This window comes from Panthera tigris, chromosome D3 (assembly GCF_018350195.1).
Source record: "Panthera tigris isolate Pti1 chromosome D3, P.tigris_Pti1_mat1.1, whole genome shotgun sequence".
In the NCBI taxonomy this organism is placed as follows: Eukaryota; Metazoa; Chordata; class Mammalia; order Carnivora; family Felidae; genus Panthera; species Panthera tigris.
Window position 1 is genome coordinate 2,201,666 of NC_056671.1, and position 243,793 is coordinate 2,445,458.

The 243,793-nt window shown below is 52.1% G+C and overlaps 1 protein-coding gene across 1 annotated transcript; it reads left to right on the top strand.

The window, feature by feature from the left end:
* Positions 1-87,168: 87,168 nt before the first annotated feature.
* On the top strand, positions 87,169-243,124 carry LOC122232714 (transmembrane protein 132D-like). Its single transcript, XM_042962801.1, has 4 exons — positions 87,169-87,247; positions 236,222-237,113; positions 241,612-241,702; positions 243,020-243,124. Exons 1-4 carry the CDS (start codon positions 87,169-87,171, stop codon positions 243,122-243,124), a joined length of 1,167 nt encoding a protein of 388 aa, XP_042818735.1.
* The last annotated feature ends 669 nt before the right edge of the window (positions 243,125-243,793 follow it).

Consider the following 243,793-nt stretch of genomic DNA (forward strand, 5'->3'; position numbering starts at 1 on the left):
CGATGAGAACAAAACACGGCACCGGCTGGAAAAGAAAGCTTCAGACTTTATGGACCAGTTTGGCAACATCTCGGAGACAGAACTGAGAGATGGAATCCGGCGGTGGCTGCAGAAAAACCCGAGGCGGACGGACGGAGGCAGAGCGAGGGGCAGTGACTCAGCTGGGGCACCGCCCGCGGCCCGCAAGCCAGCGTCCTCCAGGGAGGAGCGGGGGGCCACGCGGGGACGTGGGGACGGCCAGGGATGCTGTCTGTGCCTGGAATGTGTTCGTGTTTGCAAGGAGAAGGAATTGCAGTGACAATTATGTCGTAAGAGACTGACCTTTTAAAAGCTCACGGGGCGGAGGGGCAGGGGTGGCACCTCAGTGGCTCAGTCGGTTGAGCGTCCGACTTTGGCTCAGGTCATGATCTCAGAGTTCGTGGGTTCGAGCCCCACGTCGGGCTCTGCACTGACAGCTCGGAGCCTGGAGCCTGCTTCCGAGTCTGTGTCTCCCCCTCTCTCCGCCCCACCCCTGCTCATGCTCTGTGCCTCTCTGTCTCTCAACGATAAACAAATGTTAAAAAAATTGTTTAAAAAATAAATAAAAGCTCACAGGGAAATTACATAAAGAGACAAAGCTGACATAGTAAAGCGTTAGGGTGTTACCGTTTGCGGTTCCTGACATTGGGGCTGTCCAGGAATTCCCGTGCTATTCTCAGTACCGTCCCACAGGTCCGAAAGCACGTCAGAGATGCGCACTGCAAAAATCCTTAAAGGGGTAAGCCGGGCCTGGTTGTCTTTTCCCTGAGAGCTGTGTCAGCGGGTCCTGCCCGGGTTTCCAGCCGGGGAGGTGGAGACCCCGGGGCCCCACGGGTGCGAGACAGAGGGTGGGCTTGGTCACGCCCGCCGGGCCTCTGCCACCCCGCCCCCCATCCCCACACAGGACAGAGCAACTTCCTCTTCAAAGCCCATCCTGCTTACACCAAAACGCCCCCTGGGACTGAAGTTCAAAGCGACGTGGGGAAGGGCTGTTTGGTGCCCGTGTTTGGCCTGGGGATCTCAGGGATTACAAAGCCCTGTGTCGCAGGCTCGGAACCAGGGGGCCTCAGGTGCGAAAGGCCTTTGAACACCGGGAGCTCTTTAGAGGCCCCAGCAAATTGAGGACAAACCAGCTGGGCTGCCCAGGAGGGGGCCGGCTGTTGCCCCTTTCCTTCCAGTCTTAGGAAAACAAACACTTGATATTCCAAAGGCTGAGTAAACTCATTAAAAGGATCTCCAGCCTCCTGCCTTTCCAGGAAGTCCTTGGAAGCCTCGAGCTCAGTTCCCAGGCAGCAGGACAGGCTGCAGGACCCCGGCCTTGGAAACCTCCGCCTTCTCGCGTCTCCGGCTTCAGGCCACGGCAGGGCAGGACACGGAGCCTTGCACGCCTGGTTCCTGCGGAGCACTGCTGCTCGGAAACGCGGACGCGGCGGTCTCACGGGTCCCTGCGGCCCTTCCAGCCACGGCAGCCCCAGAGGCCCCCGTGCACACCGCCCCCCGCAGGTGTGAGCTGAAACCACCCCTCATTTCCACACACTCCCCTTTAACCGTGATCTCTGGGGGCGACACGAGTTCAGGCCGGGATGGGGCGGCCTCAGCACTTGGGGGAGGGGCTTGGGGGTCCAGGGGCACAGAGAACCCTGGGGCACCTGCTGGGCGGGGCGGGGGGGACAGGGATGATTTTCATGGGGAAAATGAAAGTCTGGGCTCTCGTCTGGCTCTGAACTTGTGCTTGGACGAGCCAGCACTGCGAGTGTGCACACGTGTGGGTAAGCAAGCACGCGTGTGTGTGGCCGGGGCTCTAGCAGAGGGAGCAGATCACAGCAGAACGGCCCGGGCCGATGTGGGCGTTCTCTGAACCTCTTTCAATCTCTCCGGCAGATCAAGCTGTGCCCTTGGGCTTCGCAGGTGTTTTGCATTACGGGACCGATCATCCTGTGGGTGCCTTCCCGCCAGAACACTCTCAGAGCTCCTGGGACACGTGGGCTGGGGCACGGGGGCTCCCCACTCTCCGATCCTAGGAGGCCCGCAATGGCCGTGCTCGTGCTAAGTGCGCGCCCTCCGCAAGATCCCGGTCCGGGGCCAGGGACACGGGCTCGGCACCCAGGGGGAGACGGCCTCCACTCAGCCTCGGCCCACCTGGCGGGGTGGAACAGGAGTCCACCCGGCCAGGCCCCTGCTGTCCCCAGGGCACGGGGATTTCGTGAGTGTGTCTGAAAATACCCGGTTTTTAAATGTTGGCCACTCAAGAAATTTTCTCTGACTCTCAGGGGGCCAAACGGCACACATCTGTGGGCCAGGTGCGGCCTGCAGGCCCACGTTGCCACAGCTGGTCGACGCGGAATTCAGCCCTACCGGGTTCCAGCCACCGTTTGGGGGGGGCCTCGTGCACGTGCGTGTGTGTGTATGTGTGTGCACCTGCGTACTTGAGGGCACATGCGTGTGAGCGCATGGTCTGCCGAATGCCCAGCCGCTGCCCTGCGCGTCTTGTTTTCGGCCCGGTTTGGCCCGGAGCCGACGCTTCCGACCGGAGTTCCTTCCCGCCCCGTGGCAGGCCTGGGTCTTGCTTCTGGGACGAGCCGCTCCCTGGCGGTGCTCACCGGCCGAGTGATCTGCAGGGAATTCGGTGGGCAGAGACCCCTGAGGATGGGGACACGGGGATCCAAACAGGCCGGGAGGAGCCGGCGGGGGGGTGGCGGAGCGGCACGGAGCGCAGGGATCAGCACGGCAGGCCCTTGCGGCTGGTCGCCTGCACGTAACCGCGCAGATGCCGCCCCCCGGTGGCCGCTGGGGGCACTGCGGCAGCCAAGGCCCCGCCGCGGGACCCGGTCCGGTGGGGAAGTCCTCTCCCCGGCCCGGCCTTTGCCACGGGGCTGGGCGGGCACCTTCTTGCCGAGCACACTGACCTGCAGGCCGGAGGCAGGCGGCAGGGCCCGGAGAACACGGGCGGGCCTGACTCAGAAGAACCCGCATGGGCGTGAACGCGGGGCGGCCACGGCCAGGGAGCTCAGGGCGCACAGACGCGCGAGGGTGGGCACTGGCTCAGCGGCCGGGGGGCCTGGACCCATCCGGGAGCAGCTCTGCCCCCCGGGGACAAGCTGTCCTCGCCTCTCTGCCTCAGTTTCCCCTTTCAAAACAGGTGGCAGCTTTCGCGGTGGCGAAGGTGGGGTGAGGGATGCAGGGCATTGACCATGCTGGGCTCGGGCAACACTGGAGACGATTTCGGGGGGGCCCCTCTGCTCAAATCTGGAGGCGTGGGTGCTCTGTCAGATGCCCCTTCGGCTCGAGCAGACTCAGCATCCAGGCGGGGAGGCCGCTGAGAAGCATTCTCTGAAGGGAACTGGCCCTTCTGCCCCCAGTAAGACCTCTGCCGTCCCCACTGTTGGCTTGCCTGAGTCTCCCCTGGCTGTCCCCATGCCCCCCGCAGGCTGGCAGTCCTGTCTCCCACTGTCTTTCTTCCCTTCGGTTCCTTGAGTTTACCAAGCTCCGTTCAACCCCAGAACCTTTGTGCGTGCCGTGCCATCTGCCCGTGTGCTGGCCCCACCTCACAGACGGCTGGCCAGCATGGCTTCGGGCCAGGCGTGGTGCTGACCTGACCCGGTCAGGTGCTACCACCCGTGGGTCATCCTGGCATCCGCCTGTCACTGGTGGATCACCGGGGTGGGAGTTTCCTCCGTCTGTGCGAGCGTGAGGCCTGCTTGAGACTCGCTCTCCCTCCCTCTCTCTCTGCCCCTCTCCCACTCTTGCTCTCTCTCTCTCTAAAATAAATTTTAAAACATTTTTAAAAAGAAATAGAAGGATTTGAACCACCTAACACAGAATTAACCATCTTAAAGTGAACAATCCCGTGTCATTTAGTACGTCACCCCCAAAAGAAGCCCCCGCCCCGCTAGCGGTCCCCCCTGCCCCCGTTCCCCCCTGGCAACCGCCAGGCTGCTGGTCTCTGTGGATCACCGTTCTGCGGCCATGGTGTAGACGAGATCGCACAGTAGGGCCTCTTGTGTGTGGCTTCTGTCACTGAGCACCGAGTTTCCAAGGTCCTCCCACCTACTGGCACGTCGGACACCTGTTTATCTGGTCGGAGAAAAGTCTGTCCCCGGTCGTTTGCCCACTCGTAAATGGGGTTGTCTGTCTGTCTTTCCGTTCGGCCGCTCTCGCCGAGCCAGGGGGCCGCCTCTGTTCTGTGCGTCCACGCCAACCTCCTTCTGGGCGCTCCCCGCGGAGCTCCAGCCTGTGGCCTCCGCGTCTCCGGTCCCTTCTGCTTGGCCCAGCCGCCTGGGTCCCCTCCAGGGACGCCTCGCTGGCCTGCAGGCATCCCCGGGCACAGAGAGCAGGCGGTGGTGTTACTGGCCTCGCCTGGTGTCTCCCTCCCCCAAACGAAACTGTCTAATGATACCCTGCCCGCGGGCTGTCATTATGATGGGTTGTGTTCAGCCCAGTTCCCAGGCGGGGAATCCGAGATACAGGCTGCGTTTGAACGCCTTCGTGTCCGGCGACACTCGTTAAATCATTACCACTTCTAAGTGCTCCGAGGTGCTCAGATGAAGGGAGCCGGATCAGACAAACACGTCATTATCTGGATCATTACTTCCCAGGACAAGACTCTTTCTCAGGCCTCTCTCTGGCGGGGCAGGGGCAACGACACGTCCCATCTCCAGGCTGCCTCGTCTCTGAGGCAGGGAGGTGGGGAAGGCAGCGCGGGTGACCAGGTAAACAGGGGGAGGTCCATCCACGCACTGGGACGTGATTAACCCTAGGAAGGTTCCCACCTAGGAAGGCTTTCTCTTGTCTGACGCAAACAATCAAGGCTGCCCACGGGATCGGCGAGCCCCGAGAAGCTCGCCGCAAGTCACCTGGCAGTTTGCGTGAAGGCAGACCGGAGGCCCCCACCTGCCCGGCGCCCAGGGCTCCCCGCCAACCCGCCTCACGGGGCCGGTGCCCCCTGGAGACCTACCTCGTGGCGCTCCCCACCAGCGTTCTCCTTGTTTTGATTCTTCTTACAGTCTTCTCGCTGTGGGTGTGTGGTATCTGGCCATGGCCTCCCCTCACATGTCTGAGATGGAAATTCATTTAGGTGCATTTCAGGAAACTTCTGTTGAGCGCCTACTACGAGAGGGCGGCAGTGGGAGGACAGGTACGCGCCCTCCTCTCGTGAATGCTCATAGTCTGGACGGGAGGCGGATGGTGGAGGATAAACACACGGACAAGAAGAGGGAGGTGTTGAGATCCGTGCGGGACGTGACGCAGGGAGGGAGGGGACCCAGGGCCACGGCGTCAGCAGGGTAGCCGTGGAAGAGGGGACACGTGAGACACAGGCGCCTGAATGGTCAGGAGGAGTCGGCCGCGGGATCTGCTGAGAACAGCTTTCCCAGGAAGACAGAGCAGCAGGTGCACAGATCCCGAAGCAGGACGAGTTTGGCGGGCCGGAACAGCAGACAGCAGCGGAAGCAGTCGGAGCGTCGAGGGAGGCGGAGGCTTGGACAGCACGTCTTTCAGGGCGTCTGCAGTGTTACGATTCTGCCGGAAGGGCTGCTGGGGGCGTATCGGTCCGTTTTTGCTGCGTAACAACCAAGCCCCGCGTCTCTGTAGTTTTACTTCAATACACCTCAGTGTTCTTGCTCCTGAGTCTGCAGGTTATTGGGGGTCGACCGGTCTCAGCGGGGCTGTGCAGGGCTTAGCGCCAGGCTCGGGCTGTGGGCTCAGCAGCTCCCTGTGCCTCAGTCTGGGATGAGCCGGGATTCTCTCCCCACCGTGCGCGGCGGGAACGCAAGAGCACGGCCCAAGGGCGCGCGTCACTCCTGCTTGCTTCTGTCGGCTGGAGGCTGAGCTGCCGGGCTTTGTCACACTTGCTGAGCTGACCTCACACACTCCTCAGCACTGTGTCCCTGTGCACCTGTCTCCTCGTTTCTTGGTCTTGCACAGAGAAACGGTGAATTAACCAGCTGCTGCTGTGTGTGTGAAGAAGGTTCTCTCCTTACGCACTTGAGGTGAAATTGGCAAAGAAATCGGGGTGATGGAATTTCTCCAAAATGGGCATTAGCCCATGACATTTAAAACATGTTTGCAAATAGGAATTTTCATTGTGGTCAAATATACGTAAGTTTTGCCACTTTAATTAGTTTTACGCGTGTGCTTTCGAAGTGTTCACATTCCGGTGCAGCTTCCGGAAACTTCCACCTGCCCCAAACTGGAACTCTGCCCCCATTAAACTCTAATCCCCAAGCCCCCCAGCCCCAGGTGCCCACCCTCCTGCCTTTTGTCTCTACGAATGTGGCTCTTACGGAAACATCACAGCAGTGGGATCGCACAGCACCTCTGTCCTTCCGTGACTGGCCCATTTCACTCAGCATCACGACCTCACGGTCCCCCCAGAATTTTCTCTTTAGGGTTAATCACGTCCCAGTGCGTGGATGGACCTCCCCCTGTTTACCTGGTCACCTGCGCTGCTCCCCGTTTTGGCTGCTGTATCACCACTGCGCACGTGGGTGTGCACGTGTCTGCTCGAGTCCCGACCTTTGCGTGTGGACACTCGGAGGCGGGACTGCTGGGTCGTATGGCAACTCGTGTGCAGTTTTCCAGGACCCACCACTCCGTTTGCTACTGTGGCTGCACCACCTTATGTGGTCCCCAGTGGTGCACGAGGTCCCCCCACCCCGTCCCTGCCTCTCTGTGTACTCACCTGCACGGCCATTTCCTGTGGGTTTTTTTTTTTAATGTTTATTTATTTTTGAGAGAGAGAAAGAGCACGAGCAGGGGAGGGGCAGAGAGAGAGGGAGACGTAGACTCCGAAGGAGGCTCCAGGCTCCCAGCTGTCAGCACAGAGCCCGACGCGGGGCTCGAACTCACAAGCCTTGACTTCATGACCTGAGCCGAAGTCGGATGCTTAACCGACTGAGCCACCCACGAGCCCCCTCTCCCCCGGATAATTTTATAAATAAGGGTCAGTTTAGGGAGGTTCAAGGCCCGGGGATCAGCAGACGTTAGTAGTCGGTCAGAGAAGGAGCCTGACTTCCTCCAGGATCAGACAGCTGCCGCGGATGAAGCCGTCCCGAAACATTCTCGACAAGAACTCTTAGCGCACAGACACCCCCTGCACATTAACGTTTAGGATCTTTGTTCAGTTCTGCCAGCAAATATGTTTATACGCTCACTCCATGTGTTTTGGTAAAATGGTTTGCCTTTTGTTAGCATTTTGAGAACTAAAAAGCCAAGGGAAACGTGTCTCTTTTACAAGGAAAGCAAAAGTGCCATCATGAAAAGAAAACAATAGAAACACACACGGACACGGCGGTAAGTGGCTGTCGGTCTCCGGGAGCGTGTGCTCAGCCGGACGGCGGGCTGCCCAGCCCAAGGCCAGGTCTCCCGTCAAGGGCCGGTGACGGCAAACACTCCGGGCTTTGTGGGCCCGTGGCCTCTGTGGCGGCTGCTCCGTGGTGCTGGTGTGGCAGAGGAGACCCCGCAAAGGGCAGGCAGGTGCTTGGGTGAAATGAGACAAAACTATTGGCCGAACCGGGAACCGCACTGGATTTGGGGCATCGGTCGTGGTCTGCCGGCCCTGCTCTCGGCAATCACTGCAGATGCCAGAGCGGAGCCCTGCATCGGCAGAAACTCTGACCTTTTTTAAGTTTATTTATTTATTAGAGAGAGAGAGAGAGAGAGAGAGAGCACGCACCAGGGAGGGCGGAGAGAGGAGAGAGAGAGAGAATCCCAAGCAGGTTCCACGCTGTCAGCACAGGGCTCGATGTGGGGCTTGTGAACCTTGAGATCATGACCTGAGCTGAAATCAAGAGGCAGACACTTAACTGAGCCACCCGGGCGCCCCAGAAATTCTGACTTTGAAAAAGAATCCATAAGTCCTTGTCTTCACAGGAAATCTCCCCACTTTCAAATACTAGGCGTAGAAAAAGAAAGTCCAGGGTAAAGAGAAGCTGTGCCCAAGCTGTTTCCAGCCGGCGGGCCCGGAGCGCAGATTTCCCACACGGAAACAGCACCCCTGGCGTTTACGGTAACTCGGGGTCTGTCTCCACTGGCGCCCCCTTTGCGGGCAGAACGGGCGGCAGGCATCCCGGGTGCTCACGGCCCAGCCGGGGCCGCCCCTTCCGGGGGTGACGACGCCCGGGCCTGGCGGGGCGACGGCGGACCCCGTGGGCACCTTCCTCGGGCCACGCTGCCCCAGTGGAGCTGAGACAGCCGACTCTCCAGGGACCTTCCCGTCATCTCCCTCGTGACCCCCAAAGGCAGGTCGGAGCCCCCTCTCAGCACAGAGGCAGCACTCCCACACTTCCAAGCCTCCCCTGGCATTCCACGCCGCCCAACCCACAGAGGGGTCCCCCGGGAATTCTGGAAGGTGTGCAGTGGTTGGCAGCTCAGCTCTGGTTGGGGCGTTCAGTTCAAACTGGTCCAGCGGGGACGCCAGCCGAGTCCGCAGTGCACCGGCAGCCGCCCAGGTGCCCACAAGGACGGAGCAGCCAGGAAAGATATGCCCCCGGGGTCCCGAGCGCCGGGAGGGACCCGACGGACGCACAGTAGGTGCGTGATTCAGGCAGGAGGGAGGTGAATGCCAGCAAAGGCCAAGCCAAGTGTTTGACCATTATTTCCACGGGAGGGATGGAGAAATCAGTGCTCCTCTCAGATGTCCTTTTATTTATTTTTTTTTTTATTATTTTTTTTTTAAATTTTTTTTTCAACGTTTTTAATTTATTTTTGGGACAGAGAGAGACAGAGCATGAACGGGGGAGGGTCAGAGAGAGAGGGAGACACAGAACCGGAAACAGGCTCCAGGCTCTGAGCCATCAGCCCAGAGCCTGACGCGGGGCTCGAACTCACGGAGCGCGAGATCGTGACCTGGCTGAAGTCGGACGCTTAACCGACTGCGCCACCCAGGCGCCCCTCAGATGTCCTTTTAAACTGCACTTGAAAGGGATGAAAAGGGGGCCTAGGTGGCTCAATCCGTTAAGTGTCTGACTCTGGCTCAGGTCTAGACCTCGTGTTCACAGGTTCGAGCCTCGAGTCGGGCTCTGTGCCGACAGCTCGGAGCCTGGAGCCTGCTTCTGACTCTGTGTCTCCCTCTCTCTCTGCCCCTCCCCAACTCGTGCTCTGTCTCTCTCTCTCTCAAAAATAAATAAACGTTAAAAAAAAGGGGGGGGGATAAAAGTAAGAAAGAAGAGGTTTTTTTTTTTTTTTTTAACAAGTTCTTTTGCTAACCATTTTCTATGTTTTTCCAAAGGCGCTCTTTCCTAAAGGAGCATCCCAGGAACCCGAGCTGTAACATAAATGCACACAAATAATATAGAAACACGCTGGCAGATATTCCTTCCAAGAAGAAAACGCAGCAGGGCTGTGACCTGGCAGAAATTGAAGCCCGTGTTGGAGGCTGTGGCTGCAGGGAGGCAGGGGTGGGTGTGTGGGCGACGGTCGAGGACCGTACAGGTCCCATGGGACAGTCTGTAAGAACTCCTGTCCCGGCACCGTGGAGCTGAGACACCTACCTATACACCTGAGCGTGTGCCCTCAGTCTCGGCACCGTCTACACTCTTTTCTTCCAGAAATCTAGTCTCTCTGTGAGCAGCAACCCTGATTTTCTGTGGGAACTCCCCCCCCACACACACATTCCGTTTGGTCTGCACAGCTTTGCCCCCGCTTCCCGATAGCTGGGGCTATGGTTCGGGACCCCAGTCGGCCTGGCCAATCACAGCATCATGATGGGTGGCAACGGTGATTGACCCGGAGTAGATCATTGATGCAAGCTGGGTAGTCAGGCCAAAGGGTGTCTGTAACTTACCTTTTTAAGAAATCTTTTCTCGCCGGAGTTATAGCTGAAAGAAGGCCGAAGATGCTAGAAGTCATCTTCCTCCCAGATAGGGCGATACTGCCTACGAAAGAAGCCAACACATGTGCAAAAGCAGAGATGAAAGGCCGAGAGAGACTGGATTCTGGTGACTATGTCTGAGCTCCTTGATCCAGCCATGCCTGAAGCTAGCTAGCACCACACCCGGACTTTTTGATTATGTGATCCTATAACTTCCTTTTTTTGTCAAGCCCATGTTATATGGCTTTGTAATTGAAATATCCTTTACGAATTACCTGAGTTGCCAGCTCTCCAAAGAAAAATGAGAAACTTTTTGTGTTTACTGGGAGCAAGCCCAACATCAAAGCCAAGTTTACTTCCTTTCTGAGATGAATTTCTTGATCGGGGGATAGCTCAGCTCTATATATCTGAATTTTAGCAGGTGAGAGAATGCATTTAAGATCAGCAAGGGAAATGTATTGAGTCAGGAGAGCTAGAAGAAATTCTTATCTGCTGTTACCAGATTAAGACTCACCTGGAGGGCAGTCTTGGCTGTAGGGACACAAAGATCTGGTCCTAATCGTATTCTGTTCAACCATGTTATCAAAGCCTCGGAGCATGCTGATCAGATTTAGGATGACCCAGAAAAATCAGATATTTGGATAATATACTTACAATACAGAAGCTCCCGGTGGCCTGAAGCATGAAGTCAGAGCTAGCGAGATAAAAATGCAATAAAATAACAGAAAGCTTTGACCTCCCCAGATTCAGAAAGTCGACTGGAAGGGCGGGAAGTGAATGGACAGTGTGGTTCCAGGCAAACAGGCTGCACGTCCGTGCAAAGCCACGCTCCCCACGAGCACAACACAGCACAGAATCCATCCAAGACGCTCCCGGGTGGCCTCAGGCCATCTGGTCTATTTGCTAAGAAGCCCGGCCATTTCTGATGGATCCCAAGTCACAGGAAACGTTTTTAGGGGAAAAAAAATATTAAGCCATCTTTTTTTTTTAAATTTTTTATTTATTTTTGAGAGAGAGACACAGAGTGCGAGTCGGGGAGGGGCAGAGAGAGAGGGAGACACAGAATCCGAAGCAGGCTCCAGGCTCCGAGCTGTCAGCACAGAGCCTGACACGGGGCTCGAACTCACAGACCAAGAGATCATGACCTGAGCCGACGTCCGATGCTTAACTGACTGAGCCCCCCAGGAGCCCCATTAAGTCATCTTGACTATCCCTCATGTAGGGTCATCTTGAAGGGGGTCAATAGGCAAGCATTTTTGAAACTTGGTAGGAAATCTCGTGTGCTACAATCTACTCACCAAGCAATGGTGATGAAACCACATCGCTAAAAAAAAAAAAGTTGGTTTCAGTGAATTCTTCTAGAGCCGGATTATAAAAAGATTAAATCTAAGACATTAGTAAAATAATCCAGAGTCTGTCTTTGATCAGCCCTGTGCCCTGTTTTGTTTTACTGTTCGCTGTTTATTAGGTCACAAAGCTCTTGTCATGGAAAATCTACTGTGCTTGCTGTGCTTAAAGAGTTCTGTTAGAGTCTCTTCGTTAATCCTCCTTGAAAAGTAACTCTTTATTTTCAAGGAAGAACGCCTTGGCTGTGTTCCTAATTATAACCATATCAGCACAGTTTTGATGTCGGTCGGTTTTAATAGTGTTAGATCAATGAGGTCACCAGCTCTCAGGCTGATGGTCGCAAGGCTGGTGAGGAAAATCAATCTTTTATGCAGAATGTGCCAACCTTAGAATGTTTAATGATCCTGTGCAGTTTTCTGCAGCAACGCTTCTGTGCAGTATCACCTTCTAGAACAGACTTGCCTCGTTTGGGACCCCAGGCTGGAGAGAGGGGGGCACGTGCCGCAGGAACAGAATTTTAAATTAATGCAAGGAACCCGAGAGGAACAAAATGGCAAAATGTGCGTGAGGACCGCCACCGTGTGATCCGTACGGAGGCTGAGCCGGAAGTCAGTGTGCAAGCGGTCTTCGATAATATTTTCAAAACCTTCTATTTCTGTCTCGTTTGCAGCCGAGAGAAGGGTCATTTCTCTCGATCAAGTGGATTCTGTTTGGGTAGAAATAAAATATGTGTACTTAAAATCATGCCGTAAGTTTTAACATACCTCCTTTCCAGGTTTTCAGCATTTTTAAACTGCTTCAATATTCCGGGAATAAACAACCATTACAAAAACACATAAAATCACGTGCACAGGGCACACACTTTTCTTTTTTGCCTCATGTAAAATCCTGGCATTGAGTCTCGAGACACCTGTCAATGCTTCACGGAACAGTTAAAACAAATATTTTCATAGAAAGAGAAAATTCTTTGTCTCGGAAGGAACTCAACATTTGATGACAATATCTCGAGTTAAATTTTAGGTTAATTAGTTTGCGAGTATTTACGCACCTTCCTTCTGTATTTTTTTTAAGGGAAAGGGTTTTGCTACACTGTATGTTAACTAACTTGGATTAAAAAAATAATAATCAAATTTTTTAAAAAAGGGCTTTGCGTTGTCGAAGTGCCTGTGTGAATTGCTTTGCTATACTCTCAAGAGATTAAAAACATGTGGCCAATAGTTTGAATGTTAATTAAGATCGAGGCTAACCCAAAGATATTTCAGGCATGTGAGGATCTATTTTCAGGTTACCGATCAGGTAAGAGGCTCTGCTCTGCTTTCAGAGTTCACCACCCGAGGGCCTCTGTAGGGGTCTGTTCTCCATCTGTTCTCCAACGGGATGCCTGACCCTTCGTCTAGAGTAAGATGCTTTGGACTCAGGGACACCGAGGGAAAAGGCCCCTCATTTTTCCAGACTGATGGAGGACTTAGCTATAATCCTATCACCCTGTTCTTTCAAAGGCTATGACATTGAGTCTATGTTCATACTTGCTGGGATGGCGCTCAGTTTTGCTGGCGAGCCGTGCACGGTGGTAGTCGTAAATGGGAAATGTTAGGGTGTCCCCTTATCTCCGCCTCTGATCGGTCACGTGGTCTACAGCTCGTCAATTTCGTGAAGCTACACGTGGGAGCCGGCACCTTCGCTGGCATATTTTGTGTGTCTGACATCACGTCTGCTAGACACAGGACCCGTTAGCTTTCGTGTTGGGCTCCGAGCCTTCTACCGTAATGTGGGGCGCAGAGCAAGTTGGGGAAACTTTCTCGGGGGGAGACTGGGGGCCGGAACTGCCTCGTGGCAGGTGCCCGGGTTAATTTTCACTTGTGCCTTTGGCATCACGATAGATATTTTGGGTGGACATTGCACCTGTCTGCCCTGTGCTGTCCCACACTGGGCTCCCAGCTGCGGGAGTCCGGGGGCATTTGGTTCTGCATTTGGGAGACAAGGTTGTCCCCCCCCCCGCCGAAGCTCCTGCTGTTTCTACACAGTTGGGAAGGTGATGGGATTTTTCTCTCCGTCTGTGGCCAGTGCACACTCACCGACTTCCCGGGTATCCCGAGGCAGTTCCCGGGCAATGGCCTCCTGACCGCCGACGATAGCCTGCCCTGGGTCCCCACTCTGGCAAACATCGTGGAGGTAGAGACTCCCCGGGGGGCCGGGTCCGTGGGGCTGCTCTGAGAGATACTTCTGGAAGTCTTGGCTCCCGGCTGCTGCTCTCGCCCTCGCGATGCGTTCAGAAGCAGCCACTTCCTTGCATTAGATCCTTTCCGCTCGCGGGAGCTAGGGCACTTCCTGTTCTGGTCGCTGAGTCCTGACTGGAACAGGCGCGCGGCCCAGGTTGGAGCTTGGCAGACTTTTTCAGAATCAAGCCCGATAATGACTCTTTCAGGTTTTCTGGGATCCAACGACCCCTTGCGATGACCCCGTTCCGCCATTACATCACAGAAGCAGCCACAGGCAACCTGTTCCGTGGATGGCTGTGGGTGCGTTCCAATAAAACTTTATCGACAGAAGCCAGCAGCTGGCCCGTGTGCTATCGTTTGCTGATCCACAGAATCCGGAGAACTTCCATCCTAAGGTAGAAGTGCTAACACCCCCCCTCTTTGAGTCGGAGAACAGACGTTTCCTACTTCTCCTTCCGAGGGAACCCGCACTAGGAAATTTAGAATCTACAAAGAAGTATCTTCCAGTGCACTCCATCATTCTCTTTTCATTCGTATATTCATGTGATCAAAGCAGGGTTTGGACCTCCCAGGTTGACCAGTCAGGATGTTCTCAGGTCATGAGGGCAAGTGTGCCCAGTCTGTGGTCAGAGCTCAAAGCCCAAGATGTTTCCTGGTTTATTGATAAGCCCGAGCACTCAAAATGGCGCACGGCACATAGGACGGATAGATGTTGGGTACTTGAATCATTTTGCACCTCGAGCCCTTGGACAGACACTTTCAGACGGACGGACAGGCCAAGGTCCAAGCACCCCCGAGCATGGCAGACTTCGTGACTCTGACTTTCCGCCCTGGCAGTCTGTGTTGGAATGTTCGAGAGGCATGGGGAGATGTGGAGGCTTGGCCATGGAGTCAACCCTTTGCCCTCTGTGACCCCCACGGCAGCCGCAGAGGCACCCGGGTGGTGAGCCAGCTTGTCGCTTCCTGATGTGCACGGACTTGGGGAGCAGGTCCTCCTTGGGGGTTCTGAGCCTCTCTCCGCTTGCAAGGAGAGCTGGCCCCCCCACGGCTTCTCTTCCAGAGCCAGGTTATGGCCCACGGGGCCCTTGCGGGGCGTACGTGAAGGCACAGCACAGAGAAGGCACAGCACAGCCTACTCTGACCACAGCTCTGACGTGCTCCTTCAAGAGGACCCAGGAAATCTGTCACTTCTCAGCCTCAGCTCTTGATGTGACGCTACCTCCGAGGAGGCGAAGGGAGAGGGGTTCCTCGGCTTCGGGCCCCTCTGGATTGACCTGGGTGCACAGCAGCCCCACCCCCACTCCGGAGCCCCGCCTCCTCCCGCTGCTGATGTTAGCACCCCCTGCGTGAGACCTTCTCCAGCCAGAGTCCCATTTCCAGGCATTCAGTCCTCAGGGGTCACAGGAACCCTCTGCTTTGCCCGGTGGAGACAGTCGGGGACTGTGGGCTCCGTGACAGCCAGGCCTGGGCTTTGTAGTATGTGTGACACGGGGCTGTGGGCTTCTCAAGCTGGAGGCCCGGCCAGCCCCTCGCTCCCCGGGTGCCAAAGCCCACAGGAGGCACGGCCGCGTCATGCTGGCTCTGGCCATCACCCGGCCTGGTGACACTCTAGATGATGGCACAGGGACGAAGGGAGGGGTGGGGGGGGGGGGGACCAGGGGTTGCAACAGCAATCGGGCAGGATCCTGTGACCCTTCTCTCTGTTTGGGGTCACAAGGAGGATGCACGACCGGTTCCAGGGCTCAGAAATGGAAGAGAGAGCCTCTTCCCAAGTCCACAGGAAGCTCTGAGTGATCTCAGCCCCGTATCATTTCTTCATCATTCATCCATTCACAAATATTTACTGACGGCCGACCTGGCGCGAGGCCCGTCCGCGACACTGGACGCGGAGAAGCCACCCAAACTGACAAAGACTCTGCTTCGGGGGGCTCACGTCCTTGGCGGGAAGACACTGTAACCAGAAGACAAATCCCTACGTCATCTCGGGTAGCGAAGGGCTGTGATGACCGTGCGGAGGGACCAGTCAGGGGACGCGTCCCCGCAGAGGTGGCTCTGAAGGGAAGGCAGTGGGCAGAACGGAGGTGTGCTCTCGCAAAGAGCCGGGGGCATCAGAACAGCAGGTCCCAAGGCCCTGGGGTGCAAAAGGCCTGGCTTGTTAGAGGAGGAACCGTGGAGCAGGGCGTCTGGAGAGCGAGCCCAGAGCGCCGAGGAGAGGGAGGACCAGGTGGCGGGTCCGCGCACAGGAGCTCTGGTTGGGTCCCAGCGGCAAAGGGAAGCCATCGGAGAATCGCAAGCAGGACGCGAGAACACCGCGCGAGCTCGGGAGAGAGGGCCCCGCTGTTGCACCGGGGTGCTGCCAGGCGGCGCGAGTGCTCGCGGGGTTCAGGTGCACGCGCGCCCTGCCCGAGCCTGTTCCCCTTCCTCTGGGACCGCGGCTCGAGGCCCTCCTGCCCCCGGCCGCTCGACCATCTCCTCTCTCCCTGCTTCCCTCCCTCAGCCAAGAACCGAAGGACAGCCGTCCCGCTAGTCCACCAACAGGGGCCTGGCGGTGACTCCCGCCCACGCGACCCAGTGGGGCTCCCGCCCGCGTTGCTGTGGTTTCTTTGCTCGCTCCCCAGGGTGGTGGGTTTGTGAGTTGGGGCGCAGGGGCTCGTCCTCAGTGTGACGGTCGGCTGAGCCACCTTCTAAGTGGGGGCAGGGGGCTACGGACGCCCCTGAGCAGGTGCCCTGCCTGGGCCTCCCCGGTTCCGCCCGATCCCCACCAGCGGGCCGCGTGCCTTCCCTGCGGCGGGCAGAGAACATCACAGCAAACTCCAGCCGACCGTCTTCTGACTTTTGAGACCACAGGTGACAGGGACGCCCAGAGAACAGCGGGAGAAGCAATTCTTTTGTTTCTGTGTGCACACTGAAGCTTTTTTTAAATCATGATATCATACATACAAATAGCCATTTCCGGCTTATGGAGTCATAAACAGATAAGAAAAAATCATTATTGTCGTTGCTGGTTTCAGTTTTCGAAGACATCTGCCAGGAAATATTTCTCTTTTAAAAAAGTCCGGTTGAGCGTCCGACTTCGGCTCAGGTCATGATCTCGCGGTCCGTGAGTTCGAGCCCCGCGTCGGGCTCTGTGCTGATGGCTCGGAGCCTGGCGCCTGCTTCCAATCCTGTGTCTCCCTCTCTCTCTGCCTCTCCCCTGCTTGCTCTCTCTCTCTCTCTCTCTGAAAAATAAGTAAACATTAAAAAAAAATTTTAAGTTTTTTTCTTGTGACGCAGACTTCTAAGATTTATTCTAACAACTTCCGAATACGCGATGCCGTATTGTTAGCCATGGAAACGATGCTCTACCTTACGTCGCCATCACTTATGTATCTTCTGTCTGGGAGTTTATACTTTTGACCCCTCACCCGACTGACACGTAATTTGTGAACCGCCAGGCTCTCCTTCCCGCTGAGGCAGTCAGCTCTGCGGTAACCTGCCCCCTTTCCGTGGGGTAGCCTGGAACTAGTTTTCACTGCAGACGTGCTACGTCCCAGACCACGCACCCCTTGGCTGGGCTCGTGGCCCGGAAGGCACTGCCGTGTGCCGCCTGCATAAACAGTGCTCGCCCGGGGCCCGAACGTCCGTACCCGCGGCTCTATCATTTCGGAAAGTGTATTCGAGGACCAGTGAAGCCAGCGGGCTCCCTAATTCCTTCCCGTTTTATTGCAGGGCTGAACCAACCATAAAACAGACTGACAGATAGAGGGAAAACAAAATCCTATATTTTACAGGCTAACGACACGATTTCATTTCATGTCAACGTCGCAGGCTGATGGATTGTCCTGACATTTCTGCACTTAGACGTCCCCCCCGGTCCCAGAGACAATGATAAGTGGCCGCAGCCCTGCCCATTTCGTCTCCCTAAATTACTCCCTCTCCATTTTCCTCCCCGATGGCTTCTTTAACGTGGGCTGTATTTTCAGGTCTCTGGCAGCACGATGGCACCCAGAGGCCGAGCCACTGGAAATCTGTCCTAAACGGTCTGGAGGAGCCGGGGTGCAGGCCTGCCTTCCCGTAGGACGAGTTTGGGCTCCCGGCCAGGGGCCACTGTGCCAGCAGCCGCCCCAAGCATTTACGTGAGGCACTGGGCTGAGCGCAGAGAGTTGGAGGGTGTGCGGCCTCGAAGGCGGGAGAACTTTCTCATCTTCTCGTCCGGATGCCGTGGTTTGTGTGATGGAGGACAGATCGTCTTCTCAAATCAGTCTCCAGATTCAGTGCGATCCCCACAGAATTTCCAGCTGGAGGGCACGGACAGACTGACTGTAGAAGTCCTCAGAGCGGCACCTGCGGGCTCAGTCTGTCCAGCGTCCGACTTCGGCTCAGATCATGATCTCGCGGTTCGTGAGTTCAAGCCCCGCGTCGGGCTCTGGGCTGACAGCTCGGAGCCTGGAGCCTGCTCCCGATTCTGGGTCTCCCCGTCTCTTGGCCCCTCCCCTGCTCATGCTCTGTCTCTGTTTCTCTCTCAAAAATAAACATTAAGAAACCAAAATTAAAAAACAGTCCACATAACATTTATGTCCACGGGTAACTTTAGAACAAAGGGGTGTGGAGAGGGGCTTCAAAGGGGAAGGAGAACAGAGAGGCACAAGTGGCTCCACAGCAGGATGCAAATCCCCTCTGGCCCTCCGCTGACCCTCCCTGCTCCCGAAGCAGCTCCTGACCGTGCAGGGGGAAGGCGCTGGGGGGGAGGGAGGGTGCGGATCCAAACAGCAACGAGTGGGAAGACTGTGACCTGTTTCTCCTGACCTTTGTAAGGGTGGCGGCTGGACAACCTACAGCTGCGTGGGCCCCGCATCTGACTTCCGTGGGCCGAGGCTGGTCCACATCGCGGGGCCGCACACAGGTGGAGGCCGGAGGCCAGAGGCGGCCGGACCCACACCCTGCGTGCACGGGGGGCTGGGTGTGTGGTGGGGGGCTCGTGCTGCCGCGCCTCTGAGCTTTGCTCTGGTCGGTCGTCCGTGGAAGGTTCTGGTCGTCCGCGCCCCGCAGAAAGGCGTGTTGATGGGCGGCGCCCTCCTCCAGAGCCCAGAGCCTGGAACTCTGGACTCAGTGAAGCCGGCTGGCTTCTTGGTGCAGACGAGGGGACGGTCACACCGTGTCCCGCCTCGTCGCCCCCCGCCCGCCGGGTTGTCACTTACTGCTTACATTTTTATAGTCTGTGACATGTGTTGGCACGACTGGAGAGCGAGCGATACCTCGGAAGGTCGGGAGGGGCGAGTGAAGGGACAGGCTTGATGAACTCAGGAAACCTCCCCGCGGAAGTACCCGCGAGGGACACCGGGTGGCAGCATCGCACCGCGTCCCCGCCTGCAATACCCGCGAGGGACACCGGGTGGCAGCATCGCACCGCGTCCCCGCCTCCCGGTGAGGGGTGGGGGTGGGGGTTGGGGGCGGGGGAGTCACAGCCCCAGCAGGTGCCCCGCTCACACGTGCGGCGCGGCCTCCTTCCCCCCTGCCCCCAGCTCCTTCACTTTGCCTGACCAGGATCCTCTCCTCTCCCTGCTCTCCTCTCTCTCCGCCCCTGCGGCTCCCAAGCCCAGCCCAACGCTGTTCATCTCAGGGTCTGAAGAGCCAGACACAAGGACACTTGGCCAATCTAGAACATTCAGGGCTAGAACCCCTGACAATGGAGACGGGTGCACCTGTCGCAGGCTTCTTAGGCTCCAATCACACCCCAGCTTTGCACCCCCCACCCTTGGTCCAGACTGCAGAAAATGTCCGTTCCCTCAGTTTATTGACTTTCACGTGGTCCGCCCCACATCCCCTTCTAAGGGGCCCGCCCCGCCATGAGGCACACAGTGACTTCGATGTGTCCACCTCGCTGGGCTCGGGTGCCCAGCCGTTTGGCCAAACGCTAGCCTAGACATCACAGTGTTCTGTGAATGTGGTGAATATTTACTATCGGTTGACTTGAAATAGAGGAGGTCTCCCCTCCCTGGTGTGGGTGGGCTTCACCTAATCAGTGGAGGGACTTACAAAAGCAAAACCTGAAGTTTCCCAGGGAAGAAAGGATCCTGATTCAAGCCTGTGACACAGAAGTCCTGCCTGAGTTTCCAGCCCTACAGATTCGGGACCTGTCAGTCCCTGTAACCACAGAAGCCAATTCCTTCGTCCCTCTCTGTCTCTCGCTACATATATATTTTTGTATCTGATACATAATATATGCATTATATCCTGTGGATCCTACGTACTACATACACGTATCCTGTTTATGACATAGACACACATGTATATATTGTATATATTGTATCCTACTGGCTGTGCCGTTTCCCTGGAGAACCCTGACTGATGCAGGCATACCGTCGTGCTCCCCCGAGGAGCCCTGAGGCTTAAGGACACTGAGGTGGGAACCCTTGCCCTACAAGGGGAGTCCCGCCCTTGTAGTTCTGAGACACGATACATGGCTTTAAACCTGCCGGCACGAGATCTTTGCAGAACTTAGGGATTTTTTTTCCCTCTAATATACGTGGTGCCTGGGCCGTTTGAGACTGATGGGAAGGCCATCTGTGCATGCGGTGGGAGAGAGAGGCCGCCTGGGCCGGTGGTAGACGCAGCCGGGCTTACGTGGCATCTCCTGGGAGACCGTGCTGCCCGGCAGGTGCGGTGGACGGCGGGCCCTTGAGAGCAGGTGGAGAGGTAACCGTGGTGCCTGGACGCCCCCGGATCTTTCCGCGGGGAAAATCATGACCCCAAAGGGGGCTGGGCTCTCAGGGAAGGGGGACGAGACACCGCGGGCGTCTGCTACGTCCCCGCATCACCCAGGGGTCTCACACTTGCGTTCCTGCATCAGCTTGCCTTACGCCGGAAGGTTCAGAACCCAGCGTGCCCTGGAGTGTGTGCGTGAGAGGTGGGCAGGGGTAGAGGGAGGGGGAAGGGGCTTCTGTGCTTCCGAATTGTGTGAACGCTTCGCCAGCGTTTCTCCGGTAATGAAATTTGCACCGATTCTGAACAGGTCGGGAGAAACCTCTTCCACGTCTTGGGTCACGGCTTTGTTGATATGTTTTAAATCCTGCAAAAACAAATCGTCTCACAGAATGAGCAGGAGAATCAAATCAGGGGTGCCGTGCACTCAAGGAACGGTCCCGAAGGGTCTTGCCCTGGCTGCGGGGGGGTGGGGGGTGGGGGGTGGGGGGGCGGGGGGGGCGTGTCTCGCCTCCCCGCTGGGTCCTCTGCATCCCTGCCGTCCTTCCTCATCGGCCCCTTCCCGTGACCCCGACCCCGGAGCAGAGGGCTGACCGACCCTGGGGTCCGGGGCTCCGGCTGCCTCTCCCTCACTGGACACGGCGATTGGCTGGGGTCCTAAGCTCTGGGGGGGGGAGGAGGGTGAACGCTGGGTTGCAGCCCGTTTCTGCAAAGCCCTATTTATCTCCACAGATGCAGGAAGTTAAATTTTGATGATGTGCTTAGCTGGGAAGGAGAGTGTAGGAGATGATCTCCATCCCACAAAAAGGGGGAAAATGAAGCATTATTACCTCAAGAAAGGCATCTGATTGGGCCGTCCTCGGAAATCAAGTGCTGCTATTAAGTCCCCTGGAGCCCGACGTGCAGGAGCTGGGAAGGTGGGCAGGCTGTCAGCCCGAGGCTTTCTGCCAAAGGGTGTCACCAGCTCCCTCCTGCCCTGGGGACGGACGGCAGGGTCCGCGGCTGCGTGGGTGGGGGCTGGCTGAGCGGACCGCAGAGGGGACCCCGGAGGGGACCCGTGGCCCTTCAGAGCGGCGCCTGGGACCCCGCCTCGGCGCCGAGTGCACGGTCAGCGTGCTCACTGCTCCCCTGCGGGTGCCTCTCGGCTCTCTGCGTCCTGCCTTGTGCCATCCGTGGCCCCTCCAGCTTCGAAGGCAGAAACCCAATCCGGCCAGGAGGCAGGAGGCGGGGATGGGCACACTTCACCGCCCCGAGTCTCCGGGTTCCCTGTCCCTCTGTTGGCTCCAGTCCAGGCCACCCTGCTTCGAGGCCGCCCCTGTGGCCAGGAGGACGGACGTGCCCAGGGGGCAGGCCTGGGTCCCATACTCACTGCCAGACCCTTCTCATCCCACTGAGGCCGTGAAGCTGGGCATTGCTTCGGGCAGGGAGGCCGGGATGCTGTATTCTCGTAGGTAGAACGGATCATTAGGACGACATTCGTCATCCCAACTGGAACACGCCTGACACTGGGCGGTATTGATGCTGGCCACCCAAACGGGCACGCACACGGTGACTGCACCTAATTCACGAGATTGCTGCCAGGGTTGAGATAATGGTCCCTACAGAGGGTTTAGCACATTGCATGGGATCAAGAAGGTGTCCCGAGCGCATCGAAGGCAGCGTTACCAGGAGCTCTGCGTTTCCGAGCCCGGCAAGGCGGGGGTGCGGGTCCCAGGGAGGCCAGGTCACGCAGGACGGTCCCCTGGTCCAGGTCAGGTGGCTCCCTGGATTCTTACTGCCTGGGGGTGGTTTCGGTCGGAAGGCACCTCTAGACACGGTGCCCCAGGGTGGCGACTTGCTTTCCAGCTCTCAACTGTCTCTAAACACAGGCCCCTGGCCTGGCCGTGGGTGTCAGCCCAGGATTTTCGCGGAGAAGCTTCCCTCTGCTGCGCTCTTACTTCTCTCCCTGCATTTGGATGTGAGACGCTGAGCGGCCCCAGGAGGCCTCACCCGGTCTGGATGGTGCTGCCTCTGACCCGTCAGCAGCAACGAAGGAGAGGGGCTTGGTCTATGAGAGGCTGGGGCTCACCGCCCCCCACCCCTACTGCTACCTCTGTAATCTCTTGATTTGCAGAGACAGACACGCAGCGGGCGAAGGTTACTGTTTGCGGGAACCGTGTCCCCCCCCCGGCACCGAGGGGGCAAGGGCGCCCGGAAGAGAGCTGGGTCTCGGAGAAACTGGAGTCTGGGACTTGTACCCCGTGGGGCAGATTTCGCTTTTGGTTGCTTCTCCTCGTCTCCGCTGTGTGAGCTGTGTGTCAGCTTTATTAGTCACTCTCCGCACTCCCGACTTCTCCACGCGAGTATCAACCGCTTCTGTGACTAAGAGCTTGACACTTGAGCCGACACAAATCAACTGGAGTTTCTCCCCCTGCGCGGAGATGCCTGTGGGAGGTGGTTAGTTAGCATAGCCAGGCCCAGGGGCCCATGCGTGTTCGTGTGAGAACACGTCGGCTCCCGTGGAAGTCAAGCTCCAGGGCAGGGAGGCGGCAGGAAGCTTCCAGAAGGGGGCTTACTTTCCCAAAGGGGTCCCCGTTCTTAGACCAAGGGGATTGCTAGGTGCACGGAAATATACCCGCACGGCCCCTTCTGTAGGTGGAGGTTTGCAGGAGACTCGTTACTCGCTGTTCGCTTTTCCTTGTCTCCAGGCAGGGGGACTTGACTTCCCTCCGTGGATCCCACCCTTCTGGTCTCTCTCTCAGTTCAGGTGCGTCGGGGAGAGGGGTCCATCCCCTGGTCCAGGGGTGGTCATGTGACAATCAGAGCATCACATCCCCTAAGGGTAGTGATCAGCGGGGGATAAGCAGCTTACCTGCTTTGGCTCAACTACAGCCAAAGGCGCCCGATGAGATTATTTTGTTTTGATTTGGGGTTTTTCCCGGTACTGTTGAAAAATAAATGTATTCACACTCCTTAGCACACCACACACAGCCCCTCCCCCCCGACTTGCCCCAGATGGTTTTGGCTTTGGGCAGCTGCCCACCATCTTGCCGCCACATGGAGTCTCAGGGTGGAGCCCGCGTGGGGACAGGAGGACCGTAAGATGTGCAAAGACGGAGTCCTGGCGGCCTCGCGGGAGCCCCTGGATCAGGTGGTTCCTGACGCCCACATTTCCACTGAGCTTTCAATCAATTAACCTCTAAAAAGTTTGAGCTGCTTTTAGTCATTGTAACTATAATAATTATAACAATGGCTCAGGTTTTTAAAAAGAGATTTATAATTCAACTTGCATCCTGAGCACCTGCTGTGGGCCTGGCTCCGAGCATGTGGCACCCTCTCGAATCCACACATTAACTGTGCGTTGTTTTATTTTACCTTTCAGGACATGAGGGAACGGGGCTCAGACAAGCCGGGTCCCTACATGTCCTCGGTCTCCAATATCTTCCCCATCCAAACAGCTCTCCCATGAATATCTCCTACTTCCGGTCCATATACATATACGTCCTAATTTTTCTTCATTCTGAGATATCTTTCAGGAAATGTCTCCTTTTTGTTACAGGCTGGACCGGGCATTGGAGAGGGCAGGTGGTGAGGATCTGACTTCCTCCCATCATGGGGCTGAATATGTCCCTTTGTGCCTCGAGCATGGTTTCAGCTATTTACCTACTTTTTATTTTTTGTTAACGTTTATTTATTTTTGAGAGAGAGAAGGAGACACAGAATCGGAAGCAGGCTCCAGGCTCCGAGCTGTCAGCACAGAGCCCGACGCGGGGCTCGAACTCACAGACCGTGAGATCATGACCTGAGCCGAAGTCCAACGCTCTACCAACCGAGCCACCGGGCGCCCCAGGTTTCAGCTATTTATTGAAGCGGCATTCAAAGGGCACGTGTGGGCCGGGCCCATCGGTCCATCTCAAGGTCCCATCCGAGAGATGCTCCCTTGACGAGCCTGCAGTTGCTACCGACACGATTCCCGCTCTTGTTCCGTGTCTGGATGCAGCCGGGAGACAAGCAGGAGAGTCCAGGCAGAGCCTAGCGGGAGAGGCTGGCACGGAAGCCTGGAGACGGGCCGTTCCGACTCTCAGCCCCAACAGTGGCCATCCCAGAGGGCTGGGAACGGGGCTGAGACCAAATGAGCACACGCGGGGCCCCTACCCCACCCACACCTCACTCTTCTCCTTGCTCACGTGTCGTCTCATTTTCGGATCAGATTTTCCAGAGAGAATGTCCTAGAACCCAGACACCAGGCAAGTCCTCTTACTATGCGGTCCTAAGGCCGCCTGAGGGCCCCCTGCCCCACTCAGCGTCCCCGGTGGCTCTCATTTGGGCCATCTCTTCATCCCCTGGAGTTTAATTTAATAATAGTTTTGCTTTTGTTTTTGTTTTTTTTTAAGTTGGAAAGAACAGGCCAACCTCTTTAACAAAAGGAAGAAAGTTTCAGGTCAGTAGAAAAAAAAAAAAAGCCCACCATTTTCTTCTGACTCAGCACAGCCGCGTTCATCGTTTTATGGCAGTTAATTCAAGCACAGTGTTACAAACCTTGACATAACAGGGAGGTACGCTGTGTTTTACAGACAACCGCACTCTTGCGTTCCAATATTTTAGATGCAGAGGGGCAAAAGCATGTTGATAACTGTGGAGCTGGTCCAGGGGAAACAGGGATGCGGTTCATCTAGGGTCCTTTGGAAGAAGATGTTGTGTTGGGGCTGGCTTTCCAGCCAGGACACCAGTTTTGCAACACTGGGTGCGGATTCGGTGAATCGAGCCGAGCACAAAACGGGGTGAGGTCCGGAGAAGCGTCACTGGAGGGTCCGATGTGGGAATCTCGCTGAGATCCCGCAGGGCTGGGACACAGAACGCTGGGACCTCAGTCTTCTGGGAAGCAGGTGGCAGAGCGTGGCCGGCTAGGGGTCCTCCCTGTACGTTTCTCTACTGGTCGATTAATAGGAAAAACCACAGAATTAACGTAAGAGCAGAGAGAAGGTTTAGAATGACGAGCTTCAGTCGTTCTCAGCTCAATCATGCTTAGAGTCACTGAGGACCAGCTTTGAAATCTGAAACACAAGGTCTCTGTCCCTGCTGATTCCAATTCGGTACTTTTAGGGTGACATCCTGGAATCTAGATTATCGGAAAATCTCTCTGGGTCATTTGGATGCATATTCTCAAACAAGAATCTTTGATTAGGACAATTTTTTTTTTTTTCACTTTGCAAGTTAAGCAGAGACCAAGTGACTTGACCCATATTTCTCTGTGTGTTTGCTGTGGAGATGTCAAACGCCCATGCACGACCTCACGATCTCCAGATCCCCATCTGGGCAAGGCCATATGATCAATATCTAAAGAGACATGGGCAGAAGTGATGTAACCCATTCCAAGAATGGCCCTTATAAACACTTTGGGCTGCCAGGGTGGCTCAGTCGGTTAAGCATCTGACTTCAGCTCTGGTCATAATCTCACGGTTTGTGAGCTCAAGCCCCACATCGGGCTCTGTGCTGACAGCTCGGAGCCTGAAGCCTGCTTCATATTCTGTGTTTCCCCCTCTCTCTGCTCCTCCCCTTCTCAAGCTCTCTCTCTCTCTCTCAAAAATAAATAAAACATGAAAAAAAAATTTTTTAAACATTCAGGAAGTGGTTCGAACCCTTCGTGTCACTGGGTTGCAAACGCGGAAGTTCTGTGTCCCATAGGGAAGCAACTTGGCTTCTGGAGTTGTCACATGGGGCACAGCTGCCCCAGGGAACACGTCTGTGCTGTGAGCAGAACTAACCGTGATCGTGTCAAACAAGTGACGTTTTTGGCTTGTCCATTGTGACGGTAGTGTCAGTTCCGCTGAGATTAGTACTAAAATGAGGCCCGTATTAAAGACATCAGCATATAGGGGGTCAATTTCTGAGTATCTACGGGAGATTAGAGAAAGTCTTTCCCTCGTTCGTTCAACATGCACATGGAGAAGGGGGCAAAATACACCACTCTAGAATATGCCTCTTTTGCATACTGATTATTTTAAGGTGGTTTTACTTTTTTTTTTTTTTTTAAGAAACAGCAGACACAGGGAAAGCTCTGAACAGTGAAGTTACCCTTCTATGGGAGACATTTACATTCACGAAGGAAACCTGCGTTCGTAAGGGCATCTCCGTGTCGGTACCATGAAGCGGGGGAGGACTCTCAGTCTCTAGAAACTGTTACCAGTGGAGAAGTCCACACTGGACTCACTCTGTCCACTCTGTTTACTGAGTCTTTTCCTGGTCACCACCCATAACCCACTGCCCACCCCCAGCATCTTTGCCCCTCGATGACGGTGGAGTGTAAGGTGATGACTTCAGCCATTTCGGGGAGCTGTTCAGTTTTCCTGGTCTCTCCCATGTGTATAGGAGGTATTCACGTTATAAAACTTTTGTTTGCCTTTCTCCTGTTAATCTGTCTCGTATCGATTTAGTTATTAGACCTACTGAAAAACCCACAACAGGGGGAATGCTTTTCTGCCTCGACAGCTGCGTGAATTATGAACTAGTAGGAGCGAGGGTCGTACAAGGTGAGAAAAACATGGTCTGGCCAAATGCATGGACGGTTTGCTTAGAACAAACAAGAGACCGTTGCTAGTTAAAAAGAATGATAAAGAGTATGCCCCATGATTGCGTATCTTCCTACAAAGAGTCCTTAGTTAGCATGTACACTCGGGGGGTGGGGTGGGCATGGGGTTACATTTGGGGTCAGCTTTATCAGTGAGTCCAACCTGGGCTGTTGTAATTAGGGAACCCAAAATACAGGAACTACGTGGAAGTAAAAGTGCGGGCAGCATCATGGTGTTGGAGACCCGGGCGCCTCTGTCCTCTGCTGTCTCAGGTGATGAAGGATGGCTCATCTTTGTTGGAGTCCCAGCACATGTCATCAAGAATTGGCCTTGACTGTGACTCCAGCTCTGTGGTGGCTCCCTGGTTAGCGGTTGCCACTGGGTGTGTTTCACGGCATCCAACACCCAACACTTCCAACCAAGAGACGAGTTAACTCAGCTGGTGTGCATTGTTGATTACCAACAGTTTGGCTAAAGCCGTGAAGTCTAGACTTTTGCTCTAGCATCTGGATTGCGCGGTGGCCCCAGGATGAGATTGTTTTCCATTTGCAGAGCCAGCAGTCACATGGATCAGCCAAAGGTTTTAAGGCATAAACATCCCCCCAGGAGGAATAATTGTTTTTTCCAGCGTAGATCAGCCTTATGAGAAGACCTATGGACCCACAGGAAAGCCATGACGATTCCCATCGTACGTGCATGGACGTGAGCACCTGCCTGTAGTCCCGAAGAGCTTATATGTCCAATGATGAATCACCAGTGTGGACTAGCTTATTGAGGTTTTAGGTCTTTTTTTTTTCTCATCGATTTGTAAAAGATATTTATATAGGAGAAATTTAGCCTTATTTGTGTATTTATGAAATATCAAATATTCCCCATTTTGTCATTTGCCTTTTGGTGCTGTTTATATAAACAGTTAAATTCATCTGTCAACCCTAGAAAGGGCATTTCTACTTGAGAATATGCAGTTTTCATTTATTTGCCATATGGACACCCAGTTATTCTAACACCATTATTGAATAATATATATTTTACAATATTGTTGCTGATTTGACTTACAGGAAAAAATATTTTTGCCTCTTTGAGGCAGACGACAGAAACCTTGAATCTTGAATGGTAGTCAGTTAAAACTGTGTATTTTAAGTATTTGGGCAGACGGAGTTGGAAACTTCTAAAATCTTAAGTACTATTTGCGTTTATAAGCTAAACCCATTCTAAGGACAAACGGGAAGATTAGGAGAGGTCAAAGTCAAACATTTTCAAGCATGGGGTAGCAAACCCATATACCCATAGGAACGTACCAGGCAATATAAGTAGACTGTCATCTAAGCCGACAGTCCCTAGGCAATGAAGGATGGTGAGCACTGTGGTGAGCTCCAAAGAGCGTGTCTTCCAAAGGAGGCAGTGATTCCTCAGTTGGAGCCAATTGTTGCCAATGGAAGAGCCCAAGGTAGCCCAATCTTCCAATTTTCAAAAGAAGCTAGGGCTTTTAGGGGGAAGTCCCCCAGCTTGAAAATGGTGAAGGTGTTTTTAAAACCACAGGGTGACCAGGTTGGGGTGGAACAAATAAAATATGTTTGTGAGCTGGAACTTGTCTTTGGGTACCTGTTTGTGGGCGATTAGGACTTCAAAATCAACTGCTTATGGGGGAGGTGGTACTTAAGGGGAAAATAGGACTTGAGTGTTTTCTCTCTTCTCTGTCGATGATGATGGCGACAGTGACGATGATGGCAGTGATGATGGTGATGATGGAGATGTTGATGAGCATCAGCAACTGACCTTCTGGCAGGGCTGCACCGACCGTCGCCACGTGCTCCAGACACATCCCCTCCCCCTCCGCACACACCCCTAGGTCACACAGGCCAATGAAGATCCCACAGAGCCATCTGCTCCATTGCAAATTTTCAAACACTTTCATATCCTCCGCCTCCAAGATTAGGAAATGGAGACACAGTGGAGTTCTCCAATGGTTCTGGAGCCCACTTCTCCAGAATCCCTTTTTGTGATACCACACTACCCTCTCCTCCTCCTGGCACCCATTCTTCTCCAAAACCATTTTCTGAGTGTCTGTGTGGGTATACTGGAAATCCTCAACCCGAATCCCAGGAGCAGACTCCCGCCTGTAAGGAGGTCTTTTCTGGGCTCATTGGCAGGTGTAGCCTAAAGTGTGTCTGAGCTGACCTGAAAAGGAGCCAAGGGCTCACCAAGATGGTGAGGATTCAAACTCCAAACTGGACCCATCCCCCATGCAGGAAGAGCCTTCCTGGAAGCCACATGTGGGTTTTCTCTATTGCTTTTTGAAAAAGTAGAAAACACACATTTCTATGGGAACTTACACATCTTTCAGCAAGCACTTTTCACTTTATTGTTTCTGATCAGAAGCAAAATGTGAAGGTCCAACACAGACTCTGACAATCTAAATGCCAGCAGTGACAAATGGCTCTTTGGTTCTCCGGTGTTTCCAGTGCATCTGTCAAATGCCACTACGCTTTTATAATGGCTGGGAATATTCATCTTTGGGGGGATAGTGCAATCATTCCAGCCTCTGAATTATGAAAAGTGACAATTCTTCTCCCGTGAATTGTCATCTTGTGGTGTGACACACACAGGCACATGGTTGACCAGTTCTATAAAATAAGAAGAAATCACCCAAAAAGGTTGCATTGGTATCTTCCAGGCTGCCTTCCTCTGAGGACTTCCTGTTCCTCCCAGTGAAATTAACTAAAAAGGCCAGTCTGGGTGCGATCCCAGCTAAGAGGATGGGGGGCAGCTTGTACCCCACTTGGGAACCACACTTGGAAAGCCTGAGATTCCCACCCACGAACCAGGATGTAGACCCAAGTCTTTCGAGTTACTGACTTTTCTACTCTGTGATTCTGATGACCTCGTCTGGCTTTGCATTACTGATGAAAATTAATAATTTACTTTTTTTTCCCCTGAAGACTCGGAGAGCATGAATCAAATTGGAATTCAAAATGGAAATTTGTGTACCGTAATTAATATTTAAAAAGACAATAATAGGGGCGCCTGGGAGGCTCAGTCGGTTGACTGTCCGACTTCAGCTCATGTCATGATCTCACAGTCCATGAGTTCAAGCCCCACACTGGCTCACTGCCGTCAGCACAGAGCCCGCTTCGGATCCTCTGTCCCCTTCTCTCTGCCCCTCTCCTGCTTGTGCTCTCTCTCAAAGATAAATTTAAAAAACATTTTTAAAAAGGTGATAATATAATTCTTTTTTTGCCTCAATATTCTCTCTCCTCCTTTGTAGAAGATCTTCCATACCGACACCACCAATGGCAGGCATACCCAGGTAGCTTTCTTGAGAACGTGAAATCTGAGTAGAATGAAGCATGCCACATCCAGGGGAAAATCCAGTGGGCCCTGTCTGTCCTGCTGTGTTCTCTTGGCTGTTAGAAGCTGCTACTTTGGGGCGCCTGGGTGGCTTGGTCGGTTAAGCATCCGACTTCGGCTCAGGTCATGATCTCACGGTCCGTGAGTTCGAGCCCCGCGTCGGGCTCTGTGCTGACAGCTCAGAGCCTGGAGCCCATTTCAGATTCTGTGTCTCCCTCTCTCTCTGCCCCTCCCCTGTTCATGCTCTGTCTCTCTGTCTCAAAAATAAATAAACGTTAAAAAAAAAATTAAAAAAAAAAAAAAGAAGCTGCTACTTTACTCTGAATCCTAGAGCAAGCGACAATGGAATAGACTGTGGCTGGCTCATAAGGAACATATAACACGAAGGAGGAATAGGTATTTGTTCATTGGGTTTAGTGTTAGTCGTTAGTGCAGCACAACTTAGCTTACGCTAATACCAGATAGATACAGACAGCCGATACAGATAAAGCTCTCGCTTTCCAGCCATACTTTCCAACAACAACAAAAATAACCAGACATGCTGTAGAGTGACTCAAATTTGAGAAACTGACATACCTTCACCTCTGATGGTTTTCTTTCTCTTCAGCTCGTGGGACCCGTATGTAGTCTGGGGCGGGGGGCGGGGAGTGCAAGAGGGGAGATGAACTCTCCAGTGTGAGCTGCAATCCTTTTGTCCAGCAAGCAACCCAACTTCAGTCTGAAACTCAAAACAGATCATGTAAATATGTCTATTTACCATTCTTAAAATTAGCGTGTATGTTTTCTAGGATCAAATATTATTTTTGTGTTATCAGACAAAAATAAATGCTAGCAGGTAGCTAAGGAAACATATTTGTTTGAATGTGCATCCTGGATTCTTGGTCTTAGCATTAATAAACAGCTCAAGTTCGGATCATTTCAGCCTTTTTGCTGGAAGCTATGAGGTCTCTGTTTGTAATTCAGTTCTGGCTGATGGAAATTGACATAGTTTACATTGTCACAGCTCTTGAGCCTCCCAGACGCACACGTCTTCATCCTGATCCCCAGCTGCCCAGGCTTCAGAGGGAGCTCCCTCAACTCCTCCTCCTCCAGAAAATGCAAGTCTACCTGCAGATTTTTCTCTCACATCTTCACTTTCCACCCAAAAACCGCCCTGGCCAGATGAGGAAGAACCACCACTATCACTGTATCTAGAATATCACTTTTGTCATTAAAAAAAAAAAACCTCCAAAATTTAAACTTTTAAAGAAAAAAGAACCTTAAGAATGTGTCTCTATTATTCATTCTGTTGTAAAAACCTCACCTCACCTAGGGTGATGTATGACTTATTCCCACCCTCTGAAAAGGTGAAAGTCCCAGGAAAAACAAGAAAAAAGAATCAAAATATGATCCTGCAACACAAACATCTACCAGCTACGTTGTCTACCCTTAATACAACACAGCCCAGCTGGGTGATAGCTAGAAATATATTTTTTTGCCTCCCTAAAATATCTTGAAGTTAGTGGTGTCCTAGAACAGGAATCAGTAATCTGTGAACAGACCAGATCTGGTCCTCTCTCGATTTTTGTAAATAAAGGTTTATTGGAAGCCGGCCATGTGCATTGGTTTATCCAATGCCTATGGCTGCTCTTATGTTACGGTGGCCAAACTGAGTAGTTGTGGCAGAGACCGTATGGCTTATAAAACCTCAACATTTCCTTTCTGACCTTTACAGAGAAAGTTGGCTGACTTCTGCATCAGAAGCAACTTTGCTTGCTGGGTTTTCTACTTGAGACAGAGGACAGCCACTAAGTGTCACAGACCAGGACATCCCGCACAGCTCTGCCCCGGAATTCAGCCAACCACCATTAGGTCGTGGTTTGCTCCTTGTCATTTCAAATATCAAAGCTTCTCCATCATCTGTGCGACAAATAGGCTGGAGAGGTGAGGCGAGGGTCAGCCACTTATTGGCTTATTAGGCTCTTCCCGGAGAAAGCTTTCGGTACTTTCTGTTCTCTCAGGAGCTTTATGATTTCTGTAGAGCCTTTTATCATCATTCAGATGACCTTCACTGTAGAACCTAAGAGGCCCCTCCTAATACTCTTTTCTCAAAAGGATTGTTAAAGCAAAGATATTGTGGTTGCAAGATGACTACTGCATCAGCAAGTTTGTCTTTAGTAGAAAAATGGGAAAGGGGGTGGGGTAGGCGGGAGGAGGTGAGCCCAGTGTGGTTAGAACATTGTAACTGTTGGCTAAAACTGTCCTCTCACCCATCATGGCTGTCCATACCCTCCGCTTCACCAGTATTGTTGCCCACACCCTCCCCTTCACCCAACATTGTCCCCATACCTTCCCTTTCACCCGACATTGTCCCCCATGCCCTCCCCCTCACCCAACATTGTCCTCATACCCTACCCTTCACCCAACATTGTCACCCTTATCCTCCCTTTCACCCAGCATGACCACTCAGACCTTCTCCTTCACCAACATGGCACCATGAAAAAAGTGCTAACTTCACAGAGACCTTGCCACTCCCACATCTAAATAAGCAGGACCACTCCTATGTTTTGATCAGATCAGCCAACACCCCATGAATCAGGTTGGCTGCGAGTTCTTGCAGTGGGCAAATCCAACAAATACCACTCGTGAAATTGATCAGTAAGTTTAGGTCTGAACTTGTTGCGTCACTGAACAGAGACATCCCACCCTGGTCATACACATAACGGCTTCATAGCCTTTCTCTCCCTGTCCCCAGCCCTTCACATGATGGCGCTGGGGACCAAGCCATCCTTGTCTCTGGATTCCCGGTTATTGTAGCAAACACCCCCTTATTTCTCCAAGCAGAGAAAAACAATGCAACAACAGCCAAGAAGTTAGCATTCAACATGGTACAACCATGGTCTAATCCTACATCCCTAAAGTTTATCTGGGCAAACCTACTGGGAACCTGACTAGTATTTGGAAGAGAGAGTAGCAGTTGACATGAAGTCTGACCTCACGGCTCACACAGACTCCAGGAAGCCTAGAGGGAACTTGGTGGCCCACTCCAAGGTGGGACTCTTTCTGTGGACTAGTGTCTGGATTCATTCCATTTTCCCCCTTTTGACTTTTTTCTAATTCCCTTACCCCTTCACACTCATGTTTGTACAAGATAAAGCATAAGACAACGTCTCATATTCTGATCTTTTTTCCTTCTTCATGGTATTTTCTTCCTTTTTTGTTCTCGGTCTTTGCTTCCATCTGGTTGGGGATCTATCCATCCGACATCGATTCAGAGAAGAGGCTGCCACAGAAAAAAATAACTTGAGCCTTAGAGCCTGGGCTCTGAGAGAAATTGATGTATGAAATAAACACAATGAATTACATCCAGAGTTCCTTTTAGAATATTAGGATAGAAAATGTACCCCGGGGATAGAGTAGAGGGTCAGAGAAGGGAGAAAGAGATGGGATGGGGCGGGGGGGAGGTGGAGCCAGGAGACCCTCAGCCAAGAGGATCTTGTAGGCAGAGCTTGAAACAGCATCCTTGGACGACCTGCCTCAACCAGGTAGCACAACCAAGCTGTCCTTGCTCGTTGGCCGTTCGATAATAATGACATCTGCCCATCCTCAAGACCACTCAATTTCGGGCAAAAGCAAGTCCCGGGACACAGATAGGTCCTCAGAGAAGGAGGGTGGGATCCTGGACATTTAGTGAGAAGGTGATGGACCCATGGTGGGGGGGGGGGCAACGTGCTGACCTGGTGGCAAGTGTGATGCCTCTCAGAGAGGTAGGTATCGTGGTGAGGGGAGAGCTGAATGTCACACCAGTATGTCCCTTTAGCCCAGGCATCTTTCATTTCCGTGGTGTCCAAAACTACCCCCAGGGGCAGAGGTGAGAGACTAATCAGCCAGGTTTAATTCAGCAGAAGTCTCATACTAACAGCTTCTGGAACAAATAAGATATAGAGACATATTTTAGTTGGCCTGCACTGTATTTTCACATTTTGAATTCATTTTTCCACATTGGAAAAATTGTAAGGCCTCACATAACCATCCTGATTTCTGACTTCCAAACAAAATGGGTCCATTGGACAGGACTTGGCTGGTGTCGCTGAAGAGCAGTCGTGTCCCTGAGCTGAGTACAGCCTCCCCTGCAGACAGAGCATCAGGCTTCATGCATTGTTATCTTTCTCCTCTAGGTCCGCCCCCCCAACCACCCCCATACGGTATTTTCCATGTCCCTGTAGACATCGGGTTTGAAGTTGTGAAACTGTTCGAGGAGAGACCAGGTCCTGCCCTGTTTCCATCACTGTTATTGAACAACTGGCTACTTTGCCATAATACGGCTAATTCCTTGTCTTGTTGCCTCCAAGTAACCTGATCAGCAGGTTGGACCAGGACTGAGGGATTTCCCGGGTCCTCAGGCCCCCCTTCCGTTCCACACCGTTCCACTCTTCTACTTCTCTTCTCATGGTTCTGAAAGGTCAACTGAAGGTTCTCCTCTCCATGTTTTCTTCTCTGCTTTTAATTTTCACCCAGAATAATCTCTGCCTAGATGCAACCGCTGTTGACATTTTGCCATATTTACCTTTCTCCTTTCTCTCTCCCACTTTGTTGACCTTGAAGCACGTGAAGGTCAACTGCAGACACGGACACAGGATGCTTCAAATCTTCACCAGGAAGGAGGCATGCCCTGAGATTATGCTGGATACCTCCAGACCGACCCCCAGCCCTTCCCTCCTGGCAAGACTTGAGATCTCGGCGTCCAGCTACTATTCCCAAGTGACAGATCACTGCAAAGCTTATCAGCCCAAACAAAACTGTTTAATTACGCTCATGGGTCCTGTGGGCCAGGAATTTGCACAGGGCGCCATGGGGATCACTTTTCTCTGCTCCCTGTTGTCTGGCTGTCACCCGGGAGGACGTTAAGGCTGGCTGCTGGGGATACGGGAAGGCTGTTCACTCTCACGCCGGGTGCTTTGCAGACCGACGTGCCTGCCCGGGGCTTCCCCACAACATGGCGGCCTGGAGTCCGTGGATTTCTCACGTGGTGGCTCGGGGCCATAAGCGTTCCAAAGAATTGCTGTCGGATACACCCAGTGCAAAAAATCACAGTGTCACTTCCCAGCCCAGCTGAATCGTCAGAGGAAGAAATGGCCTCCTCCTTGCGTTGGAGTGACAAGGACACCTCAGAGAAGACCATGTGGGAGGGAGATGTGACAAGGCCATCTTTGGGAAGCCCAGTCTTCCACATCTTGTACTTGGGACCTAACAGTGCTGTGGCACTCAGCTGGTCAGACTGCACGTTTCGTATTTTCCTGTCTCTCCTTTCCTTCTCAGGGAGGACCATTTTTCCGTCCTCCTCCAGAAATAAAGTCCTTCTCCCGCGAGCTCCCTCTGTTTCTTCTTCCCTTCTCTGTCACACACGCCCTTGTAAAGCTCTTTCGAGTTCCCAGCAGGTAAATGGACGCTGATCTTTTTCACCTCTATCTACTTCCTTTAACTGCCGATGGAGGAGTCCACGGCGTCCCAATGTGACCCTGTCCCCTAAGCGAGCGTGAATCCCCCATCACTGCCACGGCATAAAGGAGACACGCGGCACACTGCCTTACACGGCGCTCCCTGGGTAGTTCTCCCGGGGAACTACCCACCCCTGGTCGAGTCCATTTGGCGTTAGCTGCCAGTGAGTTTTCCTGTAGGCAGATTTCCTAGTAGGATTCAAGACTTTGGAAGTAAACACACGAACAAACTACGACCACTCTATGGGCAGGCGAATCTCCCACTGGTGATTAATAAAGAATTTCCATGCACTGCTTTTCTAAAGAGTTAGTGTTCTGGAATAGACGGGAGCGGCATAATTAAAGGCACAGCATCACAGCCACTGATAACCTCGAGAGGAGGCGGCTGTTCTGTGTCATCCATAATTGAGCGCGCTCTTAATGTCTGCGTGCCATTTGCCTGACAGTAATCCAGCTCACTGACTCCATGGGGTCCCCCGGCCCCGCCATTAACTGGCACATGCTGTGGATTTTGCAAAAACACCCACAAAATTCCGCTGTGATCACGTACATGGAGCGGAGGCTATGTGTGGGGAGTCCTTGGTGTTTCTTCATCTAAACGAGTAAAATTTCAAAGTGACCCTTTTGGAGCTAGCCAAGAAAACCGTTAAGTGATAGCTTCGTTGCCATGATTTTTGAAAAGGGCTCTGCGATCGGTAACCAGGGAACACTTGGGGAGGTGGGGCCCTGGCAGTCGAAGCAGAAATAATTGTTTCAGGAGTTCTTGCAAAACAAAGAGAGATTTGGCAAAATGCAGTGTGGAAAATGTGTGCCTTCTGTGTCCCGAATATGGCAAAGCGCGGGCCTCGTTGGAGAGCCTGGTGCTCCTGACCGAAAAACGAGATCAGCCTGAACTACAAGAGGACTCGTCCAAGAGGAGAGTCAGACCCACTCGATTACACTTGCACATTCATTCATTCATTAAGTCACTCATTCATTCACTCATTCGTTCATTCACCCATTCATCTTCAGTCTCTTGTGGGGGAGGAGACCCCCAGCCAAAGCGACACCTCCCGGAAGTGGAGGCTGCGGTCACCAGACCCCAAGCTTCCTCCTGTGTCGCACGTGGCCGGCATTCCCATCAGAATGTCGCAGGTGAGGCTTGGACGGCCACACACACGTGTACACGCCCACACGCTCGTGTGCACGCACACACAAACTTGCACACGCACATACGTGTGCACACATACACGTGCACACATGCACAGACACGTGCACGCACACATGCACGCACACACGCACAAACACGCACGCACACGCATGCACACATAAACACACACACACATACACGTGCACACTCACACACACGCACACACACGCAAAGGAAATGAATGGAAGCTGAGCTTCTGTCTCTGAGTTTGCCTTTCTCTTCAGAGTGTGGTTTCTCTAAGACCACGAAGGAAACAAACGAAAAAAGGAACAAGCGATGTTTTTGTCTTTTCTCCCATTGTCCCGCCAAGACCCGGTGGAGCCTCCCTGGCATCCCAGGACCCACGGTGCAAGTCCTGGGACCTCCCTAAGGACCCTACTCTTCATTCTGCCTTCTGGGGGCCCCTCGAGCAATGACCCCAGCTTCCTGGTCTAACAGCAATTCTGACCCCACCTCCAATTGTGGGGTCCCCACACCACCGAGCTGAGCTCCGACACCAGCTGGGATCCTCCGGTGCCATGCGATCCTGACCCCGTCATCCACCCAGAGGTGGCGTCAGATTCCCCCCCCCCCCCGCCGTGAGGGGCTCCTTCCCACAGGACTGCCCCCCCCCCACCTTTGCCACTGCAGGTGTCCGTTGCTGGTCTGGGCTGTCCCCTGGGCTTCTGACCCACTGGCTGTAGATCGGAACTTCCTCCCTCCCCCGCCCCCTCGTTTGCTTTAATTAATTTGCTGGAGCGGCTCACAGAATGCAGAGAAACCCTTACTGACTTAGGGTAAAGGATGTAACTGAGGCCAGCCAGATGGAGGAGACGCACGGGGTGTGGGGCAGGGGGCACGGACGGTCATGGCCTCTCTGGGCACCGCTGGCCCCAAATCTCCACTGACCCGGCCTCCAGATCCCCTCCCTGCTTCAAGTCCGGAGGCAAGCCCAGCCCTCTAATCACTGGGGCTCTGAGTGCCAGTCTACCCCCAGGAGCTTTCCAAAAGTCTCTCGTTAACATAACAAAAGACACCTTTCTCACTCTCGTCCAGGAAATTCCAAGGTTTGCAGGGGCTCTGTGCCAGAAACGGGGACAAAGGCCAAACAGATTTTTCCCCCCAAACCACAAGGTCACCGAGGGTCTGAACGCGCAAGTGAGCCACCCCAGCCTCAGGTGGATACTGAATTTAGAGCCAACCGTTCACCTTCCTTGGAGGATCCGAGCCGAGGCCCACCCCTCGGAGGCTCAGTCCCCTGTGGCTGTGACAGAGACCCCGGCGGGGGGCCCTTCCTTCCCTTCCTTCCCGGAGCCCTTGAGTTCCATGCACGAGTGCTGACCTCTCCCACGACAGGTTCCTGTTGCTTCCCATCTGCAACCAAACCCTCATTTAGTTTTTTCAGGCCCGGTGAGCGACGTAAAGACGTTTTCTTTTCCAAGCGCCCCCAGCCTTTGTTCAACAGACGCCCCTGCGCCTCAGATCCCGCGGGTTGGGGGGCTGGGAAGCCGGGAGCAGTCAGAGGAGTGTCACCACCCCCCCCACCCCGCCCCGCACACACCCATAAAGACACGTTTCTGCAAATTCCAGGGTATTCAGACGGGGGAAAAAAAGTGATGTCTGTGTTTTGTTCTGTTCTTCCAGGGACACGGTTCTCCCTCCTCTGGCTCCTGTATTCCTTTTGCTAAATTGTCCACACTGGATGCGGTTCCGGGGGCTGGATGAGGCAGCACAGAGCCATTTTGCATGACAAGAGCAGAGCTGGTCCCCCAGCAAATGACCACAGGGAGAAAAAGTCTGCCGTTGCCAAGCAGAATTGTCTGGAGGGTTGGACTGTTGGCGGGGACGGGACAGGGTTGCTCGTGGCCCGCCGGGCTCCCGGGTCCCCACCCAGAGCCACCATGCTCCCCAGTGGCGGGGAGGCCTTGTGCACGCCCTGCGTGCCCAGCCCTGACCTCCATTTCCGCCCACCCGAGAAGGTGAAGGGGCTCCCTCACCGTCAGCCGATGGCTCGACCCCATCTCCGTGGCCCGACTCGGTGAGGCCAAGGGACACAAGAAGGCCCAGCCCGTGGAGCACAGGGGGCCAGACACGCAGCCCCTTTCATAATCCGGTGAGGACACGCTGGTCTTCTCCCAGGCTCACGAAACAAGTGTAAACCCAGCGGCAAAGCTGTGCGTTTTGCTAATCGAGGGATTAACTCAAGAGGTGAAGAGAGGCCCACGTGAGCCCCGTGGCCCTGGAGCACCGTGGAGCCTGGCAAACGGACTTCGCCTTTCCGTGGGACAGGAGCCAGCGCGTAATAATTCTCTGCGCCAGGCCCTGAGAGGGATGCCGGTCGATTCGTCGAAAGGGCCACGGCAGCGGGGATTTCTGTTCTGTGGGCTCCCACGTGGGGGCCAAGCAGGAGAGGGGTTCAAGAGGTATCCAAGCAGCAAGAAAGGAACGATTCCAGCACGAGCGATCCCCGTCGGACCGGTTATTCACTCAGGAAGTTCATTGAAGAAATGTTCCCTGAGCTCCAGCCAGGCTCTACTGGGGGCTCTGGGGACTCTGCTGGGCAGGACCGCCTGGCCTGCCGATGTAGGTGTCCCCACCTGCCCCCAGGAGAAGGGGGATGGGGCCCTTTGTCTGCCTGCCTCTGTCTCTCCCCATCTGCCTGTGTCCCCAGCCACCGCCTCGCCTCCAACCTTCCACCGGGGATACCTCAGGAAGAGCTTAGGTATTTCACCTGCAAACCGGATTCACCGACGGCAAACTGGATTCCTAACAAATGCCACCGAGAGCTCTCCCCCCTGGCAAAGAGACAGTTCTGTTTTCTGCCGTGTTCTTTTCCCCTCCTTGCCTTTTCTTACGCAGACCTTGGTTCAAGTCAAGCCCCCGTCCTTCCAACCGGCAAAGCCGCTAAACGTGCCTGCCGCCCGCCTGCACTTGACCCGCTTCCTGGGCTGTGGGCACAGCCTGACTGTGTCGGTCACCTCTATCCCAGACCTTTGCTCGCAGCACTGCCACCAGCTGAGCGTTTGTGTCCCCCTCCCCAAAGTGCACATCCCGACATCCTGCCCCCCGTGTGTGGCCAGCGGGTGCAGCCTTCGGGAGGTGATCGGGCCTGAGACGGGGCCTCACGGACGGGATTAGCGTCCTTACAAAGGAGACCCCGGAGAGGGCCCTCGCCCCTCGCACCAGGAGCAGACACAGGGAGCAGACGCCGTCTGCAAACCAGGACGCGGGTCCCGCCAGACCCCCAGAACCTGCTGGCGGCTTCATCTTGGCCTTGCAGCCTCCGGAACGGTGAGAAACCATTATTTGTTGCTTAAGCCCCTCATTCGAGGATACTTGTGTTATCACAGCCCTGTCACCGCCATTTGTTTCTTGAAGAACGAGCTCTTCGTTATGGCTTGTGGCCGTGTGGGGGGCAGCGCTGGTCTGAGACCCCAGCTCCCTCCACGACCGTGAGCGCCCGTTCTGGCCCCCACACCCTCCCCTAGGACGCAGGGTCTCAGCAGAGGGAGGAACGATGGAGGGCAGAGGACGGCTCAGTCCAGGGGCCACATCCCGACAAGACTGGTCACCAACGCGGACCCTTGGGGCGTCCTTCTCTGCTGGCTGAAGCTTTTCGCCATCCAGCTCCTTCATAGTTTTATAACAGGGTCATAGGGCACAGCTCTGTTCTCGCTGAGGTTAACCCAGATCAGGTTCTTTAGTTTCCACCTGAAGACCAGGGTCGCTCGGGGCTTGGGAACAAGTAGCCCCATGTGTCTCCAGGAGCGTCTGTGGCCCCGCGGACGAGGGAGTGAGTGTTGGGGTGACAGTACCGGCCATGCCGGTGGCCTGGATTCCTAGCACGCCCTGGGATGTGACCGTGCTGACGGTCCAGCGCATTCTCTGGTTTCTGTCTTGAATCTGGCTTTCGTCTGGGTCATTGGGGTCTCTCCTCTGCGTTTCGGGTTAACTTAGTCTCCAATCTGTAGATGCGTGTTTCTTTTTGCCCCCCTTCTTTCCAAAATCGGGCGATTCACAGCCATTGTTTCTTGGAATTCTCTCCTTCCTGCTCGACCCCTTGACTCCTCTCCTCTGGGACCCAGGGACACAGACGTGACGTCTCTTGTCACAGTCTCAACGTGGCTCCTTCTGCCTTTTGGTCCACATTTCTCTGTGTCTAGGCTGGGCAGACACAGGCTGCTGTTCTCTTTCACAGCGAGCGGGGTCCCTTCTGCTCTTGAGAACGATTCCCCGACCTTATTTCGGTTCTGTCATTGTTCAGGGCCAACATTCCTGTTTGTTTCTTCTCTGTGTCTTCTGCTTCTTGTCCGAGACTTTCTGGTCGCCATCTGTTTAAATTGTGTTTGTAATTGAAGCATTTTTACAAATACCACTTTAAAATCCTGGTCAGCTAGGGGCGCCTGGGTGGCTCAGTCGGTTAATGGACTTCGGCTCAGGTCGTGATCTCACGGTTTACGGGTTTGAGCCCCGCGTCGGGCTCTGTGTTGACAGCTCGGAGCCTGGAGCCTGCTTCAGATTCTGTGTCTCCCCGTCTCTTGGACCCTCCCCTGCTCATGCTCTGTCTCTCTCTGTCCCTCAATAATAAATAAATATTTTAAATAATTTTTTAAAAATAAGAAATAAAATGAAATAAAATCCTGGTCAGCTAATGTGTCACATCGCTGTTGACATCTGTCGATGTTTTCTCTCGCTCAGGTTGGGGTTTTCCTGGTTGTGTCTATGCTGACGGACTTTGTCTTGGAATCCTGTCACCTGAGGCGTTTCGCACGAGACTCTGGCTCCTCTGATATCAGGGAGAGGGGCTGCTCACTCCTGCTGAGACTCTGGAGCCTCCGCTGACACCTGACGCCTCGGAGGGGACGTCTGCCAGGTTCCCGCTCCCCATCTGGCCTCCGCTGATGTCCAGGCTCCCGGACTCCACTCCAGCAGGGGCCCGGGGGACGCCTCACTGCCACCAGCGAGGCTGGACGTCAAGGCTCCCCACTCAGCCTTTGTTGGGGGTGCACGTTTTCCATCAGAGAGTCTGTCCCTTTCCTGTTCCCGTAGCTAAAGAGAGCAGCCTTTCTGGTCGCCGGCCCCTTCAGTACCCAATCTGCAAGCTGACCATTCTGCTGAACCCCGGGTCTTTTTTTTTAAACGTTGATTTATTTATTTTGAGAGAGAGAGAGAGAGAGCACACGCAGGGGAGGGGCAGAGAGAGAGAATCCCAAGCAGGCTCTGAGCCGTCAGCACAGAGCCCGACGCGGGGCTCGCACTGGAGTTCCCTGTGAGGTCTGCCTTCTTCTCTTGACCCTTCGGAGTCTCCTGGTGTCTGTTCGTATGTGATGTCCGTGGCGGTCAGCGGTGCTCAGCGGGAGGAATAGGACACCGCACGTCCACCCAACCTCCCAGAAGTGGACGTTTGGAATTCTCACGCTCAGGATGCCCCAGGTGGGTGTGAGCAGTGCTCAGGCGTCTCCCGGGCCCCAACCCCGCGTACAGATGACGATGCTACGCATTCTTCCCTCCTGCCTCATGACCCATTTCGTGCAATTCAGAAAACGTCGGTGCGTGCTCTACCCTTGCCTTAGGGGACTTTAAACCCTTAGATGACTTTCCCAAACCTTCACTATAAATCTCTCATTCCAAATGACCTGCCTTGGGAGGCCACTCTAATTCCTGCTTTTTTTTTTAAATTTTTTTTGCCCTCCTGGTGTGGCGTTTGGAATTAGAACTCCACCAAATGGCCCGGAATGGGGGCCCTCTGCCTCGCCCAGATCACAGGCGAGCTGCCACCAGTCACCCCGGCAGTGGCTGCAGGGGTTTGAAAGGCTGCAAACTTTAGAAACAGCTGCCGTGGTGTTTCTGGCGTCTGTAAATGTGGCGGAAGGCCTCCGGCTACGGGACTTGTTGGAAGCCTTTCTATCTCACAAGGTCTATTTTAAAAGCCAAAGGTGTTCCTTTGCTGCACGCTTCTGTTTGCTTCTTTAAGCAACGTCTGAAACTGACAGCATCTGGGCAGGAAGGAGACATGAGCCGTGTCCCCAGAGCTGGACTAAACCCAGGGAACCCTGCAGGATAAAGTACTTCCCATTCTTTTTGTTTTGTTTTTAATATTTATTTATTTTTGAGAGAGAAAGACAGTGTGAGCAAGGAAGGGGCAGAGAGAGGGAGACACAGAATCCGAAACAGGCTCCAGGCTCCGATCGGTCAGCACAGAGCCCAACGCGGGGCTTGAACTCACGAACTGCGAGATCATGACCTGAGCCGAAGTCGGACGCTTAACTGATGGAGCCGCCAGGCGCCCCCTGTACGTGTCACTCGTGTCTCGGTTTTCTCGTGAAGGTTGCATGGATCGGAGCCCCAGGAGGAAACAGAGCCCATGAGACAGCCACCGAGTGGACCCAGGTGGACAGGATCCAAAGAAACCCGCGAGGGTGTGGGACGACGGTGCGGGGCTCTGGGACAGCTGACGCTGGGGACCATTACTGTCTGGGGACCCGGCGGGCACGGCAGGAAGTGCCGCGGAACCTGGAGAGGGTGGCTCTGGACGGGGCCACCTGCCGGGGCGGTGGCCTTCGGTGGAGGACCCAGGTGACCCCTGGTGACCCCTGGTGGCCGTGGGCATAGACACCCAGTCTGACCACCGCTGGCCACACGTCACAGGGAGCCAGAGGCCGCGGAACGCTTCCAGTCGGAGAGGGAACCCACATCCATTGCTGCGGAAGGCACACGACGTGAGGCAGAAAACCAAAATCGCTAAAACACTTATTTTTATGGATTTTCTGGAAACGAGAAAATGACTAAAATCACAGAAAGATGGATTTTAAATCTCGAATGTGGCAATTATCCAATAGAGGCACAAGTAACCACCAAACACCTCATTTGCAGAAAGTCCCCCTGGTTCCTCTGACTCCTGTCTTCGCCCGCTGAGTCCCTAAGCCCCACCTTCGCTGACCCAGAATCGTCGCTCAGAGGCGTGAGGGTCCCCTAGGAAGACCGCGTTCACATTCGCCCGAATCCCCAGCGGCCGTTCTTCGGGATGGGGCCAGGCTGGCCCCTCTCCTCACCTGCACTACACCTGCTGTGCCCCGGGACGACTTCATCCCTGGCTAGCTTTCCCCCACCCCCTGCTCCATTCTTGCTGTCCTCACTCTTGTCCCCGGACCGTTCATCCTCCGCGGCAGCCCGGCCGAGGCAGTTACAACGTAGCTCAGACCAGGGCATCCTCCTGGCGGCGTCTCGGCTCGTGCAGAACACAAGCCAAGGCCTCAGGATGGCGCACGGGACCTGCGCGTGGCCCGTGGCCCCTGCTGACCTCGGCTGTGACTCTCTTCCTCGCTCCGCCCCAGGCAGAGCCTTCCCGTTTGCTCAGAGCTGCTCAGCCGAGGGCCCCCTCTCTCCCGACCAAAGGGACGTGTTCCAACGTCTGGAGATGTTTGGGCACAGGGAGAAAGAAAGAGATGCTACCGGGCCTCATGGACGGGAGGCAGGGATGCCACCGTCGCAGCATGCCTAGGACAGCCCCCCACAGTGCCGCCGGTCTGAGCAGGCTTGCGTCCATCCCAAGACCCCCCTGCCTGAGACCTTGGTACAGCGTCTCCTGCACCAGCCTGGCGTCTTTCCTTGCACGTCGTCTCTCAGTGAGACTTCCCTGGCTGTCTTTGCACTGTCCCCCCTCTGCTGTAGTTTCTGCAAAGCACCCATCACCTCCTCACGCACCAGGACACCTTGTCATCGGCGCCATTTCTGTCGCACAAGAAGATGGGCTCCGTGGACGGTGATTTCTGTGCACCGTCATCTCCCTGGTGTAGACACTCAATAAATATCTCTTGGGTGAACACAATACATTTCTAAACGGGGTCCTTTGGCACCTCTGTGCCCACTTTTTATTTCTAGAATAAAACCTGAGTTTCACTTTTGTCTGAAAAGACCGGTTAAGTGTTGCCCAGGACCAAACAAAGAAACAACGTACTTCATCCACGAGTTTGACCTGGATCCATGGAGCAAACAGGACAATGGACGCTCTCTTCATTTTTCTTAGATTTTTTTTTTCAAATGTTTATTTATTTTTGAGAGAGAGAGAGAGACAGAGCGTGAACAGGGGAGGGGCAGAGAGAGAGGGAGACGCAGAATCCGGAGCAGGCTCCAGGCTCCGAGCTGTCAGCACAGAGCCCGACGAGGGGCTCAAACTCACGGACCGCGAGATCACGACCTGAGCCAAAGTCGGACACTTAAACAGCTGAGCCACCCAGGCATCCCACGTATAAAAAACACACATCAGCAATGCTGCTTTATTTCACTACTGGGGTGCTCTCTTTTCTTCCAATGTCTAGAGACATGCACACAGGAATATATCCCAAAGATATCGGGATTCCATTTATATCTAGCTCATCCGTTATCGGCATAATCTATATTTCACAAAGTAATTTATTGTTCCTCTGAAGGAAGTTCAATATTTGAAATCAGTTATCACACAATGAATAAAATAAAAGTTTGAAGCCAGTTTAACCTTTCCATTACCCGCAGCCCAGCCAAGGCAATGAAGAAGCGTCTTCGGCCGGGGCAGAGAGGCAGAGGCTTAACCACCAATCCCCAAATAAATGGGTATTCGCAAGGCTGTTTTTCAAAAACATCGTGAGCTGTGAGATCTATCGGATTGCAGCCAACATTTTAATTTTTTTTAAGGTTATTTATTTATTGTAGGGTGAGAGAGAGCTCAAGTGGGGAAAGGGCAGAGAGAGAGAGAGAGAGAGAGAGAAAGAGGGAGAGAATCCCAGTGGGCTCCACACTGTCAGCACAGAGCCCGACCCGGGGCTGGAACTCATGAACTCAAGGTCATGACCTGAGATGAAGTCAGACTTAGCCAACTGAGCCACCCAGGCACCCACAACCAACATTTTAGAAATAAACAAAATAGAGTAGAACAGAATAAGATACAAAACACCAGCATATCGTTGACAATACAGGTAACAGACACAAACTTGTACAGGTCAGCACAGGCTAGGTTACGCTGTGAATCAACAGTCTCCGAATCTCAGCAGCTTAAAACGACGTTCACGTCAGGGTCACACTGCACACGTGTCCACAGCTCAGCCATGAGCGTGCTATTCTGACTTTTATTTTTATTATTTCTGGCTTTCTTGAAATAAAATTGACGTAATATCGTACAAATTTAAGGTGTACATCATATCGATTTGATACTTACATATTGCAAAATGATTACCACCATAGCATTAGCTAACAGCTGCATCATATCACACGATTACCGTTTCCTTTTTGTGATGAGAACATTTAAGATCTCCTCTCTTGGCAACTTTCAAGTATATGACAGAGTATTATCAGAGAGCAGCCACCATCTAGAAAGCTGTGGGTCACCGAGCCCGCGGACGGACAGGGCTGGGAGGTCTCCCGCTGGCCCCTGTGCTTGGTCATGACTGAGCACACCTGGATCACCTGAACGCGGGGAGGCCAGGAGGGCCCCTGCTGCCACATGCCTGATGGGCAAGCCGACAGAATCAAGACGGGGTGGTCACTCTAAACTACGTTTCTTTCGTGGTGTTTACAAACGTAGTGACTGTTACTCCGGATTAATTTAATTTTAGTGCTTAATTCCAGCGAAGCAATGAGAAGCCGTCTTTGGCCAAGATCCCTGCCCGTCCTGTCTTGCCACGTGGGCAGATCCTGCCCACGGGACCGACCCTTCTGCGTCAAATTATTCTGCACGGACGGCCCTCGGCAATTCTGTGGACGCCACCCAAAATGTCTCCGTTACGGCCTTGCTAAGACGAAATGTGCCGGGTGATGTGCGAGTGGCTGGCCCTCGATGGGAGCCCAGCTCTGAGTCGCTTCTTCCTTGTCGGCGGTGTTGTGTGAGGTCACGTGTGTGCTTGCCCTCTTAGTGTTTATTTATTTTTGAGAGAGAGACAGAGCGTGAGCAGGGGAGGGGTGGAGGGAGAGGGAGACACAGAATCCGAAGCAGGTTCCAGACTCCTAGCTGTCAACGCAGAGCCTGAGGTGGGGCTTGAACCCATGAACCATGAGATCATGACCTGAGCCGAAGTCGGACGCTCAACCGACTGAGCCACCCAGGAGTCCCGGTGTGCCTGTCCTCGAGTGACGTATGACCTTCTGTCCCCTGAAGAAGCCACCTTATTCTCCCTACATACCTGGGTCTGTTTGAGATTGACCTTGTGATCCATTGTCCTATCGTAACCCACCCCCCCAACTTGGCTGTTCTCAGTGTTGCTGGGAGAGGATCCATTATCTAAGCCCCTGACCAGGGCATGCGTAACCCACAACGCAGGATTCCACAACGAATTTCGAGTTGTCCGAAGACACACAGGATGACAGGCATTTCATCTGGTAACAGGGTCTGGGGCTGGAGAAAAAAGTGGAAGATTCTCTGCACTTGTAACCTGACTGATTTCTGAGTCGAGACACTGACACGTAGCTCCGCTCACCGAATGTCTCCCCGAAATGCCAACCTGCCCACTCAGCCATTTAATCAACTGGAGGGCTTACAAGGGAGAGATATTTTCACTGTGCGATATGATTATTTTGTGTAGAATCAGAGGGCGTGACTCCAATGTCCTCATTCTCCCCTCAGCGTCCGGAGACAGAGGAAGCTGCGTGGAAAGTGCCGAAGTAGAAGCCTGACAGAGGCCTGCCTTTCGGTGACTCCACGAAAACCTAGGAGGAGAGTGGAGGCTTTCCGTCAGCAGCCTGGTGCCCGGGCCTCCCGTGCGAGTCCACAGCTGGGGAGCCGACATGAGGCCAACAGGTGAAGGAAGCCACACGCACCCGGCAGGCTTTCCTGGAGGACAGTGATAGGGCCTTTGGTTTAAAGTCAGTGGGGAGCGGGGGAGGGGGGCGCCTGGGTGGCTCAGTCGGTTGAGCGTCCGACTTCGGCTCAGGTCATGATCTCATGGTTCGTGAGTTCGAGCCCCGCGTTGGGCTCTGTGCTGACAGCTCAGAGCCTGGAGCCTGCTTCGGATTCTGTCTCCCTCTCTCTCTGTTCTGTGCCTCCCCTGCTCACGCTCTCTCTGTCTCTGTGTCAAAAATAAATAAACATTAAAAAAAAAATTAAAGCCAGTGGGTCGGGGGCGCCTGGGTGGCTCAGTCGGTTGAGCTCTGACTCTTGATTTCAGCTCGGGTCATGATTTCATGAACCGTGACATCAAGCCCCCCACCCCCCAACCCCTGTTGGACTCTGTGCTGAGAGCCTGGAGGCTGCTTAGGATTCTCTGTCTCCCTCTGTCTCTCTCTCTCTCTGCCCCTCCCCTGCTCGCTCTGTCTCCCAAAATAAATAAGTAAACTTAAAAAAATAATAAAGTCAGTGGGGACGTCTTTGGCACTGGTTACAATTCTGCTCTTCAACACTAGATAGAACAAGGGGTGTGCTTTTCTGCTCTGCACCTGCTTGGAGTGAAGTTTCATTACTTTGCACCGGAGATCAGCAATCCAAAAACAACAAATGTCTTTGAACCATTTTCTCGTTTACATGTTTTCTTGTGTCTTCGTGTCTGCCCCGCTGTCTTCTCAGCTGCCGGCTCTCCTCACCCCCCGAGCCCGTTTCTGGCCTTTCCTCCCACGGCAGACAGGTGCTCAAGCGGTCCCATCATCACCCTTCCTGAGAGTCACCCCCGGTGTGGCCCCTTCCCCGAGTGCAGCTGGGGTCCGTGCGTGTTTATGGCTTACGGTCCTGTAGCGGCCAGCTCGCTGGGATCCATTGTTGGTTTGATGAAGGCAAGCGGCCACATTAGGGCACAGGGCACAGGGCAGGCGGCAGCCTAAGAAAGTTCTGCCAGCGGCCAGCAAGCGTGTGGAAACTGACTCTTCCCCAGCCAAGACCTCAGATGAGACATCATCCCGATGACACATGGACCACCCGCTCTTGGGGACTCGGCACGGCCCTGCCACGTCCTCCCTCAGAAACAGAGACAGTAAAAGCGTGCTGTTTTCTTACAAAGCGATTTGCCCCTTTTAAAAGAGGTGACTCCGCAGGGCCTGCATATGTTGGGGGACCGTGTATCACGCGTGGCATTTCTCCGCCACCGCGAGCCTGCCGTCTCCCTCGGTGCTCCCCTCACCCATCGGAGTGCCGTGTTCCCGTCCTGAAGTGTCAAAACAATGATCAGATACTGATACAGGCTCATTTTGTCAGGGATTAATATGTAGCCTCCTTCCTGCCAACACTGCATTTCTCATGAATAACTTGTTTCAAACGAAACCGCCGGATAATTTGTAGGCCACCTTCACTTTAAAGAGTGTTTCAAGCAGCTGCTGTCGTCTGTGAAATAAGTTTGGTTTTTATAAATGAACTGTATTATAAATCAATGAACCCGACTCTTAAGTACACCGGGATAATTTATGGATGTTATGTAAGGTAGCACAGTCTTCCCTCAAGCTTATGATTAAATATGAGTGTACCTGTAAGTGGAAAGCCCATCCTTCAGACGATACCGTGCACGCACTATCTGGTGTCATTTGGGGGCTGTCCCTTTTGCATCCTTGAAGGCAGCAGTAACGATCACAAATTGATGTTTTTCCTGCACAGATATCGTCCATTGGCCACCTTCTACCTGGGGGGATTGAGGGGGTGTCACAGGAGGCATCCCTCAGCTTCTTCCCTTGAATAGACGTCCGACTTACAGGAAGCGTGACAAAATGCGTCCCCTGCAGAGAAGAGATCATTTCAGATCAGAGCAGAAGCTTTTGAACCAGGCATTTCCCTTCGGCCCCTCTGGGTTCCTCTCCACTGCTCTGTGCCTCAGGGACTGGATTTTGTGAATGGCACCGTGCGACAGTTCCATTATCCTGTGGGGAGATCTGGCCAATGGGGCACACTGGCGGGAGACGGGGCGGGGGAGAGGGGTCGGTGTGCCTCCCACTCACCCTTTCCCTGCTGGGTCCCCACGGTGGGCTGCAGCCTCTGGGCACGGCTGGCCCCGGCTGCCACACGCCGGCCCCGGCAGCTGCGTGGACACGTGCACGTCGTGTGGGATGATCTTTCTGTGTCATACGTATCGTTTTCTTCTCCCTCTCCCTCAAGCAGAGGATGCTCTACATTCAGTGTCTCTGGACACGATGGAGAAAGGAGAAGAAATCACCTGGGAATCCTTGGCTTTTCTCCCAATCGAATACCCCAGGGTGCAGGGGGCATCGGGAAAAGAGACTCTCTAATTCAGAAGCAGGAGGGGTCCTGCAGGGGCTTCTCCACAGGCCAGCGGGCAGTCTGGGCGTCCTGGTGCTGGTGCCGAGGCGTCCTGAACCGGAAGGGCAGTGCAGGGTCCGCCTCGGAAGAAGAGGGCGGGGAGGACCCCTGCAAAGACAGTCATGCGCCAAGGACGGAGCCGGAGGGAGACGCTCACCAGTCAGCAGTCATCTGGGCCCTGTGTCTCCCTGGGCACCTCCCCCAAGGAACCTCATCAGCGCGAGGGATCCCCCGGGATCGGGGTAGTCGGCTCGTACTGAGCGCTCGCTGTGTGCCAGAGGTCACGTGCCTTGCAGGTGCTAAGCAGCTCACCCTTCCCAGACGTCTGAGGACTTTACAGGCGGGGAGACTGAGGTACAGAAGGGTCAAGGAACTCCGCCAAGGTCACGTACCTCGTAAATGGCAGAACCAGGGCTCAAGCCCAACACGTCCAGCTGCCTCCACCATCGTGTGTATAGACCAAACTGGATACACCTAGTAGAACCTCCAGAAAGCTGCCAGCTTCCAGGGGTGTCTACCGTCAGGGCTGAGCTGGTGATGCCCGGGGACGCTCCCTCCAATCCTCGCCGAGAGCTGCCCACGTCATTCCTGTCCTGGGCTCCCGGGTCCGCAGAGAGGGAGGTTAAGAGGTAAGATTTGCTGGGGCGCCTGGGTAGCTCAGTCGGTTAAGCATCCAACTTCGGCTCAGGTCACGATCTCACGGTCCACGAGTTCGAGCCCCGCGTCGGGCTCTGGGCTGACGGCTCGGAGCCTGGAGCCTGCTTCCGATTCTGTCTCCCTCTCTCTCTGCCCCTCCCCCGTTCACGCTCTGTCTCTCTCTGTCTCAAAAATAAATAAACGTTAAAAAAATTTTTTTAAAGAGGTAAGATTTGCTAATGTTTTGGAAAGCTGTCAAATCCAAGTCTGGAAGGGGGGCTGAGAAGTCACTCCGTCCAGCCCCCCGCCTTTAGATAAGCGTTGACGATCCTCTCCTCCCCCACAGATGGCCAGGAAGCCAGCGTGAACCCCGCCCCCAGGACCTCATCCCAAAATGTAGTTCCTCCGAATCTTTCTCAATGAGTCTGTCGCCACTCGCCGAGCTTGAGGGCCCTTTCGGTAACGTAAACTCCCACGCCAGCCCATCTCCATCATGACAACCCGTGTTTTTCTTCCGAGATTCTTCTGAAATTATCTGGGGTGTGCCTTATCTGGATGACTGCCACTTCTTCCGTCTAGGGTGGAAGCTACTTGAGAGCAGGTGCCATATCCGTCCCGATCCCTGCTCCACTCCCGACGCCCACGGCAGCACCAGGCAGATGGCGGGAGACAAGTAAAAGTGTGTCCAATGACTGAGTCGTCCCTGTGGCTGAGAGTCACCCGATGAATCACGGACACGCAGGCTCTCCAAGTTGGGAAGGAGTTTAAACTTCTCCCAGTCCAATTTTCTGCCCAACCCATGAATCCAAAGCTCCATCTATTACAGAATCATGTCCAAGAATGTTTTTCTGACTTTAATTTAAGGCTCTTTTTTTAAAGAAATACTGTTCTTTTGTTGGCAAAGAGGCAGCTGCTATCCCATTACACACATAAAGCGAAGCTTCTTAATGACATCTCGTTTGGAATCCAAGTGTTTATCATTTGGTAACAACTCACAAAGACTGTCAATTTCACAAATAACTGTTGGTGAGAGTGAATGGCTGAAACCCTGCACATAGCCGGTCATTTGATTTTAAAAGTCAGCTTTTGTTAATGAAATGCTGTGCTTTGCTCAAACTGTCTTCACGCCTTGCAAGCGCCATCAACTGCCTGCGAAACGCAGACCCGGCGCTCGTGGATCACGTTTCGGGTTCTCAAGCTGCCACTTGAGAGAACGGTAACAAAACGGTAAAGGATCGTCGGTGTCCGGTGTTGATGAGCGTGTTGGAGGTAGGTGTCGTCTCGCTGTGCGGGTAGGACCATCCGATGGGATTTTAAAAGCAGACACAAATTCCACGCCTCCGATACCCCACTGGGGAAACGCTCCCCTCCACACACAAGGACGTCTATTTCAGCACAGTTAATGGGGGAAAGTTAGAAAGAACTTGTCCAAATGTCCGTGAGTAGGGAAGTGTGGTTTCAGAGGTGGACCGACAAGCAACGATGTGCGAATAGCTCACTGATGTTCTGTCGGATGAAAAAGCTGCCTGAGTTCATCTACGGTTCTGTCGACTTTTTTCCGCAAGTTCTGTGCTCCAACACATGCGTGTGAATTCGGAGAAAGAAGTCCACGGAGATACGACGCAAACAGGGACCAGTGGTTATTTCTGGGGAAGAGAGAAGGAGGGTCTGCGCTCAAGGGAGAAGTTGTTGAGAACTTCAGCGTTACCCCTGAATTTCAGCATCTTACAAGGAGAATATATACATACATATTCCTGGCACAATTAAAATGTAATTAACATGCTACTGTTATAAATCAGAAAACCAGTTGTAAGCGTGAGGTCGGGGGAGATAATGGCGATGTCAGCCTAAGACGTGATATTCCTATTCTGGCTTTCCACGTAAGATGAAGGCTTCTTCCCCAACACAAGAGACGGCTGGGGGCTTTCTGGAAAGCGTTCAGCCACGGCCAGCTGCTATCGCTTCTCGCTCAGTGCTCTGGACTGCCCACACTCCGCATCCCTGTGGGAACAGCCCGAGACAAACAGGAACCTGAGAAGTATGGGAGGGAGGGGTGTGGAAGGAGAGAAAGAGGAGAAGACTCTGCCTGGCTTGTCCCGTGCCTAGGCGGGGGAAGGGGGTACCTCGGTTGCCGCCAACCTTGCCCCAGTTCTGGGAACAACCAGTTCCACGGGACCTGCCACGTTCCCCAGGGGATGGCCGTGCCTCCACATCGCCTTCCCTCCGTGTCCCCGAGGTCGGTTAGTCCACGCTGGCCAGAAAGCCCCCTTGCAGATACCATCCCAGGAAGTTTGGAGCTGGGATCCGGCGAGGGAGCCGGGTCCCCGATCCCAGTGGGATCTTTATCCACCCAAACTGGTTGCTGCTGGCAGCCACGTTTCCCACTCGATGGAGAATCCAGGTCCCCGGGGCAGAGGGAATGAAGTGATGTGCAGAGTAGAGGGATGAGAGACGGAAAGAGAGTCCAAGTGGTTTTTAACCTCCTTCTCGGGACGTTCACACCCTTCCTGCTGTTAAACGTCCCCCACGCCCCACCCCCCTTGAGTTCCCCTGAGCCAGTGCGCCCCCCCTGCAGAGAGGAGTCCTTACTAATTCAAGGACAGACGCCCCAGGCAGGCCTACGCCAGGACAGCAGACCCGGACAGGGCATCAATCACAAGGGACTCCCTTCCCGAAACCCACTCCTGTCTCTGGAACCTGTCTGAGCCGAGGCAAAACGGTCCCCGGGGCCTCCGATAATCCCTGCGTTTTTGGCAAGAAAGGATGTCAGAGAAGCCAGCTAACAACTTCCACATTCGAGGCTGCCACACCCTCACCGAGAGCTAGCATTGCTTCGTACTTATGGAATAGATTTTGGATTAGGTCTGTCTGCTATCCTAGTGACAGAATGTTCTAGAAGGGCCCTCGCCCTCGCAGGATACTGGGACCTGCACTTGCTTCAGGACTCGCGGCACCGCTTCCTGGAAGGAATCCCTGTGCCAAGTTGGGTTTCTCTGCTTTGATAAAAATCGGGTCATCCAGGAGGACTTGGCCGTGGGCACGTGATTTCTCACGGTCAGGCTCCAAAGACATACGTGAGCATACTTGTGACTTTCCAGAATGTTCTGGAGGCCCCACGCTCCTGTTTGCTGCTTCACAGGGTAATTTCTCAGCAGAGCAGTCTGGTACATGTGGACACGGAGGGAGGGTGGGAGGGGGCAATATCCTCAGGCAGGTTTCCCCAAGCCAGAAAGGTGCCCGATGTCACCCCTGTTCTACTACGCCGAAGTATTTCTAGTGATCCGGTACTCTTTTCACCTGAGATGACAGAACTGTCCCCTAAGCAGGACTGAACAGATGCTCGTACCCTTGACTTCCTAGCCCCCGCTTTCCACGGTGCAGGGTTTGAATGAACTGTGCAGACTCTGGCTCCGATGTTGGCCCAGCAGCTCACTGCCCTGGGAGAGTCTCTTCACCTCCCTGGGCCTCACTTTCCTCATGTGTAATGTGGAGATGAGACTCCCCTGAGTTAGAAACACATTAACTGCTAGTAATTCATGTCAGTGGGGAGTTTTTTTTCTCACAGACAGCTAGTCCTAAGGCATCCGTTCACGGCCCGCTCGTGTCTCAGGACTGTACGGTTAGGATTGCCCTAGTCTTTCCCTCGTAGTCACAGGATGGCTGCTGCAGCTCTTGCCATCGCATCAGTCTTCAAGGCAGGAACAATTGGGGATGGCGACAGCCATGTGGTTCTTCTTCCCTCTCTCCCAGATTTCTATTGGCCGGTACTGTGTGCAGGCCTCCCTTTGCTGCAGGGAAGGGTATTTGGTTTTCCAGCCTTGTTTGATTGTTGTTGTTGTTGTTGTTGTTTTTTCAAAGTTTTATTTATTTGTTTTGAGAGAGAGAGCGAGCACGAGCGGGAGGGAGCACGGAGACAGGGAGAGACAGAGAGAACCCCAAGCAGGCTCCACGCTGCCAGCACAGAGCCCGACATGGGGCGTGATTCCACGAAGCTGTGAGATCGTGACCTGACCTTAACCGACTGGGCCACCCAGGCGCCCCTCCAGCCTTATTTGAAAGCAGCAGACAGACAGGGAGGCTGGAAATTGATTTGGGGTTAACTACACGGCATCACGCGGATTAAATACTTGATAAATGTGAAGTGCCCAGCCGCACAATGATTACGGATGACCCTCCTGCGCATTGGTCCAGCAGAGACATCAGTGCACACCGGATGTGATAGAGTCTCTGCGGTTTTGATGGGGTCCGTGTCCCCATATTGTGCCAGTTGCTCGCTTGATGAAATCTTGACCCACTTCTCAATGTCTCAGGTAGCCCGTGTCCAGACGTCACGACTTTTGGTGGGAGGGCAGGCACTCTCTTTTTGTCCCTTTGCAAAGGGCTAATGCAGTTTACCATTTATTTTTCCGTTATGAAGTCACAGGAAATACAGTGATTGCTTCGTGGATGTCGTAAAGCCTTCATCACCAGCCTCATGGGAATATATTTTTGCCACAATTGAGAAGCTTTAAGTTTTTAATTTTTAAAAATTTTAAAAAGTGATTTATGTATTTTGAGAGAGAGCCAGAGAGAGCATACGAAGCAGAGAGGGAGAGAGGGGATCCCAAGCAGGTTCCACGCTGTCAGCGCAGAGCCCGAGGCGGGGCCCAAACTCCCCGACCGTGAGATCATGACCTGAGCCGAGATCAAGAGCCAGGAACCTAACCAACTGAGCCACCCAGGTGCCCTGGAAAGTGTTTTTAGATAAACAAATCTGGAAAACACAGACAAACTCAGAGGAAAATACGTACAAGTCGTTGGCAATCCTGTAACCGTTGAAATAAGAAAACGAACCCCCGTGAACGTGGCTGTACGTGGAATGGGTTGCTTCGGGCGGTGTCTCCGTGTTAATTAAGGTACGTAACGCTGGCTGGTGTCGCGGATAAACTATGGTCGTCCGTGTCTGAGCACAGGGAGTCCGTCTGTCCTCCACACCACAGGCCAGCGGGACCGGCGGATCCCGTCCCTTCCTCCTCTTGGCTCACTACTGTCCCCGGGATGGCCTCATCCAGCTGGGATCCGTCCCCGGCTGATCTCACTGATCTCACTGTGTGCCTGTTATTCCAGAAAGGACCACGAAGCCAGCGCTGGCCGGGGCCGCCACGGGGGGCATCTTCATGCGGCTCAGAGGCCGCCCCGGCTCCCACGGGGGCGCTGCGTCTGTACCGGGGCCGGGCACACGTGTTTCTCACGGCAAACGGCCAACACCACTTTTGGCATCATGGCTGCCGTGTGGCTTCCGAATAGAGAGGTCCCGTGAGTCACCCCAGGTCCTCTTAATAGATCCCTTTTCTGCTGAAGTCAGCCAGACTTGGTTTCTGTCGGTTATGCCTCCAGAGCCTGAAGGACACGCTCCGGGTGGATGTCGGTGCTCTCGAGGCACGGAAGACAAAGGGCAACTATGGGAAACACGGGGACGTCCGTTAGTGTGATTATGGTAACAACTCCACGGCGTGTGCCAGAACGCGGTTGTGTACAACTGGAACACACACAGCTGGCACGTGTCCCTCATACCTCAGCAAAGCTGGAAAGGACACAGTTGCCCACTAAACACACTGACCAAGCTGCCTGGCACATAGTCGACGATCAATATTGGTTGCCTCGAATGAATGATAAACTCCTAAGTGCCTCCCGAGTCCTAGAGATTGAGCCGGACATTCATGCATCAGACACAGAGCTCTGACGACCCAAGTGCCAGCAGGGACCGTGAGGCCCAGGAGGACATCGTGCCCAGGACACCATGTCCCTCCGTTTGCAAGGGGTGAGCTGGCAGCTGGGCTCCGTTGGAACAGGACTCAGGGCAGAACACAAAAGCCGCGTTTTCCATCGGCGGCTGGGAGTGCCTGGAGGGGGCTGTCTGTCCCCACTCCCGCAGCTATTTCCGCGGGCTGTTCTCTGGGGTTCCCTATAAACAGGGGCGCTGCCCAGAGCCTGGCTTGAACGTCGTTGTTCCAAGTTGGTAAGTAACGAGCATGTGCCACGGAGCGTCAAGAATGCCGTTGGCACGTACTTGCACAGACACGTGCCGTTCGGCTGGGTTGAATCTGCTCCCATCTGGCCTAAATATAGAGACATCGATTTTTTTTCTCCAGATGGTGCCTCGGCTTTCAGCTGATTGCTCTCTTCTATACTAATAAACGCGGAAGCCATCCTGCTGAATGACAGAACCCTGGAATGGGAGCATCTGGAGAAACTCAAGCTGTCCCGTTAGCGGGCACGTAGGCTCCCCACCCAAGAGTTCAGCCAATCTCCGCGGGTAACAGGTGCTCCGGCCGCTGAACGGCGACAGGGCCAGGCTTCACGCGCAGGGTGCTGAGACGGTGACTCGGGGCCGTGGGCCTCCCTTCATCCTCCGCACAAGGGAAGCAGTGAGCCTCAGGGACACAAAGGGAGTCACTGGATGGGCTGGGTGATGAAGGCTACTTAGCTTTGGGGAGCCCTGAGGCTTTCCCGGCAGTGCCTGGGGACACTGGTCCTCTGCCCTCCAGGAAAGAGGAGGGGCGGGCAGGGCAGCAGCCCTCAGCCAAGGGAGCAAAGCAAGGTGGCCCAGAGAGCGGGAGCAGGGCAGGGCACAGCGGGTCATGACGGGGAGCTGAACTCATCGTCATACGGCCAAGGCAGAAGACACCGACGTGCGCCCACCTCACCCCTTCCTCCCTTCTGGCAGAAAGGGGATGGGTAACAGAGAATGAAGAGGGGCCTCGCTGAGCCATGTGTCACTTGGTTCCTGATCAGACTGTGGCCCACGCTCCTGACTGTGCGGGAGGAGGCTGAGTGACACGGCCCTGGAGAGTCCCGGCTCAGAGGGCCCGCCCTGAGCCCCCATCCCGACGCTTCCTAGTTGTGGGACCCCCTCTGGGCTCCAATTTCCCTACCTTCTCATGGGAAGAGCCTGGGGGGGGGCTCTCAGTCCGTGAAGCATCCCACTTCGGCTCAGGTCATGATCTCATGGTTCGTGAGATTGAACCCTGTGTCAGGCTCGGTGCTGACAGCTCAGAGCCTGCTTGGGATTCTCTCTCTCTCTCTCTCTCTCTCTCTCTCTGCCCCTCCCCTGCTCATGCTCTGTGTCTCTCTGCCTCAGAAATAAATAAACATTAAAACAAGTGTTAGCAACTGAAAAACACAACCAACGGAAGGTAAAACTGAACATTTACTGATGAGACCCTTCCCCTAACATTGTAGAAATTCTGACCACATCCATCTGTCTTTTACGTACTGATGCGCAAGCACCCTTTAGCCATTCAAGACGTGATCTTCTGGCTTCTGCAAACATGGCGCCTACGTTTTGGTTGCCTCTTTGGCGTCCGTGCGCGTGTAAGTGCGTCCCAAGGCCTGGGCATTCCAGGGGAGTCGGGTTTCATCCAATCTTTCCGATCGATATTTGTTTCTTTTGCGACTCCTCTCTTTGGGGCGTTGTTCACAAAGCTCACTCCTATCAAACATTTATATATTAGATTTTAACTACATTGAGCCGCAAACTCTTAGTCCGTTCATTTCTACTCCTGAGACGTGAGCGGCAGCCGCAGGAAGAATCCCAGCAGTGTCCTGGCAGAGGTCGCGCTCCATTAAAAGTTTAACGGCTTTTTCATTCGTACGAGTCGTGACGGCGGGTCCCAGGGAATGGTTTCTAAATGGATGAGCCAGAAATAAACAATGTGGCCGAACCGTGACTGTCCGCTGCGGAACGGTGGTGTCGGGGGCCTATTTAACAGCCCCAGTGAGACCCCCCCCCCCCAGGGCTGGAAAGGAAATGCCTGCGGGACAGTTCCGCTGAGACCGCTGCAGCAAAGTCACTTGGCCAACATTTTGCTCCAAAGCTCTGCCTTAATTCTCTCTGAGAGCTACTCCCTGACCCTCACCTAACGTGCAGAATCGTGTGGGATTCAATTAATATCTACAATCTCTCCTGTCAGTTTTTGGATTTGGCTAAGGCCCTTGCTCTGGGTTAGAAATACCACGGGTGAAAGTAAGAGACAATCCTGTTATCAAGGCTGAGTAATGGCCCCCGTGGCGTCCAAGCCCCCATCCCCGAGCTGGTGAATGTTACCCACGTGGCAAAAGGGATTTTTGCACAGACGATTAAATTAGGTTATCCCAGACTATCTGGAGGCCTGAGATGCAATCACGAACGATTTCCTCGTTACAAAGAGGCAGACGGATCGCAGACGACCGTGGAAGACGAGGTCACAGAAGCCAGAGGCACCTGATGGGCTCTCCCCTGGGGCCCCCAGAAGGGACCGGCTCTGCTGGGTTGGCACCTGCTGATGCCCAGTGAAATGTATTTCAAACTTCTGGCCGCCACGATGGCGGGAGTGCATTTGTGATGTTTTCAGCCCCCAAGTTTGTTGTAACCCGTCACAACAGCCACAGTAAGGTAATATGCCCGCCTGGTACATTTTGTAGGATTTATGTCAGACCCTTCACCAAAAATCCACTCTAAAATTGACCAATTTTGAACACACCGAGACTGAAACATTAAGAGCCCCTTTCCGGATCTACTCTAGGTAAACCTGTTAAATAGAAACAATGTCCCATCTTTCTTTTGGGAAAGACAAGATGGGTTTTTGGTTTTTGTTTTTTGTTTTTTGTTTTTTTTTTTGTACCTCTCTCTCAAACTGCCTTTCTCGGGCTAGAAGAGAACTCTGTCTGATACCTTCTGTCTTACTCAAGTGTTGAGGAAATAATGTGTTAAGTAATCTGTTACAGTGTTTGCATTTTAATAAAAGTCTGAGGATGAGACAACTCCTTACACAAAGGGGAACTTTTGGGGTGGAATTGTAAGCCTCGGCTGGGGGATATTCGGGACTCGGAGGTCTGCCCAGATGTCCTCAGACAACGCAGTGGTGGTGGCAATTGCCTGGGAAGCCTAAGAAGAACCCCCTCCTTGGTGAGTTGTTGCTCTAAGGTCCTGGGAGGGGGGGGGTTACAGGGTGGCATCTGATAGGAGAGTTGCAGAAGGAGAGAAAGCCAGGCATGTGGGGGGAGAGCTCCAGGGAGGGCACAGAATTCAGGGTATCCAGCACGGATGGTCATAAAGATGATGCCCAGTCACGCAGGGTCGCATAGACCACTCTAAGGAATCTGGATTTCATGGCACACAAGACGGAGGCATTTTGAGTACAGGAAGTGTATCCAGTCTGTCCTGAGAACAGACCCACATACCCGCACACCAGGATGCCCAGACATGTGCCTGAACATTGTTTCTGGGCGTGTCGGTGGCCGAGACAGATAAATCACGGGGCGTAGATCGCTCCTGGGAAGATCTGAACAGCTCACCAGCCTGGTCAGCGGGATGGGTCTAAGAAAACCAGGCATGTTTGGGTCACGCCAGCAGATGGACACCTGGGAGCAAACAAAGCGCCCTTTCCTGGCCGATCTGGGCCCCCGTGCAAACGTGAGCAAACGCTGCTCAGAGGGCCGTTTCTTCCCACCCGGTGTGATTTCCTGTGTTTGAGACTCCGGCTCATTGTTTAATCACAGTCTCCAAATATCAAAAATGGGTTAGTCTATGAGAGACCTTAATTAACCACTCCATATAGTCACTAGGAAGGAGACTAGAACCCATTCATATTACCCACTTAACCCACCAACCTAGTACGTGCTCAATAAATATTTGTGGGATCTGTTCGCAGAAGCAAAGGGGTCTCCGTTCATTATCAAGCGGTATGTTTTCCGTCCTTGGACTTGGCAAAATTAAAATCGCCACCTGCCTTTGATTTCAGTGTGATTATCGAAAGCCAGAGCTGCGAGAGATTTTCAAGATAACTTTGTATGAGAGCCAGTGATATTTGAGGGAGTGCTTTTCTTCATCACTCAGAACTTCTACGGTAATCCAATCTTTCTTTGCTTTCCTTCTTGAAAACAACAACAACAACAACAACAACAACATTTCAGACACTGGTCATAATTATCCAACACCAGAGTCCACGATGAAGAGTAAAATATTCACTTATATCAGGGTCTGTCACACGTCCTGATGCTTGGTTGGAGGCTCGCACGCTTGCCTGTGTGTCGACTTGAGGTTCAAGCGGATTTCGTCCGCCTTTCCGCCGACCACTCCCGGGTGTTGGGAGGGATTCTGGTCGGCTCGGGCTCCGAGGACAGGAAGAGAGCGATTTGGTGGGTGACGTCTGTCGTGGGGGAAGGACCAGGAAATAGCATCACAGGGCTCACAGATCTGACGCCCGTGGACGCCCTGGGGCCGTTGCGCGTGGTCAGCTCAGTGCGCTTGCTTTCCCCGCAGGTATGTAAACGCGGGCGGCCAGAAGCCTTTCTCCTTCTCGGCTCAAAATGCACCCCCGATAAAGTCAAAGCACGGAGAGCCCCCACCTGCACAGGTGAGCTCCTACACCCATGACACCATTCGGGGCAAGAAGCTCTTTACTTAATTAACTTTTCTACAATCTCAGTGGAGACATAATGTCACTTCTCTAAGCCGACACCAGAGATTTCCTGTAAGAATGAACGCAGCAGTTCGAGAATCCACACGGAACAGGTCCAAAGGGCTGGCTTCTCTCTGTTTAAGGCAGAGAAAAAGGGAGATGATAGGGAAGCAGAAACAGAAACTCTTACATAAATCCTGGGGGTTCGCTCTCTCCTGTGGAATCTCCACCCCTGTTACCTCAATTCATTCCCGAGTGTTTAAATCACCATCATGGGATGTGGTCGTCACGTACGAAGAAGCAAAGCAGCTTGCGGCAACGCAGGACAGGACGGGAGGGGAGGTAACAGGGGGCATGTGCCACAGGATACGGGTATCAGGGTGAGCAGCCGAGACCTGTGTGTGCGTGCGCCTCCGTGTTTTGGGTTGTGGCAAATCTACTTCCGACTGCCGTCGAGAAAGCGTCATGGCCTGTACTGCAGGAGAGGACACGTCCCCATCCTCGCTGCCCCAGCCCGGCCCCAACAGCCCCGCCACCAGCAGCTCTGCTGGGGAGGGAGGGCGACACGGCCTCGGGCGGGACGCAGGTGCACATCACGCCAACACTCCTCGAGCTCTGACCCCAGGCCCTCCCTTCAGAATTCGAGTTCAAAGAAGGCTCCGTCCACCCACCCTGGGAGGCAGGAAGGACCAAAGAGGGACACGCAGCATATTTTAGACAGCCACCCACGTGGGGAGCGCGTGAGGTGCAATCAGGCCTGAAGAGGCACACGCTGCAGTTCTCGATTCTGCTGAGCCAGACGGAAGGCGGCTTCTGGGAGGGCGCGGACCTTCCAGAAGCTCTCAGCTGTGCTTGTGTTTCTGCCTGTGCGCCTTTGCGAGAGGAACTCCTTTTCCTCACCTGGAGGGTGTCTTCTTTTTCTCCCTCCCTCCCTCCCTCCTTCCTTCTTTTCTTTTTTCTTTTCTTTTCTTTTCTTTTCTTTTCTTTTCTTTTCTTTTCTTTCCTTTCCTTTCCTTTCCTTTCCTTTCTTTTCCTTTCCTTTTCTTTCTTTCTTTCTTTCTTTCTTTCCTTCTTTCTTCTGTCCATTCATTGGTTCTTTTGTCCCTCCTCCCTCCCTCCCTTTCTTTCTTCTCTCTCTTTTTCCTTCCTCCCTCCCTCCCTCCTTCTTCCTTCCTTCCTTCCTTTCTCTTTTCTTTATTTCTTTCTCTCTCTCTCTCTGTCTTTCCTTCTTTCTTTTGTCTTTTCATTGGTTCTTTCTTTTGTCCTTCCTCCCTCCCTCCCTTTCTTTCTTCTCTCTCTTTTTCCTTCCTCCTTCCCTCCCTCCTTCTTCCTTCCTTCCTTCTTTCCTTCTTTCTTTCTTTCTTTCATCCTTTCTTTCTTCTTTCCCCTTCCTTCCTTCCTTCTTTCTGAGGACGCCTATCTTCAAGACACCCTTTCTGCTCCTGACTTTTGTGGACAATTTTGCACATGTGTGACTGAAAACATCCATTTCAAGCAGGATTCCCACCTGTAGACTTTGTGGACCTCAAAGAAAGGCAAGCCGCTCTTCGCACGCTTACTTCACTCAACTATAATTTAACACCAACTCTCGAGCATAATGGGATGTTACAGCCAATATTTATTTTTTTCCTTTCATTAGATAAATAGTATTAAATTGGGATCCTTGAGAAAATTGTACCAACGGTATCATATTTGAATGTATTTGGAGCTCAAGACTCACTCAGGCAAATTTTTATCATATGCAAATCACCATCATTATGCAAATAAGAGCATCCTCATTGCCAAGCAAGTGTGAAATGGATGTTTGTTTTATGGTGATGAATTATCTCTCCCAGTTGCAGTCTGCGGAGAGCGGCTGGGAAATCTGCGTGGGGTTCCTGTCTGCATTTCAGACGTTTCTGTTGGTTCCGACATAAACCTATTGCCAACGTGGGCGATGCGGGGTCTGTCTTTTGTTTCCAGATCTGGAATTTGAGCTTCTTTGTTGAGAGTTACTGGGGTCTCTACTGTAACTTGGGGTTTATGTGTAACAGCCTTGAAAAGGTGTAGCTCTTTGCAGCTAAACTGGGGAGTTCCCAGCTTCGAAATCTTCCATGCCCCTCCCGAGAGTCCCCCAAGGAAGAAAGCACTTCAGAGGAGGGGCCAGTTAGCTGTACTGTGGTCCGGGGGGGACAAACTGGATAATATTAATCATTAATAATTAACCACTAACGACTAGTGCGTCTGGAGTGGACACTGAGCTCCGAGCATTGAACTACGGCTTTTCGTTTAACCCCCGTGCAATCCTTAGGGGAAGACACGAGCATCATCCTCATTTCGTACCTGAGGAAACTGAGCTCTGAGAAGTCAAATAACCTGCTTGAGGTCACACAGCCCAGGAGTGGTAGAATCAGGCCTCAGACGCAGGTGCTGCTTCCCCGAAGCTCAGGCTTACAGACACCCTGTGTCTCCAAAGGGAGACTCAAACCTGAAACTTGGAGGCACATGGGCCAAATAAAGTCGGGACCCAGGCCAGGAGAAGGCAGATCAAGGGACACGCAGGTGGACGTCCACACAGAACGCTGGGGCCCCATCTCGCCTGGGAGAGCATGCAGTGACCAGTGGGCTGCAGTGACTGGGAGGACGGATGATGGCGGACCAGCCAGGGAGGAGCTCTGCCTCAGCCTGAGTGACCAGTGTCTCTGAGGGAGACGGAGGGGGGCACTCAGGTTCCAGGAAGATGGTGGGACGGGTGAGTGGTCCATTAAGAGTCCCATCGCCTGACATTCTCTTAGCCCTGATATGCCTATGCCCTGTCTTCTCATTCCATTTGCTTCAATGCCCTCCCAAACCTACATGTGTGGATCCCCATGAATTCATTCCAGGCTTACGAGGGATAAGGCTGCGGGTGACAATCCCAACCATTCTAGAATATTCCTTCTCAGAGTCTGGAGTTTTTCCCCTTCAAGTATGTTACTGCAGGAGTGGCACACACCTGCAGGGATAGGAGGCAGGTGTACACGTGTGTGTGCACGCACAAACACACATTCCAGCTCCTGACGTTCCAGTTTTCCTCACGGAAATGCATCAGGGTAAGGGGCAGGTCGACCAGCCCTCTCCTGAGGAGGCCCACACAGAAGGCTCCTGATTTTGTTGTTTCCTTGTTGTCGGTCCCAGGCGCTGGGAGAGGGAGAGGAGAAAGGCCGTCAGCCTGGGGCCTCACGAGGAGGCGTCTGAATACAGACGGCTGGGCCAGGAACGTGGATGTGTGCGTGACCACGGCTGGCCTGGGGACTCCCGGGTCCCTGCCGCACCTCCTTCCAGAAAACCACACTGCTCGGCCTGCACCAGGTCTGGCTGGGAGGTCAGGGTTGTCCGTGGGCCTCGTCATTCGAGGCCCGTGATCCCGCCTGAAAGATCACATATAGGATTTCTGTCTGCAGCCGGGCTTCTCATATCGTGTGGATGAAGGTCCACAGGGACACTTGAAATGCTACTCTTCAGGGGTGAAAACCAGACACACTTCCTGGCTTCCTCTAGGGGCTCCTTCCCGCCCTCGGAGTCTCTTCTGCGAGATGCACAGAGGTATACCACTGGGTACACGTGTGTGCAAATGTTGTCCCACAGCCACTCAGAAGAGCGTGTCCACACACTTCCCTCCCGAGTCAGGGAAGGTGAATTTGAAAGGACAGAGGTGCACAGACCACAGTCTGTCCCCGGCATGGAGCCACCCCAACCATCTCCCACCTCCGTCACCCAGCGGGAGATGCAGGTCCCTGGGGGACGACCTGATGCCTTTTGCCTGGTCACGTGCCTGCTGAGGCCAAGGCCACGCACAGTGGCTTGGAGGTCCTTCTAGGGAAAACAGGTGCTGTTCCCAGAGGCTTGGGAGGGTGCTGGTTGGACACGCACAACCGCTGTGTGTCAGGGCCTTCTGGTCCCCAGCACTGCCAAAGGTGACATATTTCTGAGTCTTGATCTCCTATGCCCCATGTAATCTTCCTTGGGGAGAGGGTGGTTAAAATGTGTTCACATTTATGGGGTGTCAGGACAGCTCAGTCCACAGAGCGTGAAACTCTTGATCTGGGGTTGTGAGTTTGGACCCCACGTTGGGGGTAGAGATTACTTGCAAATAAAATCTTAAAAGATATATATGTTTACATTTTATTTTTTTAAGTTTATTTATTTATTTTGAGAGAGAAAAAGTGTGTGAACAGGGGTGGGAGAGAGAGAGAGAGAGAGAGAGAGAGAGAGAGAGAGAGAGAGAATCCCAAGCAGGCTCCACATTGTCAGCACAGAGCCAGACACAGGGCTCAATCTCAGACCATGAGGTCATGGCCTGAGCCAAAACCAAGAGTTGGACACTCAACAGACTGAGCCAGCCCCCTAGGTGCCCCCGTATGTTCACATTTTAAAGGCAAAAACAGTAATATACAACTATAAGATTTTTAAATCCTCATGAAGCCCCATTTTCATTTCTACAAAGAGCTACTTCTCTTAACAGGAATAGCAGTAAGTCCTTGTTAGGGGCTGAACTGTGCACTCCCCTCACTCTGTAGATTGAAATCCTAACCCCAGGACCTTAGTATGTGACTCTATTTTGAGATAAGTTCTTTTAAAAGGTGATTAAGGTAAAATGAGGTCACTAGGGTGGGCCCTGACCAAATCTGACTGGTGTCCTTCTAAGAAGAAGGAGTGTGGACACACACAGAGGGGTGACCACAGGAGGACACAGGAGGAGAGATTGACTGCTGCCAAGGAGAAAGGCCCTTTGGAACAGCTCTGCTGATATTTGATTTCAGACTTTCAGCCTCTGGAATTGTGAGAGAATAAAACTTCCGGTTTTTAAGCACCCCCCCCCAGTCTCTTTTACTTTGTTATAATAGTCTGAGCACACTAGTGGGGCCCCCTACGTTCCTCATCTTTTAGGAAAAGTATGGTGTATCCTACCACAGAAATTTGGGGGAATATCTCAAAGGTTGTTATTTTTGCTTATTTTTCCAAAGTTCTCTTTTCTTCCTCCTGCAAGCAGGCAGACTTTGGACCTTTCTGTAAGATTAATTGTCCGGAAAACTGTGTGGATTAATTGCTTACATCATTAAAAGGTCAGTAGGAAACGCGTGAGGCTTTTCCGAAATGGGGTTTGCTGTGTGGGTTTGCTGGGCTGCTGGGGGGTCTCCCTGAGCTCAGGGCTGCACAAGTGCAAGCAGCCGTCCCTCCAGACGGAAGCTCAGTGACAGCCGCGACCACCCCCGCGGGAAGGGGGGAGGGGTTGATGTATATGTAAGACCTTCCCCCAAATCTGTGACTTGGTTTTTAGAGGTCAAGAACTTCACAGGAGCAATGGGGAAAGCATCCACTTCCAGGATCTTTGTTTGTCTGTTTTGAGATGTAGGAGGTCATTTGGGTCTGGCTTCCCGGTATCCGGACCCTTCAAAGGCAGCAACTGCGCCCGGATTTCGCTTGAGCTCCAGTGGTCCAGGAGCCAGTGCCGGGCAGGACCAAGGACAGCATCCTCAGCATCCTCCCAGCCACGCTGATTGGCTCCGCCGTGGGCACATGACCGAAGCAGGTCCAATCAGAAGGAGGCTGAAGGCTTTGTAACAGCCAACAGAGTAGAAGACTGATCATCCCAGGCCCGGATCTGAGGGGGGACACAAGCACAACTGAGAGGGAGCGAGAGAAGTCAGATTCCCGAACATCATCCGACCTCACGGCGAGCCATGTGTAAAACCGGATCTGAGCCTTTCCAGTTATGCTGTCTAATAAATTATTACCTTCCTCATGTCAGCTTGGGTTGGGTGGTGACAGTTTCATTTCTAGGCAAATATATCAAATGGCAAAAGGTTCCTGTTGGATGGGTAGCTTGAATTATTTGCTTCATACAAAGGAAGAAAAGTGACCCATTTATTTCCTAAATGACCTTCGTGCTAAGGGTCAGGAGAGAGCTCTTTCCACCCGCCATTCGCAGTCTTGCCCCTCGAGTTCACCAAGAGACCCAAGCGTGGAAGTCCGTGTCCTTCGGGGAGCCATTTGTTTGTTGATCCAACACCAAGACTCGGCCATGAGGCAACAACACACAAAACTGAGTTTGCTTTCACTGTAACTAATAAGTGACAAGGAGCTTTAGCCTCTCAAGAAGGGAGAAGATGGTAGTTTCAGAAGACAAAAAATGACCCTTTTCCTCCCTCTGTGAGACACTCTTGTACTTCCCCCTTGCATTAATTATCACAATAATAATTACATCAGTGACAGCACTGTAAGTATAATGAATTTTTACGACTTTGCTCTTCTGCTAGAAAATTGGCTGCATAGAGATACAGTCGTGGAATATTGGTTGATGCTTTCTCTCTTGGGCAGGGTACAACCTCAGGAACAATTTGGTGCAGGAATGGGGCAAGTAGGCTCAGAGACGCGAAGTCACTTGCTCAAGACAGCACACTCAGCGAATGGTAGAGCTGGGACGAAATTTCCCCTTGGGAACCTCTGGAGCATGAGGAGGTGCAGGAGAGAAGGGGACAGAACTTCACATGAGGTGATGTGCCTCCCCCCCTCCCCCTCCCCAGCAGTGGTGAACATTCAGGTAGAAAAGCAAAGCAGTGGCCAGTTCTCCAGAAAGCTGATGGATTGTCCTCAAGGTCGGAATTTAAGAGACACCAGCATGGGCGGGGGATTCGCTGGTGTGAGCTTCAGCAGGGGAAAGCTTTCTGTCTGAGGTCAGGAGAGTAAGGATCCAGAGGAGACAACCGTTAACCAGGAGATGGCTTGTAGAGGGTCACCGACGGGAGTGGGGTTAGGTGGGCGGGAGATCGGTGCCCTTCTGGAAGGAATGCAGGCCTCAGGGCAGGAGGAAGAAGCCTTACGGAGGGATTAGGACGTGCAGGGGACAGTTCCTGCGGGAAGAGGCAGGCGAGTCCATACAGTAGGCAGAGTCTGGTCAGGAAAACTGTCCACACCAGGACACGACTACATAAGTACAGGAGGACATAACTTAAAGCACTAGTTAAAATTGTTGGAGAAGGGGCACCTGGGGGGCTCAGTAGGTTGAGCATCCGACTTCAGCTCAGGTCATGATCTCACCGTTCATGAGTTCGAGCCCCGCATCGGGCTCTGCGCTGACGGCTCAGAATCTGGAGCTGCTTCGGATTCTGTGTCTCCCTCTCTCTCTGCCCCTCCCCTGCTCATTCTCTCTCTCTCTCTCTCAAAAATAAATAAAATATTAAAATTTTTGGAGGAACAGAAGCACCAGACAAGGTGGCATGAACTCCAGAGGAGCTGCAAGCATCCTAAGGCTGAGGACATGGATGGAGGTGACAGTCCTGAGGCCACCTGCGAGAACCAGTGCCACGGGGACACCTTTCCTGCCACCCACGTCCCCTGTCGGCCAACATCGTCAGAAACCAGGTGGCCAGGGATCCTGGGAAAAATAAACTCCAAAGGTCAGTCTTTACTGGTACAAGAGAGCTGGGGGTGAGGAGCTGAGACCTGATGGAACGCAGGGAGGTGACAGGGGTGGGCAGGGGGTGGGGGGTGCGGGGAGAGGCTTGAAATCAGTTCTCTGCTTGAAAACAAGAGGCGTGGATGGAATGGAGGCAATTAAAGATAAATTACTCCTGAAAATTTCATTAGTGCCCAAATGTTTTGTTCTTAGATAATAATTAAATAAAAAGAAGAAAATGTGGTGTTATGGTCATACATTATTAAAATACAAACAATGCCCCCAGGAATCTGAATTTCTTTCTTCTCCTACTTAGCTGAGGGCCCCCCAGCTTTTGGGATGCAAATGTGTTTATCCAACACATTAGGCAAAGCGGTTCAAATTATTTATTAATGATGCTTATTTAATTTGATATCTTGGGTGGCTTCTGTGCATGTCTGATGTCATTTGGGAAACAGAACTTTGTTTACCATTTTTATTCCTATAAAACAGATTTGAGAGTGAATTATTCATGGAATTGTTTAATTCTGTGGGAGTGATGATTCCGAAGCTGTGTCATTTTCCCCTCCTTTATTAAGACTGCCAGAAGTCAATTAGCCAGCCCTAAATGAAATACAACAGATACCTCATTATCAGTCAGATTCATATTTATTTTTTTCTAGATTCCTTTTCATTAATGGTAATAGCTTTTGTTAAGATAAATGATCTTATAGGTGCTTTGAAATCCATATGTGGCTTTTTTTTAAATCAATGAAAGATGACCATATAATTGTTTCATACCAAAAAAACAAAAAAACTTTCCTGGACTGTAAGCTGCTTGAGAGCAGGGAGCACATTGTAACCCTCTCTTTAGGAATACTGGTTAACATTTACATGGTATAAACTATGTGTAAGATGCTGTGGGGGTTACAAATATGACCTGATTAAATTCTCCCAATAGCATTGTGATTTAGGGGTGAAGAAAGAGGTCCAAGTTCACAGTGGGCTTGGGCCATTTTAATCCTGTTATTTTAACCATTGATGATCTCCCCCTGAATCTACCATAGTGACTAACAAACCGTAAGCACCTGGTAAAATTTCACTTTGTGAATGAATGAAAAAATACAGTAGTAGAGACCTGGTTCACAGTGACTCCTGAAAAAAGGTACAATGTCACCTGGCAATGACACAATCTATTTTGTTGTTAATGTCCATGGACAGTTTGGTGCTTTGTTAGTTAGGGCTCTTAGCTGCAAATAACAGCATCTCGAGCCAAACTTACTTAAGCAAAAAAGGGAGTTTGGTTCGTATCACCACGGAGGGGATGCAAAGTGTTGGCTTCAGGCATGGCTGGATTCAGGCGCTCACATGATGGCCGGATCTCCTTTCATCACAAAGCTGTGTGTTCTGCTGAGCTGTTTCTATTGTCAGGCAGCATGTCCCCAGGACCAGGGCTGAGGACCTCCATCCACCCTGTTCGGCTTGCCTGTGGGGGACGCGTCCAGTCCGCAAAGGCTATGGATGAAGATCCCTGATCCTGAAGAAGGGAGAACGGATCCAGAGCCGGCAAAACACATAAATGTTCACTCGTTGAACTTAGAGAAAGGTGTTTAAGACACTTGTCACTTCTGATTGTATCTTCTGCTCTCAATGCTTGAGTCACTCTTCCAGAAGATTGCAGCATTCTCCACGGTCTTTGTGTCAAGCTCCAGGTAGGAGGCCTGGCGTGTGGGGGAAGAATTGTCTTACTCCTCTTTGGTTGAATGTGCTCGACATGACTTGAAGCCATGTTCGGGGACAGAAGGAGCTGTAACCTCAGAGCACAGACCTTTTTTCTTCCCCACCTGCTTCCCAGGAGTGAGAGATTAATACCAGCCCGTTTCCCAGCCGGTTGATTAGAGTAGAGAGAAACACCATTACCACAGGCGTCCAGGTTGACAGAGAACCATAATATGTACAGGTGAACATTGCAAGACCCTGAGGATTATTTAATGGAGATTCCTTAGTCTTGGATGCTCTGGCTTTCCCCGGGACCGGTTTCTTTCTTCCCTAGCGCACCGTCTGTCTGGGTCTGGGAGAAGTTGTCTCCTTCTTCACATTATCTGGTTTCTTCCACAACCAGCCCGAAGAAGCTACTTTTTCCGTCGGATTCACCCCTGATGACCAAGAAATCCGAATCTGTTTTCTTTGCAGTGGGCTCTCCTTTGCTGCTCCGTCCATGTGTCGGGTGGAGAACACGCGTCCCCAGCTCCCTGAGACTGACATCCTGCCTCGTGATTCAGTTCCCAACTCAGGGAAGGCTCTCTGACCGGTCTGGCCTGCGACGGTCACCTCGCCACGGTCCAACCAACAGTGGCCACGAGCAAGCGTCCGGCTGCACCCACAGACCTACCAGGAGCCCACGGCGGAGAGCAGTGGAAGCAGTCTTTGGACCTTTGTTGATTCTGATGCAGGGGAGGGGGCGGAGGGTAAAGAGGAAGGAGGAAGGAAGAAGGGGCTTCCGGGGGCCCTTGCCCCCAGCTGGCAGAGGAGCAGGGGCAGCTCCTGGGCCCTGAGCCTCCTGAGACAGGGCAGTGAGTGAGGACGTGGCCCCACGTACCACGAGGCTCCCTGGGCCAGCCAGCAGGTGCTTGCTGCCTCTCCTAAACCACCATTTCCACAAAGCCATTCTCCACGCGGATTGAGAGCTCCCAAGGTGGGAGGTCTCTCTCCTCTGAAGCAAAGATCACCTCAATTTGCCAGGGAACAAGGAATAAATAAATGCACTTGGAAACACAGATGCATAATAAATACAAGTAAAAGTGTCAATAGGACACAGCTTCCCTTCCGAGTTACCTCCTTATTTTAACGAAAGCTTCTTTATCAGTCCATTTACCAGCCGTGTGTCCAATCGATATGAAATCTTAATAATGTGACAAGATCTCACAGTGCCTCCTGACGACACTTGTAAATTTGGGGGGGGGGACGGTTGGTGAGGTTTACTTCTTGTTAGACTACAAGTAAATATGGCTCTGGAAATCCTGCAGTGGGGAATCTAGAAGGAAAAGCTTTATTTCTGCCAATGCCCAAGAAATGGCTCCAAGTCTCAGGGATCCACAAAGAGATTCCACTGCGATGGGCCCCGGCGGTTCAGCAGCAGAGCGCGAGATTTGGAACAAAGCACTTACTTTTAAGGAGCAACCTCATACCTCGAAGGGTGGTGGACTCAGAAGAGCGCATCGCCTGGTGTTCGGTTAACTGCCGAACGTTAAACTCAGCCCACGTCCACAGCTACGATTCGCTGTGATTAAGACAAGGCCGATGCACACTGGGAACAGAACGCCGACGATCTCACAAGCGCTGCTTTTCGCTCCGAAGAAGTTCGCACATACCGTTCACACTTCCGTTCGGTGGGGAGCGGGGCGGCTTCACCCCCGGCATGGGGACGGTTGGCTGTTGACACAGGAGAGGAGAATCACGTCCTCACCCCACACCGTAGACAACAATGAAATCCAGATCGATTCGAGTTTAATTAAGAAAATGAAACCAGGAAAACCGACGTGGTTAACGATCGGTTTTGACTAGAACAATACCCACGTTTCTACACACCCCCCCCCCCCCCCCCAGACCATAAATACCGTTAAAGAGCTAATAAACCACCCGGCCGGTTGGGGGGCGGGGCAGTGCTTGCTAGCTAAGACACAGAGCGTTCACATCTTACTAAGGGCTCTTACCGGCCACCCTGGAAGGCTCACGCGAACAAGCAAGTGACAACAAGGACTAAAAAACATGTGAAAACGCCGTGTGCTTCCTGGTGGCGACAGCAAGAAATAAAGGCAGAAACGATGAAACCATGAGATTCGACTTCTCAACTCTCAAACTGGCAGATAATCTTAAAAATAGTAACTCCCTGGGGCGCCTGGGGGGCTCAGTCACTTAAGTGGCCGACTTCAGCTCAGGTCATGATCTCGCCGTTTGTGAGTTCAAGCCCCGCGTCGGGCTCTGTGCTGACAGCTCGGAGCCTGGAGTCTGCTTTGGATTCTGTGTCTCCCTCTCTCTCTGTCCTTCCCCTGTTCACTCTCTGTCTCAAAAATAAATAAAACATTTAAAAAATTTAAAAAAAATATATATATAATAATAGGGGCGCCTGGGTGGCTCAGTCGGTTGAGCATCCAACTTCGGCCCAGGTCATGATCTCACAGTTCATGGGTTCAAGCCCCGCGTCGGGCTCTGTGCTGACAGCTCGGAGCCTGGAGCCTGCCTCGGATTCTGTGTCTCCCTCTCTGTGTCCCTCCCCTGCTCGCACTCTGTCTCTCTCTCAAAAATAAATAAACATCACCAAAAAAAGTAACACCCTTATCTGTTGGTAAACAGTGTTTTTCCACCTACACACTGTTGACATTTCTGGAGGATTCTTTGTGGGGGACGGGTGTCTGGCATCCCAGGCTTGTCCCCTCCAGATGCCAGTGGCCGGCCCTCTCCCTCCAAAAGTGACAGCGAGAAATGTCTCCAGATATTTCCAAACATCGCCAGGGGCCAAAATTGCCCACTTGGTTAGGACATGAGAAAATTTGTAGCCCGGTATGTTTCTGGCAGATGAGTTAGAAACGTTTATCCAAAGACTTAGGATGTGCATCCTCTTTGATGTAGCAATAAACTCATAGTATTTATCCTAAGGAAAATATCTGTGCCCTAAAATTTTATCTACTATAATATTCAAAGCCTATTTATAATTGCAGACAATTATTAGTGACCTAATCTCCAGCAGCAGGGATTGGGTGGTTGTTAAAGAATGTCATGTCATTTCTGGAATCTCTGTGACTATGAAACCCATGATAAGTGTGCACAAAATGCCCAGCCGTGAAACAGTATTGACGTGTGGGGGAGGGGCATGGCGCACATGTACATAGAAATACACGGTTAGAACAATTCTCAAACGATTTTGCTGGATGGCCGATGATGGTGGTAACAAGCCCCAGACTTACTAGCCTAAAGCAATGCTGATTCTCTCATTGTTTCTGTGGCTCAGGAATTTGGATGCAGCTTAGCTGGGTGGTTCTGGCTCAGGGTCTCTCAGGAGGTGGCCACGAAGTTGTTGGGCAGGGGCTGCACCATCTGAAGGCTCGTCTGGGGCAGAGGATGAGCCACTCCTTAAGTGGCTCTCTTGCATCCTTGTTGGAAGGAACCCTCACTTCCCAGCCCCCTGATCCTCTCCATGGGGCTATTTGAGGATTTTCTCCAAGCAGGTGTTGCAAGAAGGTGAGAACCAGAGGGCAGTAAGACACCGATTGAGATCCAGTCATGGAAGTCACACACTAGGACTTCTGTCCCATTCCAGTCATTAGAGGCTGTGGCCTTGTGCATCCGCCATTTGCAGGGAGGAGTCAGGTAAGGACAGGACACATGGCATCTGAGTCTTCAAGGGACAGCTTACCAGGGACACTGAGAAGATGCTCTCTTTCCAAGAAAATGGAATAGTACGTGCAAAAGCGTGCAGTGGAAAAGAGCCCGGTCACCCCACACGGCTGTTTTCGGAGCATTTGGAACCCTGAGTATATGGAATGGAGGTGGGGAGGAGGTGTGTGGTGGGGAAGAAGGCTCACAAGAGGGGTTAGGCATTGTCCAGAAGGTCTCAGAGAGCCACACAAGAGTCTCAGCGGGAAAAGAACATGATCAGATTCCTTTGCAGTAACATCACCCTGGAGGCTGTGGGGCCAATGGAGGCAGCAGGGAAGATAATGCAGAGACCCTGTTTATACCCACCCTACGTGAGAAACCCCACGGACCCCAGCAGGGGCAGGATGCCCAGGGGAGAAGAGAACGTGCCTACATGTTCAGCGTGAAAGATAACAGGGTTGGATGATTTATTGCACGTGGGGGTGAGGGAGGGCTAGAACTGGGGGAGACCTTCAAGTCCGTGAGCAGCTGGGGACTGAATACGACATGGCACAGAGAAAGAGGAGAGAGAGTGGATGCGTTTTGTGACATTACAGAAAAGTGACACCTTGAATTGTCCAAAGAAGACGTCCAACAGGCAGTTGGGAATTCAGTGTGGGTCTCAGGAGCGACTTCTTGGGCGTGACGTGTGGCCGTCTCTTCACAGTTGCTGGCTGGAGCTACGGTGTTGACAAGGTGCTGAGGAGAGTCTGCGGAATTGAAGAAAGACTCTATTCCTAGACGGTGCCTAAGAGATGGCAAGAGAAGAAGAAAACCACAGATTAATACTGACAACAAATGGTAAAGGGAGGGGAAACCAAAAACTATGGTCACAAAACAGTTGGATCACAGGCTCAGGAGGAAGTACGTGGGTGGTGTTAATTGTTACAGAGAAGTAAGGCCAATGACACATTCAACACAGCCTTGAGATTTGCAATCAGCAGGTCACTTGTGACATGTTGGAAATGGTTTCCCCAGATTGATGGGGAAAAGATACATCGTGGTCGGCTGAAGAATGGAGAATCTATTTAGGATTGGCAGACAAAAGAAGTTTTCAACAGAAACCCCAGATTCTAACAATTAAGGAAAAATGATCATTTGTACTCTGTGACCAACTAGTGAGGGAGATTTCTACTCGTCGGAAGATTTCACATTTAGACACACGAAGAAATTAATGGCAAAGTGAACAGTCGAGCTTTGATACTTGTAGCTGGGACCATAGCTTTCCAAGCCAATGGAACATGGATGCTCTTTGAGGGGAATCGAATATTGATGCAAATGGATGCCTCGTACGGGTGGGATAAATCCAACAGAAGGGAGCTAACATTCATTGAATAATTCTTATGAGCCAGAAACTTTGCATACCTTGTTTTTTTCGCCCACCCTTACAACTCCAGGCTCCATGGGTCCCTGAGAACAAACGTGACCGTGGACACTGATGCTCACATTAACTGGCTTTGAGCTTTCCTCAAACCTGAGCTTTACTCAGGTTTGCCCGGGGTTCTCTCTTTTGCTCTCTAAATGTTGGCTTCAATCTTTAAGCCCCGCTTTCTACCAGGCGGGGGACCCAGTTACTCGACGCTCTGGACCTTTTCAGCACTTCTGCAAGGAGAAATGAGGGCTTGCATTTTCCGCTTACAGTTTGCAAATTCTCCAGGGAAGGGCTCTTCGGCCCCCTGAGTTATACGTATTGGTGGGTCCAGTATAGACCACAAGCCCAATCCCGTGTCTGAGGGTTTGCAGCAAGGCGCGGGGAAGGCACACCTCTGACTGTCCCCTGCAACCAGCTTCCCACCTCTACCAACAGATGCTTGTGCAGAAAACCTTCCCGGTCAGTTCTGCCCCTCTCCCCCTGCAAATCAACCTGTGCAAATAGATGCTTGTATCTCAAACATCCCACGAAATAAAAACACATCTCAGCTTAGGCTCTGAAGCCTCATATTTCCGCTTCCAGGTCAAGAAACAGAGGCTTAGATGGGCTGTCACCTTGTCAGTGGTCAAATCTATTGTAAGGGACAGAGATTTCCGCCATCTGGGGGAATCAGACGCCGTTGCCCTCTACCTAATAAGCTTTGCAAGACGGGCTTGAAGCATCTGAGTTTGCTGGCAGAAGACAGGAGGAAATAACTGAACTTGGTTTATTCTCCTGTGTATTTGAAGTTGGAATCAATAATCATGAGCCCGGGGTGCCCAGGGGGCTCGGTCAGTTGAGCGTCCAACTTCAGCTCAAGTCGTGATCTCATGGTCCATGAGTTCGAGCCCCACGTCGGGCTCTGTGTTTACAGCTCATACCCTGGAGCCCGCTTCAGATTCCATGTCTCCCTCTCTCTCTGCCCCTCCCCTGCTCATGCTCTGTTTCTCTCTCCTTCAAAAATAAATAAACATTAAAAAGAATTTTTTTAATTAAAAAAAATAATCATGAGTCTAAATCCCTTCAACTGGGAGAAATCAGGGTTGTGCCTGGCGTAATGGTTGGTATAGTCTGTGGCACAACAGCAGAGCAAGCCGCGTGCTGGGGCGTCTCGTCTGGGCTTCGCCACGGATTGCAGGTGCCATCTTGACTCGTTCTGGACGTATTTGCGTCTTGATTTCTTCGCCTGTAAAGTGAGGAGGAGACTCAGAATTTGTCAGCCTGGATCTTGGACTTTCTTGACCGCCCTTGTACACACGGATCCTCATTCTTCCCTTCAATAGAGCAGGTGCACGGGACCCGTGCTGTTTGGATGCCCGCAAATCCTTCTCTTTTGATAACATCACTGTGGATTTCCTCGGTGATAGAGCCCTCCCCACCCTCAGTGCATGTGGTTGGAGGGCATTCAGCACCTCTGTGCAGCTCAAATCCTATGCAGCCAGATCGTCCCCAAACTCCAGCGATGGGAATTAGCAGAGGGCCCGTGGCCCTATTGGAGATGACATCAGGGAACGATTAGAAAAAGGGAGTCAACAGAGATGTCGACACTGACGAAAGATGAGCTGGGAGGACGAAGAGAGGCTAGGGCCTGGTGATGCCATTTAACGCCCTGGATCCAGCCTTTCCTGAAGGACCTCCCTGGAATTGTCAGTTACTCGAGTCAATGACCCACCAGTCAGGTTAAGTTGGGTTTCTTTAACTTGCAAATTCATGGGTCAAAACTAACACAGGACAGGAGCCATTTGTGGATCCTGAATCCCAACAGCCCAGCCCAGGGCCTGACAGAGTGTAGGTGCCTAACTAGTGTTTATTGGCTGAGCTGAAATGAACAAAGGCCTACTTTGCTCACACCCGCACACTTAATGGCTTAAAATACCCTTTTTCAAACGTTTGGTCACAGTAGGGGCCTCATGGGAAGGCTTGATGCAGAGGCTGAGGACCGGCGTTATCTGAAGGCTCCTGTACCCCACATGTCTGGGGGGTGCCGCTGCGGGCTTGAGACAAGGGCTGTTCTCTGGAAAGCCAGCACATGGGCTCTCCTCTCCGTGTGGCTCTGCCCCTCCCCTGGGGTAGTCAGACTCCTTCCGTGCGCCTCGAGCCTCCAGGGTCTCTTGTGAGGCACAAGTCCGTTCAGAGTCTCAGGTAAGGGGACCGAGACCCGCCTCTGGGTGGGGGAGTGTTGGGATGGCACTGGAAACAGCGCCCGGCTGGGGGACGTGATTGCAACCATCTCTGGGAAGCACGGGTGCCCCAGTTAGCTTGTGGCAGGACGTTGATGTGGTCGGTGGAGGGGAGAGGTTGGCATTACTGGGCGAAGTAGGTTCTTGGAATTAGCACTGGATTATTTGTTATTTATTCACATCAGTTCTCGCAGTCTCGGTTTCTCTGCCTGAAGGCAGAGAGGCGCGGACAGGGGTTCTCTGGAGGCGGAGGGGCAAAGGGGGACCCTCACTGACCTTGGAAGGCGAAGGCACGCACCCGGTCGCGTGATCGCGGGCACGGGCTGGGGCTGCGCTCTGGACACGTGCCGTCTCTGTGCCACACCATGCCGCACACGTTATATAAACACCCAGCAACACCATTTTAAAACGGTAAGTCTGACACTCAACTTGATCTCGGAGGTGCAACAGCTCACGCGCACGACCTGAACTGTGGCACAATTGGTTTACAGCAGTCAGCATTTTCCCCGACGTGTGTGCACCAGAACGAAGAATCACATCACGGAAAATTTGCGATTATATAAGGTGTTTTCCAGGATCTATTTCTTTCTTTATTTTCTTGGTTTTGTTTTTTTCTCCACCCCGCCCCCCCACCCACCCTAAGGCTTGGAATTTTTTTAATGCAGGAAAGAAAAACGTTACCACAAAAAAAGCGAGTTATTTTCAACTCCAGGATGAGTAAAGCCGATGTGTAAGAATTGTTCTCTCTGACTTCTGCATTATTGATGTTCTTAGAGGTCTAATGTGAGCCTAAGACCGACAAGACTTTTGCTTATGAGTCTGATCCCCATGGAGATCATTTAGCATCATGCTAAGAAAATCTGTATCTGGCCCTGACCCTGCAGAAACCCCATAAATTATGTGGACAGTCAAACAGGGAAACCAGACGAGGAAAAACACAGTTTGAAGCATTGTATCTGGCCATCGCTCTCTCTTTACCGCTAACGCTGTGCTAGGATGGGCATCATGTAGGTGCTTTATGTGGGTATCCTCAGTTCATTCCGGAACAGCCCAACTACTTGGGTGATCGCGTACTCTACAATTTTTAAGGTAAGGAAACGGCGGCCCAGAGAGGTTAAGTAACTCGGCCAAGGTCACACAGCCGTCAGCCCAAACCCAAGCAGGAGCTTCTCCGTAACCATCCTACAGAACAGCACTGGGTGGCCAGGGGAACTGGGAAATCACCAGTCGTGGTGAGTTCCTCACTCACCAACCTTTCCCAGTCGGGGAGAGGAAAATGTTATAGAATGCCTACATTACCCTGCATTGCTCTGGGCAGTGAAAATACGGCAGTGAAGAAAGCTATTGCTCTCAGGGAGTTCACATTCCGAGGTGGGGGGTGGGGAGAAAATTAAACCACCGTAGTATTTAGCATTTTGTATACAGTATTTTATTTTAGTATTTAGTATATAGTATTTTGGGTTGATAATTGACCTGACACCCAGCACAGGGTGAGGACAGGAGGCTAGTGTGTCCAGGGAAGGAATCTGCTGTAGAGTGATATTTAGCAGAGACCAGAAGGAACAGTGTTCCGGGCAGAGGAATCAGTCTGTGCAAAGGCCCTGTGTCAGAGCCTGAGGTGGGGCTTGAACCCATGAACCATGAGATCATGACCTGAGCCGAAGTCGGACGCTCAACCGACTGAGCCACCCAGGAGTCCCGGTGTGCCTGTCCTCGAGTGACGTATGACCTTCTGTCCCCTGAAGAAGCCACCTTATTCTCCCTACATACCTGGGTCTGTTTGAGATTGACCTTGTGATCCATTGTCCTATCGTAACCCACCCCCCCAACTTGGCTGTTCTCAGTGTTGCTGGGACAAGTAGGGACAAGGCGGGCAGTTCACAGCCCCCTTGCAGGGCACTGTGGGGACTTGAAATCCTCACTGGGTAAGGTGGGAGCCATGGAAGGTTCTGAGCTAGGGTGACAAGAACCAATTCATGTCTCTCCAAAGCGGGCTGGAAGCAGGAGCCCAGCCGGCGGAGTGAAACAGGGGACACCCCCACCTGGACTGGCTCCACACAGTGGAGTTCACGTGGAGGCCAGGGTGCTTCCTGGAGCATGAGAAGGGGCCAGGATGAACAACTAAGGCAGCCAGACTCTGTCTCAAGTCTGTTCCCCTGGGATTGCCTCGCCCAGGGCTCCAGATCGTGTCGTGGGCCACACGGCCAGCAATGCAGCAACGTGTAAGTTTCCCACAATACATTCCAGACATCCAAAGGTGGCTCTCCCCTCCCGCTTCAGGTGCAAAGGTCCCGGGGCAGGACTGTGGTTGGTCTGGCTTAGGTGCTACTCTAGACCAACGGTGGGAGCACTCCCAGGAGGGCTGCACAGTCTTCCAGGGGAAACACAGCAGGGCCAGATGGGGCAACAAGGCACAGGGTCGGAGGACCTGCCAGCTACTCCTAAGCATCCCCTCAAAGTGCGTGCATGTGTGGCGAACCCTGGTTTTGCTAGTGTGGTCATTTTAGCCCAACGGTAATTTTTGAAGGTCAGTTTCGGGAGAGAAATTGAAACACCTGACAGACACGTACGTTTCCAGAGCATATTTCTCGTGACAGATTTTCTACGAGTAACTTCCGAAGTGGTCTCGGTACAGAAACGCCAGAATAAAAGCAAAGGACAAGACAAAGAAGCCCCAGCGACTTGAGCTTTAGTTTAGCTGAAGCATGAAGCTGGGCCACAGCTGCAAGGAGCCCCTCCCCCACGGCCCCTTTCAGGTGACACCCGGCACGGTGAGTCGTCATGACTCCCTCACGCTCAGACTCGCAAAGTTATTTAATCCATATGGCAGCGTCTTTAAAAGGCCGCAGTGGTTAAGTCTATAGCTTCCCTCTTTCTGGCTCTCGTCTTCTCAAACCTGAGAGACTGAGCCAGGAGATGGCCGGATATCCCGCCAGAAGGCCCTCTGTTTTAACTGGGGACCGCCAGGGTCAATGCCACTGGTACGACTTTTATTTCTTACAAACTCACTTGGCTTTAATTTTGCTTTAAATCTTTATTTTTCAGAGAGAAAGAGAGAGAGACAGAGTGCGAGCAGGGGAGGGATGCAGAGAGAGGGAGGCACAGAATCCGAAGCAGGCTCCAGGCTCCGAGCTGTCAGCACGGAGCCCGACACGGGGCTCAAACTCACAGACCGCGAGATCATGACCTGAGCTGAAGTTGGAAGCTCAACTGACTGAGCCACCCAGGCGCCCCGAACTCACTTGTCTTTAAATGACACGCAACACTACATCCTTTCTGAGCAGGACCCAGGGGCTCCCTGCTTCAGGTGTCTCTTTCTTGTGCAGCACCCTGGGGACACCCCCCCTCCCCCCGGCCCCCGTAGCCAAGGAACCAGGGTTTCACCTTTACTGGAGAGACCACAGGATCCTGCGGAGTAGGGGACAGAGGACCCGAGGAAGCGGAGGGTTTCCGGCACTGTCCCATCTGGAAACATTCGCTTGCGTAATCAATATGGGTGCGTGAGCTCGTTTAAAAATACAATCTGATTCAAATGTGACAACTTGGCGGCCGGTCAGTTACAGCGGGAGACGTCCCTTGTTTATTCTTCTGTGGGAAAACAGGTGTCTTGGGCTGCCACTAGGGGTCACTGCAGGCCCACGGATGCGGCCTTGACGCCCGGGACCACAGTTCAGCATCACTGTCCTCTCTGGCTGTACAACAGGGAATGTTCCAGAGAGTCCGGTCTCCAGGTCCTGCTTTTCAGCCTTTTTGATCCATTCGTGTCATAATGAAAACGTTGGTCCAGTGCCACGAATTTTACTGTTGTCGAGGAACAATTTCAACTGGTCTTTCAAACCTACCTCCAGCCCCACCCGCCATGCGTTCACTTACGGACTCAGCTGCCTACTGGCCACGAGTCGCTTTTGCAGACACCTGTCCCGCGAGGAGTTAAAAATCCGTGTACAGATAATTGATCGCATGCAGTCACAGTGGGTTATTCAACGTTGATCGAGTTAAGCGCCAAGCAGAGACCTTTTGGTGAAACAAAACAGTGGCATTTAAGAATCGTTACGGAGTTTTTAAAAAGACTTTTGTGATTGTGCAGGTGGGGGCACCTGGACCGGTGCCTCTCCCGCCCTGGACCGGTGCGTCCGTGGGGAGATATGGGGACACCAGCAGGTCTCCACTCTTCTATCATTAAAATCCCAGGCACATACGTCTACGTCATGGGGGACGGTTCACTTTCTGGAAGAAATTGGGGCATACACATGATTTACGAGGTGGATGTGGAGGAATTTTATTAGGAGGGAAAATCGAGTTCTAAGCCAGAAGCATTCCCAGCCCTATTATTTCCATTTGTTTGTTGCCCAAAGCACCTTAAATCTCTTCCGAATTAGGCCATTGAAAATGTCCTCCCATTTCAGCTTTGAAGCTGTTATGCGCTCACACGGGACCTCGGGTCTCTTTGACGTTGGCAAAATCCACAAACTGCCAGCAAAGCCTCTCCCTCCGTGGCCGCGCTGGCTCCCCCTGGGCAGGATCGGGTCCCTGCATGTCACCGTGTGGACAGGGCTGGGGAACCGTTTTCTCGGTAGCAATACTGAGATACCACTTACGTATGGCTCAGAGGTGCTTGCAATGAGTTTAGTCCTTCCCCGACAGAGGCGTCTGTAAGGTCACAGCCCAGCCGTCCACAGCCGTGAGAGACACTGGTTTTCAACGGCCTCGGGAAACCAAACCCTGTGGGTGCTCAGTTAGGAAAGCAAACACAGCCTTTTTCCATGTGTCCGTCTTATCGGATGGTTGGGGGGGGGGGCGCTAAACTCCAGTTTTCTCTCCTTCCTGAAGAGGTTCCGTCGTCCTCCTGCCTGTGTCTCCGGCCCGTACCCTTGACCTCACCTCCTCCCCCTCCTCCCCTGGCTCCCTCCGCTTCAGCCACAGGCTTCTCTCGGAGCCTCTGGCTTTGACGTACCTCGTGGCCTTTGCACCCGCTGTTCCCTCCAGCAGCGTGGTTATCACCCAGATCTGCACACGGGGTCCTTCGCGTCAGCAGGCCTTGCTTCCCAGGCCACCTCATCAGGGAAGCCTTGGCCGACCTCTCTCAAGGTAAACACGATCCTGCCTGAGTTTCTCCCAGGGTCTTTCTAAAAGTATCACGTTCCTTGTTTCCTGGTTCCCCGTCTGTCTGTCCCTGTGAGACCGTAGGCTCCGTGGTGGCTCCCTGTTGACTTGCTGGATCCACCGTGCCTGACCGATGACAGGCGTGTAATAAATATGCACGGCATGGAGTCAGGGGTCCCTGTACGTCCCTCTCCCCTGGGTAGCCGGCCCGTGAGGACCGCACCTCCCCTTAGGAAGCCTGTGCGCCTCGTGGGTGGAGGCCGTGGGATCTAACGTAGCAAACAGCTAGTGGCACCGTCAGGGGCTCCAGCGAGGGACAAGTGCACGGCACATCGAGGAGGTCCTTCCGCAGGGGGCTTCTCTCCGACCCCCACAGAATCCTCAGCCCTGACGGAGGAACCTGGCCTGGCCCGGCCAGGAGTACGAAGGCAGGATTTATTCGAGGGGGTACAGCATCCAACTCCAAAGAAGTCAAAGAAGACCGTTTAGGGTCTGCACGGATCCCCGACTCAGGAAATTAAGGCAAACGGGGCACGGTACTCCTGGCCTTTAGGAAAGAGGCTGTTCCTTAAGGTCACCTGGCGATGGCGGGGGCTGCTTGGGAGGCCGGCATGCTGGGTTCTCAACAGTTGCTTATGGAGCCCAAGGAGACGAGTAAGGGAGGGCCGAGTGGGGAGAGTAAAGGACACTGTCATATTAGTAAGGCAACCAGGAAGGATCCGGAAGTGCAGTGACTTAACACAGTGACAACCGTGGCTGCTGCTGGGTGTCTTGTGAGGCTTGGCAGGTGTTCTGGCCCCCACGGGCCTGCGGGGCTGGCGGACAGGGACTCACGACCCCGTAGCAGCTGCACCTGCTCAAACGCATGGTCTCCTGGAGCCTCCTGGTGGGGGAGGTACGGAGTGAAGCACCACGGGGGGCTTTTCGCTGCCTCATCTCGGAAGAGACCCTCACCACTTCCGCTCATATTCCATCCGTCACCTTCCCCGGGGACCGAGAGGCACAGTCATCCCTGCGTCCCGAAGGACAGAGTGACAGGTACTGGCCAACAGCGGTCACGCCATCCTCAAGGCCACCTCCTGGAGTAATCTTGCTGGAGTCATGCTCTCCCCCGCCCCCCGGCTCCCCGAGAGGCACATGGGTGCTCCCGACGGCGAATTCCAAATCACAATTCTGTCCCCACTCTTAAAACGAGATAAGCCGTTTCCGGCCTATTTCCTGGCTGTTGCACACGTTTGGGAAGATTGAGGGGGAAAACAAAGGGATCCAAAAAGCCTTGCCTGCACCTGAAGGACGGATGGATCCGGCGGCTCACGTCCAGTGTCTCCCACACACACTCCTCCCTGCGTTCCCAGGTCGTGTTGCAGAGAAAGATGATGTATACGCCTGCATCAGTGGTGATGTGGTTCTCCCCTTCAGGTCAGCCCATTCCTCAAAAACTTACCTCAGTTGATTTGAAAAAGGAAACCTGCCACTAAGTAAAGATATTAACAATCGAAACAAAAAGAAAGCCGCATTAATGCACTCTGGCTAGCTAGCGTCACTCCAGGCAGAAAGAGGTTTCCTCTGTTTTAAAAGAAGCAAGGGCATTTGCAAATGTGAAACAATTGTTGCAGGCTTGAGCCTCTCTGCTGGATGCATCTGGGAGGACTGGGGGAGAACTGTCAGTTAAACACGGCCCCATCTTGTAGGACCTAACAGCACCTTCTTTACCACCAGTGGTCCAGTTCCCTTCCACATGGGGATTCCAGCAGACTCCTTTCCACCTTTACCAGCTGGTACCCCTTTAAAAAATTTTTTTTAAGTTTATTTATTTATTTTCAGAGAGAGAGCATGAGTAGGAGAGGAGTGGGGGGGGAGAGGGAGAGGGGGGAGAGGGACAGGGGGGAGGGGGAGAGGGGGGAGAGGGAGAGGGGGGAGAGGGAGAGAGAGAGAGAGAGAGAGAGAGAGAGAGAGAGAATCCCAAGCAGGATCCATGTTGTCAAAGCTGGTACCACTTGAAATTGCCTCAAAGAATGTTTTGTTTCCTTGAAAGACGAGGGCCCAAACTGCCTCATGTAAAAGCATAATCCGCACGGCAGGAACAATTAGTACTATTTAATTACTGACAAAATTAGGCTTACAAATTGATTTATGGCCCTGCGGATGAAACCCACAGTCTTGCAGGAAAGCAGATTTCTTACAATTAATTGGAGAGAAACAAGGCAGGCGCTCTGATGGGGAGGTGGTCCCGGAGGCATCGGGACCTGGCGGGCCTGGTGCGCTTCTGGAGGCTTCGGAAGGCTCGGCTTCCCTACAACTAGCCGGGCTAATTACCCAAAGAAGATTAGATGTGTTAGCTGCAACAGCATCCCCGAGAAGCGGTTCTTACATCTTATTGTAGCCACTGACCAGGTTTCTGGAGTTTTGGCTTCCCAAAAAGCGTCCGCACCGAAGAGTAGAAAAAACTTGGCCAACTCTGCATGATGGGGAAATAGTTTCACATTTTGGGCCAGAGCCTTCAGCCACGTTTTATCCTAAGGACACAGAGAAATCTTTTGCAATGAACCCCCCCTCCCCGTCCCCACCCCATAAAGGAGCATCTGATGATTGCAATTCTGGAAGAAATAAAAACAACTTACTTTGATTTCAGAATAGAAGATGGTTGTTTTTAATAAAGAACGGGGACTATTAATTCTAGTCTACACATTGGGGAAATGCTCAAAAGATAGACTTTGTTTCCCATCAAAACCGACTCTGGCCACCGGGAATCGGCATTTAGTGCGGACTCTGGCTTTGCCATGAGGAGGCCAGGTGGGCAGGGGTTAGCCCTCAGTTTCCCCATCTTGGAGGTGAATATCGTGAGCTGGGCCAGGGGTTCTGGGACCAGCTGTGTCAGCTTCACCTGAAGCCCCTTTTAGGAATACCACCCAGACCTGCCGAATCAGAGGCTCCTGGGGTGGGCTCGTCGGCAGCATTTTTAACAAGCTTCAAGTGATGGGGACGCTTCCCCAAGTTTCAGACTGCTGAAATACACAACCTCTTACATTCTTTGCTGCATTAACTCTTTACCATGCTGTAGGAGACCCAGAGACGAGCAGCAGAAGTTTAAGAAACAGACGAAAGAAAAACAGAAAGACAGACGTTCCGAGAAACGCAGACACGGTCCTGGGGAGACAAGCACCCGCCTGTCTGATCTTCCCTGAAACTTCGAAAGCTAAAAACCCTGAAACCTTTGGCATATTTTCACAACCACGGCACCGAGAATCAAAACATCTGCTCTGTTAGCCGGATGATAAAGACCCGTTTTCACCTACTAGGTAAATTCGCCTCATTTGATTTGGGTGTTGTTGTTTTGCAGTATTTTCAAAATATTCAGAATGCTTTCTCTGTCTCTGATTTTGATCCGGTTAATTCAAAGGGTCACATGGAGCGCAGGGGTCCTTGGACTGAACTCAGAGGATGATGCTTAGTGATCTCGGTTTCAGGGCTGTCTTAATTAGGGATCCAGGAAGGTATAAACCTAGAACCTTGTGCCTGATATGCTCAAGGCCACGTTGGCCCTCAGCCGATCAATTCCCAGTTCCAGTTGGCCCGGGGGGAAGGGGTTAGTGGGGGGGGGGGGGTGGTGGTCAAGATGGAATCCCTTCAGGGTCCCTGACTTGGTGGTCATTCCAGCACCGGGGGCCGGGGGCTGGATGGCTTGTCGGAGGCCCTCCTCCTCAGAGGTAGTCGGGGATGCCCGGGGCGGGCCGAGGGACCCTCTGTGGCGACCTTCGCGTCCACTGGCCGGCGGAGCGCACGAGGTACCCCCCAGGCCGGAGGGCTGGCCCTTCGCTGGAGGTTTGGGGACGCAGGGGAGGCAGATGGCCGTCTCGCCACCTGTTGGGGGGGTTGGGAGGCCGGCTCGGGGCGCTCCGGGCGGGCGGGGTTTCCAGCCGCCTCCGGCAGCCCCTCCCAGCCGCACCCGCGGGGAGGAGGGGGGGGGGACGGCGAGGGCGGGGCGAGCGGGCGGCCCCGGGGTTGGGGTGGGGGGGAGAGGTGGGCCCTACTTCGCGGATTGGGGCTCACGGCTGTCACTCCGAAAGGGTGGGGCTTTTCAAAAACAGACAAATTCGGAAGGCGAAGCCCACCCCCCACCCCTCAACCTCCCAGGCGCGCAGGGCTCGGCGGCGCTCGGCTCCGCGCCGGCTGCGGTGTCGGCCGAGCGGGGCCACCGCGCGGGTCCCCGAGCCGGCGGCCGCTCCTCCGCGCGCCGGGGCCGCGTCTCCCGAGCCGGCCGTGCGCTCCGCGCGCCGGGGCCGCGGGCGGGGGCCGGAGCCGGGCGCGCGGGGGCGGCGCCGCCAAACTTCGGGCGCGGGCGGCATGGGGACCGTGCGCCCGCGCGCCCCGCGCCCCCCCGCGCGCCCGGCCAGCCCCCCGGGGGCCCCCGCGCCGCCGCCGCCGCCGCCGCCGCCGCAGCCCCGCCGCCCCGCCGCCCGCGCGCGCTAGCCGGCTCCCGCGCTCCCGAGGCGGCCCCCCTCGCCCGCCGAGCGGGAGGCCCGACCCCGCGCGGACCCGAGCGAGGCGCCCGGCGGGGGCGAGGGGTGGGGTTTGCGGCGCGCGCCGGCCTCGGGGGAGCCAGTCCGGAGCCGCGCGCGGTCGTCGCCCGGCCGGCCATGGGCTGGCGGGCGGAGGGCGCAGGGCCCCGCGGCTGCTCGCGCCCCTAGCCGCGCTCCCCCCCACCCCCACCCCCGGGGCCAACCCGGGCCCGGCGGCCGCTGGTCCGCGCCCCGACGGCGCCGGGAGCCGAGGAGCCGCGCTCGGGTCTCCGGGATGTGCCCTTCTGAGATGGGGACGCCGTGGCACCGCTGGTCCCCCGTGCTCATCAGCCTGGCCGCCCTGCTCTCCAAAGGTGAGCGCCGCCGCCGCCTCCGGCCCGGGACTAACTTTGCCGCGAGTGAGGGTGCGGGAGCGCGCGTGGCTGGGGTGGCCGGGACGGAGGGCGTGGGTGTCGTGTGCGCGTGTGCACGCGCGCCGGCGGCCCCTCTTGCTGCAGGTCCCTCCCGGGGGGACTTGGCCGCGAGGTCCCCGGGGAGACTGGCGACGGACGCCGGGAAAAATAGCCCTGCGTCGGGGGAGGGGGCCGCGGAGAAGCCGCAGAGGGGAGGGGAGGCGGGCCCTGCCGGGGGAGGGGGCTTGGAATGACCGGGAAGGGCCCCGGAGCGTGCACCTGGCGCGTTCCCTGCCGGCGCCGACCTGTGAGGAAAGCATTCCAGGGCCCTCCTGTGTACGGGAATGCATTCAGTGCGTGGCAGGCTGCCGAAAACGGGGCCCCGGAGTGACCCCACCGCCCCCAGGACCTCGGGGAGGGGTGTCCTGCGGGGTCGAGCCTCCCGCCCTCCGGGGCCGCGGGGCCGCGGGGCTGCGCCAGCGTCCGCACGGCCTCGCCGCGGAGTTCTGACCGCAACTTGTCAGCAGGGCCCCGACCCGAAGCCTTGAGTGCAGGCAGGGACCCCTGCCCCGTGTGCCCCCTTCCCCTGCAGTCAGCGCCCAGACCCGCATCCAGCAGCCGCTTTGGAGGCTCAGGGCGCTAATTCCTTGAAGGAGGAGTTAACGTGGTTCACGCAGGAGACGGTGGAAAGTACCAGCAATTCTTTTTCCTTATCGATCCGGACTCTGTGTTTTGTGAGCGGTTCCCTCCCAGCGCCTGCCTCCTGCAGGGAGTCATGTTAGGAGGAAAGTGGAGATTCGTAGCAGGCTCCAGTGGGTGCCCCCCAAGCCCCGTCGACAGATTTTTTTCTGAAAAGATTTTCGAGAGGAGAGCTCCGAAACTTCAAAGCCACTTGTCATGCACAGAGCCTTTTAATGACAGGAAATCTCTGCGAGCTCTTGCAGAATCGCGGAGGTGAGGAAGGCCGGGATCTGAGGCCAGACGAGGACCGTTCACTTGCTGTGGTCCAGGGAGGGGAGGGTCGCCCACCCCGCTCGCTCGCCGTCTTTTCAAGCGCTGTTGGAGCGGGTTCACGGCTCCTAATTAGGAGTTAGAGCCGTCCCGAGGACCGGGGCCTCCGGGATTTACGGCGCGCATGGGGAACCAAAGACAAGGTTGATGAATTCAGTGAATCCAACCCAGGCAGACGCGAGGTTAAAGAAAAAGAAAAAAAACAAAACCCAATTCACAGCAACAGCAGCGGTCTTGCATATGGCTGTGAGGCATATTTCTTTATTGGTTGTCACTTGATTTTCTGAAAGGAAGAGGCTTCTCTGTTTTTATGTTGTTAAGAAAGGTCCAGAATAGCTGGGTAAATATGACTTAACTCTCACGTTTCCTCGGGTATGTATGTAGCTCCGTTACCGATTTCTTTATGAGATTGGGCAGTGTTGGAGAAGACTGTATTTTCCCTGATGCCATCCAACTTTTTCAAGTGGAAACCCTGAAAAATGTCCTTAAAACAAGGGCCTGTGCGAGGTGGGGGTGGGGGGGGGGGAGTCTCAGCGTGTGAAATGATGCCATCAGCCCAGCATGTGGCATATTTTGTGTGTTGAATTTAGAGACCTTAACTCAGCCAAACTGTTCAGAAGTGAGTCAGTGCTGTGTGGATTTTCCTACAGCGGCAAGCACGGTGCTGAGCCCGAGGTCGGTTATTCGGTGATTTTTCCCAATGTACCGAAGAACAGGAAAAAGTGTGACCCCCCCCCCCCCCCCCCGCCATGCCATCATGTTATATAAAATTTCCTGGTGCGGATGTGATTTCTAAAGGCAGGGATGGCTCGTTCTGACCACCTGAAAGTTTTAGACCAGCTTGACATCGAATATGGACTCTGTTTTGAAGGATTTTAATTGGAAGCGAATGTAGGTCTGCACACGCACGGACACGTGCACGTAACCCAAAGTGCCCGGTGGGTCTGGGGCCGATGAAAAAACGGAGATTACTTCCAAATATTGAATATCTGCTTCAGCGTGTTGTAGCTTTTACTGTATCGCTCTCATTCTTTCCAAATATGAATCCTTGAATGAACAGAAATGCAGATTTTAATTCCAGGCTGATGTCCTAGAACCTCACGTAATTCGTGAGCAGGCGGGGATTGGTCACAGAGCAAACCCACTCTTCTATAGATTGAAAAGCAAGTAAAAATAAAGCTTCGTTGTTTGTACTCCTTTAAAAAAGTTTTTTTTTAATGTTTATTTTTGAGACAGAGAGAGAGAGAGAGAGAGACAGAGTGTGAGTGGGGGAGGGGCGAGAGAGAGGGAGACCCAGAATCCGAAGCAGGCTCCAGGCTCCGAGCTGTCAGCACAGAGCCCGATGTGGGGCTCGAACCCACGAAAAGTGAGGTCATGACCCGAGCCAAAGTCAGACGCTCAACCAGCTGAGCCACCCAGGCCCTCGGCTGTTTGTACTTCTATCCTGGGGACCTACAGATGATATCATGAGGTCAGTAAGTGACTGGCCACGTTGTCCTCTGGTCCCAGACTTCCCTGGAGAATGGTCTTCTGTCCGGTTGCCAGAGAGCTTGTGTCTTACGTGTAGGTCTAGTCCTGTTGGGAACTTGACGTGAACCAGGACTGTGTTTTTATACACTGCTGTTCATTTCTGGGGCGGGGGGGGGGCAGCGATATGGAAAGTGGGGGCTGACAAGACAAAGGAATGAGAACACGGGAGGTGGGCGGGGAGCGGGCACGTTTCCACGAACACAGGAAGGTCACCGCATCTAGGTTGCTTGTCGTGACCCGCACCTGCGTCCTCCAGGGTGGGTTCTCCTGTACGTGGCAGTGAGAAGCGGACCCTCGGCGACCCCGGGGGCTGGGAGAGGAGCCACTGCAGCGATGCAGGTCCCGTCTCAGGACCAGAGAGGGGTGTCGGAGGGGGGAGAACCCCCGCCTCCGTGGAGGGAGTGTCAGGAGAAATCCGGTACAGCCTTGGACCGGAAACAGCTCTGGTTTCCAGCCGCCCCTTGGCCAAGCCCGGACAAGGGGCTTGGCCGGGAGGCAGAACCATCCAGGAGGGAGCTGGCCGGTGCCCGTGTGAGAGGCGGAGACGTGGGGGGACTCTGCTGCTTACACGTCAGTGTTAAAGGGCTGGGGAACAGGGGGATCGTTAACTTTCATTTCCTCCAAATTAGAAAAGTTAAACAACAGATACGGTTTTGTAACAAATACTTACACGCAAAGCAAGGTAGAATTCCGAGTATGAGGATCTGTTTAATTGGTTCCATTTCGGTAGCCAAGAAAAAAATGAAAAACAAAACAAAGGCTCCACAAATACCCTACTGCAGAAGCTTCTGCTACCCTATGTTTCTGTGTCATCTGTCCATTGAAGCCACTCCTCCGTTCTTTGAACCGGTCGTCACCCATTCATCTGTCTTTTTGTTCATCAGGCTATCCATCTAGCCATCCTTTTTCCGCCCTCCCTCCTTCCTCCCTCCCTCCCTCCCTCCCTCCCTTCCTTCCTTTCTCCTTGCCTCCCTCCTTCCTCCCTCCCTCTCTTCCTCCCTCCCTCCCTCTCTCCCTCCCTTCCTTCCTTTCTCTCTTTCTCCCTTCTTCCCTCCCTCCCTCCCTTCCTTCCTACCTTTCTCCCTTCCTTCCTCTCTCCCTCCCTCCCTTCCTTCCTACCTTTCTCCCTTCCTTCCTCTCTCCCTCCCTCCCTCCCTTCCTCCCTCCCTCCCTCCCTTCCTCCCTCCCTCCCTCCCTTCCTCCCTCCCTCCCTCCCTCCCTCCCTCCCTCCCTTCCTTCCTTTCTCCCTGCCTCCCTCCTTCCTCCCTCCCTCTCTTCCTCCCTCCCTCCCTCTCTCCCTCCCTTCCTTCCTTTCTCTCTTCCTCCCTTCTTCCCTCCCTCCCTCCCTCCCTCCCTCCCTTCCTTCCTTTCTCCCTTCCTTCCTCCCTCCCTCCCTCCCTTCCTCCTTCCCTTCCTTCCTCCCTCCGTCCCCCCCTTCCATCCATCCCTCCCTCCATCCCTCCCTCCCTCCATCCATCCTTCCACTCACAAATTACCACAGACGTGGGGACTTAAAAAACAGAAATTTATTCTCTCGCAGTTTTGGAGGCTAGGTGTCCATACTTAATATCGCAGGGCTGAAATCAAGGTGTCACCGAAGGCTCCAAGGGAGATCGTGTCTTGCCTCCTCCAGCTTCTGGTGGCCGCCTGCCTGCAGACCTTGCCACCAGCAGCCTCACTGCAGTCTTCCTGGCTGGTGCTACCCGCCTCTCCGCTCCGTTCTCAGCCTCTCCTCTCCGTGTCTGTGTGTAAAGTCTCCCCGCCTCCCTGTAGAAGCACGCACTTGCAGGGGAACCAACCAGAACAACCCACATCCTCTCCCATCCTGTTCAATCGCATCCACAAAGACCCCTCTGCCCGCCCCCCATAAGGTGACACACAGGGGTGCAAGGGATTTGGACACAGATACCTTTTGCGCGTCCGTTTTCAACCTTTTCTGGGGGTTACATTCTAAACCTAGATTCTTCTGTCCCAAACTTTAAGTTCCTCTAGGGGCACACTGTGTATTTTTCTACGTAGCTTTGATTTCTCTCCAGTACATGGTATGGTTCTTTGGACCTTGCAAAGATACAATCAGTGTTCAAGTATGCTCAAGACTGTGGAATACCCCCCGAAAGGCACTTTGCCCGAGGGTAAAATAATTTAATCGTGTATTTGTTTGTCTGTCTGTCTGTTTTTTTCCTTCAGTAATTCAAAGTGCCGTAGGAAATACTTTGGTCAATAATAGTGATGGCTAGTTTTGGGAGTAATTATCGTACGGCCGCTGTGCTGAGTGATTCAGGACAATGATTTCTGGGGGGACTTTTCAGATAAACCTAACTGGTTGGAGTTTGTTATTAACTCCATTTTACAGATGCAGAAAGTGAGGCGCAGATGAGATCTCACAAGCAGAAACGGGCAGGGTCTGGATTCTGATCAGCCCATGCGGTTGGCCGCTCGTGGTGGTTTATAACGCCTGAAAACCAGTCCCTTCTTTCGTGCTTCCAGACTCGCTGACCGTTGAGTACAGAGAGGCCCTCGTTTGACTTGTAGCTCAGAGCCTAGTGTATGGTTGGTGCTCCACACATCTGGCCCTTGAACAGCACAAGGGACGGGGTCGCCGACCTCCCCCCTACGCAGTAGAAGCTCCACTTAGGACTCTGACTCCCCAAAATCTGGCTGCCAGCAGTAGCTTGCCGTTGACCAGAAGCCTTATGGAGCACGGACACAGTTGATGAGCGCGGGTTTCCGTGTTCTGTGAACTTCTTACCGTGTTCTTACGACAAAGGGAGCTAGAGCCAGTTATCAAGGGAACCGTGATGCGGTGCATTTCCAGGACTGTGGTTCTCGAAAACAGTGCCCGTGTAAGTTCAAATCCGCGTTGAACAGGTGGGCGAAAGGACGTCCTCGTCCGTAATCTCCTCGGCCTGAAATTTTCCAGCAGCGATGGGAAATGGTACCGAACGGGGGCTGAAGTGTAGATTTTTAAACACGCCTTCGGTAGTTGTCTTATTTATTTTCTGTCCTAACGGTCGCTGTTGAGGCGGAGCCGGGGGTACCGTGTCCGGGTGGGGTCGCGTGTGCGACACGGAGAATCGACCGTCGTGCGTGTGACTCAGCGGTCACCGCCTGGCGCCGTGGGAGGACGTGGCTCCAGCCGTATCCACTGGATTTCCTTAGGCTGTGCTTTTCTTCCGAGAGACTTATTTGCTTGATAACTGGTAGTTAGTGCCTCTTAATCTCTTAATCCCTACCAATGTACATTGATTTTTAACTCCCAGATTGTCACAAAGGGTTAAGTGACACTCTGACTCACATCACTGACGTCACCAGCACGCTTAGGCCCCAGGTGTGGGGGGGAGGGACCTGCAGGACGCGGCGTGGGGGGTGGCTCTTTAGAGAAGAGGTAAAGGAAGAGGCGGAAGCATGTAGGAGGAAGGCAGACAGACGCGGATCGATTTGCTTTCGAGAGGGGGACGGTGTGTCCCATGAACGGGTGAATCGGTGAGGTTGGCTCGGATGCCACACCCCAAGCCCGACTGAGCAGTGAGTCTCGAGGGGAGGCCGGCGGCAGGGAGGTGGTGGGGATCGTGGGGACCCGCCGCGGGCTTGTGCCGACGTGAGACCAAAGGCTCAGAACACACCTCCATCGCTTTTGTCATTTATTAAAGAAAACCCTGCTTCTAGGAAGGAGTGAGGGGGGCCCCCGACAGCCCGCAGCCGGTCTCCTCCACTTCTGCTGCGGGACACTGGTTTTAAGGGTTCCTTTGACGCAGAAATACCGCCCAAGACACCCCGCCGCTTAACGGTGTACCGATCCGCAAAGAGGCAGGTCCGTGAACTTCAGGGTAGACAAAATCCCGACACGCGTTGGAAAAGAGGCTCGAGCACGTGTTGTCAGAGCAGATGGCACCACAGCGGCCGAGGGAAAGAGCAGAGAGGGCACGGACGCCCTGCCTTCTCTGCCTGAAGTGAAGCGTCTTCTCAATGGAGCGTCAGATCCGGGTTTGAGAAGACGGGCGGTCTCACGGTGCTTTTAGCTCTTGGGGACTTGACGTTCTCCTGTTGACGTGAGAAACCGCGAGTTTGCGGATGTGGCTCCCAGTGCCCCAAGCTCTGTTTCCCCCACAGTGTGGTCCGGTGCCCTGAGGTGCTTTGGCGCCTGGAGGCTGTGGGGTTGCAGTGGCTGAGGTGACACAGTCTGTGGCCAGAGAGGAAGGTCCAGACTTGCTTACGGCAACCATTCTGGGGGCACGCTTTGTGAAGAGGGCTGCGACCCGGAGCCTCCTTGGTCATTAGTCAGCAGGTGACTTGGAGATAGAGCGGTGGTGGTTTCAGGGGAGGAGGGACAAGGCAAATGTGTTAAGAAAATGTGTTTAAGACAACTCGGGCAACGAGAGATGTTGGCGAGGATGCCGAGAGAGAGGATCTCTTGTGCATCGTTGGTGGGAATGCAAACTGGTGCAGCCCCTCTGGAAAACAGTGTGGAGGTTCCTCAAAAAGTTACAAATAGAACTACCCTATGACCCAGCAATTGCACTACTAGGTATTTAACCCAGGGATCCAAAAATGCTGAGTCGAAGGGGCACGTGCATCCCAAAGTTTATAGCAGCGCTATCGACAATAGGCGAAGTATGGAGAGAGCCCAAATGTCCATCAACTGATGAATGGGTAAATACACACACACACACACACACACACACACACACACACACACACACGCACACAGTGGAATACTACTCGGCGATGAAAAAGAATGAAATCTTGCCATTTGCAACAACGTGGATGGAACTAGAGGGTATTATGCTAAGCGAAATTAGTCAGAGAAAGACAGATATCATAGGACTTCACTCCTCCGTGGAAATTGAGAAACTCAACAGATGGACATAAGGGAAGGGAAGGAAAAATAATACAAAACCGAGAGGGAGACCAACCATAAGAGACTCTTAAATACAGAGACCAAACTGAGGGTTGCTGGAGGGGAGGTGAGTGAGGGGATGGGCTAGATGGGGGATAGGCACTGAGGACACTTGTTGGGATGAGCCCTGGGTGTCACATGTAAGCGATGAATCACTAGATTCTGTTTCTGAAACCATTATTATACTGTATGTTAACTAACTTGGATTTAAAGAAAGAAGGAGAGGGGAAAGGAAAGGAAAGGGAAGGGGAGGAAGGGGGAGGGGAGGGGGAGGGGGGGAAGGGAAGGGGAAAGGGAAGGGGAAAGGGAAGGGGAAGGGAAGGGGAAGGGAAGGAAAGGAAAGGGCGGGTAGGATGCTATTTTGTTGGCCGGGAAGATGAGGTCCCCTCTAGGACATGCTATTTGGGAATCACCATTACATAAGCGAATCTGGAATTTCACGGTTCTGTGACTTTGATGGCATTTGAGAGAGCCCTGCTGCCCACACACAGCAGAGAATATTCAAGTTCAGGCTGTGACCTACCCAGTTCTGACTTTTTATCTCCGGCAAGGAATGCCACCGGTCCTGGGCACTGAGGGCTGTTGTTTACCTATCGGTGAGCTAGGTTCTCAGGAGGCAGAAAGGAGTATGAAGTCAACTCTGCCGTCGAGATGATGCAGGGAAGTGTGGGACACAGTCATAACCGTCTCTGGTAAAGCAGTGTGATCGGTACAGGGATGGACACGCTCTCTGATTATGTGGTGAGAGGAAGGATGTGTCCTTGGTGTCCGCCGAATAACCCTTTGGAATCTCTTTCCTGCGGACTCCGCTCGCTCTGTGTTGGCCAGAATTCTTAGCTGCTGGCCGCAGGCTCTGTCCGGTGGAGGGGGGGGTTGCTGGGTTGTGTGTGCAGACCCGCAGGGCGCCCTGGGGGCCCAGTTTGCTGAAGGACCAGTGGGGTGGGGGGTGGGGAGACCCCCAGCCACAGGCTGCTCCCATTCTGTCCCAGAGCCCGCCTTCGCCAGTGCCCTCCTCCCGGGACCTGGGGGCCCGGGGACTGGATGCTGCTGCTTCCCCGGGGCCCCCAGTACCTGAGCCAGCCCTGAACCCTGGTTCCAGGAGGTTCCTGCCAGGCTGGTTAACAGGACTCAAGAAGGCAACTCCGAAGGGATCTGGAATTGGTGATAAATGTTCCGATCTTTGGAATCCAGAGAAACTCGCGCTGTGTTAAAGTTGATTTTTGACGCTATTGACGTTGCCGAGAGAGTCATGTTGGAGTAGCTCACCCTTGTTAGTTTTCTCTTCCCAAGAGGGCTATAGGACAGAGGCAAGAGGGGCGCCTGGGGGGCTCAGTCCCTTGACCGTCTGACTTCAGCTCAGGTCGTGATCTCACGGTCTGTGAGCTCGAGCCCCGTGTTGGGGTCTGCGCTGGCAGCTCGGAGCCTGGAGCCCGCTTTGGATTCTGTGTCTCCCTTTCTCTCTGCCCCTTCCCCACTCACATTCTGTCTCTGTCTCTGTCTCTCTCTCTCTCTCTCCCTCTCCCCAAAACAAAGAAACATTAACAAAAAAAAAAAAAAAAAGGAAGCAAGAAGTCTTCCTGTGTGTTTCTGACATTCCTTATCATGGCGTTGGGAAAGAAGTGCTCAATCCATAGCTGATTTGATTCTGGGTTTTCTAGGCAATCCCTCTGCCTTCTAGGATTTGAACGTAGTCCTTGTGTTTCTTTGAGCAGGAGAAGAGGACCGGTTCCGTTTTATCATCCCAAGGGCCTCTCTCTAGGTTACTGTTCCCAGTCAGCATTTAACAGGTGCTGTAAAGGGAGAAATCAGAGCAGGTCTCGGGCTGGGACGACCCCCTTCTGGAACGTAAAACAAGGCAGAGGACAGTCTCCCAGAACCTGCGGGTTGAACAGAAACGTTCTACCTGAGATTTACTTAAGGCGGCACTTTGTACTGATCAGTACTTGGACATGTTTGTGTTGCAGGCATGAAACAAAGCTTTCGGGTTGCCTGGGGGGTACAGGAGTGAGGATAGGCCAGCCACGGTACAGGGGTAAGCAAATGCCCGCGTCTTGGTGGATTAATTTGAGAAAGGGTTACTTCTTGTTCACTTAGAGCCTAGTTGACCTGCCTCCACCTTCTTGTTATGCCGCTTGGGGCACACGGCCTCTGCAGGCATCACGGGAGGGGAAGAGAGGGCCAGAGGATCACGTGGGATGCTTTTAAAGTCCACATTCGGAACTGGCTTCACTACTTAATGTGCACCTCCCACTGACCGGCACTTAGAAGCGAGGCCTCCCTCTGACCGCAGGGGGGGGCTGGAAAATGTAGAGCAGCACGTGTCCCTACGCGTGGTGAGTACTCACAGTCTCTGCCGGAAGGGAGAAGGAAACATGCTGCTTCCTGTAAGGGAAGTTCTGCGGGTAACCTGGCATCAGGCAAGGCTTGATCCAGGTGCGTGTGTGATGCCACAAGGCCCTAGAGCCTCTCTGCTCCTCTTTAACTGTATTGCTTCTGTTCTTAGAGACACTGCCCCTCATTTAGGCAGCATGCTTCCCAGCTCAGAATTAAATCTTCTTACCCAAAATTCGCTAAAAACAAAGAACATTTCCTTTCACATTTCCATCAAAGTTCTGGACCTGCTCTGGAGAGGCCACATTGCCCCATGAGCCTCCTTAGGCAGAGCCAGGAGTGGGAATCCACCCAGATCAGCTGGTATGAGAATGGGGACAGCATGATACGTATAATTTGGAATGCCGATACTCAGAAAGGATCGTGGATGCTGGATGTTCACCGTAAGAGCGATATTCCACACGTACGGTCTTTGCAGTTTTAAACCTAAAATGAAAACGCTCACACGGTCTCCAGTATTTAACCTTACGGGGAATTTTGGGTTCCTGCTCAGGTGACAGCTCTCCGTACAGAACTGTCCCCTCCCAGAGAAGTGACTCTCTATCCCTTCCAGTGTTTAAATGTGATGAAGGCTCTTGTTTCCAATGGTTGTAATTTTTCAGAGCCCTTAATTAGATGTAAAAACTATGCACAATAGGAATTACTGCTGTGATTAAATATTTGCATTATGTGCTGTTAAAAGCAGGCATCAAAACACGTAATTGCTTGTTTTACAAGCATTCAGTATTTTGAAACGTGAGGTCCCCGAAAGCCCGGGGAATTCTGTTGGAAGGGAGAGAGACCCACTCAGACGGTATCGTTTGCGTTTTCAGGGAGCAGCGGCGTGTTGGGAAGGGAACGGCGGTTTAGGGGTGCGGCCACACGCGTGGAGCTTAGCGAGTTCTGGGCGTCTGGTCCCAATGCGTCACCAAGGGTGCGTTCTTCTTGATTTCTGTGCGGAGTTTGGCCCTGACGGCAGGGGCTCGGGTTTCTCCTGTAGTGACACAGTTTCCAAGGTGTTCTGAATTCTAGACAGCCTACTATTTAGGCTTTCGAAAGGAAAATGGCTTGTAGGGTGGGTCGGGGCCAAATGTCTCATTTTCACTATTCCGCAGTAATTTTCCTGGAATTGTTTTGGTTGCGGTAAAGAGATTTTTGATAGGAAGGGGGCATTATCACTATTCTTGTACAATTTAATGTTTGTTTATTTATGAGGCAGAGAGAGACAGAGCATGAAGGGGGGAGGGTCAGAGAGAGAGAGACACAGAATTGGGAGCAGGCTCCGAGCTGTCAGCACAGAGCCTGACGTGGGGCTCGAACTCACGAACTGTGAGATCATGACCTGAGCCGAAGTTGGACGCCCCACTGACCGAGCCACCCAGGCGCCCCATATTGTTATGCAATTTAAATGTAAACACAGGCCTCGTGAATCTGAAGGAGGTAGAACAGAGAAACAGGGTGTGTCATGTCTTTACCAGATAGAAAAGAAAAAGCCCTCTCTTGCCTTGTGTACCTTATGTCCCGGGTGTGGCTCTGGGTAGACGGGAGTCAGGAAGAGACTGTGGTCCGCAGGTACGTCTCATGTGGCTGCCACAGCGAATGTCTCGTCAGTATTTTGAAATCAGGAGATCTTCATAAAAATGTGGGTTTTTCTGCTCCCCTTGATGGATGGTTCCGCGTGGTGACAGGTGGCTCCAGCTACATACGCAGTGGCTGTGGGGCCCACACCTGTCACCATTGTCCTGGGCTGGAAGCGCTGTTTCATAGGACAGAGCAGGACTTCTGTGTCCTCTGTGTCCGCCAAAAGCGGGGAAACGAAACATAGACAGCCCACGTGTGTTGGATGTGATCTCCCCGGGCCCTGGCGGTGGGGGCACGAGCAGCTCGGGTGGTGTCAGTCCTCCCTTTCATTTACGCTGTTTGTTTGGAGCAGTGTGTCCTTGAATAGGATGTATGCATGGGGGGAGCCTAAGGCAGAGGCCTTCTGGGAGGAGTTCATTGGGGGTGTTTGAAAGGTTAGAGTTCACAGATCCTTAACTTCTGCGTGCATTCGCTCCTTTATGTTTATTTTTTTGTTTTATTGAGAGAGTGCACGCAAGAGAGGGGCAGAGGGAGAGGGGGCAGAGAATCCAAAGCGGGCTCTATGCTGTCAGCACAGAGCCTGATGTGGGGCTCGAACTCACAAACTGTGAGTTCTTGACCTGAGCCAGTGTGGGATGCTCAACCGACTGAGCCACCCAGGTGCCCCGTGCATTTGCTCTTAAATGTCATCTTTTTTTTTTTTTTTTTTTTTTTTTTTTTTTACTATAGTTGACACACAAGGTTTCCCTAGCTTCAGGTGTAGTATTCACTCTTTAACTTGATCTCTCCAAATTTACAGTTCGGCCTGTTATCTTCTGTGTCTGTCTGTCTATACGTCTCTCTCTCTCTCTCTCTCTCTCTCTCTCTCTCTCTCACACACACACACACACACACACACACACACACACACACACACACAGCTTTGACTAAGATAGAAAGGTTCTCCTCCATCTACGGTCTTAACTGGGATTCATTTCTTACGGGCATTAAAACCTCCACTGTCCCACGAGTACAGTGAGACAATTCCTTTGGTCAAGACAGCAGAATACTCCCACCCCATATAGTGCATTAAGAGGTACATTTACAGGAGGAGAATTGCTTTTTGTTAAAAAAAGTTATGTATGGAAATGGGAGACATTTATGCTGTTTTGTGCCCCAGTCAAAATTGTAATAATGCCAGCTCGAAGACCTTTTTGAGTACTGAGACTCTTACAGTGAGAAGAGACAAAAAAAGTTTAAGTTCTGTGTGTATCCACATAGATTTTTTGTTGTAAAAAGGTACAGTGGGATAATGGATACATTATTTTCAAGAGTACGGTACGTTACATTAGGATAAATTTCTGTGAGGCAACTAGAACGGAAATAGGAGTTCGGGAGAAAAGGGAACAATGGCACATTTCTGGTTGTTAATGGAGAGCTCTTCATGGATTTTATAAATGGATGGTGGTGGGTGTCAGGGCATTCTGTTATTTATATCCCAGTGGATATATTTAAGAGAGTGATATAACGGTTTAATCTTAAATGTCAAGATTTACAACACACTAGAAACCTTATCCTTAGCAACTGTTGAAACGCTGATAAGAAACAATACGGATCATTTTTTATATGTGCGAGGGGGTACATAGTTATAAAAGGTTTCTCGTAGGGATTTCGGGAGGAATCAGCCGTCTAGTGGTTCAGCATCCCGCGGCCCAAGCCACGCCGTGGACCGAGGACATTAGAATAGCTTGGGATCAGGGCACTGGTGGTTTTGAAGGGCTCCCCAAGTGATTCTGATGGGCAGTCGAGGCTGAGAGCCATGAGGCAAAGCCATCAAAGGAAGGCATCTGTTTTTGTGGACGAGAGGTAAAGCAGTGATTCTGAAACCTGGCTGCACATTAGAATCCCGTGAGAGGATATTTTTGGGGGGTTGTGTGTGTCCTGTTAATACAGGTACATTTGCATGGAGTACAGGTCACCTTTTTACGGTACAGGTCTGTGAATTTTGGCAAATGCAGATCGTCTTGTAACCGTCAGGATTGCAGAGAGCATTTCCATCACCCCCAAGAGTCTTGTGCTCTCCCCGGCTGGTACCTCCTCCCGCCCTCATCCCCCGGCAGCCGCTGCTCTGTAGTTGTGCCTTTTTCCAGAATGTTCTATAAACGGTGTCACACGCTGTGTAGCCTTTTGAGTTGGGCTCCTTTCACTTAGCACAACGCGTTCGATCTTGTTCCCGGTGGTCGGATGTGTCGGGAGTTCACCTGTTTCCCTTAGCGAGGAGCGTCCTACCGTATGGCAGACCAGAGTTTGTTTTTCCGTTTGCCAGGCGAAAGACACCCAATTTGCTACAGCGTGAATAAATCCGCTACAGGTGTTTGTGGGCAAGTGTTGGTGTGAATGTCCGCGTCCACTGCCTTGCGGGTACACGCTTGAAGATAAGACGGCTGGGCAACGTGCTGAGTGTGTGGCTCACAGAGTAAGAAACTCTCAAGCTGTTTTTGCAACGTGGTTGAACGGTTGGCGTCTGTAACGGGGACGTGTCACCTTCCGGCTGCTCCACACCCTTGCCAACACTTGATATTTTCACACTGTAATTTTACTTTAGCTCTTCTAATACGTGTGTAATGATATCCCGTAATTTCCCTGATTGCTAATGATGCTGAACGGTTTTTAGTGGCTTTTTTGCCATCTGTGTATCTTCTTTGGTAAAGTATCTTCAAATCCTTTGCTGTTTTAAAACAGGAAACTAGGGGCGCCTGGGTGGCTCGGTCGGTTGACCTCCGACTTCGGCTCAGGTCATGATCTCACGGTTTGTGGGTTCGAGCCTCACATCAGTCTCTGTGCTGACAGCTCGGAGCCTGGAGCCTGCTTCGGATTCTGTGTCTCTCTCTTTCTCTCTGCCCCTCCCCTGTGCATGCTGTCTCTGTCTCTCAAAAAATGAGTTAAGCGTTAAAAAAAAAAATAAAAAAAAAAAACCAGGCAACTAATGTGGGCTGTCTGGCTCCATTCGGAGAATTATTTGTGTCGCCTGGACATATGTGATTTGAACATCGTTTCTCCTTGGTCTGCGATGTGTCATTTCTTCCTGGTAACTGGCCTTTGGCAGAGTGGATTTCTTTATTTTGATGAGGTCCGAGTTCCCTTTGTCTTTTATGGAATTGCTTTTCTTTTCCTATCTTAGAAATATTTGCCAAATGAAAGGTCACAAAGCATGTTCTCCTGGAAATGTAATAGTTTTGGGTTGTACACTGAGGTCCATGATCCATTTTGGGTCAACTTTTAGGTTTTTTTTGCATGCAAATGCCCAGTTGTTCTGGCCTAATACGTTGTAAAGACTGTTATTTCTCTCTTAAATCAGCTTTCTGTTTTTTTGTGAAGACCCTTCGACCTTATGTGGTAGGCATGTTCCGGACTGTCAGTTTTGTTCCCCTGACCCACACGTCTGTTCCTTCACCGAGACACCCCCCCCCCGCCCCGCTCTCCATGGCTGTTCTTCATAATGAATCATGAAATCAGGCAATGTGAATCCTCCAATTCTGTTCTTTGTTAAAAACGCTTTGGATGTTGTAGTTTCTTTGATTTGCAGTTTATATTTTGGAACTAACTTGTCAATTTCTTTAAAAAAAAAAGAAAGAAACCGCTGGGATTTTAATTGGGATTGCATCGACTAAACAGAAGATACACCTTTGTAATAATGAGAACTCCCACCTTAACAACCAGCCCTCTGATCCATGAGCATGGTACATCTGATGGTGTATTTAGGTTTTCTTTGGTTTTTCTCGTGACTGTGCTAACATTTTCAGCATACAGATGCTGTACATGACTTTTAGATTTATGCCGGAGTGTTCCATGTTCTTGGGGAGCTGTCGTGAATGGTATTCTTTTTTAACATTTGAATTTACGGTCTTTATTGCAATTATATAGGAACACTTAATTTTGTATATTGATTTTGTATATTGATTTTCGTATATTGATCTTGTATCCCAAACTCATTTATTTTTGGTTTTGTTTTCTGGTAGACTCTTGGGCATATTTTGCATGGTCAGCCATGCCATTTGTGAATATGGTTTTACGGCCCCGTTTTCCATCTGTAGGACTCCCCCCACCCCGCCCTGTTCCCTCTGCACAACCCCCAGGATAATGTGGAGTAAGAGTGGGAATAGCTCCCATCCTTGCCCCGTTCCCAATAGCACGCCTTTAACCGTGATGTTGGAGGTTTCATGTGGATGATTTGTATGAAGATGAAGAAGTTTTGCTCTGTTTCTTGTGTGTTGAAAGGTTTTATCATAAATGGAGTTTGAACTTTGTCTGACCCTTCTATTGTGTCCGTTCCATTGTCCTGTGGTTTTTGTTGATAGTTTAGACTACGTTGATGTTCAGATATTGAATCACCTGTATTCCTTGCACCAACCCAACTTAGTCGTGGTATAATTCTTTTTATGTGTTGCTGTCTTGGATTTTCTAATATTGAGGGTTTTTGTGTCTAAGCTCTTTTTTTACAGTTTTTTTTTAAAATGTCTTTGACTAGTTTTTGTGTCAGAGTCATCCTGGTGTTGTAGAATGAGACATGGAATGTTCCCTCCTGTTCTGTTTTCTGGGCAAGACTGTATGCATTCAATGTAGTGCTTCTTAAAATGTCCAGTTTAAGTCGTCTGGTGAAACTGCCTGGGTCTGGAGGTTTTTTCTTTCCGAAGCTTTTACATTGCAAATTTAAAATGTTTTAGGACTATTTACATTATTTAATGGCTTTAGGACTATTCACATTACCTGTTTTATATGGAGTGGGTTTTGGTAGTATATGTTTTTTTGATGAGTTGGTCCATTGTATCTAAATTATCATATTTATGGGAATAATGTTCATAATATTGCTTTATCTGCCTTTTCCTAACTGTGAGATCTGTAGTGGTGTCCTCTATTTCATTCCTGCAATTAGCGGTTTGTTTCTTTTCTCTGTTCTTGGTCAGTCTGGGTAGAGGTTTATGAATTTTATGTGTCTTTTTAAAGAGCCTGCTTTCACTTGTCATTTGTTTTTCTTTTTTCCCCATTTTTATTGATTTCTAGTCTTATTTTTATTATTTCATTTTGTGGCTTTGGTTTTAATACTTTTCTTCTTTTTTTAAAAAAAAGTTTTATAATGTTTATATATTTCTGAGTCAGAGACAGCATGAGCAGGGGAGGGGCAGAGAGAGAGGGAGACAGAATCTGAAGCAGCTCCAGGCTCCGAGCTGTCAGCACAGAGCCTGATGGGGGGCTCGAACTCATAAACCATGAGATCATGACCTGAGAAGAAGTTGGTCGCTCAACTGACTGAGCCACCCAGGCACCCCAATACTTTAATTCTTTTTTAAAATCTAATATCTTCACAGGGAGGCTTAGATCATTTTCTGAGACATTTCATCTTTTTCTGATAAAAGCACCTAATGCTATAGATTTGCCTCCAAGTACTGTTTAAGCTCTGTCCCTCAAACTTTATTTTCATGTAATTTACAATTATTTCTCTTGGGATTTCCTTTTGACCCATGTGTTATTTAGATATTTGTTGTTTATGTCTGAAATATTTGAGGATTTCATGAATACCTTTTTTTTTCTTATATGAAATTTATTGTCAAATTGGTTTCCATACAACACCCAGTGCCCATCCCAGCAGGTGCCCTCCTCACTGCCCATCACCTCCCCCGCCTTCCCTCCCACCCCGCATCAACCCTCAGTTTATTCTCAGTTTTTAAGAGTCTCTTATGGTTTGGCTCCCTCCCTCTCTGTAACTTTTTTTTTCCCCTTCCCCTCCCCCATGGTCTTCTGTTAAGTTTCTCAGGATCCACATAAGAGTGAAACACGAATACCTTTCTGATACTGATTTCTAGTTTAATCCCAATTTGGTCAGAGATCAGACCTTGTAGGAAGTCAGTTTGTTTATATATTTGAGTATTTTTTATGTTCCAGAATAAGGTCTGTCTTGCTAAATGCTCCTTACCTTAAAATTTTTTTTTTAATCTTTATTTATTTTTGAGAGAGAGACAGACAGAGTGTGAGCGGGGGAGGAGCAGAGAGAGGGAGACACAGAATCCGAAGCAGGCTCCAGGCTCTGAGCTGTCAGCACAGAGCACGATGCGGGGCTCGAACCCACAAACTGCGAGATCATGACTTGAGCCAAAGTTGGACGCTTAACCCACTGAGCCACCCAGGCGCCCCTGTGCTCCTTACATTTTAAAAGGAATATTGTATTATTGCTTTTGTTGAGTGGAGTGCCCTGTAGCTGTCAGTTTACTCAGTTGATAGTGTTCTGCAAATATTCTACATTCTGAGTGATTTTCTGTTCCTTTCGTAACTAAGAGGGGAGTGTTGACCTCCCCAAATATAATTTTGGATTTTTCTGTTTCTCCTTTTGGTTCTGCAAGTTTTTGCTTTATATATTTTTGAAGTCCTTTTGTTAAATGCAAACACATTTGGGATTGCTATGTATGGTAGGTGGATTGGCCCCTTTTACAAACATACAATACCTCTCCTCCCACCATATTATGGCTTATTTTTGTCTCATCTTAATAGAGTTACTTCTATTCTTTTGTTACTGTTTGCCTGGTATAGTTACCTATGTTTTCCCCATCCTTTTTTTTTAAAGTAGTTAACGTATTTATATTTATAGTATATTTTCTGTAGATAGCATATGACTGGGTGTTGCTTTTATATCCACTACAATAATCTGTTTTTTTAATGTTTATTTATGAATTTTGAGAGAGAGAGAGAGAGAGAGAGAGAGAGAGAATATGAGCATGAGCGGGGGTGGGGGGGGGCAGAGAGAAAGAATCCCAAGCCAGCTCTGCAGTGTCAGCACGGAACCCCATGAGGGGCTCTAACTCACGAACTGTGAGATCATGACCTGAGCTGAAATCAAGGGTCAGATGCTTTATCGACTGAGCCACCCAGGTGCCCCAGCAATCTTTGGTTTTTAATTGGGTGTTGAGACAATTTCTATGTCATAAAATTATGTAATTTCATATATATTTGGGTTACAATCTACCAATCGTTTCAGTTGTGTGTTGTTTGTTCTTTTTTTTGCGTGTGTGCCCCCACCTTGCCTACTTTTCAGTTAATGGAATATTGTTTACAGTTGTATTTTATCTTGAGTGTTAGGTTATTATTTATACTTTTAAAAAATCACGGTGGTAGCTGCCCTAGGGTTTTCAGCATGGACCTCTATCACAATCTAATTTACAAGCAGTATTTCACGACCTAACATGCGGCATGAAAACCTTGCAACGGTAAATTTCCAATTTCTCTCTCTTCCTGTTCGTTTTATTAGTGTCCTTTATTTTATTTTTAGACATGGTGTAAGCCCACGCGATGTTGTTATGATTTTTGCTTTCTACAGTCAATTATCTTTTATAGCAATTGAAAATAAGAGAAAATTGGATTTTATATCTGCTTTGACTTTAACCATTTTCAGGAGTCTCCATTTCTTTGTGTTGATCCCCGTCCATGCCTGGTAATGTGTTCTGTCTGTCTGAAGAACTGCCTTTGCCCTCTCTTGTCTTAGAGGTCTCATGGCAATGTAGCCCTATTTTGGGGATATTTTTATTTCCAGAAAATATGTTCTTTATTTACAGATGTTGCTTTATCGTCTCCTGGCCCCTGTGGCTTCCGAGAGGAAGTCTGCTGAAATCCTCATCTTGGTTCTTCTGTGTGTAATGTGTCTCTTCGGCTGCCATCAAAATTTTGTTTTATTTTTCTTGGCTGTTTGGAGATAACGGGTCAATATATGCTCTTTCTAATTTATTTTCATCGTTTGAGATTCTTTGAGCCTCTCGATGTGCGGTTTGATGTCTTTCGTTATTTTGGGTAAGTTGGCGCTCATTTCTGCTTTCGGCCTCTCTTCCCCTTGGGATTCCAGTTCAGGTTGGGCCGCCTCTTGCATAGCGTCCCGCGGTCCAGGATGCTCTGCTTCTCACTCTAGTTTCTCTTGCACAGATTCAGGGGCAGTAATTTCTGTTGACCTGTTTTCCTAACACGGATGCTTTCCTTGGCCCTTTTCAGGTCCACGAGTAAGCCCACTGATGACTCCTCAACTGTGTGAGGTTTTTGTTATGTTATGATTGCTCGTGTTTCCATCTGCCATTTTCTTAGATCCGCGTCTTTGCCGGAACCCCCCACCCCCATCTGGCCACGAGGCTGTCCACCAGCATCGGCCTGTGGGGCCCCTGGAGTCTCTTCCTCTGGCTCCGGCACAGGTGAGGTCTCGTCTTCTTGAAGGACGTTTACTTCCTGACATTCAGGTCCCTGGTGAGTTATGTTATGGATCCCCGTGGGGGTCCAACCCGGAAGACAGAGAGCACGTCAGATCCTTTCTGCGAGGACACTTCAGTGCAAGAGGTGAGGACAGGCTGACAGCCGGCGGGGGCAGGGGTGACAGATTCCCTGCAACAGGAGCTGTGCCGTCTTGAGGTGAAGGGACAAGGGGAGGAGACTGGGCTCCCCCGGTCCAGCTTCCTGGACAGGTGTTTGCTGCTGGGGCTGCCAAGGAAAAAGATACAGCTGCCTTCCTAGAAGTCCCCCAGACACAGCGTATGGGGCCGAAGTCCTGACTCCTCTCCCTTCCTCCATGAGGCCCGCTGACCTGGGAGCCAGGATGTGCCTGCAGGGCCGGATGGAACAAGAGAACTGTTGGGAAATGCTCACAGGTGGCAACCAGCCATCTCCCAGAGACCTCGAGTGTAACCACCTGATTAAGCAAAGCTAATTTTGTTACCTGTTGCAGTAAGAAGTCTGTAGAGACTCTCGGTAGTATCCCAGGACACTCCAGGTCAGGTGTGGAGGTAGAGAACTTGGGGGTCTGCGCCCAGCTGACTGAAGGCGAGGCCATGTGGGCATCGCGGGCACACGAAAGTGGAGGCTTGAGGATCCTGTGCCACCGCAGTTACGGGCTGAGCGAGCCTTGCGGCCAGGCGAGCCTTTGTCGTTCTGGGAAGGGTGGGGGCTCTTTGCCCCGATGAGCAATCTCTTGTTCGCATAAATCAGTTTTCGGGCGACTTCCTGAAGCAGACAGGGAGGTTATTTATTATTTCACAGCCTTATCTGCCCAGGCGGGCATTTCCTGGCTCGGACTGTAAAGGCGCTTTGATACAGACGGTGGTAGTTTCCAGCCTTCTTGCTTGAGTGTCTGGACGCAGATGGCCTCCGTCCCTAGGGCACAGCGGACAGAAGCCGACCTGAGTGTGTGGAAGGGATGCCGGCGTCCCTTCGTCATCCCGGGGCTGAGGATACAGGCGGCCCCGCGCGTGTGGGTTTCAGCGCGTGGTTGGGCCGCAGACGTCAGGCCCGCGAACTCCGGCCTGGAGAAGCGGCGGCCACCCCTGTGCCGAGTCACAGACACCGGGAGTCAGCTTTGCGGAACAGGCTGCCTTCACGGCCCGAACAGCGCCGTGGGGAGGCTGCGGGACGAGGCCTTAGGTGGTGGCTGCGCGCACGTGTGCGCGGGTGGCGTGTGCGCATGCGCGGGTGCAGGTCGCGTGAGGCTGCCGCCCTTGAGTCGCTCGGCCTGCTCTTTGACCCGTGTCTGTCTGCGGGCCGAGGGTAGGAGACACGTGAAGGAGGCTGGCCCTCCGCGACCTTATTTGCCCTACGCGTTTGAGGGTGTCTCTCAGCGGAGCGAATCCCTCCCTCCGCTGGCAGGTGCCTCGGAGCGTCAGCCCTTGACCGGCCGGATCCGCGGGTCCGACGGGCGCACAGGAAACGGCTGGGATTTAGGCGAGGGCACAGGAACGTCTCTGCGGGTCTGGCTCCCCGGACGCGTGTGCCCCCTAGCCGTGGCGAACGGTCTTCGTTCCGGCTCAGCCCTGGAAGGAGGGCGGTGTTTCGTATTCCTTCCTGAAGGGGTCGGAAGGAGCCGGTTTCTTCACAAAGCCGTGCCTCCCTCACCCTGGACTCAGGGGGGAGCCCACTGTCATCGTGGGGGGTGTCAGCCGTGTGTGCGCACACGCCTTCCGTTCCCAGGTCTCCTATAGCATCTTGGTTCTCTTGGGGAGAGGACACCCCTTCTCTGGGTCAGTCTGTACAGTGAGGGCAGGCTGAGCCCACCTCTGGTGGCAGAGGTGGGTACGTGGCCCAGCGATGAGGCGGTCACCGCGGCCCGTCCTCCTGGCCCAGTGGCTGGTCAAGGGTCGGTACCCGGTCCCATTCCAGGAAACGAGAGGCAGGCTTATGACTTTTGGTGGAAACCGTGGAAAAGATAAGTTCACTCTTTGTGGGGATGAATGACCGTGAGCATCGGGTGTGACTGGGGCTGCTGGAAGTCACCTCGCCGAGTGCAGTCAAAGATGTAGGGAGATGCCGAGCTTGGTGGTGGCATTTGAGGCTTGATCCAGCCGTGCCTGAAGCTCAAGTGTCAGTTACATGAGCCAGTAAAGCCTTTCTGTTTTCTTCTTTAAGCTGATTTTATCTAGGTTTTTCTCAGTCACTGCTGGAAGAATCCTGACTAATATACTCACCAAAGGAAGAGAGTGATGGCCATGGAAATAGTCATGAGAAGTGACAGCCAAGCACATAAAGCCCCAGCCAGTATTTCCACTGAACTTCAAAACAAGCCTCTAAGTGGAGAACTCTTGCTGAGTTGGCAACAAAGAGGTGTTTACTCTTCCTCTGGACTGTGCTAGCATCATTAAAACGTTGGAAGTCCTGTTTTAAAGGGTAGAATTTAGTGATCGGGATGCTAACAGCTGAGTTTACATCACCAAATAACTGTATTTGGGATGCAGTGAATGCTTCTTGGCACACTGCCTGCTCTTTAGTCGTGAGAATCCACACACGATATCACGGACCCCACTTAAAGTTGATTTGCTCGTGCTTTTATGCATTTGTCTACTTTCCGGAGCGCCGTGGTGGGCCGTCTGAGACCAGGGGCTGTGTTTATTTTGGGCCTCTGAAACGTAGTGTCGGCATTTTAACAACGCTGAGAACATAGACTGAGAAGGCCTTCAGAGCTCTCGTAAATAATGAATGAATGAGTGAATACGGCAGTGTTGATTAGTTTGGAAGTCTCCGGGCCAGAGTTAACAAAATGGCAGCTGGCAGGTCAGACGTGGCCTCTGGACATGTCATCTTCGATCACTAGAATGTTGCCATTGTTTTCGGAATTGAATTGCCAGCATCTCAAATCAGAAGAATTAACATGAATTTGGATTTCCGGTGTCTCTCGAGAGCCGGCAGTCCTCGCTGGGCTGCTGTTCCCACGGGCCCTCCTCTCTGGTGCCTCGTGGCTGCTGTGGCTTCTAGTGACACGCTCACCTTCCGTTTGTCCACCAAGCCAGCCCCACTCATTCTGATATTTGTCCCCCATGCAATACAGAGCCAAGCCTTGGAGCGGGTAAGATGCCTGTGCCTGTCCTGAGCTGTGCCCACCCACCCGCTGAGGTTCATGTGTTGTCCCTGGAACGTTTGTCCTAATTTGGATCTAGGGGCTTTCCTAAGTATGAGTCAGGACAGCACAGGTTTGTCACCTTTTGAGTCTGTTATTACATGGAAGGAAAAGAGGTTAAAAAAAAACAAACGGGAGACGAGAAGCAGAAGAAACGCCCAACAGAGCAATCCAAATTCTGATATGTATTCGAGACTCCCATCAAATAAATCACTGCTTCCAGTGCATGTGCATACACATAATGAGCCTTTAAGATCTCATTTGTAAGCAATTTAGATGTTTGCTTTTGTGGGAGGCCCTTTGGGAATAGTGAGGTAAGGCCAGATAGTTCTCCTGGTGCTTCCTCTGCTGTGACTTCATCCATCCATCCATCCATCCATCCATCCATCCAACCATCCATCCATCCATTCTTCCATCTGTCCATCCATCCATCCATCCATCCATCCATTCTTCCATCTGTCTATCCATCCGTCCATCCATCCATTCTTCCATCTGTCCATCCATCCATCCAACCATCCATCCATCCATTCTTCCATCTGTCCATCCATCCATCCATCCATCCATCCATCCATCCATTCTTCCATCCATCCATCCATTCTTCCATCTGTCCATCCATCCATCCATCCATCCATCCATCCATCCATTCTTCCATCTGTCTATCCATCCGTCCATCCATCCATTCTTCCATCTGTCCATCCATCCATCCATCCATCCAACCATCCATCCATCCATTCTTCCATCTATCCATCCATCCAACCATCCATCCATCCATCCATCCATCCATCCATCCATTCTTCCATCTGTCCATCCATCCATCCAACCATCCATCCATCCATCCAACCATCCATCCATTCATTCTTCCATCTGTCCGTCCATCCATCCATCCATCCATCCATTCAATATTTGGAGACACCTGTGGTGTGCAGGGCACCATACTGAATAGGAGGACAGAAGTGTCTGCCCACACGGAGGTTATGTTCTAGTGTGGAGGCAGATGACAGAAAACTGGTGAGTAGAATCATTTCAGAAATGCTACGTGCTGGAAAGGAAATACTACTGAGTGTCTGGAGTGAGGGGTGGATGACGTCAGGGAAGCCATCTCTGTGGAGGAGGTATTTGGGTAGCAGACACCTGTTCTGTGTCTGGATTCATAGGTTGAAACCCAACCCCACGTGAAGGTATCAGGAAGCAAGGCCTTTGGAGGTGACTGGGATTTGATGAGAAGGCAGAGCCTCCGTGAATGGGATTAACTCTCCTTCGGTTCAGGCGGGCTTGCTTCCTATGTCTGCTCTCTGCCCTGTGCCCTGTGCCCTGTGCCCTGTGCCCAGGAAGCGGGGCCTCGCCACAGTTCGACTGTGCCAGTGCCCTGATCTCGGGGTTTCCAGCCTCTGGAAGTGGAAGAGATAAATTTATGTTGTTTATAAGCCCCCAGTCTGCGGACTGTGTTATGGTGGCCCGGAAAGATTGACCCAGAGGCACTTGAGGATTATTTGGGACCAGAACTTTCTAGGGGTCCAAGTAAAGACCCTGAGCTTAGATAACCCTGATGTGCTTACTTCAGACTTGGTGGTACTTACCATTGCTGTCACGGCTGATCGCCTGTTGTTGGAAGTGCCAAAGTAGCCAGACAATGAATACTCAAAATGTCCCGGCCCCTGTTCCAGTAAAACTTTATTCATAAACACTAACAGTGCCATTTCACGTGCTTTTCACGTGTCATGAAATATTCTTTCATAGATTTTTTTGGAGTCATTTAAAGATGGGAAACCATATTCACTTTGTGGGCTGTACGGAAGCAGATGGCCGTCCGTCTGGATCTGGTCCAGGAGCCGTAGTTTTCTGACTTGTGTTGTGTGCAAGTCGCTGGCTTTGGCCTGTCGCAAATGACGAGGGCCACAGGCGGTGGAATCTGAGACGTGGGTAGGAAGCTGGCTTGTGGGGTGGATCGAGGGGAAGCCAATGGCAGGTTTGAAAAAGCAGAGTAACCAGGTGATCCAATTTACATTACAAAAACGTAACCGGCTCATCCATCCTCAGTTTTGGGTGGGATACTTCTCTTTTGCAAATTATGTGAAATTCACCCTCAGAAAGAGCCCCCCTCTTTCTCACCCACGAAAAGGAACACAAAAGAGTACATTTTTGCTTTTGTGGAGTCAGGTCTGCGTGGGTTTCGTTTCTTCGGTCTTGTGGTAAAAAGAGGTGGTTGGGACAGGGTGGGAAGGAGTCACAACGAGGCGGACCCGTCTTTGAGCTGGGTTCACGCTGGCTCGGCGTCGAGCCACAGAAGCCGGTCAGCAAAGAGCCCGGGACTTAAAAAAAAATATTCTGTTGCTGAGATTTCCTGCTGCTTTTGACAAGTCAGCTTAAATTCCTATTGTTTGTTTTTATAATAATGTAGGCGACAGCAGTCTGGTTGTCTCTTAATTGTCCTCGTTTCTGCCCACATTTGCGCTGCAGCGAATCAGCGAGATGGTGGGATAATGGCAATCAAAGCAACCTCTTTCCTCGTGTCGTGCGGTCCCCCTTCCGCTGGTTAATCACAATCAGAGGACCGCATCTGCTCTGAGCCCCTCTCCCATCAGATGCCGGGATGAGACGGAGATTTGAAATTTGAGGACCGTCTCTGCTGCCTGCGTCTGATGCAGTGACTTCGGGGTGGCACCCGGCCGGACAGCGTCTCCTGGCCACCGCGCGGCTCCGGGACTCCCCGGCACACCCCCCCCAGTTTGTAACGGGGCCGCCAGGGGCCGGCTTGCACAGTTCTGTGCACGGGAACGGGACTCCGGTTTTCACCGGAGACCTGCCTGCCTCATTGTGGACGAAGGATCGTCCGTGAACGCGCAAGCCCAGCTTTCTGACGTTGACCGAGAGGCTCCAGGGTCTCTCTGTTCACCTGCACGCGTGGCGGAGTTGGTGCATGATGTCCAGTCCATGTTTGGTTCGAGCCTACTAAGTCTTGCCCAAGATACACCTTTCATTAATGAATTTGTTGATGTGATGGAAATGACCTTACCCGTCCAAGCATGCACGGTCCCGACATCCTGCTCAGCACTTTACCCGGAAACTTCCCTTGGAGACTAGTCCCCGTGGACTCAGAGGTGTTTGAACGTGGTAAACAGGCTTTCCCGGATGAGGTAGCCGATTGGGCTCCTAGGTGGACGCTCGTTTTCTTCTGCGGGTGGAGCAGATTTGACCTTTACGGCTCCTAGATTAAGAGGGAGTTAAGTGTGTAAGTTACTCCGCAGTCAGATGAGAAGTCTTTGAACGTCTCACGAACTCGCTAATGCTGAGGCGATCATACCGAGGTTGGGGGCCCTGAGCAGGGTAGGGAGGTGGGGGTCCTGAATGTTAGTCTGGACATCAAGACGGCCCTTTGATCAGAGAGGTCACGTGCTTCGTGCCATAAACGTCTTCCCTCTTTCCACTTCCTGTACAAACTGGATTAGGAGTTCTGGGCCTCTGATCTCCTACTTTTGCTCGGGGAGGTTTCCTCCTATTGGAGAAAAGAGCCGGGATATTAAAGCAGCCTCCGTGCTTGGGAGGGATTTAATCCTATCTCTGGAGCCTCTGTTGCCACCGAGAAGTCACCCAATTTAGAAAGCGATGGTCTTTGATTGCAGTTGCTGGAGGGAGGTTGGCAGGACGAGCGCAGGTGGCACTGAAGGGTTTGATAACCTCCAGGAGCCCGTATCTTTGTCTGAGTCAAGGCTGTGAATTAAGGAAGGCAGGTCCTCGGTGAACGTAGACCCACACGGATGTGGATCAGGAGCAGCATTTCTGACCCGTCCCTTCCCCTCTGCTGGCTGGGCTGGAACAGAAGGCCTCCCCAACCCCCCACAGTGGAGGGGCCGGGGGTTTAGCGGGGATCCCAGAGACCGGCCATGAGCCGCCTGACAGCCTCTAAACACAGGTTTTTGGTCCAAACGCTGGAACCAGAGTGCTTCCCACACCTGCAGGGCTGATTTCCAGCTGCTGAGAGTTTGACAGTGGACGTGCAAAGGGCCTGGAGATTTCACAGCTGGCCCAGCTACACAGGATAAGGCCAGTATTAGCACCTTCGTGAGTTGCCTCTGCCTATGGGGAGAATTCAGGTGGATTTCAGCCTTGCCTATTTTTCAAGACTCACTGGGATGCTTGGGAGAGAACCCCCCCCCCCAAAACTGGCTGGTGGAGGGGGGGGTTTCTTGACTTTCCTCACTGCGTGCGGGGGCACTCTGCCTTCGGCCCGGGGGACACAGAGGGTGCAGATGCTGCCGCTGGGACCCGTCCCTTTCGCGTCGTGGCTCTGCCCGATCTCATGGCGGCTTCATTCTCGGGCCGACCTGTCCCCAGGAGAGCAGGGTGACTGTTAACAGCTCCAGTCTCGCTTCCGGTCTGCCGAGCTGCTTCAGCAGCAAGAAAGAGGGGCTTCTTTGTCTCGAGGGTTTCCAGAAAGTTCCAGACTAGACTCCCATTGCTTCCGGGCAGGCTCACCTCCACCTAACCATTGGTTACTTCCATGACTCACTGATTGCCTGTGACCTGAGGATCCAGGGGAGGCAGGACTTGGAGAACGAGAGCAGATTCCCGCTTCTCCTGGGCCCCCGGCTGCTTCCCAGTGTGGTGCGTGAGTGTCATAGGCCAGGATTTGGGGGTGCTAGCCTTGCGGCCAGCAGACCACTTCCGGCTGCCCTCTGTGGGTGTTTATGTAGACAGCGGTGCTGGTGTTGTTTCTGACACGAGCTGGGGGGGGGGGGCCCGCAGTTTGGTTCAGCCCCGACAGTGACGGCCCCGAGTGGGCCTCAGACCCCACGGGCTGACGTCACAGCCCTTTAACTCTGACGGCAGCTTCCCAGGCCCAGCACACAACTGCCCTCGTTCCAGCTGCCGCACTTCTGTCCAGCGTGTCTATGAAGCCCGTGTTCCCATGAGCCCCTCACAGTTGTCATAGCTTCTGTAGAACTCACAGAACTCACTGGAAAACCATACTTACGATGACAGTTTCCTTATAAAGCGTACGAGTCAGGAACAGTGAGGGGAGGAGACACATAGGGAAGACCTGGGGGTGGGCGCAGAGCTTTTACGTGGAATCTGGTCACCCCCCCACCCCCGCACAAGGATGTGTTCACCTGGCGGGTGAGCGTCAGGGTGCAGGGTTTCATGTGGGGTTCCGATACGTGGGCACGGCTGGTTAAACTCATGGTCCTGCTTCCCAAGGCTGGGGCTGTGTGGTCTCTGTGCCGTGGCCGGTCCCTCCTGTCAGTCACCCCGTTAGTGTCAACTCCGGTGTGGTGGAAAGGGGCTCGTTATGATCCCAGACGCTTGTCACTGAGGAAACTCCAAGGGTTCTGAAGCGGGTCGGGTGTTTATTCTATCCGGTGTGGGTGTGGGCGCGGGCGTGGAGACACAGGTGTAGACGGAGAGCGTTGCCTATAGCGTGTGGGACCGTTAATCGTGAAACACACCCACTTCTCATGCACATCTCTGCAGGTAGCGCACAGCCCAAGAAGGACGTCAAGGTCATTGCTCTTCACTCAGATGCAAAAGGCTTTTCATGCCCAGACATTGAAAAATAAGGACTTTTTCTTGGCTGCCGTATATAATTCGATGCATAAAATTAGGCTGAGAAAAACAACAGGTGCCCCGCAGCGTGGTCCCTTCTGACCGGGCATTTGAGCTGCTTCGTGCCCCGCGAAGGAGGTGCTTGGTCTAAAGTCGACAAACCCAGATATCTCTGGGCACCAGGAGGGGCCTTCGTGTGGGAGTCTGCTTGGCGTAAGGGGTGCGGAGGGGGTGTCCCACCTAAAGACGTTTACGTTAAAAGACAAACAGAACCCAAGGTGTAACACTGGTGGCCCGGAAAGTGGTTCTGGGGGCTGTGGGTGGCAAGGCGTGGCCAGTGTCGCTGCCCCGGGGCCCAGAGCCCTGCAAGGCTGGATCTTTGGCGCGAAGCTGGTGTTACTCTGTCGCGGGACGGCCCCTGCCCTGCTCTTTGCCTTTCGGTGGCCGGACGGGCACTTCTGGACTTGCTTCCTCTGCCGGAAGACAGAAGGGGGCACACCTGCTGTATCCACGGCTGCCAGAGGAGTGAATGACCTTCCGGAAGCTCAGCCCCGGAAGGGCCGGCCTGCAGCCCTGCCTGGGTGTCACGGCCATATGGCTGGCACCTGCTGTGGGCGGGTGAGCCCGGATGCATTCACCGCGTGGAATCCTGCCCGTGGACGGAGCGTGTCTCGACCACGGGGGCTGGAGGAGGGCCTTGCTCATGCTTGGATCTTCCGGGAGGTTCTGCTGGAGGCTCCGAGGTGGCTTTTCGTTGTGCACGTAGGGTGCACCCGCGTTAATCCAAAAAGGAAGTTGTTTGCTTGAAGTGAATACACACCTCTGAAAACATTCGAAGTCAATTTCTTTGGGGCGTAATTTGCGTACAATAAAGTACGCCCCCTTTAAGTGGATAGTTAGTGGGGTTTTTTTTGTTTGCTTGTTTTTACCAATGGGTGCACGTCAGTGTTGTTAGTCAAGACGGAGAACATTTCCGTCACCCCAGAAACTACCTTCTGCCCACTTGACGTCAGCCCCACCCCGTCCCTGGTGCCTCATTATTGCTGTTTACCCCTGCAGCCCCTGCCGCTGTGGACCGTACCTTTTAGACCCCAGGCCTGTTGACTGGAACCTCAACAGCGTGAGAGGAAAACGAACCCAAGCCCTGCTAACGGCGGCTCAGTTGTTGGGGCACCCCGCCTGCAGTGACGGGGCACCCCGGTCCGTCAGGAAAGTAAGCGTGAGACCACGAGGGGGCTCAGGCTCCTGACCCCGCTGGCCGCATGCCCACGGGCCACGCTGCCCCTGCGTCCCTCTGTCTGCCGAGTGGAAAGGATAGAGCACCCGCCTCGTGGTATTGGGAGAAGTGAGTGAGGGCAGCCCGGGGGTGGGGGGCGCTTCAGAGCTGTGCCCCGCACAGAGGAGGCCCCACAGCCCCATCAGTTGTGACCGGCTCCGGGCATCTGTGTGTCCGGCTGGTGGCTTCTGCTCCCACGTCACTCGGCAGCCGGATGATGAGAGAAAATGCAGGTCAGACCCCTGCACTTAGCGCAGGGCCAGAGTCCCTCCGTGCCCGTAATTGCAAGACGTGGTCTCATCCCTGCTTCTGCTTCTTGGGCTCCCCTCCTGCGAGGTGGGGGGGGCGGGGTGCTGGCTGCTGTGGTTCGTGGGGGCACCGTCACCCGGAAAGGACGAAAAAGAATGTTATGCTCTCCTTCCTGCCCGCCCCCCCCAACCCAGATGCCACCACAGTGGCACTTTATGTATTAAAATATGCTGGGCCTACAGCACTTCCTTTTTCCCTGGGGAAGGCCAGAGTCTACACCAACCCCAGAGGTTTTGGATTCTTGTTTTCTGTCGGCCCTTCGAAGGCGGTGCCAGCAATCTTGCTTGAGTTGGGGATGTGTCAGGGCTGCTCTAGCGAGCTCAGAATACCAGAGAAGAAAAGCCTTCGCTGTCAAGTGGAGAAATGAAGCTGTGTAAAAGGAGCCTTCCTTTTACCGAAGACCAGACCAACAGGTTCCTGAAAATACTGGGTTCCCCACGTCCGTGTGAAATGGTCCACACGCTCGCCCGAGTCTCGGCAGGAGGCGGGCGCCCGCCCTCCAGTCCCTGGGGAAGGCCGTGGCTTCGCCTCTGGGCACCTGCTCCTTTCTGTTCCCCGCGGGTCCCCGGTCCATTCCTCACTGTCGTGTAGGACTTTCATCCCGCTGCCTGCCAGACGTGCGCATAAAAGCACCGTCTCCTTTTTAACCCGGCTTCTAAGCCCGGCACAGAGGTCTGGGGCTCATGCTCTTGCCTGAGCTAAAAATTACAGTGAGTTTCATGCCACACGGCCCATATTTGTCTGACAGGCAACCTGCCCCCTTTCCGATGCCTCGGTTCTCCGAATGAACCGATGAACGTCCCTGGATCCCCATTGAAATCTCTCCTGGAATTCTTCCAGCACCGCGGAGGGCGGGTCCGCGGCAGCCGGCCGGCTCCTTCCACCACGATGCGGACGCCTGTCGTGCCGTGCGGCTGTTGTGTAGCCCGGCTGCCGTGGACCGATGTATACACGCTCACACACGTATAAAACGTTCGTCTTGCTGCTGCTTAAAGCATCCAGCCTTCACCCCTGGCTGTGTCAGCTTTCAGTGGTGTTTTACTTTATGACAAGGGGATGAATGGTTACATTCCGCACGGCGGTTCGGGGCTTGGCTAAGTGCTTTTGAATCGCAGACCATTCGCTGATTATATTTGTGTCCCCTCTTGATGGAATTCGAATAAACAGTTCTCTGGCGTGAAAAGCCCTCTATTAGATTTATTGCTAAATTCTTTTAAGGATGTCAGCACGTAGCTCCCAGGATGTGACCGGAAGGGTCTCGCCCATCAACCTGTGTGGCTGCTGTGAGTCAGTCTGGATCTGTCGGAAATGAAGAGCTCAGAGGGCAGAGAGGGAATGGGTTGAACCAGGGGCTCAGGGTGAGTGGGGAGGGGAAGTGTGCTGTCTGCTGTGTGGACAGAGCCGCACCTGTGCGTCGAAATGTGCCGCACGTGCGGCACCTGATGCCTGCGGGTCTGTGTCTTGGGTGAGGATGGCAGGTCCTGGTCCCCGGGGGACGAACGTTCCCACCCTGGCTCCTGCCCTGGAAACCCCTGCCCGGCCTGGGAGACCCGGGAGAGGACACCCACCTGCCTTCTGTGGCTTCCGGAGTCGGGCTTCAAAACGCCGCTCAGCAGGGCAGGGCGTCCCTGGGTTCCTTCCGCCGCAGCAAAGGCGTGTCGATGTGTAGTTTGCCAAAAATCACGATTTGCAGGAAACCAAACAGGTTTTCAAAAGTTAACTTTTCCCAAGCGGTTAAAATCCTCGTGTGGCCCGTGAGCGAGGGTCAGAGACTTATTTGAGGATACAGCCAGATACAAGGTGGTTATGAGAAACTCCCAGGGCACACACGTGCCCATGCACACACACATTCCCATGCAGACCCATGCAGGCGTGCACACACATGCAGGCACACACACTGGTGAGCATGTGCACACGCATAGGGGCACACGCATACACGCGTGTTCAGCGGAAAAGGAAAGGGGGCTGGGGGAGGCCTGTGGGGTCTGACGCAGGCACAGCCCCATGGACGAGGACACAGACACCGGTGGGGTTTCTTTCCATGTGACTGCAGTCGTTTGCAACTTACCATCTCCTTCAGGGAAACATCTACACTTATGGAGTCTGGGCTCCGATCAATAGTAAATAGTCAAGCCAAGTCCCCTTTCCCTGGCGAATCCTGTGACATTTGGGTGGGCTCGTTGAGTGCTCTGGCGTGACTTTGAAAGGGCAGGCAGTAATCTTTTGGCCTTATTTCTGAAATACGCGTGGTTTTCCTTAACCCGTCACCTTGCTCGGCCCCATGCGGCTGGGGCGTGGGGGCCCCGTCAGAGGCCAGCCACGAGCTTGTTCCCAAGAGCCGTGTGAGTGTCCTGCCCCCCAAACTTCACATTTTCCATGAGAAGCTGTAAGTCCAGACTTTTACGGAAATGCCCAAGTTTCAAATGCGGGCAGCTCGTTGAGTGGAGACAAAGCAGGTCTCAGGTTGCCGGCCGGGTCCTTCTGAAGCGAGGGAACAGACGGGGCCCGCGTGCTGCACGTGGGGAGGTGGGCAGGAGAGCCCTGGCACATGATGCATGTGTCACCCCGCGTGCCCGCCCGCCCACCCTCTCCCGGGGTGCCGTTTCCACTGTGGTTTTGCTTTCGTCCCACGAGGCTGGTTTTTCTCGTACCTTCATTCGCCCAGTTTTGGGGATTTTCCTGACGGCCGTAGGGAGACTTCGGGGATTTTCACGCCGTGGAGGAGTTGCTGTGCCCACCCTGTTCACCGCTCGGGGCGCCTCCTGTGTGTGTCGATTGCTGGTCTGCAGCCTGGGCTCTGGGCCCCCCGTCTGCTGAGGGTTGGGTGGGGCTACGTGGGGTCGCCTACGGGAAGAGCGTGGCACAGCGCCTGGAACAGAGTGACCGCTCTGAAGGTGGCTGTTTCGTGTCATCCCGTGACCACCCCGCAAGCCTCGTCAGCTGTCATTTCGCTCCACGCCCTGGAACGTCGCGGACCCAAAGTGTTGGAGGTGACGCGTCGTGGGAAGGGCCAGCCGTGAGTTGGGTTGTGTGCCATCACCTCCCACCTAGTTTGCACGGTGTCACTGCTGCCCTCCTGTTCGGCTCGCGTGGCCTCTTTCATCTTGGAACTGTTGTACCCGTCCTGGCACCTCCCAGAGTCAGCCCTGTGCCGTGTGGGTCGTGGGGTGGGGTCGTATGGTCCGCGTGCCCTACCTTAGCCCGTGTGCCGAATGGAAAGCCACCCCTCCCCCCGAACACAGCCCCGGCCCTATGAGACGCCCCTGGAAGGAGACGGAGACCGCCGACCGGGGGTGGGAGCATCCAGCCGGGACCCCGGTGGTTAAGGCCAGTTGCAAAGAGGTTCTCTTCCGCGGCCCTTCAGAGAGCAGAACAGTTAGCACGTGCACCTCTGCGCAGCTCCCGTCCAAGACCATCAACCCAGTACCTACCGTGCGGTAAACACAGGGAGGGCTGCTTCCAAACTTCCGTGGCCCCTTTAAGGCTCGTGTGAAAGCAGACGTCTTGTCATGACTGTAGGTTCTACAGCAACTTTGGATTAAAGCAGAACCATGTAGAACCTACAGGCAGCGGGGAGACCCCAGTGCCGGTCGCCCACCGTGTCGCCCCAGGCGGAGCGGCTGCGTCCGGCGTGTGTTTGCAGACCTGTCTTTTCCTCCGGCTCTGTGGTCCTCGAACGCACGAGGCCGAAGAGTTCGGTACCAGAACGCGTACGTGAGCCCATCGGAAGCCGAGGGACGTTCAGTGAGGATTTCGACTCCATGCGTCACGTTGGAACCTCTGTCTCTCCTCCACTTTACACGTTAAGCTTTAGGTGCACTGGGCACACAGATGTCCAATGAAGTAGATGAAATTTATCCTTTTCTGTCTGGTGGCAAACATTTTGAGGAATACTGAAAGCCTACGATCTCTCCATAGACATTCAGAGGGGCGCCCGAGTGGCTCAGTCGGTTAAGCGTCCGACTTCGGCTCAGGTCGTGATCTCACAGTTCGTGAGTTCGAGCCCAGCATTGGGCTCTGTGCTGACAGCTCAGAGCCTGCTTGGGATTCTGTCTCTCTCTGTCTCTGCCCCTCTCCTGCACGCATGCTCTCTCTCAAAATAAGTAAACTTTAAAAAAAGAAAGAAAATCAGAAAAGATCCCAGAAAGACATACTGACGCCTCAGAGCAGGTCATACAGATCTATTCTGGAACCCTTATGTCTTGCTTTCTTTCGACCGAATTCTATTTCTTCCAAACCATCTTACCCCATATTCCATGCCGTGTGTGTTCAGTGGAGTTAAAACATCACTCATTCTGAAAACCTGTAACGAAACACCTACCTTGGGAAATTCAGCCAGTGTGTTGCTGGTCCTGTAAATGTTTGCATGTCGGGTGGGGCATGGGAAGGTCAGGAGGAGGAAGAGGAGGAGAGGGAAGGAGGCGGGAGAGAGGAGGTTGGTTCACTGAGCAGCACGGGCAGAGAGAGAGAGAGCACTGTCTGAATTGGACACTTGGATGGAGAGAGAGAGGGAGACACTCATCAACGGTGCAGAGGAGTAGACACAGAGAGAAAATCAGACCTAGTAGTGGGAGTTTGTTGGGGGTCACATTTATCCTAAACCTACCCCTGACATGCCCAGAACAGAATAAACAAGCAGCCCGCCAGCCACACAACATTTAATGTCATTTTTGGAAAGAGGTAAGGGAAATTGTATAAAACGTGATAAAGGACCTAAGAACCAGTGAGTCTGGTATTTTAAAAACAAAGGTAGAGAGCAAGATGCCTGACTCCGGGGGCACCTGGGGGGCTCAGTCGGTCAGGTGTCTGACTTCACCTTAGGTCACGATCTCATGGTTCATGGGTTCGAGCCCTGCGTCGGGCTCTGTGCTGACAGTGTGGAGTCTGCTTGGGATTCTCTGTTTCTCCTCTCTCTGCCCATCCCCTGCTGTCTCTCTCTGTCTCTGTCTCTCTCTCTCTCTCACAAAATAAATTAACATAAAAACAAGATACATGGCTACATTCAAAGGGAATGGGGCAAGACAGGGGACAGATGAGGAGAGGAATCATCTGGGGTCTCCAGGTGGTCATCTGCCCCTCTTAGTGGATGCTCACGGGCCTTCTGAAGAGATCAAGTCAAGGACACAGCAGCAGCTCTTTGCATTTGCACGTTGTCGGTCAGCCCACAGCTGGCCCTTCAGGGACAAGTCACAGTCTGCAGTGTGGCCTGGGGAGAGCCCACACTCCTTGATGGTAGCACAGAGGAGCCTGAAGACGTCACTGCTTTGGTCTTCCTTGGGTCTCTCCCCTTCTGGAGAGGAGGTGACCTTGGGGGAAGAGCCTTCGCACCATGGCCTGTCCTTCCAGCCAGCTGGCTCTCCCCCGTCACCCCTGCCCTGTGTTGTTTCTGTGCTTCTCTTTGGGGCTTAGGACCCCCAGTGCTCACCCTACCGCCCGCCGTAGGAGGCCCTTATTTCTCATTTAAAAAGAACCTGATTTCCAAAGTTAAATAGAAGCCAGAGTGGATGATGCGCACCAGCGTGCCCCCCTCTGTCAGCATGAACTCCCGCAGGCGGGCTCTGCTGTCATGGAGAAAGTTCTCACCAGACGAGGTCCCCGATCTTTGTGCACAGTTTAGAGTCGAGAATGTTCCCGTGAATGTTTTCCAGCATCCGTCTGTGGCCACAAAGTGGACGGAATAGTCGTATCTTGGGTGCGATGTTTTATTGGAGGATGTTCTGTTTTAATTTTTTATGGTCAGACTCAGCCTCCTGATTCAGCTCCAGGGAAGTCTGAAGAGCGCTCGGAAGGATGAGGATTCTTCTGTCGTAGAATCTTCCTTTGGAACGCTTTCCATTGTTGAGGATGGTACACGTACCTGAAAGTCCGTCAGGCATACGTGGAGGTTTAATGAACCACCATAACGCACTTCCTGTGTAACCACCGTTGGGGAACATCATGTGACACCTTGTCACCACCCCAGTGTGGAGCCGCCCTGCTCGGACTCCAGGGAACCGTCTCCACCCAAGCACACGCCCCTCACAGCGCGCTTTCTGCCTCGTTTTCATAGCCGTTAACAAGAATCACTTGTGTGTTTCTATTGAGAAAAGTATATACACTCAGCAAATAGAGGAAAGCCTTGGTTTGCGAGCGTAGTTTGTTCTGGAAACACTCTTGTAATTCTAAGCACTTATATGTCAAAGCGAATTTCCCCATAAGTAGTAATGGAAACTCAGATGGTTCGTTCCACGACTGAAAAATATTCACATAAAAGTGATTATAATACTGTAATAGAAAATAATAAAGAAGATACAAAAAATAAATAACCTGAACTTACCTTTGAAAACCTGCATGGCTGTTGTGAGGGAGACAAGAGAGAGGAGGGTTATTGTGAGGATGACTTTCACAATCACCAGTGGAACCACTGCTATCTACTGGCTCCATGGAACCTTTTTCTGCATGGGGCCATTACATATGCTCACACGGATGTTGACTTTATTAACAAACTCTTGTCATATTCTGTATTTAGTGTAACTGGCAATAAGGTGGCAGAGGAACGGGTCTATATCCGCAGGCAGCCTGACCTGGAAAGAAGCAAAGCATTCCTAAGCTCACTCTTGTCTGGAAAAGCAAAGGACTGTCCACAGGTGCTTTGAGGTGACAGAAAATCCACCAGTGCCAGTTGTGGGCATCTTCCAACATTCTGAAAAATCACTGATTTCTGCCAGACACTGTGGCCTGAGAATGAGCATCTGAGCATGGGAGATGATCACCCACAATCCTGCAGAGAGAGAGAGAAAGAGAGAGAGAGAAGAACCACTGGCTCATTTGTGATCCTGTGACATTCAGTGTCACGTACGACTCGTATTGCAAGACATCGCTCGGTTATCGAGTTGAGAGTTATTGGGAATGTTTGCCCATCTTGCAGAACACGCACAGAACAAGTCACTTGCAATCCGCGGTTTTACTCCTCAGGTATGATTTGCAGACTTTGCATCAGCACCTGCCCCCACTGCCCAGTCCCAGAAGGTCCTAGATAACACCTGTTGAAGCTGTTTGTGTGCTGAGAAGTGTCAGCCCTGATGCATTTGTGCTCCATTTACCTGTGAGGCGGTGCAGATTGTACGTGGCACACCATCAGTGGCTGACGTTCATGGAGATCAGGGTCAGCGATTGGTGGCTCATGGTCAAAGGTCATTTTCTACCTGCCTCCCCTCCCCCCCGTTTTGGGTGGTCCCGAGCTAAAAGCAGTTTTTACATTTTTAAATGGCTAAAAAAAATCAAAAGAGTAATATTGTGTGACAGGAGGAAATTATAGGCATTTCCGATTTCAGTGTCCAAATGCAAAGTGTTATTGGAACATAGCCACAGTGACTCAGTTATGTCACTGACCGCTTTTTGCTATAGTCTCAGCTGAGTAGTTGTGGCAGAGACCCTGTGACTCTCAGAGTCTAAGACATTTACCGTCTGTCCCTTCATAGAAACGGTTTGCTGGGCCCTGACATGGACTACAATGTGGTCATCCCCCTGCTTGGAGTTGTGAAGTGCACAACACGCACAGCTGTATCGAAGCAGTATTGCATATATACAAGGGCACACATATTTTACCAAATAAAACAAGGCTATCATGCGGTAATTTGTTTTATCACTGCTGACATTTTGGTTGCCTGTAATTTTTCACTATTACAAATAATGCTGTGGTAAACATCCTTGTACCTTCATACAGCCTTCTGCATGTTACTAAAGTTACAATTATCTCCAACTGAGAGCCACGTAAATGCTGGCATGTGTACAATTTAATCAACAATGTGGCAACTTGTAGTAAATGAACAATTTTTCAATTTAAAATTTACGACGGCAGCCTAAGAGAAGAAAATCTGTCTGGCTAAGGGGGAAAAAAAGTCTATAATGAATCAGGAGGTTTTAAAATCCTAAATATGAAAGGCAAGTCAACTAATTTCCAAATAATTGAGAAACTATTCAGTATGGAGAAAATAAAGCTTTCTCATGTGCTCAGATTAGTTCTCTCTGCAAATGTGATCCTGATTTACTTGTAGAGGTCGGTTTTCGCTGTGGACAGCAACATCTGCCTTTGTCTGCATCTGTGAAAGTATTTGAACAAAAGCATTCAGAATACAGGCTGTGTTTTCCATACTGAGCTAATATTTGCGTGGATATTGAGATGTTCCCTCCGAAGTAAATGTTGACCTCAGTTTTGCTCTGATTTGAGTGCTCGGATCAACACCCACCGGTAACTGTTTACGAGATCGGGTTTTCATCATGGTGGAATCTGCTAGAACCAATAGAAGTGTCTGGCCCCCCGCTATCTCTTGATTCTTCTTTTAAAAGAATCTAATGAAGAAAAGTAGTTTGTGTATTTGTATGAAAAAGTCCTCAGCGTGTGTGGAATAGCGCGTGTATTAATAACTCATGGTCGGCAGTGATGGGCAGCAGGTGTCCTGAAAATGTAGAATATGGATTCTCTTCCCGTCCTGGAAGGTCCAGATATATCTGCAGAAAGTTTCCCTTGACTGAGTGATATCAATCTCTGGCCTGTCAGGCTTCTTACTCAGTTCTGGGAAGTTTTTAATTTTATTTTACTTTATTTTATTTTATTTTATTTTATTTTATTTTATTTTATTTATTACCTTATATTTTATTTTATTTTATTTATTTTATTTATTTAATTTTTATTTATTTTTTTATTTTATTTTACTTTATTTTATTTTATTTTATTTATTTTATTTTATTTTGTTTTATTTTATTTTATTTTACTTTATTTTACTTTATTTTATTTTATTTTATTTTATTTATTATTTTATTTATTTTATTTTATTTTATTTTATTTAAAAAATTTTTTTAATTTACTTATTTTGAGAGATACAGAGCATGAGCCGAGGAGGGGCAGAGAGCACGAGAGCGGGAGAGAGAATCCCAAGCGGGCTCTGCAGAGTCCGTGCACAGCCCGATGTGGGGCTCGAACTCACGAAACCTTGAGAGCACGACCTGAGCTGAAATCAAGAGTCGGATGCTCAGCCGACTGAGCCCCCCAGCTGCCCCATCTGCGAAGTACTTTAGAAAGCATTCTGGTTCTGACAGAGAGCATGTTTGTAAAGTGTCCTGTTCACAACCAGACTCACAAACAAACAGAAATCAAAACCCCATGCGCAGCTCAACCAGACCACCCCAGGCCCACACGGTGTACAACTCATGTTTCCACGAGGCTGGATGTCACCTGTGGCTGACATTTTTGCCCCTGGTGTCCCCTTAACCTGTTTCATATTTGCATGGCAGATTATTTTCGAAAGCTTTAAAATAAGCAGCTGGCACATGTCCTCTGAGGGGCACGGTGGGCGCATTCCAAAGGTATGTGTGCTAACACATTCAGAGTTGAGTTATTGCTTAGGGCGTTCTGGAATGTTCTCTGCCCGGAACTGGAGAGAACTCTCTGATTGGCTCCTCCTCTGTCTCTTCGGCTTGTACCCGCCTCCCTGACTGTGGCTCCTCCAATGTGAGCACGAGACAGAGAGCACCGCTGCTTTCACACCTGGACCTACACATCCCTCAGCTCTCACGTTTACTAACCCCGAATTAAGTCCGGGATCATGCTTTCCACAACTGAAATCGAACTGGTGGGCAGCCCGTGTTTCAGTGGGAGCTCTTACCAAACAGAAGGCCCATGCCGCGTGTTTTCCTCCCGCTGTTACGAGCGCCCCCAGATACCCCTGTCTGTTGGACAGGACAGGTGGGGGGTCTGCCATGGCGTGGGCGAGACCCTGGGCTTCTCAGGTGGTCGGTCGGCAACACGTAAGTCTTCAGCTCTGCTTATAGATGAACTGTTCAGTCCGAGCATTCTCTGACCCTGTCCCTTACCTGCATGACGCGTGACCTAGCATCACAGTCAGTCGTGTCACCGGATTGAAGTGAGGTACTGTGTGTGAAAAAGCAAGCACATTGCCTGCAAGCACTGAACTAAACAGAGAAGAGTTTCCTCCTGCAATTTTGTCTCCTGCTTCCCCGATGGGCCCTGTCCACAAAGTGTCCACCTAGTTTCTGTACCTCGTCTGTCAGCGGCGTTGACATTTCATAATCATGCTGTGTGTGTGCTCGTTCTGCGTGGCTGTATTAACAGAACTCAGGTAGATTCAAATCTGATTATCTTGCAAATGAAACAAGTAGCTTTGTAAAAAAATTTTTTTTACATGTATTTATTTTTGAGAGAGACAGAGCACAAGCGGGGGAGGAGCAGAGAGAGAAAAAGAGGGAGACACAGACTCTGAACCAGCTCCAGGCTCCGAGCTGTCAGCCCAGAGCCCGACACGGGGCTCAAACTCACGAACCACGAGATCGTGACCTGAGCCGAAGTCAGACCCTTAAACGACCGAGCCACCCAGACACCCCGTGAAGCAATTAGCTTTTTGTAGGGTCAAAGCGAACTGCACCCGAAGGTTTTGGTTTTGGTTGTGGACTGATGGTTCAGACTAAAGGAGGGTTTTGTTTTTTTTTTTTTCCACCTAGAAAAACAAGTGTGGTTTTATGGTTGCATTTGTTTGGGCTTTGGTTCTGCATTTTAGGAGAGCTCATTCGTATCCTTAAACATGATGTTTTAAGAGCTGTATTTATATATATATATATATATATATATATATATATATAAAAGATGAGAATGGAATAGCTCTTTGTGTTTAGAAGATGAGAATTGATCTAACACGGTTATACCACCGTGCGGCTCCAATGTGTCCCTTTGTAAAAGAGGAAACTGGGAAACTGGAGGTGGGTAAGGTCTACCTTGTGGCATGATAAACTCCTGCCCGTGACTGAAGACCCGTTTCTCTGAAGCATTTCCCTTCTGAGTATTGAGCCTACACGCAAGTCTGGGATCTGCAGTCTGAACGTGGCACTTTGCGGTTAACCAGAGGCGGGAAAAGGAAGGAAGCTGGTCCGGGTGCAACCAGAGGGCATTACCAGGAACGACAGAATGTGATTCTGCGGGGCGGGAAGGAAGGCGAGCCAGAACACGGGAATTCATTTCTTCTTCCTCTTGGCCAACACACGCGTGCCAAAGGCGCCTCGAAACTGGTGTGCCAGTTGAATCTCCGGGTATATGACTGAAATGGAACCTCAAAATTATTTTTTACCTTTATGGAAGAAGATGAGAAGTGGAAAAAAGTGGAAGTGACTGATCAAAGGGTTTTCAAGCCCAAGAAAGGACCGCTGTGCCCAAATCTTCCCGAAAGTAGTCTTTCGTTTTTTCTACCCAGTGGCGTCTACCCAGGGCCTGCTGGGCATGGGGATGAGTCACGTAGAGCATTTTATCTTCTTGATATTTTTCTGCATTTTTCTTCAGTGGAAAAAGGGGCGTGTGTGTGTGTGTTTTGTTTTCAAATCTCCTTTACTAATAGGACCAACTTATCCAAACAAGCTGTTTTTATCTCAAGACGAAGCTGATGTATTTATATACTGGGTGACAATTCTCTTTATGTATCGAGGAAGAAAACTGTCACTTCTGTGTCCCGAGTCCTCCACGTTTCATTGAAGGGCAGATCCTGAAAGGGACCATTTGCAGCAAGTCTTACAAAATCTCTGTGATAATTTTCAAAGGAGCCATTAGGAGCTTATCTTTGGGTATTTCAGATGTCGAATACAGAGAAGGTACCCGCGGTTCCCAGGGACGATCCTGCTGGGTGGACACTAACCGTGATGTTCACTGTGTGGAGGGCACTGTGCTCTCTGCTCTTTTGACTTAATTCAGTAGATTCATAGCCTACTAACGATGCCCTGCTAAGCTGCAGGTTTTATACAGTTCTTCTAATTTGGAGCGGACACACCCCCGTTTTAGATAATACTCATTCTCTCTCTTCTAAAAATACGGCAGTTTGGGCGAGTGGCGGTGGTCGGCTTGCCTTGGAGAGAATGTGAAGTTTGGGTTATTATTTAGCTATGAGTAAAGCCTAATACAATGGAAGTAAACATGGGGATAAATGATTTTCCGTGCAGTTCTGCCCTCAGGCCTGAATGGTGTCACGGAGAGAATTACTCATTATCTCTGAGACTTAGCTGTGTCTTAAATGACATTGGGAAGAGAACCCCTTGAATTTGTTTTCATTGTCAGATGCTTACGAACGTCCTCTCCGTGCGCTAGGGTGCTGGCCCACAGCCACGAGGGTAGCACCCCGAATTCTGCTCGATGCAGTCAGGGTGGGCTATCGTTTGCTGCATGAACAAACAGCCCCTGAGTTTCTGGTGTTTAAAACAACTAAGGTTGATGTCTGTTCACACGACGCGTCCGATGAGTTTCAGTCACGGGCCCTGCTGGGCATTCTGGGTTCCCATTTGGGACCCGGGCTGGTGGGGGCAGCATCCCCACCTGGAACCGGGCTGGCCGGGCGGTGGAGGGAGACGCAGTCTGGCACAGGTGCTCGCACGGCTTCAGGCCTGAAGTGACACAGTCCGCTTTGTAACTTTCCACCGACCAAAGCCAGCCACGGGGCCACAGGGCTGTGCACGAACACGTTCTCTGGGAGGGACACCGTGTTCCCGCACGTGCCTGAAGGGAGAGCTCACGTGGTGCAGAGGGTCACGGGCTGTCTCTCAGCACTCACAGCAGTTACGGGGGTGTGGGGGGAGACGCCCACGTGTGGTGTGGGTTGTGGTGAGCGCCACGGACAGAGGCGAACATGGTACGAGGCTGGTCACCCGGGGTGACCGAGGGCCGGTCGGGAAGGGACCCTCTGGGGAGCCGGCGCTCCTGCAGGAACCTGAGTGCAGCCACCAGGCCAGCCACCGGCATCTGTCTGTGTCACTCGGACCCAACGGCGGTCCTGATGGCTTTTAAGGCTTAATGAAGGATTTTGTGCTTATAATGGGCACAGCTTCCATTTCCAGCTGGGACAGCCTGTCTCAGATTAGACCAGAACTTTTGCTCAGATGGAGTAGTGGCTTGGGGTAGATTTTCCTACACCTAGACACAGACACATACACACAGGCACAGGTGGGCACACACAGACACACAGAGACTCACGTACACAGATGTGGACACACACAGACGCAGATTCACACGTATAGACACACAGACACAGCCAGAGACACAGATATACAGACACACGTACATTCACACACAGAGGCACACGGATACACACAGATTCACATGCAGACACAAAGACACAGATTCATGCACGCACACACACACACAGAGATTCACGGACACAGACACATAGACACAGGCACAGACACACAGCTTCACACACACACACACACACATACACACACACACACTGGAGAGACTACCAGGCCACCAGAACTTGAAGGAAGAAGATGCTGTGGTTATATATTCCAGAAGCAAATCACCCTCAGAGGTAGTGTAGTATGCCTATAATTTATCAGTATCCTTCCTGATTCTTGGAGTTGATGGGTTCAGCTGAGTCGTTCTTGTTTGGGGTCCCCAGCACTACTGTAGGCAGGTGGTGACAGGGGCTGGCATCATCCCAAGGCTTCTCCATGGTCATGTCTGATCCGGGGGCTGGATGATGCCATGCTGCCTCTCCATTCGGCTGCCTCGGGCTTCCTCAAAGCTTGGTGGCTTGATGGTGGTCAGACTTCTTGCGTGGGACCTCCTTTCCCGCAGCGGTGTTCCAAGGTTCAGGAAGGGGAAGCTGCCATTCCCTTCGGGTGTGGGGCTGGCAGAGCATCCCTTTCCTATTCCGTAGGTCACTGAACCTGCTCAGATTTGAGGACGGGCCATCCCATCTCCATGGGTGGGGGGTCAGAACGTGCAGATGCCTACATCCACCACAGAAGACCCAATACCTTGGGCATCCCAATGTTCAGAATCACTGTGGACCCAGTGCGTTTGCTGGTGTTAAGGAAACAAAGTGGACCAGAGTGGTCGGAAGTCCCTGGGGTCAGGGTGGTGCAGGCGACAGGGCTGACGTAAGGGACACGGAGGAAGAGGAGGCAGAGGAGGGGGCCCAACATTGTGCACCAGTATTTCCCTTGAAGTATTTGCCAAGTAATAGCGACAGTGGGAATACCGAGGAATGGAATGGAGTGGCAGCTCCAAGGCCGATGAGCTAAGCCAGTGCCCTCGGCAGTCTCGTGGTGCGGTTTTGCCAGAGACAAAAATCGGATTCCAGACCAGCCCTTGGGACCTGGGCCCATAAACACTCAGGCTCCTTGTTGTGGCTCCCGAAGGGCCAAGATTCGGGCCAAGAGTATGCGTGGACCAGAGCTAGAGTAACCCTCACAAAAGCCTCACCATCAGCTTCGAAATAGCTCAGTTGCAGGCTGGATTAAGATAGTTTCCTCTAACTCAAATTGCCTGCCAGAAAAAAAATAAGCTCTCCCTGGGGAGAAGTTAACATAATCCAGAGCCTTTACAGTTTTTCATATGCATCGTCTGACATTCAGGAAAAAATTGCCAGATGCACAAAGAGCCAGGACCAACGGTAGAGGGGGCAGATGTAGACCCAGGGTGATCCAGGTACTGGAATTTCCATAATGTATTTAAAAATACCTATCCTGGGGGCGCCTGAGTGGCTCAGTCGGTTGAGCGTCTGACTTTGGCTCAGGTCATGATCTCATAGCTCATGAGTTCGAGCCCCGAGTCGGGTTCTGTGCTGACAGCTCAGAGCCTGGAGTCTGCTTCTGCTTCGGTGTCTCCCTCTCTCTCTGCCCCTAACCCACTCACATTCTGTCTCTGTCTCTCTCAAAAATAAATAAACATTAAAAAAATACCTATCCTAAATGTATTCAAGAAAACAGATGATGTGATGGGAAGATTTAGCAGGAAATCAAAATATGTTCAGATGAATCGAATAAAAGTGGCAGAGCTGAATAGTAGAGTAACTGAAAATAAGAATAGTGTTTTTTTAAAAAGTATTTATTTATTTATTTATTTATTTATTTATTTTGAGAGAGAGAGAACTCATGCATGAGTGGGGGAAGAGAGATGCATTTGAGAGAGAGAGAGAGAAAGAGAGGGAGGGAATCCCAGGTAGGCTTTAGAGCCTGACATGGGGCTCGAACCCATAAACTGTGAGATCATCACCTGAGCCGAAAACAAGAGTCGGATGCTTAACCGACTGAGCCACCCAGGTGCCCCAAGAATAATAGTTGGTTTACAAGCAAATTAAGATTAGTGACTGGAATGGAGGTCAGTAAAACATACTCTGAAGAGCAAAGAGGGGGAGAGAGAGAGCAGTGCATGGTAGAAATTCCCCAAAGAGGTGAGAACCATCGAGGCACGGAGTCCAGAAGACCTGTGACCTCAACACAGACACAGAAGGAGCTGCATCCAGGTAAAGAAATCATCCCAACACTGCTCAAAACAGAAAGATGGCATTTAAGTTCAAAGAGGAAATAGGAAGAGTGACCGTGTACTTTTCGGCGGAAATAATGAGACTTGGGAGACGATGGAGTCACACACTTGAAAATGCATTGTTAAGAAATGAAGAGTAACCTCTGATATTTTTGTTACATCTTCATGCTGTGTTTTGTACAAAAGCACAGCGAATGTGTCCCAGATGTCTTCTGTGGAAGGTATGATAAAAGGGAAGGAGGTGGGAGAAAGGATAGTGGTGAGTGTGCAGGAAATTGATCGCACAGAGTAACGATCGGATAAACTGTCGGCGATCTCTGTATTTGAAGTTTAATGGAACTTGTTTGTGACATGCTGATTCTGTTCTTGCCACTCATTTTAATTTGGGATAAATCTCCTATAAACTCGTAGCTAAATTTTGAGATCTATCTTACTGGCGGGCTACTGGTTGGCCCTTGTGGGATGACATTTGAATGTGATAGTTCTATCTGGAATTTACTTATGTATTTGTTTATTTAGAGAGAGCGTGAGTGGAAGGGAGGGGCGAGAGGTGGGCAGAGAATCATAGGCAGGCTCTGTGCCCAGCGTGGAGCCCAACCAACTTGGGGCTCGATCTCACGACCCTCAGATCATGACCTGAGCCCAAATCAAGAGTCGGATGCTTAACCGACTGAGGTACCCAGGTGCCCCTGGAATTTAAATCTAGTAAGACAGAGTGGGAAATTATGGGGATTATAGGCATGATGGTTTCAGTCTTAAGCATTTTGCTTTCCCCAAAAAGCATTATAAATGGTTTTGCTGTTGTTGGTTTCTGACTCATGTAGGACCGGTGGCTCTGGATACGTCTATATATATATATATATATATATACATATATATATATATATATATATATACGTCTATAACAGTGACAGGGAAAAAACATTCAGGTTTCCTGGGGGTTTTAGACGCTACTTTTACATGAAGCCATTTTCCGGCAATTTGTTCTGCCTCTAAACACTGTTACAGGGAAGGGGTGTTTTGATTATGAACCATCCCTGGAATATTAGCCACAAGACACATCACCTTCAGATGCATGCTTAAAAAATATATATGTATATACGTATATGTATTTCAGGTTCTTGTTTATCTCCCTAGTTTGCATATATTTTCCTTCTAGATATTGAAATAGAATGAACAGGGAAGGGGTCTGATGTTACCCATTCTGTGCCCACCAATAGGTAAACTTGATTCAAGAACACAGGGAACGTTTTCATCAGGATGACCCAACCTTTCTCACCGAAATCACATCAGAGGTGAAGGAGGGACATGTGACCGTCCACAGAGCTTAACAGTGTCCCCCCACCTCATGAATTATGTGATTCCATCTTTTTTTGAGAGAGAATGTGAACTTGCAAATGGGGGAGGGAGGAGCGAGTAAGCGAGAGAGAGAGAGAATCCCAATCAGGCTCCGAGCTCAGCCTGGAGACTGACGCAGGGCTAGGTCCCACATCCACGAGATCACGACCCAAGCTGACATGGAGAGTTGGATGCTCAACCGACTGAGCCACCCAGGAGCCCCTCCATCGTTTTTCCCAATGGATAATGCTCAGCGTGACTTCAGCCCATCAAGCTAAATGGGGCAGCATGTTCCAAGTCCGCATCCTATGGTTACTCATCCGTGGAGGCCCGTGACTCAGCCCCTTGTCCGTGCAGAAGAACCGTAGAGGGGAGAGGGTTGGCTGTGGTGCAGCTGAACGTGTGATGTCACAACCGTGGTCTTAGGACAGCTGCTCGCACTCGAGGCGTTTCCAGCCGCGCAGTGGTGTTCTGTCTTATTTACACGTACGCGAGGGGCTCACGCGTGTTCCTCAGCGAGGCCAGGACAGGAAGGTTGTCTTTCAGAGCTAGGGAAGGTCCTCTGTGTTCACATGAGCATCAGGTAGGCTTGGATCTTTTTTTTTTTTAAATATTTTTAATTTTTTTTTTTAGTTGATTTTTAAGAGAGTGCAGGCGGGGGCAGGGCAGAGAGAGGGGGACAGGGGATTTGAAGCCTGCTCTGCACTGTCCGCACACAGCCTGAGTCTAATTTGGTTGCCCAACCGACTGAGCGACCCAAGTGCCCCGGCTGGATCTTTCAATAGGGATAAATAATATCCCTAAATATTGGGGTCACACTGGTCTCAGCAAGACACTTAAGTTAGGAGAGGCGTAGGGGGCCCAGAAGTCTGACGTCGAGGTAGCTATGCAGCCCGCCTCCCCTATCTCGCCCGCCCTCCAGGACAGGTGTTCAGGTAGTAATAATTTGCAGGATTACTTGCACCGTTTAAATTACTCTCTCTCTTCCCCGCCATGTCCCTCCCTCTCAGTTTTTCCGAGCACGTGAAGTTAAATTGGTTTAAGTTACTATTTTTCATTGCAAAGAAGATGTCATCTTGTGAGATGAATCCTATTTTCAGGTATGTTAAAAACACGCGTCCCACCATGGACAAGATAGAAAGGCTGCCTGCCTGTTCCAGGGAACAAGTTTGAATAGATTCCAGATAAAGGTTAGATAGTCATTAAAGTATCTTTTGGTATCTATTTTATCCGTTTATCAGTAGCAACTTTTTGTGCATTTGGTCTTGTGTTTTTTCGATTATAAAAGCAGTATATTTGGGGGTGCCTGGGTGGCTCAGTCGGTTGAGCGGCCGACTTCAGCTCAGGTCATGATGTCGCCGTCCGTGAGTTCGGGCCCCACGTCGGGCTCTGTGCTGATACCTCAGAGCCTGGAGCCTGTTTCAGATTCTGTGTCTCCCTCTCTCTCTGCCCCTCCTCTGTTCACGCTCTGTCTCTCTGTCTTTGAAAAATGAATAAACCTTACAAAAAATTAAAAGTAAATAAATAAGAGCAGTATATTTGCGCCGTAAAAACTCTAATAATGTGAAAGCACACGGAAGCGGTCTCATGGTCCCGTCTTGCACCACACACAAGGCTTGGGCACCTCCTCACGCCCTCTGGAGAGCATCCTCTCACAGCTCAACCGACGTGCGCGACTAAATATGCCATAAGGAAGACGTCTGAGTGGTTTGAAACTCAGAAACTGCAGTGACGCCCCCCCCCCCCCCATGATGAGTCTCACCTTCTCCTCCGAGCATCCCGGGAACAGTGTTCTCTTGTTTTTTTCTTCAGGTAATTTTGGTCCTTTACCGTATTTCAGCGTGCGATGAGTTGCAGTGAATCACTTTTGCGTTGTCCTGTGTTCCGCGCATTTGATGCGTGTCTTGTCTTCCCAGTGAAATTTAAGTTCCTTTAGGTCCTGCAATCACATCGCGACTTGGCGTGTTCCGTAACGGTAAGAGTATGCTTAAGTGTTTGAAAGGGTCAGGATTGGTAGACTCTGTGGTCGTGAGCTTAAGAGTGATCACTCAGTGATATTCTTCTTGTTGTTGTTGTTAAAGTGTATTTTCCATTTTTTCTTACTCTGGAAAAAAAAAAGGTCTTACGTGGGCTGATTGGGGACCCTGTTTAGACCAGTCTGTGGCGATTCGTGGTTTAAAAATGGCCCCTGCGGTTAAACACGCTGAAGGAACGCGGCTGGGATGACACTTGTCTGAGGTCGTACTTCTAAGGGCGGCCCCACACCTGTGAGCACCACCAGGATTTTCAAACGCAGGGAAGTCCTTTGCATCTGGCCTTTGCAATGCTTGCCGTTTCTGCAATCAACAGCACGATTGCTTGCTGAATGTTCTTTTTTTTGCGAAGAAGACACTTTGTAAATAAAAGAGGTGGCAGCAAAATTTTATGCTGTAATCGAAATGGGAAGCCAGAATTCTGAAAAAATAGAAATAACAATTAAACACAGCGAAAATGGAATGAGTATTGTCTCCCTAGGTCCGGAGGGGAGAGCAGTAATGCTGGAAATTGGATACACCAGCCTGACACGGCCGTTTTCTCCTGGTGTCATCAGCTGGAAAGACGCAGAAAAAAAGAAAAAGTCCTACCACGTATGGTATGACCGTGTCCTCGATCGGTGTGTCAGCCTCCCGGAGTCTCTGTGTGTGGGCTGGCAGGTGTCCCTCGGAGTCTTCGGGGAATCTGGGTTTTGGGATTGTCCAGTGAAATGTTTCCAAGTGAGAGCACAGTAGTGCCCTGACTGTTGGTGAGGACAAGGGATGTTAGCCGTTCTCCTCCCCCTCCTCCTCCCTCCTCCCCCTCCTCCCTCTCCTCTCCCTCCTCCCCCTCCTCTCCCTCTTCCCCTTCCTTCCCCTCCTCCCCCTCCTCCCCCTCTCCCTCCTCCTCCTCCCCCCTCCTCCTCCTCCCTCCTCCTCCTCCCCCTCCTCCCCCTCCTACTCCCCCCTCCTCCTCCCCCCTTCTCTTCCTCCCCTCTCCTCCTCCTCCCATCCCCCTTCTCCCTCCTCTCCCTCCTCCCCCTCTCCCTTCTCCCATCCCTCTTCTCCCTCCTCCCCTCCTCCCCCTCCTCTCCCTCCTCCCCTCCTCCCCCTCCTCTCCCTCCTCCCCCTCCTCCCCCTCCTCCCCCTCCTCACCCCCTCCCCCTCCCCCTCCTCCCTCCTCCCCCTCCTCTCCCTCCTCCCCCTCCTCCCTCCTCCCCCTCCTCTCCCTCCTCCCCCTCCTCCCTCCTCCCCCTCCTCCTTCCTCCCCCTCCTCTCTCTCCTCTCCCTCCTCCCCCTCCTCTCCCTCTTCCCCTTCCTTCCCCTCCTCCCCCTCTCCCCCTCCCTCCCCCCTCCTCCTCCCTCTCCCTCCTCCCCCTCCTCCTCCCTCTCCCTCCTTCTCCCTTCCTCCTCCCCTTTTTCTTCCTCCTCTTCTTCATTTTCTTATATCTACTCTTAATTTTTATTAAAGGGACTGGATACCCATTCCTCTGTTGAGTATTCCTGAGGTCACTGCTCCGGTTCACTTCTCATTTGCATACAATTAATATTTCAGTGCCGACTACTCACCTTTGGCTTTTGGTTCTTCCCACCATATTCCGTCTTTGCTTCTCCTTCTGTGAATCCTAACTTTATCTATTAAAGGGAGAGAACTTAGGGCATACGTTTAAGAAATCGTTTAAATGAAAACTCCAAACAGCATTAACATTTCAGGGCACCTCATTATTACTGCAGAGCAGGGCAGGAAATACACAAGGTAAAATTAACAAACTTTTGGCTGAAGTTCATGGCTTTGAAGAAGATGTTCTCTCCAAGGAACAGTGGGACTTAGGGTTGATTAAACTGGGATTTCACCATCTCTCAGCCTTGAATGCCTGAGATAAGAAGTCATTTGATCTAATTAGACAATCTTATGGGGACTTTGAAAGAACCAACCTATGGTGGTATTTTTTTTTCTTTTTTAAATCTTAGAAGTGGATTTTCAGAGGTGTGTGAATCTGTTTCTTTCATCCGAGATTCGAAATTTTCCAAGAACGAAGAGCATCGTAGCCTAGCACCTGAAAACTTTCGGTGACTACCTTCCTGAGACTTTACAAAGTCACAATTTTGTATGTGCACCTCTAAGCGTGTGCGTGCATATAGCACATTGTTCCCCAGTCTGTAGCTCAGCCGTTGTGATAAAGTTGCATAAGCATAACCTGTACGATTCTGTAGACTTCCGCTGTTTTATAATCAAATGGCACGGCACACGACTAAAGATAGTTCTTAAATTTGGTCACGTGGTCTGCAGTAACGCCTCTGGGTGATACTCCTTAAGCGGGTAGTGCTGGTCAGCCCCTGTGCTTGGGTGTGGCCTCGTGGGTTGTCACGGCAGTCCTGTGTGGGGGCCTCTGTTGTCCGCCTTGCAGCTGAGGGACAGGGACACAGCTTCCGAAGCTTGCCCAGGGCCCCGAGCAGTAAAGGGACAAGCTGGCGTCCCGTGGCTGGAGAAGGGACTGCTTCACGGGCCACTCGCAAGGGCTTCAGGATGGCACAACCCATGGAACTGAACTTTTCACCTTTAATGTGTGCGTTTCAGAAGGTCTGGATCATCCTTCTGTTTTTACTTTTCTCCAAGTGTATGTGATTTGCTTCCTGGTTGAAGGTAGAAGGTCTGGGTTTTTTATTCCCACTTATTAGATGCCAACAAGTAAATCAAGGAATTCAACACTAGGCTGCAGAAACTTGACTTAGGTTCTGTTGTCCATTTTTACAGCCTAGGTCTGTGCGGCAGGTGCCTAGGGCCCCTACAGGTGAGGGGCGGGAGCCCTGGGGCTGTCACCGTGATGGGCAAGTCTGCCTCACTCCCAGCCGCCCCCCCCTTTCCACAACTGGTGCCTCGGAAAGAGGGAGAGAGCAACCTCTCTGAGCATCGTTCTCCAAAGAGGGTGGTGTCCTTGCCGGTGTGGACAGAAAATATCGGAGCTTCCACTTCCGTATTTAAATTTTATCCTAAACAATGGTTTTAAAAAATTTTTTAATGTTTACTTACTTTTGAGAGAGAGAGAGAGAGAGAGGGAGCGAGCATGTGAGCAGGGGAGGGACACAGAGAGAGGGGAGACACAGAATCCGAAGCAGGCTCCAGGCTTCGAGCTTTCAGCACAGAGCCCGATGCAGGGCTTGAACCCACAAACTGCAAGATGGTGACCTGAGCTGAGGTCGGTTGCTCAGTCTACTGGGCCACCCAGGCGCCCCTTAAAAGATTGTTTTTTTTTTTAATTTTTTAAATGTTTATTTATTTTTGAGAGAGACAGAGACAGAATGCGAGTGGGTTAGGGGCAGGGGGGAGGGAGACACAGAATCGGAAGCAGGCTCCAGGCTCCGAGCCATCAGCACACAGCCCGACCCGGGGTCGAACCCGCAAACCGTGAGATCATGGCCTGAGCCAAAGTCGGACGCTCAACCGACTGAGCCCCCCAGGCGCCCCATGTCGATTTTTTAATGTTGGGGTTTCATCCTTTTTAAAGATGAATTTCTAGGAGCTGTTTCATAGGGAGGGTCAGCTTTCACGTTTTAAGGTTTTTGTTTTTTACAGAGCTTTAGCAGCAGTTGCTACACGCAGACCCACGTCTGTGTCACGCCGGCCCTGCTTTACTTCCCTTCGTTGTAAGTCAGGGCAGAGGGGCCTGATTTAAAGTTTGAGTGAAGGAGGAGCCAGGCCTGTGCTGGGCGGTGGGGCCGTCCGCTGTCCCCGCAGACAGACACCCTCTGGTGGCCTGGCCTCCAGCCCTGCGTTTGGAGGGATCCGTGAACTCACTCAGAAGGAGTCTGGACAACATACGCCCTCTTCCACTTGGGACGTCTTAGGAAGAAGGTTAGAGTGGAGTTTCTGCTCTGGAGATTACGTCTCTGGCAATCTTATTTACTTACTTTTCTCTGAGCTCCAGAGTGATTTAGGGAAGATGCCATTGACGTCTCTGAGTTATAATAGCAGTTTCCCCCACGGCTTTTAATCCTGATTTATGGCCGGGGTTTCAGAGCAGGAATCCAGGGTAGCAGTTTCTGTAACGGAGAGAGCTGCTGTTCCCGCAAAGCACGTTGAGCGATCAGATTTTATCGGTTCATGAAAATGTCAGAGGGTTCATATCTTTCTTCGGTGGGGCAGCTGTTTAGTGTCAAGGCTGGGAAATCGCTTCATTTTTTTGTTTGAAGAAAGAACACATAGATGTTTTGGATTACATTTTGCGCGTAACCGTGTAAGACAGACGTATTAAATTAGCCAGGGCTTTTGGAGATCTGCCTCCAAACAGTAAGTTCTACTTGACGTTTTCATTTGCACGTGGCAGGAAGCCACCTCATGTGTATTTCACGGGCCCCAAAGCGCCACGGACATCGGAGAACCAACCTGAGGCTGCAGCTTCGTCGCCCGGCAGTACGCGGAGGGGACCAGATCGTCTGCGCTGGTGTTTGGGGTTAAAAAGACTAACAGCAGATCAAAAACGCAGAGCCACTAAAGCCAGCGTTTTGCTGGGTGGAGAACGGTCCCTACTCGTAAGGCCCGAGCAAGCTTAGAGCCAGAATACATCTCTTCCTTCTTTCGTCTTCCAGAAACACAGAGGCGCTTCTGTTCAGAGAACGTGCCTCCTTGAGGAAGGCGCAGGCCAGGCCAGGATCGTGTTTTTTTGCGGGATTCCAGTACTGAGCGCTTGATCGGGCGCTTTGTTTGTAAATCTGGTCATTCAAGTAGATTCATTTGCATACGTGAATTTTGTCCTAAAATCCTCCCTACAAAACCTCTCCCCTTGTAAAGAGCGCTGAGGAGCTGAAGTCAGTTTCCGTGTTTCCAGGTGTGTTTTCCATTAAAAGTAATACCCTCGAGGGGTGCCTGGGTATCTCTGGGGGTTAAGCGTCCGACTTTGGCTCAAGTCATGATCTTGCAGTTTGTGAGTTCGAGCCCCGCGTCGGGCTCTGTGCTGACAGCTCAGAGCCTGGAGCCCGCTTTGGATTTGGTGTCTCCCCCTCTCTCTGCCCCTTCCCCACTCACGCTCTGTCTCTGTCTCTCTCTCAAGAATAAATAAACGTTAAAAAAAAATTAAAAGCAATATCCTCGATGGGTTCCTCTGCGGCTCAGTCGGTTAAGCGACCAACTCTTGGTTTTGGCTCATGTCATGATCTCACGGTTTGTGAGTTCCAGTCCCACATCGGGCTCTGCAGTGACAGCAGGGAGCCTGCTTAGGACTCTCTCTTCCTCTCTCTCTGCCCCTTCCCTGCTTTTTCTCTCTCTCCCCTCCCCGCCTTCAAAATAAATAAGTAAAATGTTAAAAAAGTAGTATCCTTGAGAATAAATTATTTTGGGGGAGATGCCAAATGAAAAAATCATCAGACAGTATTTGCCACAATCTACATCCTTGAAACAAAGCAGGCAGCATCTATGAAAAATAAAAATGAGATTTCGATGGCACATTTGTTACCGTGTAAATGCCACCGTATTTCCTTGCAGATGTGATGTGGCGGTGGTCACACACGTAGGTATTTATTGACAGTCAACCAACACCAGAGTCCCGTTTTCTATTTCCTAGAGAGTGTTTCTGAAACAAATCCCTTTCGCCTGTAGGTAGAGAATAGACTCCCCGCCCCCCACCTTTTATTGTTTTTCCTTCTTTGCTTTGCAAAATTTGGAATCCCTTAGGGAATAGATTCCTCACTGGTTGCCTTAATTAGTCTGTTAATGGCTGTAGCTACAAGGTAATTTTTTGCGGGGTGCCCAAAGTTCTTAGGTCTGTAGAGATCCAAGTATAATGTTGCCTCCGACTGCTGCTTTTTACTAACAGTATGTGTAAACAGCCGTAGACAGCGAGGGAGTCACTTTACTGCAGTAATTTATCCCTTTATGGTGTTAGGGAGAGGCTCCTCTTTCTGATTTTAATGATTCACGGGAAGCATTTATTTTATGTGCATAGAAGGAAAACTGTCATTCCGTTGTTAGGTGAGCCCTACTTTTGCTTGGCAAAGAGCTAATCTATTCCCCTTTTCATTTAAGAAACGCAGAAGGCACTTGAGCCGTGGTGCATGCTGTCAGCATTCATGTGCACATGTGCGTGCTACACACACACACACGCACACACACAGCTTCCATCCCCGGAGACACGAGCCAAACACTCAACGATAAGAGCTCTTCAGTGTGCAAACAGCCGTCCCGCAGATGGTAGGAAGCCACGCGTGGATATCAAGAGCCAGCAGGTGGAAAGCATCCCTCTGCCGTCCCCAGAGGACCCCGAGGTCTTGTGGTCTGAGCCACACGTGTCTGCGGAGGTCAGGGAGGGGATGGCAGCGAGCTTCGCCAGACGTGGAACGGTGGTGGTCGCCCCGGCCTCTTCGAGGGGCTCCGCACGCGTCACACCCCACGTACGAGGTGTGTTTGCTCCACGTTGATGCCGTGAAATGATGACACCATCGTGGTTGCACTTACGTTTTTAAGAAGAATGTTTATTTTGTATTTTTGAGACAGAAAGAGAGAGAGGGGGAGAGAGAGAGACAGCACAAGCAGGGAAGGGGTAGAGAGAGAGGGAGGCACAGAATCGGAAGCAGGCTCCAGGCTCCGAGCTGTCAGCACAGAGCCCGACGTGGGGCTCGAACCCACGAACCGCAAGGTCAGGACCTGAGCCGAGGTCGGACGCTCAACCGGCCGAGCCAGCACTTGTTGTTGGGTCTTGCACACTGATGCCAGACAGCAGAGCCCCCCGCTCGGGAGCCCAGGCTGGCGGAAACATCGTCAGCTTATTGGGGGGGGGGACACAGGCTGACCCCCCCCCCATCAGCGGTTCCGAAACCGGGCAGGGCAGCTGAGTCTGGAGAGCTCATCGGAAAGTGGAGAATCCTGGCCACCGCGTCTCTGTGGCTGACGGGCCCTGGAAAGATGCACGTCCCGTTAGTTCCAGGCGGTCGTGAAGAGCACAGAGATGCACAGGCTGAGTTACTTCACAGCCTGAGAAGTATCTGGGGAGGACACACGCCAGATGGCTCGATGGGTGGCCCATGGGGACATGGGTGGAAACCAGAGCTCAGTGTGGGGAAGGGGTGGGGATTTCGCTTTGGCATAACTTTCTTCTTCATAGAAAGCCCTGATTCGCATAAAAATGTAAGCGAATCCAAAAGGAAATACTCTCCACTGGTGAAGGAAGGGGGGAGGAGGGAAACAGGGCTGTGTTCTGTGTGCAGGGGTGTGTTCCCTACGGCCTGTAGGGGATCTGGCGGTAAGTTCTGTGGACTCGACCGTGGTGTTAGGTGGGGACACTCCCCGGGCGTTTGTGAACACCAAACCGAGTTGTGTTTTGGAAGGCGCGCCTGTGTCCCAGGACAACCCAGAGTCAAGCGTGAGCATTTTGGAGGTTGAAGCCTTGAGGCCCGTGAGAGCCACTTTGCACCTGCTGGTGTCACCCGTGTGGGGACACCCGGGTGCACGAGGCCGAGTCTCTGAAGACGTGTCATTGGTCGATTTGCTCTTCCTTCGGTGGAAGCCGGAGCGGGGAGGGTGGACCCAACGGAACAAAGCTCCTTGAAGGTAAAAGTGGGGTCCCCGGAGGCGTCGCCTTTGCGGGACGTCCCCGGGACAGAGATGTGACGATCGAGACAGCCTTCTGCCTGGATCATGGCTGGGCTCAGGGCAACGGTGACAGGCAGGGCTGAGCAGCCTTGGCCACGCCTCAACCTGTATGATCGGGGCCGAGCACAGCCCCCTGTGAGGAGGGGAGAGGCGTGGCTGGTGGTTAGCTCGTGGTGCACAACCACACAGTACTTCCTTGTGCAGCTTCACTGGATGGACACCGTCCCGGCTTCGTAAGTGGACCGGCTCTCTGTGCTGTAGTGGAGGGAGGGCCGACTTTCTGTAAAGGGCTAGATGGTGACTGCATGCCAGTCACATAAAGTCTGTGTCCCGTGCTGTTCTCCAGGTGGGGACGTGTTGGCCCCTCAGAGGCCATGGTGGGACAGGGGCTCCTGTCGTGGGCAGGAGGGCGGAGGGACAGCAGGTAGGGGAGGGAGGGAGAATACCGACACCGGTGGACCCCTGGAGTCCTTTGCCACTTAGAAATTTGAGTAGCAGGTGGCAGGAAAAGTCACTTCTCAGCATATGTCCAATTACAGTGACTTTTCTGTCCCCGATTACTGGAAGTTCTGACTAAGACACTCAGGTTTGTAGTTTTGTAACAGTCCCTGTGGTCACAATTACTACCCCTCATGAAATACTTCCTGTGCTACACATGCTGTTCTGGGTGTGTGTGTGTGTGTGTGTGTGTGTGTGTTTGTGGGCGCGTGATCCATCCGCCCATCCACCTGTCGGCCTCTGTCCCTGGGCCCCTTCCTTCCGTCCTTGCAGGAACTGAACAGAGTGGGCGCTGTGTCCCCGGGTGCACAGGTGGAGGGTGGGGTTCGGGCACACGATGCAGCTTGAGCCCGAGCTCTGGACCCTCTGCCCCCAAGAGGCGTCGAGTGCCGCGAACGCACCATCCGGACTCTTGTCCACAAGTGAGAGGTGACACCCGACCCTCAGGGAGACAGGCTGGGAGCTGGCGTGTCAGCTGGGCATCTGAACGGGGTTTGATGCCAAAGTCCGCCGCCCCTGGCCGTCGCTGCCCTCATTCGTGGTCACACCCCGCATTTCTCACGAGGGACGGCTCTGCTTTGCTGTGGGACCTTTGTCATTTCAGACCCGAGTGTCGAGAGACACTCATCCTAATTCGGGTGGCACAGTGCACACCCTTTCCCACACTCGCGTGGAAACTTCCCGCCTGCCCCAGGTCCCAGCTGTGGCCCAGACCTGGCCCCTGTCTCCCTCCCCCCTCCCCCTCCCCCCTTCCCTCCCTCCCCCCCTCCTTCCCTCCCTCCCTGCCTCCCTCCCTCCTTCCTTCTTCCCTCCCTCCCTCCTTCCTTCCTCCTTTCTCCCTCCCCTCCCTCCCTCCTTCCCTCTCCTCCCTCCCTCCTTCCCTCTCCTCCCTCCCTCCTTCCTCCCTCCCCCCTCCTCCCTCCCTCCCTCCTTCCTCCCTCCCCCCTCCTCCCTCCCTCCCTCCTTCCTCCCTCCCTCCCCACCTCCCTCCTTCCTCCCTCCCTCCCTGCCTCCTTCCCCTCCCTCCCTCCCTCCTTCCCTCCTTCCCTCCTTCTTCCCTCTCCTCCCTCCTTCCTCTCTCCCTTCCCTCCCTCCCTCCCTGCCTCCCTCCTTCCTCCTTCCCCTCCCTGCCTCCCTCCCTCCTTCCCTCCTTCCCTCCCTCCTTCCCTCCTTCCTTCTTCCTCCTTCCCTCTCCCCCTCCTTCCCTCCTTCCCTGCCTCCCTCCCTCCTTCCTTCTTCCCTCCCTCCCTCCTTCCTTCCTCCTTTCTCCCTCCCCTCCCTCCCTCCTCCCTCCCTCCCTCCCTGCCTCCCTCCTTCCTTCCTCCCTCCCTCCCTCCTTCCTCTCTCCCCTCCCTCCCTCCTTCCTCCCTCCCTCCCTGCCTCCTTCCCCTCCCTCCCTCCCTCCCTCCTTCCTCCCTCCCTCCCCGCCTCCCTCCTTCCTTCCTCTCTTCCTCCCTCCTTCCTTCCTCCCTTCCTCCTTCCTTCCTCCCTCCCTCCCTCCCTCCTTCCCCTCCCTCCCTCCCTCCTTCCCCCCTTCTTCCCTCTCCTCCCTCCCTCCTTCCTCTCTCCCCTCCCTCCCTCCTTCCTTCCTCCTTTCTCCCTCCCCTCCCTCCCTCCTCCCTCCCTCCCCGCCTCCCTCCTTCCTCCCTCCCTCCCCTCCCTCCCTCCCTCCCTCATCCCCTCCTTCCTCCCTCCCCTCCCTCCCTCCTCCCTCTCTTCCCTCCCTCCTTCCTCCTTCCTCCCTCCCTCCTTCCTCTCTCCCCTCCCTCCCTCCCTCCCTCTCTCCCTCCTTTCTGTTAGCCTAGAAGAGAATAAAGGTCTTTGCCCAGCCAACCAACCATGTCAGCCACTGATAACTGCTTGGATTTAATTTCAGTGCTCAAACTGTACCCAACCATAGGTGATAGGTTGTAATTTGGCGGTGGCTGTGGGGGGTGGGGAGTGATGTAAGACCGCTGTGAATGCTAATAGATATTTTGAGATTTATGTGCATGGGTAGATTAGAATTGTTAACATTATTTATAAAGATAATAATTATATAATTTCTAAATTCACAGAAATAGTTTGGCTTAATGATTTCTAAATGCACACAATGGAACATTAGGCAGTTTTTATTAATTCTATTTATGTGTGGAGACGCAAAGACTAAGAATCCTGAATCTTAAATGCGCCCAAAGAGCGTGCTGTAGAAAATTCTCTTGCTCTATGAGATGAATTTCTGGGCCACAGCAGCCAGGGCCAGACCATGTCGTAGAACCTTTGCCAATAATTTCTGCTTCTGAGGACCCCTACTTTGCCGTTATTTGGCGACTGTGGGTGCCTTTGCATATAATTTGCATGCAGTCATTTTCACCCTGTAAGAGAATATGGTTATTAATGTGCCTGCTGTAAAGTCGGGTGAGCATAAGCTTTCGTTTAGAGAGTCTGTCTTTAGGGCGCACTTCGTTTCACTTAGAATAAATTATCATACATTTATCATTAGTTAGCACGTTATTAACATTAATATAAACAAATATGTGGCACATTTCTTCAGGAAGATTACATTTTTAATCACTTAGTGAATGTAGCAGGCAGCTTATACATATTTTATTTTTTAATGGATGTGCTTTCCCCAGGTTCTGTGTTCACATTAAGAACAGCACTTTGCATCTGTTAGCTCAGGATGGGCTTCGTGGAGGTGGGGGGCTTAAAAATGAACTTTTTGGGGTGCCTGGGTGGCTCAGTCAGTTAAGCGGCCGACTTCGGCTCAGGTCATGATCTCGCGGTCCGTGAGTTCGAGCCCCGCATTGGGCTCTGTGCTGACAGCTCAGAGCCCGGAGCCTGTTTCGGATTCTGTGTCTCCCTCTCTCTGACCCTCCCCCATTCATGCTCTGTCTCTCTCTGTCTCAAAAATAAATAAATGTTAAAAAAAAAATAAAAAAAAGAACTTTTCTCTTCCAGCGACGAGAACTTTCTCAGACACCCTTTTACCTCTGAGACTCGCTGTGTGATTCCTGGCTGGGGATGGCTCCTTCTCTGGCAAGAAGGTGCCTCGGTGAAATGTTAGCACAGGAAACGAGGCGTCCTAGGTGCCTTGTGCAGAACGTGGGTTCCAACAACGGGAGTTGGGACAGAAATGACCGTGGACCGTGTCTGATAGGCTCTGTAGCTGAAGAAGCATCAGGTGCTCTGTTACGAGTTCTGCCCTCCGCGTCCTGCGAGCCCCCGGTATGGGAGGAGTGAACCATTGTTGGTGTAGGTGTTTGTATCCTCTTGTCTACACTCTGGGTCTCCAGTGCTCTCGGTGATGACCGACCACGCGGGGTGGAAACCTGCGTTTTGGGGCCAAGAGAGACTGAGCACCTGCTGTGTGTTAACTAGGTGCCACTGGGCAGGTTACATAGTTTCTTTACCTGAAAATGGGGGTGATAATGGTAGTATTTATTTCACACGCTGCAGGAAGGTCAGACGTGGACAGAGCTCAGGACAAGACTAAACAGAAAGGTGCTCAGGGGGCGCCTGGGTGGCTCAGTCGGTTCAGCGGCCGACTTTGGCTCAGGTCATGATCTCACGGTTCTTGGGTACAAGCCCCGCGTCGGGCTCTGTGCTGACAGCTCAGAGCCTGGAGCCTGCTTCCGATTCTGTGTCTCCCTCTCTCCCCAAAATAAACATCAAACATTTTTTTAAATAAAAAGTAGCCATGAAAAAGACAAGTGGCCCATTATTAATTGCCATTATTCCCGTTTATTGCTATGAGATACCTCATGAGCCTCCAGATTGCGATATGACATTCACCGAAACAGTTTTGTATTTTTCACATTTTGTCATAGCCTCATTTTCAGAATGAGCCTATTAGCACAGCCCGGGTTGAGTTTTGCATGTCAGCTCCGGACAGAATTCGTTGACTCTGCTTTCCGAGGAGAGACCCCTTCACAGCTCGTCTGGCTGGCTCTCCCGCTTGAGTTCACAGGCGCATGGGTTTCTGATGTCATCCTGCGTCACCTCCCCATCCGGTGTCACTGGCAGTGCTGCTGGGAAGGCACCCCCTGCCCCCGGGTGGGAGCCCCGGACAGGGAGATGCTGGGCGGAGGCTACGAGGGACTCTAGAGGGCGAGTGGACGGCGGGTGACCAGTCGCGAGGTCGTGCTGGGTCCTGGAAATTTGCTGAGCGTGATTTCGGGTGCCCCCCCCCCAGACACAGTGGATATCCTGTGGAGGACGTAGGGCAATCAGCGTCACGGTGACAGTCACCACCCCTTGTGCACGTGTATGAGTTTGTCATGCTGCACGCCTTCCGTATGTGCCTTTTCGTTTTGTTCTTTTAAAGATTTTATTATTCAGTAATCTCTGCACCCAACATGGGGCTCGAACTCGTGACCCCGAGATCAGCAGCTGCACACTGGTGCGACTAAGCCAGCCAGGCCCCCTCTCCCCCGTTTCATTGCGAAAATTCACGAAGGCGGTCCCCCCCGACCCTTTTCTGTTTCGCAGCGGTATTCCGATGGGCTCCCATCCCGGGCCCCCCTACATTTGTCTCTTTCTGTACCATGTTTCCAGGCTGTGCCCTCAGAGGTGTTTGCTCGCCATCCAGAAACACAGGGAGGGAGGCGGCAGGGAGGGGAGGTGGGCTCAGAGTCTCCTTCCCAGGAGAGGCTGGCTTTGTTACACTGGATCCGCTCACCGGGTGGTCGTGCCCAGCCTTGGCCAGCAGGAGTGGGTCCCTCTAGCCATGCTCCCTCTGGGACGTGGTCGGTGGAGGCTCCTTGGGGACACCTGCCCTTGGGCTCCCCGTGGAATCAGGTGCTGGGCTTTGGAATCTGTACCCGGCAACGACCTACAGGACTGGTGCTCATTCCGGGAGTGAAGCAGGTGACACGGCCAGTCCTGACCTTAGGGGGTGTGCCTGGAAGGAGAGCTGCTTGTGAACAGGCCTGTGGGTGACCACAGGGGCCGTTGTGTTTGCCCCATCCCCTCCCAGACCTCCTGCCCCTCCTGGGCATGTGCCGGGGGTCTGCAGGCGGGGGATCCGCCAGCCCAGCCGTTCACGTGATGGGCATGGGACGTAGGGAAGAAAGAGACCCGGGGCCCCACGGCACGGCAGAGACCCTCGTGCTCCCCACAGGTGAGCGGCCGGAGCGTAAGCCCCTCACCAGCCGTCCCACTGCCAGGCCGGTCCGCCAGGGGGCAAGGGACAGCAGGCGGGAGGCTTTGGGGCTCCCTGGCTAGGATGGATGGACGGGTGGGGAGAGCTCGAGCCTGGACCCCGTAGCCCCTCAAGGAGAGGTGGGGCCCCCTGGGACACTCCGAGGAGCCCAAAGAGAAAGCTGTCTTTGGAGACAGGTGGCAGGAGAACGTAACTGCCCGTCTGCGTTAAAGGAACAGGTTCGCAGAGCAGGCAACAGTTGTTAACGACCCAGTGGAGAACAGGGGACTGTCCAGGCACACGCCCTCAGGAAGAAGGGTCTCTCCCCCCCTCCTCTCTGCGAGACAGCGGAAGGAGGACTTAACGGGTGGTGAGAGTGCCCCCTGGCCCCCTCCAGGCCACCACGCAACCAGTGTGCCCGCTCAGAGACCACAGGTTCTCCTCCCAGCGGTGGGGGCTGGGAGTACAAGGTCAGGGTCCCGGCTTGCCAAGGGCCACCTTCTCCCCGTGTCCCCGCATGGCGGAGAGAGCGCATGCTGGCGTCTGTCCGTCTCCTCCTCTAAGGGCGCTGACCCCACCTGGGGCCACCCGCACGACCTCCTCTAACTAGCCCCGATCACCTCTCACAGCCCCCACCTCCGAACCTGCACGTTGGGGGTTAGGCTCCGTGAATTCTGGGGACACAGACCCTCGGTCCCTGATGTGACCTTACCTTCGCTGGGGGCTGACGGGCTGACACGTGGTTGCAAGCTGGGAAGTGGACAGAACGGAGTATTCATAGCCGTAAGAAGCATCTTTTGAAAACAAAAAGTAACTGAAAAATACGGAATTGCCCTGAGACCCTGATGAGGGAGCCTGCCTGCCGTCCAGTTAGAGTCACATTTCCTGGAACACGGCCCATGATGTCCCTGGAACAAGGAAAACGGATCAAAGTGGTTTCCTGGTGCTTCAGCTTGAATTCCTCCCTCTATTTTCTCACCTGTAAAATGGGAGCATGATATACTGTGCCTCGCAGTGTTGCTGTCCAGATGGAAGGTGCTAAGAGATGAAAAGCACTTGGAAAAGCCCTTTTGTACGCTCATGCCTGGCTCATTGTAGGGCCTCAGTCGACGTCCGTTCTCTAAATGAGGAGGAGGTTGAGTTACCTGCTGACGATGGTGAGAACGTTCTCATCCAGTGCTTTGCGTGATGGCCTCATGTGAGGTTAAACGTGACTTAGCCCAGAAGTGATGGAGCCTGGAATGTGATCGCCCGGGGATGTGACCGCTGCCTTCTTCTCTGGGTTCTTTCAGCCCATGAGGCTCCGAGCAAACTAGCCTGCTTTCCTTTCCCCGGCGCCCATGCCCGGAGCTCTGGCTTGCGGTTGGAAACGCACCTGCTGGGACTGTTCTCCCTGGAAGGGCTGCCTGCCGAGCTGGCCCCTGGGTGGGGTCTGGGACCTCGGATTGTAGCAGGGCTCCCCCCTTCCCTGACTGATAAGGGCGGCTCACCGGGCCTCACACCTGCTCTCCTCGGGCAGTCTGGGTATTGGTAGATGCCGGGAAGAAGGTGTCTCAGCGACAGCAGTAAACGCCCTGGTGCTGAGTCTCGGGTGGGCTTCCTGGTGACAGTTCCTGGTGAGTTCCCACATCACCACTCCTCGCAGGGGGCGCTAAGCGTGTCCTCTGCGACTCCCCTGGGAGAGGACTCTGGCAGCCTGAGCGCGGCTCCCCCGGACCTCACCTCCTGCCCCTCTTCCCTGTGCTAGTGTTGTGTCGTGTCCCTTTGCCGGAAGGCGTCACGGTCACCAGCATGGCTGTTTGCTGCGTCCTGTAGGTTCTGCTAGCGAGTCCCTGGGCTCAGGGGTCCTGAGGAGTCCCTTGCCTGCTTCCTTCTCCTCTCCAGCTGCGGTTCCCTGTCCCGTCCTCGGAGACACCCACCCACCCAGCCCGCTGCCGTCCTCTGTCCCCTGACATATCCTGCCAGCTTTGTTTGTTTGCTTTATTTTTCCGTTTCCCCAGGGTCTCTCTGACGTGTTGGTTTTCTGTCTCCCCAGCAATGTGCTCTGTGAGTGCAAAGACCACGTCCCTCACCCTCCTCCATAGAGCAGAAGGGCTCCTTCTTCCCTATGTCTTTGCTGGTCGGCCCCGTGGCCAGGGAAAGCCTCCGGCCCCGGCAGCACCTGGGAGTGTGATAGGAACGCGCACTCTTGTCCTCGCCCGCCTGCCCCACCTGCTGAGTCAAAATCTGCCTTTCAGTAAGGTCCCAGCTGGTCCACCTGGAAGTCCAAATGGCCCACGTGTATTTTCCCTCGCTTCCTCCCTGATGGCAGTCCTGTTCCAGTGGATGTTTTCACGTTTCTTCAGACCCAATAGATGACGCAGACCTGCTGGAAATCCAGCTTCTCTGAAAGATCCTTCTCTGGCTGCCTTTGCAGCAACCTGATTTTTGGCAGAGGGCTTAGATACCCAAACCCTGAAGCTATGGGATGGCAGTCTGACTTCTGGTGCCTTCCGGGTAGTTCCATGGGCCCATTTTTTTTCTTTCCTTTTTTTTTTTAAATTTTTTTTTTTTTTTAAATTTTTTTTTAAAGATTTTTTTTAAATTTTTTTATTTATTTTTGGGACAGAGAGAGACAGAGCATGAACAGGGGAGGGGCAGAGAGAGAGGGAGACACAGAATCAGAAACAGGCTCCAGGCTCCGAGCCATCAGCCCAGAGCCTGACGCGGGGCTCGAACTCACGGACCGCGAGATCGTGACCTGGCTGAAGTCGGACGCTTAACCGACTGCGCCACCCAGGCGCCCCTTAAATTTGTTTTTTTAACGTTTATTTATTTTTGAGACAGAGAGAGAGAGCATGCATGGGGGGAGGGTCAGAGAGAGGGAGACACAGAATCTTGAAACAGGCTCCAGGCTCTGAGCTGGACGCGGGGCTCGAACCCACGAACCGTGAGATCATGACCTGAGCCGAAGTCGGACGCTCGACCGACTGAGCCACCTAGGCGCCCCATGGGCCCATTTCTCGATGGTGGAGGTGCCAGTTAGCCAGTGGCTTTGTCACCCGTTACAGTTCAGCCTCCCGGAGGGGCAGCCCTCTGACACTCTGCAGTCAGTACCCGACTTCTCGTTGCACTCGTGCACGTGTGTTCCCCAGGCGGAAAGGAAATCAAGTTCTCCCTGGGCAGATACATTCCCGCAGTACAGACTCCCAGCATACATCATCCCCATGTCAGAGAATCTAAGGAGTCTCCGAGAAGATGTCTCCACTCCTTGAACCCAGTGTTTCCCGAATGACTCTGACCAGGGGCTGCTTTTACTGTAGAGTGTGTAACAATCGGAATCGGGGCGCCTGGGTGGCTTCGTCGGTTGAGCGTCCGACTTCGGCTCAGGTCATGATCTCACGGTTCATGAGTTTGAGCCCCGCGTCGGGCTCGTCAGGCTCTGTGCTGACCGCTCGGAGCCTGGAGCCTGCTTCCGATTCTGTGTCTCCCTCTCTCTCTGCCCCTCCCCCACTCACACTTGGTCTCTCTCTTAAAAATAAATAAACCTTTAAAAAAAAGAAGTGGAATCAGAAAGTGCCACCTCAGGATGCTTAATTTCTACCCGTTCTTAAAACTGGTTTAGAAGGGATGGTGGTGGAGGGGCAGGGGAGGGGGAGGGGAAGGAAGGGAAGGAAGGATAAGGGAGGGGCCGACCAGAGACTGAAGTCCTCTATGCTCCTTGTCAGATTCACCAGGGCTTGTGGTGAACCTTTCCTGGGTCCTTGTGGATTTATTAATGAAAATCTGGGGGACGCTTAATTCGATTTTGCTTGTTCCTCTAGCTTTGGCACATGTATACGTGGTATCTTTGTACCCCAGATAGGAGCTCCTTCATGGTGGGCTCCTTCGTGTGTACCCCAGATAGGAGCTCACGTGTATTTTACAGTCGGTCTTCCCAATGTGCACCTCTGCGTGATGGGCGTTAAACACAGCATGCATGGTTGGGATTACGTGGCTTTCTGGTCTACCTCCCGTTACATATGAGCACTCCACTTGAACCTTGTGGCTAAATCTGAGTTTGAGGTATTTATACCTTAGGGGTAAGTGTTCTGGAGTGGAAAGCAACACCAGGCTGGCGTCAGAGTCCCCTGGCTCTGTGCCCCAGCTCTGCCACACGTCAGTAAGACCCAGCGCCTCTCCCTGCCTTGACTCCTACCCGCAAAAGGTGTGTACCGTGCCCGCTCCCCGCACAGGGAGGCTGGAAAGGGCTTTGTCGGTGCTTATGACACGGTGGGAGCCCCGCACTTTGCAACTGCTGCCTCCTGAACTCCTGGCGGAGGGAGAGTGGTCTTTGAGAAACAAGTCCTGGGGGGATTCTGGGTCCTCCAGGGTGCGGTCTCTGCTGTGGCCAGGATCGCTGGGAGAGAGGACAGCTCCAGGGAGCAAGGCGGAGGAGAGGAAGGAGGGAAGGAGGAGGAAGTGATGCCAGCTTCTCTGGGGAAGGGGAAGCTGCCCTGAGCGGCTTCTGGAAGATTCCAGGGCCCAGTCAGCACGGCGATCCTCCCGCGTGGCCTCTGCGGCCAGCACTGCCTAGGCCCTGGCGAGCGCTCCGGGGGAGCAGAGTGGAGGACGCGCCCGGAACCACAGGAGCCACAGCGGATGGTGCTGGCAGAGTCGCGGCCGGGCTGGGCGGGACCAGCAGCCTCACTGACCGCGACTGCCACTTTGCACTCAGCTGGCCGCATGCCGGGCACGCCGTTCACACCGAGTTGCGCGGACTCTGAATGACAAAGACCGTCCTTGTTCCCATTTCGCAGGTGAAGGAAGCCATAGAGAGGTGACAATCTCCCTGGAGCTCAGATCCGCCCCGACTCCAGAGGTTACACCATACTCACCGTGCTAAATGCCACAGGGGACCTGGGACAGACCCGTACCTCCGCACAGGGTGGCACCAGAGGCTGGGACCGGTTTTATCCACATTTCACCCGGCATCTACGTTAACGTGCCTGCACTGTGACTGTTTCTTAGCATATTTTATTTGTCAGGCAGGACACGTGTAGTGGCAGGGACGGTGAGACCGGAGGCCAGCTCTCCTTCCCAGCCCTGCTCCGATGTCCGTTCGCGGAGCACCAGCCAGCCTCAGGAGCACCGCGCTGCCCCGTTGGGCGCTCGGGGCGGGGTGGGTGTGAACAAGGTGAAACGGGCCTCCTTGTCTCTAAGGAATGTGTGATCCAAGAACGCGTTCTTGCACTTGGTGGCGTGCATCTGTGTTTTCATTCTGTTGCAGAGTTTTCTGCAGCAAGTGGTCGGGGTGGGGGGTAGACAGGCTTCATGCAAACTTCAGTAGCTCCTAAGAAAGGAGGGCGGCAACACGGGCTGCCTGTGTGCACACGAGTGCGTCCGTCCATCGGCTCGCTCTTCCTGTGAGAGGCAGCCCGCCCGCCTTCACGCAAAGACCTACATCCACACGCTCCGTCTTATCTTTACTTGTGGGTTTCATCCTTCTGTCCTTCCTGCTTGCTGACGTCTGGCCTCCGCTTCTCAAACGGAGTGAGGACCTTCTGAGGCTTTCCCGACAGAGCCCTGGGAATCACACATAGATGATAATGCTTGGTGGTCAAGAGCCAGACTTTCCCCAGGCTCTCTTTTTTTCCCCTAATGTTTGTTTATTTTTGAGAGAGAGACAGAGCATGAGCAGGGGAGGGGCAGACGGAGAGAGAGGGAGACACAGAATCGGAAGCGGGCTCCAGGCTCCGAGCCATCAGCACAGAGCCCGACGCGGGGCTCGAACTCACGATCTGCGAGATCGTGACCTGAGCTGAAGTCGGACACCCAACTGACTGAGCCCCCCAGGCGCCCCTTCCCAGGCTCTTAATTGCAGAGACTAAACGTGTTGACTGGGCCACTGCATGAGTTTATTAAGGTCAAGATCTCCCTGCCAGGGAGTTTAATTGCAAGCATCATCTGTTCATGAGAAATAAATTTCCCATCAGCTTCAGCCATTCTTTTGCAGTTGTACATGGTTTTCCTTATACTCCGTTTCTGTTCTTACTAACGTCAGCTAGTTATTAAACTGACTCCTGTCTAATTAGCCAAATGCTCTTGGATAAAATTGGATGGCTGTAATAAAAGCTGACTCATTATCAGAATAGGGAGATATGGTATCTATTTATGTTCCCGTGTGTGATCACATCCCAGAATTTTTGTCTTCGATAAAACGATCCCAGTATTTTGGAATTACTTGTTCGGGCCTGAGAATATCCTCTGTGTTCGTTTTAGCAAATGCTGTCATCAGAGGCCTCACGTCGGAGAAGAAACGTCAGCTCTAGAGTGAATAGTCTCGGGATGAGCTCACAATAAGTCTCTGACATAACGTCTTACGAGGAAACCTTTTCCCTGGGACTTGGGAGGGCTGGTGATTACAAAATAGATCTTTCTCCCATCTGGTCTTAATTGTGGCGTTCATCATTTTTATCTTCCGTTTATGGGCTCGAAGATAGAATTCGCGTCTCTTTTCTTTTGACTTTTTCTATTTACGTATGGTTTATTTTATCTCTGTTTCCTGTAATTAATATTTAGCTTTTCCTCGGTGCAAGTTGCACAGAAGATCGTGCGTGCCTTTTGTAATAAATTAGCCCCACACCGTGTCAGAAGGGAGCCTTAGGTAGCAACTCAGTTTTTCTGTCTGGAAAATGGGGCCGATACCGGCCCATGTTGCGCTCTGACCCAGGTTGGGGCGTACAAATGGCAGACATTGTAACACTTTGTGAGAAATGCAAAGTGTAGTCGTAAGATAGCGGGGTTTTTATTTGTAGTCACACGTGTGTGCAGATATTTGCATTCTGGCTGATCCTCTGTTCTGTGTTCTCAAGAAAGACGGTCCTAGTTCTAGAAGACATAGTCTGAGATGCTGAGGTAGGTGCAGGGCAGTTTTCTAGAAAGTCTGCTCTGCTCACCTGCCTGGTGGCTGTTGTGGTTTCGGGTTAGTGTTCCGCAAACGCTGATCCCGGGCAGAGCAGATACCCCCCCACGCTTTTGTTCACCCTCGTGTCCCAACGATACGATGCAAGGGGGAGGGAGACCTCAGAAGGACTCCCATGAATTGTGGGTTTGCAGCTGCTAACCAGCGTTTGCCTGTGGTCAGCAGCCTTCTGTAGCTGACGCTGAACTCATCCCGTGTCTCAGGCGTTGCTTCTGTCTCTGTTTTCCAAGGGAAAAGAACTTTGATTTCTAGTTGTAAAAGGAACATAAAATAATGGTAGAATGTTCGGATGGTGAAGACCAGCCGAAAGCAAAAAATGGGTAATGTCTGAAATCCTACCACCCAGAGAAAACACCTTGAACGTTTGGGGGGGGCTCTCCTTTCCGATGGTCACACAGACAGACACACAAACCCTTATAAACAGAAACTAAGTCCCTGACGGCCATGACATGGCCATCTAATTTCAAAAGAGATGCTTGGGGGGCGCCTGGGTGGCTCAGCTGGTTGAGCGTCCAACTTCAGCTCAGGTCATGGTCTCATGGTTCGTGGGTTCGAGCCCCGCATCCGGCTCTGTGCTGACAGCTCAGAGCCTGGAGCCTGCTTCGGATTCTGTGTCTCCCTCTCTTTCTCTCTCTGCCCCTCCCCTGCTCACGCTCTGTCTCTCTCTGTCTTTAAAAATTAATAAATTGTTAAAAGGAAAAACAGGAAAAAGTGATGCTTGGAATGGTTTGACAAAATATCAGCCCTTGGTCCTCTAGAAATGTGGCAGGGGCCCTGGATGTGGGGGCAGCGCCTGGAACAGGTAGACTTGGGCACATTCTGGTGGGTGCGGGCTGGGGTGGCTCTGATTGCCGTCCACACGTGCATTCTTCCCCGAGAGGCGGCAGGGACTTGCTCATATATTACATTGCTTAGTGGTGCCTGGGAGAATCCTATTATTATGATATTTTAAAACCTGCGTTTTCACCCCACAATATATCCTGGATTCTGACATGTTTTTATGGAACTAAGAACTACATCCCTCCCTTAATGGCTGCATATGAATCTACATTACACGCATGTATTAACCTTTATTTAACAAATGCCCTTAGGTTCATTACCGCGCAATTAACACTCTTGTGTAGGTCTTAAGGTATTTTACCAATAAATACCCGTTATGCATCTAGTATGTTCCAGGAGAAGTGTTCAGCCTGATGGAGCTCTTAGGCTGTTGGGGGCGGCTGAGAACACACGGGTAAGGGTGGAATTGCAGATGGAAAGAAATGGAAAAGATAATTTGATGGAAATAATGGGGAATGGAGAGGCTGGCGGGAGGTTGTCTGTAGCGGGGGCCAAAAGCCGACTGGGGCGTCCTCTTTACCAGCGAAGCTGGAAGCCAAGCCAGAGTCCCATACATGCGGGACCCAGAGACCAGGAACTTCAGACTTTATATGGTAAAATAGGAAGCCGAGGAAGGTTCTTAAGAGGGAAGTGAGGTGAGCTGCTGTCTCGTTTACGTTATTTTCAAGTTCACCCTGACAACGGCTGCACATGGCAGGAAGGGGAGGGGAGGAATGGGGAAGACTGGTTTGAGCCGCTGTCCCGATGGCGCCACTAACTGAGACAGGAACAGGTGGACAGAAGGACATGGGGAAGGGGTGCGTCAGCCCCGTTTGGAGAAGCCGATGTGCCAGGTAGGCATTGCACCTGTAAACGTGGGGAGTAGGGGCGTGGCAGGCCTGGACACGCAGAGGAGGGGAGCACTCGCTGATGGCATTTAGAGCCACAGGAGCAGAGCGGCTGCCCCAGGGGACGAGTGTGGCGAGGGCACGGAAGGGGCCACGTCTGGAGAAGTTCGTGTTCAGTAGTTGCGGGCTGAGGATTATCCAGGAAGAGAGGGACAGAGGGACCCGGCGTGAAGAAGAAGGTTCCGGAGCTGGTCGCCTCCAGGAGGGGACAGTGTGGCCCAGGGAGGAGCTGACTCCCAGACGCTGTTGAGCGGGCGGGACGGACGGACGGGCGCCGTCCCTGTGATGCGCGGACCCGAGGCTGGTGGTTGTGGTGGGGACGACATGGGGTTGGAAGGTCTTCAGGACTGAGCGGCAGGAACCCGAGACGGTCTGGGTCCGGAGCTGATTCTTACAGAGGTTTGAATGGTGGGGCTGAGGACAGAACACAGAGAGCCGTGAAGGGAGACGGAATTTCTTCAAGGCGCAAAGTGGCACCGCCTGGTCGTGGTACTCATGGTCTTTGGCGGCCACGGCAAATCCAGGCCGGCAGATTTCAGAAGAGGGGACCCTGGAAGGTGTGCGTGTGGTTCACAGGGACCCTGGGAGGCTGGCAGGATGGCTGCTGGAGCCATGGGCCAGGAGCTGTGCCCAGTGACAGTGCCCAGAGGCTCCCCGTGGACCCAGAGCCGAGCTCCACGGAGACAGGAGAGCGAGGGCGGGGGGAGGAGAGAGGGAGGGAGGGTCAGGCTTCGTGGTGAGCACATGGGCGCCCGGGTGTGGGGCGGTGTAGACGGTGCCCTTCCTGAGCCAGGCTCAGCCTGGCTGCACCCTTGGGACTGGATGGCAGAGGGTGAATGGCCTTTTCTGCCGCCGAGTGAGGGATGTGGCCACGTCACCGCTGCACAGCACGCGGGGCTTAGCGCTCGGGCTACAGGGCTGATGTCCAGGCAGGCTCAGGTCGCTGCTCAGGGTCTCGCTGGGCTGACACCAGGGGTCAGGGGGCTGGGCTCTTAGCTGCAGGCTTTGGGGGAGACGCTGCCCCCGGGCTCCCCAAGCGGCCAGGAGGACCTAGTTCCTGGGCGTTTTAGGACGAAGGGCCCTGTCTCGTGGCTGGCTGTCGGCTGGGTGGCCCTCCTGCCCTCCCCCGTGGCCACCTCCGTGTCCAGAGCCAGCAGCAGCACGCTGGGCCCTCCTCACCTTTCGGTCTGTCCGGCTTCCTCTCCTGGGTCGCCTTTCAGGGGCTCCGGTGGCTGCGTGAGCCCTCCCCGGGGAACCCAGAATGCCCGCTGTGCCAGAGTCACCCCGAACCACATCGGCAGAGTCCATTTTGCTCTGTTGAGGTAGGGAAGCAGGAGGACTCCGTTAAAACCTGCTTTTTGCTCCTTTGTTCCTGCTAGAACCTGCACCCCCCCCCCCCACTTTCCTCTTGCCTCGGGGTGCAGGCCTTGTGTGGCCTCCTTGTGAGGGACCAGGCCTTAGTGGTTTCTTTAGAATAGGTCACAGGCCCAGGTGAGAGCACGACCGGATGAAGCCATCGAATGCGAATCCCAGACCACCCGCATGCACTCTTGTCTGCCTTCAGCGAGCTCTGCCCTCGCCTCCTGCCCGCTCTCTCGTTGAGCCTAGCCGGGGACCCTCTCTGCTCGTGGGTCCCAGGACCTGGCCTGCCTGCATCGCTGTCCGGTGACACATTCACAGAGGCCGTGTCTCCTCTCCGTCATGGTCCTGGGACTAGGGCAGGAACCTTCCTGGGGCCCGCAATTCTGCCCGCCGCTCCCAGAGTCTGACAAAGAACCAAGAGCCCGGAGGTCCAAGGGTCGTCTTTGTGGATGTTGAGGTCTCACTGAGAATGTCAACAGGCGCTGAGGTTCTGGGGTGGCTCTTCGTCACAGCCAAGCCTTCGGGTGTTCAGGTGAAGGAGGGATAGAGGGGGACCCCGGGAGGAGGTGGGGTGGCGCCCACTGGCGTGAGCCTCGCAGGACGGGGCGTGGGAAGCAGGACCAGGCTGACCCCAATCCAGCCCCAGGCATGCTAAGGGCGGGAGTAAACGATTATTATTGGAAAATATTGATAGCTGGAATTTCCCCCAACACTCTACGCTCCTCGGTAGAGTTTAAGCCTTTTCTTCGAGGGGTCTGACAGTTTGCTTGTTAAATCTGCTCCTTGATACTGTGTTCTCCACTGGAGAGTATAAATGGAAACTTTCTGCTGCTGCATTTGTGACGGGTTATGGTTTGCTGTAAACAGCTTCCTGACTCTGTTTTGTGCCCTCCTCACTGAAAGCTCTTAGGATTTGTGATTGTTTTTCTGGAGGTTTGAACGGATTTTCCAGGCGGGTACTGTTATCAGTGGTAAATAACAAATACTTTCTTTAAAAATACCCATTTATTTTATTCTGCTTGGGGCTTTTTAATTAGGGGCGATTCTGATTTTCCTTAAGTGGATCTTTGGGGCATGGCTCAAGATGGTTACATGCTTTTTCTTCTTCGTTCTGTTAATATGGTGAGTAAGAAATTAGCAAATGTTTCACTATTTCTTCTGAATTCCTAGAGTGGTTCCACTTAGTCACAATGCTGAAGTTTATTTTGTTTAGAGTTTTAGACATGTTACGTAAATCCCGTCTTTGATACATTCCTATATTGTTTTTCTACTGGGATACGCTTTTTTTCTGTTGGTTAGGGAACAGGTTATATAGTGTACGAGTGTGTATCTTTTCCTTGAATATGGGGAACCGTTTACATAGGAAACCACCGAGGGTGCCCGATCTCCCATTGCCCGTTTTTTGGTAAATATTAAGCACGTGCATGCACATGTGCATACACACACGCACACACACACACCTGCACACATGTTTCTGGATACTACCCCAAAACAATGTAACAATCACTCATTTACTGACCACTCCAAATGAAGAAATGCTAACATTTTGTGATTTTTGTATTCTTTTTTTAATGTTTGTTTATTTATTTTGGCAGAGAGAGAGCGAGTGCGCACAGGCAGGGAGCAGGGGAGGGGCAGAGAGAAGGAGGGAGAGCGAGAGAAGGAGGGAGGGAGGGAGGGAGAGAGAGAGAGAGAGAGAGAGAACGAACCCCAAGCAGGCTCTGCACTGTCAGCACAGAGCCGGACATGGGGTCTCGACCCCACGAACCGTGAGATCATGACCTGAGCCAAGATCATGAGTCAGACGTTTAACCGACTGAGCCACCCAGGCGCCCCTCAGTTTTATATTCTTTAGGTTTTTTTATTTTTATTTTTATTTTTATTTTTTTTATTTTTTTATTTTTTATTTTATTTTTTTATTTTTGGGACAGAGAGAGACAGAGCATGAACGGGGGAGGGTCAGAGAGAGAGGGAGACACAGAATCCGAAACAGGCTCCAGGCTCTGAGCCATCAGCCCAGAGCTTGACGCGGGGCTCGAACTCACGGACCGCGAGATCGTGACCTGGCTGAAGTCGGACGCTTAACCGACTGCGCCACCCAGGCGCCCCTCTTTAGGTTTTTTTAAATACAGAAAAACAGGCTTTCAGATTTGTCAGTGGACGGACACTCCTTTTGTCTGCCATTAGTAAATCAGTCTTTCTTTCAAATCCGTATGTCCCTTACGTACTTTTTCTTGCTTTTCTTCCTTCCCTAGGACCTCTGCTGGTAAATGCTGGCGATAGAGGTATTCTGCCCTTCTTCCGTAAAAAAATGCTAGTAATATTTTTGCCATGAAGGTAATATTTGTGTTTTGTCGTGAGTTTTGGCAGGTTCCGGGTTGAGAGCGTTCCCTTCTGTTACTGGCTGGTGAGACGTTCCTTCCCGCCTCCTTCCCACTGCTACTCCTTTTTCTTAGGGACCACTGCTCAGTAACTTCTAATATGTTAGATGCTCATTTTTCCAATTTGGGCTTCTCTATTTTCCAGAGTCCATTTTTGCATGTTACAGTTTCCTAGAAACATCTTTTTTCCCCCTCAGATTTTTGAATTTATGAGCATAGGGCTTTATACAGTATTCTGTCTTTAAATTTCCTGAGCATCTGTGTTTATTTACCTTCTCGTTCGTAATTTTCATCATTTATAGCTCCTGCCCATATTTCCGAGATTAATCGGAGGCTTACCATTTTTGATTATTGGTCTTTCTAAAGAGTTCTTTTTTTAATTTTCCAAACATGCACGTCAGCTGCTATTTTCCCCAGCTACACTGAGGTTAGAAGATTTTCAAAAACATAGGATTTATTGATATTGGTTATGTGTTAGAGCAGAACTCTGCCTGACTTCTTCATTCGGGGCCTGAAGGAGTCTTCTTTCCGCCAAGAAGGGAGACCCATGGGCTCCCCGTACCTCCTCTCCCCATCTGTCAGTCTCCATCACGACCTTGATTTCCAACTTGAGCCAAGGCTTTTGCTAGAAGACTTTATACATTTGTAAGTAGTCAACTTGTTTTTATTTTCTTGCTGTTTAAAAACAATTTTTTTAGTGTTTATTTATTTTTGAGAGAGTGACAGAGCACGAGCAGGGGAGGGGCAGAGAGAGGGGGGAGACCCGGAATCCGAAGCAGGCTCCGGGCTCCGAGCCATCAGCATAGAGCCCGACGCGGGGCTCGGGCCCACGAACCGCGAGATCGTGACCTGAGCCGAAGTCGGATGCTTAACCGACTGAGCCACCCAGGCGCCCTTTCTTACTGTTTTAAAAGAACCTACAACATTACTAGATTGTGGTCTAAACATTTATTCTGTTTCTTTCTCGGGGATTTATTGACATTTCCTGTGGACGGTATCTCTAAGCGTTTTGGGGCATTTGGAAAAGTGTATATACCTTTGTAATATTTTAGTTTTGTGTGTACAGAAGGCTGTTAATTAAACGTTACTACTTACATTTTTCATGTTGTCTGTCTTTGTTTCCTTCCATTTCATGCACAGGACCTGTCGGAAAAAAAGTAGTGTGTTAAACATCTTCCATTTCTACTGTGTTCTGTCCAATTTTCCCGTATTTCTTTGTGTAACAACGTTTGCTTTATATATTTCAACATCTGATTCGGTTTTCAATATTCCAGTGCTATGCAGGTGAGCCTTTGAGAATTAATAATCATTGTGGCTACATCATACATGTTAATCTTCAGACTCACACATTTCGTTCCTTGATCTTGAATTTACTTTTGCTGTTACTGTTGTGTCCCTGCTTTCTTGAAATAACTGTGCCCAGCCTTTATCCTCGTTCTTACCGCGTTTGAGGGATGGGTAGATTTTGTTTTCTGAACCAGTCTGAGAGTGTCTTTCTTTGAGGGGTCGAGTTTGACAATTCGACGTTCCCGTGTTGAGTCTCCATCTATATTTTAGACGGGACAGTACCGAATTCTGCGAGTTTCCATCACTTGAATAAAGAATGGACTGCTTTAGGCAGAAATGGCAGGAGAATGCAGGTGTCCTGAGTGCAAGTAGGCTGTGCTCTAGATATTTGTGTGATTTAAATTTCTTTTATCATTAACGGTGCTAGGCCGCATGCACCTGTTTCCTTTCAGCTGAGAATCGAAATCACTGTTTCCTAAATAGAGTCCCACGTGTGTAATGCCATGGTGTTAAATAAGAAGTCGAGACCAACATAAGAGTTTTGTCAGCAAAAATAATGACACGTTTAAGGTTTTTCTCATGCTAATTCCCAAGACTGCCCGCTGCTTTGGAGTTCATTGTTAGGTCTAAATCTGCACCCTGTTCAGTAAACCTCCCGCATGATGAGACTGAATGCTAAACCGGAGGGCTATCTAGGATAACACGGATTGCTGCAAAAGGAGTGATAATGGACCGGGGTAGGGTGGTTGCAGGTGAATGGCTGCTTGGACCTCAGTCAGACGTGGCTCTTTTCGTCTCCGTCAGTCCAGCTTAATCCGAATGGGTCCAGCCTGCCTGCCTTTCACGGCAGGAAATGCTCTCAGGTAGGAGACAAGGAAAAACCCAAGACAGATTTGAGCAATCAGTATTACGTCCTGTCCGAACTTTGCAAACATAAAATATAAGAGCGGCGGTGCCAGATCTGAGCACTTTATACCCAAGAGTTGGGAGAGGGGAGGGCTGCGGAATGTGGCCACTGAGACTGAGTATTCTGTGTTCCGTTTTCCATCAAGTAGTGATGGGGACTGGGCGTGGCCGCGACGGAGAGGCCTGTCTGGAAGCGTAGAGGGTGTCGTGGCTTCTGGCAGATGGCACCCTGGGGAGCCATTTATGGCCGGTCTCCCAAAGTCACAGCCCTTCCTGGGGTGCTTCTCGCTAGTGCTGGTCACCAGTGGACGGGGGTCCAGCGAAGTCAGGGCTTTCGTTGTTTGCTCAACAGAATCAGAAAATCTGCATTTTTACGTCCCATCTCTTAATGTTTTCCTCGGACAGTTATTGTAAGCAAAAAGGTGAAAAACGCACTAAAGCACTCTCCTACCTGCTCCGGCGAGGCTGTAGACTCCTTAGGCTTCACTCTAGGTACCGGGCATTGCATGTTCCGGCTACTCTAGAGCACAGATGCCCGGGGGCATCTACCCATCACCCCTTCCCTGAGCCCCAAGATGCCCTCAGCCCTGCTGCAGCCCTGAGCACGAGGGATGCCGCTCCCCACTTTGGACCCTCCACAGAGGGCGAGTTTCTTTTTCAGCGCCTGGGCCGAAACCCACAATTCTAGGGAGACAGAGCAGGGAGCGTGGGGGTCCCCCGGAGCTCAGCCCAAGGCCTGGCACACAACAGACTCAATGCAGACCCTGAGAAACACAGACGTTTCCTTTGCGGCTTTAACCCCCCTGCCCCCACCCCCCCATCTTCTTCCTTCTCGCCCTTTCTGAACCACCCCGCCCCCACCCGTAGAAGCTCAGACCTCAGTCTGCTTCTCTACACACCTTCCCTCATTTACACACTTACCACTGCCCCTTTGTCCCCGTTTAAAATCTTGGAAAGATGCTAGCAGAATGTATCCCCCCGCTTCGGTCCGCATCTTACCCTTTCTGGAGGGATGTCTCTGCGGCCGTGGAGTCGATCACACAATGACGGACTTACCTTCCTGTTAGGAGAGGTTCAGGTGCAGTGGGGACATGTTTGGGGGCTCGGGCGTCGTGTCACATAGAATGCTTTTTTAGAGTCCCAGCATTATCTAGGAGGATGTCTTCGTTCCAAAGCTGGAGTAAGAAACACTGTGACCACCGTGTTTGTGCGCCTCTCCCTGGGGTGAAATGAGTTTTGGCAGAAATGCAAGGGAGTCTCACGTGGAAAGGGCAGTCCCCAGGCTGCAGAAACGAGCGCATCTCCTTCGGTCACCCCCAGGGTGTCCTGGTCGAGGGGGCTGATTCCTTTCTTGACAGCTCAGTGCCAGTAGGTACTCCTGAGTCTCAGGGCCTCTAGATTTGTCTAGAGCAGCGATAGAAAGCAAGCTTGCTTGTAAGCACCGGCATATCACGGAAGTGACTGAGGTATGCAAGCGTGGGGCCCCCGCAAATCAAGTGGGTCGGCCACAAAACCACTGCCACGGAGGAGTCTGGCCCTGGAGGGCACTGGGTCCCACGGGGACCCGAATCTGTCACCCCCAGGTGACAGCTGACCTGTGGAATGCCGGCCCAATATTGCCGGAACTTCCTATGTCCAAAGGAAGCCTGAAATCTGTATTTTCAGGTGAAATTTTCCAATTCTTTAAGGCTCACGACTAATTAAAAAAAAAAAGAACAAAGCAGCATTGTGTGAGCCAGAGGAAACTAGTTGGTAGGTTGGATTTGGCCTGCAGTCTACCAATTTGCAATTTCCGCTCAAGCCAGAAGCCAGGAATTCTAGAACTGGCAGTCTCTGGAAAGCCAGAACCTGCCTTTCTCTGCAGTCACCCCCCTCCCCTCCAGCAGTGATGCTCCCCGCCCCCCGCCCCCCACCCCCACCCCTGGTCAGGGGGCGGGGCAAGCCCCCTGGGCTCACTGTGGCACTTCAACTCCTGTTTCCTCCAGGGCATGAACTCCTTAGAAGGCAGCCTGTGGTCAAAGATTGTCCTGCACTATTTAAATAGTTCCTGTGTTTTTTCCTTTTGCTTTAATTTGGCTGATTCTGTGCGGTTAAATTAATAAAAATTAAATGCCTTTAGATGTGTTTCTACTAATTATCTTAGCTTTCTAATTTCCTTTGCAAAATGTGAAACCAGATAACCTGCTTGGCTTTTCCGGAACGTTTGTATTAATAAACAAACATCTGTTTAGCCATTTGCATGTCTGTCCCCAAGCCTCAGAGAGGTTTGAAAACTATGTTACTCTGAGTTTCTTTTGAAGGATGAATTAGTCCAGGGGTAAACTCTGAAATCTGACACTTGGACCTCCTTTTCTCATACCAGCTGCTCGCTGGGTCTTCTTAAGGAGTTAGGCATGTGACCCAGAATTCAGAATATCTGCACTTTCCCAGGTGTTGGGAGATGTCTTTGGAGGAAGCCCATGGGCCCTTCTACCCCGGTGGGGGATGGGGGATGGCGTGGAAGGAGGACTGTAGGTTTCCATTCTCCTTAATAATGTGTAATGGGTATCCTAGAGATATATGGGAGTTTTCCTCATAAGTGCACAGAGGCTACTTCTAGAACCTTCTGAGGCATCCCCTCCCTGTCCGCCTTCCCAACCCAGGGCTCTTCAATTAACATTAACCTGGGATTATAATCACCAATGTAATGAAGCATCCGTGGATGTGGGGGAAGGGACAGGCGGCCTCAGGAAAGGGCAACCCCAGAAGGTCCACGTGAACAGGCTTCTGTTGGGGGGGGCTCCTGAGTAGGGAATATCGTGGTCACACCTCATGTGCCATCTTGTTGAGAAATTAGCCTCCATTTCTCAAATGTGGTGGAGTTAGAGAGTTGTTCCAAAGGGTTAACAGATACCCCCCCCCGCCCCCAACACAGTGGGCTGAAGAGAGTGACCCCCCACACATGTACCTGAAGAAAGTGGGCTTAGCCTTTTGGCTGATGATGTATGTGAAGCCAAGAGAACAGTCAGGATCCCTTCGGAAGAGACCCTTAATGGAACCTGGGCTGGATGGAACGCTTAGCCACATTTGAAGACAGACATAACAGAATGAGATGACTTGGTTCCATAAAGGGTGAGGAGAGTGGCGTTGAAGGTGCAGAAGACGTGTATAGTTTTGAAAGAAAATGCTGCTGAGGGCCAACCTCAATAGCATTGGGGTAGGACAGACTTGGGTAAGACCGGAAGCTGAGACAAGGTAGCGAGAGAAGAGGGAAGTGGGGAAAGCAAGAATTCAAAGAGCCACATTTGAAACCAACATGTTTACAGACATGAAAACTGCGGAAATGGTAACTGTTTTTGTAGGTGAACTTTGTTTTAAACCAAAAACACAAATTGTAACAGACGAGTATGTGGAAAGAAACTTAAAATGTTATTAAACTCTTCTCCCCTGGCAGAAAAAAAAAGGCATTGGGCCCAGATGGGTTTGTATGATGTTTTCCTCTACATTTTAAAGGAGTGTTCAATTCCATTGGCTAGACACATAAATAAATGGAAAGGAGAGAGACGTAAGTTGTAGGTAAAAATAATGGTCTTTCATTGAATTTTATGAAGCCAACCTAAGCTCAAACCAAACTCTAAACAGACAGAAAAGAGGAAAATCTCATCCACAAAAATAACTCTAAAAACCACTAACAAATTAAATGGAGTAATATAATACATTAGTAAAACCAGTTTAAAAAAAAAAACCAGCAAGAATTGTATAGCATTAAGAGATGTATTAAAGGAGACCTCTCGATGTACAATTGTTTGGGTGAAACTCAACATGCATTTCTAATTTAAAGATATAAAAGCAGTAAGACAGGAGCGGAATGACCCCTTCTCACATTGTAGATACCTGATAGAATCTGGGTCCAGCAGCCACCTTACACGTCATGGTGGAATATAAGGAACCACGAGACAAAGGATGCTCGTTATTGGCATCATCACCAAGCAGCATGTTTGTAGCTGAGGCCGGCAGCTCTGGTGTCCTGAACTTTCGTTTCAGAATCACTTGTGAGGTCAGTCAAGACTAGCTTCTTACATGGTGTATATGCCTCAGAATGTATAAATGGTTTTCTTCGGGAGACACCCTGCGATCTGGTGAACCCTGTCGCTCCCACCTGGGCATGGTCTCGCGCACGTGTGCACCTATGAAGATGTGTCTCACACCCGGGGAACTCTGCATTTCACCTGGTGCACAGCGCATGCCCGGGGATCCTCTGAGCGTGGGAGTGCCCTCTATGCTTTGTGCTGAGGTTAAAAACAATCAAGACTTTTTGCCCTAACTGATGCAGTGAGGCAAGAAAAGCATCACGACAACCTATTGGAAAGGATGGCAATGGATCCCGTTAAGTAATTATTAATGCTTTCAACAAACAGAAGTATAAAGAACACTGTACAACAGCCGATAATTCATCTCCCTCAGATAAACCTCTTTCCTGTTAAAACACAATAAAGGAAATACATCCACAGAGTTCGAATAACCAAATAAATATGTATAGTCCGGTGCTGAGTAAGAAAAAGCCCTTCCCCGTCAGGCTGCCTGCTCATGTCCACTACATTTTAATACCGTTCTTTAGATTTCTTCCAGAAATGCATTTACATGTGCGTTCCTTTTTATTTGCACGAGGAAATTCGTTATCAAGAGATGATACGGTTGTCTTCCAGAGAGTCGGAGAAACTCGGGCATGCAGAGTAAAGCCACAACAATAGTTTTGTCCAAGTAGGGGCTTCTGGGTGGCTCAGTCGGTTAAGCGTGCAACTTTGGCTCAGGTCATGATCTCACGGTTCGTGAATTCCAGCCCCACATCGGGCTCTGTGCTGACAGCTCAGAGCCTGGAGCTGCTTTGGATTCTGTGTCTCCCTCTCTCTCTGCCCCTCCCCTGCTTATGCTGTCTCTCTCTCTCTCTGTCTCTCTCTCTCTGTCTCTCTCTCTCTGTCTCTCTAAGATAAACATTAAAAAAAAATTCAAAATGGGGCACCTGGGTGGCTCATTTAGGCACTTGACTTCAGCTTGGGTCATGATCTCACAGTCCGTGAGTTCAAGCCCTGCATCGGGCTCTGTGCTGACAGCTCAGAGCCTGGAGCCTGCTTCAGAGTCTGTGTCTCCCTCTCTCTCTGCCCCTAACCCACTCGCATTCTGTCTCTCTCTGTCTCTCAAAAATAAACAGTAAAAAATTTTTTTAAAAAATAATAATTTTGTCTGATTATAACAGCACTTGCTTTGCACATAGCATGGAGACAAGAACCCACTCACAAATAACAAAAATATAAATAATTTAGGAAGAACTTAACAAAAATGTTCTAAATTGAAGGAACTATATAAATAACTAAAACCTATAAACCACAAGTGAAGGTAAAAAGGCTACTTACACAAAATTACAGAAGATTCCATATTATATAATTATATAATATAGTTACATAGATCATTATCTAGTATAAATATCCAGAATTAATTTATGATTCTACCTTTTCAATCAAAAATAGCAGTGTTTTCTTTAAGGGTGATGTGACAAAATGATTCTGAAGTTCACTAAGAAAAATAAATGACTTAGTGTAACGAGGAAAATATTTAAGGGAGAATAATGTTGAAGACTTGTACTGTTAGATATTAAAACACACTATAGGGGCGCCTGGCTGGCTCAGTCAGTAGAGCACAACTCTGATTTTCGGGATTGTAAATTTGAGCCCCACCTTGGGTGTAGAGCTTACTTAAAAATAAAATCTTTAAAAAGAAGAAAGGAACAACAAAAAAACAGACTACAAAATTTAATAAAATACTACAGTATAGGCCCAAGAATGAGTTTGACGGAGTAAAATAGAAAGCCTAGTGATAGCGTGTATGTGTGTTTCTACAAAAGAACAACACGTTTAAAACGTTGATAACTCTGATTACTTACAGACGAGAATTACGTTTCTGTGTACTTAAAATGCCATATCCGTGGGGGTGCATGTGCCCCTTCGAATCCGCACTCCTGTATCCTTCGCGTAAATACCTAGTAGTGCGGTTGCTGGGTTGTAGGGGGAGTTCTAGTTTGGATTTTTTGAGGAAGCTCCACACTGTTTGTCACAGTAGCTGCCCCGGTTTGCATTCCCACCAGCCATGCAAAAGAGATTCCCCTTTCTCCACATCCTCGCCAACACCTGTCATTGTCTGAGTTGGTAATTTTAGCCATTCTGACAGGTTTGAGGTTGTATCTCGTTGTGGTGTTGATTTGTATTTCCCAGTGCTATCAACAATAGCCAAGTTATGGAAGGAGCCCAAATGTCCATTGACTGATGAATGGATAAAGACGATATGGTCTATATATAATGGAATATTACTCGGTGATGAGAAAGAATGAAATCTTACCATTTGCATCAACATGGGTGAGACTAGAATGTATTACGCTCAGCAAAATAAGTCAGTCAGAGAAAGACAAATATCATATGATTTCAGTCACATGTGGAATTTGAGAAACACAACAGATGAACATAGGGGAATGGAAGGAAAAATACAATAAAAACAGAGAGGGAGGCAAACCATAATAGACTCTTTCTGTAAAAATTTTTTAAACCTTTATTTCTGAGAGAGAGAGACAGAGAGACAGAGCACAAGCACGGGAAGGGCAGAGAGAGGGAGACAACAGAATCCAAAGCAGGTTCCAGGCTCCAAGCTGTCAGCACAGAGCCCGATGCAGGGCTTGAACTCACAAACCGTGAGATCATGACCTGAGGTGAAGTCGAATGCTTAACGGACTGAGCCACCCAGGCACCCCAAAGAGACTCTTAAATACGGAGGACAAACTGAGAGTTTATGGAGGGGAGGTAGGGGGGGATGGGCTGGATGGAGGATGGGCATTAGGAGGGCACTTGTTGGGATGGGCACAGGGTGTCGTAGGTAAGAGATGAATCATTGAGTTCCTCTCCTGAAGCCAAGACGACACTGTATGTTAACTAACTTGAATTTAAATAAAAGATATGAAAACATTTCTTATTTTCCAAAAAAAACAAAAACAAAAAAAAAACCCCACACTATATCCAAAGTAAAGTGATTTGCTGTCCTATGGCACCATTTTATAAACATCTAACTATATATAACATGTAATTGTAGAGGAGTTTGTAACAGATCCTATAGAAAAATAAAACAGGACATTAACAGACGATTCACAGAATATCTAAAAAATATTTTTTTTGAGAGAAAGAGTGTGAGTGGGGGAGGGGCAGTGAGGAGACACAGAATCCGAAGCAGGCTCCAGGCTCTGAGCTGTGAGCACAGAGCCCAACACAGGGCTTGAACTCATGAACCAGGAGATCATGACCTGAGCCAAAGTCGGACGCCCAACCGACTGAGCCACCCAGGCACCCCCACAGAACATTTTATAACAAAATTTGAAAAAGGACGCCTGGGTGGCTCAGCTGGTTGTGTCCAACTTTGGCTCGGGTCATGATCGCACGGTTTGTGAGTTTGAGCCCCTCATCAGGCTCTCTGCTGTCAGCGCCGGGCCCTCTTCAGATCCTCTGTCCCCTTCTGTCTCTGCCCCTTCCCCTCTTGTGCTCTCTCTGCCTCTCTCAAAAATAAACATTTTAAACAATTTGAGAAATACTGTCATCCTCACGTAAAGCCAAAGAAACAACAATGTGCTATTTTCTCCTAACGCAGTGGCAGTGGTTTGGGGATTGATCAGGTAGGGGGTGTGGAGGTGTTCCTGTCCTCCCGAAGAGAGCAGATCCCAGAGACGATGTAAAAGAAAAAAGTTTTTAAAGGCAGTTCAGTAATACTTACTAGAGACGTGTAAATGTTTTTGCCCTCTTTCCTCACAACACAGCTGGAGAAATTATCCCATGGGGAAAAAGAATTGGATGGTGTGCTAAGATCCACTCCCAAATATATTCTCTGCGTCTTGATTTATTACAGAATTCTTGAGGTTCTAAGTGCTCAAGGCGCAGTATTAAGGAGAAGTGATGGTTTCAGCCATCCCTTCGCATCCCTTCGCATGGGATACATTCACACGTATCCCATTTTACAGATGAGGAAGTCGAGGCTCCTAGAGAGTAAAGACCCTATTCAAGACTACATAGATGCTGGCAAGGATAGTTGGTGTTTGAGATAAAGTCCCAACGCTGCTGCTTTGAATCACCATGCCCAGCGCTATCCTACCCGATAAAAAGGAAAAGTAGCAGTATATATAAAGAAAACCTAGCAGACACACACCTTAAGTGAGGCTGACTAGACGGGAACATCTTTTACACCGAGATGCTCAGTCCATCCAGGAATCAGTAATGCAGCACTTCTGTTTTTCACCCAGAGTAATTCAGACATCGGCTTTGGAGTCTGAACGGCATGCTAAGAGATCAGTTTACTTATCCTGTAGTTTAGCATTGTAATAAAATCACCCTGCGGAAGTCACAGCGGGTTATCTTACCTCCGTCAAGAAGCCCATCGGTAAAGGGGGCCTACAGCCTCTTCTGTCTTTGCCTTAAAGTGTCGCACGCATGGGGGTTATTAAGCACGCTCTCTGGAAAGCGGGTCTGTGGATCGTCGGACGCTGCTGATGGCTCTGAAGCTGTTTGCTTTTCAGTTTGATTTTTTACAGCCAAGATTCCTGGCATCAGTGGCTAAAAAACTCAAAAGAGCTGGCTGAGATTGAGAGATTCATTTGGTAATTAGATTTTGAAAAATCATAACTTTGGTTTTTGCAGACGTGCAGAGAAGCACAGACTGGTTACTGTGGAGGCCAACTCAGGCTATTCCTTTCAAGGAATAGGATGTTTGTGATGGGGACGGGGCGGGGGCAGGGGGAGAACAATCAACATTAAAATATTTTTATTTTGTAGTCTGCAGTGGTCAGTTCAAGGCAATGACTTTTTAAGCCATTTAAAACATTCTTTTTAACCACCTCTGTTGCTTGACAGGGAGTCAGAATGAATAACTTTATTTTTCTCACCACTTTGGTCTGGAAGCAATATTTTATTTTCAAAATGATGAAACTGCATGTAACTTCATATACGTACGGGCCCTAATGCTCCGCATAATTAATCGTGGAAGGTCAATTTCTCTTTTGTTGGGAGTCTGTGGGTGCATTTCCATAAGGTTTATTCCGTGTTCTAGTTTTGACCCATGTGTTTTGGGACCTTGCTTCTGGAAGCAACTCAAATGAAACGGCACGCTTTTGTGATGCTAATGGGGTAGGATCTTGTCTCTGCTGAAGTCCTTGACCTGATGCCACTGGTCGGACTATGTGTTGCTGCCCCAAGTCATGAAGGTGTTGAAACTGGAGGAACATACAGTTTATACTCAGCCTGCGACCTCCAGTGGGGACTGAGGTCCCCAAAATTATAGAGACACCATTAGTGTCAGATTAAAGGTCTCTGTACTTTTGACTCTTAGACCATTGCCAGTTTTTAGAAGTGCTTCGCATTGAAAACAAACCCGGAATTTCATAGAGGGGGGTAATCTGAATGTTTGGGAAGTTCCGATGCATTCGAACCAAACTCGCTGTTACGCATCTTTCTGTTTCAGATACTCGGCTTGGTGTGGTGGGGGGACCAGGTGTTTATTTGTTGGGAGAGCAGGGTGAGGACTGTGGCACCGCGGCCCGTGCCCAGGGTGGCCTGGGTGCCGATCTGTGGGTTTAGACACGTGTTGTCTTAATGCGCACGCCACGATGCAGAGGCTCATCCTTATTTCTGGTGGATTTCGATGGTTTGTCAAGAAGTGTCCACGGTTACGGGATTTTGTGGCTCCTTGGTTTGTGGGCAGGTGTCCAGAAGGCACCGTGAGCCTAACCCTCTATGACGCACCCCGACCAGGCCGCGCTGGGTCTCCTCCAGGTAGCTCTTGCCCCTGTAGCCTCTCTAGACAGTCCCTGAAGAGGTGTGTCCCAGCATAAACATCGGGGGGTCGCAGGTGCTGAATGAACCCTGCTCTGGTTTGCAGTCCTATTCGGACCCCAGTCCACACTCGTCCCCGGCCCGCCGTGGGACCTTATTTCTTCTCGTCTGAGCTCTGACTTCTGTCCCATGCGGTTCCCGCCGCGCTGGCCTTCTCTGTCTTCCCCAGAGACGCCTGGCTCCTGTCTGCCTATTTTCTTCCATCCAGCCGGGAAGCTCTTCCCCGGGCCCTGGCCTTGTCACGTACGCCCAACACCCGCTCCTCAAAGGCAACATTGGCCTCCTGAGAGCAGAGACCCGAGTCTTGTCCGGGGGTGAATCCCCACACCGGCATGCGCCTCGATAAAAGCGGGGTGGGCGGATGAATGAGCCGGTCCGTGTGGGGTTCCCGTTTCTCCCTCCCGAGTTTGATCGTGTCGTTACACACCCTGCGTGTGAAAGCCTTTCCGAGGACTGAGCCTGTGGCCTCCTCTGCTTGGGTTCGGGGACGGTCTCCATCTGTGTGTGCCTGCGTCTCTCTCCGCGCATCCTGCCCGAGACCGCGATCGTTCCCTTTGTCCTGACCTCCGCGCGTCACCCTCCGATCCTTGACTTGTTCTCTGGGTCCCGTACAAACGTGGGCAAGCCGCGAGGCCACGCGCTTCGAAGCGGCAGGTGCACGGAGGACAAAGCCCCCGCGCTCTCCGAGTTTGTGGCCTCGCGAGTGGAAAGGACCGCGGGGCGCAGGAAGCGGTCGTTTATGCCGAGGATTCTGGGGTGCACTGGGAGCGCCCCCTCAGGAAAATCCGGTTCCTGGTCCGTGGAGACGACAGAGAAGGCTGAAGCGCCAGGGCTTTTCACGATGGATTCCGAGAGCGCCCCCTTTTAGGGCCTTGGTGTCCCATCACTCGGGGTCCTGTGGGTTCCCTGTGTCCTGGGGGGCCGGGTCCGGATCACAGATGTGGAACCTAGTCTCCTGCTCCTCTGGCCTCCTGGAACCTGCACCAGGGGTGAGGGGGTTGAGGGGGGCACCGCTCCCTCCCCTGCCCCCGGGCCCCTCCCCCAGCACTGCCCACTCCCTCTTCTGGAGACCCACCTGCCCCTGCTTCTCGGGTTCACCCTCCCAAACCTGTGGGCTCCCCTGGCCTTGCACTCCCCCTGCAAGGGCAGGGTGTTCATGGGGAGCAGGGCAGTGCCCTGGGCCCCTAGGCCAGCTGCAGGCTCCTGGGGGGGTTTCTGCATTCTCTCTCGGGAGGCAAGTGCCCATAGTGGCCCTTTGGGAAGTTAAGGACTGAGGTTTTAGGGAAAGTCAGTTAAATGTTATCTTGTCTATTTCGGGTCAGTTTGGACAAATAAAAGGTCATTTTTTTCAGTATTAAGAGTCAACCAAGGAATTTTAGAAACTGCCAAGTGCAATACTTTCATTTGCTGAGAGGAAGCGGAGGCCCAGGGAGGGGAGAAAGACACCCGCGGGGTTATAGTCACTGCCATGAAACTGCCCCCTGGACCAGAGTTCTAGGGCCTCCTGTAAAGGGAGGAGGGCACCTCCTGTGGAAACTTCCTTTCCCTCCTCCTCCTCCCTGCTTCCCTGAGACCTCCCCCCTCCCTCCTCCCTCTTCCTCCCTTCATTCCTTCCTTCCTCCCCACTCCCCCCACCCTCCTCCCCACTTCTTCCTTCCTTCCTCCCTCCCTCCCTCCTTCCTCCCTTCCTCCCTCCTTCCTCCTTCCTTCCTCCCTCCCTGCCTGCCTTCCTTTTTCCCTCCCTCCCTTCCTCCTTCCTCCCTCCTTCCTCCCTCCTCCCTCCCTCCCTCCTTCCTTCCTCCCTCCCTTCCTTCTTCCCTCCCACCCAGCATCCCTCCTTCCCTTCCTTCCTTTTTCCCTCCCTCCCTCCCTCCTTCCTCCTTCCTTCCTCCCTCCCTCCCTCCCTTCCTCCCTCCCTGCCTTCCTCCCTCCCTGCCTTCCTTCCTTTTTCCTTCCCTCCCTCCCTCCTGCCTCCCTTCCATCCATCCAACAAATCACTAGTAGCCAAAACGTCAATATCTGCAAATTTGAGATCAAAGTCTTAATAAATAAAGGGATTTTGTAGTAACATGGGTAGCATTTGGGGAGATTATTTTTTTTTATTTTTTTTTTTTATTTTATTTTTGGGACAGAGAGAGACAGAGCATGAACTGGGGAGGGGCAGAGAGAGAGGGAGACACAGAATCAGAAACAGGCTCCAGGCTCTGAGCCATCAGCCCAGAGCCTGATGCGGGGCTCGAACTCACGGACCGCGAGATCGTGACCTGGCTGAAGTCGGACGCTTAACCGACTGCGCCACCCAGGCGCCCCTGGGGAGATTATTTTGATAGTGATTGCAGTGAGGACCGAGAGTGGTATTTCCTGGGTTGATTTCCCCTGATTTGGGCGCAGCTTTTCCTGGCCACCGTCCCCTGCAGCACCCCCACCCCCTCCTTTCATGGGGTCCCTGCGGAGCCCTCCGGCCTCTCCAGCCCCCTCCTCATGCTCTACGTGGCTCGTCTCACTTGAGTATATTCTGGGCTCACGCCTTCAACATTTCTGTCTCTTGTTTTTTGTGACAGTTTGGGGCCACCCTGTTCGTTGGCTGTGGGACATTTCGTGCCCTTGGAGTGGAGGCAGGAACAGGGCTCTGTGACGTGGGGAAGTTTGTCTGCACCGCCCTCAGGGTCCGTTAATTGCAGGTGTCTTTTCTGTGGGCTCCTCTCCCAGGGACCAAGCAGGGCACACGTGCACAGGACCTGGGGTCCCTTCCAGGCTTGGGAGCCGTGATTGGCTAGCACCAGCCTTCAAACTTCCAACCCACGTGTTGCCGATGGAATAAACCAGAGTCCAACATTCTGCCGGAACCGTGTGATAAATACACCCAGTGAAACGGGAGACAGTGTAGCTGTCAGGAAATTCAGCGACAGTTAACTTCGTTTCTGATCACGATGGATGTCAGCCATGCATTGGACGGTGGGCAGAGCGGGGCGTGTTTTCCTGTGCCCGAGGGACTGCCCGCCTTGCTGAAGGTGGCTGTCCGGGGCCACCTGCCCTCTTCCAGGGAGCTGTCTGGGAAGACAGGGAGACACGCCAGTGACCTTCAGGCCCCCGACCTGTATTTCCGCGGTCCCGGTCTTCTCTTGGGAACAGGTGTTCCTGACCGACCAGCCCCCTCGTCCCGTGTTCCGCCGTGATCTGTGCTCCCGACGGCTCGTGTTCTGCGTTCGTGCGTGTGTTTGCCTGACATCTTTTCGGTTTCAAACTTGGGCTTAGCGTGTAAGGCAGCGGCTGGTCAGATCTCACAACGTTAGCACCGGTTCGTGTGTTTGTGCTTCAAGTCTTAGGTGAAGCCCGGCGTGGAGTAGGAGACCCGTGCTGTGGTTGAGGCGGTGAGCGGCCGTAAGGAAACACCGGAGACGGAGGCTTAAACTGCACAGACTGCTTGTCTCCAGGTCTGGAGGCCGGGGGTCCCAGCTCTGGCTGCCTTCCCGCTGTGTCCTTGCTGGCAGAGAGAGAGAGAAAGGGAGAGAGAGAGAGAGAGAGAGAGAGCGAGCTGGTGTCTCTCCCCCACCTTATCAAGACACTAATCCCATGACGGGGCCCCATCCTTGTGACTCCAGCCAACCCTGATGGTCTCCCCAAAGCCCCAGGTCAAGTACCACCGCGGGGGTGTGCTGAGGGCTCGGGGGGGGGGGCCCAGCTCTGTCCTTGGCAGGTGTCAGGGACAGGCACGTAGTGAAACTTCACCCCTGCACACTGTGTCCGGTTCCTCAAGGCCGCGTGGCTTCGTTCCCAGGTGGAGACTGACCGGAGTCGAGAAGCAGAGCGTCTTTAGCACCCGTGTCTGCCAGGCAGCCCTGTGTGTCCCCTCATTACATACCGAGCCCCTGGAGGGAGGTGTGACCGTCTCCGTTTCCCCTGTGGGAAGACGGGACCCTCCTACCGGTCGCACGTGCCTGGCCTCACAGCTGGCCCGCGGCACGGTCCCCGTCAGAAGCGTGACCACTGTTTGCAGAGTCTGACGCTAACCGGAGGAAGAAGACGTAGCCGTGAGTGGATGGGGCCGATCGGCGGACGGTGACAGCGGCCGGGCCGGCTGGAGGGGGCCCTGAAGGCCAGGACGCCGTCCGCTTGGCTGGTGGCTGCAATCCCGGCATCGCGACAGGGCCTGGCATAGGGCAGGTGCGTCCTATCCACGGGTGGCCGCGAGAGAATTCAGAAACTTGCGTCTTAAGGTGAAAGCTCGTGACATTTTGCGTGGGTCGGCTTGCGGACTGTTCAGGGTCTGTGGGATTAAAACGAAAGCCTTCCTCTGTGGATCCAGCAGTGTGTTCTGGGGATGAGCCTCCCGTCGGAAATTGTGTGAAGGGATCAGCCTTCGGTTCACTCCGAGCTGCTCGTTACTAACAGGGGACTAGGTCACACGTTCCCAGCGCCGCTGGCTTTAGGTTTAAATATGTGCTTGCAGAAGCAGGGACGAGACAGAGAAAACGAGAGAGAAAAAGCCCACGGGCTGTCCTCAACCTCTGCTGGAAGCAGCTGGAGCATAAACATCACACCCTCTGCCTTTTATCTGCCACAGTACGGGAATCGACAGTTTTGAAAGACAGTAATGGTAAATAGAATGGACTTTCAAGAGTTAATTTGAATACTGAAAAACTAAGAAGGAGGAGGAGGAGGAAGAAAGAAACCACGAACAAAGGCAGGTGCACCCACCAAGTTCTGCACCTGGACCTTGTGCCCTTAACAAAAGAGACAGGTGTTGCTTTCTGCTTTTTTTTTATTTTTAAGATTTTCTTCAAGTTAGTTATTTATTTTGAGAGAGAGAGAGAGAGAGAGAGAGAGAGCGAGCGCGCAAGCAAGCACAGGCAGGGGAAGGGCAGAGAGAGAGGGAAAGAGAGAATCCCAAGCAGGTTCCATGCTCTCAGTGCAGAGCCTGATGCAAGGATCAAACCCATGAAAGTGAGGGTTCATGACCTGAGCTGAAATCAAGAGGCGGCTGCTCAACTGACTGAGCCCCCCCTCCCCCCAGGTGTCCCTGCTTTTCTGTTTTGGTATTAAATCCCTGCTTCACATTCCTAGAATGAGCTTCCTGCTACTCGGGGAGTAATTGCAGGGTTCCAAGATGAGTTTTTCCTACAAAATGGGCCCCTAAGTGCCAGCTAGTGACGTCACCTAGGGGTGTCCTGAAAAAACTGTTATCTCCTTTGATTTTGGAGGAGGGTGAAGGGGGGAGAGAAGCACACGTATAACGGTGACTTTTGGAATTTCTGAAGGCGTCAGGGTCGTTCACGATGTTGGGGCGTGCTGGGATTTCAGACGTACTTTGCGGCCCTTTCTTGCCCCCTCCCAGGCAGAATTGACCTCTGCTGGTACGACAGGCACAGGACACCAGCAAGCGGCCACGTCACCAGCAAGCGGCCACGTCACCAGCAAGCGGCCACGTCAGCAGTGCTGTCTTGAACACCTGCTACTTACTGGTGTTCGTGGCCTCCACCGAATTCGGCTTTCATAAATCTCAAATCCCCAGCTTTTGACTCAAACCAGAACCTTCAAACTTGAAGACATTCTGAGCGTTTGGTTCAGATGCAACCCGCTGTCAGCCCTTAACACCATTCACTCTTGCTTTCCCCGCACATCGAGCCCTACAGCAGCCTGGAAGAGAACTGTCGTTTGGCCCCACGTGAGCCCCCTGACCTTGTGCAGGAAAGAGGTGGTTCCAAACGTTGTGACCGGGTCGTGTCTGCGCCCGCCTCCTGACCGTGTGCATCTCTGAACCTGGGGCGTCCCTCGTGTTTGACTAACCGTCACCCTCTGTGGTTTTCACTTTGCTGCGAGCTCTGATTTGAAGCAAACCTCTTTCTGGGCTCAGGGTGGTACATTCGGAAGGCGTTGGAAAGAGACCCACGCATCTGCCATGGGGGTTCTTCCTAGAGAGCGCTCACATCATGTCTTCAAACCCCAGAGCCTCCAGAAACCAGCGTTGCTGTTCAGAGAAGCAGGGCGCTGTCTGGGTCCGAGGACAAGGGGACGCTTCCTGGCGGGGACTTGACCTCCCTCCCCCCACAGCTGATGCTGAGTCAGCAGGGGCGGAAGCTGAGAGCCCAGGTCTGGAAGGACGGGTAGGGGTTAGTGTGGGCGGGAACTGAACCGCATCGTGGGGGCTCGTCCCTTTGTCCGAGAAAAATGTACCCGGACTCCCTCTCTGGCCTCCCTTGCAGGGTGCAGCTGTGCGGCTGACGTGTGCCCACTGAGACGTGAGCGGGAGTGACGCGTGCTGCCTGCGTGAGCGGCTCCTGGCCTCTCCTCTTCCCCACTGTCTGGGGCACAAGCGGGATGCTGGGACAGAAAGTGGGCGTGGTCCTCTAGCTGCGGCCACAGCGTGCTAGCACATTCTCACCCTAGGCCACTGACATCTGGGCTACTCTCACCCCAGTGTGGGCCAACAAAGAACAGAGGCAGGGCGCCTGGGGGGCTCCGTCGGTTAAGCGTCGGGCCCTTGATCTCTGCTCAGGTCACGATCTCACGGTTCGTGGGTTCGAGCCCCGCGTCGGGCTCTGCGCTGGCAGTGCTGAGCCTGCTGGGGATTCTCTCCCTCCCTCTCTCTGCCCCTCCCCTGCTTGCACGTGCACGCACGCACTCTCTCAAAGTCGATAAACCTAAAAGAAGAAAAGAACAGAGGCACAGAAAGGTTTTGTGACTTGCCCAGGGTCACACAGCCAGAAAGAAGCGGCAGGAGAATGCAGGGGCAGAGCCCGTGGTCTGAGATGCCATTCGGCAAGTTTCCGCGGTCCCGCCTGGGGGATCGTGTGATGCACGGACCTCGTCGTGAACGCCCCTCTGTCTTTCCCAAGAGTTACCGCTGCGTTGCAGTTGAGGTTGTCTTCAGAGAGGTTACGATGAGTTTGAAGTTTTCGGGAGGCCCTCTCTCCTCTAGCGTGGATGTGGCCGTGTGTTACCCACCAGCCTGCCAGCATCCTTTCCCACCTTCTTTCTCTAATGAAGTGACTCCCGGTTTCTCCCCGGGCACGTGGACGCCCAGCTAAAGGCCACATTTCCTGGCCTCTGTTGCGGTGCCGTGAGCCCATGTGACGGACCTCGTGCCGGTGAGGCGCGAGAAGGGATTTAAAAAGTGCTTCCTGTCTCTTTGCTTCCCACTGTCTGGATGTAGATGTGAGAGCGGAGCCAAAGCAGCCACTTTGAACCCAGAGGTGGAAGCCATATGCTGAGAGTTTTGGAAGGGCTTTGCTGGCCCAGGACTCCCTCCATGGGAAGAAAAAGTAAACTTGCGTCTTGTGTAAACCACTGTATCTTGGGGTCACTTTTCATGGTATCCCAACAAAAACACTTGGAAATATACCTGGCTTCTGGCCGTCCTCAGAATTTTCCCAGGCTGCTTTGTAAAGTCTGCCTCATTGTGTGCTTGGAGTGGACTCTGACACACGAGTCAGAAGTCTTGTGAGGTTTGCGTGCGTGAAGACCGACGGACCACTTGAACGTGTGTAGATAAAGGGCCAAGAAAGACAGGTGTGGCACCTTCCGTATTCATGGTGTCTTCTGGGATCCCAGGTACGTTTTAAGAACGTAGCTCCTGGAGCCTCCTCTTAAGATGTTACAGATCTTAAAATGTAGATTATGACAAAGCTTTTGACGACGTAACCTTTCATCGTCCTCTGTGCACCCCCGGAACACGCCTTTGAGCCCCCAGTGCACAAGCTGTCATCAGCTGTCAAGACAGACGGGCTTCAGCAACCCAGATGATCTCCCTGTTCGTGTATTCTCACGCTGGTCAGGAATTCATTTCCTGTGAATATTCCTGGCCGCGGCTGTTGCAGGAATACCACTAAGCTCCCTGTTACTCAGCCCTCTCCTCGGAAACGTGCTTATTAACATGCCTTTGCTGTAGATCAAAGAGAGACTCCAGCCACTGTTTCCATTTTTATCTTCAAAATAATGACGACAAAGGGTCCTGGATGAATAGCCCTGGGATCCTTTTTGGTCATGTATGTGTGGAGCGGGTGTAGGGTGCTGATGGAAGCTTGAAATTCACTTCCCCGCTGGCCTGCGGATGCCCGATGGGCCCGGATGGTGGCTCGGCACGGTGCCTCGCACACAGTCAGTCTCACTACCTGGAGAACCGCGTCTTTCAAGTGAGAATAGGTAATACGGAAACGTCAGGAAAGCAGTGCGTCTCGGGCCTGGGCCAGCTGGCGAGACGCATCTCCGCGGGTTTGAAGCCAGGGACCCAAGGACCGGACTCAGCAGGAGGGAGCATGCCCGTGGGCTTCTCGGAGGCGGCAGGCTTCTAGCGCTGGAATCAGGCAGGGCTCTTCGCACAACTCACCGTGTCACCGCGGGCAGGGCACACTTCGGGCCAGACTCGGCTGTAGACACCGGCTGACGGTTCTGCCTTGGAGGAGAGTCGTAAGCATTTCCTGTTGTAGCACGTGGCCCCACGGCATTCAGTAATGAAGAAGGAATCATCATAGTGATAAGTCGCGAGTATGTGAGACTTGCCCGCACAGGGGCTGGGACTGAAAACGGTGGGACCTTCGCATGGTCCCTCCCAGTATCCGTTCTCCTTCCTTAGAAGCAGGACCCTGGTTTAAAACGAGCACACGACCACCCGAAATGAGAGCTGTGTTTTCTCGTAGCTGTAGGTATAGCCACTTGGCTGTAAGTGGACGTGTCCAATGGACATCTGAGAAATGTCCTCGAAGAGCATTTGTCCTTCTATCCTTCCTGTGGGCTGGATTCTGCACATGATGCCCGGAGCTGCTGCAACCACTGTGTTTCATGAGAACGTTCAGGACGTGAGTGGAGAAAGACGGAAGGGGCCAAGCTCTCCGCTGGTCATGGAGGCACAGATCAGTCCTGGAGCGCTTAGCGCTGGATGGTGTTTCCGTGAGAGAGAAGTCACCGTGCCTGGTTGGAGCCTCTGTTGTGTATCGTCCGTGGAGCCCTTATCACAAGTCCAGGGTCCAGCATCCGTTGTTGAGGGTGGCAGTCAGCAGCCGTCTAAAGATGATGGGCAAATCCAGATGTTGTTAAGAGAGCCCCCCCACCCCCGCCGTGAAACAAAAAGATGTACAACAGCTTAAGCTCCTCAATTTCAGGATTGTAGCAGCTCCCTTCATGCTGTTATCTCATCCCCAGATAAGCAAAAAATAAGGCCCTATCTGGGTCAGAGTTCAAGTTACTCTTTTCCACAGTGACACCTTCCAAACATTTATTCAGTGTAAAAGCCTCCCGTTGTCTGAAATCATCCCAGTGCATCAGCAGCTTGCAAACTGTTTTCTAAAGCGTCTTCCAGGCACAGGATTATGGTACCCAATGGCGTGACTGAGTCCCATTAACGGGAGCTTGATCGTGCTGAGTGTTCCTGTGCGTCTTCCAGGAATAATAAACAGCTGGAAATAACTACTGACAAATTCTCCAGCTGCCTTTTTACCGGTGTGTTGGCAACTGTGTTCATCCTAGATCAAGGCAGATCATCCAGACTTTTATAGGATTGGGCTAAGCATCTTCCCCGGCTTGCTTGAGCGTCAGGCTTGGGAACGGTTTAATCAGGAAGGTAGAACACTTGGGTTTGCTCCGTGAATTAGCAGAGCTTTTTGAAATCTGAAGAGTGTAGTTTCTAAGAATAGTTTCCGTTTTGGGGAGGGGAGGGGAGGGAGGGAAGCAGGAGAGAAAATTTTTGTTGTTTTGTCTTTTTTTTCCCCTCTACGAAAAAGTTTTCCTTTTTGTCTTAGATTGTTAAAAATCATCCGTGGCCTGTAGAATGATTTTAACCTGTCATTCCTAACTTTGTTTTTCAAATGTAAATTTCTTTGCATTTGAGGTGTGTGTGTGTGTGTGTGTGTGTGTGTGTACTTCTTTGCATTTGAGGTGTGTGTGTGTGTATTTCGTTGCATTTGAGGTGTGTGTGTGTGTGTGTGTGTGTGTGTATTTCTTTGCATTTGAGGTGTGTGTGTGTGTACTTCTTTGCATTTGAGGTGTGTGTGTGTGTGTGAATTTCTTTGCATTTGAGGTGTGTGTGTGTGTATTTCTTTGCATTTGAGGTGTGTGTGTGTGTGTGTGTATTTCGTTGCATTTGAGGTGTGTGTGTGTGTGTGTGTGTGTATTTCTTTGCATTTGAGGTGTGTGTGTACTTCTTTGCATTTGAGGTGTGTGTGTGTGTGTATTTCTTTGCATTTGAGGTGTGTGTGTGTGTATTTCGTTGCATTTGAGGTGTGTGTGTGTGTGTGTGTGTGTGTGTATTTCTTTGCATTTGAGGTGTGTGTGTACTTCTTTGCATTTGAGGTGTGTGTGTGTGTGTGTATTTCTTTGCATTTGAGGTGTGTGTGTGTGTCTGTGTGTGTTTCTTTGCATTTGAGGTGTGTGTGTATTTCTTTGCATTTCAGCTGTGTGTGTGTGTGTGTGTGAATTTCTTTGCATTTGAGGTGTGTGTGTGTGTATTTCTTTGCATTTGAGGTGTGTGTGTGTGTGTGTGTGTATTTCTTTGCATTTGAGGTGTGTGTGTATTTCTTTGCATTTGAGGTGTGTGTGTATTTCTTTGCATTTGAGGTGTGTGTGTGTATTTTGTTGCATTTGAGGTGTGTGTGTGTGTGTATGTATTTCTTTGCATTTGAGGTGTGTGTGTGTGTGTGTGTGTGTATTTCTTTGCATTTGAGGTGTGTGTGTGTGTGTGTGTGTACTTCTTTGCATTTGAGGTGTGTGTGTGTGTACTTCTTTGCATTTGAGGTGTGTGTGTGTGTATTTCTTTGCATTTGAGGTGTGTGTGTGTGTGTATTTCTTTGCATTTGAGGTGTGTGTGTGTGTGTACTTCTTTGCATTTGAACTGTGTGTGTGTGTGTGTGAATTTCTTTGCATTTGAGGTGTGTGTGTGTGTGTATTTCTTTGCATTTGAGGTGTGTGTGTGTGTGTGTGTGAATTTCTTTGCATTTGAGGTGTGTGTGTGTGTGTATTTCTTTGCATTTGAGGTGTGTGTGTGTATTTCGTTGCATTTGAGGTGTGTGTGTATATACTTCTTTGCATTTGAGGTGTGTGTGAATTTCTTTGCATTTGAGGTGTGTGTGTGTGTGTATTTCTTTGCATTTGAGGTGTGTGTGTGTGTGTGTGTGTGTGTGTGTATTTCTTTGCATTTGAGGTGTGTGTGTGTGTGTGTGTGTGTGTGTATTTCTTTGCATTTGAGGTGTGTGTGTGTGTGTATTTCTTTGCATTTGAGGTGTGTGTGTGTGTGTGTGTGTGTGTGTGTGTGTGTGTGTGTTTGGGGTGCTCTTGACCGTGGCCGGTGATGACTTTGTATTTCATGAAAGGGTGAAAAGAGCCGGGGGGGTGGTTATTACAGAAGAGGCGAATCCTGTACACTTGCTTCAGAATGTCCCCGTGACCGTTCTGTATTCGTAGGATTAAGTGTTTATTCTTTGGTGACTCTGGTGATGGACAGTCAAGGTGGGGTGAAGCAGGCCGGGTGGCTGTTCTGGTCCCACTGAGACACTGTGCACTGAGGGTCGTGGGGGGGCTCCACATAGGCTGAATCTCACTTACACATGTATTGTGTTTGTCCCACATTGAGTTTTTTGTTTTTTTTTTAAGTTTGGATCAGGGCTCCTGGGTGGCTCAGTCGGTGACGCGTCCGGCTCTTGGCTTCGGCTCAGGTCATGATCTCGTGACTTTGTTGGTTCAAGCCCCACGTCAGGCTCTGTGCGGGCAGCGCTGAGCCTGCTTGGGATTCTCCCCCCCCCCCCCCCCCCCCCCCCGTCTCTCCCTGCCCCTCCCCCACTCGCGCTGTCTCTGTCTCTCTCAAAATAAACTAAAAAAAAAGTTGAGATGAATTGCTCATTTTTAAAGTCTAGGCAGTGTCACCTAGAGGACACAAAAGGATGTTCGCCTTCTCCCGGTCCGTAATGATGGGCACTGAGTCTTGACTTCCTCTTGAGACAAGGCGTCATCTCCCCATCCAGGGAGCTCCCCCTCGAATACCTCTTTGAAGTCCTGATATCCGAGTAGCCCCGACACCCCCAGCGCTTTGGGTTTCCCATTTCTGCTTAAATAAATGCCACAGGAAATAACAGTAACAAACATCAGAAATGACACTGCCCTGGGGAAGGTTTACAACGTGTCGCCCAACCGGTAACAAGCCTCAGCGTCTCTGTAGCATTTTGTAAAACGAGTGGTCGGATATACGCGGCCGCTGTTTAAAAACACCTTTGTTAATCGGAAGACGTCCCAGTGCCTGACTTTGTGGTTGGAAATGCCACTGTTCAAGGTATGGATTTCTTTTCCTCCTCAAGGGTGTAGACGTCCATTTAGCAACAGTTAAAGAAGGAGCGGACTTCGTGATTTCAAGGGGAGGTCTTTTGTTTTTTTTCCCTCCCTGGAAAGAAGACATTTTTTTGAAGCCTATTATCTAAAGATGTAGCTACAGACCTGACAAGCTGTTCTTGTTACTTTTATCCCTAGTGAAGAAGCAAGAACTTGCATAAATGATTAAGGAACACAGTCTTTCGTTTCTTAAGTATCCAATTTGAATATGTTTATCACCAAGTATGCTGCTGCTTGAGAAGATGAATTAAGCAATTTTTACGAAGCAGCTCACCGAATGTGAGCGGCGAGGTAGGGCTGTGATGCGTCAGCAGTGAGGGATCCACGTTCTGTGTCTGTGACAGGTGAGGAGCTGGTGGCTGGTGGCTGGGGCCCCGTGGATTCACAGCAGGGCTTTGCACACCACACCATCGACCACGAGTCCAGGGAGAGAACTGAAAAAGACAGTCTTTGGGAAATTGGGGGGGTTTGGGTGGGGCTGGGGGACCTTTAGTGCCTGACAAGTAAGGGGAGAACACAGTTGTTGAAAGAGGCTGGGCTTGTCCCTTTTAGCTTCTGGAAGGACTTCCCAAATGGCAGTCTCCAGATCTCAGCAACTGTGTTTATTTTTATTTTTCTTAAAAAAATTTTTTTTAAATGTTTATTTTTGAGAGAGAGAGAAAGAGAGAGAGAGACAGAGCACGAGCAGGGGAGGAGCAGAGAGAGAGGGAGACACAGAATCTGAAACAGGCTCCAGGCTCGGAGCCGTCAGCACAGAGCCCGACGCGGGGCTCGAACTCACGGACCGCGAGATCGTGACCTGAGCCGAAGTCGGCTGCTTCACCGACTGAGCCCCCCGGGCGCCCCATCCCCTGCTTACACTTCTTTCCAAGGCTCTAGTCTCTTGGAACAAAGGGGTTAAAGACTTTCCCCTTTTCCAGACTTCCTGGGATGATTCTGTTCAAATCAGCAGCACAACACAAAATTCATTACGGCTCAATTTTAGGGCTCATTAGTTGCTGGATCGTGGTTTCTCAGAAGACACTTTTTCTTATTGTTGAAGTGGGGTACCGATACTCAGTTTCAAAATATACACATATACACACATGTAGATACATACATACAACCATACAACCGTGCCTACATTTGTGTGTATCTATATGCTTGTGTGTGTTTATGTTTTACCATAATGACAGGTGGTGTGTATTTTTGGGGGGGACGGATTTTCTGCCTCCAGGAGCTGGCATACGGAGAGAGAGCACAGGAGGGTGTCCCTGGGGGCCAGAAGGAAGTCGGGCCACTCGTAACAGGTTGTCACTTGGTGTTACCTATGGCATCATCGCCCTCCTCACTTCCTTGGTTTTCTCCTGCCCTTTGCATTTATCTGCCCACATCCCTTTTACAGAGGCCGTCGCTTTCCGTCCCTTAGTTAATTGGCTTCAGCTTCTGCCACAGAAATGCTAACGGCGGCAGAAATGTGACAGCTCAGAAAATCCCAGGGCGACAGTAAGCTGTGCACGGGGGCCGTGTGTCCCTGTCTCCGCCAGCCGGGGAGGGATCCCTGGGTGCAGCCTGGTGACTCTCAGAAACCTGGTTCTTTGGTGAATTAGGACGCTCCCTTCATCAGGAGACTTGGCTGGGTCGATGCCTTTGGGACGCAGCGGCGTGCCTTCGGATACGAGCCCAACTGTTTGTTTTTTTGTGTGTTGAACAAAACCACCCTGCGGTGGCCCCAGAGCGGAGTGCCGGGCTAGGGGAGGGTGCACGAGAAGACGGGGTGTGCCTCGAATACACCCGGGCTGCAAAACGAAATTTCAGCAACACCTCTGGCCCTCAGCGGCCGCGTCTCTTACCGTGGCCGTAACCGCCGTGTCTGTGCGCATGCTTTTCCGCAAGAGAAAGACACCAAAGTTCCCAAGACGCGGAGATGAAATGTGTCCCCATGTGGCCATGGTAACCGTCTCCTCCCCAGGGATGCCTTTCTCGCCTCCTTGATGGGATCAGTCCTCTTTTTACGCCCTCACGGTGCCCTGCGGTTCTGAGCCACAGGACTGGTGCAACTTTCCATTTACGTGTGTGGTCCTCTGACAGTCGTTTTCTCTTGCCTTTTGTTCACGTGGCATCACCAGCCTCCACCTCGTAAGTAAAGGCAAACGGTTTTTAAACGAACACCGTGATTCCCAGCATCCTGCACGAGTTTTGCGAGCGTTTTCCCACTTGCTACGGACAGTAACCCACAGAGCTGGCTTCCTCAATGTCCCCATTTAACTGCTGAGAAGATGGAGGCTCTGAGGGATTTGCCCAGGTTCCCATGGATCGTAAGCAGTGGGGCTAGAATTTTCTTCCCGTCCCTCTGACGCTGGGGTCCTGGTCAGTGTGCAGATTCCATCCACCGATGTGATGTTGCTTATTTAACCATCCTTGCGCTCCTCGCATTTAGGTGGCTCCCAATCTTCCTCAGTGAAGGTCATCCCGCTCTGAACCCGACACACTGCAGCCGCTGGAGCCTGCCCTCTGTCCTTGGGAGAGGTCGAACTTCCTTCCACCCCAGGGCCTTTGCACTCGCTGCCCTGGTGCTTGCAACATTCTGCTACTTCCAAATCTCCTCTCGCCCAACTCCTTCTTGGCTCAGCCCTCAACTCAAACTTCACCTCTTGAGGAAGGCCGTTCTCAAGTGCCTCGTAACGACCACCACGGCCCTTGCCTCCTGCTGTGCATCGCCTTGTGACGTCTTCACTTACCGCCCTCTCCAGTCATCCCAGCGGCTGCGTCCCTGCTCATGCCCGTCTCCCGCCCACACACCGTGTCTGCCAGTGGGTAGTTGCACCCCGGCCCCCGGAATGGTGCACAGCATGCCGCGGGCTCTCCACGTCGAACACGTGATACAGCGAACGAGTGTGCCTTTCCGTTTTGTTCCGTTATTTCATCAGCCTGAATCGCCCAGGAATGGGATTATTCTGCCCAGAGGAAGTTTGTATCCAAGATACCCGGGCAGCCGGAAGTGGCCCAGGCACAGAAGCAGCCTGTGTTCCCCCCGGCTCGCTCTAACAAACCCCCGACTCTTCCCAGGGGAGTTCTGCCCCACGGAGATGAAAAGAGGTCTTTCTCCTCTGGGTTCCTTTGCTTGGTGGCACAGCAATGAATCTTGTGCTCTGTCGGCGTCCGTGTCTCCTCCGTTCCTCAAAGATGCCGAGAAAGATAAATGACACGGGGGGAGGTCCCGGCTCCGCCTGGCTTTAAATGCCCGGTGGCTCCGTCCCTGTGGGCCCTCGGACTTGGGTTTGGTCAGCCTTTGGAAATGTCAGCAACACGGTTATGCAGTCCTGGGCCTCTGCTGGCTTAAATGATCTCCTTTCAGACGCTCCTAGGACTTCCTGTTAGGCGTTTAGAGACATCTAGGTGCTGTTATCCCGGGAAATGACAATGTGGGAAGAGACGATGACCCACTGCCTGTTGACGTGTGAGCGGCAGGACTGCTGTGTTTCCAGGGGTCCGTTGCAGACACGCCCCGGGGGAAGTTGAGTTCGGCTGTGTTGTTGACACGAAGCCCGTTTTCCAGGTTGTCAGCGGGATTCAGAGATGCGAGATGTACCCTGAATGTACACATTTACGTTCTCTAAAATACCCCGCCGTTCCCTTCTTTGATCCTGATTTTTCCCCCCAAGTTAAATGGACCGTCCCTCACTGCGCACACAGTCCAAATCGTTAAGTCATTTGGAATTCCAAATCCACATCACTCCAAGTGTATGGAATCCAAATCATTGAATTAAAAAAATAAACTTTACAGTCGTCCCTACAAAACTGTACTTTGTTATGGCAAAAACTTCAGATTTTACCAATTGAATCTTTGACTCAGGTCTCCATCAGTTTAAATTACGCGTGTGTGAAATTTACCCAGATTCCGTTTCGGTCATCCCTGGGAATGTGGCGGCTATTAGAAAGAATGAGGTGGGTCAGTGGTTTTTATGTTAGCAATAGCCGTCCGACTTGTTAAGGGAAGAAAGGCACAGTGCTGTCACCGGGTGATCCCGTTTGTGGATTCTAGGTGCACGAGTTGGGTTCTCCCCACTGTTGCTTTGGGTGGAAATCTGGTGCTTTACCATCCCGGGTGGGTACCACGGGTCCGACCCAGGCAGTTACTTGGGGAAAACTCGGAGAATTGTACTGACCACACAGATTTGTCCTGAAGGGTAATGAGCTAGTATCTGTGAAGCACTAGACGTTTTGTCACAGGCTTACGTGTGTGTGAAAGTGATTTGTTTGCCCTGACCTTGACCGTCAAGCATCCCCCACTCTGTTCAACAGGCAGCTGGCAGAAACGTCTAGCTGTTCAGGGCCATTACTTAGTGGACGTGGCTCAGGATGTGCCACGAGAAAGCAGAGATCGGGGGAGAAAGTGGCTCTCGTCTTGCTCCCGAGGCTTTTGCTGCCAAGATGCTCACTGGGTTTGGCATCACCATGGTTCTCAAGCACACGGAGGGCGTCGCTTCGCGGGTCGGCGGGCCTGGTGGTGGCAGAGGAAGGGTGGCTTCTGTTCGCATAGCGATCGAGAAACGCTGCTGCGTTTTACCAGGTTAATGATAATAATGGTGGACCCTCCCGTGACCGTGAGCAAACACCAAACCCTGGGCTGAGTCGTGTTCAAATTTTACCTTAATCATCACAGAACCCCAGCGAGGCGGGTGCTGATATCTTGCGGATGGGGAACCTGGGACACAGGGTGGTTAAACTTCCCCCAAAGCCACACAAGGACGAGGGCGGGCAGAACCAGCACTCAGCCCATCATTGCCTTCGTGCGGGAAAGCCAAGCGGGGTGAGAGCGCTGGTAGGGAACTTGGTGGAGGTGCGCTGATCGCATTGTGCGCTCGGGGCCGAGCCGCCCTCCCTCCCTCCTGCGCACGGAGCCCTGGGACACCCCGGGCACCCCCAAGTCGGGAGGCTGTGTGTTCAGGGGCCTCCACGGCCCTGGGCCTCTCAGATCTCAGGGACGTGCAAATACCTTGCACCTCAGCGTAAAACACCTTGGTTCATCGGGTTCTCGGTGGCACCTTCCCGCGGGAGAGTTTCCCTCCAAGGTGGCGCATACACGGGTCTGCAGTCAGGAGAAGTCAGCCCCGTGTCTCCGGCAGAGTCCTGTGCGTCCTAGAGGCAAGCCCCTGACGTGCACGGGGACCCTTACTGATTTGCCTCCCGGCCTCCTGTGACCTTCACTATTTTATGGCCCTGGGTGAACATCCCTGTAGATTCCAGAAGTCCTGGATGAAGACTGTGCCCTCCGTCCAGGCATGTGGTCAGCATGCTTTCCAGTGGCTTTCCAGGGACTTGCCGCCCTCCCCGGTCAAGGCCGTTCTCGGAGAGGAGCCGTGTGTGCTCGGGGAGTAGAAAACCCCGCCGTTCTGCAGTGTCCGGGCCTTGGGGGCAGGGCCCTCCCGTCCTCCTCTCTCCCTGGAGAAATCTTATCGAGCCGGGAGTCTGGAATCTTTCCCTGCGTCACCACCACGACCGTGCAGGCTTGACCGTGTGCCCCATGGTCACCGCTTCTTCCGTGTGTTGGCGGAGGCTTTGAGGATGGTCCGGAACAAGTGGATTCTCTCCTTGCCGGGTAACTTGGGGACCAAATTGCAAACGCAAGGCACAATCCCACCATATCCTTAAAGCTTGCTAGAAGTGTATCAGCCGATGAATGTAAGAATGCTCTGGGCTGCAGTAACAGAAAGCCAGTTTATTGGTGCTCGAAGGAAACGGAGCGCATGTTTCTAACTGCACAAGAAGTCTGGGGGGAGGCGTTTGTTGACGTCGCTGAGGCTGTGGACCCGGCCGTTGGCTCCAAGCTCGTCCCCGTTTCTGCCCCCACGGTCTTCAGCATGTTGACTTCTTCCTCACCCTCGACACTGTGCGGTCAGGGGGGCAGATGGACAGAAGCAGGCAGAAGCGGGGGGACCTGGCCACAAGGAGAAATCAGACACCTGTCCGATGGCCACCGTGGGAAAATCAAAAGACAGCAGTACTGGTGAGGATGTGGGCAACGGTCGGAGGGAATGCGCACTGGTGGGCCACTGCAGCCCCGTGGACAACAGGATGGAGGGCCGCAGAAAGCTAAAAATAGAATCGCCCCGTGATCCCGCAGGGTCACTTTGGAGTACGTACCACAGATCATCGAAGCCGTGGGAGGCACCTTTGCACAGCCACGTTCACAGCCGCGTTCGTCACAACGGCTAAAACGTGGAAGCAACCCAGGTGACCTTCCGTGGCTGAGCGGCTGGGCGGGGGGAACAAAATGCGGCCCCTCCACACGATGGGATGTGACTCAGCCCTAAAAAGGAAGGGCATTCTGACGCCTGCCGCTCCAGGGGTGAACCTGGGGGACATGATACAAAGCGAAACAGCAGGACACAAAAGGATAGATATTGTAAGACTCCACTTACGTGAAGTTTCTCGGAGAGTTAGGGTCATAGAAACACGGAGTCGGAGGGTGGCTGGCGAGGGGAGGGGAGGGGAGCGGGGGGAATTAGCGTTTAACGGGGACGGTTTCAGTTCGGGAAGGTGGCAGATGGCAAAGTCCCAAAGACACAGGGTGGCGGTGGCTGGGGACAGCAGTGTGAGTATACACAACACCACCCAAGTGCACAAACAAGAACGGTTAATACGGCGGGGCGCCTGGGGGGCTCAGCCGGTTAAGCGTCTGACTCACGGTTTGTGAGTTCGAGTCCCGCATCAGGCTCTGAGCCGTCAGCTCTGACGGCTCAGAGCCTGGAGCTTGGGATTCTGTGTCTCCCTCTCTCTCTATCCCTCGCCTGCTCGTGCTCTGTAAATAATTAAACAAATAAAGCTTTTAAAAAAAGAATGATTAATATGGTAAATGTTATGGTGTGTGTGTTGTGTATTTTATCACAATTGGGAGTAAAAGCAAAGCCTAGAAATAAACACACACGGGAGAAAGCAGACACGCATTCTCCTCGAGAGGCTTTGCTATTTTACTGGGGAAAAGTGACGGATACCTGGCAGTATAGTTTTTTGTAAACCACAGAGTTGCAAAAGAGCCATGTGATCCGTGTAACCAGACAGCCCCCGGGGCACCCCGCAGACGCGCACACATTTTCCTCTAGGCAGGTCCGGGTCACATGCCCACCTTTCGGGGGATCCCAGGTGAGGAAGAATGGGTTCGGCACGATTGGACTAGGGCGGGCTGGTGCAGGGCTGGCTACAACCTGAACTAACTGGGTGCTGGTTTTCAGGGAGGTGGTGCAGGTTGGCCACTAGGAAGCCCCGAACACAGCCTGCCGCGTGACTCGTCACATGAACACGTTAGCGTCTGTCCGTCCGCGGGGGATGTGACCGGGTTGTTGTTGGGAGATCCGTCACCTGTTTCTGTCCATTGCCAAGACTACTGGCGACAGAAGCCCGTAATTTGCGAAGTTCTTTGTCGGATTGCTTCCCTGTGGTGCAGAAGCGATTTTGCTTTTCTGCCTTTATTGACGTTAGTATTTTATTATCGTTCGAATGTGGGGGGAGAAGCCCAGGAGAGAGGAGACGTTAGGGTTTTGTATTTTTCTTTCCTGCTTCCCGATGCTGACGGGATGTCCGTGTGTGTTGGGTTAGAGTCCTTTACATCCAATCCTTGCCTCTTGGATTCTCAGGAGGCAAAAGAAAGAAAACCTAATGGGATGCGATCGCCACCATTTACAATGTAAATGCTGAGGGCTTCCGTTATTCAGAGTACTTGCTTATTCAGAGTATTTGCGAAGACTGGAATGTCTTCTTGGGAAGTCTTTCCTGGGGAGTTAAGCCTCTCGGGGGCCAGTTGGGTGACCCGTATGTGTAGAGAGCAAGAGACTTTGGCATTCGAGCTCTGCCAGCGTGCTTTGGTATTTCAGGGCAAGCCCCTGCCCCCCACATCCAGATCTCCCCTTTCGACTTTGTCCTTTGAAAAGGTGAGTTCTAATTCGACTTAAGAAACGCATAGTGTATGGATCAGCTTTTAGCCCCTGGAGGCCAGTTTGCAACTTTTGGCTTAATAACCAACCATACGTCATGTTTCTCCTTTTAAATGTAAATGTGAAAAAACAACAGTGCTCTGGAGTTGCGAGTGAGTGCACGTTACTACCATCTGCACAGAATCTAGCCTTTTGTACGTTTCGGGCAAAGTGTAGGAAAAACAAAACCGTGGCGTCCCACAGATGTGCTTCCGCCCACCCCGGTGCCTTTGCGTGGGTGGCACAAAACATATTGGATGGCTTTTCCAGCGAGCTGATGCATGAAACAGAGTGACAGCAATAGCTTTCCATCCATCTCCCCAAACAGGGATAAACCAGTTGATTTGCACCATAAATGGCTCCCGACTCCAGAAGCAGACTGCCTGGCTGTGGTGGATCAGCCAGACTCCACGTCAGGGGACGTTGTGCGTGACGGGAAGCCCCTAGAGCCAGCGGCTTTGATGAGGCGTCTTCATCCATGAGCTCTGTCTGTTTCACCTGCTTGCTGATGAAGGCAGAATGCTAATGCTGACTTGGAATCCGGGGTGGCCGCCTGGCACTTGGAAGGGCGGGCGGGCGGGAGACAGGGGCAGCCTACCTGCCCAGAGCAAGCTCCTGGGACCTGACTGGAATCCTTCTCTGGACGCTGAAGGAAGACTCACTGTAGGATAGCGTGATTCTGGGATTTAAAAGCAAAGAACCAGAAAAACCTTTTTGGAGGTTTTTACATTTTTATTGGCCGCTCTCGGTAAAAAAAGAAACAACAACAAAAAAAACAAAACCAGTCTGTTCGTCTTAAGTAGGCAGAGATCGCTCACGCATGCGATCGATGGGAATAGAAAATTAGTTCACAACTGTTTCAGGCAATCGCGTACCTGTCCCGACACCCAGGGTGTTTTGTTTGTAAATAACAGAAGAGACAAACTGGCTTAAACGATAAAAAAAGAACGTGTTGGCGCACATAACTGAAATATCCAGGGGTTGTCGGCATCAGGTACAGATGGATCCAGCGGTTTGCTCTCTAAAGAGGCTCTGGCTTCACCTCTCTGTGGTTGTCCTCGTTCTGGTCTCTTCCAGGTCTGAGCTTTATCGTCAGGCTATTGTTTCTTATGTCAGAAGGATCGTCGCATGCATTCTGAGGCGAAATGAGCACTCTGGTCTAGCATTGGAGTACTGTGCCTTAGCGTTCACCGTGGTGGGTCCCATTTGCTCAGGTGCTCACTTGTGCTCCGGTCGGTCGCTGTTGACCAGGAGGAGGCAAAGTCTGATGAATTTAGCCTGGGGAAGGGATGTGACGTCAGCTTCCAGGAACCTGTTGTAGCCTCGCACAGAAATCGTCAGCTGTTGAAAGGGAATCTGGAGGAAAGGAGGTGCTCTCGGGAGTCATCGTGGCCCAGAGCCTGAAGAGAAGCTGGCATGCTGTCGCCTCAGCGTGTGCGTGTTGGGGCGGCGAGTGGCACAGTTCAGGTTCGTGTATCCCAGGAGGAGGAGGGACACGAACAGGCGCCCTGTGGGAAGCAGCCCACCGGGTCCTCGCCCGTGTGTGTCTGTGCCTGAAGGAGGCTCGCCCTTTCTGCTGCCGTTCGGGCAGCCTGCGCACTGTTCAGAGATTACAGTCGGGTCTCACAGCCCCTTGTCTGCTGAGTTACCCTCTCACCTGTAAAAGGCATCGACCTCCTAATGGATTACGAGCGCGAAGGTGCGTGAAACAGAGAGAGAGCAGTTGGCATGTCCTGAACCCCGTGCTGTACCAGATGCTGTGAAGCGCATCTCTGCAGATGGGCTCACGATGGGCGTGTTTGTTTTGTGTCTTAAATTCCTATATTTGGAGCCCATAATTATAGCCACATGCATAACTTGTCTCAGTGGGTCTTCACATCATAATGATCAGATGAATTCAGGGCCAAAAGTGTAACCCCCGCGGTGCATTTGGAGGAGTTTGATTTTATGTGGGATTTTTTTTATTATTTTAAAACGTATTTTTAAAGTTAAGTCCTGTACATAGCATAGTAGACAATTATTTGAATAGAGAAAAAGATAAGAAGAAAGTTCTCTTAGTATTTTGATGTTCAGATATAGCAAGTATTGACATTTGGTGACTATCATTTTGACTTTTTTTTTCTTTTTCCTATTTATTGATCTTTGTTTACCTGGGGTCATAAACACTTGTTTAATGGGGCTGTCTCATGCATACATTTTATTTATTTTTTCCTTTTTTTTTTTTGAGAAAGAGCGTGCATGCAAGCAAGGGAGGGGCAGAGAGAAAATCTCTATTTTCATTTTAAATTTAGGATTTTTTTCTTATCATTTTTTAATGTTTATTTTTCAGATGGAGGCCGAGTGGGGTAGGGGCAGAGAGAGAGGGAGACACAGAATCCCAAGCAGGCTTCATGCTGTCAGCGCAGAGCCCGATGTGGGGTTCGATCTCAGGACCGTGAGATCACGATCTGAGCTGAAGTCAAGAGTCAGACGCTCAAGCGAATGAGCCACTGAGGTGCTCCTTCCATGTATGTTTTGAAATCATTATTAGGGCAGGTTCAGCCGTGGTAGCAGATAAATCCCGAAGATGAGTTGTCTCATATAGCACACCTGTATTTCTTCCTCATGCCTTGTCCCCTTTCCATCCAGAGTCCCTGGCCACCCGGGTGTCCAGCCGCTTGTGGCACGCAGTGACCCCCCCCACACCTGCAACACACCCCATGTCCGAGATCTGTGTAGTAAAGGAAGATAAAGTTGGGCATTCACACGTCCCCACTGAAATCTCAGGGCAGACTTCCCGTGTGTCCCAGACAGGAAACGGCATGGGCAGCAGCTACATCAAGTCTTTAAATGTCTTTTGAGAATGTAACTAATGATTTTTATCTTATATGTTCTCATTGATGCAGGAGGGAGGCTGGGTTTGCTAAGAAAATAACAGTAGAATAAGGAAGAACAACATGGCTGGGACACCTGGGTGGCTCAGTCGGTTGACCGTCCGACTTCAGCTCAGGTCATGATCTCACGGTTCGTGGGTTTGACTCCCGCGTCGGGCTCTGTGCTGACAGCTCGGAGCCTGGAGCCTGCTTGGGATTCTGTGTCTCCCACTCTCTCTCTGCCCCTCCCCTGCTCATGCTCTGTCTCTCTCAAAAATAAACATTAAAAAAAACATGAGGTGGCCGACTCCAGCAGGTAGGGAGAAGGAAGAAGGGAGGAGGCATGTGACAGGTCGGGAAGGTCTGGACGGACGCACCCTTGGAGGCGTTGCAGCAAAGTAGGCCTGTGCCTGCCTTAAGAAGAAACCAACAAAAATGTTCTCGCTGCTTTGAGCAGTTTTGAGGACCGCGGGGGTGCTTCAGGAGGCGACGGAGACTCGGGTGGGGGCCGTGGTGAGGAGCGGGCAGGTGTAGGAGGACGTGGCAAATGACGGACTGAGGTTGGGAGGAAAGGAAGTGGTAAGTCCCCGAGACTTCTTCCAGCCTGGGAGAAGCCGCGGGGTGGGGGTGGGGGTGGGGGTGGGGGTGGGGCTGGCCGTGAGGCTGGCTTTGGCCACGATGACTGGAGGACGTCCAGATGGGGCTGCTGAGTGGGTGGCTGCTACAAGGGTCTGGAGCTCAGTGTGGCAGGATTCTGGCCGAGGATACGGAGTTTTGAGTCACTGGCATATAGATGGTATTTGAAGCGACATCTATACGGGCAGAACAGAACTGAATTGCCAACCTCCAAGGAATGACCCCTCTGCAGCACCCGAGATTGACAGAAGCAAAACAAGAGACTACTCACATCGGATTGTTCTTTAATACCGAGTTCCGCCAGCCCACGAGCACTGTTAATTTTTGAAATAAGCGTAGAGTCTGCATGCTGGCAAGAGTAGGGGGTGCATGTAAAACTTGCTTTTTGATGTTGAGACCTTGGACCCACCTTCCAGGTGTGAATGGCGGATTCAGTAACGCCCCGCCCTTTCCCCCCTGTGACCCTGACCTCGGCTTGTATTCATTTCCCGAATGACTGCAACAGAGCCTTTTTTTTTTTCCCCCATTTTGTTTGTTTTGCGTGCACACGTCTGCAGTTGTGAGCCCTGTTCGGGAAGAGTGCGGAGGGAGGCCAAGAGAGGAGCCTGGGAGGCAGAGAGACCCCTCCACCCCCTGGAAGGAAATGTCAGGGTCAGACCTTTCTGCTCCGAGCCAGGTGGAGGGTGCAGATTTCCGGGTGCGGGAGCCCTGCCGACCGGTGAGGCAAGGGCCGGGGAAGCACGGTTTTAATTATTCTGGCACTGAATGCAGTGACCCCTTACGGCTACTGTTCTTTTTTTCTTTCCTTTTTAAGGTTTTATTTTTAATTGTGGTAAAATACGCATAACAAAAATCTGCCGTCGTAACCATTTTTTTAAAGGAACAGCTTAGTGGTGTTCAGTAAGCACATTCCCACGGTTGGACAACCGTCACTGCGGTCGGACCCTTGTCATCCCGCGGGAGTGAGACTCTGTCCCCGGGAAACACTCACACCCCCCCTGCCCCCCAGCCCCTGGCGACCACCCTTCTGCTTTCTGTTTGCGTGAACGGGACTGCTCTGGGGGCCTCGTGTGAGCGGACTCCTACGCTGTTTTCTGCTTGTGACTGCTTTATTCCACTGAGCATCCCGTCCTCTGGGTTCATCCATGTTGTAGCAGGTGTAATAACAGCCTCCTTTTTTCCCCCCTTTTATTCGAGCAGGCTCCGTGCCCAGTGTGGTGCTTGAACTCATGACCCTGAGATCAAGAGTTGTATGCTCTACCGACTGAGCCAGCCAGGCGCCCCAGAGTCTCCTTTTTTCAAAGCGGAGTACCGTTCCCTTGGGTGTGCATACCGCATTTTGTTTCTGTTGTGGTTAAGAACACTTCACGTGAGATGCGCCCGTTTAACAGACGTTTACGTGTGCAAGGCTGCGTTATTAGTTGCACGTCTCTGAACGCATTTGTCTTGCAGGGCTTCCACTTCCTGCCCGATGAGCATCTCCTGCTTCCCCCTCCCCCAGATCCTGGAAACCACCACTTAACCCTCGGCTTCCGCGAGAGTGACTATTTTCCGTGCCCCGTGGGAGTGGAATAATGCAGTATTTGTCCTGCTCCGCATGTGAAGTGAAATAAATCTGCCACAGCCGGACAGATCGAGGACTTTTTCTTAATTGTATTCAGATGTGTGTATCATTTGGCTCAGGCAAAAATGAAATCGTAGATGATTCGGGTAGTGCCTGAGCGCAGGCTTGGAGGGAATTCTCCCTGTGGCCTTCGGGGGTGGGGCGGCAGGACTGGGGCCTGGGAAAACCAGGAGGGCGTCACCTGTGCTTGGGGCAGGAGTGGAGAAGGCTTTTGTGATCTTTTCACCCTTTTCTGAGAACGAACCTGCTCAGAACCCTCTCAGAACCTGAGCTCTACCTTTTCATTCCCTCGCCCGTCTCTCAAATTCAAACTAATAAGCTAATGACGGGGAGCCAGGGGAACATTCTGCACCCACTTTTGACCCAATAAAAAGGCAGACGGATGAGGCAGAGAGAGAGATCCCAGACCTAGAGGCAGACCTCAGTGTGGCTGGTGCACCCTTGCTGCGTTTTCCTCCCAAACCCCAGAAACTGAATGCGTACGATTGGATCCCGGAAGCCCGCGGCCCAGGATTTCCACCTGCCCTGCCCGTATCAGGCTGGCCGCCCCCGGGGCCGGACGTACAGTGGACACATCTGGAAATTGGTTCTCCATTTGTATACAGCAGCCCTTGTCACGAAAATGTAGCATCAACATGTCAGCGGTTCCCTGCATATCCCGCACCTGTGCCTGAGGGAGGGAGCCGCCTCGACAGCCCCTCGGGGGACCGCGTGTCTGTAGGCACGTTGAGGAAGGACTGTTGCCCCGAACCTGCCACGTTTGCCACGGTCCAGGGTCCTCCAGGGCAGTAAGCCATCGCTCCGAGTTACCGGAGGGCCTGGCCGTGTGCCCGCGGCACACCGGGAGCCCATAACCAAGTCAAACCTGGTGGCTTCTCCTAGAAAATCGAACGTTAGCTGCGTCTGATGAAAGGACAGGAGTCCCCTTCTGCCTCGGTGCGAGGGTTTGCACAAGATCTCACGGCTGTAGGAAAACGCCAGGTCCTGGCGGGGAAGAATGGGGTGGCGTTGGTCACCGCCATTTCTGCTGCGTGTAGAGATGTCGCCAGGTGCCCGCAGTCCCCACATGAGTGTACGTTGGACCGTTTCTCTGTTTTGGGCTCCAAGTCTGGGTCTGGACTCTATGCTATGGAAGGCAGGTTTCTGGTCTCTTTGGTCTTTATTTAATCCCCCGAATGGATGTGATCTCCCAGGCTGCTTTATCAGGTGTGAATTTGATGGGCACCTCTCTTTTCCCTTGGGAGGCATCGCAGTCCCAGGTGGGGACGGGGTCTCTTCCTCTTTGCGCTCAATGCACCTCATCCCATCTGGAAACCAGCCATTTCCACCTCTACACGTTGGCATCTTCTTAGAGTGGCTTCTCCTGTCTGCTCCTGGCAGTGCCCGGTCCGCGTCTCCTCTGTCCAGCCCCGTTTCCCGCCAGAGCATGAGCTTGTGGAGAACGGTGTTCCTGGCCTTCTTTGGGGCCCCAGGCCCTTAGCGCGCTGCCTCGGCCTCTAAAGTACCTGACTTAACAGCCAGATGTACCAACGCCCTGGTGGAGTTGGGGACCGACAGGTAGGACACCCAAGATTCTACGCGGGAATTTAGGGCACAGGTCTTTCTGCTTCACGATGTCCCACTGTATCTGGAGGGGAGGGGTTCGTTCTGTCTCCCCCACCCCAGACTCCCCTTGGAGGGGGTTCTGTGGACCTGGCAGGGCACAGTTCTGTTCCTCAGAATCTCCTTCCAGCATCCTCTCGTATTCTTGGTCTGCCTATCTCTTTTTCCTTAAAAAAAATATTTTTTTTAGCATTTATTCATTTTTGAGAATGAGAGAGACAGAGCATGAGTGGGGGAGGGGCAGAGAGAGAGAGGGAGACACAGAATCCGAAGCAGGCTCCAGGCTCCGAGCCGTCAGCACAGAGCCTGATGCAGGGCTTGAACTCACGGACTGCAAGATCATGACCTGAGCCGAAGTCGGATGCTCAACCGACTGAGCCACCCAGGCGCCCCACGAAGGAAAGGTTTATAACAAAGGTAAACAAATTACAGGGTGCAAATAATAGATAAAAACGTTTTCCTTCCACAGCACCTTGGGTATACAGAAACGCACATACAGTCACTGAACGCACACTCAGGCCTTAAGAAGTCGGAGACACACAGGAAATGTGCCATTTTAATTTCCTTTTGTTGAAATTGATGGATTTTAAGCGTGTCACTTCCAGTCCTTGCCGAGTATCGTGTGATTCTGTGTAAGTACGTCTGTCTTTTTTTCAATTAACTTGTCAGCCTGCCCTTATTTTTCAGGAAAAGAAAGCATTTCAAATTACTCTAAATTGTTTAAATAAACGTGGTTGCCGATTTGTGAACGTCCAGGATTTGGTCTGAAATGTTTTCACCGGAATCTCTTTGTGATTGGGAGAACATTTGGAAGGCCTATAAGAAAACAATTCTTGCTTTAATCAATTGGATTAAGTTTAGGGAACAAAGATTCTTCCTGATTTCTTTCAGATCTGAATAATGCAAGAGCTGTTTTAAGGGACTTCATACCTTACATCGTATTTTGTGAATTTTTAGGATATTGCACCCCCTTCGGTACTTTCTGGACAAGGATGTTGAAAAATGATGCCCGTGGGGATGTTGTCTCTTAGGGGTTCTGATGTCAAAGTGGGGCGCGGATCAAAGGGAATCTGGAAGAATCTTATCCTAAGTTCTGAGGATGGTGGCACTCACAGACGGTTCGAGTAAACCTGGGCTACACTGAAGGCTATGTTCAGACAACGTCTCCAGCATCTTGAGAGATCAGTTTCACTTTATTTGCCCTGAAGTGAATCCTGATCAAATAAAGGCAGCCATGCCCTTTGGTCCGGAATGTTGATGTGAAACGCTCAGCCACAGGCTGGTGGGCATCTGTCGTCCTATCTGTTGAGCATCTATGCCCCCTTTCCAATAGTCTCCTGCGGAAGTGGCTTTGGATGCGGTCTTGGGAACATTAAGATCCCTCGCTTTTCCTGGCCAAGGAGCAGGTGGTCCTGTGACCAGACGGGACCCATCTGGGGGGCCGTTTGCTGCTGGAATGGCTCCCAGAGACTAGAAATGATGAGTTTATCCCAACGGGGTATCTTGGAGATGATCTCTCCTGGTTCTTACACTGTTATCACCAATGCTGCTCAGGAATGTGACTTTTCAAGTTTTGTTTTGTTTCAGTGACTGCGTTTTCTGGGATCTTTCGAGTGTGTGTTGGGGGCTTTCCCACACCACTGAGCTAGCGAGCAGCGCTTTGACACCTGCTGGGGTCCTCCTCTTAAACTTGACCCTGACCCCGTCCACCCAGAGGTGGTGTCAGATCCCCCAGGTGAGGGGCGCTGTCCCACAAGGTTGCCCTCCTGCAGGTGCCAGTTACTGGTCCAGGCTGTCGCCTGGGCTTCTGACCCACTGTCTGTAGATCGGAGCTTCCCTCCCCCACCCCCCGCCCCCTTGTTTGCTTTAATTAATTTGCTGGAGCAGCTCACAGAATGCAGAGAAACTCTTACTGACTTAGGGTAAAGATTGTAACTGAGGCCAGCCAGATGGAGGAGACGCACGGGGTGTGGGGAAGGGGGTGGACCTTCATGCCCTCTCTGGGCACCACTCACCCTGAATCTCCATGTGCTTCTTGTTGAAAACGGACTTTGTGCTTCAGAACCAAGATGTAATGTGAAGACAGGGTTTGGGATACGGGGAGCAATAGCTTTATTGCTTTGTGGGCACAGGAGGCTGCGGAAGAACGTGCCTTCAAAACTGTAAGCCCGCCTGGAGGAAGGGGCTGGGGGTCTTACAGAGAAATACAGGATCTACTGGTGTTGACAGGAATGGGGTCAGTGCTACCAGCCTCCTTTGTCTCGTTTTCAAGGTGGCACCCTGTTGCTGAAACAAAAGGGGAAGAGGGGAGGCTTGCAGAGAAGAGAGCCGGTTTACAATCCAGCTTTGTTGAAGGCTCCCTGCCGCCGTTTTGATTTTTGTTCAACTTTATGCTCGCATCTGGTTTCATGCTCACCCACCCGTAAGCCCTCTGAACCCTGTCCATTTGGGGTTTTCTGTTGGCTCCATTACATAGACATGATAAATCACCGGCCTCTAATGATAAATTCCCTTTGTAGATTGGGTCAAACCCCCGAAGGTCATGGGTGGGACTGAAATTTCCAACCCTCCAGCTGCATACTGGGTGCCTCTGGCAACCTGCACCTATCTTTATTTGCTTTCCAAAAGCTGCCTCATTAACATAACAAAAGACATTTAAATGGCTCTCCCTACAGGAAATTGCAAGGGTTTTAGGAGCTGTGAGTCAGAAATGGGGACAAAGACCAAGCATCTATTTCTTGTTATAACTCACTGTATCCCTTTGACTGACCCCCACAGACTTCTAAAACCTGTTTGCACCGAGGAACCCTGATACTGAGTCATGTAGTGGCAGGCGGAAACAGTTGCCAAGTTGCGTGGAGGGCTAATTTGATGGACTTTATCTGGGCACACAACTCCGAAGGCTCATTTTATCCAGTGTTCCCATGCATGAAAGGTTGATTTGATAGCTCTTTCTTCTGAAATTCCTGCCACCAGAGCCTTGGCAGAAGTAGAGCCTTTCCTTTGGGTGTAAGAGGGGAATAAGATTCACAAAGTCTCCCTTTCTTGGAGTTTCTTACATTTGGTGTTTTGAATTACCTTCTAGCGATGGCCCACTGATACCGGGAGATAGATTGTAAATGCAGGCATTGAAAATCCAGCAAAACTTTAACTCCTTTGTAACATTTCTTTAGCCTTGAAATATTGAAGTCATGTGGGTTTTCCTCCACATCTGGAAGACTGGGGCTATATAATCCACTAAAAAGAAAACCTTCACAGTAGTGGGGTTGGGACATAGACTGTAGATGGATGTGTCTCTGTCGCCTTTATTTATTTGATTATTTTCTTTTCTTTTATTTTATTTTACTTTATTTTATTTTATTTTACTTTTTCTGTCACTATCATTTCATTTTGTTTTTTATTTTATTTTATTTTACTTTATTTTATTTTACTTTTTCTGTCACTATCATTTCATTTTGTTTATTTTATTTTATTTTATTTTACTTTATTTTATTTTACTTTTTCTGTCACTATCATTTCATATTTTATTTTATTTTACTTTATTTTATCTTATTTTACTTTATTTTATTTTACTCTTTCTGTCACTATCATTTCATTTTGTTTTAAATTTTATTTATTTATTTTGAGAGAGAGAGAGAGAGACGGCACGAATAGGGGAGAGGCAGAGAGAGAGGAGAGAGAGAATCCCGAGCAGTGATCTCATGACCTGAGCCCAAATCAAGAGTCGGACACTTAACTGACTGAGCCACCCATGCACCCCCGTACCCATCATTTTAGAGCTTTGGATTTTGCTAAGCAAATAACCATGCAATTGTGAAGACGTATTACCCAAGATTAAGGTAGTATTAAGTCTCTGATGGGATTAGTTTTAATTAAGATCACAAGGAAGAGAAAACACTGAGAAGGGAGGACCACATAGTAAAGGCAGGAGTGAAATCATGCTAAAATCAGCTTTATGTCTGACAAAGCTGTTTGGGAAAGCCTTGACGCTCTCTTAGGGAAACACTTCAACAGGAAACACAGTCCTCATGGTGTTCGTGAAGTTGCAACCCTAGTCAGTATGTGCAGACGTGGCCTTGTCTGCAAGGTGATCGATCCGTCTGTGATGCACAAAAACCAGGCAGGTCTGCCATTTATCCCGGAGTGCTAATGGTGCAGTCTGTAACACGGGCAACAGTCCGGAAGCAAATGGCTTGCAAAGCTAACCAACATTTTGAAGGCAGGTCCGGAGTCAGTGCCTGCAGGGAAGCCGGTGGGGTCTGGAGGCTGGGACACGATGGGGGAGTAATGCCTCCTCGAAGGGGGACAGCGCTGGGGAGGAGTTGCTCACATCTAGCTGGACAGCAGTGTGGCCCTCACTGCTAGTCAGGAGAGTCCGTCAAAACCACAGTGAGACTCTTCAGAATCTCCTGTCTTCTGCACCCTGTCTCTTCCGCAGGCAGAGACAGCCTGGGCTGCTTCCTGTCCGGGTGGTTTTACCGGCCTCTGTCCTACTGCTCCGTGCTTTCTACTTAGTGACCCGTTTGTTCAACAAATAACTATCCGCGTGTGCCGAGCCCTGCTGTAGACGCACAGGAAGCACCCCCGTTCTTGCCGTCATGGGGAGTCCGTTCCAGCGGACTGTGTGCAGGTAAATAAGCAAATATGAATACAGGATGTCAGAGGTCAGAAACGTGCCAGATAGAAAAATGAAGCAGGGAGGTGAGTTACGGTGTGTGCGTGTGATTTAAGACGTGTACAAGTGAGAAGTGTCAGAGGCAGGGGGATGAGCGCTCCAGGTGCCCGAGGACGGCTCGCTCTGGAGCGAACGGCAGGTGCCAAGGCCCCGGGCAGGACGGCGGCCGTCAGTAGGTTAGTGCCAAGAGGGAAGTGTGGCCGGACGCGGAGCGTGAGGAGAGGGGCAGACAGGTGCTGGGAGCCAGGGGGTTCTGCACCCCCTGCACCAGTCCGGAGCGATTGGGAGCCTCGGGGGCTCCCTGCGCTGACTCCTGTCTCAACAGGCTCGTGGGCTGCTGTGCAGGGAGCAGCTCACAGCGGGGACGTCAGGGGCCGGGGACCCGCGAGGAGGCCAGCTGTGGCGGTGGGAGCGAGGCCCGCGTCTGCACGCCATGTGGAGGGGGGGCCCACAGACTTGGGCCGTGAGCAGAGTCCGTGCTGGTCCCCGAACGGGGAAGGACAAGAGTTGCTGCCCGCGGAGCTGGGGAGAAGTCAGCAGAGGCAGATTCAGGAGCGGAAAGGCCCGGAGCGCGTGGCAGGATCGGGGCACCTGTGCCTCCGGAGGGGCTCCTTGCAGGGTTAAGTGACGGGAGGTCTTTCCCGCCAGCTGGAGAGGCTGGCCTGGGTCTGTGCGCGTGCACGTGTGCATGTGTGTGACTACTGCCTTTCAGCCTGGCGACGTCTTCCTCTCTCCGAGTCTGCCATCGTCCCCGATGATGTCTTTTTCCTCCTGGTCCCCTAAGCCGTGGCCCCAGTTCTGCTCCCGTGCTCGCGGCGGCAACAGTGATCTCAAGTGCAAAGGGCATCAAGTCGCCGCAGTTGAAAGGTCGGCCGGTGGTGTGGGACCTGCACCAGCCACCCCCCTGGGGCTTCCCCACCCCCGCTCCCGTCCAGCGTCTGCTCTGCCTGGAACGCTCATTCCTGGGCTGTTTTTCCTTCATCCGTAAATGCCACTTCCCGTTGGCCTGGCTCTCTCTTCGGACGCAGGTGTCTCCCCTGTGAGAGCTCTTCCCACACTGCACGCGTCCCCCCCAACCCACCGAGAGCTTCTCTGGGACCCTCCTTCTGTAGGGCCCGGGGTCTGTTTGCATGTGGGAAAGAGTGATTTCCAGAGAGAGGTGCAGTCAGAGACCGGACCCTATGCTGAGCACCGGGCACACACATCAACTAATTTAACCTTCACATACCACTGTTACGCTTTCCATTTTGAACTAAAGAAAAGTGAGGGATGGACAGGTTTCTGAGAGAGGAGGGGGTTTGCGCTCCCCCTCCCCCCGCCCCAGCCTGGGACGCTTTGCTGCTCAGCTTAGAGCTGAGGACACTCCGGGCATGGCTGAGTGACAGCACCATGCGGGGGCCGGTTGTGAGAAGGTAGGAGCTCCCAGACACGCCCCCATCTGTGAGCAGGTGCACCCGGGGGCTCGGAACAGTGCCCCAATCCGTGTTTGTGGGTATCGATTCTGGAAGAGTCACTCACGAGGAAGTAGTCTAAAAATGAGCCCACGCTAGGAAGCCGAACGTGCCCTACCCGGCACTTGAGGCCGGTGTCTTAGGATTGGCTCTGAAGCTAATGCGTGCAGATTTATGTAGATTCTCTGCCTTCGTGTCACTGTGTGTTTTCCTTCGTGTAGTTGAGAAGTGCTCAGGGCCAGGTCGCTCGGGTGGGGTGCCTGGCACACTCAGCGTCTGGTCTGTGCGGGGCAGACGGGGGCTCCCTGCGTCCCGAGCCCGGGGCCGTGCACCTGCCCAGCCCGGCCTCGCCCTGCAGGTGCTCCAGCCTGGTGAGCCGCGCGGCCCCGGGATATTCTCGGAGCTCCAAGGTCTGCAGCCTGCACTCTTAGCACGGCTCTTTGCAATTCTTTTGTCACAGACGCCATTCCAGTCGGTTTCCTGCTCCAACGCCAGTGTCAGATCTCCCTCCCCACACGCTTTTCATAATTCAGCAGGAATCTTTCAGGCACACGGGATTCTGGAGGAGAAACCTTAAATGTAGCACCGATACTCCCCACACCGGGTTAAGGACGGGCGTCCCTGGGGCTGTCCTAACTTTGTCAAACCTTGCAGCTTTAAGCAGTTGAAAACGGACGTCCGGGAGAACAGTAATTGCTGATGTGCATGTCATGCTTCGCATGTGCTGGGCACCGTTTTACGGGGATTCCTAGCCCGTGAGGGGCGGTTGCCGTCACCCCCGTTGTACAGGTGAGGAAGGTGAGGTCATTTACCCAGACACCTGGTCGCAGGCTGACTCTGCTCGGCATGGCTTCTGAGCCACGGCCTCGCGGCAGCAGCGTGGGTACCCGGAAGCATCTCCTGTAGCTGAAACAGATTTCCGCAAACGTAGTGGCTCAACATGACACACATTGTTTTTCCTCTTACGGTTCTGCAGGGCAGTAGTCGGAAGTAGGTCTCAGGAGCTCAAATCAAGATGTCAGCAGGGGTGTGTTCCTTCTGGAGGCTCTGGGGGAGGGTCTGTTTCCTTGGGTTTCCTGCTTCTAGCGGCCACCCTGTGGCTCCCAGCCCTCCCTCCATCATCTGGAGGGAGCGTCACTCCGTCCCCTGTGGTCCGCAACGTGTCCCTCCCTCGCTCCCTGTCTTAGGACCCTTGTGATGGCACGGAGCCCACCTGGACCCCTCAGGAAGAGCCTCGTCTGCAGGTCCTTAACTGGGTCACATCTGCAGTGCCCCCTTCCGGTGTGAGGTCCCATCTGCACAGGTCCTGGGGTTCCCGCGTGGCATCTTTGGGAGGAGGTGCATTATCCTGCCTACCACAGTCCCCAAGAGCAGATGAGGAGTTTCCCAGTGCAGGCGAGAGGCCGAGCGGTTGTGGGCGGTTTCCTCCCCCCAAGCGGAGGCCCTTGCAGCCGGCCTCTGGACCAGGACGAGCAGGGATCGTTGTGGACAAGGCTGAGGCCAAGAGGTCGGATTTTTGCCCTTGGATTGGAGGGAGCGTCCCAAAAACTTTCTCGGGGACGCTTTCCCAGTGCGACGCTCCCAGTGGATCCCCAGTGACTCTAAACAAAGGTAGCGTGTTCATTTTCTCAATTTTGCCGGGTCGCCGTCTTCCATCCGACTTCCCGGCGGGTTCCTGTTCCAGAAGGCAGAAGGCCATTCAAGTTGACGAAAGTCTCGCATTCCCGCGCTTCAAAGAACAGGACTTCCATCAGTTTCTGCCTCTGGGATGGAGCCAGTCCGTGGAGTCACGGAGCCGGAAGACAGGGGTCCGCCTCAGATGCTTGCGGGCGGCAGTTTGCTTTAAAGGCTTCCCAGAGGGCAAAGATCACAGGCGCCCCGGGGAAAGCGACTCTTCCTGGGAGACGTAATTTGTGTGGTTCGAGTTTTGTCTATTTTCTGCAGCTGCACGGACAGCGATACCTTACTTGTTTCAGGACGCAGCGTGAATGTGTTCCCTACGCCTTCCTTCTCTTACGGCCGGAGTCAAAACCTTTCAATATTTGCATCTCGAGACGGTTTTGGGGGTGCCTGGGTGGCTCAACCAACTCTTGCTTGCGGCTCAGGTCACGATCTCACGGTTGTGACGTCGAGCCCCACATCAGGCTCTGTCTGTGCTGATGGTTCGGAGCCTGCTTGGGGTTCCCTCTCTCTCCCTCTCTCCCGGCCCCTCTGCTGGTTGCGTGTCATCTCTCTCTCTCTCTCTCAAAATAAATAAGCTAAAAGCAAAAGATTTTTTTTTGTTGTTGGAAGTCATCCTCATGCACCTGCTGGCCTTGGTGAGGAGAGCTCACCAACATTTCACTTAACATTCTCTTCCTCGGTGCGATGGTTCGTTTTCAGTGTTTGCCTGACTGGCCGGAGGGATGCCCAGACAGCTGGTCAGCACGATTTCCAGAGGGTGTCTCCTGGGGGGGCTGGCATTTGGATCAGGAGGTAGAGGAGAGAAGATGGTCCTCACCCGCGTGGGCGGGCAGCAGCCGGTCCTTTGAGAGCCTGAAGAGAAAAGACGTTGGAAGGACACGTCTTCTCTCCCTCCGGCTGAGCTGAGACGACCACCTCCTCCTGCCCTCAGACCCTGGTGCCCCTGGCTGTCCAGCCCGCAGACACAGGGGGCTTCCCGCATCCCGTGCAGATCCTTCCCTCCCCTCCCCTCCCTCTCCACCCTTCTTTCTCTTCTTCTTTCTTTTCTCCAGCAAAAGCCTCCCCTCCGTCTCCGAGTTTCCTGGAGGTGCGCACTCGGGGAGCCACGGTGGTGATTGGAATCCCTTTCACTGCGCGGCGAGGACTAACGTGGCCGCTCAGGTTTAGCGACAGGGTCTCTAATCTCATCGATTTTTGCTGGTATTTGGTAGAATATTATAACTGAGACAATTTAAATAAGATTTTGAGAAATGAATGGAGTCATTTAATCTGCTCTGCTTGTTCAGTAATAGCCGATCAATACGGCGCATTATTGGCTATAGAAATGATGAATGGCCCCGATCGATTATCAGGGAACAACTGTTTTTGGTTTTTGTTTTTTTAAATTTTCGCTTTATTGGCTCCAGGTGAGTCTTTGTGACATTGATTGTCACAGCGTCTACAAACCAGAGACCAGCACGATGTGGTGATTTTCACCCTACAGGTTAGATAATGGGTGGCTAACGGAGCCACCATAACGGAGCGTGGTGACCTTTACGTTGATCTTTAGGTAATTCCGTTACTGCTCTTTGTATTTTATTTGCCCCAAATCGGCTATTCGTTCACCGCAGAAATGTCTAGGTCCTTTGCGTTTGGTGTTAAATGCCATAGGGGCCAGAGGTGAAATGTATGCGAGTGAAGCGGGCAGGCGTGAGCGGGAAGGAACCGTGTGGAGCCATAGGCAAGTGGCCGCGGCCACAGCCGTTCGGGACACGCACGGAGCTGCAGACGCACGGCGTTGCTGGTCCTGTCGGCCACTTGGGACGAGAGGGCGAGTCAAGCTTCCAGGTGCCTTGTCTTCTGACACCTCAAGAGAGAGAAGAGATTAAGGGTTCCACGTGGATGATCCCGAGTTCGGGGTCGTCAGCTAATTAGAACATATTAAAAGGTTATTGGGCAACGTGTGGGGTGTTTTTGGGTGTCACATCTGGGTGACACACACCCAGGTGCTGCTGGCCGCAGGGTGGGGCCCACAGGTGCTGCAGCTCATGCCACAGAGCCGTCCGGCCCCACGGTCGCCAGTGTGGGGGGAGCACCTGCATCTCGGGTCAGCATCAAGCCAAGGATGTATATTCATGCCTAAGACTTACTCTTTTATTTTTTTAATTTTTTAACATTCATTTATTAGAGAGAGAGAGTGTGCATGAGCAGGGGAGGGGCAGAGAGAGAGGGAGACACAGAATCTGAAACAGGCTCCAGGCTCTGAGGTATCAGCACAGAGCCCGACGTGGGGCCCGAACTCACGGACTGTAAGATCATGACCCGAGCCGAAGTCGGACGCTTAACTGACTCAGTCACCCAGGTGCCCCAGACTTTCTCTTTTAAGAAGTACAAATCCAGGGGCACCTGGGGGGTTTAGTTGGTTAAGCATCTGACTCTTGATTTTGGCTCAGGTCATCATGTCACAGTTGTGGGATCGAGCCCTGCATCAGGCTCTGTGCTGACACCTGCTTGGGATTCTCTCTCTCTCTCTCTCTCTCTCTCTCTCTCTCTCTCTCTCCCTCTCTGCGCCCCTCCCTCCCTCTCTCTCAAGAAAAATAAACTTTAAGGAGAAAAAAAAGGACAAATTCATGCTTACAGAAAGCAAGGACAGTTCCGTCTCAGAGCATCTTGGTCTTGGGGTTTATGTGTGGCAGGTACGTGTTTCTCACTATCAGCTGGTTGTGGTTGTTTTTAGCTGGAGTAGTGATTCCTTCGCAAGCTCATAATCCCATGCTGCCTGTTTCTTCCTCACTGACCCCGACTCCGGAGTCTCAGGATCCCTTTGCGAGCTGCTGTCCTTTCTTCCCTGGAACACAGTGTGCGTGCTGTAACATTCTCTGGTGGGATATGTTGGGCGGAGAGGGTTCGTGGAAATGCTGGGGGAGGGCGGTTCTCAGATGGAGGGTGTATCTCTCTCCGTGTGACTGGCTTTGTGACCACTTGTCCAGTAACATTTCCTCCTGCTTATGTGACACCAGCATCATGGGAAACCAGTCCCTGGCAGCATTAAAAAAAAGCATCACGCTGCTAGAAATGAGAAGTCTGTGTAGGCAGAGGGCGACTGCGGGAGCAGCAGTACAAGTACAGTTATTTTCCAAGGTCGTCGATTTCCCTGAAAGGCAGGAACATGGGAACAAAAGAAAAACACGCTTGTAGTAGAGTGGAAATCCGGACGTGGGCGGGCGAGATACGGACCCGAGTTGCAAGTGTGGAGAGAGGGATCTCAGGAAACAACGTGTGTGTGTGTGTGTGTGTGTGTGTGGATTCCGGTGGGCCGGTCAGCAGGTGCGGGCACCTGAGATCACAGATCAGGGCGGGATTCCGCTGGGTGGGACTGGTCACTCCACACTCAACGTCCAGTCTTCCCCACCCGCGTGGCGTCCCAGGAGGGTGATCTTTGTGGGTTGCAGGAGGGATGAGCAGGGTTTGGGATGTTTACAACTCGCTGGTGCCCATCGCCCCCCACCCCTGCCCTTGGGACGGCCGCGTACCTGGTGGATTTCACGGCATGAACTGCCCTGAGACACCCGGTTTGATCGAGCTGGATGTTCCCCGATTACGCCGATCCGTGGGGCTTTCACAGAGGTCCAGAGGGCTCTGATGGAAATAAAAATACTTTTAATATTATGCAGTTATTATAAAAGTAATACCTGATCACTGTCAAAAATAGAAAACGAAGGGGATGAACAAAAGTAAGAAAACCAATGCATCAATCATAAATTCTATGCCCAGGGAGAACTCGTGCTAATATTTGTAAATAAATGTTATTCACTGAAGTATAAAATCTATGAAGAAAAGGGAGCGATAGTACAACTAAAGAGGTTAAAAATAAGGGTTAAAAAAAAGGAAGAGGGGGCAAACGAATAATTACAAGTAATCAACCCATCCATGATCGAGAGGGAAATGTGGTTGCCTGGGGCTTGGTTGGGGGGGGGGCAGTGGGAACTGGGGAGAGGCTGGCAAAACGGAACAGACCTCCAGCTGTAAGATGGGTGAGTTTTGTGGATCTGATGTGTCACGTGGTGAGTGTAGGTGACAACACCATCGCATAAGTGAAACGCGCTAAGGGAGAAGAAATTAAACGCTCACTGTGTATAGTGATGCGTCGGGAGGGCTGTGTTAATTGGATGAGGGGAAACCTGTCAGAATTCATTCGTATATCAAATCACCACGATGTACACCCACCCCAAACATCTGACAGTTTTGTCACTGATATCTCAATAAAGCCGAAAAAGAAGACAGATCGGGTAGGGCTTCCGTGGCGCCCACAACCTCTGTGGCGCCCTCCTCCGGGTCGAGACCCCTTTGTCCCCAGTGGGCACCGCGGTCCTGATCGCGTGTTGCTGGTGCCTGGTGTCGAACTTCACGCAGGTGGCATCACGTGTCCATCAGGGACGCATGGACCGCTTCTAACGCTCTGTGTCACGTTTCCGAATTCCACGTAGGTTGGGAGGTCCGTTTGGGTCTCCTGCCTCACATGCTGCGGGACTTTCTGTGTTGTTCTTCCAGCCTTGTGTGTGCGCACGAATATGCAGGGTTCTGTGTTTTTGTTCCCAGGAAACGGTCCCATGTGCACGTGCGCCTGTGATGACAACAGCCCCACGTCATCGCGTAAGCCTCTTGTCCCGGACCCCGTCAGCGGCTGCCCGATGGCTGTCAGCATTGTGCTTGTGGCACACGGGCCGCACTGGACCGAGGTCTCCCCCTGCTGCACCTTGCGCTGGGTGCCACGGTCCTCCCCCTTTCTGCGTTCCGCTCACAGAAGCGGGACTGCACGCGCTCGGCTCGCGATGGGGACGAAGGCGGGGTGTGGCAGCGCGGCCTGTGCGTCAGCCCCTCGTGGCCGTGCGACGGGCGGCGGCCAGACAGTGGCTGAGAATTTCGAGTATTTTGTCCTGAACGATGACGTGTTGAAGGAGGAATGTTCAGATCGTCCCAGCCCTGAATGGGCGGTTCCAGGTCTGGTCTCACAGCTGATGTCCCGGCAACTGTGGGGACCCCGTTGATTTCTTCATGCTTTGACTCGCGGTGGTCAGAGGGACTGCCTTTTCTAGTTGCTTTGGTATTTGCTTTCTCCCGGCCTTTGTATTCTATCCAGAAAGAGAATGTTGAGATTCGGAAATTTACGCCAGGGATGCCGTCACGATGAGGCTACTTTGTTGTGAGTGAAGAGAACAGATTCTCCCAACACCACAGAGCTGAGTCCTGTGCTCGTTTGTTTTTTAAGCCTGGAGACAACAGCAGGTGGGTGGGATCAGAGTGTCTGCTGGGGATCAGATTCTCAGTCAAACAGGATCGTTTCCATCCTCTGCTAACACGCAGAAGTGTTTCTCTTCGTAAGCAGGGTGTCCAGAGAACACGGGCTCTCCGTTTGGGTGAACTTGGCTCCGATTGATTGAGTTTATAGGGTCGTGGGTTTGGGAGAGAGCATTCTGTCGTTCAGAACAGTTAATAATCCCGGTAGCCGTTCACGGCGGCGGAAGGAGCGTCGCACGGAACGCCGAGGCTAATTGCACCGCGTGCTGCACAAACGATAATTGTTACAGAAGTTCACGGACAAACGGGAACAGGGTCAGGAAAAAAGCCTTATGGGGGGGGGTAGGATGGGGTCTGGTGCTTAAACGGGAACAGGGTTTGGGTTAAAGGGGCAGACGTTTGTGGCGTTTGCAAATACATCCTCTTCATCCATGACGTGTTACGTTTGCATTAGGTTCAAATACAAGGGCAGCATGAATGGAATGAGCAAGATGGCTGATTATGGGTAATTAAGCATCATGATTTTCTCTTCTCCAAGGGGAGCTGGCAGTGGGTCCCACCTCGCTGGCCAACATCGTCCTGTTTCTGTCACGAATGACTGATGTTCGTGTCGCAAGCTGTTTTAAAAGCCACCGTCTCTGACGCCAGGTTGCCAGTGACATCTGAGAACAGATGAGACAGGGCTGTACGTTTACCTTCTCAGTCTCCCGAGGTGCTTTGCAAGGAGGATGAAAACAAGGAATGTGGGGGGAAATGCGGAAGGCTGGCTTGGCTAAGCGTCTGCGTTGGTTCATGTCTGATGGTTCTGTCCAGTCCGTCAGCAAAAGCCTTTGAGCTCTACGCATATTACGGTCACTGCTTACCACCTTCTTGGCTGCACCTTGGCTCAAACCACCATCCTGTGTCACCTTGACTTTTTTAAAAATGTTTTATTTACTTTTGAGAGAGAGAGAGAGAGAGCATGTGAGTAGGGGAGGGGCAGAGGGGCAGGGACACAGGATCCGAGAGAGAGAGAGAGAGAGAGAGAGAGAGAGAGAGCGCGCATGTGAGTAGGGGAGGGGCAGAGGGGCAGGGACACAGGATCGGGGAGAGAGAGAGAGAGAGAGAGAGAGAGAGAGAGAGAGAGAGAATGTGAGTAGGGGAGGGGCAGAGGGGCGGGGACAGAAGATCCAAAGTGGGCTCTCCCCTTGTCGGCCTGGATGCAGGGCTCCAACTCATGACGTGAGATCATGACTTGAAGTTGGACGCTCAACCGACCAAGACACCCAGGGGCCCCCACTTCGAATTTTGCAGTCCCCCCCCAACCCCCCGCCCATCGGGCCCTTCTTCACCCTTGCTCCCGCTCTCTACCTTGTCTCCGTAGAGTTTCCAGACTGATCATTTCAAATATCTGGGGTTAGCGGATGATCCTACAGTTTAGAGATTAAAAAACCAAGTGCCTGGGGTGCCTGGGCAGCTCAGTGGGTTGAGTGTCCGACTTCGGCTCAGGTCACGACCTCATGGTTGGTGAGTTCAAGCCCCGCATTGGGCTCTGTGCTGACAGCTCGGAGCCCAGTGCCTGCTTCTGATTCTGTGTCTCCCTCTCTCTCTGCCCCTCCCCTGTTCATGCTCTGTCTCTCAATAATAAATACATGTTAAAAAATTTTTAAAGAAAAACAGCAAAAAACCAAGTGGCTGTAGGAGGTGAGCACGATTACAAATGAGGCAGAAGGGCTGGGTGGAGACTGTAGCAACCTTGTAAGTTCCTGCCCCACCTAATGGGCACCTTTCTTGCTTGTTATGGTAACAAGTGGATTCACAGACTTGTCACCTCTTGCAACGTTTTAAAGAAAAACTCAAAGTCAGGATTTTTACGTGAAATCTTCTGTTTTACAAATATTGGCATTAAAAGCAAATTATGAATTTAAAATAACACCATGAAGAATCAAACCCAACAGTCTTTGGAGCCAGATCTGGTTCCTGGGGCTTCAGTTTTGCATCTGCTGTGGGCCGTGGGGAGGGTTTTATTTTATTTTATTTTATTTTATTATATTATATTTTTTTAGTATAAAATTTATCGTCAGGTTGGTTTCCATACAACACCCAGTGCTCATCCCGACAGGTGCCCTCCTCAATGCCCATCACGCACCAAAGGGGAGGGTTTTCAAAAAAGAAACGACTGAAAGAAGAGTGGGGTGACATTCTGTGGCCATCTACCTGGGCTTCCTCCTGAGACCGTGTTTGGGGACTGACGGTTTCTTCTTGGCATCGTGAAGGCCCAGTGACCCCTCTCTCCCTCGTTATAACTATAGATGTCCCTTTGCCATGGGAAGGCGATCTTAGAATTTAATAATTAGAAAATAATTCTTAAAAGGATTTGAAATCAGCCCTTTTCCCTTTCACATGGCCAGCACCTGAGCGCAGGAAAACAGAATTTACTCCAGAAGTTAAATGGGCCATTGCTTTTCAGCCCTCTGACATTCTAAACGAAGACCAAGCCTTTCAGGCTCCGATGGGTCCAGATTTCCCAGGTCGTTTTCATCTCCGCACTGTGGATGCCGGCCGGCCGGGGTTCCCTCGAGAGAAAGGGGCTGATTGCCTTAAGGTTAAGAATTTCCAGGCAAACCTGAGCGGATTGCACATTAATTGCAATCACTCACATCACAGAGTAAAAATGTGCCGTGCTCGCTCAGAGACAAAATTTGTTGTCAAATGAATTTGAGAAACAGGAACAAATATTGTAAGATGTGAATTTCAGCCTTTGATAATGCTTTAAAGAAAACAGTTTATTTCTGTCCTCGTTTTCGAGAACCCTCTGTACTGATGGGTTTTTCTCTGGCTTCTTGTCATACTGTCCTTTTCCCCCCCACATTCTGTGTCTTTATTTTTCTTTTATGATGGACTGAAGTGGGAGACTCTCTGGAGACCCCTCTCCCCGCTCCCCGCCCTGGACCTCCACCTGTTAACATGCTTGCACAAGAGATAGACACACAGAACCGGTGTAATGAGCCTGGTGGAGCCTGTGATCGGGGAAGAGTGTGATCGGGGATGTCCCGACTGGGAAGGATGGTACGGGTAGCCGGGGCTTAGCCACCTGCCCTTGCTCTGTGAGTTTCGCTTCTTCTCCATCAGCCCCCAGCATATGTAAAGCGTTTAAGGTTGCCGTTTCAAATTTTGTTCCAGTGAGACCCTGCTAATCCACCCACACTTAACATGCCCCGTGTAAATTGTTAATTTGATCGCAAGTCACTTGGGAAAAGAGGATCTCATGCTGAGTAACCAGATCTTGGGAACAGAAGCTGGTGGAAGCTGGTGGGGGGGGGGGGGGGGGGTCCACAGAGGGACCCACGTGATCCCAGCTGCCCCCTCTCATCGCCCTGCGCCCCCGACCTGCGCCTTTGTTCTGTTTTGTCTTGTCGCTAAAATGGGGACGGTCACATCGTCATACAGGAGATCTAAAGACGGTCCTCAGAGGTCACCTCGTCAGGGGCTGCTGGTCCACGCTGCACTTTGGACTCACCTGGGAGTTTCTAACAGAAAGTTCTGGCGTTCGGGCCACAGCCACAGGAATACATCAGCACTGGGTGAGGTGGGCGTTCGCATTTCTCTGAAAAGGCAGGACAAGGCTGATGTAGCTCATCCACCTTGGACAGAGTCCGGCTCCTGTCAGTCGGGCTCAGAGCTGGGACGCGGCTCCTTGGGCACGTGTGCTCAGCTGCGGAGGGGTCCCCAGACCTCCGCCCCGAGATCGCCGCGTCTGCCAACTCCCTTCACCTCTGACCTGCGTCAGCCTCCTCACAAGCTCCCCGTTCAGCCTTTTGGACACACTTTAGCCTCCTCCAAAACCCCAAGGGCTCCTAATCACACATAGGATAAAGTCCAAAGTGCACCGTGGCACAAGAGACCTTGCCTGGTCTGGCCCATGGCTGTGCGTCTGCCCCAGGGCCTTTGCTCTTGCTGTACCCCCAACCTGGGCAGCATCCCTGACCGTGTTGCGTCGCCACCACGTCCTAGCTTCCCAGGGGTCTCTGCTTAAATGTGGCCTATTCAGGAGTCTGTGCCGGGCCTAGGGCATCCAGACGCACAAGTGAAGGCCGGGTGTTTCTTCAGTCGCTGATTTGGTATTCAGGATTCTTAACCTTCTCACAGTCTGGTGTTCCCGTGGTCGAGGAAGATTTGGGAAACCCTTGTGTAGAGAACAGACCGATGTGGGACCTGTCAGGCTGTGGCACCAGCTGGGCGGACCCTGACAAGCACATGGCATCTGGGCTCGCCCCAGCCCACAACCTGCAGCCGGTGACACCCTCTGCCGGGCCGGGAGGCGTTCTGACCGCCAGCCGGGTGTGTTTCTGCCGCGGCCTGCTCTTCAGGGCCCCCCTCGTTTCTTGCTGGGAAGAAGGGATCATCGGAAAAGCGGCTCATTGATATGGGGGAGGGGGATCGATCAGGCTGGTGCGCAGAATGAGGACTTGACTACAGCCAAGTGAGAAAGTTACATTTCCCGTGACCCAAGCTGGTGAAGCAAGCTTTGTGCCTTCTGTGTGAGGAGTGGGCGGGCAGAGGACCCTCCCGAGGGTGTCTGCAGCCCTCTTACTACGGGACTCTGCCCTGGGGCCAGAGTTTGCGCAGGGTGCACGTGGGTCTGTGCTCTGTCCATCTAGCTCCCGACCCCCGCGGTCACCTGTCCTTGAAGCGTCCCAGCTGGTGAAGGTCAGTGGGGGCAGCCGAGGGGAGGTCAGGCCTGACAAGCTGTTCACCTGCGGTTAGACTCCACAGGCAGCTCCAGGGACCCACTAGCAGGGGGCCACCCCTCCCCTCTGGGGGCAGAGCCCTGATTCACTTGTTGGTTTTGACCCAGAGACGTGGATTATTTCTGGGCACTGAGAGAAAGAGACTGTGAGGGCCTCCCACCTGCTTTTGTTACCTGTTGAATTCGGTGCAAATCACTCCCCCGACGGGGGCGTGTTGTGCTTGGATGGGTCAGTGGACAGGTTGGCCCTGGGTGGGCAGTTCAACCTTTCTTTCCACTTGAATGTTGCTGTCATTAGCCTGAGAGTGGGGGGGAAGACAGCCTTTGCGTATGCAATGCATTTATTACAACCATGTGTTTAAATAATGGTGTATCTGCGCCTCGAATGTGGACCTATTCCGTGCAGAGGACCTTTCCACGATTTAGTCCTATCAGATCATTCGTTGTATTCTCGATCACGAATCTTTAATGGCCGACTTGAAACTTTGCGTGTGTGTGTGTGTGTGTGTGTGTGTGTGTGTGTGTGTTTGTGGGGGGGACAAGAACGGCGACTGACCGTTTCCCGGTCTCACGGCTGGCGGGAGGGAGAGTTGGCTCGGGCTGCAGTGGGGAACAGACCAGGCGGCCTGGCCCAGCACCTGTTTTCTCACCCACCCCCTTCCCTGCCTGAATTTCAGCTTCTATTTTGCCTTCATTACGGTGGCAAAAGCGAGTTACTTATTGACCGCTTACTGCTTGTTTTACTGAAAGGACGTAAATTAAGAGGAAAGTCAGTTCTGACTTGGAGTGTGTTGGGGGCGTGGCAGCTCCTCTGACCCCCCTTTGTCCTCGGAGATGCACAGAAGGGGAATCACCTCTCGTGCTACCCGGGTTAGTACTTTTATGATAAATCCGTTTCCGCGGCGCTGGGAAGCCAGGCCGCGCAGAGGCGAGGAGCTCACATTCTGGAGTCGGGCGGGGCTTGGCCACGTTCTGTCTCAAGCATCGAAAATTCTCTGGGTCGTATTCCCTTGCCTACTAAGTGGGGATAATAAAATGCTCACCTGGCACCATGATGAGCGTAGGATAGCGTACTAAATGGGCGAGAACACAGTAAATGTCACTTTCCTGGTCTGTCTTCCTCACCCTTCCCACGAAACACCTGCAGAAGTCAGCCGACTTCCAGAGACAGCAAGATGCACACGTGTGAAGCCTTGTCAGAAAGAATAAAGTAAGGGGCAAACCCGGCCCCTCGGGGTTTACTTTACGTAACCGGAGGTAACACGGTCGTAGCAACACGGCGCGTGAGGCTTCATGGTGCTTTTGTGAGCTCCTCCGGGGAACCTTCTCCCCTTGCCTCCCGCCTCCGCCCAGACACCCCGCTGGGCCCGGAGCCATGCCGGTGTCAGGGTGCGGGTGTGGCCCGTGCCCGGCCAGTCTGTGTGTTCCCTCTCCCTGGCCGCTGTGATCCCTGTTGACACGAGCACGTGACCCAGTGTGGCCCAGTGAGCGCCAGGCTTCGGATTCGAGTTGTTAAGGAAAAGCAGCTACGGACCCTGCTGGACTTGACCCTGGGGGGAGAGAGGCCAGGAGCTCCTGGGAGCCACGGGCATGTGACTGGGCCACCCTGAACATAGGCCATTAGTTTTGGGGAAAAAGATGCTGTTAAACCCGGGTCCTGACTCTTGACACCTCTGGATCCCTCGGATTTTGGAGTAAGAGGAATTACTGAACGGCTTAAGTTGCATAGGTATGGATTTTCCGACAGGTTTTACAAAAACAGACCAACAGGCGACACTTGGAACACTTGGGATGCAGTGCCTCTCCTCTCCCCCCTCCCCTCCCTCCTCCCTTCCCTCCTCCCCCTCCTCCTCTCATCCTTCCCCCTCCTCCCCTTCCTCCCCTTCCTTCCTCCCTTCTCTCCCCCTCTCCCCTCCCTTCTCCCTTCCCTCCTCCCCCTCCTCCTCTCATCCTTCCCCCTCCTCCCCTTCCTCACCTTCCTTCTTCCTCCCTTCTCTCCCCCTCTCCCCTCCCTCCTCCCTTCCCTCCTCCCCCTCCTCCTCTCATCCTTCCCCCTCCTCCCCTTCCTCACCTTCCTTCCTCCTCCCTTCTCTCTCCCTCTCCCCCCTTCTCCCTTCCCTCCTCCCCCTCCTCCTCTCATCCTTCCCCCTCCTCCCCTTCCTCACCTTCCTTCCTCCTCCCTTCTCTCTCCCTCTCCTCTCCCCCCTCCCCTCCCTCCTCCCTTCCCTCCTCCCCCTCCTCCTCTCATCCTTCCCCCTCCTCCCCTTCCTCACCTTCCTTCTTCCTCCCTTCTCTCCCCCTCTCCCCTCCCTCCTCCCTTCCCTCCTCCCCCTCCTCCTCTCATCCTTCCCCCTCCTCCCCTTCCTCACCTTCCTTCCTCCTCCCTTCTCTCTCCCTCTCCCCCCTTCTCCCTTCCCTCCTCCCCCTCCTCCTCTCATCCTTCCCCCTCCTCCCCTTCCTCACCTTCCTTCCTCCTCCCTTCTCTCTCCCTCTCCTCTCCCCCCTCCCCTCCCTCCTCCCTTCCCTCCTCCCCCTCCTCCTCTCATCCTTCCCCCTCCTCCCCTTCCTCACCTTCCTTCCTCCTCCCTTCTCTCTCCCTCTCCTCTCCCACCTCCCCCTCCTCCTCCCCCTCCTCCTTCCCTCTCCTCCCTCTCCTCACCTTTTCTTTCCCTCTCTTTTATCTTCCTTCAGGAAATGACGTTTTGATTAAATCACCCAAAAGGACTTTGCCCTCAGGAAGTGGGGAACAAGGAGAGCCGTTTGTGAGATTTTTAAAATGCTGTTCAATCCCAGCACTAATTAAACATGAATGTCAACAGTCCTTAAAAAATTACGAGCTCTGACATTGTACTGGTCTTTATATGAAACTACTTACTGGAGTCCTTGCACCGCATCCCGGGTGGCCCCCGGCCTTGGGGAGGACTGTGGGTGAGAGGTTAAAGGTGCCGTCAGGGCTCTGAACCCTCACCGTGTCGTCTCGCCGGCCTTCCATCTGTGCGGCGTTCCGGAAGATTCAGCCCCCGCGGCCTTCTGGAGTGCAGGTGTGGGGTGATGAGCCGTGGACCTTGCTGTGGGAGATTGGCTCTGCCTGTTTGCCCTGCGCCCCTTCATGCTCCCCCCCCTCGTTTACTTAGTGTCCCTCCGTCCCTGGCATCCTTCCGGGCCTGCACACCCATGGCCCCGAGCAAGCCCGCTCAGATCTCCACCTGCAGTGATTTGCCAAAGAAGGAGGGGTCTGCAGATTAAGTCAGGAAAGCAGATGGGAAAGGCAATGAAAGATAGGAAGCAAGGACACAGGGCCTGAGGGAGTGACCAGGTAGGGCGACCTCAGGCCAGCTCGAGGTGCCTCTTAGGTCAAGACCCGAATTAGGACGGTTAGCCATGCAAAAGGCCCCGGGGGGAGAGCATTTCAGGCGGAAGAAGCGGCCAGTGCAAAGGCCCTGAGGCAGGACTCTGGCAGAGAGCGTGCAGGGCAGTATGAACAGATGCAGATGGGCAGGGGGGCTGTGGCAGTCGGAGAGAAGCCACGGCCTCCTCCTGCAGGATTTTACAGTCACCTCATGTGCGTCATGAGGTATATGCTTTGTCCACTCATGTTCTCTTTCTTAGCAGTGTTGGGGGCAGTTTCCAGGCACAGGGATGCAGGAAGTAACCGGTTCTCAGCGTGTGGCTCCTGGACCAGCTGTACCTGCACGACCGGGTAGAAGGCAGGGCCTTGGGGCCTACCCCAGACCCAGTGGATCAGAGGCCGGGAGGACCAGGCCTCCCGATGCGGGCCAGAGTTGGGGAAACGCTGCGCTCAGAGTTTGCTCCTTCGTAGTGTCAGACATTAAGGGGGAACTCGCACGCCTCCCGTTCTGCCACGGTTGCCAACCGAGACCCTCCGTGTGGTTACGGAATGTGGGCACAGACACTGAAACACACCGGGTGAGGTTGGGGCCAGACCTGTGTGCGGCTTGCCTGCTGTGCCTGGCTGGTTACGTTTTTAAAAATTGGGTGTGCCCCTAAAAGCACAGAGCTGGTCCACACCCATTATTTGAAGGAATTTTGCAGTTTTTCTTTAAAAAAATTTTTTTTTAATGTTTATTTCTGAGAGAGACAGAGCATGAGTGGGGGAGGGGCAGAGAGCGAGAGAGAGAGAGAGAGAGATCACAAGTGGGGGAGAAACAGAGAGAGAGGGAGACGCAGAATCCGAAGCAGGCTCCAGGCTCCGAGCTGTCAGCACAGAGCCCGATGCGGGGCTCGAACCCAGGAACCGCGAGATCCTGACGTGAGCCGACTGGGCCCCCCAGGCGCCCCTGAAGTTTTTCTTAAACAGGAGAAAAAACAAAAACAAAAACAAATTCTGGAATGAGAGGGATCTACACTCGAACAACCACGCACACACAAAATTCTTCCGCGAATGGATTTGTACGTACGTACGCGGTCGTGAATGCACGTCTGCACATGGCTGTACACGCGAGAACCGTTCTATTGAAATTCGCTAGAATAGCTGTTCTCGGACGGTGGCCTGTGATCCCTCGGGGATTGTTTTGGCTGAGACCGCTGAGCCCCAGCCCCAGAGTGTCTGAGTCAAGCGTCAGCCGCGGGACCTGAGAATCCGCACGTCCGTCTAACCAGTTCCCAGGGGATTTGATGCCGCCTGCGTGGGGACCGTCCGCGGAGGGCACGTTGCTGGAGCACAGAGCTCGGGAAAGATGACTCTGTCGTAAAGCCAGGGATTGGCTCCGCTGTGAGTAGCGGGAGTTGCAAAACAGAGGAGCTGAAAGTGGCTGAGAATTGCTTCTCCGTCACGTAAAAGTTCAGGCTCACGCAGCGGCACGCTCGGTCGGCCGGGACCCAGAGTCCTTCTGTCCACAGCCTGTGCCCCCTTTTCAAGGTCGGTGTGCCCACTCTCCATCGTCAGCCACAGGAGGAGGGAAGGCAGGGAAGGAGCGGGGCAGCACCGCTCCGTTTATCACTTCTTGCAAACTGCAAACCCCCTCGGCCAGCGGCCCAGTGTGGAAAACACTCGCCACATGAGGCTGTTGACTTCAAGTCCCTGGAACTCAGTGCAATTCAGAAAGTTATTTTCCCTGTAGCACTAACTGTATTTCAGCCGTTCAAGTGGTTTGTGGCCGCTGCATTGAACGCACGGATAAATAAGTTTTCGCGATCCTGGAAAGTTCCACTGGACTGGGAGGGGCTAGAGCTTAGGGGCGTGGCTACTCCCGCCAGTTGGGAATGTGTTGTTTTTCCCCCCTGGCAGGGGGTCCTTGTTAAAACTGGGGTCCTATTGTGATAAACAGACATGAAAACTGATTTTACAGAATAACTTCTTGTTCCTATCCCAGGACCAAGGGCATGCACTGAGTAAAAGGCATCTCAGGCTGACCTGGATGGGATCTCAGATGCTGTTAGGTGCTTTCAACTCTGATGCTTAGAATCTTATAAAGTCCTAGATTTGCCTCATTTGAAACTCAACCTTACGACTTTGATCCGAAGGATCATATCGGCATTTAACTGTTAGCTTCATGTTTTCACTCACTTTATGTATGTGAACGCATGATCTACATATGAATCAATGTAGATGCACTTTCATATTCTAACAGAGACACAACAGTGAGCCAACAGAATGGTCAAAGTCTCGGCCTTCACATAGCTGTCAGAGTATTGGGCCAACAGACATATAAATGATCATAAAAGTATGTACAATTTATTATATATTATATAATTTATGATACAAATATGAAGATAATATAAATATATAATAAATGACATAAGGCCAGTACACAGAGAAGAATGTGTTCATTCAGTTAGTACTTACTGGGGATGTTCTGCATGAAAGGTGCTCGAATAAGATAGATTCTGTACACATCAGATGAGAAAGTTATGTAATATGTTCCAGTGTGATGTGTGAGAAGGAGAAAGGCAGATGTGGAACAAGGCGGGAGACGAGGGGAGCCAAGGAGAGGGGTTTGCGACTTTACACGGAGGGCAGCGAAGGCCTCCCGGGGAGTTGCCCCTGGAGACAGAATCATGAGGAAGTGAGGGAGGAAGGCTTGATGTAGGAATGCTGCGATGCCAGGGCAGGGCAGGGCAAGTGCAAGGGTCCTGAGACAGATGCAGGGTTGATGTGTCTGAGGAGCAGGGGAGGGTGGCCATGGGCAAGGTCAGAGGGTAACAGGCTAGACCCTGTAGCGTCTTTGGGATTTCATACGGACTTCAGAATTTTCTCTGAGTAAAGCACTGGAAGGTTTTGTGCAGAGGAAAGACTGCTTTGTATTTTCACAGAGTAACTCTGGCTGCTTTATTTTACCACATGTGCCATATAGTATATTATTTACTACATAATGTGCAGTGTACCATGTGCTATATAATATGCGGGGTAATATTTAATATACTGTACAATATAAGTAGACTATAGAGTGTAGACTGTCCTATACAATATAAACAGACTGTAGAGTGTAGACCGTCCTATGCGAGGGCATGAATGGAAGCACACTGACCAGTAAGGAGGCTGCTACAGTAACCCAAGTGAGAGTTGGAGGTTGCTCGGTGCAGAGTAGCTCCGCTGTGCATTCATCCATGTGGATTCACGCTCTGCTCCTTCCTCCCCACTCTACCCTGAAATGCTAACAGTCACGAACTGTGTCTACGGGCTTCCTTGCTCTCCGGCTCCCGTGTGAGTTTGGCCGTGGGAAGATAAGGACGGGGATCAAAGGCCGAGGAAGAAGGCGTGGGTTGGCAGAGGCCGTGTTTCCCCACTGAGGACCGCCGCGCTGCTGGGAAGCCCTCCCTGAGCTGTGGCCACCGCCATCCGGCACCCACTCTTCCGCGCGCCTTTCCCAGCCTGGAATTTCTGTTGCTTTAGCTCCGGCTGCTGCTAGTTCAGGCTGCGTCTTTCTCTCCGCCACAGCTTTAAATAACCCGTCGTAAAACATCCTCACCTACCGATTGTAGCAGGGTGAATGTTTTCTGCAGGGACCCTGACTGATGGAGAGGCCCTGACAGATGGGAATGGACAGAAGAGTTCAGATTCCAGATATGTTTCAAGGCAGAGCCGACAGCTTAGGGATTCACTACGCAATACGAGGGGAAGAAGAGAGTAAGCTAGGACTCCCAAGTTTTTGTCAAGGATATTGGACTAATGAAGTCGCATTTTCCAAGACGGGAACGCTGTAGCCAGAGAGGTTTTATAAGTACCAGTGAAACGTTATACTTTGGGCATGTCACATAACGGATAATATGTTATTCACGTGAAAATTAGCAAACGATCTTTAGAGGTAATGGGAAAATGTAGGGGAAAAACCTTAAGGAGAAAATTAACACTAAGTCTCATCAGGTACATACAACTCATTCCTGTTTGGTGTGCTTTCTATTCTCCTGCCCTTCATGGGGATATACTGTATTTTATTGTTACCGAGTCTTTCTTTTAATATATAGATCTCTAAAATTCATGACATCTTAAACTAACTAGTGTTCTGAAATCAGTTGTCACATGATTCACATTGCTCTCCTGCTAGTATTACCTGCCGTCCAGGTCATACCTGCTCATAATTCATTGCCGCTATGTGTAAATAGTTTTAAATAAATTTGCAGTAAGTATACGAAAGAAAAATGAAAAGCTTAGTGTCATCCTTTAATCTCTTAGTGGTACATAAAATAATGGCTTATTTAAAAATTAATGGGATCTTAGAGACTATAAAATATGCATTTTTGCATTATAAACTACATATCTTCATTTTATTCAAGCAATAATAACCTGTGTGACATTTGCTTCAGGCTGGTAGACCAGACTTCCTGCTGAGTAGAAAAGCTGAATAATACAGTGGAAAAAGAAATGCTTTAAGGCATTAGTGAGCTTTGGAGGCAGACGGGATATTAAGGAGTAAAGAAGCCGGGGGAAAGGGAGGCACATTGTGGCAAATCCAACATCGTGAGATGTTTCCCCTCAGGACATTTGCTTCTGCTTAGTTGGTACAAGACAAAGAAACTTAAAAGCTGAGAAGAAAGTAGTAGCTAGGGGGCTGGAAGCCAAATGAAGTTTTCACAATGTCGTGGAGCTGGGCAAACAAAAGTAGTTGATCTTTATGCCAAGAAATAGGGGTAAAGTCCCTAGGCTTTCAGAGAGATTTTTTGAAGGCTTTACCTTGTGGGTAAGAAAAATACTGGAAATAACTAGACCTCACAAAAACTATAATCCAGCTTCAAATCAGATCAACTCCTACTGGATAAAGGTGATATGACCCTCTTCTGCTTATTTTCCAGAAGCAAATTAAATCATCCGGGACAAATATAACTCCATCTGGGTGTTCTGGATAACCCTTTATTCATATGCCTAGCACTCAACAGAGACATTCTAGGTAAACCAGAAGACAAGATGAAAAGAATGAAATAGATTATAGAAACATGCACAGAGGTAATACAAATGTTAGAGGTGAGTTACTAGATATATAATTTTAAATAAATGGGATCCATATGCTTAAGTAAACAAATGGCAAGATAGGATATTTTAGCAGAAAACTAGAATCTACCAAATAAAATACAATGGGAATTTTAGACTGAAAAAGTATAATTAATGTGATTAAAAATTCCATATATGTGTTATAATGCAGATTAATCAGAGCTGGAGTGAGAATCAGGACTGAAAAATAGACCCCTGGAAAATACACAAATAAAAATAAGAAAGTAAGAAGAAACATGGTAATAAGCATATGTGACATTGTGTGAAGTTCTAACTGAGGTATAATTGGAGTCTGAGAGAGAAGGGAGATAAAAAGGTATAAAGACTTTGAAGAAGAAATTACAGCTGAGAATTTCTCAAAACTAGTGAAAGATTTTAAGCTGATGATTCAAGAAGGAACATGAAATCCCAATAGTGCATGCATACACACGCACACACACACACACACACACACACACACCCCTACACAAATCTTAGGAATTTTTCTGAAAACAAATGACAAAGAGGACACCTTAACAGCAGCCACAAGAAGAGAGATCAATTATCTTCTAAAGAGGAATATGAGCCTTACAGCAGACTTATGTACATAAATTATGGATGTAAGAAGACGATGGACTGACGCTTGCTGAATGAAAGTAATTGCCAATCTAGATAGAGTTCTATATGTGGCGAAAATATTCTTAAATAACTTAGGTGAAGGAAATGATTTACATCAACAAAGCCTAAGATAAACTATGCCCAGAGGTGTTATTCATTTGAAGTAAGAGGATCACCAGTAAAAGACGACGAGCATCAGAAAATGTACACATGATGCTAAATCCAAATAATATTGATGGTTAGCAAGAATAAGGTTGACAAATGTATAATGACATGTGTGCACTTTGATAGCAACGCACGGGATACTTTTACTGCCCTAAAAACGCTCTGTGCTCCACCTGTTCAAATATCCCCCAGACTTCTCTGGCAACCACTGATCTTTTTAGTGGCTTCATAGTTCTGGCCTTTTTAGAATGTAATGTAGATGGAATCAGACGGAATGTGGCTCCTCAAGAATGACATCTTTTACTTAGCCATAATCATATAAAATCCCTTTATGTCTTCAGAGCTTGACAGCTCATTTCTTTTCAGCGGTGAATTCTACTCCATCATCTGGATGTACCACAATTTATTTATCCATTCACCTCCTGAAGGATATCTTGGTTGCTTCCATGTTGTGGCAATTAGGAATAAAGCTGCTTCAACCATTCGTGGGCAGGTTTTGTGGTAGACATCAATTTTTAGCTCCTTTGAGTAATTATCAAGGGGCGTGGCTGTTGGATTGGATGGTAAAGGTATGCTTAGTTTTGTAAGAAATTGCTAAGCTGATTTTGAAATTGGCTGCACCATTTTGCATTCCCACTAACAATGAATGAGAGGTCCTTTCCTCCACATCTTCACCAGCACTTGCTGTTGTCGTTACTTTGTGTTTCGGCTGTTTTAACGGGTTTGGAGTGGTTATATACACTTTCACTTGATACTTAGTTTGTTGCCATGTTTTTAAGTCTGACACTGCACTGAACATTCTTAAAATGTAGACTGTCCTGTGCATTTCCTTATTTTTTCAAGTCTAGGAATAGATGGCAAAGCATACGATGAATGAGGCCAACCTTCTCTTAGATGCGTCAGTCATCTTTAGGCAATATGGCCCTAGACATGCTTCTACACCAAGCCCTGTTTGCCAGTGTAGCTGTGGCTGAACTCTGGACAGCATTGTTCATTGTGAGTTAAAAACTGTTTGCCGAGTCTGAGAGGAAAAATACGCTATATTGAACGTGACTTTTCTAGTCGTGTTCGTAGAGACAAAAATAGAGTTTTAGCTCTATTTTCAGAATCTGGTAATAACAGATCCTGGTTTCTTTAATCTCATCTTTGATTGTCTGGAAGGTCAGTTGCCATTGTGCGTTCACTAATCTGCATGGTCAGAGCATTTGATTGTGTCCTTTGGCCTGTAAATCTGTTACTGGTATGCACGCATACGTACATCCATACATACATGGCGTGCGTACATACAGTGTTTACATTGCAAAACTGGAGTAGTGGTTCTCAGGAGTGGTTTTGCTTCCTAATGAGGGTTCCCAGATAGAGCAAATAAAAATGCAGAACTTCCAGTTAAATTCGATTTTGGGATAAACAATGAATGTCCTGTGCAATATTTGGGACACGCTTACACTAAGAAAAACATTCATTGTTATTCTGAAGTTCACATTTAAATAAGTGCCTGTGTTTATCTGGCAACTGTACCCGGAGGGGTTATTTGGCAATGTCTGGAGGTATGAATGGCTGTCACAGCTGAGCAAGGGGGTTCTACTGGCATCTGGTGGGTTGAGGCCGGGGTTGCTGATAAATATTCAGCAATGCACAAAACGACTTTCTACAATGACCAGTTCCCTCCGTAGTCCTCAGTTGAGAGTTCCCGATTGAGACCGTTGGAGTTTCTGTTCCATTTCCAGGCTTTTGCATTTAGCTCGTGAAATGTCAAGACTGACAAGGACTGAATGTGAGTGATACATACAGGGCTACAGAACTCCTCACTGCCTCTCCCTGTCGTAGGCGGAAGTCTTACGTGACTGGCCGTGCCACCCTCCACCCTCCAGCCCTGCTTTGTTTCCGACACGGCACTTGCTGCTACATTGGGTCATGTGGCAGGGATTCATCGCTTGTGTTTTAAATGTGCCCCTCTCACCAGGACGTGGTGTCCTGGGGATGGAGACCTTGTTCCTCTTGTTTAAGCTGGTCTCCTCAGCACCTTGGAGAGCGTCTGTCCGTACTGTGAAGGGCACTGTGACCACAGAAGCAGAAGCGTGTCTTGCTTTGAAGATAACTTCACAGCCTCCAAACACGTTTTTCATGACAAATGATTCTTCAAGTGGGACGCTTCTCACACTTAGATCTACACGGGGGTGGGGGGTGCTGCCTGTGCCACTGGCTGCTCCTTGGAGAAGCGGCAGTAAAATGCCCATTGCCTGACTCATTCAAGGCATGAAAACGTGCTTGGGAAATGGAGACAGATTCGCCTCTGAAATATCTGAAACAACAAATTTGGGTTTTGGAATCCAATTAAGAACCGTGCATGGAAAGGAAATGTGTTAATCTCCATCTTGGGACATTCTTCCTTATTCCCAGTGCTGCAGGGAAACGGGGCGGTGGCGGGGAGGGGTGCAGTTCTCCGCAAGTGTCTCTAAAAGTGTTCTTTTATTGACAGAGATCCTGAAGAACCACTCATGTGTTTTTCTGGAGCTAACATTCTCATGAATAGGTAATAAAGCCCCCAAACTGCCCAGCTCTGCGCTTGCTCCGGGGGTCGGTCCCACATGTGTTGTTTTCATAACTTTCGAGCAGCAGTAGGTTCTTTAAGCCCTTTGCTTGTAATCCATGCTGCCAGTGTAGACAGACACTCCCATAGTGTCAACCTAAGCAGTGTTATCCATGATTCTTGGACGTGATGTAGGAATTACATTGTTTCCCGTATTTGTTAAGAGAAATGCCTGGCTCATTGCGATTTTAAAAATATGCTTTTCTGTGCACCACTGGGAATCGTCAATCGTGGTGCCATTGACACTCATGCCACATTCTAGGAAAGGCATGGATTTGCATGGAAAGACGAACAAAACAGGGCTGAGTCCTTGACTCACTCCTGGAGGGTCACATTGTGTGGTGGTAAAGGAGCCAGACTCTGGGGTGTGAATCGTGTCTGCCACTTAACCACCTGCATGACTTCAGGCCACTCAGCTTCTCAGCATCTCCCTTTCCTCACTGCCAAGTAAGGGTGATACAAAGCACCTGCCACGTGGGGTTGCTGAGCATCGCGGGGTCACCCACCCCTCTAGAGCATACAAGACAGCGTCTGGAAGTAAAGAAGCATAATTATTACCTAAGTCACTTGGAGGGGGTTTGCTACATACCCAAGGAGAAAAACAGCATCAAGGACTGCGTACGTGTTGGAGACCCCGTGGGAGTGGGGCGAATGAATGGGCTGACTTGCCTAGAAGCGGAGCCCCCAGATGGCCGTGCTGTAGGCTGGGACCGATGGCATCTTTCCAGCTAGAGATTTGCTTTGGGGGAGAGGCCATTATAACCGGCCATTACAACCATTATAAATACCAGGACGTTGTGAACGGTGAGCTGCAGGGTACAGATTTGACGTGGGAGTCACTGCCTAGCCGCGGAAACCTTTTGAGGGGTAACAACAAACAGGAAGGACAACAGCAAAGCCATAAGAGCCCAGTGGCTTGTGGGGAGCGAAACCCCAGTCGTCAGACAGGGAACGTTTAACAGCTGGCTCTGGGAGGAGACGGGGAGGGTGACCCCTGATCCGTAAGGTCTGTCTGTTTCCATGGTCTACGTGCTGCCACCGTGGGGGACTGGCGCCCAGGGCCTGGAGTCACTGGATGGGGGGTGTGGGGGGGCAGGTAGGAGGTGTGTGGAATCAGATCTCTGCTTCCTTGAAATTAGGTGAAATAGGTTTCTTTTTGTTTTTAATCAGGAACGTTTTCTTTTCTCGGTTGTCTTTCTACGATGCTGCTTTTGGCTTTTTCTGGTATCTTCCCCAAAAGCCCCACTCTCTGCCCTGTACAACTGATGTGTGACTCACTTGTTGGCAGTCTGTCCCTGGCCGCTTCAATTTCTTTGTCTTTTACCATTTACCTTTAGGGAAAGCTTCCAAAGTTCCCCTTCTCATATGATAGATTCAATTTTCTGCTTTCTCAAATCTGTTTTATTGCCTCTGAAACCATTTTAAATCCTTCACTTTTAATACTGCCAGATTCTTACCCCTTAGTCTTTATCGCATTAGAAATGGCAAAGGGCCGAGACGGTCTTAATTGTGGGGAGCTTAAAAGTTGTCCTGGGTGACATGCACGTCCCTACCCTCTGATGAGTATTCTTCAAAGCTGTGTCCTTCCTTGGCCTCTTGAATGCCTTTTTAAATTTGTTTCTTTTGCTTTGCTGTTTTTGCATGTGGATTCCATTCCTCTCTGCTTTTTGTTTCTTTGCTTTTTCTGTTTCACTGTCTCTGTAGGAGGGAAGTCTCTTGCAGGGAAATATCCCTTCACACAATTGAGTGCATTCTTCTGTCCCTAGTTTTCTTTCTTCTAATAGTGTTCATGACAGAAATTCACCTGGGGGGGTGCTGATCCTTCATTACCCTGTGTGGGGGGCCCTGCAGCTTGAGCAGTGCAAGGGTGCACTGGGTTTGTGGACATGCCCAGCTACTGTGCTCTGGACCAGTTTAAGGTTGGCCTGGGTGCATCCCAGGAGCAGTGGGAGCCTATGTCTCACGTTCTGTTCCCTGTCAGCAGGATACCCTGACTCTGGGGCTTTCTATGCGAGAGGCCAGGCTTCCTCTTGGGTCTTTCAACTCAGCTAATTGCAAAAGTTCACTGCCAGCATCGGGAGCTCACCAAGTGCATAGGATCCATGGGGTTCAGGACTTTTGCTCCTAGAAATAGCAAGCAGTTTAGGGGCGCCTGGGTGGCTTAGTCGGTTGAGCGTCCGACTTTGGCTCAGGTCATGATCTCGCGGTTCGTGAGTTCGAGCCCCGCGTCGGGCTCTGTGCTGACAGCTCGGAACCTGGAGCCTGCTTCGGATTCTGCGTCTCCCTGTCTCTGTCACTCTCTGTCCCTCCCCCACTCACTCTCTATCTCTCTTTCTGTCTCAAAAATAAATAAACATTAAAAAAAAAAGAGAAATATCTGGTAGTTTCTACCCGGCTGCCTGCTCTGCTTAGGGTTCCAGATTTAGCAAATAAAGTTACGGAATTCTGTTACATTTGAATTTCAAATAAATAACACATTGATTTACTTCCTTTTCTAAGCATGGCCCTGCAATGTCTCTGTTTATTGGAAATTGATCCTGGTTTCCTGTATTTTGGCGGGTGGGGTTAGAACGCCTGTGATCTCTCAGGACCTCCCATGGTTCCTGGCGTGCAGGCTGAACCTCATGGTCAGTGCAGGTAATGACCCTTCTACTTGTTACCCTATGCCCTCCGTGACTGCTTTCTGGCCCGCCCAGAGGAAAGTATGAAAGTCTGTGCTCAAATTGCCATCTTCCCCATCTTTCTTAAAAGTTACTATTTAGGGAAAAATTATCTTTTCAAAAATGCTAGAATTAATATAAAATCTCTGTGATGCCACTCTGAACTGCTTTAAGATGGGAACATGTCGCTTTCCTTCAAATTACTGTTTAAAGCCATGGCTTCAAAACCAAATGTAATTTTTTTCTTAATGGGTTATTAATTGAGCTCTACCGGGCATGGCTTCTTGGTTATCTGACACCTTGCTCATGTTGATGGAGAATTGGTATTCTTAGGTTATAGTAGCCACCCCTGTGGGGATTCAAGGGTAATGAGTTTTACTTCTTAGTCCGTTTTGTGCACTGTGGAACGGAATTGGTATGAGTTTTGCAGTTTGGTTAAAAAGAAGAAAAAGAAAGGAAGGAAGGAAGAAAAAGACAGAAAGAGAAAGAAAGAAAGAAAGAAAGAAAGGAAGAAAAAGAAAAAAGGAAGGACAAAGAAATAACACCAGCTTTAGGTCAACTCGGAGCGCTTTTAAGCAATAAACATGCGGGTCAGATACCAGGCAAAAAGACAAGTAAGCCACCTGCGGAAGAAAGCTTAGAAATTACTTCCCTCTCAACAATGTTTGCTGTGACCTCCCCTTATTGCTTTCCCAAATAAAGTCGGAGGACCCGTAGTCATTGCCCTTGGAATGTGTAATTAGTTGCACAATTAAGTTTGGTGTCCTCAAGGAGTGGGGGTCAGGGGTTCAACAGGAAAGTGCACACAGTTTTGGTGTCTACCACGGATGTTTAACTTTCTGTAACTGGGTGGTTTGGTTTTGGCAGTTTCTGGAAGGAATGAGAAGCTGGTGTGGACGGCTCAAGGCAGTTGTTGTGTCGAGTGCCCAGGTGTCTTTTTAAGAATCAGGAGACGGGCGCCTGGGTGGCTCAGTCGGTTAAGCCTCCCACTTCGGCTCAGGTCATGATCTCATCGTCCATGAGTTCGAGCCCCGCGTCGGGCTCTGTGCTGACAGCTCAGAGCCTGGAGCCTGTTTCGGATTCTGTGTCTCCCCCTCTCTCTCTGCCCCTCCCCTGCTCATGCTCTGTCTCTCTCTGTCTCAAAAATAAAAATAGAAACATTAAAAAAAAAAGAATCAGGAGACACTGTGTCATTGATGTAGGTCCTTCAGAGATCTCATTGCCTGGAGAGGCTTGTGTCTTCCTTGGCCCCACATCGCTACTGTTTCATGGAGCCTGTAATGGGATCGAGGATTCCACTTATAAAGAGATGGCGGACAGAAGATGGCAGCTAAAATCCCGCTGTAAACGTATAATCCACTCTTTGTAATATTAACGGCATAATTCATTTGTCGGCCCAACCACTCACACATTCATCAAATATTTATTGGGTACCCGAAATTTTCTGGGCACCCTCCCACCCTGCGTGGGGGCGTGTGGGACGTGGATGGGGCTCGTGGCCCAGAATCATGCAGTCTGGGGAAGCATTTCAGAGAAGTGACTTTGAGCGTGGCGGGAGCGCAGCAGAGGGTGGGGACGGGGCGCCAGTGAGGGGACAAAGCGTTCAGTCCAGAACATTAGCGGCAGATCCACTACATGTTCTCTGTTTTCACTAAAACTCACGTGGGAAAATACAGGAGGATAGGAAACATGACTCCCGAGTGATGTCCAGAAAGTTTAAAAAATTGAATCCTGTTAAGGAATGAAAGAGTCTGGTTCTACCTCTGATATTCTGATTTTGGGGAACAGAAAGTCCTCCTCGTGAGGTTGAACCGTATGACGTCGCTGTTCCGGTCAGTCACAGCTGCTCACTTTTCGGCCGCTTCCACTGGGTCAGCACCACACAAACCCTGTTGCTTGATTGGGACTCCGCCTGGCCTGGGGTTGACAAAGCCGTGGGACTGAGAGAGTTCTTCACTCGCGACTGTCGCTACGCTCGGGACGAACGTCCGTCGCGAACCGGCTTCGCGTCCAGAAGTGGAGTGAGCGTAGCTTAGCTCCCGGCAGTGCTGTGGTTGGACGGTTCTTCGGTGCCCTGATCGGGGCGCTTACTCTGCAGACCGGCCCCCGAGGGGCCGAGAGGTTCAGCGCCTGTCACCTCGCAAACACGTACGGCAGAGCCGAGCGCAGGACCCCTTCCGCTGAGTCCTTTGCTTTGTCTTCTGCTCGCAGACAGTTGCTGAGAGGGGTCCAGACTCGGGGAGGCGTCGTGTGCCAGAACAGGTGTTCACGCGGGCCTTTGAAGCAGGTTGGCACAATGAGTGTCCGGGCTCGAGTAGCTTTTATCGCTGAATAACCAGAGATAATTACATGGCTCCTAATGAGAAGGGCTTTGTGTGACTTGTGGAACTTTGCCTGGAAAGTCAGTGTTCCCAAGGCCAATAATGTCCATTTCTAAAAGCCGTTAAATTGGTTCTTGCATTGTGCAGTTTCTGCGTCTGTGTTTTTCTTACAGAGAATAAGGCGTACTGTAAAAACAGCTTGGGTTTTTGCCCCCGCTCCCTGACGGAGGGCTATGTTCAGCGAGGGAAGAAAAGAATACCTTTTATGGACTAGTATCAAGATGGCTTTTGGGGGGGGTGCGGCTGTGATGCGAAGGGCCGGTTGCCTCGGGACACGCGGGTCTGCCGTGCCGCGGTCAGGTCCTCTCCTGTGACTGTGGAGTGCTGCTCCCAGCAGATCCTTCCGGGCTTTTCATTTCTCAGCATAACCCCGTGGGGTGCGCGTGACGTCCGCGTGATTGTCATGGCCCGTTTTGGTTTCCCTTTGCCCCGAGTCCCTTGTCATTTCCCAGTGGCCGGCGTGTCCTTACGTCTGTCATGGGTGGGAGGTGGACGCAGCCTCAGTCCCCGCGCTGAGGAAGTGAGTTCTCCACCTACCGTCCGTCTGTCCGACGGAGCTAACGAGAACAGCCTCCTCTTTCTGGTGCTTGCACACTCTTAAGACTTTCCCGATGCCGGGTGCCCTCTCCTTTGAGCAAAAAGAGTAAGTTTTAGGCACAACCCCATTTTAAAAACCGCATACTCAATGGGGCGCCTGGGCGGCTCAGCCACTTAAGCGTCCGGCTCGTGGTTTCAGCTCAGGTCACGATCTCACAGGTTCGTGAGTTCGAGCTCCTCGTCGGGCTTCGAGCTGACAGTGCGGAGCCCGCTTGGGATTCCGTGTCTCCCTCTCTCTCTGTTCCTCCCCTGCTCACTCTCTCTCTCTCTCTCTCAAAACAAGTAAGTAAATAAACTTTAAAAATACTAAAAAAATAAGAGCGACATACTTCGTACCAAGTGAGTGGATGATTTAGAAGGTTTGGGTAAAGAGTTGGGGGGTTGGGACAAAGGGGGTGATCTGTGCCAAAGGGACGCGGAGATGCCGCCCCGGGTTTCTAACGCCTCTGCCCCGATTCCCTCCCGCAGTGACCGAGTGCCGCGGGGTCCTGGAGAGTATCCAGAGGTTCTCCCTGCTGCCCACCTACCTGCCCGTGACCTACCACATCAAGAACACCGACGTGTCCTTCTTCCTGAAGGAGGCCAACCAGGACATCATGAGAAACTCCAGCCTGCAGTCCCGCGTGGAATCCTTCCTGATTTACAAATCCAGGCGGCTGCCCGTGCTGAACGCCAGCTACGGGCCCTTCTCCATCGAGCAGGTGGTGCCCCAGGACTTAATGCTGCCCTCCAGCCCCTTCGGCTTCACCAGCAAGTTTTCCCTCAACTGGAAGCTGAGGGCGCACATCGTGCGGGACAAGGTGTACCTGAGCCGCCCCAAGGTGCAGGTGCTTTTCCATCTGCTGGGCCGGGACTGGGCGGCGCGGAGCCCGGGCGAGAGACTGCCCTGCCTGCGGGTGTTCGCCTTCCGGGAGACCCGGGAGGTGCGGGCCGGCTGCCGGCTGCAGGGGGCCCTGGGGCTGTGCGTGGCCGAGCTGGAGCTGCTGGCCGGCTGGTTCGGGCCCCCCACCGTGCTGGCCGGGAGGAAGAAGGCGCCGGGGCCGCCCGAGGGGAGCCCCGTGGAGCTCTACTATGCCGTGCAGCCGGGGGACGGGCGCGGGGACTGTGCCGGCGGCGGGGACGCCAGGAAGGGCAACTCCATCCGGCCGGGGAGGGACGGGCCGGAGGAGGCCGCGCCCCGCCTGCAGAGGATCGGGAGCGTCTTCCTCTACCAGACGGGCAGCAGGCCCGCCCTGAGGGAGCTGCGTCTGGACAGCAACGTGGCCATCCGGTACTCGGCCCGCACGGCGAGGCAGGGCGAAGTGCTCACCTTCCCTGTGGCCGTGTCCCGAAACTGCAGCGCCGATCGCTTCACGCTGAGGTGAGTTCCCCGGCGGCGCCTGTCCGTGCGCACCTGTCCGTGTGCCTCTGAGGCCACACGGTGCCTCCAGAGACCCACTCTTTGACCCCGAGCGCTGAGTTACTGCCTCCCAAGTTTTATGAACCCCCTTTTCCGGGAAAATAGAACGGGCTGTCCTCTCCCGGTAGGCAATTTGGTGGTGAAGACATTTTCATTCCAGGGTGGTCCGGGCCCTCCCAGAGCAGCCCGCGGGACGCTGATGTGCGCCTTTGCCTGAGGGCGGGGTCTCCTCAGAAGTTGTAGGAATACTAGCGAGGTCCCTTGGGGCCCTTGGAGCATCGGGAGCCCGGTGCTCGCAGTTGAAACGAGTCGGCGAATGGGATCGCGACGGTTGTCGGAAGGAGAGACGATAGGGTTTTGCCAACTCAAGTCTGTTCCGAGCCCGTGAGCTCTCAGTATGATACGGTACCAGCCTCACTTTGTTTCTCTCTGGAAATAGAACGCAGTGTTCGAAATACAAAAGGGCATAACGTGTGAAGAATATATAGTAGAATTTGTTGAGAGTGTTACTTACTTAGGAGTGTACCAAAGACAAGAAGACATTTAAACGGAGGACTGGGTACTTTGGGGGGAAAGAACGGGTTAGTTTTCTCTTTGGGATGTAATATGTCACAGAAGCTACTGGCCTTGGCTTGATTGGATTTTCATTAGATCGGTTTTTGTTTGTTTTAAACACAAGACAGACTTCACTATACAGCTATCTGGGCGTGACTGATCGGGTCACTCAAAGTGCCCTGACGTTGTTAGCGAACGCAGTGATGCGGTCTCACGTGCTACGTAATGACATTTGTCATGATCCCTGAAAAGGGGCTGTTGGCGTACGTGAGACCCAGCGTCTGTGTGGTTTTTAGAGTTCACACAGTGATGGTCCTCTTCTCTCGTCCTTCTCCACGTGGGCTTAATACCTGCTTTTTCTTTGTTTTCTTTCTCCCCTTTCTCTTTGGCTTTGTGAAGGGGTGGGTGAGTTTCAGAAAGGATTCATTCTTTTGCTTATACGGTGCACATTTAAGCTTTGTTGATTTATGACCTCTTAATCTTGACCAAAGAAACAGAAACTAATGCACAACATTAATCTCACGGTTGAACGCGGCTGATTCTGGCAGGTCAAACCTTCGGCGTGGGCTGGCGGCACAGCTGGGGATTGACCACAGGGATTTAGGTCACGTAAACACATCTGTGGGGCTGAGGCCTCATTAGCTCTCCCTCCGTGCTCTGGAATCAGACCTGGATGCAGCTGGTCACAGGTCTGCTGGCTCTGTTCTCTGCCTCTCCACATACGGTCTTCTGTAATGTTCTTTGTGGAGGTGGCTGTTGATGTCGAGAGCTGTTCTGTTGAGAGAAGGCAAAGGTTTGGAATAAGGGGAGCTTTGTTCTTGGGTGGTTTTGGACCCTCTGTCGTCCGGTAGATTTGCCAAGTGCTGATTGTTGATTTCCCGAACCCAGGGCGAAAGCCCCAAATCTCTTGAAGCCTTGACTCTCCAGGAGATGACGTCCACATCCAGCTTTTTGGGGGACGCAGTTGCATATGGAGTATTACACTTCACAGAAAGCTTTGTAGCTGGTGACCGCCTACCGCACACTGTGCGTGGTCATCAGAGTCCTGAGGGCCGCTCGGTCATTGGCGAGCGGTAACAAAGCCAGCGGAAATTGGCATTGCTGGGCCACATAATCTGAGGAGTCCACATCTTTGCAAAATCAGAAAGAGACACATTTGAAACACCCCGGTGTGGCCACTTAGAAGGTAAAGATTTGAGCACTTGGGGTGTGGAGCAGAGGTGTGTTCGTTCAGAGTCCCTGGTTAGAAATTGGTAAAAAAGTTTAGTTTTTCGGTTACGATCATTGTGAACTAAATGTTCATATATGTGTGTTGAACCTGGTGAGGGGCACACCTCGTGCCCCTTGGAAAGCACTGATGATGTGTTTGCTGCATCCTTCACACGCTGTCGTTACTGGTGAGTCATTGGGGTTTGTGGTAACGGCTGGAGGTGATCCTGAATCTGGTCATGCTGTTAGCGTTCGGTCTGATTTCTCATCATTAGAAAGTAGTAAGACCGTGTGTCTTTTTTTTTTTTTAATTTTTTTTTTCAACGTTTTTTATTTATTTTTGGGACAGAGAGAGACAGAGCATGAACGGGGAAGGGGCAGAGAGAGAGGGAGACACAGAATCGGAAACAGGCTCCAGGCTCCGAGCCATCAGCCCAGAGCCCGACGCGGGGCTCTAACTCACGGACCATGAGATCATGACCTGGCTGAAGTCGGACGCTTAACCGACTGCGCCACCCAGGCGCCCCACCGTGTGTCTTTTTTAATGAAGTCAGTTTGACGCTAATTTAGTATAGCCTCCAAATATTCAGAATGAGGGCGGGTCTGCTCTGTCTGGCTGGCCACCTGCTATAAATGACCCTGCAGGATCCAGCTGCGTGTCCTTGGGGGCTTTCGTCTGCATTTGTGGCTTCTGGTTCTAGATGCTCCGTGAGGACATGCTCACGCGGTCAGGGGTGGGCTTACGGTATACAGGTCAGGTGTCAGCAGGACATTCATGGCCACTGAAGGATGGCCAGGGTGGGAAGGGGACCGAATTCAGTGCCACCAGCAGGAGGGGGCCCTCCAGTCCATGCGGCTGCTGCCCCTTGAGCTCTTTGCCGACAGTGGTTCACTGCCTTCTGCCACCTCCCCTGCTTGTTCTGAGCCTGTGACCTGAGTGTGGCACCAGGGCTAACACACAGGGCAGGAACCCAGTTGTGTCCTGCAAGTCATCAGGAAGGGCGGTTTAAAACCTTAGCTGTGTGTGTGTGCACGTGTGTGTGTGTGTGCAGGTGGGTGTGCATGTGTGTGCAGGTATGTGTGCATGTGTGTACGTGTGTGTGCAGGTGGGTGTGTGCAGATGTGTTCATATGTGTAGGTGTGTGCAGATGTGTGTGAGCAGGTGCATGCATACATGTACGTGTGTGTGCAGGAGTGTGCATGTCTGCATGTGCGTGTAGGCAGGTGTGTGAATATGTGTGCATATGTGTACGTGTGTGAAGGTGTATATGCAGGCAGGTGTGTGTATACGTGTGTGGAGGTGCGTGTGCATGTGGGCAGGTGTGTGCGGATATGTGTGCACACGTGTACTTGTGTGTAGGTGTGTTTGCACAGGTGTGTATGCATATGTCTGCATGCGTGTGTGCATATGCGTGCATACGTATACGTGTGTGTGTCAATGCCCGGGTGTGTGCGTTAACTGTCGAGAAGACGAAAACTGGGTGGGCTCTCGTCATCTTAGGAATTCTCTTCTCCCTCGTAGCTCCTGCTCTCCCGGGCAGACCTCCACAAAAGAGGAAAAACAAATAAATGCTTTCATTCCTTAGACATCTAAGGATCCCTTTTAATTTCAGGAAATGTTTCCCTTCAAGGAGACAACCGAAGCGTCCCATGGCAGTTGGGTTCTTTCTTTGTGTTCTTGCCTCCTGTTCTGTCCCGTCTCTCCCCCCACAGAGGGCCAATTTCAGAAGCATCCGAGGTCTCTAATCACCTGGTTATGTGTCTGGAGGAAGAAAAGAATGTGGGCTCTCTGTCACATGCCCCCTACCTATTCTTCCGTTCCTTTCCCCCCAGGACGTCAGTTCAAAAGGGGTCCGGGCCATCAGATCTGAACGTGGGGCTAGAGGCAAGTATTTGCATGACGTGAGCTTGGTTCCCGACCGCTCTGGGAAGTGCAGGTGGAAAGGTCCAGAACAGTGGCACAAAACTCAGATGAATGGGGGCTTTTCTCAGAGTCAGAGATATTCTTAAGTTGGTTGAACGAATGAGTGAATGAACACATCATTGATTACTAACGAACGCAGGCGGTTTACTGAGGTCTCTGCCGTGTCCCTCGCTAAACGCTCAAGAGCGTGTGACGTACGTCGTGTCTGGCACGGTGGTCAGACGCGAGGTCGTCTCTGAATCAGACATTATTACCAAGGAGGTGTTCTTGCAAAGATGAGGGTTGTGAAGGCGGCCGTGAGAGAACAACATAAGAATATTTGATGAGGGGAGAAAGGGGGCCCGGGATGGGTAAGGCTCGAAAGGGCTTCGTGGTGGCTTGAAAAGCCCTCTGTGCCAGGTCCTGAGGTTGTTGGAGAAGAATGTGGTGGCTCGAGACTGGCCCTGAGCTCAATTCACTTGAAGGGTGCAGCCTTTGAACCTGCCCTGACCTAGAATAGGGCCCTCGTCTTACTCTGTTCCAGGTAAAATATGCCCATGCTGTAGCCAGTGATAGTCTTAGCTGCAGACCATAAATCTCCGTCTGGCTCATTTAAGAAAAATACATAAATAAAGGGCTTGCCGGATGTATAGCGTGGGTCTCAAGAATTAATAAGAGAAGGGGCACCGGGCGTCGCGTCTGAGAAGAGGTGGACGGAACAGCCTACCCCCAGCACGTCTTCCCACCCGCCAGCGTGAACCCCTTCATCTGTCCTTGTCGTGCTCACAACAGGTGCACAGACTCTGTGGAGGCTCCCGCTGGCTCTCGTGTCTACTTGCTGCCTGTGCCCGGAGTGACACGGGGGCCCGGTGTGGCTCCCATAGTGAGACATGGGTTCCGGCCATTCCCTGCCTGTCACTAAGAGCGTCTCCCGCGGGAGGAGGTGTTTCCCTCATGGGGAACCTGGGGTGCCCTCGGAAAGGGGGTGCGTGCTGGGCCTCCCCAAACCCCAGCGAGGTCCCTGACACCCGTGGCTGGGACGCTAGTGGGCATTAACGGCCTCATGTGGGGTGGACAGCGGGTGAGAGGGGGACAGGGAAAGGAGGGCGTTCCGTCTGTTTTAAAGAAGCTTTTGGCTTTAGAATAGATGTCGACATACAGGAAGGTTGTGAAGTCCGTGGAGGACAGTCTCCGGCTGGTTTCCCGTGTTGTTAACATCGTACGTTAGTATGCTACATTTGTCACAATTAATGAGCCACACTTCATTCGTATTCCCTTAATCGTTGCCCTCTTTCTGTTCCAGGAGCCTGTCCATGATGTCATGTACGTGTGGTCATTGGGTCTCCTGAGATTCCCTGACTGTGACCGTTTCTTACACATTGTTTTTTAGTTTTTTTTTAACGTTTATTTATTATTAAGAGACAGACAGAGACAGAGCACAAGCAGGGGAGGGGCAGAGAGAGAGGGAGACGCAGAATCCGAAGCAGGCTCCAGGCTCCGAGCTGTCAGCACAGAGCCCGACGCGGGGCTCGAACTCACAGACCGTGAGACCGTGACCTGAGCCGAAGTCGGACGCTCAACCGACTGAGCCACCCAGGTGCCTCACTCACACATAGTTTTTGATGACCCTGGCAGTTTTGAGACTTTACTGTAGGGAGATGTGAAGAATGTGCCTCCAGGGGCGGGGGCAGGGAGAGGGGTGGTTGTCTGCTGGTTTTCTCAAGGCGAGACCTTGTGAGGGGCATGGGGTTGAAACCACGGAGGTGGAGAACCACGGTCACCGCACTGCATCAGGGACGCGTCCTACCAGGCTGACCCACCCTGGCCGACGGTACCCTTGCCAGCGGCTGGGGGCGTGTCTCCCTTGCCCCGCCACCGGGAGGCTGCCCCCTTCCTCGCCCCCGTCCCCCTGCTCCCGGCTCTGCCTGCTTTGGAGGGACGCTCACAATTAGAGTGAGGTTCGCAATTACTGCACCTCCTTGAAGCCGTCATACCTGCCCGAGTCCCTCGGAGTTCTGCAGGGGTGATGGGCTTGTTTCCGTAAGGGCGTCTGGGTATTGATTCTACAGTTTGGGTGATAAGCCAGTAGAGCGGGCTAGGTTTCTCAGCCTCGCGCTGCTGACGTTCGGATCGGGTAGTATTTTGTTGGGGGTGGGGGTTCAGCCTGTGTCCTGCGGCCTCTCCGGCCTGCACCCGCGAGATGACGAAGGACAGAAACCCCGGTAGTGACACCCCCACAGTGTGCCCGGGTACTGCCATGCGTCCCCTGCGGGAGAAGGCACCCCAGCGAGTTAAAGACCATTGAGCGAGATTCTGGTCCTTGGGGACAAAAGGAATCATCTACAGAGGGAGCTCGCCTCTTACCCCCAGGGAGTTTCAGAGTTTAGAGTGAAGGCGACATTCTGAGCGCTCATGTTGTCCTTGGGAATCTTTTAAGCCGCACGCAACGTACCTTCTTTCTTCCACTAGAACGTCTGCTCCGTGAGGCAGAAACCGTTCGCTGCTTGCACTGGAAGCACGTGAGGTCACGGTCAGCGAAAGTCAGCCACAGGCATGGACTTCCTCTTCCCGTTGACCGGGGAAACAGCCACAAGGGGGAAAGCCGCGAAGCCCAGGAAAGCATTCCACACGCTCCTGTCATGCTCCGGGCACCAGGGCACCCGGCTGGGGGCTGGGGGGGCACAGGAAGGAGGGTCTCCACACTCCCCTTCAGTGTCTGCCTCTTGACACTGTGTTCAGGGATGTGGGAGAGGAGACAGAATGAGCGGACCTGAGTCGACGTGGCGGTTCCTGTCTTCCTCGTGGTTCTGGAAGGTTCTCTTGGGGACGGGTGGACCGACGTGTGGATGTGGTTTTGGCAGAATGTGCGGGTACGGCCTGGGAAGCTGCTGTCCGTCCTGCCACCAGAGGGCCGGTCCGGCCGGAATTCCTACGAAAGGGATTTCTTAGGATGGTCAGCCTTTTGGCTTTAAAT

Bases quoted from the DNA above. Each gene is read 5' to 3' on its own strand.
- LOC122232714 (XM_042962801.1), top strand. From the start codon at position 87,169: ATGTGCCCTTCTGAGATGGGGACGCCGTGGCACCGCTGGTCCCCCGTG. The intron at 87,248-236,221 runs GTGAGCGCCGCC...TCCCTCCCGCAG, and splicing joins GGCCGCCCTGCTCTCCAAAG to TGACCGAGTGCCGCGGGGTC. The intron at 237,114-241,611 runs GTGAGTTCCCCG...TGCTCACAACAG, and splicing joins GCCGATCGCTTCACGCTGAG to GTGCACAGACTCTGTGGAGG.